Consider the following 277,730-nt stretch of genomic DNA (forward strand, 5'->3'; position numbering starts at 1 on the left):
TCTGCTCCTTTCATTGGCCCACTCCCAGTGCTGGTAGAAGCTGCTCTGCTCACTATTCCTGAGCCAGGGCAGTGATCTCCTGCTGGGAGGAAGTGAGGGTGAGATTGCTATGGCCTGCTTCCCCAGGCCCTCTGCTTGCTTTCATTCCCTACCCCCCCAGTTAGCTGATATCTGTGAGCATGTCTCTTCCCCTGTCCATGCACCTCAAGCCTGTGCTTATATCCGGATCCACCCTGCTCTAGCCCTGTCAAACCAGGAGCTGAATTAAAACCCAGGTGAGAATCCCAGCTGCCTTCTTCTGCCTGTCTTCTTTTGGCTCAGTTGCCCTTTACAAGTAGTGATTTGTCATTTTCCGTGTCCACAGCCTGGCCTAGTGCAGCTGTTAGCTTTGTACCCCAGCCTTTAAGGGTGTGGATGTTCGTTTTCCTGGAATAGATCCTTGCAATTTCCCGCCAAACAAGTTATCTGAAAGAAATGGCAGCAGCGTGGGCTGGAAATGCTGCTTATCCAACGCTCCCTTGTGATTGGTCGCTCGGGCCCTTTGGCGATGTCTGCACTGTGCACCAACTGCCTCTGGGGCCCGGCTGGGCCCTGGCACGGAGCAGCTCCTCAGGTGCAGAGGGCTGCTACCGTGCCGGATAGAAATACACCCCGCCTCTCCTTTCAGCATCTGCGGTGGGGATCGGAAGGGAATGAGGGGCTGAAGGAAAGGGGTATTTTAACCTCCTGCCACCCAAGTCCTCAGCTATCTTCTCAGCTGCAGTTTGAGGCCCCGTCTCGTGGAAAAGCCGCAGTGGGAGCTCTTCGCAGGGGTGGTGTAGCCGTGTCGGTCCTAGGACATTAGAGAGGCAAGGTCCTTGGGCTCGGGCCTCCCCGTGGGGCAGAGTCATTGATGAGGGGTGGTGAGAGGCCCGCAGTCCCCAGCACCCCCTGGGGGTCGGGATCCTGGCTGGCTGGATCCCTGGGGCTACGGGGGGTGGGCTGGGCTGAACCCTGTTTGGTTCCCAGCAGGGGGGCGGGGCCCAATCTCTGATCACTGGGGCAACCATGTCGTTGCCCCGCCCCCTGCCCTCTGCGCTCCGCCCCCTGGCCTGGCCTCAACTTGATCCCCACTCTAGAGCCCCGCCCCCAACCCCACTGCACGCACTGCGCATGCGCTCCCGCAGTCCCGGCGGGAACTTCGAGGACTGCGCGCCCGAGGCAGAGGCGCATGCGTGGGACTCCGTCTCCCGCCGTCCCTCGCGCTGTGGCTTGTCCCGGACTCCATTTCCCAGCAGCCCGCGCGCCCGGCGGACTTTTTTCCCCGGCGTGCCCCGCTCTTCCCCCTCTCCCGGGGCTGCGTGGGCCGGTGGCGGCTGGTCTGGGGCCTGCGGTCCGGTGCCGGGCTGCGCGGCGATGGCCTCCTGCGCCGAGATCCTACGCAGCGAGTTCCCCGAGCTGGACGGGGAGGTGTTCGCCTACGTGACGGGTGAGGGGGTGGGGCCGGGGCTCGGGGGCGCCCTGCCCGCTGCCTCGGCGGGTTCCCGCCTCTCCCCGGGGCTCTGAGGGGAGGCGGGCGCCGCTGCCCTCCGCTCCGCCGCCTGCGGTCCGGGCCTCGGCTGCTTCTCTGCCTGGGCCGGTCTGAGACACCGGGGGGTGCCGGGTGTCCTGCCCGGAAGCTGAGCCTCCGGAGCAGCCCCGCTCGGCGGGACCCGGGCGCTCCCCTGCCGCCTTGCTCCAGCTGCCCGCGCCGCGGAGAGTCAGTCCCCGGCTGGCCGCCCTGCTCGCCCGAAGGCTTCCTGCTCGTGGGGGAGGCTTCAGTCCCCGGCGCCCGAGGTGCGGGGTCTGATGATCTAGGCGCCGCTGCAGCCCCCAGCGGCGTAGCCTGAGCCTCTCCAATGTGAATGAAATTTCTCTCAAGGGCGTCTGATCCCGTGGTGGGGATCTGAGGCGCCTCATTCCTATGGGCTTTGATGTCAGTGAGGCGTCTAAAGGGCTTGAGGATCTGGGCCAGAGTGACTTACTCATAGTCACACAGGGTGTCTGTGGCAGAGCCTGGGATTGAACCCACAGCTCTCTTATTAGTGCCAGTCGAAGAAACCAAGAGTCCCAGCCCACTGCCTTAATCCCAGAATGATCCTTGGTGCTCAGTTAAAATGATGGGGAAGTGCTGAGCCCGTGACACTGGCTGTTATTTGGGTTGGGATTATTTGGGGCTTGTTGCTCAGGGGCTTGTCCCTTTCCTCTTGCAGGGGTCCTGCATAGTGGCAGTGCAGATTTTGAGTCTGTGGATGATCTCTTTGAAGCGGTGGGAGAGCTCTTGCAGGAAGTGTCCAGAGACTCCAAAGATGATGAGGACATCCGGGAAATCTGCCAGAGGATGTACAACACTCTCCACCTGTAAGTACCCTCCATCAAGTGACGTGGTGGGAGGCTCTTGGGCCTCAGTGCAAGGATCTGGAAACAGGTCTGGGGCCAAGGCAGTGGGTGAGAGATCAGGTGTGCTCTGGGTCTTGTGATGTGTTGGAGCCTGCATTTTACTTTGGAGCTGTGGTGGCAAGCGTCAGCATCTGGAATGTATGGCACGAGGATGTAAAACGGGGTGACAAAGAATAACTTAGAGCAGCATCTGAGACTCATTTGGGGAGGTGTGGCAGATGGGAATGTTGCAGAGAGGATGGTATCTTGGCAGCTTTACTCCTTGACTCTCCTGTATGTTACAGGGATGAGGAAAACTCACGGGGACGCAGGCAGGTGCTGCTGGATGCCCCAATTCAGCTTTCCAAGATCACAGACAACTATGGTGAGTAACAAATGTTTAGCAGCCCTTGCTCCTAGGACATCGACCTTCAGTGCTTGAGCTGGACGGTCTCCCAGCTGATCTGTTCCTTCCAACAGAAGCATCATTGTGGTGGGAAGTTTATAAACCCTGGAGTTTATGGATTGGAATGGGACTCCCTCCTTGGAATTTTGAGGAGCTCATCCTGTGTAGTGGTGGCCTTTGAGACAGTGAGATCTAATGGCAAGAACGGAACTAGGAATAAAGACTTAAATTCTAGTCTCAGCTCTGCCACTCGCTTGCCATGTGCTCTTGGGCAAGTCATTTCACCTTTCTCCATCTGTAAAATAGGTTATTAATTTTCCTGCCAGGGAGCTGGGTAGATTTGTATTAAGCACTGAGTTTGCTTTGGCAGAAGGTGCTGGAGAGAGAGAAGGGCTGAGTGTTACTGTGCCTTTCTTGTTGATTGCAGATTCTGGCTTGGACCTGTTGCCGAAGCTGTTGCTAAAGAGAGACCAGAACTCAGTAAGTAAGAAAGGGATCCATCCTGCTCATGCTGTTACCAGCCTGCCTGCTGCATTGCTCAAGATGCTGAGAGGGCTTTGCCTTCTTACATATACATCCACACAATAGGCTGGGGAGTGGGGCCTTCTCTCTCTTCTCTCTAGATGTTGAAATTGCTTTCTCTCTGTTCACACCTTCACTTTATGTGTGGGGCTGCTTGGTCTTGATCTGGTAAACAGAATTACCTAGGTAATTGTAGGCCTGTGAGCCTGACATAGATCCTGGACAAAATAGTGGAACAGATGATATGGTACTCAATTAATAAAGAATTAGAGGAGGGTGGTAATACCAATCAACATGGCTTTATGGGAAATAGATCCTGTCAGACTAACTTGATATCATTTTTTGATTAGATAACAAGTTTGGTTGATAAAGGTAATATCAGTGTTGACATAATATACCTAGACTTCTCCAAGGGGTATGACTTGGTACCGCATATTTTGATTTAAAAAACTAGAATAATATAAAAGTAACAGGGCATGGATTAAAAACTGGTTAACTGATAGGTCTCAGAATGTAACTGTAAATGGGGACTCTTTGAGCATGTGTGTTTTTAGTGAGGTCCCACAGGGATCAGGTCTAAGCTATGTAATATTTTTGTCAATGACCTGGAAGAAAAATAAAATTGTTAATGATAAAAATCTGTAAATGAGACAAAGATTGGGAGCGGGGAATAGTAAATAAGGAAGAGGACAGGTCACTGGTACGGAGTAATCTGGATCACTTGGTGTGCTGGGTGCAATTGTGTTTCAGTACAGCCAAATGTAAAGTTATATATTTAGGAACAAAGCGTATAGGCCATACTTACAGGATATGAGACTCTGCCTTGAGAAGAAGTGACTCGGGGTGGGCTGGGGGGGGCACTTGGGGGTCATGGTGGATAATCAGCTGAACATGAACTCCCAGTGTGATACTATGGGCAAAAGGCCTAATGTGATCCTTGGATGTACAAACAGAAGACTCTCAAGCAGGAAAGTGATATTACCTTTTTATTTGGCACTTATGCAACCAGTACTGGAATGCTGTGTCCATTTCTGATGTCCATTAATTCAGTAAGGATGTTGATAAATTGGAGAAGGCTCAGAGAAGAGCTGTGACCCTGAAATGCCCGTTGGTGCCATCCGCACCCTCTTAGTCAATCCTCGTGTCCCACCTAAGTAATTGACCCTTCCTCCTTGAAATTTCCACCCATCAGGATTTTCCCTCCTAACTAGGCTCTTCCCCTTTACCAGTCAATTGCTTCAGGCTCCTTATGGTCATTCTTGCTCTTTTCTGAATGTTCTTCCTTGTGTCCCAGATGGTGAATGCCAAGAAGCTGGAGAAGGCGGAAGCCAAACTGAAGGCCAAGCAGAACAAGAGGACAGAGCGGGATTCCCTGAACCCCACTGGCATACTGTGAGTGTGCACGTGGCTGATGGGCAGGCTCTGATCGCACTGATGAGTGTGGCTCTCTGGGGAGCCTGATGTGCTCCAGGGCTTTGCCACACTGAAGCTCTACTTTCTTTCATGCCTGGTCACAGGGTCCTGGAGGAGGCATCTGCTAGCCAGGCATCCAGCAAGAAGGAGACTCGCATGGAGTCATCGGGCAAGAACAAATCGTACGATGTGCGCATCGAGAACTTTGATGTGTCCTTCGGTGAGCGGTGAGTCCCTGTGGGGTGGGAAGGACCCGGGGGAGGCTGGGATAGGGGTGGGGTAGGAGAAGATTCATATGGTGGCTGCAGTTTGTGTGGGGAACCCTAGAATAGGGGAGGTGGTGGGATAGGATCGTGGGACAGCCTGGACTGGAATAGCAGGAAAGGTGCAACAGGTCAGGATTGATTGCCACTGTGTGGGAGCTTGTCCTCCCTCTGGCTTTGGGTAGCAGCTTTCATGAAGTTCCCAGCAGAACCCACCATCCAGTGGAAGCGCTGCTGCTGGGTGCTGCTGTGTCCTTGCAGGTGAACTGTCAGGCTGACCAGCTATCGGTCTGTTCTCTTGCCTTAGTGTCCTGCTAACAGGTGCAGACCTGAACCTGGCATTTGGCCGGCGCTACGGCTTGGTGGGCAGGAATGGGCTGGGCAAGACCACCCTGCTGAAGATGATGGCCAGCCGCAGCCTGCGCATCCCCTCACACATCAGCATCCTCCACGTGGAGCAGGAGGTGGCAGGGGATGAGACGCCAGCTCTGCAGAGCGTGTTAGAGTGCGACACCACCCGCGAGAGCCTGCTACAGGAGGAAAGGGAGCTGACAGCCAGGATCAACGCTGGCAAGTGAGACACTGCCGTGTAGACCATGCCTTGGGGTTACGGCCTTGCCTGAGCCTAGGCTTCCAGTCCCGCTCCTAGTGCCTGAGCCTCGTGTCCTGGAGAGACCAGTGCTTTCTCCTGCCATGTGCTAGCATTAAAATTGAGCTAGTGGCTTTGCCAGGGTTCTACTTTCCATTTTTCCTCCCTGGGGCTGGTCATGTTCAGATTAAAGCTCCAGTAGGAATGGAGTGCATACCCCAGGAGCTTGAGTTCTGCTTGCCTTCTCCCCCAGCCCACATGCACACAACCTGAGAGAGCCGATTTTTAAACCCTGACCTTACAAGAATTCCCTATGCTGCTCTTGTGTCTCCTACCAGGGGACAAGGTACAGAAGGTGACAGACTGTCGGAAATCTACGCCAAGCTGGAAGAGATAGAGGCAGACAAGGCGCCAGCCAGGTAAGACGAGCCCCCTTTCTGAGCCAGACATGGGGAGCTGCCCCTTGACTATCTGCAGCCAGCTTGGGGTATTAGGAGATGGGTATTTAGACTGGTGGACATGGACTCTTTGTCGGTGGAATGTCTCTACCTGGTCATGGAATCTAACAAATGAGCTGGAGGTTCTTGTGGCCACTGCTCCTGCCTCATTCTCTACAGCTGGGAGAGATTGGGACTGGAGCAGCTGGGAGCCCCCCAGAGGTTTTGGGGAAAGTCAGGCTTTCTTACCCTCTAATGACTAGACTAATGGTGCTCCACTTGGCCTCTGGGACCTCCCAGAAGGTGACCATCTGAGAGATGTTTCCATGTCTGTAGGTGATGGAAACTGAATGTTATGCTGGCCTTAGAGGCAGGGCTGGGCTTCTTTGGCTCTGGGCCAGTGGCCTGGAGTCAGTGTCTGATTTCAAACCCCAGAACGTCATGTCAAAACCATCCTGTGCCCTGTTGGGAAGCTGGGATTCCCGGCGTGGCTGCTATTGGGCGGGAGATGGGTTTCTGCTGGGTCCAAAATCTTGCAGCATCCTTTCGATACCGCAACAGTCTCCATTGGAGCACTTGTCTTGGATTCTGAGCCCTGTGCTGCAGGCAGTTACACATAGCTGTCGAGTGGATTTCAGAGGCCTGTCTCTCCTCTTCCCCACAGGGCATCTGTCATTCTTGCTGGGCTGGGCTTCAGTGCAAAGATGCAGCAACAGACAACCAAGTAAGTCTCCGTGCATCAAGGTGTCAGTGCTTGGGTAGATTCCTCCCTGCCCTAGGCCTGGAGGGGCCTGAGCTGCCCTACCCCAGTGCTTCTCTTGCCAGGCTAGAGGCATCAGATGGAATGCTGGGCACTGCCAGACACTCCGTGGGTCACTGGCGTCCCCCTTGCTGTTGCCATGGGGGTGGCCTGGAGTGGATGAAACAGCAGCTGATATGCTCTTTGGAAGGGCTTGGCTGTTTCCCTCCTGAATCAGGCTGCTACAGATGTGGCAGGGCAGAGAGCAACTCAGCAACATGTGATGCTGCTCTCAAGTTCAGCAGCAGGCATACCATGATGAATTTTTGCTGCCCCTTGTAACTTCTGAGTCAGGGCCTGCTGCATCTCGCCCCTGCTGCACTGACAAGCTCTCTCTGGGGTGACAGCAGAGTTTAAAGGGCACCTCCTTCCCCAGATGGTGATGAGCCCTGGCATCTCTGCTGTGTGGAGTCATGGGGTGAGAGAACAGGGTGACTCGTGGGGGAGGATTTCTTGTGGATGAGCTAAGTCAGGGTGGTTCTGTACTGAGCTCTGATGCCTCCTGTATGTGTGTTTTTTCTCTGCCCAGAGAGTTCTCCGGGGGCTGGAGAATGAGGTTGGCCTTAGCCAGGGCCCTTTTTGCCAGGTAGGTCTCAGCATGGTCCATATTTGATCTTATTCCACTCCATCTCTGTTAAAGTAGGGTAGACTCTGTGATGGCAGAGCCCAGGAGTTACCTTGGGGTTAGCTCACACTCACTCTGCCAGCAAGGGAGCAGGGCAGTATTGGCTGCGGGGGGAGCCCCCAGCCTCTCCAGGCAGGGTAACAAATAATTGAATTAAAACAATCTTACGGTAGATCTACTCATATTTAAACATATACCAGTATTAACTGTTCTCTCTCCCCTCCCCCTACACTCTCTCTCAGACCGGATCTTCTTCTGCTTGATGGTAAGCGAATGCCATGAATCCCTTCTCATCTCTGAGCTGTGGCCTTGTGGGATGGCTCTGAATGCCCTTGCTGGGAATGGGAGACCTGGTATGGCTTTTTGGCTGCATATCCTGAGTGAATGCGCAGCTGTTCACCTGGTGCTGCCAGGGCTGTGGAGCTGCATGTGGCGCAGTGAGACCCCTGTGTACTGGCTCACCAGAGGAGTCCAGACATCTAAGGAAGTCAAATAGCTTATCCTGTCCCCTCTTCCTCCTTGGCCATTGACCTTGGCTGGCCTGGATGTTGGCTTGTTCAAGGGCTCTGAAGGCGTTAGTATTTGTGTTTATTACCAAAGAAGACTTGAAACCTGCCAACCATTCAAGTTGGGAGCCACCAGATTTTCACCGTTTGTTGCATCCGCTTGTTGCATCTTGTCCGACTCTCATCCAGTGGATGTATGCAGTACCCAGTACATTGTCCCCATGATTCTCTGGGCACTACTGTGACGGTCCCCTTTCCAATGGTCCTAGTTCTGGAGCAAGTGGTAGCTTTGCATGTTCTTACCAGCTGGGTGTTTGCCATCCTTTGTGTGGGCTGAATCCACTGATCCCTGTCCCTTTTCTGTTCCCTTTCAGAGCCTACTAACATGTTGGATGTGAGGGCCATTCTGTGGCTGGAGAACTACCTGCAGGTAGGTGAGGTGGCAAAGGGTAGTCCGACCTGTGGAGGGCTGTTGTCTAAGATCACTCGTTCTTTGGTGATGCACCCTTGGAGTGGAGATTACTCCTTAATGGTTTGATAGGCAGTAGGCATGGGATATGGGCCCCTGTGACACAGGCCGGAGATCCCCATTGGCTGGATGAAGCTCCCCTGGGATCAATTAATACCTTGGCTCAGGCCTCCCCGCTACTATCTCCTCTAGACCTGGCAGTCAACCATCCTAGTGGTGTCCCACGACCGGAACTTCCTGAATGCTGTGGCCACTGACATCATCCACCTGCACTCGCAGCGTCTTGAACCGTACCGGGGCAACTTTGAGAACTTCATGAAGATCAAGGAGGAGCGGCTGAAGAACCAGCAGCGCGAGTATGAGGCCCAGCAGCAGTACCGGGAACATATACAGGTACAGAGATGATGACGTGGCATGGATGCGATCACATCCTGTGAGAAGAGCATTGCTGTACCATTCTGGGAGTCCCTCCAGCAGAAGGGCCAGTTTACAGAACTCATTCCCATGCAGCATGGCTCTGGCGGTTGCCAGTGGGGGGCAATGGAGGGGCTCATGTGGGCCTAACACTCTTACTCTGGGCTAATTGTAAGGGAGCATCTCTAGTCCTCCTTCATACTGACAGCCATAGACTGTTCTTGGGCTGTCCTCACCCTGGATCCTCCATGCCGCTCTGGCTTTAGAGTGGAATCTGGCCCACAGCTCAGGTCCCATTGTAGGAGGACAAGCTCTGAGGTGGGGGCCTTAGCAGCAGGCAGAGGTTAGTGGCTGGTACCACACTGGGCCAGGGGACTCTGATGATCTGTTCTCTCCTAGGTCTTCATTGATCGATTTCGCTATAATGCAAACCGGGCATCCCAAGTGCAGAGCAAACTCAAGCTGCTGGAGAAGCTGTGAGTGCTTGGTCCTGCCCCTCACTCGGGCCTGGGAGGAGGGGAAGCAGTGGCATGCAGTCGGACTGCACCACTGGCACAGCTGTGGGAGGGGCTGAGACCGTGCCATGCAGTTAAACCATGCCACTTGGCCAGGTGGTAGGGGACAGGGCTTCACACGCTTTAGGTGGTAAAGCACCTAATCCTATTTGAGTAAGTGGAAGGTGTTGAGGGCCTTTCCCAGTGGCTCCACATGAGCCTGAAACACAGTGGTGTTTCTCTAGGCTTACAGGGCTGGCTCTGGACCCGGGAATGGCCGATCTTTGGCTGACCAGACATAGGGCCTGCTCTTTTGGAGGAGGTCACCTGACCTACATGGTCAGTTCCCCAAGTGATCATCTCTTCTGCTTCCTGTCCTGTCTCTGAGGCCACCTGGGATGACTGTATGGAGCTGGATGGTTGTACAGTATACGGCTGGGCGTGTCACTGACATACTCCTAGCCCCCTGCCCTGGGGCAAAAGTTCCCCACTCTACCCCGGCCCAGGGAATTGCATGGCATGTGGGGAGGGGGTGCTGTCCTGCTACAGCAATATCCCAGCTCAGAGTGACAAGTTTCTCCTTCTCCTAGGCCGGAACTGAAACCTGTGGACAAAGAGTCTGAAGTGATTATGAAGTAAGTGACGACAGACCCCTTGGTGAGGAACTGGTAGCTCGGTTCCCTGTACTGGTGACTGGCAGCCTCAGACCACAGCTTCTTGCCTCCCAGGTCCTGTTACTGGGCATGTGCTCTGTAAAACAGCAAAGCACTATCAAGGCTGCAGAAGCTGGTGCCATTTCCCTCATAGAATCCTAGAATATCAGGGTTGGAAGGGACCTCAGGAGATCATCTAGTCCAACCCCCTGCTCAAAGCAGGACCAATCCCCAGCTAAATCATCCCAGCCAGGGCTTTGTCAAGCCTGACCTTAAAAACCTCTAAGGAAGGAGATTCTACCACCTCCCTAGGTAACACATCCCAGTGCTTCACCACCCTCCTAGTGAAATAGTGTTTCCTAATATCCAACCTAGACCTCCCCCACTACAACTTGAGACCATTACTCCTTGTTCTGTCATCTGGTGCCACTGAGAACAGTCTAGATCCATCCTCTTTGGAACCCCCTTTCAGGAAGTTGAAAGCAGCTATCAAATGCCCCCTCATTCTTCTCTTCCGCAGACTAAATAACCCCAGTTCCCTCAGCCTCTCCTCATAAGTCACGTGCTCCAGCCCCCTAATCATTTTTGTTGCCCTCCCCTGGACTCTTATCAACTTTTCCACATCCTTCTTGTAGTGTGGGGCCCAGAACTGGACACAGTACTCCAGATAAGGCCTCACCAATGCCGAATAGAGGGGAACGATCATGTCCCTCGATCGGCTGGCAATGCTCCTACTTATACAGCCCAAAATGCCATTGGCCTTCTTGGCAACAAGGGCACACTGTTGACTCATATCCAGCTTCTTGTCCACCGTAACCCCAGGTCCTTTTCTGCAGAACTGCTGCCTAGCCACTCGGTCTCTAGTCTGTAGCTGTGCATGGGATTCTTCTGTCCTAAGTACAGGACTCTGCACTTGTCCTTGTTGAACCTCATCAGATTTCTTTTGGCCCAGTCCTCCAATTTGTACAAGTCCCTCTGTATCTTATCCCTGAGCTGGCACCTCCCCTCTGCCTTCCCTGGTATCAGGCCCAATACACATAAATCCTACTGTTTTCTTGGTTTGCTTGCATCATTCTCATGGTGAGGGCACGGATCCAGGTCCGGGGAAGATGGGCTGGGTGGGCCAGATACAGTAGTAATGGATGCACATGGCAGGCAGGTGGGGTTCTGTGCTGAACTTCTTCCCTATCCCAGAAGGTGGAGGTTGGCAGGTGAAGCAGTATCCTTTCCTGCCCTCCCCCTGCCTCGTATGGTGTGTGGGTATTCCTCCTCTTCAGGTGTTGTGCTTCCCCTGGCTACCTCTCCCCTTGCCTGTTGTATTGACCGCGCTGGGCTTTCCTCTCCTCCCCCACCCCCTTACAGGTTCCCTGATGGCTTTGAGAAATTCTCTCCCCCAATCCTGCAGCTGGATGAAGTGGATTTCAGCTACAACCCAAGTCACTGCATCTTCCGTGGCCTCTCTGTCTCAGCTGACCTGGAGTCCCGGATCTGTGTGGTACGTATTGGGGACTCGGTCTTCTAGCTGGGATGGGGCCGCAAGAGGATGTTTCAGGAGAGACCTGGCAGGCCCTAGAAGTAGGATGTGGGCAGTTGGGGCAGATGTCGTACAAGGGGATCACGGCTGGATTGTGGCAAGTGAACCTTTGGTGGCCAGCTGGGCTGTGGAGCTCCTTGCATTGCTGGAGTATCTGCTGTCCTGTGGCTAGCCCCCTTTGTGTGAAGGAGGGCCCTGGACAGTGGTAATGGGGGATGGTCAATTATACCTTCCATCCCTAAAATCCAGTCTAATCTTGGGCGAGGAAAGGAATCCCCATGGGCACTGGGGCCCCATTGCTGTCTCTGTGGGACCTAGTCTCTCAACTATTGCTTCTTTGCCCAGGTCGGAGAGAATGGAGCTGGCAAGTCAACCATGTTAAAGATCCTGATGGGAGACCTGGCACCAGTTCGAGGGATTAGACACGCACACAGGTACAGCTTGTGTTGCTATTGTCTGGCTTTAGCACAGAGGAAGGGATTGGGGGGATCGTGGGGTAAGGGCCAAGAGGTCTCTGGACTTGCAGAGGGGATTGTGGGAAATGGCCCCCCATTTGCAGAGTGCTGGAGGGAACATGGTTTATCGGCCACTTCCCCAAAAGCACTATGGGTGGGTCCCCAGAATGGCTGCTCCTTCTGTCCTGGGGCCATCTCCAGGGCTTGGGGAACCTGCATTAACATGTTTCCCCAGTTACCAGTGGCTAAGACCTCTCTAAAATGTCATGGAGCAGCCAGATCCCCAACCCCTAGGGAAGGCAACCCCTGCCCCCACCACTACCACATGTGCACATGCCTTCCCTTCTTGCTGCCTCTGTCTTGCTCTTGGCAGCGAGTGGGTGAGGCCAGTGGGCCAGAGGAGCTCTGGGTAGTGCTGCCTATAATGGTCTCTCTTCTCTGGCTTGGCAGGAACCTGAAGATTGGCTACTTCAGTCAGCACCACGTGGACCAGCTGGACTTAAACATCAGTGCTGTAGAGTTATTGGCCAAGAGGTTCCCAGGTGAGCATCCCACTTCCATGGGCATTGACTCTGGGTGCTTGGGGGTGCCAAGTGAGTCCTGCATTTGATGTCTTGCCTCCTGGGGCAAGTAGAGCTGGCAACTGGCATGTGGCACCTTCTGCCAAGCAAGGAGCAGCATTGATGCATTCGGGAGGCTTCCCCTGGATGCAGATAGGAGCTCCTGTCTAGAGAACCAGCCACCTCTTGCAGTGCTCTGGGGCCATCCTCTTCCCTTGCCTAATATTTCCCCACCTCACGGGAGCTGCAGGCTCTCTGATACCTGGCTTGCAAAGTTCAGGTAGTGTCACAGTGTGAGTGCTGCAGGGATGTCCAACTCTGCAGACAGCCTGAAATGAGCCCTGGGAAGTGATTGTTGTCATTAGGTTTCAGAGTTACGCATCAGCATTGCAGACTATTTAGCTGCTGATCATTTTAGCAGCAAAAGCCTCAGTTGCTCTTCTCCCAGCTGCCAAAACTTCCAGCTTCTTCCTCTCTGATGTAGGATAATCCTTTTACCTTATATAAAAATATGCAACACTGAATTTAGGGCCATTGTCACTTGAATTTCATCTCAGCCAGTACCCTGGAGCCCCTGTCCTGATTGTGTCACTCAGGTTCATATTGAAGCCTCTGTGAATTTCCTCCATTCTGCTGCTGCATTTCCCTCCTCCTGCACTTGAGCACTGTAGATTCCGGGGGACTTGGTGCAGAACCTAGGTCCAGCTTGCTACTGAGGCCTTGTGTGACTCCTGGCTGACTGGAAGCTCTGAGTTAGTATCTTGGGGGCTAATGCGAACAGGCTCCGGCTGGGTTGTGACATTCTCCCTATGTGCTGTTTCAGGGAAGACAGAGGAGGAGTATCGTCACCAGCTCGGAAGCTACGGCGTCTCGGGGGAGCTGGCCGTCCGCCCTGTCGCCAGCCTGTCGGGAGGTCAGAAGAGCCGAGTGGCATTTGCGCAGATGACCATGCCCTGGTAACCCTCTCCCATATGTTGCTCCTGCTGCTTTTAGTGACACGGCTCTGTCCCTAGGTGTTTGTTTGGGGGAGGAAGCAGAGATGCAAAGAGTATTTTGCTGGTTCTGGCTGAGCAGGAGACCCAGTGCTTTCTAGGGAAGCATGGTCACCCTGAGGGAGCTATGCATGGACAGAGGCATGCAGCTTGCTCTTGTCATTACCTTTTTGGGCTCAGTCCACAGTCCTATTCTTGGGACACAGGGGTCCCTATAGCCCACACATGGGACTGGGCAGAGCAGAAACTTGGGGACCTGAGCCTTGACAAGAGACAGTGCTATGAAGAACCTCTCTATCACGTTTTGAGCGGAATGATCAATATGCTGGGCTCTCCTGTCCAATGTGAGTCCTTGCTCTCTAGCCCTGCTAACAGAGGGCCTGTTGTTCTTGACGGTAATGCCAGGCGGTGACTGCACTGCAGGGTCTGCATGGGCCTCTTCCAGTGGGATGCTGAGTTGCTGATTCTTTTCTCGTCTTCCAGTCCCAACTTCTATATCCTGGATGAGCCGACAAACCACCTGGACATGGAGACCATTGAGGCCCTGGCAAAAGCGCTGAATAAATTCCGGGTAAGGCTCTCCTGGGTCTGATGCTCCCTGCAGCCTCTTGTCTTGTGGTGCTGGAGCATCCCAGCCCGGTGGCAGCCACTAGAGTAGTTTAAAGTGGCCCCAAATTATCCTGGTCAATGGAGAACATGATGCATTTCCACCTTGACTCTGTGCTTCCTGTCCCTTGGCTTCTTTTAGACTTCCTTTGAAAAATATGGTTATTCTTCTTTTAGTGCCCAGGAAAGTGGCTGGCTCTTACCTGTCAGCCAAAGAGCAGCCCCTTCCCCCAGCTCTGTGAGGTATCTAGACCCACAGCATCCCCTCTTCTAGGTCAGGGTATCCCACCGCTCTGCCAGCTCACTTCACTTCAGCCTGGCCTCTAGCACATTTTACTGTTCCAGTCCTAGGCAAATATGCCACTTGTGCCATATTCTGTGGTGTCTTCATGGGGATGGGCCCATCACAATCTTTTGTTTCCAGTAATAGCTTGACAGGTTAACTCAAAATCTTCCTGCTTCAAAAGAGAAGCTACAGCTTGTTCAGGCAAAGCTGAGGGCAATGGCTGAGCCTTGCTGTGAGTTTGGGTGGCCAGTGGCAAACTCTAGCTGTAGGCCAAGGAGTGAAGTGAAAAGCCAGAGTCAAGCTCCTTCTCACTACACACACAATCCGTTCCCAGACTATGCATTTGCTCTCGAGCCTTGGCCCCAGATCTCCCAGGAGGAAAGGTGAGGGTCCCAGCCCATTCCCCATTTCCCCCCCTTGTCCCTCCTGCCTACTTGTACCATGGAAAGTAGGAGTTCCCAGTGGGCCCATTCTGCAATAAATGGAGTCCAGAGGTTCCAATATGCAGTGCAGCCTAGCTATTGGAATGATACAAAGTAGGAGGATATATCCAGTGGGGCCCACAGAGGTCACTCTTGGATCTGGAAACTAGTCAGTATTTTCATTTATGACTTGGATAATGGAGTGGAGGACATGCTTATAACATTTGCCAGTGACACCAAGCTAGGAGGGGTTGTGAGCACTCTAGAGGACAGGATTAGAATTCAAAATGACCTTGACAACTTGGAGAATTGAAATCAACAAGGCGAAATTTGATTTGAAATCAACAAGGTGAAGTTCAGTAAAGATAAATGCAAAATACTTCACTTGTTAAGAAAGAAAAAAATTAAAATTCACAACTGTAAAATGGGGAATAACTGGCTAAGCAGTCATACTGCTGACAAGGATCAGGGGGTTATTAATCACAAATTGAAAGTCAACAATGTGATGAAGTTAGGAGAATGCTATTAGCATTCTGGGCTGTATTAACAGGAGTGGCATATGTACGACACGGGAGGTAACTGTTCCACTTTACTCGGTGCTGGTGAGGCTTCAGCTGAAGTACCGTGTCCGGCTTCGGGCACCACTGTAGGAGAGAAATGGGCAAATTGGAGAGAGCGCAGAGGAGAGCGTCAAAACCCATAAAAGGTTTAGAAAATCTGACCTATGAGGAAAGGTTAAACTGGGCCTGTTTAGTCTAGGGAAAAGAAGGCTGTGGGGAACCGACCAGTCTTTAGGTAGGTTCAGGGCTGCTATAAAGAGGTTGGTAATCAGTTGTTCTCCGTGTCCACTGGCGGTCGGACAAGAAGCAGTGGGCTTAATCTGCAGCAAGGGAGATTTATGTTAGATAGTAAAAAATACTTTCTAACTCTAAGGGTAGTTAAACTCTGGAATGGGCTTTCCAGGGAGATTATGGAGGTTTTTGGGCAGGTTGGAAAACCCCTGTCAGGGGTGACCTCTGTTTACTTAGTCCTGTTTTAGTGCAGGGGTGGACTTGATGGCTTCTTGAGGTCCCTTGTAGCCTTACATTTGTATGATGCTGTTTTGCGTGGCCAGACCTGTGGTCTGCATCTCCATGAGCTGAGGGGCCAAGAGCTACACTCAGGCCACCTCTGTGGTCTAAGCAGTGGGGTCAGCAGACTTAACAAGACATGTTACCCTTCCTCATAGTATTCAAATAGCGATTTAGAACTGGACTGTTTGCCGTTGTACCTTATTTTCCCCTCTGGTGTAAAGCACTTTCTCTTTGTACCTCAATCTCAGGGTGGTGTGATCCTAGTGTCCCACGACGAGTGCTTCATTCGCCTGCTGTGCAAGGAGCTGTGGGTGTGTGAGAACGCTACCGTGACGCGCATCGAGGGTGGTTTCGATGAGTACAGGGACATCCTGCAGGAGCAGTTCCGGAAGGAGGGCTTTCTATAAAGGAGGCGGCCAAACTGTGTGTGAGCTGGCTGGAGTGGGGAAGTGCAGCGGCCTCAATCTCCATCTGAAAGGTGCCCAGCGGAGCAGCAGGGACACCACTTGCACCCCATGGACTGTCAGCTGTGCCATCTGCATTACCCTCCCCCCAGAACTGCAAAAGTGTTTGGGGTATAGGATGGGCCCTCTCTCCTGCCTCTGGAGCTACACCAGGCCTCTGCTGGGCAGGGGTGAATGGACAGTAAAGTGATGGGGGGAGGAGGAGTCTAAAGCTGCAGTGCGAGGGGAGGAGTGCAGAGTGGGTAGTTTCTGCTCTGAGCACATCCTCTCCTCTGCCCCCTGCCCAGTGCTGCCTAGCTCAGCCAGCCTCTGCGGTAGTGGAGGATTGGTGATCCGAGTGCGCAGGGAACACTGGGCTTGAGTGCTGCTACCTGTTGCACCTTGAGCTGCTTCTCTGCTCTGCTGAGAAGAGGGATAGAGTTTAGACCCCCCCCAATTTTAACTTAAACCATGTGAGGTGGTGGGAAAGGCCTCTCAACCCCTCTGCAGGGAGGAGCTGCTGCCTCCTGGCTTTTCAGTCATTTTTACCTGCCAAACACTAGTCAAACCCTCTTAGGAACATACTTCTTTCTTCCTGGCCTGACCCTATGCTACTCTCCCCGTCCTGCTAAGGAGTGGGGAAGCTTATGCTGCTGCTGAAAGGGCCCTGCTTCTTGCTAAGGTCCCTTGGAATCCTTGACAGGGTTTGCTTTTGTTTTCCCTAAGCTGCAGTCAGTAAGAGTCAAGGGCTTGTGCTGTTTGAATCACAGTGGCCCACTACTCTGCCAGACAGGGACAAAATCTTGCCTGCACACAAGCTTCTACCAACTTAACTGCTGCACAAACCCCTGCACCCTTCTCCCAGCTAAAGGCCTCTCCATCAGGACTAGGCTAGGTCCGTCCCAGCTGTCACTCTGTTTCATTTCTTTTTAAATGATCAAATACTGTACATTGCAAGGTAAGTTATTGAGCACTGAGTGAAACTCTCTGTTCCTCAGCCCAGAGGTTGCAGTGTAAATAAAAACAGAACCTAATGGCCTTGGGATTCTTATTTCGCTAGTGGATTCCACTTCCTGGTTTCCAGTCTGTTTCTTTACCGTCCTTTCTACTGATAGTGAATTTGGGCAAGAGGGGCTGGTTACACTTCCTGCACAATCTCTGCCTCCAGTCAGCAAATGTGCTATGAAAGGGGAGTTTGATTATTCAGTTCTTGCTAAAGCACTGAATGAGGGGGAGGAAAAGATCCAGCCCTCCCTCTGCTGAGCAAAGCACATAGTGCTAGGAGCCTCTGCAGAAGCATATCATGAGCAAAGAATTATTTGGCTACTACTATTAGAATGGTGGGCTGTTACAAACCGGCTCAGGAATGGGTGGTGGGGTGATGCTGAAGCTTCTGTGTGACTAGATGAACTAGTTGGGGAAAACTTTTTTTAAAGTTACCATCTGCGAGGAGTCTCATTGCTTGGCCTCTGCTCCCTAGCATGAGGCAGGCACAACTCACTCCGCAAGCTCTGAAAGCTTTTATGGCAATGGTAACCTTTCCCCCACCCCTCTGTGCTGGCAGTCATTATCACCCTTGGAACAGGACTGCTGCCCATGGAACCCTCCATCAGTTCCTCCTAGACCACAGTTAGCTAAGGAGCTGTGGCTCTTCTTCCAGAACATGCCAAAGCAGGGGTTGGGTATCCTTTGTCAGGTCCCTGCATTCCAATCGGGTCCAGGTTGCTCCTGAAATTGTTCTTGGCACACTTGCTTTGACATTCCAGTGTTTTTCTTATGGCAAGAATATGTGGCAGCTTCAAACTGTCCTTGCAGCAACATCAGTAGCAAATGTGTGGTCTACGTCTGCCAGGATGGTGGTCATACAGTGAAGCGATGTAGCCCTGGGGAAACCTATCAGGCTGACAAAAGGCCTGCTTGGACCACTAGGGCTGAGAAGCACAGTGTGCTGCCCCCACAAAGCCTGGTGCTCTGCTGAGTGTCAACAGCACTTGCAGCCTCAGTGCTGCAGAAGAGGCTAAGAAAGGAAGCAGCAGGAGGGAGGGGAGCCATTCTCTCCCCTACGGTCAAGGGGTTTTGATAGCAGCCTGACAGCTCCCACATGCCTTCTTCATGTGCTTGACACGGATGGGGATGGATCTAGTGCTAGTAAACATGCTATGAAGTCTTCAGTCTCAACTAGGACACATCTTGCCCTTCACAGGTGAGTGCAGACTCCTGTGCAGTTTGAGCTTTCTCTGCCTTAGTCCTCAAAATAAGGACTTCACTAGCAGTCCACACTTGTACCTGGCACCTTCTCCAGCAAGCAGTCACCCTGCTACTGGATTGCCTTAACAGCTCTAGCTGTTTATGTGGTTGGCCTTGGACTTACAGTCCTATGTGTTGCAGCTGTGCTTTCCCTTTTTCTTTAGGGACATCAGATCTGCTGGAGCGAGAACTCCTCATGGTTGGGATCTTTTTTATCCTAGAAGGGTGGGGGAATCACTTAATAGTCTCTTAATTTTAACATTTGTTTACTTTTTGCAGCTAGTTTTTAATTGCTTGATTAACAGTCTGGAATTTTTGTCTCCTGTGCTGTTGCAATGGTACATTTGCAGTGGCTGCCTTGGGCACCACCTTCCATGCTGTGGTGTGGTAAAGACAGGAGCCACCTGATTTTAAAAAAAAAATGAACTCCCTTAAAAACACCACCACAATGCTGCATCTAGCCCTGTGGTGGGCTCTATAACCATTGAATGACTCTACCCCCAGCCTTCTATACACTTATTCCTGCCACACATGGCCCACTTAAGTTCTGTCCTGTATGTGATCCCCTTGGTAAGATTGCAGCCCTGTTGAAAATACACCCTAGCTCTGCTTCTCTCAGCCTTTTCTGGGGGATTTTAGTGCTAGCCTGTTCCCTGTAGGTTAGAAAATGTGGGGGGCTAATTCCCCCAGCAGTTCCCCTTGGGACAGTGAGGGCGTTTTCTGCTAATTCCAGACTTTCTATTGTCTCTTAACAAGGATTTCAATCTGTCTCCCAGTAGGTATTTTGGGGGAAGGGTTGCAGGGCAACAGTCTAAAAGGCTTTCTGGGCCAAAGCTCTCAATTGCAAGGGTGAAGTCCCATCCTGTCATGGGGGAAGAGGGTCAGTACCAACCTTATCTCCCAGGCAAAGCCGGCCCTGCTGCTTGTCTCACTAGATCACTGGTATCAGGTGCCTTGTGTCTGCTCTGGGAGCTGGCAGCAGGGTAGGGAGGCCTAGGGTCTTCTATAGGTAGCCTCATTTTAGCCTCGGACGGCTGCCTTCACCTGGATAAGGACCCCAAACCTGTAGGAGTTGCCATATTACTCTGAAACATATCCCCTCGGATCCCTGGTCCCCGTGGCCTCTCCCTCCCGCTGCCGAGCCGGCGCTGGCTGCCTGGCGAATGACCCCAGCCTGGAGGGGGTTCCCGGGCTCGGTTCCCAGCGCAGGGGAGCTAGGAGCGACCGGGGCCGGACCCAGCAGCCCCTCCTCCGCCTTCCCTTGTGCGGCCGGCTGGCGGGAGCCCGAGCCGGGGGCCCGAGCCGGGGGCAGCAGGAACGGCCTGAGCTCCGTCCCGCAGCCCCCCGCGCTCTGGAGCCGGTTCCCCCGCCAGGCTCTCGGGAAGCGGCGAGCCCCGGTGCGGAGCTGCCCGGGGGCAGCGGGTGGAGGCCGCAAGGGGGCAGCGGCCGCCCCGCGCCGGGGGCGCTGCCCGCGGAGCCCCGGGCGCTGGGGAGGGCAACACGCGGCGGAGCCGGGAGGCCCCGCCCGGGCCGCTGGCGGCGGGGGAGGCCGCGGGGCTGCCGCTCAGCTGACGGGCGAGTCCAAGTGCCGAGGGGCCGGGGCGGCTCCCCGCCCTGTGCCGGCTCCAGGCCCCTCCTCCCCCTTCCCCGCCACCAGGTGGTTCCGCCCCCGCCCCCCGGAGCGCCGGGCGGGGCTCCAGCGTCGGAGAAGAGCGGCCGGGAAGGAGAGAGGAGCCGGCGGCGGCGGGGACAGAGAGGTGCCCGCGCCCCCGAAGACCCGCGCCCCGGAGCACGGCGGCCCGCGCCGGCCCCCGCCCGAGGCACACGCGCCCCGCCCCGCGGCTCCGGCGGGATGAGCGGCGGCGAGCTCGCAGGTGGGAGGCGGCCGGGCTCGGGGTCGCCCCCCCGCGCCGATCGCTCTCCCCCCGCCTCTCCCCCTGCAGGTGCCAGCCCCGGCTACCCCGGACCCGAGGAGGTGAGGCGGGCGGCGGGGAGGGAGCGCTGGGCGCCCGGGCTGTGGGGGCGGGGAAGGCTCGGGCTGCCGGGGAGGGGGCTCCATGTGCTGTCCGGGGGGCTCTGCCCCGTGGGGGGGAGGCAGGGGCCTGCTGGTGCCGGGGGCTCGGGGGGGGACCCTGTGTGCCAGGCTCTGGGGGGAGGAGCGGCGTGGCGTGGCGTGGCTGGCCGGGCGGGGGGGGGAGGCTGCGTGCCAAGCTCTGGAGTGGGGGGCAGGGTTCCGTGGGCCTGGCTGAGGCGCGGGCGATCTGGGCGGGGGGCTGCGTGCCACGCTCTGGAGACGGGAGCAGGACTCAGCCGTGTGCCGGGCTGGGGGGGCGCTGGGGGGGTGGGGGAGAACCTATGTGGGAGGATAGGGGTTGCGTGTCTGGCTGGGAGCTGTGAAGTGGGGGGCTGTGTGGGGGAGAAGGCGGAGGGGGGGGCTGTGTGCGGGGGGGGCTGGGGAGAAGGCGGAGGGGGGGGCTGTGTGCGGGGGGGGCTGGGGAGAAGGCGGAGGGGGGGGCTGTGTGCGGGGGGGCTGGGGAGAAGGCGGAGGGGGGGCTGTGTGCTGAGGGGGTGGGGGAGAAGGCGGAGGGGGGGGCTGTGTGCGGGGGGGGCTGGGGGAGAAGGCGGGGGGGGCTGTGTGGGAGAATAGGGGCTGCGTGTCTGGCGGGGGGCTCTTTGTGTGCGGGGCTAGGCTTTGGGGGGGAGGTGGGGGACCAGCGGGGCCAAGCCGGCCGGGGAGGGGGCTGGGGAGGGGGCGGAGTGCGCTGGTCCGGGTTTTGCGGGGGGGTTGCGTGCCGGGGGGCTCTGGGGAGAGCTGTGTTCCGGGGCGGGTGGAGGCTCTGGGGGGCTGTTCACTGGAGGGGCTGTGTGCCGGGGGTGTATCTGAGGGGTGGGCGGCTGTTTACCCGGGGGGGCTCTGAGGGGCTGTGTGCCTGGGAAGTGTGTGTGGGGAGGTGTTTTCCGGGGGGGTGTATCGGGGGGGCTGTTTACCGGAGGGGGGTGTATCCGGGGGGGGGCTGTGAACCCCAAAAGGCAGTGGGTGCCGCCACACGTTTTGGGGGGGGTGTTCCGGCGCCTGCCTGCCCCCGCCCCTACTCGGCTCCCTCCGGAGGATCCGCCGGGCCGCTCCTGCGGCGGGGAGTGACCCCGTGGGGGGCCGGCTCAGGGCAGGACCGGCAGCGCTGCGCGGGCGCCATCTTGGGCGGGATCAGATGTCGGGGGAGGGACCCCCCCGCCCTTGGACTCCTCGCTCCATCTCGGGCTCTGGGCCGAGGGCGGCTCGGGGGCTGCTCCTCATGAGAGCGCCGGGCTCGGGCTCGGGCTCAGCCTGTCTCCATCCTCCATAATGGGACTCCTCCGTTGGGGACCTCTGCCCTGGCCGGGCGGGCTCCCGGGTGGATCGGGCTTGGGTGCCGCAGCTAACAGGCTTTTCCACTGCCTGCCCCTTCCGCAGGAGGTGTCAGCTATGTGTGTGGGGGGCGGCGGGTGTAGGTCTGGGCACTGGGAGCATGTGGGGATAAGCTTTGGGCAGTGTGTGTGTGTGAGGGGGGAGGTCTGGGCACTGCGGGGTGGGAGGTCTGGGCATTGGGAGAAGAGTGTGTGGCTGAGGGTAGTCAGCTTTCTGTAGCCCTGGGCATGCTCTTTCCTTCAGGCCAGTAACTCTGACAGGAGTGAGGGTGGGACGCTCCTCCCACCCACCATAGGCAATAAAGGCTTTCCCCCCTGCTCCCCAGGAGGCAGGTGCCCTCCCTATGGCTGGAAGTGATTGTCCTTCTAGCCATTGGGGAAGAGGGGTGGTTGGGTGGAGACAGACCTCTGGGGGTGGGATGTGACCACACCCCAGAAATTCCAGGCTTCCCTCAGTGTTTATCCTGCACTTCCCCTTCTGCTGTTTGGGGTACAGCCCTTCAGAGTTGGGAGTGAGGGGCTGGAGAGTTGGCCTTTCTGGTAGTGCCAAGTGTTAGATGCTTGCAGACCAGCAGGGAGGGGGCCTCCAAGCTGCTGGTTTTGACTCGGCCTCAGCCATTTTTCAGTGGCCTTGGGTGGCTGGCATGGACTGCCTGGCTGAAGTAAATGGCAGCACTGTGCCCATATGGCCTATCCCCAGTCAGTCAGATAAGTGCCCCTGTGCTGGCTGGGATTGGCTGCAGTGCTTTCATTTCCCTTCCTCTTGAAGGAGGTGGGTGCAAGAGGCTGTTCTGTGTAGGACCCTGGAGTTCTGTAATAGGCAACTTGATTGTCCCGAGAGGAAACTCTTCCCAGGTGCCCCTGCCATTGTGGCACAGATGTTTTGATTCCACTCCATAGAGCTGTAGACTCCGGGATCAGGGCAGGATGTTTCCCTAGAGTCCAATGCTCAAGGCTTTGTCTGAACTCTCCTGTGTTAATTGTGTAGGGGCCTGTTATCCTTTCCATTGGATCTCAGAGCAGGATTTCCTTAGGCACTGAACATGGTCCCTACCACAAACACCACAGTCCTGTGACTGCAGATAAATGGAGCTCATTGCTGGGGGCTCTTCCACAACTTTGGGGGATTCACCCTGTTTAGAAACCTTGTAGAAACTCAATATTCAAATATTTTTGTATTCTAGTTCCTTTCTACACATTGTGTGCAGGTAGATTTGATGTAGTGGGGATGCCTGTATGGGTTATGGCTGCAGGTTCTGGGTGTATTTTTGACGGGGACTATCTAGGCACAATGAATGTATGGGTTGGTTTGGGAGAAAGGAGGGTCGCCTGGGTGGGCTGGGCACTGCAGGCTTCTGTGGTGGAGTTTGGACAGTCTGGGACTGTGCTGGTTGGTTGTGGGGAATGTTGCTCAGGCATTCCAGGGCTGTATGTGCTGGACGTGTAATGGAGTTGCTTGGTGGCTGGTGTTGCACACACAGTCCTTTCTGACTCCCACAATGGCACCTTGTAGCATAAGATTTGGTCATTGCCAGCTTGGCCTTTAACTACAGACAATGTTTGGTCACATTTTTTTCCAGCCATCAAGTCTGAGGCTGGAGGTAGAGACTCTAATCAATAAAATGTCATTCTTTGCAGCCGCCACAGAAAAGACAAAGAACCGTGGAGGACTTCAACCAGTTCTGCACCTTCGTGCTGGCCTATGCTGGCTACATCCCCTACCCCGAGGAGGTAAAACAGATTGGTGTGTGCGTTGTGTCATTGTTTAGTGTTGTGTGAAGGGGCCAATGTCCTGGGAGACAGACCTGGCACCTCTTCTTTCTTTCTTGGCATTGAGGTTTGGGGACTTCCTGTTATGTCATTTCTCCTGCTCATGTCTCCTTCTCTCCCCCAGTCACTCCAAGAACACCACATCTGTGGTGTGGTCTTGTGCAGATCCTATGTGCTTTTCTTTGTCCTTCTTGCAGAATGAACCCTGGACCCTTGGAGGCAGCATGAGTCCCCAGAACAGCACAGGCAGCACTCAGGACAGTGACAGCTGGGCCTCATCCCATTCCTCTGATTCCCAAGTCCTGCCAGATGAGGGGAGGATCAGGAATGCCAAGTACAAAGGGGGCAACCTGTTCCTGAACTGCCCTGACTTCCCCAGCAGTTTCTATGCAGCCCGACCCCAGCAAACCAAGAAAAAGAAACTGTCTGCAAAGAAGCTCATCTTGGATCAAGAGATGGAACAGAAGATGACACTGGCTGGCACGAAGAATTTAAGTGATGTTCAACCGCAAAGGAGAGAGTCGGCTGTATTAGAGGAGCAGGCGCCTTACGTAATGGCAAAATGTCTCGAGTCCTTGGTTGTCCCAGCTGGTGAGCTCCGACCCAAGTCCCTGCTGGAGGAGTTTATGAAGGAAGAAAAGGATTGGACACAAGGGGTTCAGGGGAGTGAGGTGCCAGTAGGAGGCTATTTTCGACCAAAGGAGCAGGAATCATGCCCTGAGGAGAGGAGGAGCTCCAGCTGTCAGAATACCTTGGATCACAGCAAAGAGGAGGAGGGTACAAGCAGTGTCCGCTCCCAGCTCAATTGTAAGCTTCCAAACTAGTTTGTATGAGGAGTGTGGAGGGGTCTGTAGGAAAATGGGGAAGATGTCCCTGGTCTGGATAGGTGGTTATGTCAATGCTTTGTTCTCACTGCAAAGCTGCATTGTGTTCCAATGCCCAGTACCTTGCTTTCTTCCAGGTGGAGGAACTGTAGGTTCACTGGCTTTGTGGGGAGCCCACAGCTACTGGAGTCCTAGCCTCACCCAATAAGAGGTGAAGTAGGGGAACTGCAAAGTACAGAATCTAGGTGTTGGGCCTCAGTTTGTCAGAGTCTTTATTTCCCCTGGTGCAAACTGTGCTGGAGCCAAAGTCCAGACTCATTCTTCAGCTTGGGAGACTCTCTCAAACTAAGCATCTGACTGGTTTGAATTGCTCTTTTCCCTTTTGCAGCTTCACCTGTAGAATTCATGGTGGCACCTCCCAACACCAAATCAGAAGGTGAGTGGGACCCCATTATGTGTGGTACTGGTAGCCTCTCTAGCACAGGGAGCTGGGAGTCTTGCTTTGCTGCTGGTTTTCTTTCTGAGATGGGGGGAGATTGAACCAAACAGAGGGGAATGCAGGCCAGTGTAGGACAGGCCTGGGTTTCCTTCAGAGCTGATCGCTAATCATCTGTGGGGGTCAGTGCTGATCCCTATAGGCCTTCATGCCCCTGGGACAATGTATATTGCCTTCCCCTGTATGCATAATCTTATGCTATAAACTGGATTTGTCTGGCATTTTCTGATGGAGGTCTGTCTCTTTCCTGCCCAGAGGATGATGCTTGGGACCTGATAACCTGCTTCTGCCTGAAGCCCTTTGCAGGGAGACCCATGATAGAGTGTAACGAATGCACCACCTGGATCCATCTCTCTTGTGCCAAGATTCGCAAATCCAATGTGCCTGAGGTCTTCATCTGCCAGAGATGCCGTGACGCCAAACAGGAGATCCGTCGCTCAAACCGAGCCAGGACAGTGCCCCGCAAACGCTTCTGTGACTGATTCTCTCCCCTAGAGACACGGTGATTGTGGGTGGGGGCCCTTTGTTCTAAGACTATAGCCCAAGTTGGCTAGACAATCGATACACAGTGACCATAGGAGGCCGGTGGCACTGGAAAGGGGGAGCATTTTTGCTGGGCATGCCCCCTGTACTTCCAACTCTAGGAAGCTGGCATGTTGAGACTCAATCTTTCTCTTGTGGGGGTCATGTAAACTATGCAGTTGAGACATCAGTTTTGCGAATGCAGTGGGGTCCAGCAAGAGAAGTGTGTCTCTGAATGGAATCCAGTGCAGTAGGTCAGCCAGAAACCTGCCTGTTGTCTCACAAACAGGGCTCAGTGCTTTTCCCCCAGGCACTCCAGGAGAGCCTACTCCAAGTAGTTTCCCTCTGGTATGGTGGCTGCTTAGACTTATCCCATCGGTGCCCAATTCCTTTCCTGACAACCTCTTAAGAGTGAGTTTAGTGCTGGTGAAAGTTGTCACCTGGCTAGCGCCCCCCTGACTAATGTCCTCTTTAATCTGGGCTGTATCTGCTTTGTTGAGTGCACAAGCTTCTCCCTCTACAAACCATGCTCTGGAGTGACACCCTCTCGGGGAGGAAAAGGAAGTTGTCCTCTGTGCTCTCATGGCCCCGCAATTCTAGTGAGGTGAACACCTGAGTTGAGCACCCCGCCTTCAAACTTGCTTCATGTGAGTAAGCAAAGAGGAGCCCCTTGATCTGAGTGCACTCACTACCTCCAGAGGTTTGGCAGAGAGGGGCAGTGTGCAGTTACTGTAAATATTAATGGAGTGACTGTAAATAATTTGTAACAGATGTTTAGAAAATTATAAAACAATTCTTGCTAAACTGTAAAATGGAATCCTCTGCTCCCAAACTTCCAGTTGCACTGTAGTCTCCTGTATGAGGGGATTTAAGGAGTTGTGGCAGGAGACCAAAACAGTTTTGGGGGGGAACCCTTGGAAACTCATGAGGGAGAGGGTGAGGCCACAGGCAGACCCTAAGCAAAAGCAGATCTCATCCTCTGGGAATGGCTCTCAAGACTTCCCCTGCTGTTCTGCACTGGGCTGTCTCCCAGGAAGCATCTTTGGTGAAGGTGTGGTGGATGATGTGAACAAAGTCCTGACAGAGCAGAAAGTGAAGCTTCTGTCTGAATTGTCCAGTCCCCTGAAGAATTCTCCTGTGTTAGCCATCTAGGCTCCTCAGTAAAGTTTGGGGAATGTTAGTGTCTCAGACAGATTAGGGGGTCTTTTGCCTTGAGCCTCATCCACTATGCAAATTGCTGCCTCTTAGATGGGATGTGCCTGCTATGAGCACACCTTTATGTTTCTAGACAGGATACTTGGTCTTCTGTCTCCCTTGCCTCAGGGAGGACATGGCTGAGCTGGCTGGTCTCTAGGGGCTCCACATGCACTAAGGTATTAGATTCCATCTTCTAATTCTCCTTGTATACCCCCCACCAAAGAACCAGACCCATGTGCCTTCTGCATTTCAAAGATGCTACTCCCCCTGTGCTGGAGGCACTTGATTTAGTCATATAAACTGCAGGTGTGCTGACTCCTGTGCTACATGTTGGTACTGAGCTGGGCCTCTGCTGCTTGGGGTGACTGAGGGGTGTGGGGAGATGAAAGGAACCTCTCTATTTTTCCAAACTTGTGTACTCAGCTGCCATGAGACATCTTCATCAGTCAGCAACGTCCTTCTCCTGTAGGGGGAAATCTAGGCCCCTGAAATGCTTTACACTTTTATAGTTTGTAGTAACTTTTATTGAAATTATGTAAAATACAAATTAAGAGTGTGGGTGGAATAATATGTATATAATAAAGTACTTTTGCCATAATCCTTGTGGCCTTATTGTTTCATGACCTTACCTGTAACTCCCCCTCAGGGGTAAGTTTCTGTGACTATTTCCTTTGGCTGTGCTGGGGGGTGGGAATAGCTGCTAGCCCTGTCATTTTTACTATGGAGTCATCTTTGACAATTTGGTGGATGCTGGGGAATTAAAAATCCAAAGCAGAGTACAAGCCTGCTGCTCTGGGGAAGTAGGTGGTGTTAACTCAGGGACATTGAGTGAACAGAAATGTAGAATGAGTAGGTAAGAGCACCAGGGCTCTCAGATGGGTCAGGCATGGACACAGTCTCCCCCTTGAAAAGGTGAGAATCAGATTTTAGTACCCTAGTATTAGACCATATGTGCTAGTCAGGTGCAGTGAGAGATTCTAGTTAGGACTGATGAAATCTTTCCTCATCTGTGATGCAATGCACTATTGATTACATAGTAGTAGTCTGACACCAATGGTGCTGTAGAAAAGAAAATTATGGAAATGGAGCATCTCCCTCACCTAAGGGAAAGTATCCCTTCAATTGTGGGAGACAGGCACAACCCCAGGCTACCACACTTCTGAGCATATCTGTGGAAGCAGCTCAAAACACCAACCCTCTCTGCAACTAGACACCCCACACATGCCTTATCCTGGCCTCTGTGGTTACTTAGAAATCAAGCTCTAGCCTCTTCTAAAAATCTCACCAAAAATACACCCTAAAATGAATGTTTTGTTTAGATTCCTTTTAGTTTCCAAAACAGGATCAATTTGAACAAAACAGTGATCTCATACACCAAGGCAAGTTATGTACATGACATGGTCTGCTACTAGAGAAATAAATTTGCATTAAAAAAAGTTGGGATCTCTCCTGGTTGTGGTGGTACTTGCATCACCCTTGAAAAGTTAACTGATGGTGTTTTCTTCTTGAGTTTGCAGGAAGAGTAGCTCTGAGATGTAAGCTCCTTCCCTCACATTCACATGGGGGCAGGACTGATGCTAAAACCGAACAATACTTAATATAAAATTAGCCTGTTAAACAATCAGCAATTAAGCTCACTCTGGGAAAGAAGGGGGGAGTGAATATAAGATGGCAGCATGGGAAAAAACAGCTTTGTGTGATGCTGCAGTGACAAGGCACAAGTTTAGTTACTCCCTAAAGCAGGGGTTCTCAAACTGGGAGTCAGGACCCCTTGGGGGGTCACAAGCTGTCAGCCTCCAACCCAACCCCCACTTTACCTACAGCATTTATAATGGTGTTAATACATAAAGTGTTTTTAATTTATTAAATGGGGAGGGGGTCATACTCAGAGACTTCCTATGTGAAAGGTCACAGAGAATCATACCTTACATTTTATCTTCAAGCCTGCCACTGACAGCAGCAAGGATTCCTTGGTGGACTAAAATTCAAGTTTAGTCCTGAACTTTTACTCCAGACCATTAAATGGAACCCAGCCCCCTCCAGAGTGAGTAACAACCCAACTTATTTCCCCAGAGATATGGTAATCTGAACTTGTCTGCACACACATGGAAGCATCAAATGCCAAAAGTATTTGTTCTGCAGTAGGACAGAACCATTAAATCACTGATTGTCTCTCAGTAGGAGACAAAGGCAGATACTATCCTGGCCCCCATGGACCTTACAATCTAAAGAAGAAGGAAGAGTCTAGGCTCAGCAGGCATGTTCTAGATCCCATAGTTCTGCTAGGGCAGAACCAGAGATAGTCCATTATTCCATCATGGCATCTGGTGGAGTCAGAAGTCCCTGGTGGGGTAGTGGCCAGATGTCCCCATTACTTTATTCTTCCTGAGCCCAGACTGAGTTGCTTCTCTTCTCCTCCAGGTGGGGAATCACAGCCTCCATGTAGAACTTCTCCAGCTTGGGCTCCGTTTTCTCCCAGAACCCTGCATCAAAATCCACTGAGGTGATGACTGTATCTTTGTTGGTGTGAACCACAAAGTCAGCCTTGTCAAAGCCTGTTGTTGCCAGCTGGCACTGCACCTGAGTGTAGTAGGGATGGTTTCTCTTCAAGGAGTAGGACTCATCATCCACTTCCAGGCAGAAGGCTTTGTCCTTACAGGCCTCTTTCACTGTCTTGTCTCTGTGCTTATAGGGACACTTGACCTCCAGCAGCTTCCCCGTATCTGCTTCTCTGACAATTCCATCTGGGCTGGCTGCGAGCCACTCCTTCCCTTGGTGAATGAAGAGGCCACACTCCTCCACCTTCACAGGCCTACCTGTCCTCTTGGACTGCAGCTCTTCATATGCCTGCACTGCCTTTTTCTCATGTTGGGTGCCCCAGGACATGGCTGGTGTCTGCACTTTGGAACCAGAGCTCACCACGGCCTTAAGGTAAGACTGGGGCACCTCTGAGCTCTTGCCATTGACAAACTTGCTGTTAGCAATCCTGGGTGCGACTGAGGCCGTGATGCGGTTTTCCTGCCACTCAAACCACTTGGGATTACCTCTCTGGCCCCGAGTTTCCCTCTCCACTTTCACCACATCTTCTGTTGTCAGCAGGGAGGGAAATTTGCTTTCTTTGCCCCGGCCAGTGGTATTGGCCCGAGAGCGACTGGATTGATTCCTTTCCAGGCAGGGGTCGACACCGGCAGGTGCTTTAGCTGTTGTGGAGCAGGGTTTCCTTCCACTAGTCACTGAGGGGTTCTTAGCTGTCACTCTGTAGCTTATCTTGGTGTCTCCTTGATCACTGCCATGTGCTGCAGTGGCCCTTGATTGGGAAGAGCTTTGCCCAGCTCTTCTGGCAGTGGTGCTGCTGGTTGGCTTGTCTGTCTGTGCCCTGCTGCTACCTGAACTCCCAGCAGCCTGAGCACTCTTCAGTCGGCTGGCTGTGGGTGTTGTCTTGGCCTGGGTGGAGGAGGCAGAGGAACGGGGTGCTGCTGGGGTGGCTTTGGGCACAGTTGCAGCCTGACGAGGTGAGGCTGTGCGGTCAGGGTTTTCCCTGGGTCTCCCCATTGTTCAGTGTCAGGGTCACGCTGTGTGGGCACAAGAGAAAGGTGAGTGTACATCCCTAGACCAGATTGTTTCCTGGCTCTGGCAGGAGCCTCTGTGCTTGAGTCTCCAGGAGGATTACACATCCCTTCTCTCCCCCTGTAGGCAGGACACCCTGCAGCCCTCTGCAAAAATGTGTCTATCTCCATATTAAGTTGTTATGACACCTCTGCCCCTATGCAAGCCCCTTTGCCAGGCTGTGGTGTCTGCCAGGCAAGCCAGGATGTAAGGAGCATGCAAGTGCATCAATGCCCTCTCTTTATCGCTCTTTAAGGCTGTGTGATGTCTGACCTCCTTGCAGCAAGCTGGTTCTTGGGGCCTGCAACTCTACAGTATGCATGGTTCTGGCCCAATGAAGCCAGCCCAGAACTGAACTGGAGCTTGAGCCAGAGAGGGTTCAGGGAAGGAGTAGGTATCAGCTAGAGCTGTCCCATGGGAGCTGGAGCTCTGATGGATTTGGGGGGACGTAATGCAACAGCTAAATGTGCAAGTTTAGGGAGATGTCTGAGTCATTGTGAATCCCATTGTTTTGTGAACACCTTTTGTTATTGAAAACTTCATATCACTACAGCTCATTAGAACACCCATTTTGTAGCACAGCCTTGACAGTTAGTGGACAAACTGAGAAGTTGAGAGTAATCAAGGAACATCAACACTCAATGAGGCTTTCCTACTGGAACAATGGATTTTCTACTGGTAGGGCCATTGACTGAATGGGCCTCTACACAATCTGAGGGGGCGGGGAGCTCAAATCTAGACCTCTTCCTATCTTGCAGCACTGTTTTATAATTGGTGCTTCTTTAAGCAAGGGAGGCCAGCCCTTTCCACTACCAGCAGCAACAGGAACAGACCAGAAGGCAGTGAAAAGTGCACAAGGACTCAGACCAAACCCAGGACTTGCAGACCAGCAGGAACTGCATTCATGCGCTTGTTGTCCACAGGTCTGTTACTCTTAACAAGTACAAGATTTTTGTAAGAACTCTTTAAAATCTCAAAGCCCAATAACATAGTAATATTTCCTTCAATTTTCAGACTTACCAACCTTCACCTTTAGGTGCAACGCTAACCACAGCAGTGGCAACCTGCGGGGCAAAGGCCTCCACAGAGATTCTCTGTCCAATCTGGAAGAAATACAAAAGAGAAACAGTAGGAATTAAGATCAAGAAAGTATATCTCCATGATGCAGAGGGACAAACTGAGGCAGAGAGTGAAGTGACTTGGCCAAGGCTGTTTGAGAGCAGGTGTCTGTGCCAGGAATGGAACTGATTTCTTGTTTCCTCGTCCAGAGGTACTTTTACCTGTCCAAGCTGCTTCTAACCACACTGTACTGATTATTAAACAAAGACACTTGAGAGTAAATTAGAGGCTCCTGGAGCAAAGACTCCCTCTATGCTGGCCTATGAAGGGTCATGCCCAGCTACAGTGCTGGGTAAAAAGACACAGAGGGGATTAGTGCTTCTCAGAGCCCCAAAGTAACAAACCAAGCCATAGCAAATACTCAATTGCTTCCTGGGAGAACCAGGTCTCTGCATCTGCCCCACTATGAAAGGCCTACTTACTACATCACTTCTCAGAAATCAAGCCTCTGAAATTATGGATGCCCTGGGATTTCACTTCCCTTTCTGGTAGTAAGAGTTAAGAGCCAACAGCAGAGTCCCCTTTAGCAAACATGCCTCTGTCTGCCTCTCCTCCATACAAGGGAACTTTCGATTTGGAAGGGTTGATAGTCAATTTCACTAGTTCTCAGGGAGTGGTGTTAGCATGAACTATTGACCTGGCAATAATGAACATTGTTATTAAAGAACTGAAAGGCTGTAACCACTATATTTACAATTAAAGTGTACCCGATCCCCCAAGTAACTCCAGCCATTCTCCTGTCCTCCACCCCCATGTAAGGACCTTTACTCTCATATCCTGCTTTTCTTTCCAGTTTAGTGGCTCAACTGGGGCTTTTGGATGCCAGTGTCAAATTTGCAAACAGGCCCATCTGTTTATTTCATGTTAATCTTTAGAATGGTGAAGTTTTCTTGGGATCACATGTGACACCCACTCTTTGCCACCCTAATATTAGCTTCTCCCTCCAGGTTTCTCACTGGTGCCAGCCTGTCTTCCCAACTGCAGTGCCAGGATTAGGACACAACAAAATGGTCAAATGCCAGTAACTCAAGTAGTCCCTTCTGCCAAGAAGTCCGGGCATATTTGTCAGAATGGCTTGACCTGCTCTAGTCTGCGTCCATGTGAGAGACGGTCAGGGGAAGGGGGTTTATTTATGCCTCCCTCTGCAGCTGCAAGTCACAAAGCATCCAAAAGTGAATTTTTCAGGATTACACGCCGCCACCCCCACCGCTTCTTCAAAACAAGCCTGTCTCCAGCATACCCCCCCCCAGCAGGGAACGGAGCCCGTCTCAACCCAGTCCCACGCAGGCAGCGGAGACAAGCGCCCACCCCGCACTGCGGGAAACCAAATCCACCCCCTGGGGGCGCGCTTCCCCCCCCCCCCGCCGCCAGCGACTGGCGCCAGCGTCCGTCCACACGGCTGAAAGGGACCCGCGGCGGAGTCACTCCCGCTCGCGCTCCGGCGCTGAAAAGAGCCGTGCAGACGGAGCCCGGAGCCCCGCGCCGTGTTCGGAGCCCAGGCTCGGGCCCGGACAGCCCCACGGCTCCGGGCCGCCCAGCGCTCAGACTCGCGGCCCCGGAGCCGTTCTGCGAGGCGGGCCGAAGCACACGCCAGGGAGCGCCCCGGGCCCGCGCACAGCGCCTCTGCCGCGGGGGCTTAGGGCGGCAGCTCGCCCAGGGTGCCGCAGCGCGGCCGGGCCAGGCCGGGCCGGGCCGGGCCCCCGCCCCCACCTGAGGCGAAAGCGGGCCGCTCGCACACGAAGCGACGGGCGGGCCGGACTAGCGCAGCTCCGGACGGCGCGCGCCCCTCAGCGCAGCTAACGACAGCCCCAGCCGCGCGCCCGCCGGCGAGGCTCTTCAAGTAGCCCCGCGGAGCCAATCAGCGACAGTCGCCGCCTCTGCTTTTCTTTCTTTAAAACACAAAAGAATGAGCGGGATGGCCCGACCAATCAGGGGCCTCCGCTCACTTTCTTAAAACGTCCTCGCAGGCCATTGGCTGCGAGGTAGAAGCGGGGGGCGGGGCAGGGTGGAAGCACAACTAAACAGCCCAGAGGAAAAGGGGACCATGGGTTTGCAGGAAAAAAGCCGGTAGCTTAACCGCCCGCGTCACGTGACCACTCCGCTCTCTCCCCCCTCCCCCAGGCCCCAGTCAGGGGCGCGCGACCCACCGCCTGGGAGCGCGAGAGGGTCGCGCTGTCAGTGTGCGTAGGGGGAGGGGTTAGGTCTAGGCAGCAGGGTAGGTGAGGGGGCACTGAGCGGGGCAGTGGGGTTACTGTTCAGTAGCGGGGTGAGCTCTCTTCCTCAAGCCACTAACTCAGCTGGGAGCGAGGTTTGGGGGGGTGGGATGCGCTGTCCAACCTTCCCCTATCCCCAATGGTTGGCTGCTTTCACCCTTTGCGTGAGTTTAGTGCTGGTGAAAGGTGTCAGGGAGGTTAGGCCCAGAGGCTATGGGCCTCTTTCAATATAGCAGCTACAGCCCAGATCAGAGGGCAAGCTTCTCCCTCTGCACACCATGCCCTGGAGTAACACCCTCTAAGGGGGTGGAAAGGAAGTTGTCCTCTCGGCTGTTATGGCCAATCAATATCAAATGTTGTGATTTGCCCTAGGACCTGAATTGAGCACTCCCTCCTGTAAACTCGGTTCACCTGGACTAAGCAAAGGGTAGCCCCTATCTGATCTGACAGCACTCACTAGCTCCAGAGGTGGTGAGCAGTGTGAAGCTACTGTAAATAATTTGTAAAAGACATTTAGAAAAGTATAAAACAGTTCTTGTTAAACCGTAAAATGGAGTCCTCTCTGCTCTGGAACTTCCAGCTGCACTGAAGTCTCTTGCACGGAGACCAAAACAGTTAGTTAGCAGGGGCAGTTCAGAAAATTCATGGGAGGGGGAAGAGGGAAAGTCCACAGGCAGCAGAGAATAAGTAAAACCACCCTGGGCAAAAGCAGATCAATCTCAACCCCTTGAAATGGCTCTCGGGTATTCCCCTTCTGCTGCTGGGCTGCCTGCCAGGAAGCATTCTTCATAAAAGTTTGGTGGATGACGGGAACCAAGTCCTGAGAGAGCAGGAAACAGGTGAGGCTTCTATTTCTGAACTGTCCTCTCCCCTGAATAATTCTCAGGTTTTGGCAATCTTGGCTCCTCAGTCAAATTTGGGGACTGTTAGTGCCTCATACAGACTGGGGGTCTTGTGCCTTGAACCTCATCTGCTATGCAAATTGCTGGCCCTTGAATGGGATATGCTGACTATGGAGTTTCTAGACAGGGTATTTGGTCTTCTGTCTTCCTCTCTCTTCTTCAGGGGGAGGTAGGATGATCAGATGTCCCGATTTTATAGGGACAGTCCTGATATTTGGGGCTTTTTCTTATATAGGCACCTATTACCCCCCACCCCCGTTTCTGATTTTTCACACTTGTTATCTGGTCACCCTAGGCGGAGGACACAACTGAGCTGGTTGGTCTCTTCGGAGCTCACATGCACTAAGAATCAGATCCCATTTTCTAATTCTTCTTTACTGTCCTCCTCCCCCACAGAACAAGACCCATGTACCTTTTGCACCTTCTGTGCTGCATTTCAAAGACTCCACTCCTCTTGTGTTGGAGGCCCTTGGTTTAGTCATATGATTGCAGGTGTACTGATGCTTGTGCATAGGGGATTTATGCTGATACTGAGTTGGACCTGTTTTTTGGGGTCATCAGGGACATGGAGGGGTAGGGGACATGGAAGGAACCTAAGATCACAATTCCACCCTTATTTTTCTAAAGGGGTTTTTTCATACTTGTGCATTTGGCTCCCATGTGACCACTTATTGGGGGGAAGGGCATATGGGCGATCTTCCCCTCACTCAGCAATCCCCCGCATTGGGAGGGTTCACTCCCTGTACCCGTCTCCTGCAGTGGGAAACCTAGGCCCATGAAATACTTTACACTTTTATAGTTTGTAGTCACGTTTTTATTGAAATTATGTAAAATAGCAAATTCTGGTCCTTGCCCTGTGGAGTGTGGCTGGAGTAATATGTATATAATATAGTACTTTTGCAATAATCGTTGTGGCCTTGTCTTGGTTTCATAGCCTCGCCTCTAATCCCACTTGGGGGTGAGTGTCCCTGAATCTCAACTTTGACTGAGAACGCAGTGGGTGGGAATGGTCCCTTGCCATGTCTTTTCTACCATGGCTCACAGTCTTCATTGGGAGTTTGGTGGATCCTGGGGAGTTAAAAATCCAAAGCATGGAAGAAAGAGTCTATCTACATGTGTTTGAAGAGTACAAGTCTCTTGCCCTGCGAAAGAAAGAGTCGTGGAAGTGCAAGGGTGTGTAAAAGTAGGCAGAATGAGGTGAAATTGAGCAAACAAACATAGGGTAAAGAGTAGGGAGAACACCAGGGCTCTGAACTAGATCAGGCTCAGATGCAGTCTCCCAGTGGAAAAGGTAGGAGACAGTAAGCTGGGGTACTAAAATCTCAGACTAGAATGTATCTGCTAGCCACAGGCTGAGAGAGAGACAGGACTGATGGCATTTTCCCCCCATCTGTGATGTAAGCAGCTGAAAACAGGTCTCATCTAGGGTCTTGGGAGTGAAATTACCACTATTTGAGATGTGCACAGCCCTATTGATTACAAGGGTGGTGGTGGTAGCCTTGTGCTGTGAGGAACTCTGGAAATGGGGGAATTCCAACACCCACTGAAAGCACCAGTTCAACCATGGGAGAAACTGGGAGGCAGGCACAACCCCATGGTACAAGGCCCATATGTTAATACAAGCAGCTCAAACTGGGTGTCCTGTTCTTGTGTGTGTGAGCAGACACTGACTCCTGGTAATGAGCCCCTCTGTTGCAGTGCCCTATCCAGACCCCCTGGCTTAATTATAGCTCCACAACTGGTTCCCTCTACAAATCACAAGAGAATCACCCAAAGTGAATATTTTATTTAGACACTTGTAGTTTCCAAAACAGGAGCAACTGAAATTAACCAAAGCAGTGATTTCAAAGACATAGGCTACTCTACATACTGCTGGGACACACATGGCAGAGTCAGCTATTGAAGAAATAAACTTTAATTTAAAAAAAAGTATCTGGGGAATCTCACGGTTGTGTAGTTAAACTTGGTTCAGATTTGAAAGGTTAATTGATGGATGCAGTGTTGTCTTCCTGCATCTGCAGACAGCCTGACATAGTAGCTCTGAGATGTAATCCCTTCCCCCAAATTCTCATGGGGTCCTATTGGGTTCAGGGGAAGCAGGTGGGCATAAGTCCACCCATGACTGAAGACCCCTCAGAGAAAACCTGGATTTGTGCTGGAAATGGCCCAACTTGATGATCACTTTAGATAAGCTATTACCAGCAGGACAGTGGGGTGGGAGGAGGTATTGTTTCATATTCTCTGTGTGTATATAAAGTCTGCTGCAGTTTCCACGATATGCATCCGATGAAGTGAGCTGTAGCTCACGAAAGCTCATGCTCAAATAAATTGGTTAGTCTCTAAAGGTGCCACAAGTACTCCTTTTCTTTTTGCGAATACAGACTAACACGGCTGTTACTCTGAAACCCCCTCAGAGAATGGAACAGAAATAGGCCCCACAGTCGCAGAGAACGCCCTCAGCCAACATCCTCTCCCTGGTGTTATAGATGCCCACTTTCGCCATCACTAGGAAGTTGACGAAGAGGTCCCATGACTTTGTGGGGCCACAGATTGGGTGTGTAGATGAGAAGGTGGGAGAAAACGCAAAAGTGGGTCCAAGAGGAGCCAGAAAAGAGGCCGCAACCTGGTGCACACAAGCCGGGGTCTCTCTCATGCCACAAAAGGGACAGGCAGCAGGGATGGGGTGAACCGCACCAGGTACACGCCTGTGCTCATGGTTCACATTCTCATGGGGTAATGGGTGGACTCCAAACCCTACTAACATGTTAGGGGGCTTATTCCTTCACCCACTTATTTCCCTGGTCCTTCTCGCATGAAAAGAGAGCAACAATACCCGAAGTCCAAAGGTGCAAACAATTCGATGTTTATTGGGGTGAACTTACAGCAAGCCATGATTCCAGTTTCCTTCCTTAGTGTCCCCCTTCCCAGCTCTGACACCACAGAGCCTTACACCTGTGTCTCTGGCTAAGGGCAGAAATGGGAACAAACATGATTCCAATTTCCCCACCCCCATTCCCTGTTCCTATTTCTGCCCTTAGCTAAACATGATTCCAATTTCCCCACTCCCATTCCCCCCCCACACCCCACTCACTTCCTGATTGAGTTCTGCTTAGCTATACCTTAACCAATCATTTTCCTAAAAGAAAAGGAGTACTTGTGGCACCTTAGAGACTATTGGTTAGTCTCTAAGGTGCCACAAGTACTCCTTTTCTTTTTGCGAATACAGACTAACACGGCTGTTACTCTGAAACCAATCATTTTCCTGAAATTTAACTAACCAATCCTAACATATTGTAACATGATTATGTAACCACTTATATCCCACCACCTTAATTAGTTTACACCCAGCAAAATTAATTATACAGCCGACAGAAACAATCACAGAACCAGACAGAGTTTATACAGACAAACAATAGCAAAAAGTGGGAACTATAATGACAAAACAATACAGAAGTGAGGATTTCACATCCCAGCTATTGATAAGCGAGTTCTTGCCAGATAGGATGCTATCAAACTAAGTTTCCTTTTACATTTTCTAGGCACTTCCCTTTCTCTGGAGGTGATAGGAATACAATCCTGTCCTGATAGTGCCTAACAGCCCAATAGCACCTTATTTCAATGTGACTAGTTTGGAATGTGAGGATGTGACCGTTCGCTTCCCAGCTTATGGCTGCCTCTGCTGCTTAGCCAAAGATCTTAGCCTAAGCACAGGGCCTCAGACTGTCACAGTAAGAGAAGGACCTTACACCGGCAGACAGTGATTTTGATTCTTTCTTTTATACCCCTAACTAGCCAAGTGATAAGAATACACCTGAATTCTTAGAGTATAGGCCTTTACAGACAGGCCTGAATATCTATATCCTAACATAACACTTTAAATGTAAGCAGTTAACTGCTGATCATTTTGACAGACTGTGGAAAAGAGGTTGTGAGGGAAGATGGCAAGAGAAGAAACAGCAGTCCATCTAAAGCAGAACACATTATTCCTTTGTCTGATGCTGAATTGACAATGCGGCCCATAATTACAAGTTCAGTTACCCCTTAAAGTCCATACCTTTTGTTTGATCTTTGGCAAACCTGCTATCGACAGCAGCAAGGATTCCTTGGTAGACTAAAATTCAAGTTTAGTCTTGAATTTACACCCCAGACCATTAAATGGAATCCAGCCCCCTCCCCAGACAACCTTGAACTATGCAGTTTTGTTGTAACCGTGTTGGTCCCAGGATATGAGAGAGAAGATGGGTGAGATTATCTCACCCATCTTCTTCTCTAAAACCTGAACTAGACCATTTCACAGACAGACCAACTTATTTCCCTAGAGATGGGATACTTTGCAGCAGCTGCCAGGCACTGGAATAAGAAGTTTAAAAGAGGGCAGCTGTTGAGAGAACAGTGAAGTTGTCTACACAGACAGGGAATCAGTTCAGTCCCAGAGCACTAAATGCCAAGGGCTGAGACAGAACCAGAAAATCATTCCCTGTGTCTCCACTCCTGTATGAGACAAAGAGAGATACAATCCTTGCCCCGTGGAGCTTACAATCTTAATAGGAAGGAAGAGTCCAGTCTCAAGCAATGTCTATATTACAGCCACTACAGCAGCACTGGAGAAGTGCTGCAGCTATACTGAAGATAGTTCCTACACTGAGCAGTAACTAGCTCATTAAAAGACCTAGCCATGTCTACACTGGAGGTTGGGTAGACCTATCTAAACCATTTAGGGAACAAATGTAGCTAGTTAGATCTAATTTTTAAATGTAGACCAGGACTCCGCAGGCATCATGTTCTAGATCCCATAGTTCTGCTGTGGCAGAACCAGAGAGAGTCCATTAAACTACTATCATGGCATCTGGTGAAGACAGAAGTCCCTGGTGGGGTAGTGGCCAGATGTCCCTATTACTTTATTCTTCCCTAGCCCAAACTGAATTGCTTCTCTTCTCCTCCAGGTGGGGAATCACAGCCTCCATGTAGAACTTCTCCAGCTTGGGCTCAGTTCTCTCCCAGAACACTGCATCAAAGTCCACTGAGGTGATGACTGTATCTTTGTTGGTGTGAACCACAAAATCAGCACTGTCAAAGCCTGTTGTTGCCAGCTGGCACTGCACCTGAGTGTAGTAGGGATGGTTTCTCTTCAAGGAGTAGGACTCACCATCCACTTCCAGGCAGAAGGCTTTGTCCTTACAGGCCTCTTTCACTGTCTTGTCTCTGTGCTTATAGGGACACTTGACCTCCAGCAGCCCCAGTAGCTTCCCTGTATCTGCTTCTCTGATAATTCCATCTGGGCTGGCTGCGAGCCACTCCTTCTCTTGGTGAATGAAGAGGCCACACTCCTCCACCTTCACGGGCCTACCTGTCCTCCTGGATTGGAGCTCCTCATATGCCTGCACTGCCTTTTTCTCATGTTGGGTGCCCCAGGACATGGCTGGTGTCTGCACTTTGGAACCAGAGCTCACCACGGCCTTAAGGTAAGACTGGGGCACCTCTGAGCTCTTGCCATTGACAAACTTGCTGTTAGCAATCCTGGGTGCGACTGAGGCCGTGATGCGGTTTTTCCGCCACTCATACCACTTGGGATTGTCCCTCTGGCCCCGGGTTTCCCTCTCCACTTTCACCACATCTTCTGTTGTCAGCAGGGAGGGAAATTTGCTTTCTTTGCCCCGGCCAGTGGTATTGGCCCGAGAGCGACTGGATTGATTCCTTTCCAGGCAGGGGTCGACACCGGCAGGTGCTTTAGCTGTTGTGGAGCAGGGTTTCCTTCCACTAGTCACTGAGGGGTTCTTAGCTGTCACTCTGTAGCTTATCTTGGTGTCTCCTTGATCACTGCCATGTGCTGCAGTGGCCCTTGATTGGGAAGAGCTTTGCCCAGCTCTTCTGGCAGTGGTGCTGCTGGTTGGCTTGTCTGTCTGTGCCCTGCTGCTACCTGAACTCCCAGCAGCCTGAGCACTCTTCAGTCGGCTGGCTGTGGGTGTTGTCTTGGCCTGGGTGGAGGAGGCAGAGGAACGGGGTGCTGCTGGGGTGGCTTTGGGCACAGTTGCAGCCTGACGAGGTGAGGCTGTGCGGTCAGGGTTTTCCCTGGGTCTCCCCATTGTTCAGTGTCAGGGGTCACGCTGTGTGGGCACAAGAGAAAGGTGAGTGTATATCTCTAGACTAGGTTGGTTTCCTGGCTCTGGCCGCTGTGCTTGAGGCTTCAGGAGGATTACGTCCCTTCTCTCCCCATGTAGGCAGGACTCCCTGCTGCCCTCTGCAAGAATTTGTCTGTATCTCCATATTAAGCTGTTATGACACCTTTGTCTCTGTTCTGTCCCTATGCAAATCCCTTCCCCAGGCTGTGGTATCTGCCGGGGAGCGGTCATGCAAATACATCAATGCCCCACCCATCCCTTTATTCCTCTTCTTTAAGGCTGTGTGATGTCTGGCCTCCCTGCAGCAAGCTGGTTCTTGGGGCCTGCAACTCCACAGTATGCATGGCTCTGACCCAATGAAGCCAGCCCAGAACTGAACTGGAGCTGACCCAGAGAGGGGTCAGAGAAGGGCTGGGTATCAAGCTAGGGCTGTCTCATGAGAGCTGGAGCTGTGATGAATGGGAGGGGATGTAATGTAATAATAGCTGGTGTGAAAGTTTAGGGCGATGTCCGAGTCATTATTAATTCCATTTTGCTTTGTTTGGTGAATGTAACTTTGACTACAGTTTAGAACAGGGGTGAGCAAACTATGGCCCGGGGGCCACATCTGGCCCTTCAGATGTTTTAATCTGACCCTCGAGCTCCGGCTAGGGAACGGGGTCTGGGGCTTGCCCCACTCCACATGTGCTGTGGCTCTGCACAGCTCCTGGAAGCAGAGGCATGTCCCCGCTCTGGCTCCTATGTGTAGATGTAGGCAGGGGGCTCCACACGTTGCCCCTGCCCCAACTCCCGCCCCCACAGCTCCCACTGGTGGGGAACTACTATCATGGCATCTGGTGAAGACAGAAGTCCCTGGTGGCCAGGAAGTGCGGCCAATGGGAGCTGCAGGGGCAGCACCTTTGGATGGGGCAGCATGCAGAGCTGCCTGGACGCGACTCTGTGTAGGAGCCAGAGGGGGGACGTGCCGCTTCTTCCGGAAGCTGCTTGAGGTAAGCACCACCCGGAGCCTGCAACCCTGACCCCCTCATGAGCCCCAACTCCCAGCCCTGATCCCCCTCCCACCCTCTGAACCCCTCAGTCCAACACAGAGCACCCTCCTGCACCCCCAACTCCTCAGCCCGAGCCCCACCCCAGAGCCTGCACCCCCAGCTGGAGCCTCCACCCTCCCCACACACTCCAACCCACTGTCCCAAACCGGAGCCCTCTCCTGCACCCTGAACTCTGGCCGGATCCCAGAGCCCGCACCCCCAGCTGGAGCCCTCACCCCCTCCTGCACCCCAACTCCCAATTTCGTGAGCATTCATGGCCCAGCATACAATTTCCACACCCAGATGTGGCCCTTGGGCCAAAAAGTTTGCCCACCCCTGGTTTAGAGCATCCATTTTGTAGCACAGCCTTGACATCTAGTGGACAGACTGTATCTGAAAAGCTGAGAGAGCAACTGAGGGCCATCAGCATTGACTGTTTTATATGGGGTGCTTCTCTAAGCAAGGGAGGCCATTCTATTGCCAGGCCTAAGGAATAAGACCCAACCCAGGAGTCACAGAGGTGGTAAGATCAGACAAATGGGTATTGTGTTCAGGAGTTTGATTTCCACACATCCGTAACTCTCTTGTGCTTTTAAAGAGTAAAGTATTTGTGCTTAAGAAATTCCTTTGCTAAGCCTGTTTTCATTGCTTTAGTGCCACATTGACCCTGAAGGGTTTAACTAGAAAACCAGAGCTCCCAGAGCCCATGAACTCTGGGGAAAATGTGACTAAACAACTGGAGGGACTGGGTGGGTTGTGCCACTGTTTTCAGGATTCAGAGTAACAGCCGTGTTAGTGCTGTAGCTCACGAAAGCTTATGCTCAAATAAATTGGTTAGTCTCTAAGGTGCCACAAGTACTCCTTTTCTGTTTTCAGGATGTTAAGAAAGGTCTCAGAAATGGGATCTGTACCTGGGAGTATGCCTGAAAGATCGAGAGCTGTCTCTATCCAAATCCAGGGGCTCAGAAACATGTGGGATTCAGTGGTTGAATCCAATCACAAGAGACTGGTGATCATCCAGAGAGTGGGTCTGGGCCAGATTCTAACAGCTGATTCTTTCCATCTTGAAAGTGCTGCCCAAAAACTAAAAAGAGAAACGCCACTGCTTGGTCCCACGCTCTAGATATTTGTAAAAACTCTTTAAAATCCCAATAGTAACATTTCCCTAAATTTTTAAACCAACCAATCTTTACCCGTAGCGTGTGCAACTCTAACACAGCAACAGAAGTGCTAACCTGCAGGGCCAAGGCCTCCACGGAGATTCACTGTCCAATCTGCAAGAAATGCAAAAGAGAAACAGCAGGAATTAGGGTCAAGTAAGCTCCTTTTACTAGTCCAAGCTGCCGCTGATCACATCTTTCAACCTGCTTAAAGGAAGTGCGCACTGGATTGTTCATTAAGTAAAGAAGCTCCAGAGAATATATTATTAGAGGCTCCTGGGGTAGAGACTCCCTCTCTGCTGGCCTATGAAGAAGGTTCATGCCTAGCTGCAGTGCTGTGTATATAGAGATAAAGGGGATTAGAGTGCTTCAGAGCCCCAAAGTAACAAACAGAGCCATGGAAAATGCCCAATCTCCTCCTGTGTGTTTACGCAACCTTGAAAGGCCCACTTGCTACACGATTCTTTTCGGAAATCAAAGCACTGAAATGATGAGTGCTCTGGGATTTCACTTCTCTTTTTGGCAGGAAAAGTTATTAAAAGCCAACAGCAGAATCCCATTCAGCAAACATGCCCCAGTTTGCCTCTCTTCAATTCTGGGGAACCTTAGATTTGGAAGGACTGATAGTCAATTTCACCAGTTCTGGGGCTGAGGGTTAGCTTAAGGGGTGGCATGAACACTCTTGACATGGTAATTATGAACTTTTAAAAGACTGTAATTAAAGAACTGAAAAATTGTAACCACTATTTTGACTTTTGACATGCCCCTGAGTAACCCTCCAGCCATTATCCTGTCCTCTGCCCCGATTTTAAAACCTTATATTCTGGCTCTCCAGTTTAGTGGCTTGGTTGGGCTTTGGGGCAGTGTCATTTTTCAAACAGGCCCAGCTGTTTATTTCATGATAATCTTCAGAATGGTGAAATTTTCTTGGGATCAAATGGTGACACCATGCTTTTTTATAGCTCTAAAACTGGCTTCCCCCTCCATGTTTCTCTCACTGGTCCCACCCTGTCTTTCCAGCTGCAGTGCCAGGATTATGACAAGACAAAATGTTCAGATTCCAGTGACTCAAATAGTCCCTTCTGCCAACAAGTCCGGGCATATCTGTCAGGATGACTTGAACTGCTCTAGTCTGCATCTATGTGTGTGACTGTCAGGGGAAGGTGGTTTATTTATTCCTCACTCTGCAGTTGTAATTCACAGAGCATCCAAATATGAATTTTTCATGATTACACTCTACCATCCCCACCCCCATAGGCTCTTCAAAACAAGCCTATTAGCTTAAAAGTGAAACTTGTTCCCTGGTTGAAATACAGCCCCCAAGCAGGCTTATTCCTAATGCAGTACATGTTATCTGAGCAAACCTCTGCCAACCATCTGTGGGTTTCTGTAAACCACCCTCTGCCCCTGAAGGATAGAGGGGTTGTAGTGATAAGTTAGATTTCATTTCTAGCACCGTCCCGGTCTGTGAATTATAATTCATAAAGTGCTAGAGCCAAGGAGGGGCCATGGACAGCTCAAGGGAGTGGAGCCTTTGGCCTGTGGGTCATCACTGATCTCAGACCCACAGGCATCTACAGCATACCCCCAGCATACCCCCCCCCGAGGGGATTCAGCCCCTACCCTACCCCGCGCCCCGGCAGGGAACCCAGCCCCTACGCCACCCCGCCCCCCAACATTCCCCCTGGTGGGAAACCCAGCCCCTACCCCGCCCCGCCCCCCCGGCAAGGAACCCAGCTCCTACGCCACCCCGCCACCCAACATTCCCCCTGGTGGGAAACCCAGCCCCTACCCCGCCCGCCCCCTGGCAAGGAACCCAGCCCCTACCCCGCCCCCCAACATTCCCCTGGTGGGAAACCCACCCCGCCCCCCAACATTCCCCCTGGCGGGAAACCCAGTCCCCACCCCACCCCGCCCCCCGGCAAGGAACCCAGCCCCTACCCAGCCCCGCCCCCCGGCAAAGAACCCAGCTCCTACGCCACCCCGCCCCCCAACATTCCCCCTGGTGGGAAACCCAGCCCCTACCTCGCCCGCCCCCCGGCAAGGAACCCAGCCCCTACCCCGCCCCCCAACATTCCCCTGGTGGGAAACCCACCCCGCCCCCCAACATTCCCCCCGGCAAGGAACCCAGCCCCTACCCCGCCCCCCAACATTCCCCTGGTGGGAAACCCACCCCGCCCCCCAACATTCCCCCTGGCGGGAAACCCAGTCCCCACCCCACCCCGCCCCCCGGCAAGGAACCCAGCCCCTACCCAGCCCCGCCCCCCGGCAAAGAACCCAGCTCCTACGCCACCCCGCCCCCCAACATTCCCCCTGGTGGGAAACCCAGCCCCTACCTCGCCCGCCCCCCGGCAAGGAACCCAGCCCCTACCCCGCCCCCCAACATTCCCCTGGTGGGAAACCCACCCCGCCCCCCAACATTCCCCCCGGCAAGGAACCCAGCCCCTACCCCGCCCGCCCCCCGGCAAGGAACCCAGCCCCTACCCCGCCCCCCAACATTCCCCCTGGCGGGAAACCCAGTCCCCACCCCACCCCGCCCCCCGGCAAGGAACCCAGTCCCTACCCCGCCCCCCAACATTCCCCCTGGCGGGAAACCCAGCCCCCGCCCGGCCAGGAAACCCGGAACGTAGCCCCCCGGGCCCGCACCGCCACACTTCCTCACCCAACACCCGGACGGCGTCGTCAATTTCTCTTGAGAACTTGTTTGCTCCGCCCCGGCTCCTTCCCCCGCTCCAAGGGCGGGTGATGGGAGGAGCTGGGGGAGGGGCGGGAAAGCCGCCGCCTTAGAGCTGGGAGTTCGGCGGGGGGGGCGTGGCGTGGCGACGGGGGGTGGGGAGAGGGAGGGGCCATGGCGTGGGGGGATTGGCAGAGGAAAGAGCTGTGGCCCGGGGAGGGAAGGGGGAGGGGCAGTTGGGAGAGGGAAGGGCTGTGGCAGGAGGATGGGGGGGCAGTTGGCAGTGGGAAGGGCTGTGGCACAAGGGGGGTGGGGGAGTTGGGAGAGGGAGGGGCCGTGAGACAGGGATGGAAGGGGTTGGGAGAAGGCGGGAGGGAGCATGTCACAGGGAAGGGGCAGTTGGGAGAGGGAAGGGCTGTGGCAGGAGGATGGGGGGGCAGTTGGCAGTGGGAAGGGCTGTGGCACAAGGGGGGTGGGGGAGTTGGGAGAGGGAGGGGCCGTGAGACAGGGATGGAAGGGGTTGGGAGAAGGCGGGAGGGAGCATGTCACAGGGAAGGGGCAGTTGGGAGAGGGAAGGGCTGTGGCAGGAGGATGGGGGGGGCAGTTGGCAGTGGGAAGGGCTGTGGCACAAGGGGGGTGGGGGAGTTGGGAGAGGGAGGGGCCGTGAGACAGGGATGGAAGGGGTTGGGAGAAGGCGGGAGGGAGCATGTCACAGGGAAGGGGCAGTTGGGAGAGGGAAGGGCTGTGGCAGGAGGATGGGGGGGCAGTTGGCAGTGGGAGGAGCTGTGGCACAAAAGGGGTGGGGGAGTTGGGAGAGGGAGGGGCCATGGCACAGGAACAGGGTGGGGGGTTGGGAGAAGGAGAGAGGGAGGAGCATGTCACAGGGAAGGGCAGTTGAGAAGACTGTGGCACAGGGGGGAACCCTGATGGCCCGGGGAGGGGCAGCTGGGAGAGGGAAGGGATCTGGTACCGCACGGGGATGGGAGGTGGGGGGATACCCAGGATATCAAGTCTGGGATGAAATCTCTCCAAAGCAGATGGGCCCCACATTGCATAAATATCCAGGGGGAGTAGAGTGATGGTGCTGAGACTGGAGCAAAGGGAGCTGGACAATGTGATAGGGGAGCTGATGGGGAGAGAGACTGGTGGAGTGGCAGGAGACAAATGCTTCACTTTTTTGAGGCCCAGCCCTGTGCTGCAGATCACTCACAGCACCATAAGGTCAGCAATTCCTGGTAATACAGTAGTGCTTGAAGGGAAGGGTGCTTGTGAAGAGGAGTTCCTTGTCTCTGCTGGAGCTCATCCCTACCTATGGTTAATGCTAAGTCATTACCAGCTGCAGTTGAACAGCAAGGGATGAAACAACAGCAACTTCATTTCTGAAGTTGAACAGCAAGGGATGAAACTGAAAACATTTACAGGGTGCTAGATCCTTTTTAATGGGCATAGCTGGATTTTCCCACTAGAGGGAGTCATTCATTCAAATATACAGAGAACAGCACAGCACTTGGCAAAATAGGCAGATATAAGGCCCTTTAAAGGCTAGCCCTGACATGTGTTTTACAGAGACCCGTGACTGGGCCATGTTGAATGTACAGCTGCAGCACAAAGAGGCTCATCTCTTAAATGAGCCTGCTGCTCGTAGTCACTGGCAAGCAGAAGGAAGAGTGAAATCCTGTCTGTTTGTGGAAGTCTTGCCACCAATGAGAAATCAGACTTGTCTCCTTGCTCACCAAAACTGAAAATGTTTATGCTTCAACTTTTTTGTGGACAAAGTGAATTTTATGAGTGTGAGGACCTTTTACCTGGGGGAAATTCTAGGAATATTCTTTGTTTCCTTGGGGGGTTGGGGGTTAGAGTGTGTCAAATTTTGTTGCATAAAACTAGGCTTGAAAAAGTGAAGTTTCACTCTGGATCAAATGTATTGACAATGTCACATTTGCATAGCTCTGCTCTCAAAGTCAACAGTAGAAAATCCATCATTTCAAAACATTCCAACCCCCCACTCCCCCTCCTTTTTTTTTTTTTTTGGAGGCTGTTTGTATCCCTGCAGGGGTGTTGTTAGAAAGTTGACCAGTAAGATGAAGGATGCTCTGTATCTCAGAGTAGGGCTAGGGAAAGCCTGTTTTATAGACACCAGCTGTTGCAGGATCACTTTGCTGTGCTCCACTCCTCTGGATTCCTGGCTACAGCAGCCATGTGAGCTCTGTGGAACACCTTATTCCTTTCAGGTAAGCTGCAGATTAACAGATCCTTGTCAATTGCACTTTCTGCTGGTTCATATCAAAAGGCAAAATAACAGTTGCCATGGGAGCATAGCAGCAGCTGTATGGGATGCTTCCTTGATTAAAAGTCTGTGGAGCAGAGGGATGTCCTGCCACCCTAGAGGGCATGTTCCTCTTCTGGCTGTTGAGCACATGCCACCTCCTTTATTCTGTCTTTAGCACAATTCAGATGGGAAAGTAAGGGGACATCCCACTTCAGCACAATCCAGATAGGAGAGGGGGAGGTGCAATAATTTAGCACAATGGAGAGTGGGAGGGAGGAGCCATCCCATTCCAACATGATCAGAAGGCTTATTACAACAATTTATAACCCATTAACCCCCTCTTTCTGTCCTATGACTGCAGAGGCATTAATGGGCCATTCTACCTTGGTCCCTTAGAATATGTGCTGTCTACTTGTGCTAAACAATCCACCTTGCATTTGCTGTGACTCCGGGAGTACTTTTCCCAAACCTGAAGAAGAGTTCTGTGTGGCTCGAAAGCTTGTCTCTCTCACCACCAGAAGTTGATCTGATAAAAGATATTACCTCACCCACCATGTGTCGCTATGATCCTGGGACCAACATGGCTACAACTAGACTGCATACAGAAATGGAGTGGCAGTTTCACAGTACCATGATCCAGATGGCGAGATATGATCATCCCCTGACTCTGTTCCTTGGGTCTCTCCTCATGTTCTCCTTCCTTCCGTTCCCTCTCTTCTCCTCCCAGCACCTTCATATCTCTTTCCTGCTGAATTTTCCCTCTCCTCCCATTGTTGTCTTGTCCCTCAGCCCTCTTTTCTGGTCTTTCCCCTCTTCTTTTTTGAGCCACCAGATAAACACACCTGTATGTTGAAATCAGAATCAGAGCCACTTTCATGGATAGATGCACCTTTTGGCCTAATACTGGATTTGGTTCTGCAAATTGTATCTCAGATGGCCTAATCTAACTGTTCAAGCATCTAGCACATTTTTTGGCAATATGTAAATAATTACACACACAAAACTACATTAAAAGAACATTATTAAGGTGGCAAAGTCAAGCACTTAAAAATTAGGAGGTGCCAGAATTAAAGTTGCCTGTGCAACCTTAATTCAGCCCTCTTGTGTGTATGCATTATGATAGTCTTTAATTACATGATCACATGCTGTTTTTTCCATAAGCAATCTTCCCCTCACTTCCTTATGCTGCTCCACTGGTTCTTAGTACCAGTCTCCTTGCCCAGCCAGTCCCAGTCTCTCCCTGACTTCTCATTTGATCTCAGTTTCTCTGCCACCTCCTGGCTCCCAGCCCCAGGTTCTTACCCAACCAGTGCTAGTCTTCCCTTCCCCAGCGAGACCCTGATTCTTTGACCAGTTTGGTCCAGTCTCTCCCATGGGTCCCAGCTTCAGTCTCCTTTACCAGCCAGTCCTTCTCCTCCTACCCTGAACTACCAGTTCCAGTTTCCCTATCTCCCACACCAGCTTCCAGTTCCTGTCTCACCCTCCCCAGGCTCCTTGCCCCAATCTACTCCCAACATCCACCTGCAGGTATGGCTCTTGTCGTCTCTGCGTTTGTCTCAGGCAGCTTCCTCTTCTATGCTGCCTGGGCAAGGAGGGGAGGCACTGAGAGCACAGAAGAGACAATCTTCCTGCTCTCAGTTCAGGTGCCCAAACCCGGCACAGTTCAGAGCCACCCAGAGCTGCAATTGCAGGGAAAATCCTGCTCAGCCCTAAGTTGGAGTATGCACAGTGTGGTTCAAGTCCCTGCTCCAAAACATGGGGGTGCTGTTGAAAGAAAAGGTTGCCAGCATTTTTTGATATGGGCAAACAATGTATTTTCTCCCAACCTCATTCTCAGAAACAGCTCAAGCATTTTGAGGCAGACACATGGCATGGAAAATTTCACCCTAAATGTTAAAGTTTGGCAAAATGATAACTATAAACAGGGTTTTATAATGGGAAGTGTCGGGCAACCTTAATAATAGGTAGTGCTACCAGCCCTGCCTAAAATAAATTATATACCACACATACCCAGACAGTGCTGTAGATACTGTTTGTCTATGCCCTCCAGGTGTGTTTGGTACACCTCTGCCTTTGCTGGGAGTCATTTGGTGGCATACTGCAATGTAGATACTTTAGAGTTAGCAAACATAACTATGAGTGTTAACTTGCTGCAATATATATATGCAAACAGTGCAGGAGATTGAATACTGCAGTATATACGTTATAGGAGGTGGTATGCTGCAGTACATACTCTATGGAGGGTAGCATACAGCAGTATTTCAGAGTAGCAGCCGTGTTAGTCTGTATTCGCAAAAAGAAAAGGAGGACTTGTGGCACCTTAGAGATTAACCAGTTTATTTGAGCATAAGCTTTCGAGAGCTACAGCTCACTTCATCGGATGCATTCAGTGGAAAATACAGTGGGGAGATTTATATACACACAGAACATGAAAAAATGGGTGTTATCATACATATTGTAAGGAGAGTGATCACTTAAGATGAGCTATTACCAGCAGGAGGGCGGGTTGGTGTGGGGGGAGAAAACCTTTTGTAATGATAATCAAGGTGGGCCATTGCCAGCATTTAACAGGAACATCTGAGGGGCAGTGGGAGGTGGTGGGGGAGGGGAAATAAACATGGGGAAATAGTTTTACTTTGTGTAATGACACATCCACTCCCAGTCTCTATTCAAGCCTAAGTTAATTGTATCCAGTTTGCAAATGAATTCCAATTCAGCAGTCTCTCCTTGGAGTCTGTTTTTGAAGTCTTTTTGTTGTAATATTGCGACCTTTAGGTCTGTAATCGAGTGACCAGAGAGATTGAAGTGTTCTCCAACTGGTTTATGAATGTTATAATTCTTGACATCTGATTTGTGTCCATTTATTCTTTTACATAGAGACTGTCCAGTTTGACCAATGTACATGGCAGAGGGGCATTGCTGGCACATGATGGCATATATCACATTGGTAGATGTGCAGGTGAACGAGCCTCTGATAGTGTGGCTGATATGATTAGGCCCTATGATGGTGTCCCCTGAATAGATATGTGGACACAGTTGGCAACGGGCTTTGTTGCAAGGATAAGTTCCTGGGTTAGTGGTTCTGTTGTGTGGTGTGTGGTTGCTGATGAGTATTTGCTTCAGGTTGGGGGGCTGTCTATAGGCAAGGACTGGCCTGTCTCCCAAGATTTGTGAGAGCGATGGGTCGTCCTTCAGGATAGGTTGTAGATCCTTGATGATGCGTTGGAGAGGTTTTAGTTGGGGGCTGAAGGTGATGGCTAGTGGCGTTCTGTTATTATCTTTGTTGGGCCTGTCCTGTAGTAGGTGACTTCTGGGTACTCTTCTGGCTCTGTCAGTTTGTTTCTTCACTTCAGCAGGTAGGCACTGTAGTTGTACAAATGCCTGATAGAGATCTTGTAGGTGTTTGTCTCTGTCTGAGGGGTTGGAGCAAATGCGGTTGTATTGTAGAGCTTGGCTGTAGACGATGGAACGTGTGGTATGGTCTGAGTGAAAGCTGGAGGCATGTAGGTAGGAATAGCGGTCAGTAGGTTTCCGGTATAGGGTGGTGTTTATGTGACCATACAGACTAACACGGCTGCTACTCTGAAACCTGTCATTATGCAAGGCACTGCATTTAGCCGTATGGAGTGGAAATCTATCAACTTCATGAAAAAACTCGTATAGATACAGACAGACATCATCTTCCTTTCCAAATGCAAACAGATGGACATCGTACCAAAAGGGCTGAAGGTAAAAAACCCATTACAATCTACATACCATACAGACTATGCTGACAGCTTGTGCCACACACTCTCAAAGAAACTGCGGAACCACCTGATCAACATCCTCTACAGCAAACAGGGAAAGATTAAGAATGAGCTCTCAAAACTGAATACTCTCACAAAAAACCAACCTTCCACACAAACTTCCTCGTGGCTGGACTTTACAAAAACTAGACAAGCCATTTACAACGCACACTTTGCTTCTCTACAAAAGAAAAAAGACACTAAACTATCTAAACTACTACATGCCATAAGAGGCCACAGCAATGGTTCCCTTAATCCACCCAGCAATATTGTCAATCTATCCAACTATACTCTTAGCCCAGCAGAAGAATCTGTCCTATCTCGGGGCCTCTCCTTCTGCCCCTCCCCCACACGAACATGATACAGTTCTGTGGTGACCTAGAATCCTATTTTCGATGGCTCCGACTCAAGGAATATTTCCAACACACCTCTGAACAACATACTAATCCACAGAGACCTTCCTATCAACGCTACAAAAAGAAGGATCCTAGGTGGACTCTTCCTGAAGGTCGAAACAACAGACTGGACTTCTACATAGAGTGCTTCTGCCGACGTGCACAGGCTGAAATTGTGGAAAAGCAGCATCACTTGCCCCATAACCTCAGCCGTGCAGAACACAATGCCATCCACAGCCTCAGAAACAACTCTGACATCATAATCAAAAAGGCTGACAAAGGAGATGCTGTTGTCATCATGAATAGGTCGGAATATGAACAAGAGGCTGCTAGGCAGCTCTCCAACACCACTTTCTACAAGCCATTACCCTCTGATCCCACTGCGGGTTACCAAAAGCAACTACAGCATTTGCTCAAGAAACTCCCTGAAAAAGCACAAGAACAAATCCGCACAGACACACCCCTGGAACCCCGACCTGGGGCATTCTATCTGCTACCCAAGATCCATAAACCTGGAAATCCTGGATGCCCCATCATCTAAGGCATTGGCACCCTGACAGCAGGATTGTCTGGCTATGTAGACTCCCTCCTCTGGCCCTACGCTACCAACACTCCCAACTGTCTTTGAGCCACCACTGACTTCCTGAGGAAACTACAATCCATCGGTGATCTTCCTGAAAACACCATCCTGGTCACTATGGATGTAGAAGCCCTCTACACCAACATTCCACACAAAGATGGGCTACAAGCTGTCAGGAACAGTATCCCCGATAATGTCTCGGCAAACCTGGTGGCTGAACTTTGTGACTTTGTCCTCACCCATAACTATTTCACATTTGGGGACAATGTATACCTTCAAATCAGCGGCACTGCTATGGGTACCCGCATGGCCCCACAGTATGCCAACATTTTTATGGCTGATTTAGAACAACACTTCCTCAGCTCTCGTCCCCTAATGCCCCTACTCTACTTGCACTATATTGATGACATCTTCATCATCTGGACCCATGGAAAAGAAGCTCTTGAGGAATTCCACCATGATTTCAACAATTTCCATCCCACCATCAATCTCAGCCTGGACCAGTCCACACAAGAGATCCACTTCCTGGACACTATGGTGCTAATAAGCGATGGTCACATAAACACCACCCTATACCGGAAATCTACTGACCGCTATTCCTACCTATATACTTCAGTATATGATGTGTAGAGAATTAGCACACAGGAGAGCAACTCATGCTGATGAATGCTAGATTGGTCACCAACAAAACCAGCACTATCTGTGATCTGGTTTTGGATGGGACACCAGACCTTGCACGCACCAGTAACATCTGTTTAAAATTATCTGTTGTCCCATTGTAGTTCCCCTAATTCCTCCAAAATACTCAGTACAAACTGAGAAGGTTCCCAGGAAAGGGTAAAAAGGAAAGAGAAGGCAGAATAGCAGTCTTGTTCCCCTCCAGCCTCAGATAGAGAAGATACCCCATCCTAGAAACCAAAAGTTTCACCTGCATCCATATGGTTTGGCAAGGCTAGGGACAAAAGGAACCTCCAGATCTACAGATCTCCAGATGAAGACTTCCTGGAGGAACTAATGGACCTGTTGCCTAGCACTGTGCCTGAATCACTCAGGTTCATCATTCTGGGTGACTGTATCCTACACCTAGACAACACCAAATACATCATAATATCTGAATTCCTCAGTTGCATGGAATCCATACAGTGTCTGGATCCAAACCTTCAGCTGGGCATGCACTAGATCTGATCTTCATCCTAATAGATATTATTGATGTCACAATCTTCACACTGTCCTGGTGAGACAGTTGCCTCACCTAAGCAAAGATCATAGTCTTCCCTTTATCGCAGTAGGGAAGTGAAAGAAAAACCCAGTTTACTTACGAAAAACTTTGGAATATGTTAAGTTTTCAGATCACCCTAGACCAACTAACTGCAAAGCAAAGGTGGTGATGATGAGCAAGTAAGATAGTATCACCTACTGATTACTGCGGTCAGCACTGTTGCCCCATCCTGCCCTCTGCCCTCAAGCTGACCAAGATCACCATGGTTCACCAACAAACTGCATCAGATGAAGAACATGGGCAAAAGATTAGAACACTTGTTACAGATCCATCCACTGACAGCACAAAGACTTCCTGCAGGGCCATGTCACTGCAGTAACAAGCAGAACCAGAATTTCAAAATCACTGATGGCAAAGTTGTTCCACAGAGTGAACTAGCTAATCAACTTGGACTGGATCAGTGAAACATCAGACACACATGCCTCAACTGCAAGGTCTTCTACTTTCCAGAAAAGATCAACAGTGAATACATGAGGCAGAATACCTGGTAGTGAACCAGATGGCAGTAACCACCCCACCCCTTTGACTGAGGTTTGTCCCATGACACACAATGAAGCACTGGAATCCCTTAGAAACATTCAACCTACCACCAACAAAACTGATCCCTGCACCTACTGGCTGGTGAAAGCCAGCAAAGAACAACTGTGTCTTAAAATAATCAATGCATTGTTTAGAGAGGCAAACATGGCAGTCTCTAAAAAATGCAAATGGTTAACACAGTCCTTAAAAAAAGACAGCACTCAGTGCAGATTCTCTCTCCAACTAGTGCCCCATCTTCAGCTGCTATTTCCTAGGCAAAATCATCAAGAAAATACTGACAAACGTGCACTAACATCATGTGACCTCTTAATATCCTGGATGCTTTGCAACTGGCCTCAGATAGGGCACAACACAAAGACAGTGCAAATTGTCTCAAACGTCAGCCTCCTCATTGCAGCGAATGTAGGCCATGTCTCAGTGTGGATGCTGCTCAATCTCTGCAGCTTTCAACATAGTTGAGCACAAGGTGCTGCTGACTCACCTACGTGACATAGAGTAAATGGTGCAGCGATGTAATACCTCCAATCTTTCTTCTCCAGCACGACCCAGAGAATGGTGATGGGCAATTGCTCCGTCTTGTGGAGCCCTCACATGCAGAGTCCCACAGGGATTCGTCCTGTCCCCATTCCTCTTCAATATCTACATTAGTCTACTTGAAGTATCAGAGGGGTAGCCGTGTTGGTCTGTATCCACAAAAACAACGAGGAGTCTGGTGGCACCTTGAAGACTACCAGCTTTATTTGGGCATAAGCTTTTGTGGGTAAAAAACCACTTCTTCATATGCATGGAATGAAAATTACAGATACAAGCATAAATATACTGGCACATGAAGAGAAGGGAGTTATCTTACACGTGGAGAACCAGTGATGACAAGGCCAATTCAGTCAGGGTGGATGTGGTCCACACCAAATATTTGATGAGGAGGTGTCAATATCAAGAGAGGGAAAATTGCTTTTGTAGTGAGGCAGCCACTCCCAGTCCCTATTCAAGCCCAAGTTAATGGTGTTAAGTTTGCCAATTAATTGTAGCTCTGCAGTTTCTCTTTGAAGTTTGTTTTTGAAATTTTTTTGTTGCAGGATGGCTACTTTTAAATCTGTTACTGGATGTCCGGGGAGATTTAAGTGTTCTCCTACTGGCTTTTGTATGTTGCCATTCCTAATGTCTGATTTGTGTCCATTTATTCTTTTACGTAGAGACTGTCTGGTTTGGCCAATGTACATGGCAGAGGGACATTGCTGGCACAGGATGGCATATATCACATTAGTAGATGTGCAGGTGAATGAGCAAGGGAAGTAGCAGCATATTGCAGTATATATGCTATAGGTCTAAGCATACATGTTCTATAGGAGTGAGGAAGAACCATACTGCAGAATATATAGGAGATCGTCAATGATCTAAAAACCCAGGAGATCTTCCAGGAGATCTCCAATGATCTAAAAATCAAACAAAAAGTGGAAACTAGGTCAAATTATAAAGGATGAATATAAACAAATAACACAAGCATGTAGGGACAAAATTAGAAAGGCCAAGGAACAAATGAGATCAAACTAGCTAGAGACATAAAGGGTAACAAGAAAACATTCTACAAATACATTAGAAGCAAGAGGAAGACAAAGGACAGGGTAGGCCCACTACTCAATGGGGGCGGAGGGGATAATAACAGAAAATGTGGAAATGGCAGCGTTGCTTAATGACAACCTTGTTTCGGTTTTCACCAAGAAGGTTGGTGGTGAGTGGACATCTAACATAGTGAATGTCAGTGAAAATGAGGTAGGATCAGAGGTTAAATAGGAAAAGAACAAGTTAAAAATTACTTAGACAAGTTAGATGTCTTCAACTCATCAGGACCTGATGAAATGCATCCTAGAATATTCTAGGAACTAACTGAGCCATTAGCAATTATCTTTGAAAAGTCATGGAAGACGGGAGAATTCCAGAAGACTGGGAAAGAGCAAATATAGTGCCTTCTTGTAGTGTGGGGCCCAAAACTGGACACAGTACTCCAGATGAGGCCTCACCAATGTCGAATAGAGGGGAACGATCACGTCCCTCTGCCTAACAGGCATTTGTCCTGACACCTCTGAGCTGGGCCTGCAGATAGGGTCAAAAGGATCATCAGGCTTGTCTCTGCTGTAATCTGCTTGTTGTGTGTGTAAATCTGTAGCTCCCTACTGCTTTTCTGCCTGTCCCTCAAGTACTCCTGGCAAGGTTCACCATCCCCCTGAGAAGCAAGATAGCACATGCAGAGCAGCTCCATCCCCTCCCAGTTGCTGCCAGACCAGTGCGTATGGCCCTTTAATTAGGCTGGGCTTGGAGCTGCTCAGCTCCCTTACCTCTGGCACTGAGGAGGAAGAGATGTAGTACAGTACTGAGGAAGCCAATGCCAGAGAGAGAGGGACTCTGCAGCAGTGAGAGGGGGGGAGAGAGAGAGAGACAGCAGGCTGAGGAGGAAACACATCATTTTCCTCTTGAGAGGAGAAAGAAGAGCCTGAGAGGCGGGAAAGAGCAGGCTTCTGGTGAGTGTCCCAGGCAGGACACCATCCAGAACGGGGCTGATTTAATTCCTCCTTCTTGTGTGTTTTTAATTCATCTGAAGCTGGGCGAGTTGGGACTGCAGACTCTGTCATCATCCTCCAGGTAAGTGCTTAACACTCAGTCCTGCCTGGCAACTTTGCAGGTCAGAAAATGGGAGGTTTGAACAAGGTCTGGTGTGGGGGGGATAGATATGAGACCTTTGCTTTCTCAGGCTCCCCGCCCCCCCTCCGCAACCCTTGGGGGTAAATTGTGGTCAGCGACTCCCTAAACGGAATGTGTGTGTGACTTCTGCTTGCTTATGTTTTTCATGGCTGTCTGGGAGACTCATTGCAGACTGGTAATAAATTTTCTAAATTAGCAAGAAAGCAAATGAACACAATGAAATAACCCTCCAGTCAAGGCCATAGCATCGCAGACTGACCTGCCCTTAAGTATTTGACAAGTGTAGTTTTAATTATTTATGATAATATGTCATAGTATATTAGCAAATGTTCCCAAGTCTATACTGTACAAGTCCCTGATATCTGAGGAGTGAGGAGCCTGCCCTTCCCCTCTCCCCACCTTCCCCAGCACTGCTTTGGCTCATCAGGTTTTGCTGAGAAGTGGGGAGAGTGTGCTTGGGTGTCTTTGTGGGGTTTTTTTGCTAAGAGTTACTGGGCTTGGGGATCAATGGCATGAGAATTAGCAGCTTTGATGGTACGCTGAAAAGAAAGTTCTCTCTGTTTCCTGGCATTTGATTATTGTTGTAAAGATCTGTATTTTATAAGTGGCTTCAGGGAAAGCAGAGATTCCCCTGGCCTATTATTAAGCCACCGCCCATGCAGAGATGGAGACTTTTAGCTTGTTTGAGATCAGTCTGAATGAAAAAGGTGCTCAAGTGAGTTTCTCCCCTAAGATTCAGTGACTTGGACATGAAGGGGCATCATGAGCCAAAGAGACTTGAGGCATTTTCTTGGTTTGTGTCTGACACTTTAACCTGACGCTTTTCCCTGGCCACCTGAGCAATGTGGTTGGGAACAGATGGGGGCCCCCAGCAGGAGGCTCCATTTTTTAATGTCCGATGTGTGTATTAACTTGTGGGTGGCTCTGTCTAAATGGACTCAGTGCTGCATTCCTTATTTCACCTCTTGTGACAATTTCCCTCTTTGCCAGTCGGAAAGCGGCAGCAAACACAAGTAGGTAAGCATTGGGGTGGGGTAGAGAGCATTGCCAGTCACCAGTGGGGACTGCTTCTTTGAAATCTGGTGACTGTTGTCTCAGTGCAGCCCATAAAGAGTCGGGATAATCCCTGCTTAGCCTAATGTCCTTATCACGGAGTCTCTAGGAAAATTCTCTTTCCCCCTGCTACCCCACTGTGCCTGACTCCTCCCCCTCGTTCAGCCGTCAGCAAGCTGAGCTAGAATGCCTATGCTCACTACTTGTGGGTGCCTTGTAAGTGTGGGCACATGGCAATTTTGTGTGTTCACCCACAGCTATCTGCACATTCACCCTTGTCCTTGTTTTTCCTCAAAGTGTTGTGTTGCACCTGTGAGGGTTGGTTTGACCCTGTCGTCAATGACCTTATGCTCAACCCTAGTGTGGTGATTTGGGGATTTCCTGGGCTATTGCCTGGTGGGAAGCAGGAGGGAGGACTGATTTCCAGCACTGCTAGGGAAGGCAAGTCCTCCTTTATTTTCAGGTAGGTCTGTGAGACCTACAGTGCAGAGTGTGTTAGATAGAGAGACAACTAGAGACAAAAAGACAAACGTGAGCACTTTGGTCCAAATCCTTAAAGGTATTTAGGTGCCTGTCTCCCAGTGATACCAATGGAAATTAGGCACCTAAATACCTTTGAGGATCTGGGCCGTTGTACAAACATCTGAACTTGGGCTGGGTGGAAACTGAGTTCATTAGGTACAAGAGGATCTATTGCGCCCATGCTAGACCTGGGGGGCCCCCCTATCGTGAACTGTGAAGGGAATTCACTCTCCACCTGCACCCCAATATTGGCACACATGCTCAGAACTGTAGGATCCCCTCTGGTGGGTCAGCATAGCTTTTAACCTTCTGGATCTCAAGTAAGAGACAACACCAATAAAAAGGAGACAGTAAACTAGTAGCAGAAAGTTGATAGGAGGGAACAATCTGGAGTTGTTTCTTCAGGCAAAGTTAATGGCGGTGGATGCGGTGCTGCTGGAGGTTCTGTCTTTTGGCTGAGGAGTAGAACCAAAGTCCTAACCACTTGTGTTCAATAAGGATCCCGAGGCTGGTTTTGCATGAGTTGGGGTTTGACTGGCTAACTTCCAGCATGGATAATTACATTCTGTCTCCCCAAATTGCTCCTGCAGAGGCAGTTGGACGCAACATTCTGTCCATGTCTTGCCCTAAACTACTCTGCATTGCCACTGGACACTGTTAAACTTTCCACCCCAGGATTGGGAGTGATATCACAGGTGAGTTTAGGAATTCCCATATATTCCATAGGTGCAGGAACTAGGGGTGCTGCCGCACCTCCATCTTCAAGTGGTTTCCATCACATACGGGGTTTACAGTTTGGTTCAGTGGCTGTCAGCACCCCCACTATACAAATTGTTCCAGCACCCCTGATGTATCCTACTTTTTTAAAAAAAAAAGTGTTAAGTTTGCAAAGTGAAGCATTCAAAGTCAGGCTGCCTGCACAACTTTAGCTCTGGTTCTTTGTGTGTGTGCCTTATGATAATCTGTAATTAGACATACAGTTTTTCTGCAGGGTCCCTGCCTCACACAGTGTGCTAGATGGCTGTTGCTCAGTGAACGAGGCAGCTGTTCAATATTTATTCTTATCCTCTTCATTCAGTTTATGGCCTCTGGGCCCATACACTGCTCATCCTCCAACTCCTACAATGAGTTAGGCAGTGGTCCTATGGACCTTGAATTAATTTGTTACATGCTACAAAACTTCAGCAGCGAATGAACTTTGGGTCCTCTGTACTCCTGCCTCATTCCATGTACAGCCTGGTCACTAAATGAGGCTAGGTCTGTGGGGAAGTAATAGTATGTGATCATGCAATTAAAGAGTATGGAAGAACTCCTCAGGTGATGTAAATTGGCATGCTGCCCTGATTTTCACCAGCTTAAGATCAACCCCTTTTGTGTGAAATTTCCTACTTTTTTACAAAGAACAAAACCTCTTTATTGTGTTCAGTGTTAGAAAGCTCTGTCCTGTATAATATGTGCAGTCAATGAGGTAGAAGCCCTGGCTTCATTCTACATGCACCATCACAGACAATATCCCCCCCCCTTCCCCACCATGGCCTTAAAATTGATTTCCTGCTTTACTTTCTTACACGTGCATGTGAAAGTCGACTGTAATGTTATGAGATCACCTTTTCAGTGGAAGTTTCCACTGGGTTTGCCTATGTACCTGTGTGTAGTGCAAATGAAGCATTGGCAGATTGTTACATATTAAAAAAAAACATTGCATATGCAAAATCATTATAGCTTGGGAAAATTAGACAGAAATATACATGCTGAATTTCAGCAGAACATGCAAAAGTTTGACAAAGTTACAAGCTTCTGAAAATGACCCTTCAGGCTCTAAGCACTTGAGCATCCTTAACTATTCCCATCACTCCAGCTAGAATACAGTCAGGCAAGTGCTTTGGGATTCATTATTTATTTTTTAAAAATACAGTAGGAATAAACTCTCAGGAATATTGTGAGTCTTAATGAATGTTTAAATGAAAGTTCTGAGATCCATGGATGAAAGAAGCTAGACTATCTTATACTTCATTATCATTGCCTGATCTCACAGATGCTCTGGGCTAAATTCAGATCTGGTTTAAGTAGATTTAACTCTGTTGTCTTCAGTGGATTTCCATCTCCTTACAGTAGGCCTGGATTTGGTCCTTCTCTCAATATCTACTACAGATGCTGTTGACCACTCACCTTCCCTGGCTGTTTACCAACACACAGCTTAGTCCCCTGGATTCTGAATCAGTTGATCCATAGCAGGGATGCTGGCTCTTTAAATTACGATTCTCTTTCCCGTGCCAGCTGAAACAGATATTAACAACAGCTCCCTTAGGTAGAAGTGACAAGCAGGAGTGGGGTAGGAGGCAGAAAGAGCTAGCAAGTTGTACTTCCGTCTGTGCCATTTGATAGGCAATCGAGAATAAGAGAAAGGGGCTGGCACCCTGCTCATGTGAGGGGACCTGACCTGTCTTGCAGGAGATGCTGTGGAGAGAGCAGCAAGAACCCACAGTCTTTGCCGTCACTGCCACAGACCATTTGCTTCCCAGTGGGGCAATAAGAGGGGGGGTGGGGACAGGGTGAGGACCTGTGGATCTGTTTTTATTCATTACCAACTGGTTCGCTGCAGCCTACATAAAACATGAGAGGACCAGATGGGACTTGTTTACTTTGGTAGAATAAATGTAAAGACTGTTGATAAAAAGCAGCCAGTACAGCCTCTCTGGTAAGTCCCTGGTAAACAGCTAAATGGAGCTCTGGCCAATCAGAGGCCTGGCAAATAGTGGGCTCACTGCTTGTGTGTTAAGCGCTCTGTCTTGGGAACAAGTGGAGTGGCTCTGAGGTGAAAATGTGTCTGAGCCCCCCTCAGGTACCTATGGTTTGCTTGGTGCCTTCTTTTCCCTTTGCTAATGCTCAAGGGGTCCTAGTGAGAGCATGATCAGAACAGATGTACATCAGCTTGGCTTCCCAATGCCAGCTGGCACTTTGAGCAGCGGGAGTGTCCCTCTGGCACTTCCCTGTTAGGATGACTGTGCTCTAGAACCCCACCAGAGCTCTAATGCTAACCTGGTGTGATCATCCTCAGAGCAATTTTAATGACACCTGGAATAGTGCCAGGACTCAAATTCCCAGCCCCTGAGCCCAGAAGGACCTGTACATCAGGGTAAAATCCGGGCTCTGTTCAAGTCAATGGGACTTTTGATATTGACTTGAACAGAGCCAGGATTTCACTCCAGGACTCTAGTGTTAGGAATCACACTCCCAGCTCCTAAATGCAGCAGGGTCCACACCCAGGGCTGGATTACTACCAAGATTCACACTCCCCAGCATCCTAGGATCTGTGCACTAATCTAAGTTGTCTGGTAATTACATTTTATGGGATGTGTAGGTGGATGGCATGGTAATGGCAATCTCATATAATCTATGTTTTCCTGGGTTGTACGTACTTTCTAAGGGTCACCTGTAAAGCTCCGGGACATCGTCCGCATCCTTTGTAGCCACTGCTCTCTTCACTGTGATTGACTTGATCACAACTCTGTCTCCTCAGACTTGTTTTGGGTTTATCACTCCTCCACTTCAGCGTCTCCATTTTCCAAGTGGTGTAAGGTGCTCTAAACAGATGCATCCTTGACCCATAAATTGTGGGTACATGGAATCTTAAATTACAGTCTGTCTCATAAACCTGCAATTCCTGAGATGAAGGCCACTGGAGTGAGATGAAACCAGATGCTTTGTTTCCATCTGGCCTTGCCCTTTTCTCTTAGCCTGTTGCACTCAGAGCAGCTAAATCTATAGCACACGCTAGTGATGCTGGGATGTCTCTATCCATTATGCTTCTGGGTGAATCAAGAGTGGGAGTTGAGGTGAGGTATGTAGCAAGCTGGATGGGCACAGACTAAATACTTGCATGTGTCTGGAGAAGAAGGACGCAAGGAATCTCTTTGCAGGGAAGATGCATTATGGCTTATCCGAATGTTTTATGGAATGTTGATTTGACCAGTTTGGGGATCCATTCACTTACAACTGCGAAGAAGCTCAGCTCTGGCTGAACACTGAGCCAGAATCCTTTTCTTATTCCAGGACTATGCAATCTCTTCCCATGAAGGGGTGAGGGATACTGGTGGAAGAGGGGCCAAACAGTCCCTTCACGTAAGCAGTGAGGCCTGTTGGTTCAGGCAGTCCCTCCATGTGAGTCTTGAGGCACGTTGTGGAAATAACATTACATTTCACATCTTGTTCAGGAAAATCCTTTGGCCAGAGCAATAATTTTGGAGAAGTCTCTCAGTCGATATGGGAAATTGGAAGTAGGAATGGGGTGGGAAAGTTTGATAGCCTCAGGGATGGGCTGGTGTCCTGACCTTTTGGTATCATTCATGGACTTTTCTCAGGGTAAGTGACCACAGGTGGAAGGTGGGCATAGCCTGGGAGCTGCTGTGGCCAGAAGTGGACTCTGCGTGATCTGCCTGAGGGCATTGTGGAGATCCCAGGTTTCCAAGGGATGCATCCTCCCACAATTCCTTCCCTGCTCTGTTGTCTCAGTTTTAGTGTTGTCCCTGTTGTTAATTATTAATCCCCCAACAAACAGAGACTCCAGTCTCTGTTTTGTCCTAGCTACTCTGTGTGTTTTTTCCCTTCACTTGTTTATCAATTACCCAGGTAACCTTTGTGGGTGGCTGACGGGGATGGGAACAGCAGATACTGCGTGTGCTCTGAGGCTGAAGTATGGTTTGGTGTCTCCTGATGTCCGGTCCCTAAAGACAGGAGAAGAGAGCATGGAGCATAGTCTGGGATTAATCTTCTTTTGCCTTCAGTGTCCGTATAGGCCCCCTCTGGAGATCTTAGCCGCTAGGACTGGTTTCATTGGAAAGTTTAGGCTGAGTGCTCAGCTGCTGCTGACATGGAAAAATAAACAGAGAGCAAGCGCATGGCTATTTGATCCCATTCATGCTTAGAATCAGTCCTTGTGTTGCTCTTTTCCTTCCAGTCAAAATCCATTCTGAAGGGCCGCAGAAACTGGGATTTTTCTCTTAATTTCAATTAAATACAGGGGCTGAGGAAGTCCTCACTTTGCTTAGTGTGTGGGCTCATTTAATTCTGCTGCTGTTGTGGCCAGTGAGCACTCCCTGAGTGGCTGCTCAGCCTGGCAGCATGATGCTACGTTCCTCAGATCCCTACCCAAGGATTGTTTTTTGAGAACCAACAGTATGCTCAGCCCTGTACAAAACATAAGACGGCCCAGTCTTGCAATAAAGTCTAGATACAGACAATGCAGAGTTCAGAGACCCACTCTAGTGAGTGCTGGTGTGAGCTTGAGGTGCTGGAGGAATCGTGCAATGCTCATTATTGGAAGGCTTGCCAGAAAAAATATTGTGAAGAGGGATTTGAAAGCAGAGAAGGAGGTGGTTCGGTGCATCAGCAGAGCGAGCTTCTTCCAAGTGTAAGAGCAAAATGGCATGGAGAAGACATGAAGGTGGGCATGGAGGAAGGATACAGAGAGGGAAATTAGGGTAGTGCCTTAGCAGGAGCAAAGGAGAGAGCAGGAGAAATGAAGGCAGAAACATGTACATGATCCTGGAGGTGAGGATGATGGATGAGAAGTATGTAATACAGCAGGCTAGGGGAAGTCAAGGAGGGGGCTCAGAGGTGGAGTGGAATGGTCAGAGAAGTGTGAGAGGAGAATTTGGTATTGCACTTTAAATAGATTGGAGGGGAGAAAGATGAGATTCAGGGAATCTCTAGAGGAAAAGATTGAATAGCTGAGGTGAGAGAGGACCAAGGCTCAGGTGAGAGTTTTAGATGAAGGTTGGGATGGAGATGAAAGGACAGTAGAGAATTTGCAGAGTACAAAGTAACAAGAACTGATTAGAACTGCGACGTGAGGGGAGAAGGGAGTTGAATGGTACCCCGGGGCTGTACACTTCAGTGATTGGGAAGATAGTGGAATTGTCAAGGGTGACAGAGAAAGGGGGCAGAGGAGAGAGTTTGAGAGGAAAGCTGAGAAGATCCAGGATAGCAAAGCATCATGGAAGCCCAAGAACCAGAGAGAGGGGGTGAGAAGGAATTGAGGAAGGAAGAATACTGTAAAGTCACCAGCTTCATTGGGCAATATTCTAATCTTGCAGTTGACTTATTCCAGACTTCTGAAGCTCTCCTGATAGTTAAAGACAGTATTCAGTCTGACCTCTCCTTGCCTCCAAACTTCAATGCTTGCTTGTGTTGTTTCACCTTCTCTTGATAGCTCCAGCTGGCAGGACCTGGTAGCTGTGCCTAGAGACCATGCCAGGATTGTATTCTCTAGCTACCTGGACAGCTCTCCCTCTGAAGAGCTCATGCGTAAAGGCCTGTGCCAACGGGTACTCCCTGGGAGTCACTGCTCACCTCACTTACATCAACTCAGAGGAGGATCCTGTAGAAGGTAAGATGCGTCTGTCTAGAGCTAAAGAATAAGTTGTACCTACTTAACTAGCAGATTGCTGGTATATAGGAGCAGATCTGACCTGTCTTGGTGTGGAGCAGTGCTGCACTCACCCTCCTCTACCTGTTCATCTTTAGTCTCTTGAACTCTTGCCTTTACTTAGTGAGCTAAAGGAGGAGACCCACTAGGACAATCCGTATACAGAACTAATATACGCAGAACCAAATCCAGCATGTTCCCAAAGGAGGCAGTGGAATACGCATGTTTGAACCAGGACATGAATGCTAGATTGGCAGAAGGATCCTTCCCAAACCTAGCACAGCCCATGAGTAAGGGCTTGTCTGCATTGGCACTTTTCAGCGTTGCAACTTTCTCGCTCAGGGGTGTGAAAAAACACCCCCCCCTCCGAGTGCTGCAGGTTTCAGCGCTGTAAAGTGCCAATGTAGACAGAGCCGCGCTCCCAATGCTGGTAGCTATTCCCCTCGTGGAGGTGGTTTTTCTAGAGCGCAGCTACACAAGCCGCAGCAGCACTTTAACATTGCCAGTGAAGATGTGCCCTAAGAAGAGGTGGAAGCACTGGGCTTTCCTTCTTCCTGACCATATCATAGGTGAATCTGGGCTGGTTTGTATCCAGGAGGCACTGATCCAGTCACCTTTCAACAAGGTGACAAATAGCCAGGCTGTTGTGCATTTAAATGGCTAGGCACCCTCTTATGCATTAAGTAGATACTAAAATGGATCTAGAGCAGTTTCCTAGTTTCCTTACTGCACCCTGAAGGTTAAAAATCCCTTGTTGGAGGACTGGTTAGCTCAGAGGGGACTGGAACTGGGATACAAAACCTTGCATCACTAGGTCAACTGCTCCATTCTGTCCACGTTGGGAGTAGTGACCAAAAGTCGTTTCCATGTGTTGGCTGTTCAGTGGTTTAGGAGGTGAAGTGAGTTAGTGAGTCTCGGTCCAATTTCCAGAGGGCAGATGTCCACATCACAAAAGCCACCATCAGATTTGACCCCCTTGTTGGGAGCTATGGACCGAATAAACAAACTGAGTCTGAACTCTTCTCTCCACAATAGAAGGGTTGCCTTCAGAGCAGAGATAAGACATGTTAGGGAGTGTGGAACATGGGAGAAGCTGATGTTGCAATTGCCGGTGCTGTAGCAGCGCTGTGGATAAATGGAGGTGGATGCTCTTCAGGACCTTTCACCAGCACTAAAGCAGAATATGTGGTGAAGAGCTAATACATCACGTAGTGCAGGCTGGGAATGTTGAGCCTAAGGTTGGAATCTGTTCTGAGTCAGGCTGGTTTCTGTCTGGTAGCTCTTGCGATCTCAGCCTCAGAATTCTTTCTCTGCTGCCCCCTAAAGGTGTGTTCATCTATCCCCTGGAGGAGTCTGAGGTGGTAGTGGGTTTTGAAGCTGTGACAGGAAGCAGAAGCATCACCTTCCAGATCCAGAATCAACACCGAGCAGAGGACTGCTGCATTAACTGCAGCCCCAGTTTGGGCCAGCCATTGCTCTGCGCCAACGGTAAGTATGCTGGGTGGTGTGACGTCACCTAGCCTAATTAGGACAAGGGTGTGGCTAAAATGATGTTGAAGCCAAGGGTTGCTCAAATAAAATAAGCATAGATGGAAACCAAGAGCTTCCTGAGGGCTGAGAAGTTCCCTGTAGCATAGGTGCTGACTTTTATTTTTCCAGGTGGGTGCTCTGCCCCACTCAAGGCCCCGCCCTCCCTCCACCTCTTCCTGCCCCCGACCTCAGAAATCTTGACTACTAGTGCCCCTCTGCCATGTACATTGGCCAAACCGGACAGTCTCTACGCAAAAGAATAAATGGACACAAATCTGACATCAGGAATCATAACATTCAAAAACTGGTAGGAGAACACTTCAACCTCTCTGGCCACTCAGTAAAAAACTTAAGGGTGGCAATTTTGCAACAGAAAAGCTTTAAAACAGACTCCAACGAGAAACTGCTGAGCTTGAATTAATATGCAGACTAGATACCATTAACTTGGGTTTGAATAGAGACTGGGAGTGGCTGGGTCATTACACATATTGAATCTACTTCCCCATGTTAAGTATCCTCACACCTTCTTGTCAACTGTCTAAATGGGCCATCTTGATTATCACTACAAAAGTTTTTTTCTCCTGCTGATGATAGCTCATCTTAATTAATTAGCCTCTTATAGTTTGTATGGCAACTTCCACCTTCTCTGTATACCTATCTATCTATATATATCTTCTTACTATATATTCCATTCTATATATTCGATGAAGTGGGCTGTAGCCCACGAAAGCTTATGCTCTAATAAATTTGTTGGTCTCTAAGGTGTCACAAGTACTCCTGTTCTTTTTGCGGATACAGACCAACATGGCTGCTACTCTGAAACTTGACTACTAAACCAACCCTGTCGCTGTTTTCAAGACAGGGTTTTTTTGAGGGCCTCTTTCCCCCTAGCATAATGACAGGTTTCAGAGTAACAGCCGTGTTAGTCTGTATTCGCAAAAAGAAAAGGAGTACTTGTGGCACCTTAGAGACTAACCAGTTTATTTGAGCATAAGCTTTCGTGAGCTACAGCTCACTTCATCGGATGCATACTGGAGATGCATACTGAGTTTTCCACAGTATGCATCCGATGAAGTGAGCTGTAGCTCACGAAAGCTTATGCTCAAATAAATTGGTTAGTCTCTAAGGTGCCACAAGTACTCCTTTTCTTTTTCCCACTTATCAGCTTTTCCTTACCCTTACCTATTCTGTTGTGCTCCCAGCACACTGTTCTATATGTACATGCAATGGTGGAAAGGAACAAATTTTCACACCCAGATCCAGTCTTTCAGCCCCACAAAGGGGAATTAGGAATGTAAAGGATCATTTCATTTTTAAAGGTGATCTGTAAAGGGGCAATAACTGAGACTGTGCCTTTGTTTGATTTTCTTCTGATGTGTAAAGAACGCATGAAGATTTGGGGGTCCTAGGTGTTTTTTGTTTTGTTAATGTGTTTGTTTGTTTTGTGGAGTGAAGATACATTTATGTTGCCACCTTTTATATTAAAAATGCAGGTCCTGTCTAGCCTGGGGGACTCATGCTTTGTCTTTGTCTAGACTAGAGTTGGTGGTCCTGTTATAATTTGAACTAATTGACTGTGAATGCTAATTGTGTTACTGGAGATGCATACTGAGTTTTCCACAGTATGCATCCGATGAAGTGAGCTGTAGCTCACGAAAGCTCATGCTCAAATAAATTGGTTAGTCTCTAAGGTGCCACAAGTACTCCTTTTCTTTTTGCGAATACAGACTAACACGGCTGTTCCTCTGAAACCTGTGTTAATAACTGAGGCTCTCCACAAATGTTTGTTCTGGAGCACAAAGTTTTGTGGTTTGCTCAGGCTGAGCCCCCATGTCCTGATACTCTGCAAATGTTTGCATCTAGATTAGCATTTACAGTCACTTAACAAGCAATTGGCAATCAATTACATCAGGAGAACAAATGCTAGTCCAGACAAAGCCTATGATAATAGGAGAACTAGTGAAATTATAACGTCACGAGAGTCAAGAGACAGAAAATGGAGCAATGGAGAGGGGAAGGGATTTTAAATCACACTTTGAAAAACTGTTTTGTCTGATTTTGTTAACACCTATTTAACTTCCATGCCAAATGAGTATTTTGGATAAAGGATGCATGGGTGCAAGAGAGGGATGAGAGAGACAAATTTGCCCCCAGATTTTTACTATCCTGGGGGGGCAGGACAGTCCCCCCCTTGCCCAATGGCACTCCTGTGGACAGATCCTTCCCCACCAGAGCAGAGCAGCTCAGCACTGGCAGAAATGTAGGAAGGCAGTGGCAGTGATTCTGCATGCCCCATCACCTCCAAATTGTGCCCATGGTGGCCTCCCCTCTCCTGCCACTGCAGTGGGCCCTACACACCCCCAGCCAGGCTCCCTCTGCCTGGACTCACCTAGTGCTGCCTGCATTTGGAGCTGGCTAGGAGCTGGAGCCTGCCCAGGAGATCTACATAGGAGGCGGGGCCACCCAACCCAGGTAAGCAGGATCTCAGGGCTGCTCATGAGGCTGGGCTTCTGCAGAGCAGAGGGAACCCTGTGCTCCCCCCATCCCCAACCCTGTCTGGAGCAGCTCCCTGAGGCTGCTGGAGGAGGGGTCCCACCCCACACCAAGGGCTGAAAAGTAGGACTGGGTCAGCCTCTGCTGCAGCCAGTCCAGAGGCTGCAGAACAGCTGATAGGCAGGGGGGGCTGCATTTGGGGAGCCTGCCAAACAGCTGATTAGTGCAGTAGCCTACCAGCTGATTGGTGTAGGCGGGGCTACTTAGGAACTGCTGATCCCTGGCTGGGGCTGCAGCACCACTGTTGCTGGTGTGTGCTAAGCACCCACTAATTTTTTTTCGTGTGTGCTCCAGGGCTGGAGCATCCATGGAGTCGGCGTCTATGTCATGTAGCTTTCAAGGCTGTCTTTGTGCTTCTGGGTGTTAGCTGGGGTGGGGGATTCCAACCTCCCCTGAAAAGCAATGCTTTCGTTGATGCACAGTGTGGTTGCAATATTGGTAGATATCCCAGTGTGCAACTTGCTGCCATCCAGCTCATTGTCCTTTGGGAAATGTTAGCAATGCATGATGGGACAGAAAGGAGCGGCACAGGGGTCACCGGGACTAAGGGGTCAACTACCCAGTGTGCAGCTGTCTTCATCCCATAATGTCATCTGTATCCCATATTTTTTGCACCTTTTTAAAAAATCCCATGAACCCTTCTCACAGTCTGCCATCTCTGACATAAGCATGAAACCTGCATAGCTCTGCACTATTGTCATGAGTGTTGCAAACACAGGATGCATGGCCTTCCGGTATTTGCAGAGCCATAAGAAGAATGGAATCTGTGGGGAATGTGATGATTTCTTGGAGGACAAAGATTGCTGTGGGACATAATGAGAACCAATTAAAGCTTGTAGGTGGTATTCACGGAGCAGTTGCAGATGATGGAGAGCCACTTTTGGGCATGAGGAATGAGCACTGACAGGTGGGAACACATCGTAATGCAGGTTGGGATGAGGATCAGTGGCTGCAGAATTTTCGGATGCACAAGGCCACATTCCTGGATCTGTGTGCCAACCTCGCCCCAGCCCTTTGCGCAGGGATGCCAAAATGAGAGCTTCACTGAGAGTGGAGAGGCAAATGATAATTGCACTCTGGAGACTTACAACTCCAGATTGCTACCGGTCAGTGGGAAATCATTTTGGAATTGGGAAATGCACTGTGGGGGCTGTTGTCAGGCAAGTATGCAGGGCCATTAATTGTTTCCTGCTACACAGGACTGTGACTCTTGGCAGTTTGTAGGATACAGTGGATGGATTTGGAGAAATGGGGTTCCCAAACTGGCGTGGAGCGATAGACGGCATGCATCTCCCTATTTAGGCACCAGAGCACCTTGCCCCAGAGTACATCAACACAAATGGCTACTTGTCTATGATTATACAAGCATTGATGGATCACCAGGGATGCTTCACTGACATCAGTGTTGGCTTGTTAGGGAAGGTGCATGATGCTGGCATCTTTAAGAACAGGACTGTTCAGAAAGCTACTAGCAGGTACTTTCTTTCCCGACCAGCGTATTGCCAATAGTGATCCTGGGGGATCCACCTACCAGTTGTCCTCTGGCTTATGAAGCCATACCCCAGGCATCTCAACAGCACCAAGGAAAGATTTAATTACTGGCTCAGCACATGCAGAATGACAGTTGAATGTGTTCTTGGTAGATTGAAGGGATGCTGGTGCTGTTTACTCACAAGATGAGATCTCAGTGACAAAAATCCCAATGATTATAGCTGCCTGCTGTGTCCTGCATAATATCTGTGAAGCAAAGGGGGAAAAGTTGCAGCTGGGGTGGAGTCTGTCTGAGTTTTAACAGCCACATTCACAGGCTATTAGAAGAGCTCAGTTCAGAGCTATACAGTTCATAGAGGCTTTGAAGGAGCACTTTAACAGTGGGATCACAGTAATGCATTGTGGTGTATTGTGCTGTACCTCACCCTGCTATTTGTGGGCCTGTTAGAAATGGTGTGGTGCTTGGTGTACATCTATGACTATAACACTGTCAATGCACCTAATAATTTTGCAGTGCTTGGTGTACATTTATGGTTATTACACTGTGTGTGTATGATCCTACGAGTTATTTCACACTCGGGGGTGAAAGTGAGCCGGTACGGGCCGATATGGCATACCGGTAAGAACCCGCACCAGACCATACCCAGCCCACATTAAAGCGCTGCTGACCCTGCCCCTTTTGCCTTTTGCAGGGGTTTAATGTTGGTGCGCCCCCCACCCCCCCTCATGTTGGCAGCCCTGGGCTGCCAACGGGGTAGGTGGGGGGGGCGCAGCAACGTTAAATCGCTACCACAGCAAAGGACGCTGCAGCGCTTTAATGTCCCTGCCCCTTTTGCCCCCCCCCGGACGCTGATGGGTTCGGGGGGGGCAAAAGGAGCAGCTGCCCTGTGGCCAGCGATTTAAAAGGGCCCGGGGCTCCGGACGCCGCTGCTGCTACTGCAGCAGCAGCGGCAGGAGCCCCGGGCCCTTTAAATCAACACAGGAGCCCTGGGTGGCGCGGGCCAGGCGGCCTAGAAGGGCTGGCTGGGGTATGCTGACCCCCCAGCCCTGCCGTTTCTGCCAGAGGCCTCGCCCCTTCTGGGGGCCAGAGCTGCCCCAGCACTGTACTGGTAAGTGTCCTGACTCACTTTCACCCCTAGTCACACTGTAAAGTAGTTAGTAAGTAGGTGCTTTCAGAACAGCTAGGCACTCTGCAGCATATGTTGGAAGCTAATAAAGATGAACTATTTTCCAAATAATATAATTTTATTCAGTAGCAAAACCAGTACAAAGAAAAATCTGTGCAATTTAAAAGCAAATACATTAACAACTTAATAAATTAATGGAACATAACTTAGCAAGGGAAAGACCATTCGTGTCCTACCTACGCACATTTACCTACTCATACAGCAACTGTGGCTTTCACAGGTCAGTGTATGTGAAGCAGTGGTTGTCCTTTATGTCCCCTGGGGTGGACTGGTGAGGTAGAGATGTGCCCCCTGATGCCAGGTGGAAAGTTAGGGGTGTGTGTAGAGAGGTGTAATGGAGTTCTCCAGGGATGGCAAAGGGAGGTATGCCTGTGATTGTTGACCCTGTAGGTCCACAAGAGTCTGCAGCATCTGTATTTGCTGCCAGAGAAGCCTTATTATAGCTTGATGCATCTCTCTCTCTCCTTTCCCTGCTGGGACTCCTGGGCCTTTCTCCTGTCTTCCCTTTCCTTCTTCAGGCTGTCTGCAATGTTCACCCTCCAGGCCCTTTGCTCACAGTCTGATGCACCACTGGCTTGGAGGATCTCATTGAACATGTCATCCCGAGTAATTTTCTTTCTCCTCCGCATCTGGCTCAGCCATTCCAAAGGTGTAGCGGGAGAACCTGCAGGTAAAACACACGAAGGTACCATTGTCACTATAGTCACAAAAGAAAGTGAAAGTTAAGATTCATAGCTCCCTTCTCTTTCTCCAATAAAGTTTTAAACAAGGCATACTTATTGACAATTCTGCTTTGGAGAGCTTGTGCATGGCGCCACTCACAGTACCAGCCATGGTGAGTATGGCTCGCCAGGGGCGAGGAAAAGGAGGAGGAATTGCTCAGTTGCATGAAACTATGAGTATAGGCCAGTGGTTTTCAACCTTTTTCATTTGCAAATCCATAAAAAATTTCAAACAGAGGTGAACCCCTTTGGAAATCTTAGACAAGTTGAAAACCACTGTTCTATAGTAACAACAACCTTTCATGTACCCTTACACGTAGACCACAGGTTGAAAACCACTGGTATAGGCCAATGGCACTGAATACTGGCACCATTTTCCATAGATGGTGGTGGTTTAACTGATATCTTGTTACTGAGGGTAACAAAGGCAGAGAGAGCACAGCTGCTGCTAGTGTCCTGAAACTGCCCAAGACTGTATGCTGCTAGCCTGTATACTGCAATGGTGCCTGCTGAAATTAACGCTGACTGGTGTGGGAAAGGGTCCTTCCATGGAGGAAGACATAAGGCTGCTATCCCTAGAAACCTTCAAGAGAGGATTGCAGAGTACCTCCATGAAAGTTTTATCAAGCTCTCTCAGGAGGATTCAAGGGACATCCCTGTGTACATACCCCCACTGTCCACATGCTGATGGACAGTCTTGCCTAACTCGCTTTTCATGACACAAGCCTGTGGCTTGGGCTCCACGGAGGTATCCATGGTGGTGTGCAGGACAGTGTTGGGATCTCTGCTAAGTATGATATGCAGCTCTTTGTAAAAGTGGCCCGTCTGTGGCTCGGCACCGGATCAACTGTTGGCCTCCCTGGCCTTTGATATGCCTGCCGCAATTTCTTTGCTTTCACACGACACTGCTGCTGCATCCCCCTTCTGCATCCCCCAGGCAATCTGCTTATAGATATCCATGTTTCTATGGCTGGTCCAGAGCGTCTTTTCCCCACAGGCCCAGGAGATCCAGTACCTCCTTTCTGTTCTAAGCTGGAGTGCATCTGGAGCATGTAGCCAGCATGATCAGCTGGGGAGTTGCACACAACAAAAGAGAGCTGCTAGGTGTGCTTGCCAAGCTGGACAATCAGGGAAAGACATTTCAAAAATTCATGGAGCTTTAAAGGGGAGGGAGGCCTTCCAGTCTCCGTGATCCCTGGGCAGTGGAATTCACAATTGTGACCAGAACTCTCAGTGTCGGGCATTGTGGGACAGCTGCTGGAGGACTGTTAGGGTCAACATAAGTAATGCAGTGTCTACACTCACACTGAATTGACATCAGTACATCGACCATGGCTCAATGCTGCTCAGGGAGGAGGTGTTACTGCATCACTGTAACGGGGCATTTACATTGGTGGGAGACAAGCTCAAGTCTAGACACATACACAAATAGGTCAACGCATGGTGGCTTACATCAGCTTCACTTTATAGTGAGACCAGACCTTAGACTAAATTTCTAGGGGCAAGGACTGTGTCTTTTTATATGTTTGTACATTGCTAAGCACACTGATAATACTTAAAAAGAAAAGGAGTACTTGTGGCACCTTAGAGACTAACCAATTTATTTGAGCATGAGCTCACGAAAGCTCATGCTCAAATAAATTGGTTAGTCTCTAAGGTGCCACAAGTACTCCTTTTCTTTTTGCGAATACAGACTAACACGGCTGTTCCTCTGAAACCTGATAATACTTAATGTATAATGAATAATAATCCCCCTGGCCTCACTGTTTCAGTTTGGGACTGTCCATGGCTGAGGGCCTAATCCCCTGTCCTGGTGCTGGTCTGTAACTGCAAATACCAGCTTGATGCTCTAAATGCCTGTTCTGTGGAAACTGCCTGCTGACTGTTCCTTTCCTGCCCAGGTCACCTAATCCTTGATGAAGATTTAGAGCGTTCTACCTTCATTCTCAGCACGGGCCCCATTAGGCCCTCAGAAATCCTGACTGTAGTCTTCACCAGCAGCCAGGAGCTGTCGACCCTGACAGACGGTGCGCTCCACATTGCGTTCCCCTCCATCCTCACACCCCTCGTGGTGGCTGTCCCGGAAAATGCGAGTGAGCCGGGAGGCTTGTGTGACGACAGGTTGGCCCTATGGTGATTTTCATGGCTTTCTCGGAGTCTGTGCCATAGTGGGGGCTGAGGGGGTTATGGAAGGGGAGGGAAAGCAGAGGGCTATAAGGAGGGGATAAGGAGCATTGGATGGTTCTGTGGTCACCTCATTCCTGAGGAGATTCCCAGAATGCACCTTAACTTCACCAAACCTGAACACAGAGTCTCACGCTAGAGGGTTTGCCCAGGTCTTCCCAGTTGTGGATTCCCACATTCTTCTGTTGCTTGCTCACAGGGGGGCAGACCAGGAATTACCTGACAGGTAAATGCGGGAGGATGTTGGGGTTTAGGAAGGCGCTTCATTTTCCCTCCCTGATGAACTGTGGATCTCCACTGGCCTGAGGTGGCAGTAAAGTCCCCATGGCCTGCCTGAGATACCCAGTTGTGCACTGAAGTCTGGTGCACATCCCAGGCTATCATCAGAGGAACGTGTTAATCTCCCAGCTTCTGGAATGCCCAGGAGTGCATGGCAAGAGCTCTCTGCGCTGATAGGGAGAGAGGCTGCTGTGGATACAGGGTCTCTGCAGGCTGCTCAGCACTGCAGAGGCTAACGTTCCCCAGCAGGCCAAGCCCACCCCTAGCGGGTGCTTTGCAGTCAGCTCATGACTGACTTGTCTTTTGTTTCAGTCCCACTAGCTGCTTTGGAGCTACTGGCCTGCGAAGTGAACAGTCATTCATTGTGCCTCCCGAGAGCACAGACATCTTCAGGGGCCAGGCCTACAATCCTTTCCCCTATGAATTCTCCTTTGAGCTGCTGGTCAAGGGGCCCTGCTTGCTGGCAGGTATGAGGGAAATGTTTCTCTGTCGGCTTATTTTTCTCTCTGTTTTGGTGCGTCATCAATGCTCATGGAAGTGAAGTGTCAATAGAGCTGGACAGAGTGTGGGCAACAGCTGGCCAAGCCTCCCCCTGACAGCCCATCTAGTGTCCCTCAATCCCCACCCACAGTCCCCCCCCTGCTATTCCAGCCCTGGGATAACAGACACACACAGCTCATTTCATGTCCCTCTATCCTGACCCACCACAGCCTGCTATTCCAGCCCTCAGCTCCTTAGATCTATCGCTTACTGATCCTACCCGTCACCTACCAAGGCTCAAACGGGGTTGCAGAGTGTGACAAAGGCCCAAAATTAAGAGCACCAAAAAATTACTATTCCATTGCGGTTATGGGATTCATTCCCTTAGTGTAAATGGCTCTCTCTGTTAACTCAGATTCATGAGTCTGTTTTTGATGGAAAGTTTCCAACAATAAAAGCTGGGGGGGGACATGTAGGTAACTCTGGGACTAAAATGAGAGATGTCCCATGAAACAAAGGCTATCTGATGATGCACCTCATTCCTGAAGACATTTCCTTTTGGTATTTAAGGGAAAAGCTACTTTCTGTCCCTCCGTCCAATCCCTTCTCCAGACCTGCTCCTTCTGCCTCCCTCCATCATTGAGCCTCATTTTGCTCCAGCTGCTGAACAATAAAACAAAAGGGTTGGGGAGCTGAACTCACATGATGTGATCCCACCATAGCCAAGGAACCTCCTGACCTTCTCTCATGTTAACCTGGTCCGTCCAACCCGCCCCAACGTCCTTGTCTGATTTTATCTCTCCCTGGGACATGCCATCTCTGATTAAGCTTCTCAAGGCAGAGAGTAGATTATGACTATAAATGCCAAGCTGTGAACCAGTGGCATTCTCGCCGTGCTCCAATACACTCAACACAAACTTGAGAGAGGGAAAACCCATCCCAAGCTGCCTCCCCAGGGCACTCACTTAAGACAAAAGCACCCATAGATACCTCTGGCCAAAGGGCTACTGCCACTTCCATTATATCCAGCAGGAATCAATTAACATGTCCTATGGTGTCCCGGTACCTTATAACCAGGAGGGTCAGCTGAAGAACCCAACCACCCTGTTAAATAAGTACACCATTAATAATAGAATGAGAGCTCTTGGGTGAGTCAGGGAATGCAGGAAGGATCAAAGGGTATCTGAGGCAGGCCAATAGATGAGCCAGTCCACTTACTCCTGCCCCCAAATGCCATTGCACATCATGGATTTATGGGATAGCTGGCTGAGACCAGTCAACTCACTTCACCTGGGGTGGAGTCTTAGCTGCTACCACTTAGACCCAGCAGTAAAAGCCTAGCTCTTTATTGCTTAGCCAATATCCTCCTCCACTCAGAGAAATGAAAGTGAGGAATGGCTGTGGGGAGAAGGGATGTGATGGGGATGAATTGCACAGAGACTGGAGTGTGTGCCTGAGAGGTTAGGGGAATTGATCCCATTAGTGTTGGCTCAAGGCCCATCTGTCTCTGAGGTGCTGCACTCCGGCCTCACTGTGCATCGATCTGGAGAAAATGTCTGTTGGTGCTGAGTGGTTTATAGGCCCCTCTCTGGTAGGAGGGGGAGGTATGCCAGAAAGAGAAATGTCAAGGGGTCCCAGCTGCACTGTGAGCATCCCCACCATCCTTTTTAGACCTTGAAGAGGCTCTTCTCTGCCTCCCCTGAACTACTGCCTCTGGGGGTGGGGATGTTGGCACTGAGCACTGGTGCGAATATTACACTGGGTGGTAACTAGCCAGTGGCAGTTTCAGTGGAGGCCATGCTCTGGTGAGTGTCTGTGTGTGGGGTGGCATAAGGGTGAGCAGGAAGGGATGCTCAGGGAAGAATGAGAGCTCTTAAAGTCTATGAGTCTATGTGTGACAGTGAAAGGAGGCTGATGGGAAGTCCTGAGGGGGAAGGATAATTTTGCCCCTCTGCCAAGCAATACCAGATTTTCAGGGCCTTGCCAAGTGGGATGGACAGAGGGCTCTCAGCAGATAGCCTGTGGCTTTCTTCTATACTGTCCCTTATGCGCAGAGCCCCTTTTCTTCCGCTTCCACCCTCTCCTCCTTCAGTCTCTCCTCAAAACTCGCTTCCTCCTTCTGCGAGGCCTCCAAACCTTAACCTTCCCTCTTAGCAAATGTGTTTAACCCCGTGCCCCTGTGTGAGTGTAAGTGCTTGTGCTCATGGCTGTGTGTGTGTGAGCGTGTGTGTTTGCATGCACTTGTGTAAGCATACATGTGTGTGTGTGCACATCTGTGTGCATGCATGAATGCTTGTCTCTGTGTGTGAGCACATGTGCATGCATGGCTCTATGTGTGCGTTGCACCTGTGTTTGAATGTGCCTGTGTGTGTGTATGTGTTGGTATAAATACTCCTGTGTATGGAAGCATGGGTGTGTGCACATTTGTGTGTGAGTACTTGCATATGAATGAAGTTCTGGAACAGTCTTCCATGGGGAGCAGTGGAGGCAACAAACCTAACTGGTTTCAAGACTGAGCTTGATGGGTTTATGGAGGGGATTGCCTACCATGGCATATGGCCCATCCGCGACTGCTAGTAGCAAATACTCCCTCTGGCCGGAGATGGACCCTAAATGGGAGGGCTCTGAGTTACTACAGAGAATTCTTTCCCAGGTGTCTGGCTGGTGGATCTTGCCCACATGCTCAAGTTCAAACTGATTGGCAGATTTGTGGCTGCAAAGGAATTTTCCCCCAGGTCAGATTGGCAGAGACCTTGGGTTTTTTTTTTGCCTTCCTTTGTAGTGTAGGGCACGGGTCACTTGCTGATTTGAACTAGAGTAAATGGTGGATTCTCTGTAACTTGAAGTCTTTAAATCATGATTTGAGACTTCAGTAATTCAGCCAGAGGTTATGGGTCTAGTATAGACAGGGGCGTGCACAAGAGGGGGCAAGCAGGGGCACATGTGCCCCGAATAATCAGCAGGGGCACAGAACTACTCTAGGGTTAAGGTGGGGAGAGCCAGCTCCTCGAGGAGAGAGCCAGCTTCTCCAGTTCCAGGGACATTGGGGGCAGGGAGAGATAGAACGTGCCCCTCCAAAAGTGGTCAAATTTTTATTCCTGAGCATACCTCTGAGTACAGGATTGGGTGGGTGAGGTTCTGTGGCCAGCAATGTGCAGGAGGTCAGACTAGGTGATCACAATGGTCCCTTTTGGTCTTAAAGTCTATGAGTCTATGTGTGACAGTGAAAGGAGGCTGATGGGAAGTCCTGAGGGGGAAGGATAATTTTGCCCCTCTGCCAAGCAATACCAGATTTTCAGGGCCTTGCATAATGATGTTAGCCAAACATAACATTTCTGCAGAGAAGGACCTAGGGGTGACAGTGGACGAGAAGCTGGATATGAGTCAACAGTGTGCCCTTGTTGCCAAGAAGGCCAATGGCATTTTGGGGCGTATAAGAAGGGGCATTGCCAGCAGATCAAGGGACGTGATCCTCCCCCTCTATTCGACACTGGTGAGGCCTCATCTGGAGTACTGTGTCCAGTTTTGGGCCCCACACTACAAGAAGGATGTGGAGAAATTGGAGAGAGTCCAGCGAAGGGCAACAAAAATGATTAGGGGTCTGGAACACATGACTTATGAGGAGAGGCTGAGAGAACTGGGATTGTTTAGTCTATGGAAGAGAAGAATGAGGGAGGATTTGATAGCTGCTTTTAACTACCTGAAAGGTGGATACAAAGAGGATGGATCTAGACTATTCTCAGTGATAGCAGATGACAGGACAAGGAGTAATGGTCTCAAGTTGCAGTGGGGGAGATTTAGGTTGGATATTAGGAAAAACTTTTTCACTAGGAGGGTGGTGAAACACTGGAATGCGTTACCTAGGGAGGTGGTGGAATCCCCTTCCTTAGAAGTTTTTAAGGTCAGGCTTGACAAAGCCCTGGCTGGGATGATTTAGTTGGGATTGGTCCTGCTCTGGGCAGGGGGTTGGACTAGATGGCCTCCAGAGGTCCCTTCCAACTCTGTTATTCTATGATAACCCCCAAGTATGAATGTGCCTGAGTGTGTGTGTATGTGTTGGAGGCTAGTAAATGAGAAAATTCTGTCCATTTCAGTTTGACAGACCCTTCCTCCCTCTCATGGTATGGATCTGTTTTATTTTAGCAGAGCTGGTAGCGTGGCATGGAGTTAAGGTTGCATAAACTTTCCATTATAAGACCCTGTTTTCAGTTGCTTATAACTTTGCCAGACTTTAAGTATTTGGGCTGAAATTTTCCATACCAGATGTCTGCCTCAGCCTGAGTTGTTTTGAAACATTTCTGCTGAAATGGTTTGCCTGTTTCCAAGAGTGAGATTAGGGGAAAATACATTGTCCAGACCAAAAATGCAGCCTTAATTTGGCCTCTTTTGCATATGCATTGTGGTACAGTCTTTAATCACATGATCACATACTACAGCTTCATTCACTGCCACAGAATGGACAGTGCTTTGGGAATGAATCAGGGTTGGCTGTAGTCTGTCGGACCCCTGCCTCGTTTGTTGCAGAAGTAGGAAGTTGAGTAGTGGATGAGGCAGGGGACTGCAGGACGAGAAAGGATGGTCTCATGGTTAAGGCAACTGAATGTCTCCCTGGAGAACTGGATTCTATCCCTGCGTCTGCCCCTGAGTTCCTAGGTGATTCTGGGAAAGTCACTTAAACCAAAATGTTCATGGTTGGCCACTAAATGTGTGTTGCTCCTTTTCTGGATGCCCAGCGTGAGACATCTATGGCCAGATGTGTAGAGTGCTCAGAATGGCAGCTGTAGACTGTTGGAGCTGTGCTGTGCTTTGAACATATAAAGTCCTGGTACTCTGGAAAATCAGGCCACAGGTGTCTCACATTGGGCCCCCCAAAGTAGTGGACACTTGACAATTTTAGCCTTAATTGTTCTGTGCCTCAATTCCCCATCTGTAGAAAGAGCATGATAATAGCACCTATTCCCACAGGTGTGTTGTGAAGATAAATTCAAGAAAGATTGTGCAGCCCTCAGATACAAAGGTGAGAGCATCATAAAAACTCTCAGGAGAGAATGAGCAGTTTTGAATTCAGGGCAGGGTTTGAATGGTATGGAGTAAATAAGGTCTGGGGCAAATCACTGAATGGTGGGATAAAAAATATTGAATAATTTCTCATTTACTCAATGAGGCAGAGGTCCTGTGGAAAAAATCATATGTGATCATGCAATTAAAGATTGTATCATAATGCATGTGCACAAGGGGGCTGAATTCAGATTGCAAAGGCAACCTGAGTTCTGACACTTCCTAACTTTTCAGTGCTTGACTTCGCAACCTTAGTGTTCTTTTAGCATAGATTTTGGATGTAATTATTATCTATTTGCAGTTACTCCAGATATCTCTGTAAGTCTTCTGCGGAGGAGGAACAGCAGGGTCTAGGGGAGAGAAAGAATTGGCATAACAGGCCACAAGTATTCAAAAAAATAAAAAAGGCACCCAGCTGATGCAACAGGGACTTAGATTATGTTTGCCCTGCAAAAAAAAAAATCTGCAGCAACAATTCTCAGCTGCGGTCTGCAGACTCAGGCTCACTGCTATGGTGCTAAAAACAGCAGTGTAGACGTTCCCACTGGGCTGGAGCTTGGTCTCCGAAACCTAGCAAGGGGGATGGGTCTTAGAGCCTGAGCTCCAGCCCAAGTGGCAACATCTATGCTATGCTGCTATTTTTAGCACCGTAGCTCAAGCCCGAGTCTGTATACCCAGGTGCTGAGACTTGCCATCACAGGGTTGACATACCCTAAGTGCCTTGGGATGATGTCTGGATATAAAAGCCACAATGATGATCCAGAGCTGAGACTAGATGATTTAGGCCCAGATTTTTAAAGGTATTTAGGCGTTTCTGTGCATCAGTGTTGCGACATCTACCTGATATAGGTGCCTAAATCCCATCAACAGTCAATGTGATTTTGTCTCCTAAATGCCTTTTGAAAATGAAATTTAGGCTCCTAAATTGGTTAGGTGTTACAACACTGAGTGCAGCAATGCCTGAGTACCTTTAAAAACAGCAAATCATGGGCCTTACCCCTATCTCCCTAAGCCCCTTAGTAACTGTAACTTCTGCTTCTTATTCTTCCTCTGCCCTGCAGGCTTGGAGAGCCCATCACATGCCCTACGGGCTGATGCAAATCCCTATGCCAACTCTGCCTCCACCATTTGTGTTACCTTGGCAGAGGGTCACCAATGTGACAGGAGTTTGGAGATTATCTTGTACCCCTGTGGTAAGAGGAACAAGTGAACCAACATTACACTGGGAGCATGTTTTTAACTTGGAGTCCACAGTTAGGGTAAAGGAAGCACTGCAGGGAAAATTCAGGAGGCACTGACTCTGGGAGCTCAAGGCCTCTCCTAGCAGGAGCGCTAGCTGTGGGAAGCTCCTGGTTACTACAGTTCAAGACTCTTCCAGCTGGTGGTGCTGTGGAGAAGGGAGCAGGCATGCTAAGCATGGGGAAGCTCTCCATTGTTTAATTCTCTGCCTCTCCTAGCCGGGGGTGCTGCCAGTGGAGTAAACCCCAATTCTCTTACATGGAGTCATATTTAGTATTTCAGAGGCTTTTTCCATTCACCAGTCCTAGAAGATTGTGTCAGGGGCCCATTCTGTTCTGCAGCCCACTTCAAAAGGGAGAGGGCCCAGCTCCCCTCCCAGCACCTCACTTCCCAATTGCTGGGTCCTCATGACTCTAAGTTCTGAGGAGCACCAGGAAGTGTCCCAGGGCCATAGGATGGGAGCTACTGACTTCTCTGATGTTTGTCCTTTTGCCCAGAGCCCCATTGCCCTCACCTGGTCATTGAGGAAGGTGCCATGACTTACCAGGAGTATGAGGCACACATCAGGAGTCGTCGGGATTACGTGCGAATCGCCAAGAAGGACAGTGATCGGGAGAGACAGGTGACCAGCCTTGGAGGGTCTTCAGCAGGGTGGTCCTGGAGGGGGAGGTGTCCCAGCCAGTTAGAGGACTGGGATGGGAGAAGGTCTGGGAGAAGTCTGAGACTCGGAGGAAACAGCTGTCCTGGGCGAGGATGTGTGAGGCTCAAGGGGAAGTGCCTGTGGAAGGGGGATGTGAGGCTTGAGGATCCCACCCCACTCCCATCTCTCTCTCGTGCTCACAGGTGGCCTTCGTTCAGAAGCGATTCCACAAAGACATCTTCCACAACCCGGTCCTGATGCTGAACTTCTGCCCTGAGGTGGGCAGTGTGCCTACTGACCTCCAGACGGTCACCCGGGAAATCCTCTTCCTCATCGACCAGAGCGGCAGCATGAGTGGCCCCAACATCATCAGGATCAAGGTCAGGGGGAAAAGGGCCCAGCTTGGGGACAGGCGGCATAAGATGCACCTAGGGGAAGAAAGCCAGGAACAAGCAGTGGCCAGGATGGCTCCAAGTCCTCAGGGTGAATCACTGATGTGTCTCAAATCTTCCCATTAGGGGTGAGGTGAGAGGGAGGAAACATTAGGTCGCCCTGAGCCCTCAAGATTCCTTTCCTCCTTCTCAGTGGGGCCTGATGGCACAGAGACTGTGTTAATCCCCTTGGTTGATCAGCTACTTAACAGGCAGGCTGGCTACCTCTGTTCCCTGTGCTGCTGCATTTGAGGTCAACTGAGGGACTTGCTAACAATCCCTGGATTTGAATGTTGTGGGGAGGGGCCAGGTCATGCCATTTGCTTTGGAGGAGACAGACTGCAATTTGCTTTCTCACTGAGTCCACCAGAGCCTGAGTCTGCTGACCATCTGGGCAGGGTGTAAGTCCCATCTCTCTTCTCATGCTTTTGCTTGGGGTTGCGGGGAGGGACATGATATCCTGGAGGGGCAAGACTCCTTAGTTACTTCTGAAAATACTTTGGCCAATGCGGAGAGACTTTAGAGATTAGAATGGAAGGAAGACAGACAGACATCACAGACTGATCTGTATTAGAAACAGAGAGGGGAGGAGGTAGCTGAACAATGTGCAGGGTCAGTCCATGCTGCAGGGAAAAGACAAAGCAGATTGAGGCTGTTAATAAGAAGGGCTTTTAAAGAAACGGTTGGGGGAAGGGAAGGATAGAGACATTAGAAAATGAGGAGGGGATGACATCAGTGCTGACTCAGATGTTTGAGGTTCTGAGCTGCTCAAAAAAAATTGTCTTAAATTAATAAAGCAAAGAGGTTTGGGACACGCAGGCCAAATCCATCTCCCTCCTCTGAGAGCCCCTGGGCCATGGAACCAATATGACTTTGTACAGTATGAACAGGTTTAGGGGCAGAGGACCTGCAGTAGGTGAGTGAAGTCCTCTGCACAGCAGAGGGGTGGGGAGGGAGATGTGGATGAGCTGGAGGTGGGACCAGTGGATCTGCCACTGTGTGGATCCTCTCATCTCCTTCCTCCTGTGGGGGTGAGGCTGTGTGAATGCCCTGCATAGGCTACTGCAGCAACTGAGCTGAAAGGTCTTTGCAGAATGGCTCCCCAGCTTCTCTGCAGCCGAAGGAAATACTCCTTCACACTTTCCCTACACATCTCCACAGCCCAGCTGTTCAGGCTGGATTTGCTGCATAGGGAATAGTGAAGACCTATTGATAAAACCAGGTGAGGGAATACTTGGAAAATGTGACCATATAAAGATTAGCTAGTCTGGATGGCCCAGACCCCAGGGCATTAGGGGAATAAACTGACAAATCCATTTGATTGCTGAACTGTTTCTATAAAGTCTTGGAGAACTGGAAAGATATGAGAGGACTGGAGAAAAATAAATGTGGTACCAGTCGTTAAAAACTGACAGAGAATGATCCTGACAATTACTGTCCTGTATGTCCCTTCTAGAATAATGGGATGGATACTCTGAGAATGCTGTTTATAGAGTAAGAGGACCATGAGCAATAAGGGGCTGTACAGAATAAATCACGTCAAGCAAATTTGATTGCTCTTTCTAACAGAACAGTAGAATCAGTGAATGAAAGGAACATGGCAGTTTTTACTGAGAGAGACTTTAGGAAAGAAAACATTTGATTGTGCCCCATGAAATGGTGCTTGAAACATTCATTCTGATTGGCTTGGATAGGCGCACTGGTACCTGGGTTGAAAACTGAGAGACTGGCAAATGGCAATGGGTAGAGCTGTGAGGAGGTTTCTAGTGGGGACTGTAGGGATTGTTGCCAGGACCTGTCTGAGTTAACTTGTTAATAGTGTTACTTGTAGGCAGTGGTGTTTGTAGCTTTGTCGGTCCCAGGATATTTGAGAGACAAGGTGGGTGAGGTAATATCTTTTATCTAATTTCTGTTGGTGAGAGAGAGACGCTTTTGAGCTTACACACAGCTCTCACCAACAGAAGTGGGTCCAATAAAAGATATTACCTCCCCCACCTTGTCTCTCTAATAGTGGTACTTAGCATTTGCATAGCGTTTCACGTATTTAAGGTACAGTGTAAACATGAGCTAATTAATCCTCTTCATCGTTTTTATGTAATGATCTGAAAGCATGTTAAGGAAGTTCACAGGTGAGACTAACTGAAGAGGTGATACAAGCACCAGTGAGGGCAGGAAGACGATACAAAGAAACCTAAAGAGATTAGAAAAATGGGCTGTAAATACACTGAGATTCGTCATGGGAAAACACAGCTATCCCATCCGGGGAGAGGGGCTGAAACAGGAACAGGATGTGATCGCCTTGTCCGGGACATCCTGGACTCCTTGGCCTGTATCGAACGTGTGTGTAAATATATAGGGGCAGATCAGCTCCATCAGTCCATAGCTCCACAGTAATTCAATGGCTGAAGTAGCCTGTGAAGAAGCAGGGCACTTAAGCAGCTGAAGATATGCCCTGTAGGCTTTAACCAGAAATACACCCACATCCTAGGATCATTGTCATTGCCTGACCCTCTGATCCCAGCACCCCCCCCACAGCCTTCCAGTGGCTCCCCTTCTCCACTGCATCAAATCCAAGCTTCTTGTCCTCCCTTTCAAGGCCCTTCACACCTCAGCTTCTTGCTGCTGCTCCCCCTTGTCACATTGCCTCCGGCCTCCTTCCCCCCAGTGAGTCCAGCCTCAGCCACACATCTGTGTGCTTCTTCCCCAACCCAACACCTCCTTCCACACTGGCCCTTGTGCATGGAGCATCCTTATTCAACTGACCCAGAAAGGCAAGGGGGGCATCTGAGACTGAGGAGGAGGGAAGTGACTTGGCTCAGTTACCCAGTGAGTGGCAGTACCAGGAAGTGACTCCGCAGAGAGGTGCTCCAGCCTTGTGCCACAGAGGGAGGGGTCCCAGAGGCCATGTTTGTTGAGAGATGTCAGAAATCGAATGGACCCACAGAGGCAATGCAGGAGTCTTCTCTCTAGCCCATGCACCAAGGCTTTGTCCAGTCCAGTTATGAACGTTCCCAGCAGTGGGGCTCTCAGCCCTTCCCCTGGAAGATGGTTCTGCAGCCTGGTGGATCTCCTTGGTAAGGAGAGGTGCATTTTCATGGACAGGGTGTGTCCCGCTTACAGCTGATCAGCCTCACTCTCCGCTCTCCCCATCATCACTGGCCTCACCTGCCATATGTGTTATATTTTGTTTCTTCCCAGGAGGCCTTGTTGGTGGCAGTGAAGAGCCTCCCTTCTGGCACCTTGCTGAACATTGCTGGATTTGGCTCCCACATCAAACCCCTCTTCCCAGCAAGCAAGCCCTGCAGCAATGTGAGTGTGGTGCATGTGAGGATTCCTGTCTCTCATAACCCAGATGCCATCACAACCTGGCTCAAGGGTCCCAGGCACCAGTCTCCCTCACTCATCCCAGTCTGAAGCCTTCACCACACTTCCCCACCTCATGTTGGCCCCCCATGACCAACCCCTCCAATAGTCAACGCCCCCTGATCCACGTCCCTGACTCTTCATGGGCCATGGCTGCTTGGTGCACTCTCATCATGAGCTTCTTTAACACCTAAGTCAGGGGTTGGCAACCTTTCAGAAGTGGTGTGCTGAGTCTTCATTTATTCACTCTAATTTAAGGTTTTGCGTGCCAGTAATATATTTTACTGTTTTTAGAAGGTCTCTTTCGATAAGTCTATAATATATAACTAAACGATTGTTGCATGTAAAGTAAATAAGGTTTTTAAAATGTTTAAGAAGTTTCATTTAAAATTTAAATTAAAATGCAGACCCCCCCCGGGACCGGTGGCCAGGACCCAGGCAATGTGAGTGCCACTGAAAATCAGTTCTCGTGCCGTCTTTGGCACATGTGCCATAGGTTGCCTACCCCTGACTTAAGTCTTTTTCTCTGGCTCCTGTGATTGAAAGTTAGCTGCTCCCATGGTGTGAGCGGCGCTTGCCAGCAGATCGGCGCTCGGTATCAGACTCCTTGCTTCAACATGACCATAGTGTGGTGGGATTATAGACAGGAGGGGAGAAGAGTGAGAATTTGGAGGTGATTCTGTGGGCTTCGGGTGCCCCTGTAATCCACACTGTTTGTGTCAGCAGGAGAACCTCAGACTGGCCTGTGAGTACATACAGAAGCTCCAGGCCGATATGCGTGGGACCAACCTTCTGGCTGCTCTGACCTGGATCCTGGGGCAGCCTCTTCACCGTGGTTACCCGCGCCAGCTCTTCATCTTCACAGATGCCAGTGTCAGCAATGCAGGCAAGATCATTGAGCTGATTCGGAGGCAGGCCAGCACCGTCAGGTATGGAGTGTGTGTGTGTTTGTGTATGGTTGTGAGGGGAGGGAAACAAACCCAGGGGAGGGACAGGACAAGAATCTTTCTGCTGTGGGAAGGATGGCTGAGGGGATGGGGAACTAGCCTGCAGCCCCTGGTGCCAGAGGGGATGAGCAGAGGGCCCTGCATTGGTACTGTTATACCCAGGGCTTAAATTCTCTTAGGGTATTTCCCTGAGCCCCTCCCAATCTTCCCCCCACCCTCGGGGCTCCCTATGAAACCTCCCAGGGCTCTGTGCTTCAGCTGTGGGGCAAGGGGGGCTCAGGGCTGAAGCCCCGCAGGGTGCTCCATGGCTTGGCGCTTCAGTCCCATGGGTTTGAAAATATTTACCGGAGCTCTGCTCTGGACAGCTCCAGCTGAATTTAAGCCCTGGTCAGAGCCGTCCCTAGTGTATGGCGAATCGGGGTGGCCACCCTGGGGCCCGCTCTTTGGGGGACCTGTGGCAGCCGGCCCGAACCGCTGTACCCTAGGGATGGCTCTGTGTGCGTGTTGTGCGGGGGGGCAGTAGGCCGGCCCAGGGTGGGTGGGGTTAGGGTGCAGGGGCCAGGCTGGCCTGCGGGGATAGTGGGAGGCCTGGTGACGGCAGTGGGGGTCAGGCTTGCACTCACGGGTGAGAAGCGGCAGGAGCAACCCCAGCCCGCCCCACTGGCTCCCAGCGTCACTTGGGGGAGGGGGCGGAAGGCGGAAAGAGGCAGGGCAGGGGCGGGAAGAGGCGGGGCAGGGTTTGGGGAAAGGGGTGGAGTGGGGGCAGGGCCTGGGGCAGAAAGGAGGGGGTTGTTGCTGACCCCGCACCTCCCTAGGGACGGCCTTGGCCCTGGTTATACCAAAGTTCACTCCTGAGAGAATAACTCCCACCCCCCCACCACACACACACACACACTCACTCACTCACTCAGATAGAGCGCTCCAAACTCAGAATTCCCATTTCACAGGAAATTTTGACATTCTGAAATTTGTTTTTGTTCTCATGAATTTCTCACGAAACAGAATTTCGGAAAAACTTTTGGACCTGGAAAATGTTTGTTCCAGAATTTCAAATTTTTGTTTGGGGATTTTGAAATGTTACCTTGATTTTTAATTGTAATCTTCATGTCGTTTTTATTATTTGTACATTACTTCAAATGTCAGCCTGTCAGACTGTTTAATGAAAACACAAACAGGAGACTCAGATCTAGAAAACAAGATGCGATGTTTCAATCTGTACTAAGTAGCAGCTGCCCTCTAATGATTTTAAAAATAAAATAAAATAATAAAATATTGTAACTATATTGTATTATGTCATAGTATGGCAGGTCTATAGCAGAGGTGCATATTATGCCTTATTGCTATGGGCATGTCACGAAGTGTTATAAAGAATAATACAAATATACAAATGAAATTTTTTTTAAAAAAGCCCCAAAATTTCAAAATGAAAATTCAAAATGTTCTTTGTTTTGAGTTTTTGTTTCAAATTGACATGGTTCTACAAAGGTATTACCTCACCTGCCTTATCCTCTCATCCCGGGGCCAGTACTACAAACACCGTATGTCTAATTGTTTTGATTTTGACAACAATGTCATTTTGCATCAAAAACTTTTCAATGGAACATTTCCGACCAGCTCTAACCTCAAACTCCAGGAGAGAGGTCTCTGAGCATTCTATGCCAAAGACCCCAGTGCAGACCTAGTCCTAGAAAACCTACAAATATCCCAGCCCAAGTAGGGTGGCTCGGTGCCTCCTCCTTTCAGGCTAGAGCCATCCCCATCTAGGCCAGGTGGGTCTCAGAGTAGGCCTCAAGGTTGCTTTTAAGCAGTTCTGCTTATTCCTGCAGGTGTTTCAGCTTTGGCCTGGGCTCTGGAGCCTGCCGGAGGCTCCTGAGAGGCCTGGCCAAAGTGAGCAAAGGTCGGGCTGAGTTTCTGAGCCCTGAGGAGAGACTGCAGCCAAAGGTAAGCGTCCTCCCTCTGCACCAATATTTTGGACTCAGTTGTGGGGGTGAAAGCACTGAGGTCTCTATTAACCAAGGATGCCTAAAGCTCACCCACCATACCTAATGGGCATAGAACGACACTGGTTTCAGCTGCCCTCTTTCTGTTACAGAGGGGTGGCCTACATAGAGCACCCACAGGTGCAGCCTGCAGGGCCCAGCCTGCAGACAGACCAGGGGACTTGGCATGTCACACAGCTTGTGGCATGTGGCTCATGGCAGGGACCAGGGGTCTCCAACACAGAGCGCACCACTTTGATCTAGGCAGCATGGCTACACTGTACACCTGCTGGGAATGCCCATCTACATGGCTCTGGCTGCGATGGGTTCCGTTGTGCTGGGCACTGCTCAGACACATAGTGACGTGCCATGGCCAGTGGCTAAGACGCTAGGTTAATAAACTGCAAACACACTGAGAGATGGTCCCTGCCCCAAACAGCTTACAACCTGAACAGACAAAGGAAGTGGTGGTATAGGCTCCTAGCTTCCATTGAAATCAAGGCTCCGAGGATTTGAGGATCTGGGCCTGGGTGACTTGCCCAAGATCATGCAGAATGAGTGGCAGAGCCAAAAATTAAACCCAGCTCTCCCGAGTCCCACCTGTGTCTTAACCACATGGCCATCCTTCCACCATTCCCCCACCCTTTGTCACTCAGTCCCTAGGGGTGAAGGGCCTCGTGTCTGCTCTTGGGGCCCCAGTACCTAGGCTGGTGCTCAGAATGGTAACCCTGGGCTCTGGAGTGAGCTGCATCCATCTCCCGTCGGTGGGAGGGAACTCAGTGCAATGGGAGCTCTGAGAGAGTAAATGTAGAGGGAGAAGAATTAAGGTCCTCCCCACCCTGAATGACTTTGAAAGATATTTTAGTGCCAAGAACAGGCTTTGCTCACTCCCCTAGGATCCATTGAGCCAGCCCTCTGCCAGTGTTCAGCAAGGCATTGGCCACAAGCATTTAACAGCGCCCCTGTAGCCCCAGATCTACCCTCATCCCCTACTCCAGCTTGGTTCCTGCTATCAGTGTTTCTGTGCCATCTTGTGACCCAGAGCCACTTGCAGTGTCTGGGAGGCCCAGTCTGTGCTCTGAGCTCTGGGTGGCTCAGCGTTCAGTGTCTGTCATCTGCTTCTCGGGACCAACAACTGGTTGGTAATTCAAAGGGCTGGAGCCCCCTGGAGTGCGTATGGCAGTGGAACATATAGGTGGGGAGGCTGTGAGCCTCTGAGGGCTGATGGGTCTGGTTTCTGCCCCCTCTTCAGCTGATAAAGTCTCTGAAGAAGGCAATTGAGCCCGCCGTGAGTGACATCACCATAGATTGGTATGTGCCTGACACCATGGAGGCTTTGCTGTCACCCAATGAAATTGCAGCCTTGTACCCAGGAGACCGGCTCATCAGCTATTGCACCCTCTACAACATCGCCAGCTTCCGGGACAAGAAGACAGTAAGAACCCTCTGTGTAGCGGGGGTGAGGGTTTTCCACTGGGCCGTGCTCACCAGTGGGGATTGGACAGTAGCTGCAAAGCATCAGGCGCTGTGGTGAGGAAGGTTGCTGCTGGAGCCCCGGATGGCTGGGCCCTGTGGCAAGGAAACTCACATGCTGGTGTATTTCTTCCCTGCCCGTGATCTGATGCCAACAGGAGAGCCTCTTTCTGTGGCTGTGACAACTACCTTGTCCTCTTGTTTTGCCAGGGTAGAGAACGGGTGTGCAGAAGCCTTTCGCGGGGCTCTGTGGGGTCAGCCTTCCAGTCCCAGGATGAGGCATTTAGCCCGGACGTGGCTCACCCATATGCAGCTGGCGAGAGCCAGGACATCAGTCAAGCCCTGCAGGAGATTTCCCGTGAGATTTCCGTGGAGTTTTCTGCTGGGGCCGTCGAGGAGTCTGAGAAGAGTGAGTGGAGCAGTGAGTGACAACTTAGTGTGGGAGTGGGGCTGGCTGTGCCTGGGGAGCTTGGCCATGAGATGGACGTTCATTCACAGAGGAGCTGCAGAGGCAGAATACTGACCCCTTACCCATTTGGTCACTTACTGCCTGCTCTCGCTGTGTTGGTGCTGTGTACGTAGCCCTCCAGACTTTGCAACACCCACCCCTCTTGTTTGGAGAGAGCTGGCCAAAAGATGAGTCCCTGCCAGGCAGGGTCAGAGGGCTATAAAGGCGGGGTCTGGGGTGAGGGGGAGCGTCTCTTTCTCCAGTAGAATAGGGTTGCTGCTTGTGTCTCTCCTTGGCAGGTGTGGATCCTGTTTCTGACATCTGGAAGAGGATTTACCAGGCCTCCTACATCCAGGAGCAGTATGTGCTCACTCACTGCTCCATCAGCACAGACCGGAGCCAGGGCCTGCTGTCCCATGGCTCCACCAGCAGCGAGTCCACTGGCTCCAGGGACATAGCACCTGAGAGTGGCTCGCTGGCCTGCACCTTTGAAGCCAACTCTCAGCAGGGACAGAAGAGCGTTTCTCTGTGCGACTCCTCCACCAAATCTGCTCCACTCCCGCAGGCCGGGCTGACTGCTGGCACCAAGGTGAGGTGTGGCCGAGCCCCTGGCTGGCCACAGCTGGGATTGCCGTGAGTAGAGAAGGCTGGGTTGTCCATCTCCTCTTGCCTCATGTACCTGCCCCTGCTGGTGAGTGCTGGGGGGGGGGGCGGTTCCCTCCTGCCCCCCAAGCCAGTCCGCCCCCCGACCTGGGGGCTGCATAGGACCTGTCAGGGTTCTCTCCCCACTCTGAACTCTAGGGTACAGATGTGGGGACCCGCATGAAAGACCCCCTAAGCTTATTTTTACCAGCTTAGGTTAAAAACTTCCCCAAGGCACAAATCCTTCCTTGTCCTTGGATGGGTACTGCTGCCACCACCAAGTGAGTTAAACAAAGATTCAGGAAAAGGACCACTTGGAGTTCCTGTTTCCCTAAAATATCCCCCCCAAGCCCTTCACCCCCTTTCCTGAGAATAATCTACCAATCAGATAGATAAACAAGGTGAGCACAGACCAGACTCTTGGGTCCTAAAAACCAATCAGGTTCTTAACAACAGAATTTTATTATAAATACAAAATAAAAGAAGCACCTCTGTAAAATCAGGATGGAAGGTAATTTTACAGGGTAATCAGATTCATAACATAGAGGATTCCCCTCTAGGCAAAACTTTAAAGTTACAGAAAACAGGGATAAACCTCCCTCTTAGCACAGGGAAAATTATCACAAGCTGAAACAAAAGATACTCTAATGCATTTCCTTACTATTACTTACTATTTCTGTAAATTTAGATGTGTCATTCAGTAGGAGCTAGATTACTTGCTTGGTCTCTCTCTTTGTCTCCCAAGAGAACACACACAAAGAGCCAAAGCAAAACCCTTCCCTACCACAGATTTGAAAGTGTCTTCTCCCCTTATTGGTCCTTTTGGTCAGGTGCCAACCAGGTTATCTGAGCTTCTTAACCCTTTACAGGTAAAGGAGGGATTGTATGCTACCCTTAGCTGTATGTTTATGACAAGGCCGCAGAATAGCTAGGGACGGCCCTGGAGCTATGTCTGTTATCTGCCCCCTGGGTTCTTGCAGTTCTAGGCCCTGACATCTGGAGAAAGGACATCTGATGGGCACAATTACCCAGTCACATGGAATTTAAAATGTAATTAATTAATTAAAAACCCCAATACAATTAAAATCACTTAAAATTAGTCTTAATTTAACATGAAACAAACAAAATTAAAATAAAGTGGGCTAATCTCAAACCATCTATTTAATCTCATTATCAAATTAAGGAATACCAAATACACCACCAGTTTCTCATCAGCTTGATCTAATCATTGAGGAAGCTAGTAGTCTTTGTTTAGCTTTTAGCCCCAGAATTACAGCTCATTATCTATCTCCCTGCCAGTTGACATGCTTCTTTAAATTCCTGTTAAGGGCAGATATAGGGAGGGTCAATTCACTCCCTTGTTGAAGTTAGTGTTTAGACTGCAGCTCTGGTACCAATTAAGGTCACTCATCTGCTAGGTAATGATCCATCTTTCCTCCCCCAACTTCCCCTCCTCAATTTAGGGTTACATAAAATGTTCCAGTCCCGGATACCACGGCTGGTTACATTTGACAGTCAAATGAAAAATGTAAGTGAAGATAATGTGATTTCTCAAGATTTAGGCACACAGGCCCCTAGCCCTCTGCCATCACGTTAGCTGTCTGCCGTTCCCAGAGTTATCATCCTAGCTTTTCCTGGGATGCCCTGAGTAATAGCTGGGACTGGAGACTTCACTACTTGGACTACCTTCTCCTGGAATCAACCTAGGCCTCGAAACCTATACTCACAAGGTACTTCTGTGGCAGTCTCTAGGCAGAGGAATGATAGCAAATTACGGTCCAACAATTAATTTAAAGAAGGTCATGCAACTGGGGCCACTAACTCCATGTCCCCAGACTCCTGATAGCTCCTTCCTGGAGCTTCCCCAAGTGAATCTCTCCTGTCGTCAACACAAATGGCTCCCTTCCGAAATCGACTGTCTCCTGCCAGCTGTGGGACGTAGCAGTGAATGTTGATGGGTGTCACTGCCTCAGTTTGGCTGATGGCTGCTGACCTCTGTGTCACGTTCCATGCTTTACTATGGCAGGCACCATCTCAAGATGATACTTCTTGAGAGCTGGGTCTATCCAGAGCAGTGCAAAAGTTCCCTGTTATCTCATACGGGGCTCTAGGGCTGGTCTTGCAAAACATTATCTTAAATACACAAGCCATGGGAAAGCCTACATGTGCATCACCCATAGTTTATAATTCGTTGCCTTTAACTGTCACCACTGTCAACCTCTCAATCCAAGCCTGAGCTCTGGCTTTCAGAGTCTAAGCAGATCCCCAGATGTCCTGCTTCGTCAAATTAAATTCATCTAGACAATTTCTTCTGTGAAACATACAACTACATCCTCACACCTTCCATGACATACTGGCTCATTCATGATTAAAGATAACTAATAAAAATAAACAAACCATTAGGGTCAAATTTAAGGCATCCCTTTTGTTTCATGTGTTGAATGTGTGTGTTGTACTTTGGTTTATTTTGGAGAAAGGGTCAAAATGCTGGGCTACAGTCTCCAGCATCTTAAAGTGGACTTGACGCAATTTTTCGTTGAATCCATGGGATGATGACCTCTTCCTGATAACAGGCAAGATAGCAACGTCTTCTCCTTGAGACAGACTCTTGGTGACTCTCCGTGATTGCTTTTCTGAGATGAAACAAGAAATATGTACATGACAGTTTTAAATTACAACATTATTAAAATCTATTTTAATTTGAGGAGGTGACTCTGAAAGCAACCAAATGTACTGGCCCTTACAATATTGATCTGCCAGTTACACTAGGGACTTGTCCACTAAATCCTCTAGATCATTCAGAAAGCAGAATAGGAAAGAAAATATAATCCATCTTTCAGAACCATCCCCCCTACAGCCCAGCCAACGTGAATATTAAACACTGCCTCCAGCTTGCAAAAACGCTCCCTGCTAATTGCACAGGGGTAGTTCCGCTTTGCTGACCAAGCAGAGTTTCGCAACAGTCCTTGGCTGTCACTTCTGTTTTTTCCCAAAAACTTTGTTTCTGCTTTTCTGGCTGCCAGCTCTCTGGAGCAAAGACAGAACTTTACAACCCCAAGATTTTAAAGGGAATCAACATCTCAATCCATACAACAGATTTAATATTTCTAAAAGGGCCCATCCGGGGAAGCCCCAGTGTGAGGACTACAGGAGGCAGGTCATATGGATCACCACTAGGTGGCTTATTATCATGTTCTCTGTGTATATAAATCTCCCCACTGTATTTTCCACGGAATGCATCCAATGAAGTGAGCTGTAGCTCACGAAAGCTTATGCTCAAATAAATTTGTTCGTCTCTAAGGTGCCACAAGTCCTCCTTTTCTTTTTGCGGATACAGACTAACACGGCTGCTACTCTGAAACCTGAGTTATCTCTGGCTTCTGTCCCAGGCTCCTACAGTTTTGGGCTCTGACATCTGGGAGAAAAGTGTCTGGTTTTCAGAGTTTTATATTATTTAGTAACTAAACTAACAAAAAAAAAAGCCTCACTGGAAATATACTCGTGGTTTAATGTTACCCAAATCACCCTACAATAAAAGGGGTTAGTATCAAATAGTCAAATTAATCTCATCAGATTAATATCAAATAAACCAACAATTCCTCATCAGCTTTATCTAATAATTTGGGAATGCAGCAATCTTTGCTTAGCTACCACACCCAAAATAACAGGGAATGATCAGTCTTTCTCATTGATAGATGTATTTATGTTCTAGTCAAATGGCTGATAGAGAGAGGAGCAGATCACAGCCAGGTTGAAATGAATATTCGGACTGCAGCTCTAAAACTAGTTAAGGGCACCTGCCCTGAAAATCTTGTGTTACAATTGTGGGTTGAGGCTCAGTTGCACACAGGGTCTAGCTCCAACCTGGACACTGCTGTGACACCACTGTTGCCAGCAGCCAGAGCACGTCCAGGGAATCCGAGGGAGGGAGGTACCACTTCAGCCTATGCCAGCTACTGGGCTGCCTCAAAGCCCTCTCTGAGCTCCATTGGTTTGTCTGGGACTGCAACTGCCCCAGTCTTGGGGGCAGCTTGCCCACCAGCCAGCACTCCACCTATCAGGCCTTGAGTCCGTGCAGAGATAGGTGGGCTCAGCGCTAGGCTTGTGTACAGAGATGAGCCAGCTGATCCCCTGCAGTGACCCCAGGGGGACTCATCTGCAAGCCTGCCCAAAGCAGAGCCCCAGCTCCCCAGACTGACCCCTGAATCTCTCCCGCTCAGGCATGCGTGGTGCTGAGCTCCGAGGAGCTGGCGCGGCGGAAGAAGGCGCTGGCACGAACTGCCTTATCTGGACGCAGCTTTTCGTCCCCGCATGGTGAGCTGGATGCCCATCGGCTGCAGAGAGCCCTGGAGAAGGTGTCCCAGAAGCGGAACCAGTCCCTGGAAGGGAAGCTGGATGAGATTGGGCCAGAGCTGCAGCGGCTGCGAAGGAGCCTGGCAGATTCCAGTGAGTGTTGTTACAGCAGAAGGGAGGCGCTGGGGGCCGGAGCCCGAATTAGCTCAGGTCTCCGGACAGCCCCCTCAGGAAGGTGCAGGGGACTCAGGGCAGTCCCGTCCCCAGGGCGGAGCAAGGGACTGCTGTATAGAAGCCATGGGGGGCTGTCTCCCACTCTGCCCCCTGACCTCACTCTTGCTGTCTCCTAGGTAACTTGCTCTCGCCATCCCATCTGGACTGGGACATGCTGGTGGAGCCCCCGTATCTTTTCAGCGCGTCGCCAGCGGCTGAGCGTGGTGAGTGTGAGGGGGGTGCCTGTCTGCCCCTGCGATGCCAGGTGGTGATCCATGCACTCAGTGCTGGGAAGCCCATCTCCTGGGAAGTGACAGTCACCCTGGAGCCTCTGCTCCAAGCCAGGGACGTCAAGGGCAAGGAGGAGCTGGCACAACAGTCGTGTAAGGCCTGGGACAAACTGCTGCACCATCTGACTGCCAGCTCTGTCATCCGGGACCACGAGAATGTGGCACAGAGGGAAGCTGAGCTGGAGCACAGTGAGTATGCACTTACCTGCGTGCCCCACCATGTCCCGTCGGCTCTCCCCCTCCCCTCCCAGCCTCACCCTGTGACTCTCTCTCAGGTTTCTCCCGGAGGTTCCGCCTCAAGGCCATGCAGTCTAGCAAGGCTTGCAACACGCCCTCCATCTACACCTGCCTGGTGCCTGTGGACTCCTCCACCCAGGAGGCCCTGCCCAGGGCCCTTGAGGTTCGCAATGCAGGTACGGCTCCCAGGAGGCATTGCTACACTGAGCTCCCTCCCAGTCCCCCAGCTCACCTCTAGGGACCCATGGGACTCTGTATGCATATGTGGATCTGCATGTGTCTGGGTCTAGCTGGCTCCATCCATGGGCCTGTACATGTAGCGGGGTCTGTATTTGTCTCCCTGTTGGGACATGCTCATGCATACACCTGTGTGGTCAGGTGTGTCTGGGGTCCAGGCTCAGAGATGTTTCAGGAGGGCAGCTGGCTATGACGAGGACAGAGATAGATTAGACTCCAAAGAACTGCCCAGAGAGTGGGAAAGCCGAGTGTGAGAGGAAGCATTAAAGGAACTGAGGCCCAGACCCTCAGAAGTATTGAGGAGCCTAAGTCCCATTGAGATCAATGGGAGTTAGGCACTTTATGCCTTAGAGGATGTGGGCTTGAGGTTCTTGGGCTCAAAGCAGCAGTGGCCGGGGGGGCTTGGGGACCCTCTGCAGGCTCTGAGCCTGGCTCTGTGGTGCAGCTGACAGCTGATGGTGGCTGTGATTCCTTCCAAGGGGGCCCTTCCAGCCATCGCCGAGGGTCCCAGGCTGGGAGCCGGCGCCAGGGCAATTACTCAGTGGGCCTGGGACGATGGCGTGACTCAGAGGAGCTGGATGATGCTGTCATCTCTGCAGGTACCAGCCCAGCCCTGCATTGCTAACCTGCCCCGGCACGCTGTCCCATGCCCATGAAACCCCAACACAGCCTCCCTAGAACCAGCCCTCTCGGGGAGGAACTGCAGCAAACCACTGAGACTTGCGCAGGCTCTTAGGGCAATGGCAGGCTTGCTGACATTGCACAGCCCCCGAAGGGTTACGTCAGAGGGCTGTCAGCTCAAGGGGCCACTGATCTCAGCCACCCAGGATGGGAAATTAGGAGAGTTTGAGTAGCCTGGATCAAAGCATCAGGGGTTCTCTGGGCCATACTCAGCACCTTGAATTGGGAGCCAGGGAAGCTTACAGGGCCCTGGGGTGAGGTGCTCCCTGGAAGCCCACAGCTGGCACTCCCAAGTGCAACCCTGTGCAGGTCCTGGGATCCTGGGGGTGGGTGCAGCCTCTGCATCAAATGGAGATGGCGACAGAGGACAGCACCACAGGCCACTGCTCTTGCAATGGGGACCAAACTGGAGCCCTAGAGCCCATGGAAGTTGTGGCTCCATGTCCTCAGCCGGCTGCAGCTGGGAGTTGGAGGGTCCCAGCACCCAGCGTAGGCTCTGAATTCTTGATTCCGTTCCAGAGCAAGACGAGACACCCGCATCTCCTGTCAGCATCTCCTCTGCTGCCGGTGCCTGGGAAAAGCAAAGCTGCCCCGATGGTAAGTCCCACACACAGCCCAGAGCTGGAGGCGGGGGAATCGGAGAGAGTAGGCTCTTTGAGGATTAGACATTGCGCAGCTCAGCCCTATAGGAAACCCTGAGAGAGAGATGGGGCCAACTGTCCTCCCAACGCAGCTCCTGGACAGATGCCTGCCTGTGGCTGCTGCCAAGCCCCCGGGAAGTGGCAGGAAGCCTGGAGCTTTAGCGTGAATCATCTCACAGCCCATTTGGATGTGTAATGCACGGCGGGCTCAGGTACCCGTCAGCTTTACTGTCCACCTCTCAATCCCATGTTGGGGTGCGATGTCTCATGAGGGGGCTGAGCCCCCTCCCCTAACCTGTGTGGTTACATTATCGGACAGCCTGCTGCCCACGTCTGTGCTCCTGGGACTGGCCAGAATGGGCTGCTCTCCAACATCGCTGCTCCAGCCACCGCAGAGATGCTGGCTCTCTTGTGGAAATAAAGGGTCTGATGAAAGGGTGGCTCCCATTTCCAGGAACGTAGGAGACCCTGTGTGGGAGCCGTAACCTCCCCACGCTCCTGACCTGTCTGCAGTACCCTGCGGGAGTGCTGGGTTTGGGAAGGCAGCCCCTGCTGGGGTCGTAAACTTCCCATCCTGTACCATATTGCACTTGGCAGAGGCTGGAGTAATGTTCAGGTGGGGCACAGTCTGGGGAGAGGACCTGCTGAGGCCTCGTGGATGGGGACCCTCCACCTGCCCTGTTACCTCCTAGCGTGGCTGAGCCCTTCCCCCACAGGTAGGGGTGCTTTGGGGGCCTCTGTGGAGCTGTGCTGTGGCAGCAGGCAATTGTGGTGGGGATAGAGAAAGCAGGGGAGCCCAGCCCTATGGAGTGACCTTCCCTCCCCATGCCAGGTCCTGTGGCCAGTCCCTCTGCCACCTCTGTGGGATCCCAGAAATCCATGGAGAACTTTGCTGGCTCCAGGTAGGCCTTCTAGACTGACTCTCTGGGGTTGGGGGGGCCTGGCTGGGGGCACCTTCCATGCAGAGGGGACTTTGCATTCAACAGGAAAGGCCCTAGCCTGTCAGGGGGACACCCCACCGCTTCTTCACTGAGGGGACCTCCCGCAAAACCTCCAGTGCTTGAGCCCTGACCCTGCAGCACAGCTGGGGTTAATCTCTCCCCATGCTGCTGCCAGCCCACCCTGCACTGCAGCGTGCATTGGCCTGGGGCCCAGCAGCCTCCTGGAGAGTGGCCAGCGTCCCCCTGCAGCTTGGTCACCTTCTTCGGCAGGAAGGAGCTGGAGAGGAATCTCTCTTGGCCACGGCTGCTGTGTCACGGAGGGGAGTTGGGGTGTGTTCATTCAGTGCTGGAGGCCCACAGCCCTCCCAATGGACCGCCTCTCTCCTGCGATGACCACCACTCTCCCAACGCTGGCAGGATCCAGGCCATGCTGCTCACTGGTCTCTTCTCCTGGCAGGTTCAGTCTCAGCAGGATCAGGGGGCACGGCCTAGTACTGCGGCCACAGTGCCTGACCCCAGAAAGTGAGCTCTCCAAGGACAGTGCCATCCATGACTACCTCCCACTGGTAAGGACCCTGCACCGTCATCCCACCCTGCTGAGCCCAGCTACTCTCCTGGGGTACTCCACTCCCAGCCCAGCAGTGCCAGGGATGGATCCCACCCCAGGACCTGCAATCAAACCTGGGTCTCCTACATGATGGAGCAGACTTGTAATGACAAGGCCAGGATCCGCCCCAACCTCACGGGAACCAGGGCTCCTGTAGAGCTGCCCCCACCACTGCATGGTATTGCCAGAGGTTAGGCTCCAAAGCGCAGAGTCAATACTGTGTGTGCGCCCCACGACAGGCCTCAGCACTGTACAGGGGAAACTACTGCTGCCCCAGCCTTCCCTACCTGCTCCACCCCAGCTCAGACCCCGTGTGATGGGGACAGATCTATGTTAGCCATTACCACTCGCAAACGAGAACTCAGAGCATTGTCAGTTCTCTGAAAACATCTGCTCAGTGTGCAGCGGCAGTCCAAAAAGCGAACAATGGTAGGAACCATTAGGCAAAGGATAGATAATAAAACTGAAAATATTACAATGCCACTATATAAATCCATGGTACGCCCATACCTCAAATCCTGCCTGCAGCTCTGGGCGCCCCATCTCAGCAAAGTGATATTAGCATTGGAAAAGGTACAGAGAAGGGCAACAAAAATTACTAAGGGTTTGGAACAGCTTCCATATGAGGAGAGATTAAAAAGAGTGGGACTTCTCAGCTTGGAAAAGAGAGGCCTAAAAGGGGACATGATTGAGGTCTATAAAATCATGTCTAGTGTGGAGACAGTGAATAATGAAGTGTTATTTACTTCTTCACATAACACAAGAACCCAGGGACACCCAATGAAATTAACAGGCAGCAGGTTTAAAACGACGAAAAGGAAGTATTTCTTCCCACAACACAGTCAGGTCAGCCTGTGGAACTTGTTGCCAGGGGATGTTGTGAAGGCCAAAACTATAATGCCTGCTAAACCCAGGGTTGAGTTCAATCCTTGAGGGGGCCATTTAGGGATCTGGGGCAAAAATTGGGGATTGGTCCTGCTTTGAGCAGGGGGTTGGACCAGATGACCTCCTGAGGTCCCTTCCAATCCTGGTATTCTATGAAATAATGGGGTTCAAAAGGGAATTGGATAAGTTCACTGAGGATGGGTCCATCAATGGCCATTAGCCAGGATTGGCAGGGATGCAACCCCCTGCTCTCGGTGTCCCTAGCCTCTGTTTGCCTGAAGCTGGGAGTGAACAACTCAATGATGGCCTGTTCTGTTCATTCCCTCTGAAGCACCTGTCACAGGACTCTGGGCTAGATGGACTGTTGGCCTGACCCAGCCTGGCCCTTCTTATGTTTGTACATAACGAGCCCAGGCCCCAGCGCTGGGCTTCCCCACCCCTACTGTGCAGTGCCAGCATCAGCAAAAGGGCTGCCTGGTGCACAAGCTCTGCCTCTCAGAGACAGCCCTGCTGCAGCCAGGGCCTCACCTGGCCAGGAGGCCCCCCATGGCCTCTGGAGTGAGTGCAGGACCCCTCCCCCACACCCTAGGCTCTACGCAGTGGGAGTGACAGACGCTGGCCCTGTGCAGTGAATGTGAGATGCTCCCCCCCCCGCCCTCTCCTCCCCACCAGGTGCGGCTGCAGCAGGCCCTGGGCACCTTCCAGCTAACAGAAAGCTTCTCCGAAGTGGTGCAGATCCCACTGGACCGTCTGCGCCGTGCCTCGCCCTATGCCTCGCACCATGCCAGCCTCAGCCCTGGCTCCTGCACCGCCCCCTGGGCACTCATTGCCAAGGGCAGCCCTGATGGCGGCCCAAAGCAAGTGGCGAGCCAGCCCTCTCCAGAGGGCGTGGAGCCTGCCAGAGGCAGCCAGGAGGGGGCACCAGAACCAGGCTTGCCCCATTCACACAGCACCTGCTCTGAGGTCCTAAGCACTGCCATCTGGCCGCAGGCAGACAGTGGGCGCGGCTCCGAGACCGACGCCTGCGACCACTCGCCCGCCACCTCCGAAGCCGTCAGCCTGCAGGAGGTGGGGCTCGAGGCCGAGGAGGGGGACCTGGAGAGTGCCAGCTGGGCCACGGCTGTGGCACTGGCCTGGCTCGAGCACCGCTGCGCCGGCTTATTTGTGGAATGGGAGCTGCTGGCCGCCAAGGCAGACGCCTGGCTCCGGGCGCAGCAGCTGCCGGAGGGAGTGGATGTGGGCTCTCTGAAAGGGGCGGCGCACCACCTCTTCCTGCTGCTGCGCCACTGGGACGAGAACATCAGGCTGAACATGCTATGTTACAACCCCAGCAACGTGTGAGGGGCCGGGCCGTGGCACCAATAAAGAGGTTTGGTTCAGACCTGCTGTGTCCACAGCTCCTTCCCCTCCTGCACTGCCACCGGGGGGCGCTTCCCTCTGAGATGGGCGGGCCTCACCCGCTCCGGCAGCCAGCTCCTTCCCACCATCAGTCCCGCTCCTGAGCCCAGGCGCCCGTCACTCGGCCTCCGGCTGGGGGCCTGGGGTAGCCCAACAAGCAGCAGAAGGGGTTGGAAGCAAGTTAGGGGCAGGCAGTGTTGGGTGAAGAGGAGGCATATGAAACCCCCCCTCGCTCTGCTCACATAGGCCCAGGGCCCTCGTACGCTGCACTGAGCCTCACTGCACCCCCAGTGGGTGGGGCAGTCCCATTACCCCCATTCTGAAGGTGAGGAAACAAACAGAGGAGGTGAAAGGCTCTTTTGCTCTGTAAAAGCAACTCAAGGGTGCTAGGGGACCAGGTTCCAGAATGATTCCGTGGTGTAGGGTCAGTGGGACTGAGCCCTGTTTGAACCATGGCCTGAGCAGGGCTGGAGCACCGGGTGGGGAGTGATGCTTATCCCCACGTGTGGTCCCATCTCCTCTAAGACTGACCGAGTTTTAAGCACCTCGAAGGCCAGCCACATTGTTCCCTGAAACGGGTGTCTTTGCAGGTACCCCTCAGGGACTTGCCCCTGGGAGCACATAGAAGCCAAGAGTCCTACCTCCCAGAGCTGCCCTCTGCCACCCAGCCCCCTGCTTTACCCATACTCCCACCCAGGGCTGAGAATGGAACCCAGGAGTCCTGGATCCCAAGCCACTGCTCTAGCCATTATACCCCACTCCCCCCAAACAGCAGGGCAGCTGCTCCGTCCTGTGAAATGGTGCCTCTGCCCCAACAGCAGCAGGGGCCAGACTGATCACTGCAGGCCAGGGCCAGACTGCAGGCCGGGGTCAGGAGAGCCCACGGGACATTGCCACGTTTATTGAGGAAATCCCACGTAAGAGGTGTCCCCGGGGGGGGCCTGCTCCACTCAGCCACCGGGTAGGACAGGCAGTGCCACCAGCTGAGCGGCACCTGCAGAACAGCCTGGAAATTCAGCAGCCAGGGCTACCAGCCCAGGGCATCGTCCCGCCCAGGCAGAATATCCAGTTCCAGCTCCCAGGGGGAGGGGCTGCAGGTCCCATCATCCAGCTGCCCAGGGTCTCACTGTGTCTTTTTCAGGGAGGGGGTCGTTTTCTGTGGCTCCAGGGGGGCAGTGGTGCCGTACCAGAGCTGCAGCAGGATCATCCCGTGACACACGTGCAGGAAAGCTGAGCTGCAAAGTGTGGAGGGGTACGTGTTCCAGGAGAGCTCGATGAGGCCCAGGATTAGCACCCTGCAATGGGAGAGAACTGGGTCAGCGCTGGGGAGTCAGGTCCCTCCCCCACAGGAGGGAGAACAGCCTTCAGCTCCTCACCCTGCTATCCCAGCCCTGGGGGGCTCCCCGTCACGCAGATCGGCCAATACCCCTCACTCCCAACCCACAGCCCCCCCGCTATCCCAGCCCTGGGCTCCCCGTCACACAGATCGGCCAATACCCCTCACTCCTGACCCACAGCGCCCAGTTATCCCAGCCCTGGGCTCCCCCTGTCATACAGATCTGCTGCTACCCCTCACTATCCCAGCCCTGGGCTCCCCGTCACACAGATCTGCTGATATCCCTCACTCCCAACCCACAGCCCCCCGCAACCCCAGCTCTGGGCTCCCCCTGTCACAAAGATTGGCCAATACCCCTCACTCCCAACCCGCAGCCCCCACTATCCCAGCCCTGGGCTCCCCATCACACAGATCGGCCAATACCCCTCACTCCCGACCCACAGCCCCCACTATCCCAGCCCTGGGCTCCCCCTGTCATACGGATCTGCCGCTACCCCTCACTCCTGACCCACAGCCCCCTGCTATCCCAGCCCTGGGCTCCCCATCACACAGATCTGCCGATACTCCTCACTCCTGACCCACAGCCCCTGCGATCCTGGCCCTGGCCCTTTCCTCAGCAGAGATGACGAATCAAGCAGAGTTGCGATGTGGATAATTACCTGGGAGGAACCCACACAGCCCCTCATTTGCTCAAGTTTATGGCACCACTGAAGGCCAGGGCCTGCCCTGTGCAGTACCAGCAGCGGGAGGGATTCCCAGGAGCTGGGGACAGCACACTGAGGCACAAAGGTAGGTCCCCTCCCCTCCCAGGCACGTACCTCAGCAGGTGGCTGAGCTTCCCGGCAGGGGTGCACCACAGCAGGTAGGGCAGGGTGTGGAAATACCACACGTAGAACTGATAGTGCAGGGACCGGCTGCAGCAAATGCCGATGAAGTTGGAGGTGAAGAGAACGAAGACGACCTGTGCGCTGCCGTTAAGGAGGAACGGAGCTGCTGGCTCCAGGGCTACTGTCTTCCCATCCCAACCTCCCAGCCCAGGGTGGGGCTCCCAGCATGTGACAGAATCCCAGAGCCACAAGGCTGCACAGGGAGTGGCTGCTTCCCCCCTCCTAACCCAGTGTGGGGGAAGCTCCCAAACAGCCACGCCGCTCCGGGCTGTGGGACTGGGAGGCCCCAGGACGCCTGGGTCTCCCCAGCGCCGCATGGCTGGGAGCCTGGAGATGCTTGCACCGAGGCCTCCTCAAGCCCATGGCCTTCAAGCACTCCCTGGCCGGCCAGGGCTGCCCTGCCCTAGCCTCCATCGCAGCTCCAGTGTAAGGATATGGTTGGCTGTCAGGGGCTGGGGCGGACTCTTCCTCTCTGCTGGATCCTTCAGCAGTGACAAGAGACTCCCCTCAGACCTGCAGGGGAGAAGGACGAGCACAGGACCCTTCAAGCCCAATCCCGGCAGAGAGGCTGCAGACCCCCCGGGCCATGAACTGGCCCCTCCGAGACTATACAGCCAGCAATGGCTTCATAGAGCCGGGGGCCCAGGTCTGAATAGGGGAGGCCCCAAAAATGGACTAAAGTTCTCCCTTCCCCCGCTTCCCCCCAAACTCCATAGCCCCAGTGCAATGGAAGCTATTTAACGCTATGCTCCCGGTAGCCCGGCCAGGCAGGGATCTGTGGGGGTGGGCTGCCTCAGCCTCCTCTCCAAACCACCTGGCAGTGTAGGGGCTGCAGGGAAACCTCAGGGATCATCTGCTCTGTACCCAGCGCCCCGTTCCATGCTGGGGTCTCACCTGTGCCACCGATGCAGTGCAAAGAGTCCCAGGGCACCCAGGTGGGCTGCGAGAAGTGCCAGGTGGAAGGCCCGATGCTGGAAAACCTCCTCTGGCAGGAACCGCCAGTTCACCGTCCACTTGAAAAGGAACTGGCGGCCCAGGTCGAAAGAGCGGGTCACGTACCCAACAGGGTTCTCCAGCAGGAAGGGCAGCCCCAGGACCACCTGCAAGTGAGATCCCCGAACCATGAGAGCAGCTCCCCAGCCAGGACTGTCCCAGGTACCTCGCCAGACACCCCTAAGTGCTGGGGGTCGGGACTGATGGGCATCAGCAGAGCTGAATGGGGAAAGCCCAGGGCTGGGATAGCAAGGGTCTGTGGGTCGGGGTTGAGGGGCATTGGCAGAGGTGTGGGGGGAGCAGGGACATTGGCAGAGCTGCAGGAAGAAGCACACACTGTGTTCTCCTGCTTGCTGCTCCGGTCATGTCCTGTGTGAATTTGGGCCCCCAGGCTCCTTCCCTCTTGCCTGGGGGAATACTGAACAGCTGGGGATACTAAGTGTGAGTTTGTGAGGGGGCTCTGGGTGGGGATGGTCTTTGCCCCAGACTCCCTCTCTACCCACCCATCCACTGTCCTGATTTGCCCCGTGCCCCATGCGTCTCTGGGTGCTGGGCCTCTTGGGATCAGCCTGGCAGAGTCAGGTGCATCCATGCAGGAGGCATCAGAGACCCACAGACCGGGCTGGCCACGCAGCTCGCCCCAGCTATGCAGGGCCCCAGCGTTCGCCTGGGCTGGGCCAGGCCCACGGGGTGGGTTACCTGCAGCAGCGCGCAGATGGAGAGCTTGGGGATGGTGCCCAGGGGGCCGAAGCGCCAGAGAAGCAGGAAGAGGAGCCCTGGAGCGAAGAGCAGGACGTTCATCTTCACCGACACGGCCAGGCTGAGGGGAGAGAGAGAGTCACTGTGGCTCACCAGGGCCCTGCCTGCGGGGTGCCACCCCTCCCTGGCCCTGACCCTGCGCAGAACGGCCCCGATCCTGACTGCAGGCCCCTCCCCACGCAGGTTCCACAGCCCTAGCGGACCCTGTTCCAGCGCTGTAATGGTGCTGAGGCTGGTGGGGGAGGGCCCTGGATGAAATGACAAGACAGTCGGTGAGAGGAGACCGGCAGCTGCCCATCCTGAGGGAAGTGGAGCCAGGGGAACGAACTGTCCCTGTCAGAGGATGCGGGCTGAGGGGTTAGATGCGGCGTCCCCGGAAACGCAGGCCGAGCGGCTCAGTTGGGTGCTGTCAGGGGCATGGGGATCCGGCCAACCGCAGCTCGACTGGCTCAGACAGGTGCTGTCGGGGGCATGTGGGGTTGTGTCCGATTCCGCCCTCGCCCATGGCTTATGCATCTGGGCTGTTTCCAAATCCTGCTGCTTCTCCATGCTCAGCATCTCCAAAATCCGTTCTTTCCTCTCCATCCCCACAGCCAAATGTCCTGAATGGGCCATTGCTGCCTCCTCCTCTCTGGCCTCCCAAATGCCCCCCCCACCCTCCCTCCAGCCTGCACAAAGTCCTGCCCCGAGAGGCCTTGTCCTGGCCCAGGGGTTTGATCAGGTCACTCCCAGTAGGGGATCCCTCCACTGGCTCCTCCTCCAACATCACAGCCACCCAAGCTCTGCTCCTGCTCCTCCCTCATCTGCTTGGCGTTGCCCCTCCCCATCCCCTCTGCTCTGCTAAGGCTCCCAATGCTAATTCCTGTGCACAGCGACTTGAGGGACCCTGCCCTACCCGTGTCTCAGTCCCCCTGAGGGCACATCCACGCTGCCACCTGACTTGGGCCAGACATGGGTATCGAGCTGCAGGGTAGATGGACGCTTAGAGCCCAACCTCTGTCATGCTGCTGGAGTCAATCCTGCTGATCTGAGCAGAAGTCACCTGGGCTCGTTCCCCTTCCCAGAGCTCTATCCGTGACCGAGAGCTCCTGGGAGCAGCGACCACCCCTAGCGTGGACTCGCTGCGCTCCTCAGCCCCAGAGGCCTTGTGTTCTGGAGCAGGGAGGGGTCAGTCCTGACCCAGAACAACCCAAGAGAATCCGACACTCCCCAGCCAAAGGAAGGGGTCCAGAGGCTCAGGCCTTGTGGTTTAGGGGGGACGCACCTGAAGAAGCAGCAGCCCCAGGACCAGCGCTCTTCCAGGAAGAGGTTGACTGCGAGGAAGAGGATGGCCATGGCGACGGGGTCGTTAAAGAGTCGCAGGATGTAGATGGAGTGGATGCGGTAGGAGGCGCAGCACATGAAGAAGAAAACATAGGGGGGGACCTACGAGCAGAGACAGGGGCTGCCATCACTGCAGTCCCAGGCCCCCGATACTCGTCAGTCCTGAGCCACCACCCCCGGTATCCCAGCACTGCCAATGCCCCTCAGTCCCAACCCACAGCCCCCTGCTATTCCAGTCCTAGGATCCCCCACATCTCTGCCAGTGCCCCTCAGTCCCAGCCTGCAACCCCTGTTATCCCAGCCCTGGGCTCCCCCATCTCTGCCAATGCCCCTCAGGCCCGACACACAGCCCCCTGCTATTCCAGCCCTGGGCTCCCCACCCACAGCTCTGCCAATGCCCCTCACTCCCGACCCGCAGCCCCGCACAGGGCGGATGTGCTCGGAAGCTGGAGTTGTGATTACTCCCGTGAGCCCCAGGGGGCTTTGGCCCTGGCCGGGTGGCTACAAGTAGCTTCTCACCTTTCTGGTCCGGCTGTAGATGCGGAAGACAAGCAGCAGCGTCACGAGATAGAGCGCGGCGAAGAGATACTGCGCCAGACGGATGTTGGTGCCGCGGCTGGTGATGTAGTAGAGACCCAGGAAGATGTAAACAAACCCGGCGGGGTAACTACAGAGAGAGATGGGAGTGAGGGGCCGGGGCAGTCTGGGCCACTGCAGGAGGGAAGGGGACCTGGCCAATGGACAGCCCCCTCCCAAAAGAGACAGGCCCTATCCACCTCTTAGACACACACTTCCCTTCCTTAGCCAGCAGGAAGCCCCGGCCCCCAGGATTCGTCTCCCAAATCCCCAGCTCCCTCCCAGCCCTTCCTGTACTCACACCAGGGGCCCGGTATCTCCCTTCAGCTGGGTGTAATCGAAGGTCCCGTTAACGACTCCCTCCACCTCATCCATGTAGGCTTTCCAGTCGATCTCTGTGTCTGTGGGGAGAGCACGCAGCTCACACTCAGCAGCGTCTCCACACAGACAGCTGCTAGGAGGGGGCTAAGAAAACATGGTCATTCCCCAACCCTACAGGTGGGAGATGGGCACCAAGCCAGGTCCTTGCCCCATGGGACTTCCCAACTCGGTAACACCAGAGGAGCAGCCAGGCACAGAGCTGGAGACCGGCACTACGGGGTAAAGTAAGGAGAGATCACACAGGGAGGGCCAGGCGGGGAGCTGGGCAGGGGGCTGTTCCAGTGAATTAACTGTGAAGGGGCAAATGGGAGGAGACAAAGCTGAGAAAGAAGGGGGGGAGCGAGTGAGAGGAGCTGGGGGGCGGGGCGGGACACGGAGGGTCAGAAGCTTGAATTTGAAGTAACAGTGAAAAACTAGCCCACAGCAGCCTCGCGGTTCCCCCACCCCAGCTCTGCCAATGCCCCTCAGTCCTGACCCGCAGTCCCTGTTATCCCAGCCCTGGGCTCCCCACACCCAGCTCTGCCAATGCCCCTCACTCCCAACCCACAGCCCCCTGCTATCCCAGCCTTGGACTCCCCACACCCAGCTCTGCCAATGCCCCTTACTCCCGACCCGCAGCCCCCTGCTAGCCCAGCCCTGGGCTCCCCAAACCCAGCTCTGCCGGAGCCCCTCACTCCCAACCCACAGCCCCCTGCTAGCCCAGCCCTGGCCTCCCCACACCAAAATCTGCCGGAGCCCCTCACTCCCAACCCGCAGCGCCCTGCTAGCCCAGCCCTGGCCTCCCCACACCAAAATCTGCCGGAGCCCCTCACTCCCAACCCGCAGCGCCCTGCTAGCCCAGCCCTGGACTCCCCACACCCAGCTCTGCCAGAGCCCCTCACTCCCAACCCGCAGCCCCCTGCTAGCCCAGCCCTGGGCTCCCCACACCCAGTTCTGCCAATGCCCCTCACTCCCAACCCACAGCCCCCTGCTAGCCCAGCCCTGGCCTCCCCACACCCAAATCTGCCGGAGCCCCTCACTCCCAACCCGCAGCCCCCTGTTAGCCCAGCCCTGGCCTCCCCACACCCAGTTCTGCCAATGCCCCTCACTCCCAACCCGCAGCCCCCTGCTAGCCCAGCCCTGGACTCCCCACACCCAGCTCTGCCAATGCCCCTCACTCCCAACCCGCAGCCCCCTGCTAGCCCAGCCCTGGACTCCCCACACCCAGCTCTGCCAGAGCCCCTCACTCCCAACCCACAGCCCCCTGCTAGCCCAGCCCTGGCCTCCCCACACCAAAATCTGCCGGAGCCCCTCACTCCCAACCCGCAGCCCCCTGTTAGCCCAGCCCTGGCCTCCCCACACCCAGTTCTGCCAATGCCCCTCACTCCCAACCCGCAGCCCCCTGCTAGCCCAGCCCTGGACTCCCCACACCCAGCTCTGCCAACGCCCCTCACTCCCAACCCGCAGCCCCCTGTTAGCCCAGCCCTGGGCTCCCCACACCCAGTTCTGCCAATGCCCCTCACTCCCAACCCACAGCCCCCTGCTAGCCCAGCCCTGGCCTCCCCACACCCAAATCTGCCGGAGCCCCTCACTCCCAACCCGCAGCCCCCTGTTAGCCCAGCCCTGGCCTCCCCACACCCAGTTCTGCCAATGCCCCTCACTCCCAACCCGCAGCCCCCTGCTAGCCCAGCCCTGGACTCCCCACACCCAGCTCTGCCAACGCCCCTCACTCCCAACCCGCAGCCCCCTGTTAGCCCAGCCCTGGTCCTGGGTCCCAGGTTCGGGGCCTGTCCCGGGCCGGCCCAGCCCGCCTCGCCGCCCCGTAGGAAATGCGCCAGGCCACTCACATGCCACCCTGCGAATGACCCAGTGCGTAACCCCCACCTCCGCCAGGCAGAGCCAGGCGGCCACCAGCCCCGTGTACTGGGGCGCCAGGAGCACCCGGTGCTTCTCCTGCCAGGCTCGCCGCAGGCTCTGGCGCAGCGAGCCCGGCCCCGCCGCCCCTTTCCGCCGCAGCCCCGAGCCGGGAGCGGGAGCCATCGCCCGCACTGCGCGGGCCAGGCGGCCGACTCCTGGCCCCGGTGTCACCGGCTAAGGGCTCCCCCACTTCGGGAGGAAACACGCAGCCCTCCCAGGGCGGCCGGTCTCCCAGGCCCGAGGAAAACGGGGGACGGGATCTGCCTGCCGGGCTGCGATGGGGCCATGTCAGGAGCTTGCCCTGGACCCAGCCACGTGTTGCCTGGGGCTGGCCGGAGAGAGGCAAAGCTGGCGGGGCGGGGGACACAGAGATCGGGGGACTCCGGGCTGTGGGAGGGCAGCGTGGCCTGCTGGTGAGAGCGCTGGGGCTGGCTCAGCTGTTTGCCACGTCTTTAAATGTCCCGACCAAGCAAGGCTTCCTAAGTCCCCAGTGGCTGGTGTTGGGAACACAGGAATCATCTTCCCTTACAGCCCTGGTTGGCAGGGTGTGGGGAAGCAGCTGACGCACCTCCGCCCAGAGGCGGCTGCATTTCACTGCTGTGTGTGTGTGTGTGTGTGTGTGTGTGTGGGGGGGGGGGGTCGCTGGATCAACAAGTGTCCTGCCCCACCCCTGCCCCCGAGGGGCTGCATTCTGGGCTACAGTCCTGGTACCTGTGGGCCTAAACGTACCATGATTAAGCGGTGCCCCTGACCCCGGCGTCCAGGGGGTGGGCTATGTCGTGCATGGGGGTGACAGAAGGGCCGGGGGATGGTAACACAGGGGTGAGGACGCAGGGCGTGGTGGGGGCAGCACGGAGTGGTGGGGGTCCCCAGGAGGAAGGGGGTCCCCAGGAGGCAACATCCCCTCCTCTTTCCGTCCCCTGGGAGCTGGCCACAGGGTCCCCTCCCACGGGCTCGGCCTGCCGGCGGGGACGGATGGGAGGGTTGGTTTCCGGACGGAGAGTTTTCAGCGTTGCACCAAACCCGGCCCGGAAGTGCCACGTTTTTTGTGGGGATACACGTGGGAGGCGGCAGGTTCGGTTTCAGCGACCAGCTGCAGATCGGCCACGCCCCCTGATCGATGGCCCCGCCCTCAGATAGCAGCCGCCGCCGCCGCGCCCCTGGCTCCGGGAGCCTGGATCTTCCCTGGCTGCCGGACTCTAACCTCCGGTACCGGGACCGGCGCTTCTGGGATTCGCGGTACCGCCAGGCGGGGGCTACTGCGGCTGAGTGGTTTGGGGGCTTATCCTGCTTCCGCCAGCAGCTGGAGGCGGAGCTGCGCCCGGGGGACCGGATCCTGGTGCTGGGTGAGTGAAACCCCCCCGGGGCTACCCCTCAGCCTCATCGGGGCTTACACCTCCCTCCCGCGGACCGGCGCCTGGGGCTGGGTTAGGGGCACCCCGGCCTCTGTCCCCGTTTTCCTCTGCGGGGCTGGATCTTGGGGGTGGGTTTGTGTTGGGGGTCCCCGTGCGGGATGACACGTATTTCCACTGCCCGGCACTAAGATACCTTTCCCCCCCACACACCCCCCCCCCGCGCTTTCGGTTTATTGTAGGTCCTCCATAAACAAAACACTGATGGTGCCTTTCTTCTCTGCGAAGGGTGCCCCCCGGAGTTGCGGTAACTTCAGGGCTTGCGCCCTGAGAGAGCTGCAGCCTCCCGGGAGCCTGGGGGGACTGGTCTGCCCTAGGAGACGCTCCCTCAGTGGGGGACCTGGGACTAGCTCCGTAAGGCGGATGGGACTGAGCCATGTCCCTGGATAGTGCTGCACCCCTTGGACTGTGCAGGGCCCAGTGACTCGGAGATGTGGATAACACATGGCTCGGACATGCCTGTGCCATGAGACTGAAGCATGTTTTAACCATGCTGGGCTCTGGCCTGTCCCGGGGCCCCCTGGCTGAGGAGCTGGACTGGTGTAGTTGGGGCAGACGCAGTGCGGCCAGAAGAGGACAGTGGTGACATGCGAGCCGGTGTGATCCTGCACCTGATGCCGAGTGACAGGGCTGGGATGGAGCCGGTTGCGGTTGTGACCCCTCTACACTGAGGTAGTGCCTAGAGGCCCCAGCCCCAGTGAGCTCAGCCACGTGAAGTTAGACCTATCTTCCTGGGAAGTAGCCTTGAGAACCTGGTACTGGCATAGCCTCTCTACCTGAGCCTGCTGGCAGTTAGGAAGGAAAGCTCTGAGACCCCTGACCTGCCTCCTCTCACGTCCAGGATTGTTATCTCTGGAGCCTAATGACGCATCAAGTGTTAATGTTGTTAACTGTTTCATTGCTGATCATTGTAGTAGAGAAATCCAGTGGTGCTGGGATTGTGGGGGGAGCCTGAGCAGAGAATCGTCCCTTTATCCCACGCACATCTCCGCCCTGGGCTGGGCACTTCCAGGTGCGGAAGGGGAAGGTACTGGCGAGTGAGCAGCTGCTGGTGTTAGCAATGGGAGGCAGTTGCACACCTGGCCTGGGGGAACAAGATCAATGGCTGGTTTCATCTGGATTACGTCCCAGCGGCTGTGGGGAAGGCCTGGGCTGTGTCAGGTGACCTCGGCCTGGGCTGTGTGAGAAGGTCTCTTTGAATCGGTGGTCCTTGAATGTGGCCTTTCTGGGGCTGAGTGCTGCAGGACAGACAGGGGAGAACATGGATCTGTCTTTCCCTCTGTCTGGGGGAGTAACTGGCTGCTTCTGAGGGGGGTTGTAGTGAACTTGGTGAGGAGGCATAGTGGGGTCTGCACTCTCCTGGAGAGGAGAGTGCCCCCTACTGACTCAAATGTGCCTCCCAGTCTGGTTAGCTGCTGACAGCTGACCACACTGCAACCTGTTGGAAATTTCCCTGGGTCATAACCATAGGGGGTAGCCTAAATTCCTCCTTACCTGTAAGGGGTTAAGAAGCTCAAGTAACCTGGTTGGCACCTGACCAAAGGAACCAATGGGGACAAAAGATACTTTCAAATCTGGTGGGGGGGGGGGGAAGAGGTTTTGTTTTGGGGTCTTTATTTTCTGTGGGCGTTTGCTCTTGGGACTAAGAAGGACCCGACGCCAATCCATGTTCTCCAAATCTTCCTGAGCAAGTCTCTCATATTTCAAATTTGTAAGTAACAGTCGGGGGTGGCGTATTAGTTTACCTTTGTTTTCTCAACCTGTGAATTTTCCCTTTGCTAGAGGGAGGTTTATCCCTGTTTTGTTGTAACTTTGAAACTAAGGCTAGAGGGGTTTCAGAGTAGCAGCCGTGTTAGTCTGTATCTGCAAAATTATAATCCACCTTGATTATCTCTACAAAAAGTGTTTTTTCTCTCCTGCTGGTAATAGCTCACCTTACCTGATCACTCTCATTTCAGTGTGTATGGTAACACCCATTGTTTCATGTTCCCTGTGTATATATAAAATCTCGCCCCGTATTTTCCACTGAATGCATCCGATGAAGTGAGCTGTAGTTCTCAAAAGCTTATGCTCAAATAAATTTTAGACTCTAAGGTGCCACAAGTACTCCTCTTCTTTTTAAGGCTAGAGGGGGTTCCTCTGTGCTCTTTGTATTTTCTGCTACTCTGTAAGGTTAACTACCAGCCTAAGTTTGCGGAGATCATTCTTTTACCGTTTTCTCTTTAAATAAAATCGTTCTTTTTAAGAACCTGACTGATTTTTCCATTGTTCCAAGACCCAGGGTTTTGGGTCTTGGATCATTTTGTAACCAATTGGTTAGGATATTATTCTCAAGCCTCCCCAGGAAAGGGGGTGAATAGGCTTGGGGGAGTATTTTGGGGGAATAGGACTCCAAGTGGTCCTTTTCCTGAATCTTTGTTTAACTCACTTGGTGGTGGCAGCAGTACCCATCCAAGGACAAGGAAGGATTTGTGCCTTGGGGAAGTTTTTAACCTAAGCTGGTAAAAATAAGCTTAGGGGGCCTTTCATGCGGTTCCCCACATCTGTACCCCAGAGTTCAGAGTGGGGAAGGAACCCTGACACCCTGGTAAGTTTATTAAGGTTTTACAATGACTCAGTTTCCACACAAGCATTCCTTTATTAGTCCAAAGGCCACTTGGTATTGGTTACATCCAAAATATCAACATAATCAGATTCTACCACCAGTAACATAAGAACAGCCGTACTGAGTCAGACCAAAGGTCCATCTAGCCCAGTGTTCTGTCTTCCGACAGTGGTCAATGCCAGGTGCCACAGAGGGAATGAACAGAGCACGTGATCATCAAGTGATCCGTCCCCTGTTGCCCATTCCCAGCTTTTGGCAAACAGAGGCTAAGGACACCATTCCTGCCTGATGGCCACTGATGGACCTATCCTCCATGAACTTATCTAGTTATTTTTTGAGCCCTGTTATAGTCTTGGCCTTCACAACATCCTCTGGCAAAGAGTTCCACAGGTTGACTGTGCATTGTGTGGAAAAATACTTCCTTTTGTTTTAAACCCGCTGCCTATTAATTTTGTTGGGTGACCCCTAGTTCTTGTGTTAGGAGAAGGAGTAAATAATACTTCCTTATTTACTTTCTCCACACCAGTCATGCTTTTATAGACCTCTATCATATCCCCTTAGTTGTCTCTTTTCCAAGCTGAAAAGTCCCAGTCTTATTAATCTCTCCTCTTACGGCAGCCGTTCCATACCCTTAATAATTTTTGTTGCCGTTTTCTGAACTTGTTCCAGTATCTTTTTTGAGATGCGGCGACCACATCTGCCCACAGTATTCAAGATGTGGGTGTACCATGGATTTATATAGGGGCAATACGATGTTTTCTGTCTTATCTATCCCTTTCTTAATGATTCCCAACATTCTGTTCGCTTTTTTGACTGCCGCTGCACACTGAGGGGATGTTTTCAGAGAACTATCCACAATGACTCCAAGATCTCTCTTGAGTGGTAACAGCTACTTTAGACCCCATCATTTTATAGGTATAGTTGGGATTGTTTTCCAATGTGCATTACTTTGCATTTATCAACACTGAATTTCATCTGCCATTTTGTTGCCCAGTCACCCAGTTTTGAGAGATCCTTTTGTAGCTCTTCACAGTCTGCCTGGGACTTAACAATCTTGAGTAGTTTTGTGTCATCTGCAAATTTTGCTACCTCACTGTTTACCCTTTTTCGAGATCATTTATGAATATGTTGAATAGGACTGGGCCCAGTACAGACCCCTGAGGGACACCACTATTTACCTCTCTCCATTCTGAAAACTGACCATTTATTCCTACCCTTTGTTTCCTATCTTTTACCCCGTTACCAATCCATGAGAGGACCTTCCCTCTTATCCCATGACAGCTTACTTTGCTTAAGAGGCTTTGGTGAGGGACCTTGACAAAGACTTTCTGAAAATCTAAGTACACTATATCCACTGAATCCCCCTAGTCCACATGCTTGTTGACCCCCTCAGAGAATTCTAGTAGATTGTTGATGCATGCTTTCCATTTACAAAAACCATGTTTACTCTTCCCAACAAATTATGTTTATCCATGTGTCTGACAATTTTGTTCTTTACTATAGTTTCAACGAGTTTGCCTGATGCTGAAGTCAGGCTTACTGGCCTGTAATTGCCGGGATAACCTCTGGAGTCCTTTTTAAAAATTGGTGTCACATTAGCTATCCTCCAGTCATTTGGTACAGAAGCTGATTTAAATGATAGGTTGCAGACTACAGTTAGTAGTTCTGCAATTTCACATTTGAGTTTCTTCAGAACTCTTGAGTGAATCCCATCTGGTCCTGCTGACTTATTACTGTTTAGTTTATCAATTTGTTCCAAAACCTCCTCCAATGACACCTCAATCTGGGATAGTTCCTCAGATTTGTCACCTAAAAAGGATGGCTGAGGTTTGGGAATCTCCCTCACTTTCTCAGCTGTGAAGTCCGATGCAAAGAATTAATTTGGTTTCTCCGCAATGGCCTTATTGTCCTTGAGTGCTCCTTTAGCATCTCGATCGTCCAGTGGCCCCACTGGTTATTTAGCAGGCTTCCTGCTTCTGATGTACTTAAAACATTTTTTGCTATTACTTTTTGAGTCTTTGGCTAGCTGTTCTTCAAATTCTTTTTTGGTCTTCCTAATTATATTTTTTACACTTCATTTGCCAGAGTTCATGCTCCTTTCTATTTTCCTCACTAGGATTTAACTTCCACTTTTTTAAAGGAAGCCTTTTTGCCTCTCACTGCGTCTTTTACTTTGTTTAGCCACACTGGCACTTCTTTGGTTCTCTTAGTGTGTTTTTTTTAATTTGGGGTGTACATTTAAGTTGAGCCTCTATTATGGTGCCTTTAAAATGTTCCCATGCAGCTTGCAGGGATTTCACTTTTGGCGCTGTACCTTTTTAATTTGTGTTTCACTAACCTCCTCAGTTTTGTGTAGTTCCCCTTTCTGAAAATAAATGCTACAGTGTTGGGCTGCTGTGGTGGTTTTCCCCACGACAGGGATGCTAAATCTAATTATATTATTGTCACTATTACCAAGGGGTCCAGCTATATTCACCTCTTGCTCCACTTAGAACTAAATCAAGAATTGTCTCTCGTGGGTTCCGGGACTAGCTGCTCCTAGAAGCCGTCATTTAAGGTGTCAAACTTCACCTCTGCATCCCGTCCTGAGGTGACATGTACCCAGTCAATATGGGGATAGTTAAATCCCCCATTATTATTGTGTTTTGTTTTAATAGCCTCTCTGATCTCCCTGAGCATTTCACAGTCACTATCATCATCCTGGTCGGGTGGTCTGTAGTATATCCCTACTGCTATATTCTTATTAGAGCTTGGAATTACTATCCATAGAGATTCTATGGTACAATTTAGTTCATTTAAGATTTTTTAATTCATTTGATTCTATGCTTTCTTTCATGTGTAGTGCCACTCCCCCACCAGCACGACCTGTTCTGTCCTTCCGATATATTTTGAACCCTGGTATTACTGGGTCCCATTGATTATCCTCATTCCACCAAGTCTCTGTGAGGCCTATTATATCAATATCCTCATTTAATACGAGGCACTCTACTCGCCCATCTTACTATTTAGACTTCTAGCACTGATATATAAGCACTTTATAAACTTGTCACTTTTTAGCTGTCTGCCATTACATGATGTAAATGAATGGGTCTCTCTTTTTTTTTTCATTTGACTCTGTCATCAGATCCTCCCTACATTTTATCATCCATCCATCCTCTCCTCATTACTCGGACATGGGGAGGATCTATTAATGGAGATTCTCTAAAGGATGTCTCTGTCCAAATCACGTGTTCCTCTGCACATGTTGGCTTTCCCCCAGCCCTTAGTTTAAAAACTGCTCAAGACCTTTTTAATGTTACGTGCAAGCAATTTGGTTCCATTTTGGTTTAGGTGGAGCCCATCCTTCCTGTATAGGCTCCCCCTTTCCCCAAAGTTTCCCCAGTTCCTAATAAATGTAAACCCCTCCTCCGTACACCATCATCTCATCCACGCATTGAGACCCTGCAGTTCTGCCTGTCTAACTGGCCCTGTGCGTGGAAGCATTTCGGATAATGCTACTGTGGAGGTCCTGGACTTCAATCTCTTACCTAGCAGCTTAAATTTGGCCTCCGGGATCTCTCTCCTATCCCTCCCTATGTCACTGGTACCTACATGTACCACGACCACCGGCTCCTCCCCAGCACTACACATAAGTCATCTAGATGTTTCGAGAGATCCACAACCTTTGCACCAGGCAGGCAAGTCACCATGCAGTTCTCATGGTCATTACAAACCCAGCTATCTATGTTTCTAATGATCAAACCACCCATTACTAATACCTGTCTCTTCCTAATAGCTGGAGTTCCCTCCCCCGGAGAGGTATCCTCAGTGCAAGAGGATACCACATCATCATCTGGAAGGAGGGTCCCAACTATGGCATCGTTTCCCTCTGCTCCATTGGGTGTTCTCCTTCCCTGAGGCTTTCATCTTCCTCAACATCACAGAGGCTCTCAGACCAGGGGTGGGACCGTTCTACTGTGTCCCAGAAAGTCTCATCTATGTACCTCTCTGTCTCCCTTAGCTCCTCCAGCTCAGCCACCCTGGTCTCCAAAGGCTGTACACAGTCTCTGAGGGCCAGGAGCTCCTTGCACTGAATGCATACATATACCACCTGTCCAAAGGGCAGGTAATCATACATGCTGCATTGGGTGCAATAAACTGGGTAGACCCTACTCTGTTGCTGGACTTCTGCCTGCATTCTCTTTTTTACTCCTGCAGCTCGTTCCTTTGTTTTGTTTTTATGGGGGAGGGGGGTGTTTTTTGGCTTAAGTTTAAGGAATATTAGTGTATGTAGCCCCCACACCCCCTCTAAACTACCTCAGAACATTCCCCTGTTAGCTGCTCCTGTTCAAAAAGCCTTGTTAAGAAGCTCTCAGCCTTGCCTAGCAGGCTGCTAGGCTCAGCATCCAACAGTCACACATGGTCCGCAAACAGACCACATGGTATATTTCAGTCCAGCAGCAGCATATCACCATGCACACTCTCACTGATCACTGTAGAGAGTATCCCCCAAATACTCCAGCCAGGTCAGGCCCAGGAGCTGTCTTCCCTCAGAGGGGCCAGGGAAAGCTCTGAGCACTCAAAAAGCTTGCTAACAAGCAAGCAATGTCTCTGCTGGTGGTTGGACCTTAGCTAAAGTCAGTGGAAGCAGTTTAGGGCTGCACTCTGCTCGTCAAGGTTTTTCCCCGTCTCTCACTTTGCCATATTTTGTCCCTGACTACTGCACTAAGTGTTTCTAACCAATTATTCACTGCACCTGGTGCCCATTTAACCATGTTTTCTTTAGTCCTGTTGCTTAGCCCAAACCTTAAATCGGGGAATGCTGCTATTCCAAAGGGTCACTACGTGTTTAACACAAACAGTCCTCCTTTCTCATGATTTCTTTTTTTGGTCACGTGCTTTGGGCCAGTCACTCATGCTAAGATCCAAACTCAATTTAAAACCGTAGCTCACCTACGGCTAATGTGGCCTATATTCCTACATGTCCTGAGATGGTGTTAGGTGTGGGTGTGTTCTAACTGTTCTCTTTTCTCCCCTCCCCCCCCTTCCATCCTTGGGTATTCCACAGCCCCTGCTCTATCTGGCTAGTCATTCACTGCTCTCTTAATAAGCCTGGCCTATGCTACAGGAAATGCCCTTTGCTGACAGTGGGTGTCAGTAACACTTGCAGGTGGAAAAGGAGTACTTGTGGCACCTTAGAGACTAACCAATTTATTTGAGCATGAGCTTTCGTGAGCTACAGCTCACTTCATTGGATGCATTCAGTGGAAATGCACTGCATGCATCCGATAAAGTGAGCTGTAGCTCATGGAAGCTTATGCTCAAATAAATTGGTTAGTCTCTAAGGTGCCACAAGTACTCCTTTTCTTTTTTCAGATACAGACTAACACGGCTGCTACTCTGAAACATGCAGGTGGGTGGGCACAGAGCATGATGTGGCTGCAAGTGTAGCCAAGGACATGCCATGCCCAGCTCTGGTTCAGCCACATCCCTTGCTGATGTTCATTGTCGGTGCCAGGCAGGTCTTGAGCCAGGCCACTGGCCCAGCAGGGCGAGTGAGTGGTTTGGGGCTTGTGCGGATCCTCGTTCCAAGGAGGAAGCTGTTTGTGGAGCAAAGGGGCTGTAAGATGCCAGCTTGGCTTGTGTAGCTTATCCCTCTAAGGTGACGTCCATATGTGCCAGCCCACCCCTTATTCCCCTGTCCTCCCAAGATTCTATGGGGGAAGCAGGCCTCTGGCCTACAGCCTGAGCGCCCCATTCCATAGATCAGAGCTGCAGCCTGTGTGTGTTTACACCATATCCGTCTGTGAAGCCATCAAGGGCCCCCTTATTCCAGGGCAGCCTTGGCAGCAGGGGGTGCATTGGAGACCCCTGAATTTCTGCTGCAGAGGTAACCTCTAGAAAACAAGTACCTGCCAATTCCTCCCGAGCGCCACCAGGGGGCAGCATGGCCCTTTCGAGTGAGGCTGAGGATGCTGGACTCTGGCCCCGATGTGCGCGAGTGCAGAGCCCGGGGTGAGGGAGGCCCTGGGCCGTTGGGGCTGCCTCTGTGAGCTGGCTTAGGGCTGGTCTCCTTTGCGTCTCCTTGCTCTCTGGCCCCTCTTCCCTGCCTCCCCTCAAGCATCTCTGGGGAAAGCCTGCTGCTCTTTCCCAGCATGCTTTGCTAATGAGACTCTTGCACTCCTGTCTGTTGCACCCGAGAGCCGTGGGGATGCTCGGGAGTTTCTGCCCGAGAGCCCCAGCCGGGTCCCGGTGGGTGCTGTACCCAGCAGGGCTTCGCGCTCACCCCTCTGCTGTCCTCTGAGGCCTCACTTTAGCAGAAGAGCTCACGCTGCCCTCCTCCGCCTGCAGTGAGCCCAGGGCCCATGGGGAGAGCTGAGGCGGAGAGGAAATGGGCGAGAACCCAGGAGTCCTGAACCCCCACCCCCAGTAGTCCCCAGCCTACGGCACGCGGAGGCTACCATGGGGCAGCCTTTGGAAGGGGAACGTCCGTGGGAGGGAGTTCACTGCCCCTGTGGCCCCCGGGTATTGTCACTGGGCTAGAGCTGTGGCACCTGTGCCTGGCAGCGAGGATCTGGGGGCTCACTTCGCCCAAGCCAAGCTGGGATTGCTCTGCGAGGGCTGGGCTCCACCTGGGCTGTGTGGTGGGAGCTGTGTCCTGCTGCTGGCTAGGTCTGAGGTTACTCCAGGCGGGGCTGGGACTGAGCAGCGCTTCTCCCTTGTGGGCTCTGTGCTCAAGGGAGGAATGGGGGTTTTGCAGAGGCCCTGAATCCCTGCATCAGGGATGGGTCTCCCCGCCCCAGCCTATGATCACTTACCCAGGGCTGGTCCCCAGTCTGTCCTGTGTCCCCTCTCCCCAAATGTGCTCAGGATCTGCTGCCGTTCCCACCATCTTCCTCTTCCCCCTCCGGGAGAGGTGTCCAGCAGCAGGGGGCTCAGACCTCCTGCAGGGTCTCTCCTCAGGCCATAGGAAATGTTGGCTCCCTGTTAATCCCACTTCAATCATCCTCCCCTTTCTCTGCAGTGACAGGACGAAGGGCAGGGCCTGGCGCTCCCTTGGGGGCTCCTCCCTGCACTTCCTAGAGCCCTGGCATTTGGAGCAGACCAGAGGAAGTCCCTAGAGACAGCCATTGGTCTGGCTTTATATGTGGCCGTCCCTCCCCCGCCGCTCTAGTGGGATGGACCAGGCAAAGCGTCAGAAGCCTCCCCACCTTCCTGGGTGGTCAGAGTGGAAGATGGGACTGAGGGCTTGCGACACATCAGGGACTCTGCACCGGTTCTCCCCCCCGCCCCCGCTCCCCGGAAATGATACTGACATCCTTTGTGAAGGGCTTGGAGCTCTACCGGTGACAAGGGCAATGGAAGATCAAAGTGCTGGTAAGGGTGAGCTTTAGATTCCCGTCCAGAGGCTTCTGTGCAGTAACAATCAAGGCATTTTCTGGTGTTGACTGAGGAACCGTCTCACCTCCAAGCGGGAAGAATTCCTCCTGTGGCCCCTCAGAGTACGTCTACATGGCAGCGTGAAACCAGGGTTTGAACTCAGACTCAAGCCTAACCCTCCCCTTCCATTTACATGCAAATTGCACCAATCCAGGGCTTGGATCCAGCATCCCAGGACCCCATGGGGTGGAGGGTTTGTGCCTGAGTCAAACTGGGGCCTAGGGTTCAAGCCCTATTGCTTTACAGTGTAAATACAGCTGCACTGGACTCCTGCTCTGGGGGTCTGCCAAAAAAATACCACGGGCTGGCCTTCTGTGTCCTCTGGAGATTCAGGTTTGGACAGTAAAGTTTTCCTGCTCTGCATCACGAACAAAGGGCTGTGGGGAGTGTGTTCTGCGAGGGTGCTGGGAAGTCTCAGTTGTGGGTGGTTGGACTCAGGCCTGCAAAATGCAGGGTAGATGCTGGAGCCCCAGGTTCAATTGTTCCTGGTCTTACAAACGTGTTTAGATGCTCAAGCCCAGGGTCTGCTAGGTCGAGTTCTGCTAACCCTGGGCTTGCACTGCAGTATAGACAGACCCAAAAAGGCTTCAAATGAGAGTACAGTCCTTGCTCGCAACAATACGCTGCGAACCGTGGGCTTGGGACCTGAGAACAGCCATGGAGGAGCCGGCTGGCATGCGCTGTCTGCGTATCGTGGAGTTGCACATCAGTTTATGCTACACGTCCCTCACCTTGGCCGGTGAATTTGCTGACAATCCGTGTGTGCCGACTGCATTGAGGGAGGGTATCCAGAGCTGTTGCCGGTGCCCTTTATTCTGAGCAATAAAATCTTTGAAGATCCATCTATGCTGCAATGAAACAGCCATGCCCAGCCTGTGCCAGCTGACTTGAGCTCACAGGGTTATAAAATTGCAGTGTAGACCGGGATCCTCGCAGGGTCCCAGAGGCTGGGCTACAGCCCAAGCCCCAGTGTCTACACTGCAGTTTTATAGCCCCAGCCCGAGTCAGCTGACACGGGCCGGCTGCAGCTGTTTTATTGCAGTGTAGACAGATCCAGAGGGAACTAGCCTGGCCCGTATCTCACATCTAGACTGAACGCTATGTTTCAGGGGAAGCTACGAAAGCGCCGTTGGCCTTTGGAGATCTGAGAGGCAAGAATGCCCCATCCCTAAAGGGAGGAGAACGTTGGTGACCTGCACTTCCTACGGCGAGGATGCGCCATCAGGACATCCGTTTCTCTGTGCTGGCTCGGGCAGAGCCATGGCATCAGCACAGCGCCGGAAGCGCTCTGTGGTGGCGGGAGCCAGTTTCCAGCAGCCCTTGGCTTTGGCTGGGGGTTGGTAGAGCTGCAGCTGCTTCTTCCAATTAAAGGGGCCTCTTCATTCATGAGTTTCCGAGTGCTGGCAGCCCTTAAGTTGGAACGTGAAGTCTGGCTGTTCCACAGTGTGGCGGGGGGGGGGGGGGGGGGGCAGATGGGTGAGAGCCCTCGGCGGCATGGGCTGCGACTACTTCCAAATGGAAAAGGCAGCACCTAGGTATCCGGGACTGGCTCAAACATGGTGCCGTGGCTGCTGTCCCCATAGCATGGAGGAGCCAGTGCATTGGTTCGCTGTATGTTTTGTTAGCATCTTCGGAGGTAGCGTAGTAACCGGGCCACACACTTGTGTATTTACGCTGCTGTCACCCCTGTGAGGCCGGGCAGGGCTTTTATCCCCTCATTGCAGTCTGGGAATTGAGGCACAAAGACTGAGACTTGGCCAAGGGCCCATGAGATGTCTGGAACAGCAGGGTCTAGAACCCAGGTCTCCCAGGTTCCGGGCTGGCACTCTGACCACTGAGCTAGCCTCCCTCATCCCCCACAAGCTGCAGGTGGCTAAATGGAGGAAAAGTGGAACCGAAGATCGGTGTTGCTGTTAATGCAGGATGGTTGGACACTTAAGACATGACCCAGCAGTGGGGGTGACCTGCTGCCAGACTAGCTGAGCAGCAAACCACAGAGCACCGTGGCCCAGGTGCTGGGGATGCCCAGCAAGGGGGGTCTTTGCTGCTTGGCTGGGCAGTGCAGGAGGTGAGACCTGAGTGGGGGCAGCCGTTGCAGGCTTGTGACTCAGATGTCTGGCGCACGACTGAACCTGATGCTGGAAACAGCTGACTCCTGCTGTGAACGTCGAACTCTCCCATGACTGCCGTGGGCCGGGTGGAGGAGGGACGACTGATGCCCCGCACCTGGTGGCACGCAGGCAGGGCGCCTCTACGCTTGGGCCAGCTGTTGAGATGGGCACAAGGGCTCTGATCAGAACACGTCTCCACCAGCAAGGCCCCTCACAGACAATAGGCGAGGGCTCTGGAGGGATTTGCTGGCTGATAACTGATCTGGGTGGAAACCTTGGCTTGACCCAGTTAACAACGAAGAGCTGTTCCCCCGCGAGGATGCCGGGCCAAAGGGCTGAGAAGCCAGGGGGTCTTCACCAACGCAACGTCTGCCAATCCAGAGTACAAAGACCAGAGCCTGGAGGAGGAGGCTGGAGCACCCAGTTGTGTGGCAGAGGGGCCGACCTGCATGGCATGACAATGCACAGGGCGGGATGGTTGAATTCTAGGTTCTGCTTTTAAAGCCCAGTCCTGGCATCTGGGCATGAATTGCCAACGCGTTCTTATTTTTCTGACCCCAGTGCCTCAGAGCCCTGGTCATGCACCAAGACTCTGTGGCGCTAGGAGCTGTACAAACGATGGTCCCTGCCCCAAAGAGCTTCCAATCTAAGTATAAGACAAGAAATGACAGATGGACATGGACAGATGGGAGCACAAGGAAACACTGAGACACACTTAGCTGCTGTCTATCACAATGTTAGCAGCAGCCTGGCTTTGGTCGGCACTTCCTAGTGGTAAGTGCTAACATTAGCTAAGTTGGGGGGCGTAGCCAATGAGGAATGTGGGGGGGATTCTCCATCACTTGAAGCCTTCGCCCCAAGACCGGGTGTCTCTGTCTAGAAGAGATGAGTGGGTGGGCTGGGTGCAGGGACTGCTGGGTGTACTCTACGGCCAGTCTCTCTGCAGGAGGTGATTGCCTTCTGGCCTCACTGTCAGAGTGCAGGGGAGCACAGCCTTGCCTAGGGGGGGAACCTGGTCATTTTGGCCAATCCGTGCCTCTGGAGAATCAATGCACTATTCACCTGTGGAACTCCTTGCCAGGGAATGTTGTGAAGACCAACAGTAGAACTAGGTTAAAAAAACCTAGATAAGTTCATGGAGGATAGGGCCACGAATGACTACAAGCCAAGGTTCAGGGGCACCCCCCAATGCTCGGGGCATCCCATAACCTCTGACTGCCAGGAGGGGAAGACATGGATCCCTCCATAATTGCCCTGTTCTGTACAGTCCCCTGCAGCTCTGATACTGGCCATGGACGGAGATAGGAAGCAGGGCAAGATGGACCATGGTCTGACCCAGTGTGGCAACTCCTGTTCTTATAAACCCGCTCCCCGTGAGTTACGTGGCGCATGGTTTTGTCTTGGTTTGTAAAGCCTTTGGGCGTGATTGCGGGGTGGGGGTGGACAATGCCCACCACATCCTGCTTCTCTAGCCTGATCCCTTTGCTGTCTTGAGCACAGTGCTTCTCCTGTGAATTAACCAGATCCCCCAGCAGGCCACGGGGAAGTCCTGTCTGTCCAGGGGATTTAACCGGGAGGAGAGGAGTCAAAGCTGCATTTAATTCCACCTGGTGCTTTATCCATCTCTGATCTGGCTGCTGCTGCAGCTTTTAACCTGGTGCCTCCTTAATCTGGAGTTTTCCCCGAGTTTCCGAGCAGGTTCAGATTAACAGGGTCTAATCGCCTGATCCCCTAACAGGATCAATCTATACGATCTGTGATTAATAGCAGTCAAATCCCCCTGAGGCTGAGGGCTGCTCAGGAAAGGTAGGAGGGGAGCCCTGAGGTGTGGGGTGCAGGCTGGAGCCAAGCCTGATGGTAGGGCTGAGTGTGCTAGGCCAGGCCCCATCTGGAGCAGGGAAGGGAGTGTCTCACCCAGTCTGGAGCAGGCAGAGAGCCTTGGGGAGGGGAGTTCTGCATTGGGGAGACCCCCAGGGATACACCTTCCATGGCCTAGCTGCAACCCCTGCATGAGGCTTGGCTTGGGAGCTTCCCCAGCCCCTGGTCTGAGGGCACTTGGCCAAGGCTTGGCTGTCCCAGATACCTTTGCTGCAGGGCAGTGCCAGGCTCCCCCCTGCCTTGGTCTCCCATGTACCCCTGTGGGGCTGGTCGGGGAGCTCCCTTGAGCGTGGACAGCCCGTTCCCTTCCCTGCTCTGCCTCACATGCACTAGAGAGTCGCAGATGCTCCTTCCACCCCCCACTCTCTCCAAATCGGTTAAAGCCTGCCAGATGGTGCCAGGCTGCAGTAATCTGCCCACTGGCCAGTGGCCCTCTGCATCCCAGCTACATCCCTACCTGGTGGGTCAGCTCCCCATGCAGCTCAGGGGGCAGGAATGGGGAGCCTGGGAGGGGTGTAAGGACCCACAGACTGGCTGCACCCAGCACTGTGACTCGGCTGTCAGAGAAACCAAGTAAAGACCTTGGCTGCTGGGGGGGGTGCCCTATCTCTGCAGCCCCACCTGGCATTGGGGGGAGCTGCCCGGTGTCTGCACCCCAGCCTGGCATGGCGGGGGGGGGGTGGCTGCATCGCTGCGGGGGATGCACTGTCTCTGCACCCCAGCCTGGCATTGGGTAATGCTGTGCATCTGAGGGATCTGCCGATCTCTGCACCCCTGCCTGGCATGGGGGGTGGGGGTCTATGTTGCTGGGGGAGCTGCCCGGTGTCTGCATCCCAGCCTGGTATTGGGAGGGGGCAGTACTGTGCTGTGGGGGGAGTTGCCCTTCATGCCCATGCCCCTGCCCCACCTCCCTGGGAGTAGTACACTCTCTGAACCTGTGCTGCTGTCGGAAACCCAGGGCATGGCAGGGACAGCCGAGTCCCTTCCATGTCACCAGAGGATCCAGTTCTGATGTTTGTGCTGCCCTGAGTGCGCTGCCCCAGACCACTCTGACATGGGCTGGCCCCGGTAAATCCCAGACTGGAGTCTCTCACGTGCCGGACCCAGAGTGGGGCAGGGCAGAATCTTGCTCCCTCTTCCCTGGTGCTGGGTTCCTGGCCAAACCCCTCTAGTCCGTGGTCAGGGCCGGATTAACCTTTTGTGGGCCCCCCCATTTTTGTGGGAGGCAATGGAGCATGGCCAAGGGAGGTCAGTCCCAGAAGGAGGGGCCAGCCAGAGGCAATGGGACATGGCATGGCAGGGGTGGCCCTGCTCCACCCAATGCGAGGGCACTATTTACAAACCGGCAGTTGCGAGATGCACAGTGGCCTGCCCAGCCCTGTGCTGCCATCATGCCCCTTCCCCTTGGGGGCAGGCCCACGTCACACCGCACAGCCCCCCCACCCAACACCCCTCAACTCCCTATGGCCAGAGCCCCCCCCAGACCCACCCACAAATGCACAGCGCCCTGCACAACACCACCCCTGCCCAGAGGCCCCCGATCACAACCCCACCACAACTGGCCTGCACCCCCCACTCCCTAGAGCCCAAACACACACATATCCTCCCTGCCCCTTCCCAGCCCAGCACTTCCCGCTACTCCCCACAGACCCACTCCTGCAAGCCCTGCCTCCTGGCTGCACTCACCAGCCTTGCTGGGAGGCGACTGTGTCTGCCGGGTTGAGTTGGCAGCGTAGCCAGGGCTGGGAGTCGCTCTGTCCCCTTGTCCCCTTGGGAGTGGCGCAATCAGGCAGGCCAGGACCTACCCCGGCTGGGCCCCTCCAGGCAAGTGTGTCTTGAGGGACCCCAGCCAAGCCCCTCAAGCTCTTTTCCCCCCACACCTGGCCGAGACTAGCAAGGCTTCTGCACCAGTCCCAGGTGGCTCAGCTCTGGGGAGACAGGTGGGGCCCCACAGGTGGTGGGAAACAGAGACTGCCTGGAGCCAGAGGCGCACTGGGTTCTGGCCAGGGGGCAGAGATGAGCCCTCAGCCAGCCGGCGGGCAGGCCGAGGGGAGCAAGTGGTTGGCGGGGGAGGCCGGCGGGGTCTTGGGGTGCAGTGCAAGTGGAGCAGGCCGGGGCCCCTTCTGAGCATGGGCCTGGCTCCATGGAGCCACTGGAGCCATTGTAAACCTGTCACTGTCCATGGTGAACCGAGTTCAGCAGGGCTGGAATCTGTGTCCCCAGTTGCCCTGTAGGATGGAGCAGAGTCTTGGGTCCTTCTGGCTGCTCTGCCTGGGCACGTCTGCCCGCCCATGACATTAAAATGGAATTTGCAAACTGCTCATTATGTGGAGCTTTGTCTCTAAGTTAATTTGACCCTGCTGCACCCCACCGCTCCCCCTCCCAGAACTGACTGCTCTTGGAATCGCAAAGCAGAACTGGAGGAGACCAGGCCTTTTTGGTGAGCCCCACAAAAATTGAGGTTACTACTTTTGATATCCAGCTTCCCCAGTCAGGTTGGAAGCAGGTTGTTGAGTGTTTGGGCCCAGACCCCGGGCTGGGGCCCCGTCAGTCTGAGTGCTCTGTCTCTTCCGCACTGTGGGGAGAGGAGGCTGGTCCAGAGCTTGCTGCAGAGAGGGCTTTGTGTGCCGGCTGCAGTGAAGGGAAATCGCTGGGGTTTGCTGGATTAGCTGTGATGACAGACAGGCCAGTCTCCTTCATGCTCCCCAGCTTACTGGGGGGGGGGGGGCAGGGAATGTGTGTTATCATCTCACCAATCTGGGGGTTGGGGAGCCGCTGGGAGGGGGCAGTGGGAAAGTCTCAACCTCCCATCCCCCACTGGACTTGATACTGTGTGTGACCAAGGCTTGAGCTCCTAGGTCAGTACCCCAGCAAATGGCAGCCCCTTTGCCTCCGGATCTGCCCCAGCATCCACAGACAGTGGAAAAGTGCATTAGCTGGATCTTGCTGCTAAAATGACTGGCACTGAAACGGTTAACACTGACATTTGAATAGTCTTCTGTAGGTTCCAGACTTAACAGCCTACTGAGCTGGCTGGGGCAGCTGGCTCCTTCTCCCCAGCTGCAAAACACTCACGGCTCTGCTGGGCGTCACGGAGCCGCCCCTGTAGTTCATGGACCCATCTGCCTCGGCTGGCTCTCACCTGGCCATCCTCGTTTTTCCAGGCTGTGGAAACAGCGCCCTGAGCTCCGACCTGTTCCAGCTCGGCTACACGGATGTCACCAGCGTTGACTACTCTCTGGTGTGCATCGCGGGCATGCAAGCCCGCTACGCCCAGTTGCAGGGCCTGCAGTGGGTGGTGATGGATGCTCGGGACTTGGCCTTCGCAGACGGCACCTTCGACGTGGTTCTGGAGAAGGGCACGCTGGATTCCATGATGGTGGCGGAGATGGACCCCTGGAATGTGTCACCCGAGACCACGGCGCTGCTGGACCAGGTGCTAAAGGAGGTGAGTGGGCAGGACTCAAAGGTCATTAGTGGCTCTGATCCCCTTGTGACAGTCGGTGCAGGGTGGGACCAGACTTGGTCCCAGCCAGGATGTAGACTCGTATCCGCCAGGCATAGTGGACATGCCATGTGGATGTGTGATGGAGCTGGGACTGAGCATCCCTGCCACCCCCAGGAGAACAGCCCCAGCTGCCTGACTGCTCCAAAGCCAGGGGTAGAGTCGGCCTGGCCCATCCCTGGGCCCCTGTCCAGGTGGGAGCCAGGCAGCACTGGGGTTAGGTCTTGGCTCTGATCTATGGGTCTGAGGGGAGCTGCCTCTCCCCCAAAGGGGGTGCTAGTTACTCCTCCCCACCCACGCTCTCCATACGGAGCTCTTCCCCACCAGCATCTCCGCCAGCTACCGGGGCACATCCCAGCCATTCACCCCCTCCTGGAAACTGCTGAGCAGTGAGACACTGGAGTGAATGCAGTGTCCTTGGTTTGGTCCAGAGACCTCTGGCCACTGATGGTCTTGCTCTGCCCTGGGGCTGTATCCTGAGGTTGTGGAGGGGAGATGCTCTTGTGTTCCTTGCCTGGTCGTTCAGAGCTGGCTGATTTTGTCAGGGCAGGGATGTTAGTCCACAAGACTGCTGGATGGGCATCTCTGCTCTGAAGACAACATCAGGAAGGCAAAAGTGGGTCGGTGGGGGGGAACTGTGGGTCAAGATTGAGAGGCTTCAGCAGAGCTGGGAGCCCAGGGCAGGGATGGCAGAGGGGGCTGCAGATTGGCACAGAGGGGCACTGGCAGAGCTGGGGAGGGGGGAGCCCAGGGCTGGGACGGCAGAGGGGGCTGCAGATTAGGACCGGGGCTGGGACTGGCTCCTTGGAAAGAGTTAAGGCTGCCTACTCTTTCAGGACTGCTAAGGGTGTGAAATTCCTCTTCCCTGTTCCTCCCCAGTACAATGACTCATCAGGGTTGCCATGGTGAAGAGGCTGCAGAGCCTGTTGCCTGCAAATAGTTTCAGTGGCTCATCCTTTGATGTTGTGTTCGGGCCAGTGCTGCCTGGGAAGCTGGCAGTGGCCATGGGAGCAGCAGGTCCCTGCCTCTGTTGGTGCAGGTGATGAGTGCTTGGCTTCACTCTGCCCTGTCGGGGCAGCAAGAGCCAGAGGGCAGCTCCGGTTGTGTCAGGGGAACTGCCTGCTAGGAAGATGGAGCTGGCTGTGGAATCTCCTCCCAGGGAAGGTCTGGCATAGGGGGCATCACACTGGGGCTCCGGAGACCTGGATTCTGTTCCCACCTCTGCCCTGCTGTCGGACCCTGGGCAAATCACTTCCCCTCCCACCCGTTGTCCAGTGAGGCTGTAAGTTCTCTGGCTCAGGAACGGTCTCTCGCTGTCTGTGCAGCGCCCAGCAGCGCGGGTGCCTGCTCTCAGTTGGGACGTCTGCACGTCTCACCGATCCACGGGGCTAGCGTGCCTCTGACCTTTCTGGGAGGGTAGCCCGTGTAGCGATAGGCCCTCGGCCAGCACTTCTTATGAAAGTCAGCCCCACGGCCTCGCTACCCAAATACTGGCGCTCTGGCTAAATCACCCCGGTGTCTCATTGTGCAGCAAGACGTTTCCCCTTTGGCAGCCATGCAATGCTCAGATGTTTTGCAGAGAGACAGAATGGCTTTTTCACAACACGCCAAAATCTGGAATACAACATGTCATAAGATCCTGAGGTTAGGACGGAAAAGACATGCATGTAAACTTTACCATGCTGCAGCGTCACCTGTCTCTGTAGCCCAAAGCATCCAGCATCTCATCTTTCCCTCACTGGTAGCCAGTTCTTATACCCGCTCTGAACACCTCCATCTTCCGTTTCCAGTTACGTCAGGCCGGTTCCGCATGTCCTGCTTCCCCTAGCTGCCAGTCCTTAGAAGTTCCTGTCTGGTCCTTGGCCTTCTATTGACTCTCCCAGGCAATTCCATTCGTGCCTTGACCGTCTCTGATCGTTCATTGGAACCAACAACCCAGCCATGCCGCTTGCCTACCACGATTAACTCTTTCAGCCCTACCAGGTCTCCATAGGGGGTGAGTGGGTAAAGCGAGGCCCCTAGTGTAGACCAAGTGTACGCTGGCAGGAGTTTTTCTGCCTGTGTGTGTACGTACATTCTACTACTTTCCTGAATGACATTAGCTAATTCTTCTATCGACATGGCTGCATCTTCACTGGGGTTGGGTTGGCATGGCTACGGCGGTCAGGGCTGTGGCTTTTTCACTCCCCTGACCAACATGACTAGGCCATGCTTAAAGCTTTAAGTGTAGACCAAGTCTTAGTCTTCCATTTTTTTTCTTAAACCATTTCCCACATGCTGTTGTAATGTAGACGATTCAGTGAAGGGCTGGGAGCCCCAGTGTTCCCCAACAGGGGCGTGGATCCAGCCAGGGAAGGGTTGGGACCTTTGATGGAGACCTCTGGAACCAGACTGGCTAAAATGCTTGGAAGGCCTCTCCCTTGCCCTGGGTCTGGGCGTGGGACTGAGTGGGGTTCCTCCTGTTTTGACTGTGCCACATTGCTCTTGGGGGGGGTGATCACGACCCTCTAGGCTGAGGGGACAGCAAGAGGGTTTGGGCCCTGAGCATCCCTGCCCCAGGCAGGCTCACTGGGTTTTTTCTCCTGGTGCCTCCCGAGTCAAGTGAACCTGGGCACTAGGCACAGAAACGGGAAGTATTAGAAACCAGAGCCCATCCCATCCCCCCTTTGATTCCTGCACTTCGATCTTGTTAGCTGGGGACCCCCTTGCAGAGGGAGATCTGCCTGGCTTGTTCTCCCGGTTGCCCGTGGAAACCCTTGTCAGTATTGACTGGGCCGTGGCGTTACTATGGGGACGGGTGATGCCTCCAGCCCTCTATTAATTGGCACGATGGGGTGATGTGGCTGCAACAGCAGGAACCTGATTCAACTCACCAGGGCAGGGCACTGGGGATCGCTGGCCCAGGCAGTGCTGCCCACTGGGATGGGAAGTCCCTTCCCCTCCTATCTTGCACCCGCTGTCCTCCTCTGCTTGGCCTTTTGCTTTCACTGGTTTCTCTCTCTCTCTCTAACCTCAACTGGGTTCCTCCTGAGCCAGTATCTCCCCACCCCTGCCCGTTCTGCACCGAGTCTAGGCCTGCTCGGTGAGGCTACCTCCGTAGCCTCCTTGAGGAACTTGCTCAAGGCCCTGGGCTCCCCTGGGTGGCTCGCCCTGGGCCAGAGGGGTTGGGAAAGATCCTGGCCTTCTGCTAAGCTTGAAACAGCCCCATGCTCTCCCCCGTATAATCACTGCCTGGCTGTGGCTAACCACGCAGTGCGTGACATGGGGGGAGGCCTTCCCCTGCCCCCGCTGACTCCCATGTGCCTCAGCCACAAATAGACAAAGAATCAATCACCCCTTTGAGCCCTGTGAGCTTCCTTCCACTGCCCCCAGCCCCCTTGCTGCTCTAGACCTGGGATCCCTAGGTGAACATAGCTCTGCCAACGCCCCTGGATCCTGACCCCCGGATCCTGACTCCCGAAGGCTGGGGATAAGGACAAAGATCCTGCGTGTTTGCCCATGGTCCTGTCCACTGAGAGCTTGGCTGTGACCCAGCTGCCCTCTGTGGCTCAGAGCATAGGGCCCTGCAGCTGTGGGTGCTAGTTCTCTTCCCTGCCCAGATGCTGCTGTTTTGGTGCTGGGCTGTAAAGCGGCTGGTACGAGCAGCTCTGAGGCTCCCTGGTGGCTGCCCTCTCCCACCAGTGTCAGCTCAGCAGGGCTGGAGTGTGTGGGGTAGGAGAGATGGGGGTGGGGGTTTAGTTCTGTGGAGAGCAGCGGGAGAAAAGGGAAGTGTGCCAAGAACTGGGGGGCCTAGGTGTGAGCTCTATGAGGGGGCGGTTCCTGTCCTTCAGGAGGAGGGCAGCTAAGGGGGTTGAAGAGATGGGGTGACCCCTGTCTCCCCATGGAGCTCTATGAGCATGATGCTCCCTGCCCCACCTGGCCTAGAGGCAGCAACAGTCACCCGCATGCTGGCTAGGTGCAGGGTGGGTGGAGAGAAGACCTAGGGCATCCCTGTTGCTCAGCAAAGGGGTTTTCCAGGGACACCATGTGGCCCCCTCGCCTGCTCCAAGCCAGTTCTGTGATTGTGACAAGAGGATCCTGCAAACTCTGCCCACCCCACTGGGAATCATGGGAAGTGTGTGTGGGCAGGCAGTTGCCAGGAGCAGCGGTCTCACCTAGTCCCTCTCCCCAGGGCAGGCTCTCTTGCTCCAGTCCAGTCTGGTCTGATTATCTCAAACCAGGGGGCTTCCTGTCCAGCTGGATGCTTTAGCTTCTCCTTTGGCGCCGAATAACCTCTTGCCCTCTGTTGTTTACCCTTCACTTGCCTGCAGACTCTTTCCCCACCAGCCCTGGGCCACTTGCCGTGGGGCTGGGGCTGGGCCTGCCCCCTGGTGCTAGGGGCAATGGGAGTCACGCGGGTGATGGGTCTCTGCCAGCTGAGCTGTGCTCTGATCTGTGCCCATCTCTGCTCCCACTCTTACCGCGGCTGGCGGCAATGCTGGCTTCCCAGAGAGGCCTGGGTGGAGGTTGGGGCTGGTGGTGCTGCCTGCAGCTGTCAGTCGATCAAGTTAAGCTCTTGTAACCTTCACTCCGACCTCAGTCCCTGCAGCCTCTCTGGCTTAGAACTGGGTGAAGCAACGTTCAAGGTGGGGTGGCTGGAGACGGGGGCTTTGTGTGCCCTGCTCTGGGACAGGACATCTCTGGGGTGGGGGGCAGAGCTGGGCTTAGCAGCACTGGGGGCTTCTCCCTGCAGCTGTGTAGGGAGAGCCAGACCCCTCTCTGCTCCTGCATGGGAGGCCTGGACATGCTCTGCCCCCAATCCCATTGGCCCTTTTACAGCCATGTCCCATTGCAAACTCCTCCCCAGTTTATGCCCCCTCCCCCAGCCTCTCTTGCCCTAGGGAAAGGGCTTAGGGCTGGAGGGCAGCAGGCAGATCTGGCCTGGCACTGTCATTACATGTTTGCTTTCCTCCTCCTCCCCCCCTGTTATGAGAGGAAGAGCCAAATCCCTCTGCTCCTCTCCCCGGCCTGTTGGATTTGTGGACACTGAAGTACTGGCCAGGGGGCTCTGCCCTCCCTCTAGGCAGACCCCATGCGGTTGGGCCGGCTGGTGCTGCTCTGCCTGGACTGATGACCTGGAAACCCGTATTATGCCAACCTCCACTTGTGTCTGAGCAGCATCTCTCTCATGACTGTCCAACTGGCAGCTCCAATCCTCTTAGGGAGCAGCGCTGGGCTCTCGCTGTAACGAGATTACGGGCGGCCGCCCCAGCCCTTCCCAGCGACCATGGGGGGTGTGTGCATGTGCACATCCAAACGGCACCCTGGTGCTGCGTGAACACGCATGGCCACAGCTGCAGGGGGGGCCCCCAGACCTGCACGGGTGTGACTTGGAAGGCTGTGTATGAAACACAGCAGAGCACGCACACGTGAACATGTACAGACCCCGGTGCTCACCAGTGCATGTGGAGTTTCATGCCTCCCCTGCTTGTGCACAGGGGCTCTTGTGCCCTTCACCCCATACACCTTTCCATGGCAGTGCCACCTGGCTAATGGCAGATCTGTGGACCCTGGGTCCTGCATTCGGATCCCTGGGGCACCAGCTCCCTGCTGGGGGGGGGGGGGGAAATGGGAGGAGGGGACAGACATCAAACGAGAGAGAAGAATTGGAGAGCTGGGTGTGTGGGGAGCCCAGGGCTGGAGTAGCTGGGGGGCTGTGGGTAGAGATTAAGGGCACTGGGACCCAGGGCTGGAAGAGGCGGGAGGGCACTCTGGATTGGGATTGGGGGGGCAGAGGCGGTGCTGGGGGAGGACAGCTCATGTAGCTGGAGTGCCCAGCGGCCCCTGTGAGTTGTGCTAGGGAGTGATCAGATCCTGCTGTGCTAGTAGGGGATGGCGAGAGAGCCGGGGGGCCACTTGGAAGCAGATGCTTCTTCCCGTGCCCATCTCCCCAGAGCCCCTCCGCAGCAGCTACTGGTGGATAAAGTTCTGGGAAGCTGTCTCTTAGCAACAGCCATTAGTCCTCTCTTAACTGGAGATTTTACAGCAGGAGATGGATCCCACCTCGTGTGTGATGGGCTCAGACCCTTCCTTCCCCAACCAGCCTGCTCTCAGCAGGGACCCCCCACCCCTCCCTCCTGCCCCCCAGGCAGCTCTGGGTACTGAGGAGACCGCCTTAGCAGCCTGAGCGGGGAAGATTTTGGCCTGGCGCTGGGAGCCCACGATAATGAATTTTTCACCAGATCGAAGCTCTGTCAATGTTCATGGTGCTGCTGGATTTTAACAGGGAAAGCGCAGAGGCCCAGGTCCCCAAAGGTATTTAGGCACCAAACTCCCACAGATTTCAGTGCAAGTTCGGTGCCTAAATGCATTGGGGGATCTGGGCCAGATGTTTCATGCCCCTCTTGGAGGCAGAACAACAGACTGGCCAGGCCCCTGGGCTGATCGAGTCTGGCGGTTGCAGTGTAAAGTGCTGGACGCTGACCCGCTGTGGGACTCAGAGGCGCGGGAAGGGCCTTCTGAAGAGAGGAGGGCCTACTGGTGAGTGTGTGTTGCGTCCCTTTCTGCCTGCTCCACAGAGGAGCTGAGTCTGTTACAGCCCCAGCGAGGGAGCTTTGGCTCATGCTGCAGCAGCTCATGCTCTCCGGTCCAGAGGCCCCTGGTTCAAGCCTGGGCAAGTGGTCCAGGCTGGCGGGTGTCACTCTAACAGCAGCCTAGGAGATGGAGAGGTGGGGTTTTTAGTCTTGAATCCATGGTAGCTCCCACTGCAGCCCTGAGTGGTTCCTCTGGTGTCATGAGCCAGGCTGCAGTTTTGCCTCTAAGATCCTCTCGCCTTTCCTTGGTCGTCACTGCTCTGTCAGCGGTGCCTGGTCCCCCGCTGGGAGCCCCCAGTGCTCTGTTGCCCTGCCCCATGCTGAGTGCTTGGCTGTCCCAGCAGCGGGCTGACATCCCTCCAGCCCTTGGCGGATGTGGGTGTTCTGCAAATTTCCTCTTCCTTTGCTCTTCTCCTCTCCAGCTGCTTCCCCCCCCAGTTCATCCCAGCACTCGCCCAGTTGTACCCCATTTCCCCACTGTAGATTCCCAGCTGTGACATCCTTTCACCCACTCCCCTATCCCAGCCCAGCCCCTCTGATCATGCAGGTCCGTGTGCTCGGCCTTGTGCTGATTTCCTCTGCGAAGGTCCAGGCGGGCCTCCTCCCTGCTTGGCACTTCACCAGCCTGGGCAGGGGGCTGCTTTTCCCACCCTTTGGAGGTGCTGCTTCCCTTTGCGCTGTGGCTGGCGACTGGCTTAGTGGAGACCCCGACTCTCTGCACTGAGCCCTGGTGGCTGTAAACCCTCCGGGCCAACTTACCACCTCCTGCGATTGAGTGACTGGCAGGGGTGCTGGCCCCAGCCGGCTGTGCGGGGGGAGCTGCTAAGGACAGGCTACTGCCTTGGGGTGGGGGGCTAGTGCATCCTCAGTGTGTTTCAGGCTAATTCCCCCTGGGTTGGGGGGCTGGCCCATGGCAGCGATATGGGGTGAGAGTCCTGACCCAGGTGGGGGCTGTTCTCCTGCAGGTCTGCTCCTGTCCTTGCTCCTGCTTCCTGTCTCCTCTGCTAAGCTCTGTAATGTACCTTGCAGTGCCCCGCATACCCCTGTCAGCTGGGAGCAGTCCCTTTGACACTGATTCTTCCTTCTCGGGGCTGCTAACCCCCTGGCATTGCCACAGAGCAGGAAATGGGGGGTGGAGGTGGAACCAGACTGGTGGCAGTGACCAGCAGCACCCAGACCTGCCTCAGAAACTCTGCCCCCTGCAGATTGGGGCTTTCACAGCTCCATTTCCACCCTCCGCTGAGCAGAATTAGGTGGGGCATGTCTGGGAGCAGGGGTCCCAGGTGTGGTTTAAGGGGCAGATTCTCCTAGCCCTAGAGCTGAGTCTGAGCTGGGTCTGGGGGCATGGTCACACTGGCTCTCAGGCAGTCCAGTGGCTGCTGGCCGAGCGTGACTGTGTGCTGGCTGGGTGAAGTTAGAAGCGGCTGGCTCCTGGCACTCCAGCCGTTCTGCAAAACAGGAACCCTTGGGACCGGCAGGCCCAGCTCCCCCGGGCGGTGAAATGGAGGCACAAAGGGCTGTGATTAGTTCTTCCGGTGTCTGGTTATTCTCCCCAGCTCTGTGCATTCAGGCCCAGGTGGCTCCTGAGCCGTGTCCTGGTTTTGCCCCAGTTGGGCCCCTCATCCTGGCCACATTCTGGATGGCGAACGCCTTGCTAGGGCAGGCTTCCTGCTCAGGGCTCCCAGTGCCTGGAGTAGGGACATTCCCTGTGGAGGGACGTGGTCTATGCAGCCACCCCAGGCTCCTGCGGAACGAGAATCCTGATTCCAGCTCTCTTGGAGGAGGCAGTGAAGGCTACTTGGGGTCCTGCTGAGTCCCTGGAGCTGCCCCATGCGGCACTGAGTGTGAGTCAAAGGGCAGAGCCTTCTGGTCTCCAGGGCAGAGAATTGAGCTCAGGCCCCTGAACCTTCTCCAGCATAGTTCTGAGCACATGTAGCTGTCCTAAAGGGCCTGACTTCAATGCATGCACCACCCCTTGCCTCCTGTTACCACAGCTGGAATCTTCCCAGGGTGGGGCAGGGGCTTTCTGCCCCCCATCTAAGGGGGATTGGTGTGGAGGGGGTGGGAGTTCATCGCTGCGGCTCACGTATATGTGGTCTTCCAGAGCCCTAACTATGTGCACGGACTCCTTTCCCCCACCGAGTGCCCCAGACCCTGCCCCTTGGGGTGGGCGTTCATGCCTTTCTGCTTCTGGGGCCAATCTAGGGCAGGTAATTTAAATATCCTATTGCCCCTCCCCCTCCCCAGCTGCTGGAAGGAGGGGCAGGGGGGAGGGCTCTTGCCTGATCACTCTGGGCGTGTGATCTGCTGCCTTATATGTGTGGGGCAGGCCTCCAGCATCAGCTCCTCGCTGTCCAACTGTCTGCACTGGGGCTTTTCCTGGCCCATCCCACCCAGGGAAGGAGGAACAGGCTACTGGGTGCAGGCCGGCCAGGGGAGAAGTGTCTCCCTGTAGTATCCTGTCTGTGTCCTGGGGTTGGTTTATGGACTCTCTCTCCTCTGAGAGATGATCAGGGCTCTCGCCACTTGCCCTCGTTCTGAGGCTGCTAGCCCCAGAGAGGGGCCTCCCATTCATAGAGAGAACCTCCTTCAGGAGTGAGGGGCTGGGTCCCTGCTGGGTCTGGGTCTCTGGACATCAGCCAGGAGCAGCTGCTTACACTGAAGGGGAGGATGCAGAAATAACCTCCCTGCAAAACCTCCCTCTGCCCCATGTGGATAGCAAAGAGCGGGGCTTGCATGCCCCATCAACCCCAAGTCATGCAGCCTGGCCTCCTCTCTCACGCAGCGGAGGGGACCCTCGGGGAGGGGGGGGTGATGTCTGTTTAAGCCTTTGAGGTTCAGAGCACTGGCCAAGTGTAGAGCTGGGGGCTCCAGGCTTTCCTGGGGGCAGGTGCCTGGGCCAGAGTGCTAGGGAAGGCCACTGTGGCTGAGCGAGCGGGACCAGAGTGTTCACTTGTGTTGCTGGAGCCAATGACTGTGCTGGCCAGGAGCACCTGTCATGGGTTTCAGGGTAACTGCACCAGTATTCCCCTCTGCCCCCACCCTCCTTGGTCTTCTCCAGGAATTCCCAGCCACGTCTCAGGTCTCCAGTCGTCAGCTGTCTCTGGACCTTTGTTTCCTGACAGTGACAGGCAGGGACCTGTGTTCCACTCCCTTTGGGGGGGAGGGGGGCAGGGGTTTAAGGCTGCACAGCTCTGTGCTGTACACTGTCCCCAGCAAGCTGCTCTGCCTAAAGGCCAATCCCTGGGTGTCACGGAGTGTGGGGGAGTCCGGGGCCTGCACCCCTCTTCCTGGGATTCACTGTGACTCTCAGCCAGCCAGTAAAACAAAGGTTTATTGGACAATAGGAAGTCTAAAACAGAGCTTGTGGGTACAACAAGGACCCCTCAGTCAAGTCCTTCTGCGGGAGCGGGGAGCTTAGACCCCAGCCCTGGGGTTGCCTGCGTTCCACCACCCAGCATCGAACTGAAACTAACCCCCCCGCCCTCCAGCAGGCTCTCTCCTGCAGCCTCTGTCCACATTCCTGGGCAGAGGTGTTACCTACCCCTCCCCCTCCTGGCTCAGGTGACAGGCTCTCAGGTCTCCCATCCCCAGTGAAACTCCCCTGCCACATTTCCAGGTCAACACTCCCCCCTCCCTGCTGCATCACACTGGGCTTGCTTCCTCTCCCAGGGCTATGAGCAGCGTACTGCCAGCAGTTACAAGTTACCCCGAGCTCTTATGAGCAAGCACCTTTATTCTTACAGTAAAAGCAGTACAGAGAAAACCTCCTAAAAACAATGAAAGTGCTTTGCCATGGGCTGACGCTTGAGTGAGGTCACCCCTCAGTCTTATGGAGCCCTGGTAAGTCAAAATCTCCCCAACCCTTCCACAGAGGTTGGGGCTCCCTAAGGACAGACGGTCCCTGTCCGTTTGCTGAATCAAAACGAAGCCCCTGAGTCAGTTTAAATGCAGCCTATTTATCTTCTAAGCTCTTTCCTTGTCCGTTGCTCTGTGGAGACCCAGTTTGAACCAGGACATGTCAGCCTCCATCCGGGGGAGGGGGAGGGTGGGGAACGGACCTCGCTGCAGGTGTTTATAACCTGAGTGATTCACCTTAATCATCCCCATCTGCTTTTCGTTCCTGGAGGAGCTGTGGGAACCCTGCCCCTGGAGTTGCATACAGTTCCTGGCCCACAGTGGCACATCAGCTTAATATCGCATGGTCCCCAAAGCTATTGTCTGTGGTTGCACAATCTGTGTCAGCACCAACCTGGGAAGCCCAGGGCTGGCCCTTCTCCTGCCCTACGATGCTGTGGCCGTCCTGGATGGGCCCTGGTTAGCTCTATCTCCCAAGGCCCAACTTCGGCCTCCTCCCTCTCTGATCAGAGGATGCCCAGCGGCTACATTTTCAGGACTAATAGCCCCTGCGTTGCCAGTGGCACCAGCTGTGGATTTCTCTCTGCATCAAACGATGGACAAATGGATGGTGTCCGTGGGAAATACCGGCCCGTGTATTGCTGGAGGATTAAAGGAGAATCTTTTACCCTGCCACAGAGATCAGTCCTGCGTGGGTGGTCCCTCCCCTGCCCGCCTGCTGCAGAGCCCCCTCCCCACCGCCAGCATTCGGCCAGGACTGCAGCAGCAGCTCCCTGGCGCTGTAGCCCTTTGGCTAAGGGTGAGTCATGAGAGATGAAGGGCGGTCGGTCCCCACCTGTCAGGGACCCAGGCAGCCGAGTGCGGGGGAGTTCCTGGCTCTGCGCCGTGCCCTCCCCATCAGGCTGCGCTGGGAGTAGCTGTGCAGGGAGGCCGCCAACGCTGGCTGCTCATACCAAGCAGCGCCGTTAGCATGCTGAGCACGCCGGCGCTGGCCGTAAATGCCTTTGACATTGGATAAAGCCAAGCAAGAAAATTGATGTTCTTTTCCATCCTATTAGCAGGAGCTTAGTTCCACTGAGGAGAAAATGATGATTAAAAGGGTCAAGTCGTCTCTGCTTCAAACACCCCGTACCTTGGACACTGTGTTTTCGAGCGCAGCTCAGGGATGTTCTGGCGTGGCAAGCACAGTGGGGGGCTGGGATGGGGGAGCTCTGCACAAACAACCACTTGGGTGGGGAGCATGGATCCTGGAGCTGTTACCTTGTGGGGGGAGGGGTGGCACCGTGAGGTCTTGCCACCTGTGGGGGTGGGGTAGCTTTACCCTCGTCTGTGCTGGGCATGCACAAGAGTCCGGAGAAAAGACAAAGGAAAACCGCTCCGCTCCCCCGCCCTCTCGTAGCAGTTGCACCTGGGGACCCTAGTGGGCTTTCTCGTCTGGGGGCTCTGGGAGCTGCAGCCCCAGGCCTGGCCAATGCTCCTGCTGCAGCCTTTGTGCTGTTGGGTAAAATTGTCATCCCTGCAGTGAGCCTTCCCCGTGTGAGCAGGGTGGGGGTCGGACCCCTGGAGGGGTGCAGAGCAGGTGGAGGAGGCCAAGCATGGTCTCTTGGCAACAGGAGGAGCCAGGGCTGTTGGCGACAAATGCCAGCTCCAGCAGCAGGGAGTAGGCAGCGGAAGAGGGCCAAGGACTGCGCAGGCTGGAATCTGCTAGATCCCGTAACATCCCTTCCCCTCCTTTCAGTGGGGGCCGGCCGCTGCTTCACCCTTTCCTGCCCAGCTGCACTGTGCTGCCGGAGGGGTGGAGAAAATTCTTTCCAAACCCCTGTGGAGAGCAGCAGATGCCCTGAAACTGGGGATCAGCTGCGCCCTCCCTGCATAGCCTGAGATCTCTAGCAAGATGGGAGGTGACCCGTTTTCTGCACACTCCTGGAGCAGCCGACAGTTTGGAGGGATGCCCTGGCAGGGATAGGGGGGGAGTGTTCCCTGGATTTGGAGAGGTTCGTGCCCAGGAGGGGAGCCTGGCACAGTGCAGGGGGGTCCTTGACCCTGTCCGCTTTAACCTTTTCCTCACAGGTCAGCAGAGTCTTGCGGCCGGGAGGCCGTTTCATCTCCATCACCTTTGCCCAGCCGCACTTCCGCAAGCGCCACTATGCCCAGCCCGCCTACGGCTGGTCCCTGCGCCACTCCACCTACGGCACTGACTTCCACTACTTCCTCTACGTCATGTGCAAGGGCCAGGAGCTGTCCCCTGCCGACCTGGCGCTGGGGCGGAGACTCCACGAGCCGCCCGGCCCCGCCTGCCCGCCCAGCTTCCTCCAGGCCTCAGACAGCGAGGATTATCTCAGTGCTATTGAGCTGTGAGTGGGAAGGGCCTGCCACAGTTGTAGCAGCAAGGAGTTCTCCAGCCAACTTGGGGGCCTAAACCAACCAGCGCCAGCTGCAGCTGCCAGTGCCAGATTCATGGGGCTGGGTGACAGCGGACTCCTCTAATCCAGTGCCTTGCCTATGGCTGGAGCCCAGCCCATCCTTCCAGCCACCTGGGTGCTGTGAGACCAAAGGGAATGTTGGTTTGCAGCCAGCTCAATAAAGTTGGTTTCTCTATAGTCGCCCAGACCAGCTCCTCATCCTGGTGCTGTCGATCTCAAGGCTTTAGAACATGGCTATGTTCCCAAAGGCCCCCTTGTCCCAGGACCCCAGACTCCCCCACCCCTGAAGGTCTGGCCTGTGTAGACTACAGTTCCCAGCAGCCACTGGGGTCAGGCTGCCCTGGGGGGCTGTTGTGTCTACAACTCTGCTCCCCCCACCCCTCCGTAGCAGGGTGGCGGCAGCCTGTTCCTCCAGCAGCAGCCGTGGGGGTGACACAGAGAGCGACCCACATCTGGCTGCAGAGCATAGTGGGAGAGGGGTGGCATGGGGGCTGGGGAAGCTTGCTGCAGCCCTGCCAGTCCATTGCAGTGTGCACGCTCCGTGGGGCTGGATGTGAGCAACGCCCAAAACCTGCTGCAGTTCTGCAGGGAGCCAGGGGCAGGCCAGGCGGAACCGGGGAAGAGCTGGCAAAGGGCACTTGTGTGGGGAGGCTCAGGTTGACTCAGCTCCTGGACAAGCGCGGTGCTTTGGCTCTCTTCCCCCCCCCCCACCCCCAGGTCGCTGGTCTTTGTGGCTGGTAATGAAGCTGCCAGAGAATCCCTGAATCATATTAATTCCCTCCATCCATCTTTGGGGGAGATGCAGGGAGAGGAGCCGGCCTCGCACGCTCTCAAGTAGATTTCGCAGCAGTGCAGAGGCAAAGGGAGGGATTTTAGCATTCGCCACAAGCAAATCGCTCTAATCCAGCTTCTGTCCTTGCATGATTAGGAAGCATTATGCCAGCGAGAAAGGGACAGGATTCCCAGGTCCCTGCTCAGTCAGCCGTGCCCTGGGGAGCTCTCACCCACAGCGTGACCCCGGCTGGGTCCTCCCCTGCTCAAAGGCTCCTTGTGCAGCTCCCCGGGCAAAGGAACCTGTGGCCTTGCTAGGATTGGGGGAGGAGAGGGCTATCCCTTAAGTTGTTGAATTTTAATGTTTTATGTGTTATTTTACTACGCATGTGGCCAGAAATAGTGGGGGAGGGGGAGAGGCTACACAATCAGGGACAGATGGGACATGACAACCAACTGCCTCAGTGTCACGCACTGGTCGCTGGAGTGAAGCTGGCTCCTGGGCTGGAAGAAGCCAGGCCGCAGAGGTCAGCACGAGCTCAGGCCCTGGGATTCAGGACTCAAGAGTTGCTTGGTCCAGCTGGCTGCCTCTTTGGGGGAGGGGTGAATTCTGCCCAGTGTTGCTTCAGTTCTGCCCTGTGTCCCAGCATGGCGAACCCACCTTGTTCCCTGGCATAACTGCTTGCTCCACGGCTGGACGGGAATTCACCCTTCTTGTCTGGTCAGCCTGGGCCTTGCAGTGCTTTGCATGGGCCCCTGTCTCCTGGGTTGGGAAGAAGATTCCACTTCCACCATGTCAGTTGCTGGCTTCCTCATCTCTTCCCAAGGCTGCCTCTGCCCTGAGGCTGGTGTGGTTCTTTCCCACTGCTGCAGTCGTACAGGTGCGGTGCCTAGCATGCCCTGGGGCTGCAGGAGTCGGAGCAGGTCGCGGTGACATGGTGGTAAAAAACCTCAGCATTTGGTTTGCAGTAGGACTCCCCTGTTGGGGCCTGCACCTCCCACACGACAGCATCCCAAGCATGGCTGGGTTGGCAAGGCTAAGAACCACTCCTATCCTCCTGTGCGTATTCCCTGGCCCCCACATTGCCCCTTCGCCCGCAGAACATCATTCAGTGTCGTTGTGTGGCACATACAGCCATTCCAGTTGCCAGGGTAGTTCAGACCTTAAGTGCATCTCCCCCTTCTGCATTGATGGGAACCTTCCCACAAACAACACCCTGATATTAAAGTGGATCTGACCCCCGCCTTTGGTCAGTCCCAGGTTCTCCCCAGGGAGCCCTCATGCCACCCTATCCTGCTGTGGTGTTGACTTTTTTCACCCTTTCGGCTGGTGGAGGCCTACTGATTAGTCCCGCTGCCTTTGGGCTGTATCTGTGAAGCCGACTCATTTGCCACATATATGTGGGAGCTTGTAAATGTCAGCACTCTCCTTGTTAGTCATCTGGCCGGCTCCCTCGTGCGTGCACACCTTTTCAGCTCCTCGGAGATGCTGCAGCCGTTGAGTTGGAGCCGCGGCACTGGATTGGCTACTAGAGCCTCTCCACCCACACGTGTCTGAGAAAAACTATTATGTTTCCCAGTGTTTATATTAGCTCTGCATAAAATTTGTGTGCATGAAATCTTTAATGTTGCTCCTGACCTAGATTTATCTGTGTGGATAGAACGGGTGGAAAATTCACTTCACTTTTCAGCTGTCACTTTGGGAGCAGTTGAAGTTAATTGGGTTGGTTCTTTCCCATGTGGTCTGCAAGGCTTGTGTAGAATCCATACGGAATGGGCAGGGTCACCGTGAAAGCCATGAGAGGTTGGGGGGGAACTGTTTTTCCTGAAGTCCACCAATTCGCTCTTGAAAGTTTACCAGGGCGATTTGGGGGATCTCAGTGCAGTTCCAAGTGAAGAGCTGGCTCTATCGAAGACTCCATGAGTCTAATTTATAGCATCATCGGTGGTATCGTTAACAAATCCAAGGGCTCAATGCGGCTGGCTAGATCACTCAGAAGAGTATGAGTAATCTCAGGGTCATGGGTTTGTGCCTCATGTTGGATGCAACCCTTTATCGTTACAGGGGTAACGCTGACATTCTCTGGCCTGTGTTATGCAGAAGGTCAGACTTAATTTACTGGACCTTTCCAGCTTTAGACTCTATGAGCCCTACCGAGCCAACTCCCCTCTAGCATAGGGAGCTCCGGGTCCAAGCACTGTCGTGAGGCAATTGGGGTAAGTTTGCACTGATGCAGACTCTGTTGTTGTTTGTATTTTGGTACCATCTGTGGAGCATGATCAGGGCTTGGGGTCCCTTTGTGCTTGGTGCTGTGTGTACATGATGATGGGAGTCCCTGCCCCAAGGAGCTATTGTGTGGGCAAATCCAGAGTGTGTCTAAGGTGATCAAAGTGGGATTATGTCCCAGCAAAAAGTGCATTTAAAAAGCAAAAAGAGCGTTCAACAAAGCAATTCAAGAGGTTTTAACTGATCGGAGAGAATGGGTCCCTCTTTCCATTCCCAGGGGAACGAAAGCAGAGGAGGAGCTGGCATCAAACCTCTTTGGGCTCAAACATCCCTGTTCTTGCCACCACCTGGGCCTCCCGCTGTCTGGTTTGGATGCCTCTGATTTGTGTTCTAGCTCTTTGGGAGTGCTCTGTGGGTGGGAAGGAACTAGAGTAAGACTGCATGTGTCAGGAGAGAGCATCACCTGCAGAGAACGCGCCAGAATAACTGAACTTGTGAAATCGCAAATGGCTCCCGGTCCCCCAAAAGCGCGGACTCCTGCTGGCTGGGGCGCCTGCCTCTCTCCAGCTCGCCTGTCCACTAGAGAACGTCTCTGCAGCTGGGAACGTGACGGGAGCCGGCAGCAGCTGAGCTGGGGTGCCTGGCTGTGCAAATGCAGAAGCCTGTTCTAGCTGCTTCCTTCAGGGCTGGGCAGGGCCCAGGGACGGCTTTGCTCTTTGGCAGCTGGCACTTGTGTCACCAGAGGCTGATAGCCCCACAAGGAGGCAAACATACAGGGAGTCAGAACCACCGTCGCTCGCTGCCCTGGGGCACAGAAAGCCCTGTGAGGGGCGAGTCCTCGGAGAGCTGGGCATTGGCTGTGGTGATGGGTGGGGTGAGATGGGCCAGCTGTTGGGTGGGAGAGCAGGGGCACTCGAAGGCCAGGCCATGGCCACTATGGCAGGAACCAATGAGGGGCACAGTCGGGTTAACTGGTTACAAATTGCACCCATCAGTTGGAGCCCAAGCAACGGCCTTGATGCCATCACAGCTGGGTTTCCGCAGCCAGTAGGCTGCCTCACTGTGCTCTCTGAGGGTGCTCTGAGCAGCTAGCCCGTGGGGCCCCAGAAACACCCTCTGCTCCAAAGACAAGGGGTAGGTTTGTTCTAGAGCCCCTCCCCTTGCCACCTAGGATGATGGGATTCCTTACGCAAAACCCATAACCCCTCTGTCTAGGCCTACAGTAGCCATTTGGGGTCACCGAGCCCTTCCTGGGACTGTCACTTGTGGCTTCCTCTGGCTTATGCCACCTGTGAGATGCTCCTTCCCTGTGGGTCATTGTATCCCTGGCCAGAATCACGATCTCAGCATCTAGAGAGACACAACACTTCAAGCTGGCTGTCCTAATTCTTCCATCTCCCTGCCTGGGAGTGACTGAAGAGGGCTGAAAGCTCACCAGCTGCCTTTAGATTAAGCCAGGCTTTCAGCCAATGGAATTTATATTTTTTTAAATAATTATTTGGCATCTCATAAGTGACAAGCCCCAGAGGGCCAACTCCTTAGCAGGTGTAAATCAGCATTACTCCATTGAGGTCAGCAGCCCAATGCTGATTTACAGCAGCTGAGGCCCTGACGCACAGAATTCAGTGGCACAGGTTGGACCGGGCCGGACTCTTTCGTTGCTGACAGGGTCCCAGTGCAGATGCCTGCTAGTTACCCAGTGTGACTCCATCAAATTTCATTCTGCCGGTGGCCCATGAACTGATCTGCCACCAGCCTGCTGGGAAACTGGACCTCTTTGCTCGGGGACTGGCCAGAGGTAGGAAAATGGATAAGCTCTGATGCGAGTGAAGAGGTTGGGTAGTGTGGGGTGGATCGGAGGGGAAAAGCGAACCGCTCAAGACCCTGGTGTGTTAGTGAGAATTGGGATAGGCTGGGGCTAGATTCCTGTGTCACCTAGAACATCCAGAGGCCTGCACCGCTCCCCTACCCAAACTCCCTCCCAGAGTGTTAGGCAGGTTCTCCAGCAGCAACTGGCTGCAACGCTGGCAGCTAGAAAGCTGCGGGATCTGGGTCGCTCACTGGCACCCTGAGCCGCTGAGGCCCTCCCCATTAGCACAGGGGGTACCCAGCACCGCTTGGCTTCAAGCCCATCCATCTCTGAAGCCATTATAAAGAGAACGTTGGTGGGAGGTATGCCCTGGCACCTGGCAGTTTCAAATCTCTTGATGTGATGCTGGCCCCAGCATCCTGCATGTGAGGGCAGGTGACTGTTCACTGTTGCCTTTCGGTAGCTCAGCAAGCCTTGGGATGTGGGGGTCCAGGGGGAGTGATACCAGCACCACTAACTGGCCATTGAGCAATACTACCCAGGGCAGGTGATGGCACCCTGGGCTGGAAGTAAAGGGGAGACAGTTTCTGGCCTCACAGGGGGACATACTTGGTTCTTGCCAGGATATGCTCTGCATAGGGACAGGTCTAGCTAGATAAGCAGCCCTGCAATGTGGTAAAACAGGGATCTGCACAGTACCAGCATCTTCCTGTCCAGTTAAATCTCTGGGCACAGTAACTTTTTCCCCAGTGTACCTTTTGGAGGCTGGCCTTTTAAATTTAGCAGCGACATTCAACTGCAGCCCTAAAGTAGCCATCTCGCACCTGGTAGCTGCTGGCAGCCTCTCTGGGCGGTGAGGCCCTGTTGTTTCCTCCTCCTTAATACTGAGGAGAAGGCAGGTTTCTCCAGACATTTTACTCCTGGGGGCAGGGGCAGCAGGTATGTATAATTTTTGGTGGTGCCCAGAATGGGTCCAAGTCCTGCCCCCCGTCCAACACCTGCCTAACACTCTGGGAGGGAGTTTGGGTAGGGGAGCGGTGCAGGCACTGGGCAGGAGTTTGGGTTCAGGAGGGGGTTTGGGGTGCAGGCTCTGGGAGGGAGTTTGTATGTGGGGTGTGTGCTCTGGGCTGGGACAGGGGGTTGGGGTGTAGGAGTGGGTATGGGGGGCGGGCTCTGGGAGGGAGTTTGTGTGCGGGCTCTGGGCTGGGGCAGGGGGTTGGGATGTGGGAGAGGGTGAGGGGTGCAATGCTTACCTTGGGTGGCTCCCAAAAGCAACCTGCACACCCCTCTAGCAACGGCTCCTAGGCTGGGGGGCCAGAGGATCTCTGTGCGCCACTGGCCGCAGGCACCTCCCCCGCAGCTCCCATTGGCTGCAGTTCCCAGCCAATGGGAGCTGTGGAGTCAGTGCTCAGGGCGGGTGCAGTGCATGGTGACTCCCCCCCCACACCCAAGGCCATAGGGCTGTTCCAGCCGCTTCCAGGAGTGGCATGGAGCGAGGCTGGGCAGGAAGCCGCCTTAGCCCTGCTGCACTGCTGATGGTGGTGACTGGGGCCCGCTGAGCCCTTTTAAATTGCGTGGGGGTGGCAGGTGGGGCTGGGAGATGCTCTGGGGCAGGCATGTGGGGGCGGCAGTCAGGGCCGGGGGAGAGACCCAGCCCTAAACATTGGTGGAGCCGGGCCCCCGGGCCCTGAATATTCCTGGAGCATGGGCACCACGGGCCCATATAACTCACTGCCCTTGCCTGGGGGAGAGAGTCTTGTGTGTGCAGAGTGGGACCCACAGGCTCTGGGAAGCATCAGAGGGGTAGCCGTGTTAGTCTGGATCTGTAAAAGCAGCAAAGAGTCCTGTGGCACCTTATAGACTAACAGACATAGTGGAGCATGAGCTTTTGTGGGTGAATACCCACTTTGGGGGAGGACTGGGTTTACAGGTGGCCTGATCAGACATACCCATTCCCACAGTAAATTAACCCTGCGCTTGATCACTTCCAGGAGCCAGACTGTGTGCTGGAGCTTGCAGCCAGCAAGGAGTCACTAACCATTGCTCTAAAGTGGGCATGAACCGTGCTTTAAGCCCCTCCAGCTAAAAAGTCACTGTGGGGACAGAGAATGGGCAGGAAAGGGGACTGTCGGTAAAGGCTGAAGGCTGGGGCAGGATGGGCTTTGGAAGAGGCTGGGGGAGTGGGCCTCCTCCCCTTGCCTTTGTGGGGGGAGGATGGGCAGAGGGGAGGCTGCTCTCAGGAAGGCAGGTTAGCGTCCCCTTTAGTGCAGTCAGCTCCCATCTCAGTGCTGTGCCGCCTCTGGAGGGGAATCTCTTCATCCTGCTAGCCCAGCGTTTGAGCCGACCCAGGCCTCACACCGTCAGCTCTGTGGAAACCCTGGCAGGATAGTCCATGGAAACTGCTGGCGGTCTGCACCGAGTCAATAGCATTAATCAACACCCCTCTGGGCTATGGCAGCCCTTGACGGATCAGCCTCAGCAGCTCCCGGGGCTGCCTGGTGAGGCTCTGGCCTTTTCTCACCGGTGCTGCTCTGTGAGGCTGGCCCTGGGCTGTGCTTCGTTTACACTGGCATAGGTTGGGTGACCTCTACCAGAGAGACCCCGTACTGCTGCCTTCCCTCCCTTTTACCCTCTTGTGGCTGGGCTTTGCTGCTTTGCCAGACCAGCTGGGCTGAATCAGAAATGCCTTGGAACCTCCTGGCCTGACCCTGGGTGGCAGGGGCAGATCTATTCCCTTGTCCCACAGGCTCAGATTTGGAAACGGCCACAACCCAGGGCTATGAGAAGCAGCAACTCTTTGTGATTATACTGCGGGGTGTGTGTGTGTTTGTACTGGGGGGAACCTGAGCCGTCTGCTTCCTGGTCACGACCTTCCCATACTCCCACTGCTGGGGAATGGCTCCCTCCACCCCTCCGAACTGTAGTTAGCATAACAAGCCTTCCTTCCTTTCAGCTGTGAGCCCTTTGCTGGAGGGGCTGTGTCTCCCTGTGTGGCTGGACAGGACCCAACACATTGTGAGCCTGAGGCGTTTACACCCAGGTAATTCTGTGGATGGCAGTGGAGTTTCTCCAGATCTACACCCGTGACAGTGCGAGGAGCACCCAGTGCTCTCTCTGGGTGCTCACAACACCCCATTAATGCTGGTCACTCAGCCTGCAGCTTCCAGCCTGGGGAGGCCTCTCCCCTCTAGGGACCTCACAAGCCTGTCTCTGGATAAAGGGCTCCAGCTCCGATCCTGGGCTCCATATGAGGAATTGAAGGGGCTTTCCCCCCACACACAGGGTCAGTGGGAGACCAAGGGGCCGGTGCTGCAGAGAGAGTCCATTGCAAGTGTTAGGCTGCTGGAGAAAGTCCCCTGGTGCAGGCAGGGACTTTGCCCTGGGCTGTGGTCTTCACTAGAGGTGGTCTCCTTGTGCAAACAGCCCATTAGTTTGGGAGGATGCAATCGAATGGGACCCCTGCCCACCCATGTGGATCCAACTTCACAATAGGGGCCTTACATGGGCTCCTTGGGGCCGGGGTTGTGTCCGCTTTTTGTGGATGGTGTGAATACTTCAGTAGCGGTCACAGCGGGGAAGGCCTGTCTTGGTACCCCCTGCTCTGTGTTACTGTGACACCCTGAAGGCAGGTGCCAGATGGGAGTCCCAGGGAGAGGCTGGCATCTGCCAATCTGATTCAATAGGGAGATCTAGAAGGGGATCAGGATGTTAAAAAATATGAATGTAAAATGTGCACCTGAGAGACTCTAGCTGGTGCTGAGAATCCAGAGGTTCGGGGGCAGCTTCATGTCTCCTGCAGCTCAGGGGGCACAGACAGGAGTGTTCAGAGAGCTTGGGACATGGATCAGCAAGGGCGAGATCTGTAGATACCCATGTTCCACCATTGGCCCCATACCCACAGGCTTCTCTTTCCAGCAGAAGGAGACAGGAGCTGGCCCAGCTGTAGAGACACTTAACTGCAGCGGGCTCAGACCCCGAGGTACCCCCCTCCCCCAGATACTGAGCATTTTGGGGATGGGCATTTATTCATGTCAGCGTTAAGCCATGTAAATACAGCTTGGGCAGACATAGGGTGTGTGTGTGTGTGTGTGTGTCTTGGTGTGGGTGTACTGATGGTGTTTGTGGAGTTCCTGTATGCATGTGGCTTAAAGTCATACACACAGATTCCCATACAGAATGTGGGTCTCTGAGTACATATGTTGAGCGTGTATGTAGGCATCTGGGAGCGTGTGCACTTTGCATGTGCGTATATGAGTCTGTCGGCCAGCCTATGTGACTGGCTGTGCATCTGTGGTGCTCTGTGTGTGGGTTGAGTGTATATGGGTGTGTCTGTGGTTCAGTGTGTTTGTAGCATGGCTCACTACCTGTAGTTGTGGTGTCTGAATTTGACTCTTTACATAAGAGCGGCCACACTGGGTCAGACCAAAGGTCCATCTAGCCCAGTGTCCTGTCTTCCAACGGTGACCAATGCCAGCTGCCCCAGAGAGAATGAACAGAACAGGTAATCATCAAGTGACCCATCTCCCATTCCCAACTTCTGGCACATAGAGGCTAGGGACATCATCCCTGCCCATCCTGGCTAATAGCCATTGATGGACCTAGCCTCCATCCTTCCCTTACTCAGAAAAAGCAAGGTTTCAACCAATGCAAAAGCTAGTTTAATAAATGTAAAAGAACAGAGAAGGAAGGATTGGCCCCAATGTGTATGTGTGTTAGAGTGGCCCAGAAAGGTAAATAAGCACCCCTTCCTCCTCCAAAATAGCCCTTGAATTGCCAAGTGCATTTCCCAGTGGTTTAAAGGAAATTCCCAAGGCCTGTGGGAGGCTCCAGCCTCTCCTCTCCAGGGGCTTTTGATGGTCTGTAGGGCTCAGGAAAGGGTGGAGAGCTTTGCCCCTTCTGTATTTCCCAGGTCAGATTGGCAGACACCCTGGGGGGCTGTCGCCTTCTGCTGCAGTGTGGGGCATGGGTCACTTGCAGGTTTGAACTAGAGTCAGTGGTGGATTCTCTGTAACTTGACATATTTCAATCAAGATTTGTGGGTGTCAGTAACTGAGTCAGAGGTTATGGGGCTATTCCAGGCTTGGTGGGCGGGGTTCTGTGGGCTGCAGTGTGCGGAAGGTCAGACTAGATGATCATGGTGGGCCCTTCTGGCCTTAAAGTCTGTGAGCCTATCTGGGGCTTCTTATCAGCCTGTGCCTAAGGCAGCAACAGAGAGAGCACCGGATGGCCTGGCCATTGACCCCCTTGCTGCCCTGGGGCACCCCTTCCTCCTCAGCTCCACTGGATTCTACGGCCAATGAGCCCTTGTGATGTGCCTGCCTGACTGTTGAATTGAGATGGAAAGCAACGCTGGCTCCACTTTGGTCCAGGTGCCTCTGGGACCAGCCTCCTCCTCCAGCTCCCTGCTGCAGAGTTCCTTCCACCCAGCCGCCGCAGGATGAGGGCAGCTCCTCTGAGAGGCCCCAGTAAAATATTTAACAGCCACAAGCCGCTCAGCAGCCTGGTTTCTATTTCTGTCTTAAGCAAAAACTAGGTCACCTGCTGCCCTCCCTCCCTCCCAGCGAACCTGCAGGGACTTGGAATGTGACCCTCCGGGACGCAGCACCAGGCCTGAGCTAGGGGTTCTCACCCTATCTCCTGAACCCCAAGCAACGCAGAGAGCCAACCCACAGAGAGAGGTGGCAACTGCAGCAAAAATACCTGTGACCCAGTGCGGTTCTCCGGGGGTTGTGATTGCCTGGAGAACATGGTAGAAGTCCTTGAATAATCTCTCAACTATTCCCTCAACAGTCCACATCCAAAGCCCATTGACTGTACTGGGAGGTTTTCCATTCACTTCACTGAGGTTTGGCTCAAGCCCAGTGACAAAGATCTTGCTAGGGAAGACACGCAGGGCTGGCTGCCTCCATTTGGTACAGGTATGTATTTATTCATTGATTTTTGTTCACCAATACAGTGAAAAATGGCATTGAAATGTACAATGGGTCATTCTTAGAATGGCATGACCTTTTCTTTTTTTTTCTTTTTTTGCTTTGTTGTCCTCATAAAATGACATAGTATATTATTGAAAAGATGATCGTTTCTCATGCACATCAGACCAGAATAAGCTTTTTAAAAAATTAAATCAAATTAAAGTACAAAATTAAAAACACCCACTCGGAACATCCCCCAAGAAAGAGGAGTCAAATAACCAGCGAGTTATCCAAGCACATTCGTAGCCAGTGCAATCAGATCTTCTAAAGTCATTATGTTTCTGCATGGTCCGTCAATAAAGCCATTAATCACAGTATAAGATTCTTAGATACATTTGTTTACTGGTGTTTTGAGGTGTGCAAAACCCTAACCACAGCCCAGAAGTCCTGTCCAATACTGATATATAGAATTACGAGAACCAACCATTTAAATTCCATTCTTTACACTTATTTTCCTTTCCTATGGGAAAAATATGAACAATCTTTGATGCAGTATTTCAACCTTAGACACTAGCAGATCATTTTTAACAAAGATTCGGATATAAAAATACAAATATGAGGAGTTCTGTTAAAAAGAAGCGTGCCAGAGTGGGATGACCAGTGGCACCAAGATGTGGCACCAGGACCAGGAAGCTCATGCAAAAAAGATGGAGCAAAAATGTCTCTCGACAGCAAAACGATCACTGTCTTTTATATTATAGTCCATCCGGGTCGGAACCTCTGCCTTCCATTCAGCACTGCTGGCTTTGGATTTGCGACCGATCTGCTGGTATTTTGCAAACTGGACAGGGATGAGGTGTGGGGCTGGATGGATGAGTTAGAGAATGGGTGTGGGTCTGAAATACAGCAGGGGGGTGACTGCACGCACAATGAGCCTGCTACAGCTAGAGAGGTGTGTGTCTGTGCAGGGGCGAGATACACAGCCACTCGGAGAGAGACAGAGAAAGGTGTAAAGAGCATGGCTACAGGAGCCCTCTTCGAGATGAGACCGCTGGGCGATCCCAAGGGCTCCGCGCTCTCAGGGGAACAGCACCTCGGCATCATGGCATGGGGAAAGTGGGGGGGGGCTTAGTGGGGCTGGGAAGAAGGGCATGGGAGAGGAGTGGGGGCTGGAATGGACAGCTCCCTGGAAGTGCCGCTGGAATGGACAGCTCCTCAGGAGGGTGCTGGACTGGACAGCTCCCCGGGAGGGCGCTGGAATGGACAGCTCCCGGGGAGGGCGCTGGAATGGACAGCTCCCCGGGAGGGCGCTGGAAGTGGCGCTGGAATGGACAGCTCCCGGGGAGGGCGCTGGAAGTGGCGCTGGAATGGACAGCTCCTCAGGAGGGCGCTGGAATGGACAGCTCCCCGGGAGGGCGCTGGAATGGACAGCTCCCGGGGAGGGCGCTGGAAGTGGCGCTGGAATGGACAGCTCCTCAGGAGGGCGCTGGAATGGACAGCTCCCCGGGAGGGCGCTGGAAGTGGCGCTGGAATGGACAGCTCCCGGGGAGGGCGCTGGAAGTGGCGCTGGAATGGACAGCTCCCCGGGAGGGCGCTGGAATGGACAGCTCCCCGGGAGGGCGCTGGAAGTGGCGCTGGAATGGACAGCTCCCCGGGAGGGCGCTGGAAGTGGCGCTGGAAGTGGCGCTGGAATGGACAGCTCCGCGGGAGGGCGCTGGAAGTGGCGCTGGAATGGACAGCTCCGCGGGAGGGCGCTGGAAGTGGCGCTGGAATGGACAGCTCCGCGGGAGGGCGCTGGAATGGACAGCTCCGCGGGAGGGCGCTGGAAGTGGCGCTGGAATGGACAGCTCCGCGGGAGGGCGCTGGAAGTGGCGCTGGAATGGACAGCTCCGCGGGAGGGCGCTGGAAGTGGCGCTGGAATGGACAGCTCCGCGGGAGGGCGCTGGAAGTGGCGCTGGCCCTGGACAGCGCCTCAGTAGCCGGCTCCTCCATTCTGCAGGGAGGGGGGTTGCGAGGGCAGGACGTGGTGCTGAAAAAGATGGCATCTCCGGGGTGGGCACGGCGCCCTGAAAATCTGGACAGGGATGGACGGCCAGCTCCCTTTGTCCCATCGCTCTCGGCTGGATGCTGAGGAGGGTGAGATGGCCCCATCCGTTACCGCCTCGGGCTGGGGTCTGGGTTGGGGGTGGAAGGTGTCGCCAGCAGCCTCATCTCCTTCCTTTGCTTTCCTCGTTGACCACAGTCCAACAAACATGCACGGCCAAAAGTGCTTAAAATCAGTGAACAGAGTCTGCAGCTCAGTGCAGGCGCCTCCTCTGCCGGCTTATACCCCAGAAGGCGACTTGTCTGTCATCCCCTTCAGCACCTCGTCTATTCTATCATCTTCGATCACCACTGCAGGGGGGACAAGCAGACAGTCAGGATCCAGGAGCAGGAGCCCCTAAGCAAGGCTGGCTGGGCTGGCGGAGATGGTCTCTTGTGGGGCTTAGGCTCGCAGTATTTGCCTCTCCCTATACACCTCCCCCCCCCCCCCCCCCAGCCAACATCGGCTGGAGAAATCTGCCCCAGGAAAATGGCTCCCGGAGCGAGCCCCTTGCCTGTCCGGCTTGCTGCGGGGGCGCAGAGCGAGCTAAGGTGGTTCAGAAAGACCGCAGCCAGCGGCAGGAGCGGGCACAGAATGCGGCTGGGGGAGCGGGGTGGGGGTGGGGGACGCCCCCGCAGGGACACTGGGAGGGTGGCGCGGACAATGGAGAGCCCTGGGCTTTGGCAGGAGCTGCTCTCTGGCATGTGCGATGACAGAGCCCGGCCCGATCCCTCCAGGGGAACGCGGGTGGTGGTGGTGGGGTTCTCCGTTCCCTTTCCCCGAGCCTGGGGAGACCCTTCCCCACTGCGGATCCGGACGGAGGGGCGGGGGGGGGTCCAGAGCCACTCCTGCCACCGGGGAAGGCAGGGGGCGCTTACCTCTCTTGGCCCTGCCGATCTGCCCCAGCTTGGGGGGCCGCTTGGCCTGGTTGCCCCCGAAGAAGGAGTTGGTGTCCTGGAGCCGGCAGCTGAAGGAGATCTCGCTGACTTCGGAGTCGGTGCCGAAGCGGGCCACCTTCTCCTCGCTGTAGGGGAGGATCTCAGACATGCTGGCGGCGGCCGGGGTCCTGCGGGGCGGCCGGAGAGCGCGATCCGGCAGCGGAGCCGGGCGGGCGGGCTGGCGAGGGAGTGCGGAGCGCTGCAGCCTGCCGAGGTGTCTGTGCGCTGGGGCTGGGGCAGCCCTACATCATAAAGGAAACCCAGGCGGAAGAATGAAGTCATGCATCCGGGGCTGGTGCGCTGAGGCCCCTGCTCTGGAAGGTCCTCCCCCTGGCCCCCCCGGCCCTCCCCCAGCTCCCCCCCCCCGTCCCAGGCCCCCCCCCCGCCCCCGGCTGCGCGGGGGGAAGGGAGGAGGGTGACATCAAGAGGCAAGAGCGGAATGACAATGAGATTGCAGCAAAAGCGGAGGGGAGGCATCCGGGGTCCCTGCCTCTCCCCCCCGCCCGGCGCTCCCGGGGCAGCGCTCTCTGTGCGCCCCCCCCCCCCGGGCAACTACACACACTCCCCAGGGCCGGGGTGGGGGAGGCTGCTTCAGCCAGACACCTGAGGGCTCCCTGCCTGTCCCCCCTCTGTATCTTCCCCCCCCGTGCCTCTCCCGGCCTGTTCCTCCCCCTCTGTGTCTTTCCCTGCCCTTCCCCCCCGTAAACCCCCTGTTCCTCCCCCTCTGTGTCTTCCCTCCACCCCGTGCCTCCGTTGGCCCTTTTCTGCCCCTCTGTGTCTTTCCCTGCCCGTCCTCCCCCTGTATCCCACCCCGTTCCTCCCCCTCTGTGTCTCCCCCCCGCCAGTCTCTCCCCTCGGCTCTTTCTTCCCTCTCTGTATCTTCCCTGCCTCCCCCGGCGCTTTCCTTCCCTCTCTGTGTTCCCCCCCGCGTGCCTCCCCTGGCTCTTTCCTGCCCCCTCTGTGTCTTCCCCACCCCCCTTGCCTCCCCTGGCCCTTTCCTCCCCCCTCTGGATCTCCCCCCCCCGTGCCTCCCCCTGCCCTTTCCTGCCCCCTCTGTGTCTCCCCAACCCCACATGCCTCCCCTCGGCCCTTTCCTCCCCCCTCTGTGCCTCCCCCAGCGGTTTCCTGCCCCTCTGTGTCTCTCCCACTCCCTCTTGTCTCCCCCGGCCCTTTCCTCCCCTCTTTGTGTGTCTCCCCCCGGCCCTGCCCCCAGTTTTTGTCTCTCTCCTCCCCCTCCCCCATTGTCGATCTTTCTCTCCTGACAACAAAGCCTGTATTTTTAAAAAATGCCCCCTCTTATTCCTTTTCCATACCAACTTCCCGGCCCCAGCCCCCACCCCCATGTCCTAGGCACAGGTCCTCCACCAGCCTTCACCTTCCCCAGGAGCCTGTTAGTAACATCTTCAAAAGCAACCCCCACCCATCCTCCTCATCCTCCTAAGTGGCTCCTGGTGCTGCTTAAAGTTGCAAATTAGCTTCCCTTACAAGCCCTGCTCTCAGATTGAGGGGTGGGGTGAAACACCTGCTTCTGGCCTGAAAGTCTCCCTGCCTGGTCTCTGCTGCAAGGTGAGGTTGTGTGTGTGTGTGTCTCCCTCTCTCTGTGTGTTAATATTGGTGGTGACTGCTTCACCCAGACAGCATTAGCATCAGTTTAGCTAGTGCCAAGGATGTGAATGGTGATTAACCAATTGTGGCAGTGATGCAAAGGCCCACATGCTGCTCTTTAACGCACGCATGCTTCCAGATCATGGAAGTGGCATGCTGTGTCTACAGTTGTTTTGCAGCTCCTCAGAGCTTCAAGCCCTGAAGGCTAAGGCCTTGCCTATACTGGGGCTTTTGGTTCTGGTGTAGATTGTACTGTACCAGTGGAGTATGGAGCATGGACTGGTGCAGCTTATCCTGTGAGTGTGAGTCACCTCCCGAAGAGCCATGCACAGAAAGGACCCTCTGCACTAGGTACCATGCAGAGAGAGAAAGGGCTAGTTCTCTGTAATACTATCTCCCTTCTCCATCTCCTAGGGTCAATACTGAGGAGGTGGGATAGAGATTGGATGGGCTAGGGAAGCAGTCCCCAGACATGTTCTCAGCATGACCCCATTTTTCTCACCTGTATGGCTTCCCACGCCCCCAGATGGCATGGAGGATGCCGCTTAAAAATGGCAGCCTCCCTGCAGCATGACCTCACACGCACTGTACGTGCAAGGTCATGTTGCACGGAGGAGGCCATTTTGCTTTAGAAAATGGCCTCCTCCTTCTCCTCACAGTGTGAAGTCACACGCATACAGTGAGTATGAGGTCACGCTGCACGGAGGGCACCATTTTGTTGAGCAAAATACCACTCTCCATCTGGCATGACCTCACACAAATGGGGTGGGGGATGTGAGGTCACACTGTGTGGAGGAGGCCATTTTGTAAAATGGCCTCCTCCACAACCCCACCTGCTGATGGAGTGAGCCCACTTGGGGTTGTGACCGTTTGGGAACCACTAGATTATGGGAAGGAGTGGGCAGGCCGGGGGAGGGGGAGATACACCCCCTCTCCCCTACTCTTTGAGAAACCAACTGTAGGCTAGTGCAACAAGAAATAGCTGCTCAGAAACGTGTCTGTTCTGAGGACGAGACAACTAGCCTGTTGAACATGCCGCTTACAGGGGCACTGAGGGAATGATGGCATGCCTTCAAGAGAAGGGAATCTATCCGCGGCAGAAGCCAGGGGCTCTCGGTTACACCAATAGCAGTCAGGAGTCGCTCCCTTGAACCCCAGTACAAAACCAATGCAAGTGAGGAGAGAACCACGTCCCGGGTAGGCTGGACCTTTACAGTGATGAAATGAGGGTCATCCAGACCCTACAGGCATGGGTTACAAAACCCTATGTATAAGAGCATGGAAAACCAGGCTGAGATATGTACACATTTGTAGTTCTGGGAGTACAGAGCGAGCCTAGGCTATTGAGATGATTGAGCTATAAAATATGGGATGGAGTCCATCACGGGAGAGCTTTCCTCCAAGGTGAAATGCACCCCCCCGGCAGAATGCCAAGGGTCGGTGCATCAGTTATGTCCCTGTGTAAACCTTTAACATGAGGTTTAAGTGGCTTCTAAGGCCCTGGCCTAAGGTTGAATTTCACCCTTCGGGAACTCTGATACAGGCAGGTCAGGCCTGGGGATGGGGGCTGCAGGCAGGAGGGTGGGGGTGTGGGAGAGCGCTAGGAATGGGGTATCAGACAAGAGAAGGGAAGAGAGCAGCAAATAATTCACCGATCCAGAATCGATCACTTGGGCTGTGTGATCGGAAAGCCTCACATCCATGGTGTTTCTGCTTCCTGTCTGGATGGATGAAACTGTCGTAAGCAGGAGATTTCACAGTGGAGGCAGAAGTGTTTCCTGTGCAAAGAGAGTCACATAGAGTTTAAGGGCAGAAGGAGGCCACCAGAGCATCAAGTATGACCACAGGCCACGAGACCACAGGCACCCCTACACCCAGCCGAGCAATCAGAATTAGACCAAAGTGTTACTGCCTGCAGAAGAGTAAACTGTGTGTGCCATGGGCATCTAATGTTTGATTCCAAGGGAAGAACCACTACTGGCAGGATTCGCCCCAAATCTTTCTATTTCTAGGGCACCTCTCACCATAGCACACAGCCCATCTGCCACAGGTCAGCATCAAGGCAGGCCCTTGTCTCTGCAAACTCCTCCTGCCTTTGGCATTAACTGTGGGTTTCATATGCAAGACGGTCCTTTGTCCATATGTCCGTGCTGGGGTTTCTCCTGGACTGTGGAGCATACACAGAGCTTTCTCTTTCTCAGGGGCTCACAATTCTTCTTTGCCATGCAAAAGGCAATAGGGCCTGTCCACGCAGCATAACTGCAGACAGTTTAGAGGTAAAGCAGCAGAACTATAGAAAACCAAGGGTGAAGCTGATCCGCATTCAGGAACCCTGCACAAGGGCCTCTGAGATACTTAGGACCATGTGAACTGAGTGTACAGGACCGGGCCTTCGCCCTAAAGGCATGATTTAATGAGAGTTACGCTTCTGGATCTGAGGGTAGAACTGAGACCTAAGTTTATTTCATCCACCTTTGTATAGCAGGGAAAATGCATATAGGGCAGGCCAACATATATAGTCAGATCAACTGGTGAGGGGGCATGGAATACAAGGTTAAAATGGCCTCAAGGGGGTTGGCTGTTGCTCCAGAGCGCTTCACACATCTTGGTCTCCCATCACTGGCTCTAGGTCCTATGCTGATTGGAAGGTTTTCCAGTTTCTTTCCATAGCTTCCCAAAGGCCCAGCTAAACAAACAGTACGGGCCTGTCAGATGTGATGCCAGCATGCTGACTCGGAGGCAAAACGATGCCTCCACTGATAAAGAAAGGTGTCAAGAGGATGGCATAAGCAAGAGGCGTGTCCTTTACCAGTCCAGAGCACTCTTCGGGCCTCTTTTCACCCCCACACAGGTGTCTAAGCCAGTCACCATTGGCACGACGCTTCTATTACGGCTTTTCAGAGTCAAAGTGCTGTGAAAGTGCGACAGCTTGTGTGTGTGATGCTGTGTGTGTGTCTGTTTTTGCATGTGCAGGGTTGATATCTACGGCGCCAGCCTTTGGAAAGTGCTTTGGGATCTTTGGGTGATAAGTGCTTTCGCAGAAGGGATCGTTGTGAATTATCATTGTACTGGGAATCATGATTTCGTTTGTCTGTGTGTGTTTATATTACAGTTGTCCCCAGAGACTGTGGTCAGGATTGGGGCCCTATTGGGTGTGGCACAAACCCAGGGGAAGATATGTCCCTGCCAGAAAGAATTAACAATCAAATGGAGGATCAGTCACATCAAGTAAATGTGACAAACAACGGGATGGAGGCCAAGGGCACCAGTGATAAGATCCCGTGGGCCCAGATTATTGTTACAGCTGCTCTGAACTGGCTGATCCAACCTCATGTGAGCATTTATAATGCTGCAGGAGCACCTGAAAAAGTAGGCAGCAGCCCATGGCCCATGCTGAGATGTGTCCTGCTTTCCAAGCCCACAAGGGCTAATGCAGTAGCGAACGTACGCACGTGCAGGGACATGGCGGCACATGCAGCCCCCTGCAGACACCGGCATGGGCACACACACATCCCCGTAGGCACACTAATTCATACACACAAGTGGGGAGGAGTGTGGGGCGGGAGCGGTGGACGGGAGTGGGGATAGTTTGTGGGGATGAGGGGAGAGGGCTGGGGGGAGAAAGGGAAAGTTATAGAACTAAGGGCCGTCCGGTTGGCTAATGAGGAATCCCATCCGTATAGAAAGAGACTAGATCAGACCAATGGTTCATCTAGTTCAATATCTGGTCGCTGACAGTGCCCAACCCCAGATGCTTCAGAGGAAGGTCTGAGAAACTCCTAGAGATCAGTTATGCTCTAGCCTGCTCACAGGGGAAGTTTCTTCCTATCCCCCATCACTTAGTGGTTGGTTTATGTCCCCACGCAGGAGGGTTGATATCCCTTCTTTAAGAATATCCTATCAACGTTCTCATTATCGATAAAAAAGTCTGATCCATTTTTGACTTCTGTGGTAAGATGAGGCCCTGAAACATAAACCCTTATATCAGAGGCCTGGTACGAGGCCTAAGGCCTAAAGCAAAGTTAAGCTGGGAGCCAGAGGCAGGCCCTGCTCACAAAAGTTGGCAAGCAGAAGGCTGCTAATTGGATGTATACACATATCTAAAGGGGATCAAGTACTAATAGGATAAACATATGCTAGGATGGTACCAGAACACTCCAATACTTGCACATTCCCCACCGATAACAAGGAACAGGCTGACCCATCCTAAAGACAGGGGCAAAGGGGCAGTATGATGGATAGAGTTGTTTTGTTAAAACCAACATGTACAAGGGGAGAGGTGGCACCTTGCTACGTAGAGGGGTTGCACCTCAATACGTCAGGAGTGATGTGTAACTTGTTTGTACCTGTGTATAAGAATGCATCCCTGGGGCAGTGTCTCTGTCCAGCCTAGGGGGCAGTGGAGTGTCCCGCCCCTGACTGAGCTGTGTCCATTGCCAGGGGGCACATATTCGTAGTATGCCCGGTAGAGTCTATAGGAAACTATTACTGTGCTTCGTTTGACAATAAACCTGGCTGGGTGCCTTCGTACCTTATCAGAGTCTGTGGTCATTGGGGGTTCTCTCGGGGTCTGCTGTGTCAGCGATCTGCGCAGAGCTGGGGCAGCACACAGAGGGAGCATACGCACGCAGCCGACTGTTATCAACATTGGACAGAGCAGAGCACCACACCGGTGACGTCTGACAACAACTTCTACTAAGCTCTTGGCTTCAATGATATCCAGTGGCAGTGCGTTCCACAGGTTAATGTGTAATGAAATATTTCCTTTAGTCAGCTTTCAGCTGGTTACCTTTCAGCTTCACTGACCATCCTCTTGCCCTTATATTAGCAGATGAGGTGAGCAGGAGTGCTTGACTTACCTTCCCTCTCCCGTCTCTCTGTCACGTCCTCTCTTATCCATCCCCTCTCGAAATGAAACAGTTCCAATTTTTTCAATCTCTCCTCTTATGGAAGTTTTTCCAGGCCTCTGATCATTCCTGTTTCCTGTCTCTGGACCCCATCTGTATGACCAGAACAGTAATTCAGAGGAGGATGACAACAGGACCAGAATATTTTCCATACTACTTGCTATCCCATCCCCTATGCACCCTAGCACTGTGCTTGCTTTTTCTGACTGCCCCTGAGGCTATTAAAAGGTCAGACTCTGTTATCTGGGGTCTCCTCTCTTTATAGGAAGACACCTGTGGGTGGGGAATTTCTACCATGTTTTCTCCCACATCTTCATTCCCCTCTCCCATTTTATTCATAATTTAAATAATTAAAACCGATGCTTTAAAAGCTTTTTTGCAGTTGCATCTGGGCCCTGCTTTGTGAGATGGCTGCCTGGGAATAAAATGAACAGCAGAAAGACTTGGGACAAGGGCTGTTTTTTTTTTCTCATAAATGGATAATAACAGGTTGTCTTTGGGAAATCTTTTGTGCTATGTCAACTGCTGGAACCACAACTGCTGCAAGCCAGGGAATGCGGCAGCGCGCATCGGGCGGGGGCTTTCTGATGATGTCAAGAAACCTCTTGAATTCAGCTTCCATGGTTATCATGACATCAGAACCTGCCAGGTGTGTAGCCTTATATGGCAGCTCTGAGCTCAGTATGAATCTGTGTGCGTGTGCGTGCAGATGCGTGTATCAGTGTAGATACAGACTCAGCCAGACACGTCACTTTCACAACACCTTCTTTCACCAAAGTACATTACTTCTGATACATACCAATGCTTTACAAGTCAAAAACCTGGCAAAATTTTCCACTCTATTCCAATTCTGAACTGATCCAGGTGATCACCGCTACTGATTGGCGTGGACTATTGAGGGCCTATGGGCTGTGTTACACAGGAAGTCAGACTAGATGATCACAGTGGTCCCTAATGGTTTTATAATCTGAGTCTAGGGATTGTGCACAGCCTCCTAGAGCTGTTACCTGTCTTCCTTCTAACTCGGCTGGCATTTGGGTCTTATTCATCTGGCACAACGTGTCTTTTCTTAGATCGTAAGCTCTCTGGGGAAGAGACCAGCCTTATGTTCTGTTTATACAGCACCTAGCACAACAAGGTCCTAGTCTGTGACAGGGGCTCCTAGGTGTCACAATCATACAAATAATAATAACAATAAATATAATTAACGTACAGCGTTTGTACAGCCCCAAGAACAATAAGGCCCAACCTGGCTCTGACCTTTAGGTGCTACCTAGTACTTGCTATGGAAGATCCTCTCCCTACCATGCTGGGTCCACAAGCCATCTACAACGGGGTATTTCCCTGTGACAAACACGTTCATCAAGACAAAATCCAGTCTGGGTCAATCCAAGAACCAAAAGCTGCAGAAACCATCGCCAGCTCCTGAGGTCTCGGGGATTCTTTATTACAGCTGGTGGATTGGCTGCCCCCACCCAGAAATGTGCTCTGTGAACAGACTGAAAGCTGGATGGAATTCTGGGAATAAAAATCTTCTTTGTCAAAAACAGTGATCAGCTATCAAAGGGGGCTGGTGAGAAGACTCAGACAGGGGGCTGCAAGTTATCAGCTGAACAGTATATGTGTGAGGAAGAGAGAGAGAGAGGTGAGGGAGGGAAATATGGAAATATCTGGTACTTTTGGGCTAAAGACGATGGATCTGTAGACCATGGATTACCCAGAGGACAGTAAGGAAGTGGTTGGTCTCAGAGCAGTGAACAGACAGCGAGGGAAAGGAAATGGGATTTCCTGTGCTGTCAAGTTGACTTTCCATGCGGCATTGGCAGGCAAAGTGCATTCCCTGAAGCAAGTGGCAGATGCAGGGTGCAGGCCAGGCTCGTGGCAGGGGATGCTGAGCTCTGTTGACAGTGAGAATGCAGACACTTAGGAACAGCACCTCAAGGGCTCAGCACCTCCCATTGCGCCACTGATGGCTGGAGTCTCCAAAGAGCTCGGCACCCAACTTGCTGAGCCCTCTGAAAATCTGGCCTGTGGAACAGCAGCAGAAACGAAGTCAGGTATTTGCCCCAATGGTTTTACAGCTCCACTTAAATAGGGAGCTTGGAGGGCATGGAGGAGAGTTCACATGGAGGTCCAAGAAGCAGGAGAGCTGTAACCCAGAGAGGGCTGTGAGGCTACATTCTTTCATTGTGCTGCAGTCTTTGTTACAACATGAGCTTTAGAGTGTCACCAACTCCCATGATTTTGTTGTGAATTTTGCATTGTCTGAAAGCCCCAGATCCAGGAGTCATGGGAACCTCAGCTTTTGTTACAAAAATGTGTATGTCTCTAATCCTTCTGGTTGCAGAGAAAAGCTGGAAGACATGATCCTGAAAGGCTCAACTGGCTAGGAAATGTAAAGACCACACATTCATTATTACTTTTAAATCTCATGATTTATAAGCCAATCGCATGACGCTGGGGCCCTGAATCCTGATTTTCAAATGCTTGGGGTTGACCATGCTGGTTCTGGTGCAAAAGCTTCCACTACAGCTGACTTGAGCTCCTGGAGATTCAGAGAAGCTGCAGTTGGGGAGGGGAGGGGAGAAGGAAGTTGGCACTTTGCCAGGAGAGGTAGCTGACTCTCCTGCCTTCCTCCCCGTGTGACCCAGCATGTGTCACTCCAATTGTGATGTCGTGCCCCATAATAGTCTTCCTCTATAAACACAGCCAACTTGTTAAAGTGTTTGTCCAACCCAAAGCTGGGTAAAAGGGCAGCGCTTGGTACTGCTACACCTGTCTCTTTAAATCTGGGCCTTGGGGCCAAGGTCAGCCCAGCTCTGGAGATCAGGAAGTGCTTGGAGTCTCTGACACACTGCGCTGCTGGGGATATGCCAGTACAATAGTGTTTTGCTGTTACCGTCTCATTGTGGTGTGTTAGCTGATGCATCAGTCAGAGGCAAGTGACGAAGCGGGCCTGTGTGGAGCGCTGACTGTTTGTTTGTTCCTCTCGGCCGAACGCTGCAGCCCACGCTTGCAAAGTACAGCTCCCGTTTGCAAAGAAGAACTGTTGTGCGTGAGCCCAGCGCCCTGAAAAGGGATCATTGCCCACAGAAAATCCGAAAGCCTTGGAAAGAATTTGTATGCTGCTTAGGACTGAACTTGTAGTAGACTGAGCTTAACCCTTTAGGGAGTGTCTTGTGATCATTAAACCCGGATTATAGGCTCTGCGGCTGGTATAAACAGTATCGCTCTGGATAATGCAGTTGGGATTCAGGTGTTATTAGGGACATGATATTTGCCCTGCTAACTTTTTTTTGTGTGGCAACAGTTCCAGAATGGGTTTGCTGGGGCAAAGGAGAGCTTTGCTGGAAGGATCTGAGGAACCTGTATCCTTTCCAGAGCCTGCTGGGCTGGCTTTGAATTTGCAGATGGGCTGATGAATCATTCCTGCTCTGGGACTGGAATGGTCCTACAGCCCCAAATGGATCCCTCTGCTTCCCAGTGGGAGGAAGCTCATGCTGTGCTCTGCTACAGTGAGGAGAACAGGGGGGTCCTGGGTCTTCAGCCGCCTGGCCCTCCCCATATTGCTCACTGGGAGGAGGTTTCAGCTAGATCCCCTGGTAGAGGGGTCCTGGTATCGCAAAGGTTGAGAATCGCTGAGGTTTAAGCAGCTACGCAGGGGGCACTCAGGGCTTTTGGGCCTGCGTTCAAGCAGGCTCAGCTGATGGGACAGCCTCTTCTGCCCTCACTCCCAGCCCCACATGCAGGCTGTTGCTTAGAACCTTCTATATGGCCTGTGACTGGTATGTATCATACTGGATCTTACTAAGAGAAGTGATTTTTAACCAGAGCAGCAGAACACATCCCTCTATCCTTGGTCAAGGTTATTTTTGTGAACAGAGAGATGTTGATCTCCCCTTGTCCAATCCACCTTGTGTAGTGCAGGGTCCTGTCCCCAGGAGTGGTGTATGAAACATGCTGAGATACCACCTCATTGGGATCCTGGGTGCAAGAAAGGAAGAGGGTTCTAAGGACAATTCCCTTTCCACCTCCATATGGCCCTGGGCTCCAGCTCTGAGTTTGTGTAGGGTGCGAGTCTGAGCGAATAGCTGTGTGATAGGCTAGAAAGCCAGCCTCACAGCTGTGATTTTTGTTTAACAAAACTTTCAAGTTAGTGGTGAGACTTAGTCTTACACATCACAAGGCCAGTTATTAAAAGAGGAAAGATGGTACAGTGGTTAGGGCATTAGCCTGGGCTGTAGGAGACCTGGGTTCAATTCCTTGCCCTGTTACAGGCTTCTTGTGTGACCTTGGGCAAGTCATTTAGTCTCTGGGTGTCTTAGTTCCCTAGCTGGAAAATGGCACTTCCCTGCCCTAAATGGGTGTTGTGATTTGTCCCTAGGGAGGTGCTAGCCTCATGCAGGATGGGGCAGAAGGAGACTGGGATTCTCTCTGGGCCTCTGGATCACCATTCATTTGTATCATGATCTTGTTGCTTTGGCAGCTTCCCAGCCTCTCCAGTTGTTCTTACCTGCCCAATGACCCACCCTTCATGCTGACTGGGTATGTGGCTGGGAAGGAATCTGTAGCGTCATACATTTAATTTCACACAATGGCTATGGTTGCCTTTAAAAGGTCATTTGTACCATGGGGGGTTCAGCAACCAGTGGAATATTGTATGTGTTTCAGTAGGGGCAGGTTCTGTCCCCCGCTCTGGTTCCTGTACACAGCTCCAGTGACACACAGGAACATTAATGTGCTGCCGCTGACCAGGGAAGAATTCCCCCAGCAAAGGCATGTGGCCTCCCACTGCTCCCCTGGCAAGCTTTGGCACAGAGGGCATACCGAGGAAGGGGCTGGCATGGAGGATCAGGGCAGGAGGGGGCAGGCTCATAGCATATGGCACTGCAGGGATTCTGGGCCAGGCTGCAGCCCATGAACAATGCAGGACAGGCTGCCATAAGTCAGAGCATCCAAGAGCTGCTCTAACTTACAACAGGGCCTATTTCGCTCCTGCAGCAGCCCAGAATCTGTGGCCTCAATCCACCTTCACCTTGGCTCCCTTTGGTCTGTGTGTTCTGCACCTCCTGGGGGTGTGGCCCAGGATTGGACCTGGTGGCTTGGCTCATCAGAATGGAACAGGCTGACGGATCTCCGCTGGGACTGTATATCACAATGGAGAATGGTTCCATTGGTCACCTTGTCACCCTAGAATTGTTGGTTTTTTTAACATCTAACCTTGTCACCAGCATGTCCCTGCTCTTTGTAAGAGCCTCAGAAATTAGTTGGGGATTGGTCCTGATTTAGTTGGGGATTGGTCCTGCTTTGAGCAGGGGGTTGGACTAGATGACCTCCTGAGGTCCCTTCCAACCCTGATATTCTATGATTCTATTAAAAGCCAGAGTGGTCAGCGCAGTGGCCCATCTAGCTCAATATTCTGTCTCTGATAGGGGCCCCTCTCGAGGGTCACTACTCGATGCTTTTGAGAAGGGCATAAGAGACCCCACAAAGGACAAGTGTTGAATGTCCCAACCCAGAAGGGAAGTTTCTTCCTAACTTTAGAATGTGGGTTATGCCCTGAAGCAGAAGGTTTATAAAAAACAAACCTTCTCCTTAATATGACAGTGGATGTACTCTTTGTCTGTATGAATAGTTTGGCTAAGAGATGACAGCTTATGAATATGTCAGACAGGTGTAAACACCAGAAAGGGACAGGAATTGTTTGGGTGGTACAAGAGGATGGAATGAGATGTAATTAGACATAACGAGGAAAGTGAACAGCTGGTTTAATCTCAGGCCAAGCTTCCTGCCAGCAAGATCGATCCAGCCAGGAAGGGGTAGAGACCCCATCACTCAAGCCATTTTTAATACATTTTTCTCCTGAGATAACCATAACCAGACATTGACTGATGCTGAATATCCCAGAGTTCCAGTGACTCAGGAGACACACACCATCCAGGACACAGATAGATAAATATGTAACAAGGTGAAACAGACAAACCTAGTAAACGGTATAATATTAATAATGACTGACAAAATCAAAAGACAAAGTGACTGGCAAGGGACCTAAGCTCCTAGCATCCTAATGATCTATCATGTTGGCCTTCCCAGGAAAAGTTGTCAGATGCTGGATAGACAATTGTCAGGAAACTGATTTGTCCTAAGAGTACCCTCAGGTCGTGGAATGGAAGAGGCCATCCAGAGAGAGACATTGGAGAACTGGGATAAACCAATGGTGGAAAATAAATAATACAGTGATGGTTCATTTCCTGGTGGATCATTTCTCAGGCAAGAGAGGCATCGAGGCTGGTGGGAAGATGACACCACTGTAAGAACTAGCTGACGCCATTTCATCATCCACAATAAGGGGATCTGCTGCGCGGCTCCACCATTAAAGTGGGCTCCCCCCTGATACCGGGCACCCCACAGCAACAGTGTCTCTCCATGCTTTCTTCTGTGTACACACCCTTGCTGGAGCAATGAAGACTCACCATGAAAATACAGGTGTTTGTCTGCTCCAAGCTCACCAATTGCAATGCAGGCCTGGATACAGCCCCAGTTGACACTGCCTGCAACAGCCCACCTACTACATTTCACAGGCTGGTGTGAACATATCACCCTGATGTTAGGGGCACTGGGGTTCAGTTAAAGGTCCTGGTTTTTGTGTTCGAAGCCCACAATGGGCAGGCACCAGGCTATGCAGAATCCACCTCTCCCTCCATCAGCACAATAGCTGCACTCCACCTGGCCAATGGGACGGCCTCTGAGCAGAGGGACAGTTCCAGGACAGCTTTTCCAGCAACTGACTCATGGCAGGATGCCCTCTCAGGGTTGACCACAGACCTTCCCCCTTTCAGGGTGCAGTGGAACACCCATTTCTCTGCCTTGGCTTTCCCACAGTAGCAACAAGGTACAAACTGGTATCAACAATAGTATTAAAACCAGACAGCGCCACCGTATGTTCCTGGAAAGGGGAAAGAAAAGCCCAGAGACAGGCTAGGGTCCGGCTACCTGTCATATTGACATAATCTTGTTAGGTGCCCAGATACCATGGTGACGGGCTTGGTAGAAGAAGCCAGATCTTCTGGAATCGACAGATGCCTTGGTGGCCAAACAGACAGATCCAATGGATTTCTGGGGGATGCGATGAATAAAGAGAAGGCTCTCAAGCTGAATCTACTAGTTAAACATGCCTTCCCAGGCTGGTCCCCGTCCATCTCGCAGAGATGTCGGGAGGCTGAGTTGGTTAATGTTTGGGAGTCCAGATGCCGCGGTGATGAGGCCATTGGGGCCTAGATTCAAATCCCTTCGCAAGATCCCACCATGCAGCACAGAGCCCTCTCAAAGAAGCCCTGATTCCAGCAGCGTGACTCCTGCCCCCTCGTGAAGGTGACTCCGACCCCTTCACCGGTCCCCCCGGAAGAGGGCCAGAGGACGGGGTGGAACTTGCAGACCCAGGCCCAGCCGCTCCTTACTCAGCCACCTTTTGTCTCGGTTCTGCTCCAGTGCCGCAGCGGGAGAGTCGCCCCGTTTCGTCACGGCGACTTGAATGTCACTCGCCGTCCCAAGAGGGGAAGGTCCCAGCACAGGCCCGGCAAGGAGGACCCCTTGCCATTCACCAGGGCTAATTCCCGCCCCCCCCCCCCCCCAGCCGCTGGGAGGCGCGGGAGCGTGGGGAGGGCCCGGCAAACAAAGGATAGTTTTGCCTCCAGCCCAGTCCCGGGCAAACGCCTCTTTCATTCATCTTTTCCTGCGCCGGCCACCTCTGGGGCACTACGGGAAGGATGCTGAACATCCCGAGTGAGCGGGGTGTCAGGGCGCTCAGGGATCCTGCTGGGGGCTGTCCCCCAAGCCAGCCGGGACGGCGGTGAACTAGGGGCTACTAGGAAGGTTCCCTTGGTTGGGGGGAGGGGGAAGGGGTCTTGTTATGGCGAGTGCCTGGGGCAATTGACGGGCCCAGGGAGGCAGCTGCCCCCGGAGGGGGAGGGGGCGAGGCTAAAGCGTTTTCTCAATGATCGGTGGAGAGGCTCCTCCCCTCCCCTCCCCTCCCCCCAGCGCCCCGCGGGGCGGCTGCAGCTTTGCGGAGAAGCCACCTTTGGCGCAAACGGGCCGCATTAATATTCAGCACCACGGGCAGCTCCGCACCGCGCCGCCGCCCCGGCTGCAGGGCGAGAGCCCGCCGCGGCTCCGGAAGGCAAAGCACCTGCAGCCGGGCTGGGAGAGGGGCTGGCGGGGGGCGGGGGGCGGGATTGCACCGCCAAGCCTCAGGGTCAGGAGCGCCCGGGGGAACCCGAGCCGTGCCAGAGGGAAATGGGGCTGAGCTTGTGTGCACAGACAACTGCCATCGTGTGTGTGTGTTTGTACACACCAGAGATAGAGAGAGACACTGTCTGATCCCCTGTGTGGGTTTACACATGAGAAATAGAGACACTGTCTGATCCCCTGTGTGGGTTTACACATGAGAAATAGAGACACTGTCTGATCCCCTGTGTGGGTGTGGGTTTACACATGTGAAATAGAGACACTGTCTGATCCCATGTGTGGGTCCCTGTGTGTGTGTACACACCAGAGATAGAGAGAGACACTGTCTGATCCCCTGTGTGGGTGTGGGTTTACACATGAGAAATAGAGACACTGTCTGATCCCCTGTGTGGGTGTGGGTTTACACATGTGAAATAGAGACACTGTCTGATCCCATGTGTGGGTCCCTGTGCGTGTGTACACATCAGAGATAGAGAGAGACACTGTCTGATCCCCTGTGTGGGTGTGGGTTTACACATGTGAAATAGAGACACTGTCTGATCCCCTGTGTGGGTCCTTGTGTGTGTGTACACACCAGAGAGAGACACTGTCTGATCCCGTGTGTGGGTCCCTGTGTGTGTGTGTACACATGAGAGAGAGAGAGAGTCACTCTCTGTCTGATCCCCTGTGTGTACGTGTGTGTATACATCACAGAAAGACCATCAGGGACACTATCTGATCCCCCGTGTGTGGGTCCCCGTGTGTGTGTGTGTATGTGTGTGCATGCACCAGAGATAGAGACACTCTCTGTCTGATCCCCTGTGTCTGGGACCCTATCTGTGCCCGAGTGCCTGTATCTGCTGGTATGTGACTCCCCGAGTGTGTGCCTGCCTCTGGCTGAGTCCATGTGAATATAAAATAAAAGGCAGACACATAGCCTAGTTTTATTCCTAAAATCTGTTGAGCTGGCAGCTGCTGCTGGGGCAGGAGGATGGCAAGCTGGAAGGGGGAGCGGATACAGGGATCAGACGCTCCTGAAGGGATTCCATTTCCTGTGCAACACTTTGCTCCCACGCAGATCAGTGCAGCCCAGGAGACGCTGAGATTCCCATCTGCAGCCCAAACCGCAGGCCTTTCATTCATGCTGGTGCATCCATAAATTGGCACAGAGATCCTGAATGAGGGGGGATTTGATAGCTGCTTTCAGCTACCTGAAGGGGGGTTCCAAAGAGGATGGATCTAGACTGTTCTCAGTGGTAGCAGATGACAGCACAAGGAGTAATGGTCTCAAGTTGCAGTGGGGGAGGTCTAGGTTGGATATTAGGAAACACTATTTCACCAGGAGGGTGGTGAAGCACTGGGATGGGTTACCTAGGGAGGTGGTGGAACCTCCTTCCTTTGAGGTTTTTAAGGTCAGGCTTGACAAAGCCCTGGCTGGGATGATTTAGATGGGGATTGGTCCTGCTTTGAGCAGGGGGTTGGACTAGATGACCTCCTGAGGTCCCTTCCAACCCTGATATTCTATGATTCTATGATCAGCTCTGTACCTGGGACATTCCCCTGCCCCAGTATGGACAGGAAATAGGGGAGAGATGCCAGACAGATCTGTCCCCTCCTCCCCCTCTCCCCAAACACCAGGCTGATACTCTAATGGCTAAAGAGCACGCTGTTTGCAATACATTATACATAGCCCCCCAATATTGCCCTGGACTGAGTGCATCCCAGTAAGCCCCTAGAATGAGCCCAATAGGTCCCTAGAGTTCACCCATTGGTATTTTGAAGCACCCAGGATAACTATTAAATCTTATTATTATTTGTATTACAGTACAGGCCTCAGCTGAGATCAGCCCCTTATAAACGCATAGGGAGAGAGGGTCCCTTCCCCAAAGAGCTCTCACCCAGTTTAGTGTCTTAGCTACAAGAAAAGCATTTTGAAAGCTCGGGATTGGTGGCTGAACTGTGCCGATCTCTAAGAAGATCCCAGTTTCCACAGCCACCAGCCAGCCTCCCGGGAAATGCCTCCTCAGGGCATCCCAGCACGGACAGACCGAAGTGTGACTCACAGCTGCTGCCTCGGCTGGTGGGCCCTGGCAAAGAAGTGTCACTGCTTTGTAGAGATGTTACTGCTGTCTTAATCTTCCTGCGAGACCTGGGGGAGTGCAGCGGCCCCAGCAGCCACACGCCCATTCCGCAGTGTGTACCATCGGCAGCGGCATGGAGAAGCAGCACTGGCCACCTCTCTGCCCCACTGTGCCCACTCTGGTTTGGCCCCACAGGTCCTCCATCATGATGGAGGAGCTGTGGGGTCAGAATTGAGGGAGTGGGGTTGTGACTCTGTGTACAGGGAGTGTGGGGGGAGGGTGCAGCTCTGCTCAGGTTTGGCCCCGCAACCATAGAATCCTAGAATATCAGGGTTGGAAGGGACCTCAGGAGATCATCTAGTCCAACCCCCTGCTCAAAGCAGGACCAATCCCCAGATCCCTAAATGGCCCCCTCAAGGATTTTTGCCCCAGATCCCTAAATGGCCCCCTCAAGGATTGAACTCACAACCCTGGGTTTAGCAGGCCAATGCTCAAACCACTGAGCTATCCCTCCCCCCACTGAGAACCCTCCATCATAGGGCCAAATCTGAATGGGCAGTGGGCCAGCTAGTGCTGCTCCTTGCTGCTGCCATGGGGCTGGCTCCTGTGCCAGGAATTCCCCTTGGAAGGCTGCCTGGACTCACTCCACTTCCAGCCGCCCGTGTCCCCGCTTAGGGATGGGGCATGATGCTGCACCTGGACTGGCTGAGCTGGAAGGCAAGGGCTGAGCATGGCGTTGGTAAGGAACTGGGGCCAGTGGCTTCAGCAGGGATGGCTCCACAGGGATGGACAACATGGGAAACATGGCTCCACAGGGATGGACGACATGGCATCCCTGAAGGCCCCAATTCTGTGGACTCTTGTGTGTGCACCGGTGAAAATTTAGCATCATTCCTCACAGCAGGATGTCAGCCAGAACCCATTTCCCTACAGCAGCCTTGCCTGGGCAACCTTTCCGGCTGAGGGCTTTATCCTGCTGCCCATCACCATAGCATCTGATAAAATCAATAACAAGAGCAAAGTCTTTAGGGGACTTTCTGGAAGCTCTGTGTCTTTTCCCTTCTTGGGATAAAACTCTGCTTGGATGAGAGGTTGTGGTTGTTTGTGGGGGTATTTTTGGAGGCTGGGGGCACTCTGTGGAAGAGGGTGTTGTGGTGATTGCCATTCTTGCTAGGGCAGAAAGGCTTTTTCAAAGAGGAAGGTTTTGCAATGTTTCCTAAAGATGGTCAGAATCTGGGTTCACCTGCCCTGCTCTGAAAGATTGTTCCATAGCCGGATCCCCGTGACAGAGTACGTTGGCCCCAGCGCTCATGCACTTTGTCCTGAGCTTTGTGACCTGCACTATCCCAGAAGAGCCCAGCTGCCTCAGCAGTTCACAGATCGAAATTCAAGTTTTTGGTGTAGCTGGGGCTTGATCCGCTAATTGCCTTGATGACTAGGATCAAGGCCTTAAACTGCCCTCTGAAACTGACTGACAGCCAATCGAGGGCTGATTTAACAAGGTAACATGAGCATCCATCTCCTCCCCTTACTCCCAAGAGATAAATAGCTCTGATTTCACACTGATATTAAGGTCACCCAGGTCCCCAGCACCTGACCTCCTCTAGTCCCCCTTCTAGTCTGGCTTGGAAAAGTCTAATGGTGATCCCACCCCCCACGCTCCTATGTTGACGAATGGCATTTTTCATTATACTTTGTTCTTTCCAGTTCACGATCCTTCAGTTCTTCACCCCTTGATGCATCCTCGCACTGCTGAGGACTCTCCCCTCTTCCTAACATTAGGGTAGATATGATGACTGGAACTCTCCCCTCCTGCTCCGGCACAAATTCAGTCCGCTTAACCTCTCCTGTGGGTCCTGTCCCACACACATTTGGTCATGTGGACCAGGCATGGCCAGAGCATGACCACATGAGACCCATGAAGTGGCAATAGGTAGGGTTTGGACAGACGCAGCTTTACTATATGAGTGTGGCCCATCAGGACCACCTATCCCAGAATTCAGTGCTCCTCCGTAGTCTCTCCAGACCACACCCCCAGTGTTAAAAGAGGAGGGCAATTACCACTTCCTCCATTTGGCCAAATCACAGGCAGCCCTCAGCCTCCTAGCAGGCTACCAATGTAGCCCCCTCATCTGGGCCTCCCCTGATGTGGGCCATAAACTTAAGCCAAGGGAAATAGCTCTCCTAAGACATTCCCTTCCTGGGTGGCTCTGAAGAGGCACAAGATGCAGCTGAGAATTTCCAACTGCTCCCCATGGTCTTGCCTATTAAAACTCTCTGGTGAGAAGGACGGAAGCATCTCAGGAGAGAAGCAGCTCTGCCTATTAAATGCCATCCTCCAAGCCTGGGCTCTCCACCTTCTCTCCAATCCCACCTGAAAAGAGTCTGCCAATGCTCTTGACCTCTCCATTTCCCTCTCCTTGGCTGATTATTGTCAAGCTCTGTAAAGTGCCCGGGGTTAGAGTTTGTGGCAGAGACATTGCATGGAATGGCCAGCCAGGTCCTGAGCTCCCTTGGGGTCAAATCCAAGAGTCACCTCTGCAGCTTCCTTCCCTTCTGTTCTGAGGGGGAGGTCTTCCCCTTCCCGGTGCCTGAGTAGCCTGGGATGGTGCAGGGGTCTCACAGGGGCTGGCAGGGAGGCAGAGTCCTCCCCTCCAAGCCACAGAGTGGAAGTGGAGTTGTGGCAAGACAACTTTTGGAGCATCTGGATTCCTGTGACTTCCCTTGTGTCATGGGCGTACAGGGGGTCTGTTGCCTTGGCCTTTATACAGTCTCCTGAGAGTACCCCTATTTCCTGCCAATCCCTAAGCTTAGCCCTTTCAAAGGCAAGCTCCGCAGCTCCCCGACTGTGAGATGGGGCCTCTGGCCTCCAGCACCCTCTGTGTGTTACTCTGTGTGCTCTCAGTGGTGAGTTCAGATCCTTGTTGGAGACTTCTACCCCTTCAGGGAGCAAGCAACCAGTGAGTGTTTTCAGTGACGCAGGGCAACCTTTTCAAAACAAGGCAGCATTTCATAGTCTCCTGGGATCCACCTGGGACAGACCTCAGGGGAGCATGGAATAGCCAAGCTTAAGACAGTGCCTATAGAAGCAGAAGTAACTGCCCCATCACTCCATGCCTTCCTGGACTCCATCTTGTCTCTGTCGCTCTGTGTTTCTCCTGCTCAAGTCTTTTCCACTCTGCTTCCCTGCAGACAATTGGAGGATGCTCTTGGCTGCCTGAAGAGTTAATGGTCCAGTCCTTGGGTCTTCCATTCATACGTGTTGATTCTGTTCAGATGTTGACGGTGCAATAAAATCCAACCCTGCCAGATCTAATGCCTGCAGGACAGTCAGTTATCCCCACTCCCCCTTGTTCCTAAAGTAGGAATCAACCCCTTCACACTCAGTGGATAAACTGGGTCACAGATATTGTTCATAGAAATAATACAGAAATGTCACACATTCTCCACATCTTGTCTGACCTGGGTCCAGCGCAAAGCCAGGTGGCTGATCTGGCAGTGGATGACAATCAGGGGTCCATGCTAATATTACTAACTCTATTGGCTGCCTTTAATATCATGACTCAGGAGGTGGTCCTGATACTTTTGTGGTCCCTGGTGGGAGAGGACAGGACTGCCCAGAGGTGGTTTCATCCCTGGATCTCTGAGAGATCTCTGCGGGTAGTGCTGGACAATTGCTCTTCTACCCCAAGAGCTCTCTCATGTGGGTACCACAAGGTTCTCCGCAGTCACCTGTTTATTCAATGGGCAAGGGCAGCCATTCAGGGCTGAGCACTATCAGGATGCCAGACACAGCTTTGTTGCTCTCTTTCCCAGCCTGGTGTGTGGGAGAAACTGGGGCATGAATCAGAGTGAGCCGGTAGTGACTTAACGCAGATATGAACACAGAGGGTTAGAGGAGGCACCTGGGCAATTTGGCTAAGATGATGTCAGCCACTTGGACGGCAGGCTTTGTCCAAAGCTTGCATCTTGGGGTTCTGGCTGGGTTCTAGATGATCAAATAGCAGAAGTGATAGAGATGCTGTTTTCCCATTCGTGTCTGCCTGGGGGAGTTGGTTTCAGAGGGGTAGCCGTGTTAGTCTGTGTCAGCAAAAACAACAAGGAGTCCTTGTGGCACCTTAGAGACTAACACATTTATTTGTGCATAAGCTTTCGTTGGTTATAACCCACTTCATCAGATGCATGGAGTGGAAAATACAGTAAACAGGAATAAATATACAGCACATGAAAAGATGGGAGTTGCCTTAGCAAGTGGGGGGGGGGGTCAGTGCTAACGAGGCCAATTCAATTAGGGTGGATGTGGCCCATTCTCAACCGTTGACAAGGAGGGGTGAATATCAACAGAGGGAAAATTATTTTTTGTAGTGACCCAGCCACTCCCAGTCTTTATTCAGGCCTAATTTGATGGTGTCAAGTTTGCAAATTAATTCCAGTTCTGCAGTTTCTTGTTGAAGTCTGTTTTTGAAGTTTTTTTGTTGAAGAATGGCCACTTTTAAGTCTGTAATTGTGTGTCCAGGGAGATTGACGTGCTCTCCTCCTGGTTTTCGAATGTTACAATTATTGATGTCTGATTTGTGTCCATTTATTCTTTTGCATAGAGACTGTCTGGTTTAGCCAATGTACATGGCAGAGGGGCATTGCTGGAACATGATGGCATATATCACATTGGTAGATGTGCAGGTGAATTAGCCCCTGATGGTGTGGCTGATGTAGTTGGGTCCTATGATGGTATGATGGTGTCCCTTGAACAGATATGTGGACAGAGTTGGCAATGGGGTTTGTTGCAGGGGTTGGTTCCTGGGTTAGTGGTTCTGTTGTGTGGTGAGTAGTTGCTGGTGAGTATTTCCTTCAGGTTGGGGGGCTGCCTGTAAGCGAGGACTGGTCTGTCTCCCAAGGTCTGTGAGAGTGATGGTTCGTCCTTCAGGATAGGTTGTGGATCCTTGATGATGTACTGGAGAGGTTTTAGTTGGGGGCTATAGGTGATGGGCAGTGGCGTTCTGTTACTTTCTTTGTTGGGCCTGTCTTGTAGTAGGTGACTTCTGCGTACCCTTCTGGCTCTGTCAATCTGTTTCCTCACTTCCCCAGGTAAGTATTGTAGTTTTAAGAATGCCTGATAGAGATTCTGTAGGTGTTTGTCTCTGTCGGAGGGATTGGGGCAAATGCGGTTGTATCTGAGGGCTTGGCTGTAGACAATGGATCATGTGAAGTGGTCTGGATGAAAGCTGGAAGCATGTAGGTAAGTATAGCAGTCAGTAGGGTGGTGTTTATGTGACCATCATTTATTTGTACTGTAGTGTCAAGGAAGTGGATCTCTTGTGTGGATTGGTCCAGGCTGAGGTTGATGGTGGGTTGGAAATTGTTGAAATCCAGGTGGAATTCTTCAAGGGCCTCCTTCCCGTAGGTCCAGATGATGAAGATGTCATCAATGTAGCACAAGTAGAGTAGGGACATTAGGGGATGAGAGCTGAGGAAGCGTTATTCTAAGTTAGCCATAAAAATGTTGGCATACTGTGGGGCCATGTGGGTACCCATAGCAGTGCTGCTGACTTGAAGGTATAGCTCAGTGGTTTGAGCAGTGGCCTGCTAAACCCAGGGTTGTGAGTTCAATCCTTGAGGGGGCCATTTAGGGACCTGGGGCAAAAATTGGGGATTGGTCCTGCTTTGAGCAGGGGGTTTGACTAGATGACCTCCTGAGGTCTCTTCCAGCCTTGATATTCTATGACTTGTATAAATTGTCCCCAAATCTGAAACAGTTGTGGGTGAGGACAAAGTCACAAAGTTGAGCCACCAGGTTTGCTGTGACATTATCGGGGATACTGTTCCTGAAGGCTTGTAGTCCATCTTTGTGTGGAATGTTGGTGTAGAGGGCTTCTACATCCAGAGTGGCTAGGATGGTGTTTTCTGTAAGATCACCGATAGATTGTAGTTTCCTCAGGAAGTCAGTGGTGTCTCGAAGATAGCTGGGAGTGCTGGTAGCGTAGGGCCTGAGGAGAGAGTCCAAATAGCCAAACAATCCTGCTGTCAGGGTGCCAATGCCTGAGATGATGGGGCATCCAGGATTCCCAGGTTTATGGATCTTGGGTAGCAGATAGAATTCCCCTGGTCGGGGCTCTAGGGGTGTGTCTGTGTAGATTTGTTCCTGTGCTTTTTCAGGGAGTTTCTTGAGCAGATGGTGCAGTTTATTTTGGTACCCCTCAGTGGGATCAGAGGGTAATGGCCTGTAGAATGTGGTGTCAGAGAGTTGCCTAGCAGCCTCTTGTTCATACTCCGACTTATTCATGATGACTACAGCACCTCCTTTGTCAGCCTTTTTGATTATAATGTCAGAGTTGTTTCTGAGGCTGTGGATGGCGTTGTGTTCTGCATGGCTGAGGTTATTGGGCAAATGATGCTGCTGTTCCACAGTTTCAGCTCATGCACGTTGGCGGAAGCACTCAATGTAGAAGTCCAGTCTGTTGTTTCAACCGTCAGGAGGAGTTATGACCTTTTCCTCAGATGTGCACCTTGAGGCATGATTCTTGCCTGTCTTCTCTAGCCTGGACCACTGTAATGCTCTTGTTCTATGGGCCGTGGCTGCACCTTAAATCCTTTCAGATGCTGAACTTAGCAGACAGGGCAGTGGCTGGTTAAATGGAGTATCCCACTGTGAGTATATGACATCTGTGCTCTGGACTTTGCACTTGGCTACTTATTGCCTTTGGAGTTTAAGGTGCTGGGTCTTACCTACAAAGCCCTAAGTGGCCTGGGGAGATGCCCTCTCTGTGCTAAAGCTGTAATCAGCTGGACTTCACTTGGCATGAACAAGAGAGGCTGCTGGCAAAGTGCTCTCAAGAGGGGTGTTAAACGTTGGCATTCACTCCTCTTGGCCTGAAATAGTTGGACACTCTTGCCCTTCTGGACTCACTGCAGAGCCCTGTCTATTGGAGCAGGCATTTGTGATTCTTGTGGGAGCCTGAGCCTTAGGTGGATTTGTTCTGGGATAAGTTCTTGCCAATTAGGGGTGATCTGGTGTGGGCATGGGATTCACTGCTGGCTTGTGTTGAGTTTATTGGGTAAGGGTTGCATTTGTAATTGGCAGCCAAAGCCCCAGAGGCTGGGACTGGCATTTGTAATGTTTCTCTAAATCCAAACAAACAGGGGCCCAAGCAGTGATGGTATCTGACCCACAAGGAACTGGACTCAAAACCCACCAGCTCTGTCACTTGGCAGTCATCTAACAGCTATCAGATGGGAACACTAATCAATCATTGCTCACCTGTGCTGCACTATAGACCAAAGTCTGTTGGGCCTTCCAGGCCCCTGTAATTGGTCCTATTCGGAAGGTGTTTGGATCTTGTCACGCACCCTTTCTGGCTACACCTGCAGTGATACAGAATCATAGAAACATAGGCTGGAAGGGACCGTGAGAAGCCATCCAGTCCAACCCCCTGTGCTGAGGCACGACCAAGAGAACCAAGACCATCCTTGACGGGTGTTTCTTCAGCCTGTTCTTAAAAACCTCCAGTGATGGATTCTCTGTAACTTAAAGTCTTTAAATCATGATCTGAGGATTTCAGTTACTCAGCCAGAGGTCAGGGGTCTATAAGAGGAGTGGGTGGGTGAGCGTCTGTGGCTGGCAATGTGCAGGAGGTCAGATTAGATGATCCTAATGGTCCCTTCTGGCCTTAAAGTCTATGTGTCTATGGGGATACCACAACCTCCCTTGGAAGCCTATTCCAGAGCATAACTACTTGTAGAGTTAGAAAGTTTTTCCTATTATCTAACCTAAATCTCCCTTGCTGCAGACTAAGCCCATTGCTTTTTGTCCGACCACCAGTGGACACAGAGCACAATTGATCACAGTCCTCTTTATAGCAGCCCTGAACAGATTTGAAGATTGCTATCAGGTTCCCTGCTCCGCCTTGTTTTCTCTAGACTAAACAGGCCCTGTTTTTTAACTTTCCCTCACAGGTCAGATTGTCTAAACCTTTCCTATCATTTTTATTGGTCTCCTCTGGACTCTCTCCAATTTGCCCACATCTTTCCAAATGTGTGGTGCCCAGACCTGGACACAGTGCTCCAGCTGAGGTCACATCAGTGCGAAGTAGAGCGGGACAATTAACTCCTGGGTCTTACGTACGACACTCCTATTAATAAACCCCAGATGATATTAACCTTTTGCACAACTGCATCACACTGTTGACTCATGCTCCATTTGTGATACACTATAACTTCCCGATCCTCTACAGCAGGACTGCTGCCTTGCCCGTCACTCTCCATTTTGTAGTTGTTGTATTGATGACTCCAGTTACCTTTGTCCCTAGGAGCACCGAGGCCTTTTCCAAAACTCAAACCAGAAATCCCAGCCGTCATTCATGCGTTTCAGCTCCCTGCTCCCATAGGGGTCAGAACTAATCCTGCATCGTTCATTAACGGTGCAGACGTTTTGCCCTTGTAATTCTGGCCCATGGGCACTTCTTGCTCAAGGGGTTAGGAGGTTCCTGGGGCTGGGGATGGGAAGGGAGTTGAATGGCTGGAAAGTGAATGAAGAAAGGTGAGCAAAGGGCTGATGTTTAAAGGGAGCATGGAAGGTTGCTAAACTGTTTGGAGTGTTGCTTGTAACCTGTAGGAAGGATTCTACAGGCCCCACACTGAACCAGGGTATGAAGTAGAGAAATACAGGACTAGTGAGGCCTCCCCTCAACAGGTACAGGGCATATTCCCAGTAGAGGAACAATTTAAAAGGCCTCTGGGATCCCAGGAGAAAGGGGGGGGATGAGTTGCATGTGGCACCAGGCAGGAAAGCTCATGCTGAGAGCTCTGCAAGGAGGGGCAACTGCTTGGTGATAGCTGCTCTCGGGACTTGGATTCCGTCCTCCATTTTCTTTGGGAGTTGAAAGCCTTAAGAGAGAGTGACTGGTTGAACAGCACACTAAGAGGCTGAGGAGAGTCTGCCAAGCCAGCGACCATGCCCCAAACTGAGGAGCTCCAGATTGCTAGAAGGAAGTGACCTGGGTCCCCCACCTTGCCCCCCCTCCCCTGTCCTTTGTAGTGACCAAGTTCTGGGGGAGTAATTGGAGCAAGAGTGAGTCATTGAGGCTGCAGTCAGGGGCCTCTGGGACGACTAGACCAGGAGAAACCGTAAGGCCATGAGCTGACCACTGGGCAAGCTGGTCATCAGACCTTCCTGCTACAATCAGAAAGCAGCTAGGGCTGGGGGACACTGGTGTCATGAGTTGTCTGATTTTCTGTGGGGGTGTAGGGGGGAGACTTAACTTTTTTTTTCCTCCCTTGGTTCAGATATAAAAATGGTGTAACCCCCCCCGCCCCACCGTGCCCCCTCCCTCCAGCCCTGAGTGTTAGGGAAAAGTGAGTGTGCGACCTCTGGTGCCACTGCTCTGCGCCTCCCGTGCTCTTGGTGACACACACATGCTGAGACGTCCATCTGCAGTGCTCTAAGCAAACTCTGCTGGCAGCAGCCAGCTCTGCCTTCCACAGCTGGCCTGCTGGGTCCTACTCCTGGTAGCGATGAGGAGGGGGCACGGGCCTTTGTCACTCCAGCAACAGGCAGAGACAAGGAGAGGAGAAGCTGGAGTGAGGGGGATATGCTTAAGCTAGGTCAGGGTTGGGATTTGGTGGGGGAATGGGACCGGGAGTCCCAGGACTGACTGGCTTTCCTCCCTGCAGAAAGTGGCACTATTAGGGCAGGGCGAGGGCCCACTGGTGGAATCATGTGGGGGAACCTAAATGGCCTCTCCCTGCCTGGAGCCTGAGCGGCCTCTCACCTGCCGGGACGCTGAGACGTGTCTCTGGATAAGGACACGTCTTATGGACTGAAACCCCCGGTCATCCTAGCATGGGGGTGGAGGGACGGCTGAGCTCTCTGGACATGTGCTGATTGTTCCCCCGCAGCCCAGCCCCTTCTCTCCCTGGGGGTAGTTCACACCTGCTGTATAACATGCCTCGCCCCCGGCTCCATGGAAGGGAGACGCCAGGATCCCTTGTGCCTGGGAACTGTGGGAGCCAAGCCGAGCCCAGGTTCCCTCTTTACCGTTCATTCCCAGATGGACTCTCCTGGGCTTTAAATCCATCCTCAGGGGCATAAACCTCCCTTTCGACACTGGATCTGTCCTTCGCCAGGCGATGATGCCCTCTAATAAATCACCTCCACATCCCCTCTTCTTCCGGGCGAATGAGTACAGCCTCCTGAACTTTAATTGCCATCACTGACATGAGCTTGGCCCATATCAGCTCGTGCTCTGCTGTCTCAGACTCTGACACAGGTGGCCAGGGGCTAGAACCGGTCTGTGATGGGGTTTAACCTTCCCCCCACCCACTTGCGCACTTAAGGGGGTTAAGAGCAGCTGGAGAGCTCAACAAGTGCGTCCAATTACACCTGGAGGAGGAGCCAGGACCAATTTGAGACAAGGCCCAGTTGGAGGGGACTAGGTGGCTACTGTAAGGGTAGGGCTTCAGGCTATAGATGGGGGGAGGCCTGTGTGGAAAATAGGTCTTGGTGGGATCTCCTGAGAGGAAGCTATGGGAAAGAGTCAGGGAAAGTGGGCTACAGGGGAAAGGAACGTCCCTGGACAAAGGGTCCTGAGGAAAGGACAGGACTGGATGAGGGCTTTGAAAAGGGAAATAAAGCCTGAAAGAGGGGCAAGGCTGGGCAAGTGGGGCTTTGGGGGAAGGCCCAGGCTAAAGGGGAAAGGAGCGATAGAGGGGCCTGCAGGAAGGAGGTTATATCCTGAGACTGTCCCTGAGGGGGGAAGGAGATTCCTAAAACAGGCCTAGAAGAGAAGAGGCTTGAGGAAAGAAGCCGTGAGAGTCCATGGCTTGGGAGGACCCTGCCCCCCAGGAAGGCAGAGCTGTGGGACAGAATGAGGAGGAACTCTGAGGGGGAGGAAGAGTTTGTGGAGAACTGACGCTGGCAAGGATAAAAGAGCTTTTGTTCCTTTGAGTTTGGACATTATTACGCCAGAAGGGGTGGACTTAAATCATGAGCTGGCTGCAGGGCTGAGTCAGGGGAAGCGGCACACCACCAGCGGACCAGAACAACCATTGGCAGGGGGTGCCGGATGGGGAGAGAACCACTCCACCACGCCCAGTCCCGGAGAGGCGCTCCAGCGGTGAGTCCACCCTTTCACAATGCCCAGGAGCTGATATAAACAATGACCAAAGCAGCATGTAGGTATCTTGGTTTCCCTCAAGGAAAACTTGGTCTCCAAAGGCCCACTTTGGGAGCTGGGGAGTGTATGAACCAGAGAACATGGAGACAATCTCCCTTCGCCCAGAACAGGGGCTTGCTAACTTTGCCTAGCTGAGGGCCTGCTTGGCAATCCACCAGAAGCCCAAGGGCCACAGGCGCTTTACTAGAGTAGATCATAGCTGTGCTCCTCGTTAATGTGGAGGTGAAGCCGGTGGGGACCACGTGGCCCAACTTGCAGGAGTGCTGGCCGCTCAGACTGAGATGGAGCATTGCACGGTGGCAGGACCAGGCTGAAATGCAGGTGGGTTAGGTGAATTCTGGAGCTTTGGTCATGTTCTGGGGAGGGCTTGTCTTATCCGGCCACTCCCTGCCTGGTGAGGCAGCTCCAGCGAGAGGGCTGCTCAGGCCTAATATATAAGCACAAATGGGACCCAAGCCCAAGAGGGTCAAGTTGTTTTCTGACTTTGACCCTGCCCTCTCCCTGGGAACCCGAGTCAGTACTGCCACCAGTCCCTGCGTGGAGGCGGCTGTGCGTGCCGGTGGCTGCCAGCTCCTGGGCCCTGCTGCGTTGTGTGAGTGCTGTGGAGTGACGGGTGCTGTGACTGCTTGGCACTCTTATGCTGTAGCCAAGGCGGGGCACGCAGCTCTGGCTGCACTGCCCCCCTGGGCAGGCGAAGGTCAGCAGGGGCGACCTGGCCCCAGCCTGAGAAGATCGGGGTTGTTTTCTGACCTGAACCTGACGCGTGTCCTCGGGTCCTGTCGGGTTTGGGTCGGGTTCCAGGGCAGAGCAGAATGGGGAGCAAGGGGAGAAAGCCAAGGGGAGAGAGATGGGTTAGTGGGGGATGTTTGGAGCCTGGGGTTCTTTGGGGGAATCCCTCAGTTCTGTTTCTTGGCTGAGTCCTTTATTCAGCATCTCCAACTAATTGCGGAATGGCTGGATCTGCCAGGGCCTCCCCTTGTCTCTAACTGGTTTGTAAGCTCTGTGCACCAGGGACTGTCTCTTCCTCCTGTGTGCACGGCACTTGGCACCTCAGGGTACCCGATCCTATAGGGCTGGCACCACAGGGGCCCTGATCCTCACTGGAGTCTCTGGATGGCCACTGTCACTGAATGCCTCCGATGAAGTGAGCTGTAGCTCACGAAAGCTTATGCTCAAATAAATTTGTTGGTCTCTAAGGTGCCACAAGTTCTCCTTTTCTTTTTGTCATACAGCTAGTAACTACCGCTACAGCCTCCTGCCTGCTGGTTGCTTTACCTCTTTAAGCTCTGAACATTGCCTCTAGGAGAGGTAACCAGCCCAAGTGGCCCCTTGGGGCTCCCTGGGGGCTGGTGAGGAGAGTAAAGAAGACCTAGTGTGTCAAAGCATCCCTCCCTGGGGCCCCAGCTGGTCCTCCCCATCCCTGTGGCTGTGGAGGTGACCTTCGGGGTCCAGGCAGAGCAGCCCTTGCAGGCCCCTGATCCCATGGGATGATTTCTGAGCAAAGATTCTCACCTGCTCCCGCTTGTTCATCTGAATAGGCTGCAGTCTTCTGTCTGTCGCCATAACTATCATTGCCATAGTAACAGACGGCAATGTTAGCGAGAGGGGGAGTTGCCAGACTGAAGACGGTCTGTGCGGGGGCCGGGGGTCTGTCAGTCAGAGCATGGGGGGATGGGATGGAGCTGTCACAACATGGAGGGTGGATGGGGTGTGTGTGTGCGGTTTTCAGATAAGTACCTTCCTGTGTGCACACAGGTGTCCTCCCCAATTCCTGAGCCACCGTGGCCCCAGAATATTTAAGCCAGGAGGACACCCCACCCCTCTGCCGGGCCCCTGAGGGCTGACAAGCCCCAGGGTCAGTGTAACGGTCCCCTGTCGAGTAGAGAGTGCGTATCTTCCTGGATGGGAAGAAAGAAGGCTGGGAACAGCCCTCAGCAAATGCAGCCTCCCCGCAAGCGAGCAGAAGCTCCATCCCAGCCAATCCCTGGGCCACGTGAGGTGGTGAGATGACCCTCTGGCCCTGCCTGGGAAGCTTGCTCCTCCCAGCTGGGCACATCCCCAAGATGTGTCCAGAGGGACAGGGCCCTCTGGTACACATGGGGACAGCCACAGAGATGTCCGCATGTTGCCCAGCATTGCAAAGAGGCTGTTCAGCAGCAAAAGGTTGTCACGTTGCATGGCCAACAGCCAACCTCTGCAACCTCTTCTGGGAGCAGTCCTCTGAGTTCACCCTCACACAGTGCCCAACAGAGGGGAGACAGAGAGGAACCGCAAATAGTTCATTCTTTCCTTTATTCAACTGGGGCCTTTGATCTGGTCCACATGTTACAGGTGATCGGCAGACAAAGGGCCTTTCCTCAGGACTGGGGTTTTGCCTAACTAGAGGAAGATACATTTGCATTCTCCTCCCCTTAGAGATTCCTACGCCTGCCCCTTCTGCAGCGTGAGGGAGACCCTGGCGAACATATACCTGGAGTGCACCAGGTTTCAGCCCCTATTCTGGCTCCTTTTGAACATCATGTTACATTTTTGGTTGCACTTTTCCCCTCACCTTCTTATCTACCCACTCCCTATCCATGGCCCCACGAAGTCACGGGACCTCCTTGTCAACCTCCTCCTAGCTCTGGCCAAAATGGCCATCTACAAAACCAGGGAGAGGAGATTGGCCGACGGGGTCTCCTGTGACTGTGGGGCCTATTTCCGCTCCTCCGTCCGCTCATGCATCTGGGCAGAGTTCCTCTGGGTGGCGTCCGCTGGCTCCCTTGACACCTTCGAGGAGCAGTGGGCGCTGTCCGGGGTTCTCTGCTCGGTGTCCCCATCAAGTTCCCTTTGTTTAGCCCTATGACCTCACTCCTGTCCCTGTTTTATCTTTAGTTATCCCCTTACTCACTTGGAATCCCGGACCTGTGGATACTCCCCTTAGGCTGGGGGGAGGTCCTTTATAGAGGGCAGGCTTCCACCCACCCACTTCCTGGATCTCAATAGGATCACTCTCCTGTAACCATCTGGCCTGACCCTGTCACAGTATAGTTATGTTACATGCAGGTACATATCTGAGAGTCTATTTATAGAGGGAGATACATTTGCATTCTTCTCCCCTTAGAGATTCCTACTTATCTTTATCTGTACCTTTGAAACTCAGAACACTTCCCAAGGTTTACCTTGGCCCTGGCTTCCCCTACCCCCCCAAGTTACACACAATCCAACGACACACAAACGTTGGATTTTTTATACAATGGACTCCAAAGACACTTCAGCATCATTCAGTCGGGGTTTTCAAATATATTGCAGGAACCATCACAGGGCCTTGTGCCCCATTTTGCAGCTTTCTGCTGGAGAGAGGGTATTTAGGGCCTCCCTTGAAAGAGTGGGGAGGGTAGTTTTGCTGATCTCTGATCTTGGCAACAGCAGGACTGTGGCGTCTCCCCATCCCTGCTTGCGTCGGGAGGTCCTGCTGAACCTTCAAGCAAATGGAGCATTCTGGACTAGTTGTTGGGCCTCATAGTTAAATCGACATCAGCAAAAAGCAAAGTGTTTCAAAGCCCTTTGAATTCCAGGCCCTCCCCATCTCCTTTCTGCAGGCATCTCTGCCTTGGTAGCTGCAATGTCCCAGTGCAGGGAATCATTTGGGAAGCTCCAGGGCTTTCTGGGAAAACAGGGTAGGCAATACTGGACTTTCTAATGCACCAAACAAAGGGGCAAGACCCCCTTACAGACAAGCAGCTCTGCTTTCGGGCCTCGCAAAGAAGCCAAAAAGGGCCCCCTTTTCCCTTCCTTTGTAAGGCTTTTTGTGTCACAGGGCCCTTCTTGGTGGGTGTGGACAAGCACGCCTGGCTGGGTGTATTCGGGGGTGAGCGAGCAGGCCTGCATCTACAGCTGTGTGTGTGGAGCAGGGGGATGCCTGCCTCAGGCCAGGTGTTTGTGTCCTCCCAAGTCCATGGGACAAGACACAAGAGGAGGCAACTGGGGCAGAGTGCCAAGGGGTGAGAGTGATGGATTCCCTGAGATGGGAGAGCGCTGGTGAGGTAGGGGCGGGACTGTCATCTGTCAGTCACATCCATGGAGATCTGTTTGCTGAGCCTGCTCCTCCAGCAGCGGCTGCTGGGGCAGTGAATTCCTGCTCCCTCCTGGGAGCAGTGGCACAAGGTGACCCCGTGGGATGCTGCCCTTGGCTTGCCTCCCCCTTGGGCACAGCGGCTTCCTTGGCTTGTCATTCCTTTTAGATGCTACTTCCTACTCTTTCGCCCAGGGATCAGCCCCAGGAGGTTGCAGCCTGTCCGGGAGAAGGCAGCCCCAAGCCCAGCCGTGAATGGGCTGAGAGCGCAGGCAGAGGGACCAGCAGCTGGAGTTGGGACTGACCTCTATGCTGGATGATGCCCTGGACTGAATCCCCCACCCCCATCATGCCCTAGGCTCCCCACAGGCCATGCTCAGTGAGTTCACAGTACAGAACCTCCTGGGTGCTGAGAGCTGCCCTGAGATGCCTCCAGCAACTCTGAGCAGTCTCCTGCCCAGGTGCTGCCATAGTCGCTGCATGCACAGCCCCACCGCCAACCAGGTGCTTCCACCTCCTGCTAAGGGAAGTGGCCATTGCAGGAAATCAGAAGGCAGGAAATCAGAAGGCACCAGCCAGTGCTTTGATCTGAGAGGTGGGAGGTGCGCTCCTGAACTGGAAGGACCAATGGTAGAGGATAGACTAGACCTCCTAATGGGTCTTCTCCAGCCCTAGCTCCTACAAACAGTCTGATCCAGTCTCTGCTAGGAAGTGAGCTGCCCGGTTCCATGGACCAGCAATCTGATGAGGCGACCAGAGCAGACGGTGTAGAGGGAGCTGGTGCTGGAGGCCATGTGTCCTTTGGGAGGGATCCTGGAGTGCACTCAAGGGGAATTCACTGCCCATCCCCTCCCCATCTGCCCAGGTAACTGAACTCTGGCACTGAGAGGACACAAACAAGGTGGGCTGCCACAGGGGATCTCCTGCCTCCCGCCCTCACTTGCTCACACCAAATGTTCTCTGCACACTGGGAGCCGTGTTCCTGGCAACCAACTCTTCCCCCATCTGGTGTTTGTCTCCTTCGTGAAATACCTCACGCTGGGAGGCTAATGCTGAGGAGAAATTTAACTCCCAAGGAACTGGGTCTCCTCTCCTCCCCACTCCACAGCGCCCCAGTTATAAAACTGGAGGATAGAAAGGACCCGGCTGGGGTCTGTCCTGTACACACCGTTGGGACTAGAAGGTGCCCTATGGTGAAGTGATAGCTCATGGCTTAGCCTTGTGTAGCATCATGGTTCCAGGGGCAAGGGCCCTTTTCACCCTCTGCTACCTCTGAAGCTCAGTCACTGACTGAACTCAACTGGCCCGTCTGGCTTTCTGGAGAATTTGCCTCTCAGGGCACTCGTCCCATGTTCTCAGCTGCATAAACAATGTTTCATACCCCCTGAAGTCAGAGCCACCACCTTGATGGTGGTGGGCCTTGTAGCAACTGGCCTGAAAGGGAGTGAGGTCATCCTGGCAGGGGCAACCATGATGGAGTGAGGTTGAGATGGCTTCTTGGTCACTGATGCTGCCCGGGTGCAGCCAGTAACAGCGCAAACCTTCCAGTATAGAGGCCTTCACCCTGCAAAGGCATGGGCAGGGCTGATTCTATTCTGTTCTATACAAGTTCTTATGCCGTGCTCATCACCATAGCATCTGTACCTTCTGGTCATGCACTGAGCGACATGACCAACATCAGTTGCATGTTTGTTCCCCCATCCTCTCCCCAGGAAGAGAAGTTAGGGCAGCAGCTGTTATATCTCACACCCTCTCCCCTTCCCTTATAGGCTTGTTAGAGAAGGCAGGTCAAAGAAATGCACCATGCACTTAGAGATGCTGACTCTTGTGATGGTGCCTAGTTCCTGGAGAGGTGTTCATTCCAGTCTTGGGGCAGTGCTGGGGAGGCCTTTGCCTTGGGGCTAGGCAGGACTGATAGGGGTGGAGGGGCCATGCTGGAGAGGGTTTCCCTCTGCAAAGGGCTGGTGGGGAAGACCTGCTGACTGGGGAGGGGGAGGTTCTTTTGATCTTGCTGAACATTTATGTTGCAGTTCACGTGGCTACATGCAATTACCCATAGGTCTCTGCAGTGAGAGGAGAGAATGAAAGTAACTGTGATTTACTAATGGTCTGTCCAAGAAGCTGGATCTATCCAGGGAACCCTACAGACTCAGATAGGTTCCACATGAGTCCTTGGGCTATTTTCAGGAGTCAGTTGTAACAGCTTTCCACAAATGATTTACAGCATTCTAAAGGGAGGCCTACCAGCCCCCCTGCCTTAAAATTATCAGGCCTGAAAAAATGACCAGATTGGCCAAAACAAAAAACCCCACAAACCTATGAGACTTTAAATCAATAAGCAACGTTGGGCTCTTTCATTATACATATAAAATGACGGAGGCGAAATTAGCTGTTACCACTCAAGAAAGCAATCTTGGGGTCATTGTGGATAGTTCTCTGAAAACATCCACTCAATGTGCAGTGGCAGTCAAAAAAGCGAACAGAATGCTGGGAATAATTAAGAAGGGGATAGAAAATAGGAGAGAAAATATCATATTGCCTCTATATAAATCCATGGTACGCCCACATCTTGAATACTGCGTGCAGATGTGGGCGCCCCATCTCAAAAGAGATATATTGGAATTGGAAAAGATTCAGAAAAGGGCAACAAAAATTATTAGGGGTATGGAATGGCTGCCATATGAGGAGAGATTAATAAGACTGGGACTTTTCATCTTGGAAAAGGGATGACTAAAGGGAGACATGATTGTGGTCTATAAAATCATGACTGGTATAGAGAAAGTAGATAAGGAAGTCTTGTTTACTACTTCTCATAACACAAGAATTAGGTGTCACCAAATGAAATTAATAGGCAGCAGGTTTTAAACAGAAGTATTTCTTCACAGAATGCATAGTCAACCTGTGGAACTCCTTGCCAGAGGATGTTGTGAAGGCCAGTACCACAACTGGGTTCAAAAAAGAACTAATTCAGAAGAAAAAGAAGAAAATTCATGGAGGATAGGTCCACCATTGGCTATTAGCCAGGATGGGCAGGGATGGTGTCCCTAGCCTCTTTGCCAGAAGCTCGGAATTGGCGACAGGGGATGGATCACTTGATTACCTGTTCTGTTCATTCCCTCTGGGGCACCTGGCATTGGCCACTGTTGGAAGACAGGATACTGGTCTAGATGGACCTTTGGTCTGACCCAGTAGGGCCATTCTTGTGTTCATTGCCTTCCCAGTCCCAGTGGCATCATGTTTTCAAGTTTGTTTGTTTTGTCTGCACCCGGGGGGCCGAGCAACTTAAAAGCTGAGATTCTCCCATGCTCATGTGACTCTGGGAGCTGGGGCTTTAAGGAACAAATCACCAATTGTGAGAGTGGGCAACACCATAAAGCTGTTGCCTTTCAGGAACCAGCCCCAGGAGCAGCCACATCCATCTCAGGGCCAACACCAGGCTATGGCTCCGTAACGGCACCTTGGCGCCTCGTCATGTGCTCTGCAGCTGGGTGCTTTGGCTGGGCCTGCTGTCATTGAGCTCAGGGCCATGGCTGGCCCATCTCCCTCCCTCTCAGGTGTCTCCATGTTATGAAAATAAACGACGAACTCCAGAGATGCCAAACACGCTGGGATGGGTTTCCAAGGCAACCGGAGTGTGTGAGCAGGAACAGCGGTGGAGAAGGATGATGTGGGGTTGCCATAGTGACAGGAAGAGCCAGCTTGGCTTTTCCAAACCTTGCTCCAGTTCTTTCACCTCCTTTGGTGGCGGCAGGGCTGGGCCCCGCTGCTGGCCCACGTGGCTTTTGTCCCATCGCTGCTCGCCAGCAGCAGGGGGAGTTAGCTGCGCAGGGAGTTTGGGGTAAGCGGCCAGCAGGCTGGCCATGCTCAATGGCAGAGGGGTCATGCCCCCCCAGTCAGGACAGGGGAGGGAGCTGCCACTTCCCTGCCTGCCTCAGCAATGAGACACGCCCTCCCCCCCATGTGCCCACTACCACAGAGAAACCACCCCATCTCTCCTTTGCTATAGCAACTCTCAGCAGGCAGGGCCTTAGGCTGGGGGATCATTGGGGTTCCCCTGCTCTAGGGGCCCACAACAGGACGGGACCCGGCTGCTCACAACAGTCGAGTGGCCGGCGCCTTTAGAGAGGGGCTCGCGGCCAGAGCCCTGCTCTAGGTGAACAGTTCTTGCTCTGCGTGGCTCGCCCTACGCTCGGGGGGGCCCCATCCTCAGATTCCCTGTCTTTTTTTTTTCCTCCTCTGCCTCTGCAGTGGCTGAAGACCATGTCCCTACGAATCCAACTCTAGGCCCACTGCACCGCGCCTCCCGCCATCCCTCTGCAAACGCTGTCCCCGCACACCCCCTGCTGGAGGCAGCCAGGGGTGCTTCGGCAATCAAGACTGCCACGAGCGCATTGCAGTGCCAAAGCGCAGAGCAAAAACCTTCGTTCATTCCTGCAGGCCCTCAGCACGATCCCACGCACGGGGCGGGAGAAGGCATGGAAGTGTCCAGGCTGGGTTTAGCAGCTGAGATCTATGTTCGCGGCACCAGCCGCTACCCATCACTGAGTCCCAGCACACGCCAGCGTTTGGGCCAGGTCCATTTTCCAATCGCTCCTCCACCGACAGGACAGGGTGGGAGTCCACTCTATGCCAGCCCCCTACCCCCACACGGAGCCTGGAACGTGGGGTTTGTGGCCGCGGGAGCCACCCTCTCCCTCTGTACTGCTCCAGGAAGGCAGCTACATTCCAGCCTCAGGTGCCCAGAGGATGTTTGCAGTTGCAGGTGGGGTGGGGTTTTGAGACTCACCGCTGGGAGGTGACTGAGTAGGCGGCTAGTAACAAGCAGGGCCCAGCAGCATTGTCACAGACCCTGGCCTCTTGCATGTGACTCATCCCTCCACCTGCGCAGCCACAGAGTGGGGAGCCCTTGGGACCCCCCAGCCCCTGGAGGACAGATAACCCAGGGGAAGGGGAGCTTATGTAGAGGGAGGGGGCCCAAGGAAATAATCACTATGCAAAGGGGGAGGTTGGGGAAGGAGTGCGATGGAACAGCAACAAGCTTCCCCAGCAGCACCATCCCCAGTGACTACCTGCTCTCTGCTAAGGGCAAGTCGACACCAGTAATCCCAGGCTCTGACTTGTGTTTTAGCCCAACACCCCTCTTCTCCCTCCCCCGCTCAAAAAAACCAACCCTGACTCAGGGTTGGTGGGGCTTTGAGTCCAGGCATTTACACAGCTGGGCAGCAGGGGGGGTTAGAGCCCAGGGCCCTGGTTGAATTTGGGCTGGAATCTGCCTGCTTTGCAGTGAGAATGAAGGCAAAAGTACTCGTATTGATGTCCTCCAGTGCCTTCCAACAAACACCCCCTAAGGGCAGCCAAGGTCTCCTGCTGTTGGCTGGAACGGAGTCCTGGAGCAGCTCAACACAAAGACCCGTGGCTCTGCCCCCAGACACACACAGGTGAGTGCAGAAACCCTGAGGCCACAGTACCATGGGGAAGGGCTTTGGGGTGGGGATGCTCACAGCTGGGCTAGGCTAACCCAGGCACTAAGCACTCAGGGTAACTGTGCAGTAAAGACATGCCCTAAGTTTCCACACCTTTGAGAGGAGCTGTTTTCCCAGCATGCCTTTCTGAGATTGGCCCTTTAAATATGGGCCAGCCAAACTACTGCACTCCTAAAGTAGCCATTTTGTAACAGACTGCATCTCCCTCCCTCCCGGTAAGTACTTATGAGGATCTTCCCTCCCACTGGGGTTTCATCTGCATTCCTATGTTGCCTGGGGCTGTTGAATTGTTTTGTACTTGTGGGGCTGGAGCTTGAAAACCAGCTAGTAAGTGGGGCAGGGTGAGTACAATGATCTGTAATGAGTCACTCACTTCCTGAGAGAGCAACCCTGTGAAAGTCCTGCTCTGTGGTAGAGCATTTCTCCCCTTGGGCCTGTCTAGGTGATCCATGCAGCAGCTACGTCCCCCCCGGACCCCTCTTCAAAGTTAGCCCATTCTTTTACTAATGTGTGGCTTAAAGAAAGACACAAACCCAGTCTCTGATCCTTCTCTTTATAAATAATGACCAACACTGATTCAGTGAGTCGTGTGTCCCGTCCCGTCCCCCCCCCTTGCAGCTATGGCATGTCCTGGGAGCTGGGCAGGAAGGCAGCACTCCAGCCAGGTAGGCCAGGGCTTGCAGGAGCTCTGCAGATTTCAGGCAGACTTCCACCAGCACTTTAATGGGGGCGGCCAACATAACCCACCCCAATCCTTGGGTAGGCCTCCACGGTGGCTCCTTTCGTCCTCCAGCTTAAGCAAGGAAGCAGAGGGCTGTCCTCCTCCTGCGATCAGGAGCCACGGCTGCTGCAACCCACCCTCCCACGCTTTGGCACTGCCTCAAACTCCCACATGTGGGCGTAAAGGGGGTGCAAGAGTTGGACGGAGAGGAGGGCACAGGGCCCTGGCTGCTGGCCTTCACTCACAGGGGAAGCCTCTGTAGTTCAATACCCTCATGTAGGAGACCATGAGGGAAAGACCCACATCCCCCCCCCCCCCCCACGCACACCAGAGACTGCTGCTGCCTGTGTAACATGCTGCATGGGCCTACCCAGAGGAAATCGGACCAACCCTGACTGTTCAGTTGTGCAATGCATGTTGCCCCCTCAGCTGGATCCTCTCTGCCCTCAAACCCACAGCCCCAAACTACCTTGAGCCTCCTGTCTCTCCCGCCCAGTCTCTGCTGGCCTCTCCCCAGCGCGGTAGCTGGACAGCAGTGACAAAGACGTGCTAGAAAAATAAACTCTAGTGTAAAACATGGCCCTTTCGCAGGAGCAAAACCGCTGTGTTCCAACTGCATCCCAGGCCGCTGATGGAGCATTGCACCACAGGCCTGCTGGGCTCCAGTCGGCCTCTTCCTGGGGTCAGCACTGAGAAGGCCGGGCCCAGGGCAGGACTCTGAGGAAATCAGCAAGAGCACAAACGCCTCTCCAACTCAGCCATGCAGCTCCACGCAACAGGGTCCCCCTTCAAACTCCCACATGGCTGGGGCAGGGGTGGCTCTACTTCTCCTCCCCCTCACTGACACACACCTCTTGGCATATCAGCTCAATAGCTGCCCTGTGCCCATCAGACTCTCCTAGCAGGGCTGGGAACAGACACGCTATGAGGCTTGGGTGAGCGGGGGGGAAACTCAGCAAGAGCTTCGTGCTCAGTGATGCTAATTCAGGCCACATGCTCCAATCACTGAAGAGAGGGATCATGAGCACACCCCCAAACCCAGCTTAGGAGGCGAAGCTTGCAGAACCCTCCCCCCCCCCCCCAAACCCTATGGTTGTGAGCTCACATCCCAAGTCACCACACACTTGTGGCCTGCCCCCCAAGCTGCTGGGGTTTTACGGGCACAGTGGTGTTGCCTAGTGTCAGGAACTCCACTGCTCTTGCCCTGGTACCGTTTGAAGTCCCTTCTCCCTCTCAGGCCTGATAGAGGGGCACTACCCTGTCTATGGGGCTCCTGCAGATGGGGCAGGTGTGGCTAGGCAGGGCTTTGTAGCAGCGGAAGCAGCAACAGACATGGCCGCAGCATAGCAGGACGCACTCGCGGGGCCGTGTCAGGCAGATGATACATGTGTCCTCCGACGCACCCTCCCCAGACTCAGACACCGTGTCCCCGTTGCCCCACAGGGCCTCAAACTGCCGCCGCTGCTCCTCCTGCTCCTGCTTGTGCCGGCGCTGCTGATAGGCCCGGCAGAGGGCGTACAGGATCACCGCCATGCCTGTCAAGCCGCACAGCACTGCTGCCCCCTTCCAGAAGCTGCTCACTGACTCCATCTCTGCCAGCAGCGTCTGCCAGTCCCCCAGGTGCAGGAAGTAGTCGGACCCATCAGATGGGGGCTGCAGGTGGAGGGTCCCATCTGGGTGCAGGGCCAGCTCCCCGATGCCAGTCAGGCTTGCCCCCACTTGCAGCATCTCCTCTGTCTCCAGGAGGCCCTTGGGCTTCTCCCCGCTCAGGTAATGACTGATCAGGTCTTTGAAGCCGTGGGTTGGGTGCTGGAAGTGCTCATACACAGTCTCCAGGGGCAGCCGGGCAGCCCGTAAGGGGCTCTCTACGCTCACCTGCGTCACTGCCTCAGCACTGGGGGATGCCAGGGCAAAGGGCACTGTGTACACCTGCTCCGAAACCACCCGCTCACTTTCATTCCTGCAACCAATCAAGAGCACAACAGCTGAGCCAGTGACACTCCAACGGCCCTAGATCCCTGTCTGCCCTCACCCCACAGGCTAACCTTGCTCTCCTACCTTACCCCACTAGTGAGTGGCCCTGGGGCACAGTCCGTGGGCCTCTGATGTAGCTGAGTCCCCAGCCCAAGTAGAATGAATCCAAACCAACCCAGGCCTGCAGAGGACACTGTCTCCACTGCAAGAAGGGAACCTCCCATAGGGCAGCTCTGCCAGGCACCGCAGATCTGCTGGCCCCCTGTGCTCCCCCACACTGCCTGCAGCTGGTGCCCCTCTCTTCCCAACTGTTAGCCCATCCCTCTCTCCTGGGTCTGCCACAATGACCACTCACCAACTCCGGGCCAGGCTGTTCCAGATCAGTCGATGCTCCTTCAGAACTAGTTTCTGGATCACTCCCTGCAGCTTCTCATGATGCTGGCTGGACAGAGCTGCTTTTGCTGGAAGGACAAGCCCTGTGGAAAAGAGATGGATAATGTGGTGGAGGTGTGATCCCTGCGAGGCTCACGCTGGTTCATGGAGCATCTCCAGCTCCCAGAGCTGTCGAAAATTCCCATGGGGTCCCTGGTGCTATAATCCAGCACAGCCCTGTAGGAGACTAGGTTTGACTAGTGGGTTGGGAGAGCTATAGCTGCTTAACTAGGAGTCCCCCTCCCCCTCCAAAAATTCAGCTGATTCAGCAAGGGGCGGGTCTCCTCTCTGGGGCCCAAGTAGGACATCCCAGGAGGGGTTTCTGAATGGCCACCCACATGTTGCTCTGCAGACGGGCCTTATCAGTGACTGTAATTCCCCAGTTACTAGAATGGGGATTCCAAACCCACCAGGAGACGGCATGCTGCTGCTGTGAAAGTTGCTGAGAGATGGGCCCCGGTGCACCAAGCTGGATAAACGTGCAGGGATCTTACCTTCTAAGGCAACATAATGCAGGCACTGGCCACTGGTGGCAGATAGCAGGTCAGGCAGACCATCATCTACCTGAAGCTTCGGGGCGTCCTGCAGAAGGAGAAACCAGACATGAGTGAGCCTTGGCCACTTTCAATCTCAGTGAGCTGCTACTCAGCTCCTGTTGGGGGGAAACACCCACTCTGCCCATGCCTGGTTGTGCCCCACCTCCAGAGACCAGGGGGTACCTCCCTCGTCCCTGGAATGTCTTTGGCCCCCAGGCTTTGCACTGGGACATCGGTTCACTTGAACCACGTTACTCTGCAGGCTGTGGAAAAGTGGCACTAGAGCAGGCCCTGGGGACAAGAGGATTAAGGCATGTTGCAGGGGAAAAGGGCCCCTTCCTGGAGTCTCATCTTTCTGCGAAGCTGACTGCCACCATCCAATTCTAGCGCTTGTGTGGCTCTGCTACATTTAGCCACTGGCCGCGTCTCTGCCCGTACGATTCACGCAGGAGTGGGCACATCAGACCCACCCTGTGCAGCGGGCCCTGTGCCAGGCATAGCTGGTGAAGCATAGGGTGGCACAGACTCCTTTCCCAGATGTGCAGGTGGGGAGTGAGGAATCCTGCCAGCAGAACTGCAGAGGGGTCTAGACTGAGAGGTCGGGGCAGACGTGACCTGCCAAATCCCACCATACGGTCTGTCCATCCTTCTCTTTTAACAGGGAGACCCGGCCCACGGGGACTGTCACACCCAGCAGCCGCATGCACTTTGGAGACTACGGGTCCCAGCGCGCAGTGGCCAGCCAGGCCAGCTCAACTCAAAACCAAGTTCTAGAAAGATACAAGTGCGCCAGGCCAGGCCAAGGCCCCCGAGGGGTGCAGGAGACGGCGACGCAGCGCACCTGGCCGGATTCCTGGCACGGGGGTGCAAACAGGGCGGCCAGAGCCGGGGCTGCGCTGGACGGTGACCCCGGGGGCGGCGCGCTGCAGGCTGGGATCTGTGGGCCCCGTGGCTGAGCCCTGCGGGGCGGGCAGCAGGGTCCCCCCCCCTTGCCCTGTCCGGGCACCTGGACAGCTGCTAAAGTGGGCAGCGATTGGGGGGCGCGCCGGGGAGCCCCAGGTACCTGGATCCGAGCCAGCGCTTTGGCCTTCTTCCGGTGCAGGTAATAGAAGAGGCCGGAGACGGCCAGGCTGGAGGCCAGGCAGAGCAGCTCCCCGGAGGTGACGGGCAGGGCGTCCATGGTGCCGGGCAGGGGCGCCGCGACTGCAAGGAGAGCACGGGGGGGGGGCTGCCCGTTAGCCCGGGACGGGGGGCCCGGCTCCCACGTGGGGCTGGGCCCGGCGGGCGGGGGCGGACCGGGGCCCCTTGCTGGGAGACTCACCCGGGCCTGGGAGGAACCGCCCCGCTCCCGACGCCCAGGAGGGCTCCAAGGGCCAAGAGTCCAGGAGCGGCCGGGGAGCCACAGCCCCGCCGCGCTTCCCCCTGGGAGATGGAGTCCGGCCGCGCTCGGCTCCTGGGGGCCGCCGCGGCGCCGAGAGCCCGTGGAACTACAGTTCCCAGCGTGCACCGCGCCGCACCCCAGGGGTGCTCGGAACTACGACTCCCGTCGAGCCTTGCGCCGGGCAGACCTCAAAGGGGCGTTGGGGGAGGGGGGAAGAAACGTCAGGCCGAGGGCGTGCGGCGCCGCTCCAGGGACTACGACTCCCATGAGGCACTGCGGCGAAAGCGCTGGCTAGGGCCCTATAGCATCGGATGGGGAGGCGCACGTGGGGCTGCTGCAGCCTCGTTCTCAATGCAGCGGCATGGGCGGGGCAGGGGGCGGGGGAGGTTCAGAGGTGGCCGCTTGTCACCGCCAAAGAACCGGCGTGTGTTTCAGAGGAGCAGCCCTGTTCGTCTGTATCCGCAAAACGAAAAGGAGGACTTCTGGCGCCTTAGAGACGAACCCATTTATTTGAGCATGAGCTTTCGTGAGCCACAGCTCACTTCATCGGATGTATACCGCGGAAACTGCAGCAGACTTTATATACACACAGAGAGTATGAAACAATACCTCCTCCCACCCCACTCTCCTGCTGGTAATAGCTTATCCAAACGGACCACTCTCCTTACAATGTGTGTGATCATCGAGGTGGGCCATTTCCAGCATAAATTCAAGTTTAACCAGAACGTCTTGGGGGGGGGGTAGGAAAAAACAAGGGGAAATAGTCTACCTTGCATAATGACTTAGCCACTCCCAGTCTCTATTTAAGCCTAAATTAATAGTATCCAATTTGCAAATGAATTCCAATTCTGCAGTTTCTCGCTGGAGTCTGGATTTGAAGTTTTTTTGTTGTAAGATAGCAACCTTCATGTCTGTGATTGCGTGACCAGAGAGATTGAAGTGTTCTCCGACTGGTTTATGAATGTTATAATTCTTGACATCTGATTTGTGTCCATTTACTCTTTTACGTAGAGACTGTCCCATTTGACCAATGTACATGGCAGAGGGGCATTGCTGGCACATATCACATTGGTGGATGTGCAGGTGAACGAGCCTCTGATAGTGTGGCTGATGTGATTAGGCCCTGTGATGGTGTCCCCTGAATAGATATGTGGGCACAGTTGGCAACGGGCTTTGTTGCAAGGATAGGTTCCTGGGCTAGTGGTTCTGTTGTGTGGTATGTGGTTGTTGGTGAGTATTTGCTTCAGGTTGGGAGGCTGTCTGTAGGCAAGGACTGGGCTGTCTCCCAAGATTTGTGAGAGTGTTGGGTCATCCTTCAGGATAGGTTGTAGATCCTTAATAATGCGTTGGAGGGGTTTTAGTTGGGGGCTGAAGGTGACGGCTAGTGGCGTTCTGTTATTTTCTTTGTTAGGCCTGTCCTATAGTAGGTGACTTCTGGGAACTCCTATCCCTAGGGCGACCAGATGTCCCGTTTGCATAGGGACAGCCCCGATTTTGGGGTCTCTTTCTTATGTAGGCTCCTATTACCCCCCCGCATCCCCCCCGTCCCGATTTTTCACATTTGCTGTCTGGTCACCCTAAGTGTCCCTGACATCCAGACTTCCCCCCTGCTGCACGCTGATCTCCCCTTGCACTCACGCTGGTGTGCTATTGTAGGGTTGCTCTGAGCGCCCCAGACTGGTTTGGTGGGGTCAGTGTGCTGAGAAGTACTGGTGTTGCGATTGTATGAGTGTTCTCGCAGGGCGTGCTTGGAGCTGTGCAGTGTATACAGGCTGGCGACTGTTGGGTTGTACCTGCCTGCCCGTGGTGGTGTGTTGTGGTAGGGTTGCTCAGGAAACCTGGGCATACTGGCTTGTCAGAAGGGCAGCTCACGTGCACTGGTCTCGAGCGGCTTATGCAGACAACGGGATGGTTTTATTCCAATGCCCGCTAGAGAACCGGTTCAATGCGGAAGGAGCGGGAGGTCTGAGAGGAGGAATGCCACTTATTAGAGTAGTGCCTGGCTGGCATCGAATGCCAATGCAGTCAGGGCTCTTGCTGAGTGGGCCCCGAGCATACCTTCTATCATTGTTATATTGTGCTAGCACCAAAAGGTGCCTGTATCCAGGTCTCAATGCTGCATGAACACACAGCCAAAGCATTTACAGTTTAACATGAGCAACATGGGAAGGGGGAGAGAGACGGTCAGAGATCCTGTATTTAAACAGACATAGCTGCATTAGCTCGAAATAGGTACATTTTGGTTCCTAATTACACAAATTAGGCCAGTGTTTTCAGAAGTGGCCCCTGTGTTTGGGTGCCCAGCCTCACGCACCCGAGGCCCAGATTCCACAATGGAGTCAGTGGGAACGTGGATGCTCACCATCTTTGAAATTCAGGCCCAGGGGATGTCACGCTGCAGCATAGCTCGGCCAAGTTGTTCAAAAATCAAGAATCAGGCTCCCCAAATCATGAGATTTTAATAAACAAATAAATGGGGGGAGGTTTTGGTTTTAGCCTTTTGGGGTCACATTTTCCAGCTTTTCTCCGCAACCAGGAAGGGCTAGAAATTATTTTTGAAATTCAAATTGAGATCCCAACATAATCCCATGACTCCAGGGGCTGGGGCTTTAAGGAAATCACCAAATGTTGCAAATTTTGTAAAATTGCAAGAGATGGGAACTCGGCTTGGCAGCCAAAATCAGCCACCACTTCTGAAAATGTTGCTCTAAATATTGTTTTCCCAGCTGCTCAGCACTGGCTGATTTCTTGTCCATGTCCTGGTGGAACAAGGACATGTCTGTCTCTTCCCCCTAGCAGCTGGGCTGATATTTCTCTTAGGAACAGCACATTGTAAAGATCAGAGATGAAGGTGTCTCTTGAAAGGGGGCTGGGGCAGGCTCTAGGCCTCAATAGGCAGCGTATCACACCTTCGTGTGAAAGTGTGTCTGATCTTGGCCAAAAGGCCAAGGAGAAACTGAGCTGGTGGCCGACGTGGCAAATCTGGGGATTTTATGTGAAGGAACCAAGCTGCTCTCTGGAGACTGGCATTTCTCAGTAGGCTTTGGTGTGGGTGAAACCTGCCCATGACCCCCTGCTCTTGAGCAAGTGACCCCTGGCTGGGAGCAGCAGGGGAGTAACAGAAGCACAGGGCTTGTCTCCCCTGCAGAGTGAACTCAGGCTCTTCCTGAGGGGTTGCCCCAAGCTTGCTCCTGTCCACACGCACAACCCTCTCATCTGAGCATAGGAGTGCTATGCACCCGGGCTAGCTGGCCTATTCTGGGTATTGGCTGAAGCCCAGCTTGGGTGCAGGCTAACCCGCTGGAGTGCTGATAGTCCTCCAGTGCCTTCCCACAGTTCTGCTGGTCTGCCCAGAACAGACAAGTTCTCCCCCAATTCCCTGGGAAGGAATCACAGGGGGGCTCAGCTCACTGCCGGGCTTAGCGCCATGGGATGTGCTCCCAGCAGTCCTAGCGACACACAGAGGAGTGCAGCAGTACCGGTAGCTTGGGTAGGGCTTTGCAGTGGGGAAGCTCACACTTGAATCGGCTAGTCCAGGTGTGTATGCCCAGGTGCCAATCAGTCGAGTTAACCGCAGCAAATACCCACAGAATGGAGAGATGGGCTGGGGTGGAGGAGAGAAAAGCAATCTGGTCACCAGTTAATCCCACCCGCACACTCCTGGCCTAGGCAGAACTGTGGTGTGTGTTCCGAGGAGACGCAGTGAGATTGTTCCTATACAAGTGGCACCTGGGGAGAGGAAGGTCGGGGTTGGATTGCAGGTCGGGGTTGGATTGCAGGTCTGGGTGTGTTCATACCCAAAGAAGCCGGCATATGGGGAGGCCTCTGCCCCTCCCTTCTGCAGGAAGCCCGCCCTCAGCACTTCTGAGCCTGTCAGGGAGCTGGGGAGGCAGTGAGCAGGAGGAGAGGATGAAAGCCAGAGGCTGGGATGGAGTTTTCAGAGCTTTCCTTTCATTTCCTTCTAGCGTCGGAGAAATTCACCGGCCACTCACTAGCTCGTTCTACGTGTAAAAATAACCTCTCTGACCCGCACCCCCAAGCCAGGTCTCTCGGGTTCCAGGGGTTGCAATGCAATGGACCCACGTGAAACCGCTTCGCCTGGGGCATTGCTCCGGAGCACGTGTTTTGTGGAGGTTTGGCAGCTGGGCCAGGGGATTCAGAGCCGGTGGAGAGGTTGCTCCCACAGTGGCTGTGCAGCCTGCCCAACTCCAGCGGGTGATGCCACAGTTTCAGCCTTCCTTCCAGCAGACCTCCAAGGCGTGCAACGGGACGGGGAAGGGGCTTCTATTTGCTGCAGCTCCTGGGATCCTATTTCATCCCCCAGTTTCCTCAGGGCCTTAATCCTGCAGCCCTTACTCTGTGGGATGGCCTGGGTGGGGCACGGAGCCCTTTACGAGAGGTCAGGGCTCCAGTCTGTCCTGGCTCAGTAGTGCCAGAGATGTTACCATCCAGCAGCCCCGTGTGAAATGAGTAGAGGGTCCAGTTACAGTGGATAAGGGACCATGTTACAGTGGACAGTAATTGGCTCCCTTGTTGGCCAGTGAGTGAGTGGACAGTGGAGACCGCTCTCCCCTTGGGGGGGGCAGTCCCTGCGGGGCAGTGGGAGCTGCATTGGCAGTGTGAGGCCTATCCTGCTGCTGCCCAAGCGGGACCTGCTTTGTAGATACACGCTGCTTTGGTCTTCGGGATTGTTGCTCTGGCCCTTTGCACCCCTGCTAAATGCCCTTGAAAATTTTACATAAAACAGCATGAAATGGAACCCAACTCTCGGTGGCTGTTGTGGGAGACTTGCTGGTTTGGGGGATGCGTGTCCCTATGCTACCATGTGCTCAGGTGCATGCGGGCTCTGTGCTGGGGATGGTGCGGGCCCTGCGGTGCAGGGGGTGCCTGGCCCTTATCTGTGCTTGTGCTTTTGGGAGAACTGACTCTATCAACAGAGGCTGAGGGCCTCCCATTGCTTTATTATGGGTCAGGGGAGGGGTACAGGTCTGCTAGGGAAATGGGGCCCATCTCCCTAGCAAATCAGCGTGACTCCAACTGGGGTAAGTGCCACCTCATCTCCCTTAGGGAGCAGCTTCCCCTCGTGGGAGATAGGAAATGCTCTGTCACTCCAAGATTCAGCCCTTCCTATGTCACTCCCCTAGTTAGACATAAGTGGGTGAACATAAGAAGCTGGGGGGCTGATGGTGCCCCATTCTGGGGCGGGGTTAGGGTTGGTTGAATGACCTCACTTGTACATTTGCAGACTTGCTCATTTCTTTTTTTTTATTTTATGTACGTGTAACCTAATTTCCAGGCTGTTCAAGATTGGTGTTTTTGGAGAACATTCACGAAAGTCACTGCTAGATTTTTCCAGTCTTAATTCCAGTTTAACAAAGCCCACCCCCCAGCCTGGTCCCCTGGGAATTTCCTTAGGTTTTTTAAAATGTAAGAAGTGTTCCGTGTCAGGATTTCCCAAGCACCGCACACGCTGTGCTCCCCAGACTCTGCCCCACCGCCAGTCTGTGTGTTCCCACTCCCCACAGAATCCACCCCTTCCCCTTGAGTCGTACCCTGCCTGTGGGCTTATCCCCATCTACCCTGGGACTTTGCGGAGTTAAGGACAGAGCCCAGTGTGAAAGTGGAAACTGCTTTTAATCGTTAAATAAATCCATCAAGAACCACCCAAAGCTAGTCCAAGGCACCAGTCCCCACCATGACCAACCTATTAAAGCAAATGGGGAGTTTCTAAGCCAAGCTGGTTTTGGATTACAATGAGCCTAAGAAGGTTAAGAAAATGCCCCAGAAGCGAGAGCAGCTCACAGTCCGAAGCTCCCAGCTTTCAGACGCCTTGTCTGATCCCCCTCAAACAATCCAGAAAAAGCCTGCCCTGGCACACAGTTGGGTTAGTGGGAGGGAAGCTGGCAGGGGATCAGAGTTGGTTTAGAACAGGCGGCTTGTTTCAGGGCAAATCCCGGGGAAGATCCTGTAGTCAGAAGGGATCCTCCCGGGGTTAACTGCTGCTGTTCCATTTGGTTTAAAAAGATAAATGTCTGTGGATGTTCTCCACCCTGCCAGCCTGGCACGAGAGGGTGCTGGGCTGCTGCCCTTCAGACCTGGATTATGCCTCACCTCCCCATGCCCAGAGTGGCGGTAGGGGAGCTGCACTCCTGCCCTTTGTGCCCTGGAGGGGTCTCCTCTCCCTGCATCCCAGACTGGCAACAGGGGCACCGTGTTGCTGTGGGTGCTGTCCTTCCTACCCTGGCTATGCCCATCCCTGGTATGACACCAGGCTGCGGAGGCTCTCTGCCCCATCCCACCCAGTGTTCCCATAACTGGCCTTGTCTACTCTGGCCTTTTTCTTCAGAGCCTGCCCCCTTCCTTGCTGCAGCGCCCGTGCTGCCCCCTGGTGCAGGTCGACTGCTGGGAGCACGGGCACTGCCATTCTAACCGTCGGGGGCATCTCAACCTGCCCTAGCTGCGTCCGATCGCGCGGCGGTTACACGGTGCCAGCACTCCCGTTGGAGGAGCTGCACCCAGACTAGACCCACAGGGCGGGGCTGTAAGGAAAAGGCTGGCGTTGCCCAAAGTGAGCCATTGAAGGCTCTCTCCACCCATGCCCTGCTTGGGTGGGCAGGTCCCGATGACCCTGCGCTGGGGAGCCGGGGGAGGTGGGGCTGGCGGACTGGCTGGAGTGGGGCTCAAGCAGGAGACCCTGGGCTGACACTCCTGGCAATGTGCAGTGGGGGCTGGTGCTGATAGTGGGGATGGGGTCAATGGCGCAGGGGTGGAGTATGACCAAGGCAGGTGGGCTGGGTTCCAGGCACCACCCAGCAGGTGGTGCAGGACGCTGCGGCTCCTACACTCCCTCCTGGAGCCCTGTCCGAGATGGGAGGAGCCTGCAGCCTGCACAGGACAAGCCAGAGCTGAGAAGCTGAGGCCACTGACTATTCCCGGAGATGTCCCCCACGTGTCCCCATCCAAGAGGCTTGGGGGGGGGGGGCATGGCTCTGGGACTCTACCTGGGTGCTCCTGCCTGCCTATGTCCTGGGGAAGTTGCTTGGTTGTGTATGTACAGAGTCTCTGTCCCCCTCCCTGGCTACACGCCTTCTTGCCCTGCCAGCCCCTCTCTACCACACCTCACAGTGCTTGCCGGGGTTCATGGGCGAGCCCACCGGGCACTTAAAGTGCTCAGCAAAATCCCTGGAGTTGCTGAGGGTGCCGATGACCCGGAACTTGTCTGGACTGTGTGGATCGGTGACCAGCCCCTCGTGTGAGCTCTCCGGAGTGCGCACGGAGCACCACACCTGTGCGAGGGACACAACAAGGACCAGGATTAGGGAGGCACGGACCTGGCCTTAGCCTCAGCCCAACGCCTAGCCAGACAACTGCTGAGCAGCACCCTCTTCTCAACTAGTTTCCTGCCTTGGGCACCCTGGGCCAAGGCTGCCCTGCACTGGGACAGGGAGTGTACTTCCCAATGCAGCAGCAGCCCCAAGACTGCCCCGTTGGGGAGGTGGTGAATGGAGCTAGGGGAAGATGGAGTGCTAGCTGGGAGGGGGCCTGACCCTTGGTATAGCTATGGAGGGCTAGGATAGCTCCTCCGTGAGGCCAGATGGGACTCATTTGGTTCTCTTCTCTTGGGTCTCAATACTGTAGACTCAGGCCTTTAAAAACCATGGCCCATTGTTCCCAAAATGGAACAGCAGGGAGCTGTAGGTTAGCACTGAGGGGCACTGGCAGAGGTGTCTGGGGGGAGTCCACAACTGGAATAGCAGGGGACTGCAGGTCAACAGCAGTGAGGGACATCAGCAGAGCTATGTGTGGGGAAGCCCAGGACTGGAGTAGCAGGGGGGCTGCAGGTTGAGATTGAGGGGCATCTGTGCCATCCCAGAGTCGTACCTGTGCAAATCCTACAAAGAAGAGCTGGTTGTTGGTGAGCCCCACAGCAGGCAGGTGCTTCTCCTCTCCATTCTTCTGCAGCCAGGCTTTGTAGGCCTGGAGGGAACCAAGAAGGCATGCTGTGAAACAGCAGCAAACAGAGTGATGCTCCCCTCAGAATCGGGGGGCAGTGGGAATTGAACCTTGGCCTTAGGACCTGCTGTCCATCACCCGCATATGGGGCGGGCTCGCTGGGTTACTCACATTGTATGCTGTCTTCAGGCCCCCGTTGTCTGCAATGTTCTCGCCCAGGGTCTGCTTGCCGTTGACATGCTCTCCGTTCACCATGTACTTGCTGTACTGTTCCATCATGCACTCAGTCCGGTTCTTAAAGGCCTCCAGGGAGGAGTTCTGCCACCAGGGACGCAGATTCCCCTCCTTGTCGTATTCGCGACCTGGAAGACAACCCGGTGCATGATAAATGGCCGGAGGAGGCGCTACCGGCAGTGACAGTTCTATCACCTGCACCTGTCTCTGGAGCCTTCTCAAGCGGCCCGCTAGAGAACTGAGCCACGACCCCCAGCACAGTCTCAGTTCCATCCCGAGTGGCCCCCAGCATGACGGATGTTGCAAGCAGCCCAAAGGGTAAGGTAAGTTACAAGGGTCCATGTGATGGCTTGACATGGGATCTTAAGCCTGCTGCCCATGACTGGGGGCATCTGGCAGGGGAGGGGCTGCTGAAATGGAGAGGGACGTGAAAAGGGAAAAATCTGAGGCACAGGCCAGTCAAGCTCAGGATGGGGATGGAGCACCTGCTCTATGGGCTTCAGGATTCCTCCCTACCCATGGTGCCTCTGTGAATGAGCAACAGGGAAAGGACAAGATCATCTCCCAGGATCTTCTGCGGCCAGGATGGTGGCTGTGCAGCCTTGGAGACTGACGGCTTCATCTTTCCAGCAGGAGCTGCCTGGGCAGCAGCTGTATGAGTTTTCTTCGACCTGCCGGGACCCCTCTAGAAGAGGAGATCACACTTCATGGCCTGCTCGGTCCTCGGCTTCTTCAGTTGCTAACAATGGGGTCAGTTGGCGCTGGTTGTGCTGGTGGTTTTTCTGTCTGCCAGGAACTGGCCAGGATCCCAGCTCGCTTCACCTCAGCCACCAAAGAGTCCCGGATGACTTGCTCTTTCCCTGCCACCCAGGGCTAGCTATGAACCAGCAGCCTAGAGGTGAAAGTCTCCATGCTCATTCTCAATGCTCTGAGCCCGCAGGCCCTTATCCTGATGGTGGCATTCTCTGTACCCCTGTAACTATGGGATCTCAACCCACTTCTCAACCAGACCCCCAGGGAGTGAGTCTTGGCATGGAGGCTCCAATCACCCCAAAGCTGCCTTTTGCGTTCCACCATTGGCCATGGCCTAGCAACACTACACAGCATGCAGAGAGAGGATGTAAACAAAACAAACACGTGTCCAGCTGGAAAAGGGGAAGATCTCCAACAGCCACAAGGAGCAGTGTGGAGTGGGGGGATTAGGAATTGCCAGCCACAAGCCATGGCTCAAGATGCAGAGACATGAGTCCTCACCAAGCAGATGGAGCAGAAGCGAAAGCTGCACAGAGAAGCCTGGGGAGATGCCTGCAGGTGTCACCTGGGGAGACAGGAGGACAAACAAAATGGGGAGGAGAGCCAGCCAAAGAGAAAGGACATCTTGAGGGCTGTAAAGAAGCTAATGTGGGCAAGGAGTGTTGGCCATGAGGAAGAAGATGATGTGGGGAAGCACAGGATGGAATGGATGGCAAGGCCACTGGTAGCCCAGAGGAGAGCAATGTTGGAAACCTTTGCAGGACGTGTACAGGACAGAGGCGCTGGGCAGCTCCATGATGCAAAGGACAGGATGAGGCTGCAATGAAGAGGAGCTGGGAGCACTGTGCCGGGGGGGGCGGGATAGCGTCACCTCTCTATCCAATATAAGGATTGTTTGGTTAAGGTGTCCCTGTACGAAGTGTCCTTTCCAATAGTGGCCCACGTGCATTCTTGGAATGGCAGGGTGTGCGCAAGAGACCGGGGAGCTGAGAGGGGAGCCTGACAGGCCAGCTGGGTCCTACCTTGGTCATCGAACGCGTGTGTGAGCTCGTGCCCCATCACTACTCCGATGCCGCCAAAGTTGAGGGCCCTGGATGAAGCCAAGAAGAAACCCTAGTTTATTGTCTAAGCTCTTCACATGGCCCGTATCCCGGTGGTATTGGAGCCTCCCTCATTGCTGCTCATGCAGCAAAGTGAGACAGCCCCATGCTGCGTTCCCAGTGCTCCCTAGTGCCCTTTTGAGGAGCAGTGAATGCAGAGTGCCGGGAGCCTGGGTGCCCAATGGAGGTGAGACTCCACTGACCGAAGCACATGCCCAGCTAGGAAACCCGCTCAGGATGGCTGCCCGTAACAATGCGCTGCACTAGCAGGCCAGGCTTGGAGTAGATCCTTACCTAGAGTCACTTAGTGTCAGTACTGGGCGAAGCATAAACTCTGCCTAGCCAAGGGCTACGGTGCCAGCTTGCTGGGAGCCCAAGGTTGGCACCCAATGGGCATAAAACGGATCTACTCTGCCTTCAGCTGCCCTAGTTAACACTGAAGGCTGGCCCGGGGGGAAGGCTGCCAGTCCTAGCAATGGACCTGGCCCTGCGGATAGAGCAGTGCAGCCTGTGGAACACCATGGGTCAACCATTGGCCACCCCTGCTGGGATGGTGACACCTGCCCGGCCTCTTCCACAGCACTGGAGCAAAGGCTGCCCCCTTCTGACTTCCCCGGGGAAAGGACTGATGCAGGTCCTGCCCTCTCGTGAGGGTGAGAAGGGCAGTGAGCAGGCAGAGTGGGGCCAGTGTCTTACGCGGGGCCCACTGTCTTCCTGTGACTGCTCGCCCCACCCCGAGCCCACAGCCGCCATGGGCAAGGCTGCTTCCTAAGGGACCGAGGGAATAGCTGAGGGCATTAGCGAGTGCCCACCCCACTGGGATCCCAGGGCAGGAAGCTCCTCTCTGATCAGGGGCGGGTTTGGGAAGGCAGGGATTGTGAAATCTTCCATTAGCGCTTGGATAGCAGCAGCTCAGACCCAGCGTCTCTGCCTTGGAAGCTCCACTCCTTGCTCCTGGGACCAGGTGCTGCCCCTGTGTGAGAGAGGGGCTTGCCCAGATCTGAGTACACCCAGGAACCTACAGCTGCCAGTGGGCCTCATTTCCTTCCCCAGCCGCTTCCTGCCACCCACACAGGCATGACCCGGCGAGAGCCCAGAGCGCCAGACGCACTTGGGGTGGTTGCGGGCATAGAAAGGAGCCTGGAGGATCCCAGCTGGGAAGACGATCCCGTTCTTGGTGGGAAGGTAATAGGCGTTGACGGTCTGCGGGGTCATGCTCCACCTAGGGAGGGTCAGACATGTTAGGCAGCATCTCCCCCTGCACCTGGCACCCTGCTAGCAAAGGACCAGGACAGGCCCCAGCAGGAGGAGCAGCCAGCCACACAGGGGGAAGCTCCTCTCCGCATGCAGTGTTAAGGGCCCCAGAGCCAGCCTCATCATGACCCTTTTGGTCTGGCCAGAAACACCCGGCTCAAGTGCTGGGGGCTGGTTGAGCCTTGCACCATTGTAGCAGTCTCTCAGCTGTCTGGGAGCTGAGGTCTGTCCCAGGGACTGGGGCTGGGGGGAATGAGTCAAAGGCTGGCCAGGAACACAGCAGGACATCGGCCCCCTTCTCTGGGGTCGTGGCTGATCTTTTTCTATTTCAGAGGGGGCAGGCGGCTGCTGGTGTGTCTCTGATACAGTCAGAGCCAGGCGGGCCCTGGCGTGTGACTGTGTTGTGGGGCATGGACAAGTGCGCGTGTGCTTGTGAAAGGATGCACGGCTGCGTCTGTGCCAAGAGTGGGGTTGCCTGCGGGAGAGTCTTCCAATGGGCCAAATGCTTCTCAAGTCCCCACCTTGGATGGAAGGAGCAAGTTGCAGCTGCCTTCTTCACTTTCCGGAAGGTGCAGTCTGTGGAGACTACATCTCCCAGCATGCAGTGTAGCCAGCCAATAGGTTCCAGGTAGAGCATTGCATGCTGGGACTGGTAGTGTCCAGAGGCTGCAGCTCCACCCTGGAAGTGAGGGTGGCAGCAGAATGGGGCAGGATCTCCCTTTACCCTCTCTAGCAGGAGACTGACAGCACCAGCCATGCCCCAAAATTAGCCCCTGGGCCTCCCGGTCATGTCCTGCCTTGACCCTCCACCCTGCTTCCTGCCGCCATGAGTGGGAAGGTGCCCAGGCTGCAGCAGCTCCTTACTGGTCCCGGTTGGGGGGTTTCCGCAGCTGGTCGGCCATGACCTTGGCAGAGAAATTGTAGAAGTTCAGCATGTTCTGGAAAAAGGAGTCTTCAGAGACTTCATACTGAGAAAAAAGAAAAGGAGGACTTGCATGTCCACTGAATGCATCCGATGAAGTGAGCTGTAGCTCACGAAAGCTTATGCTCAAATAAATTTGTTAGTCTCTAAGGTGCCACGAGTCCTCCTTTTCTTTTTGCGGATACAGACTAACACGGCTGCTACTCTGAAACCTGTCATACTGAGAAAGAAACACGAGGGGTGAGATGGGCTAGGGCTGCACCCCTCCACCCTGCAGGCTGGGTACATGATGGGTGGGGGTCTGAGATGGGCTAGGACACACCCTGCCAACCCCACACGCAGTGAAGGGTTGAGATGGGGTAGATAGATCACTTTAGGCACTCAGTTACTATAGCAATGAGGGCCTGGATCCCATCCCCACTGCACAGCCCCACCAGTGAGCCCAGATACCCTGGGTGGGACAATCAGGATGGGCGCCAGGCAAAATCTCACCTCAATCGGACCCTTGGTTCACTGGATTCCTGCCATGTGCCTGGCACAAGCAGCTGGGAGCCACTTGCTCCCCACTGGCCTTGCAATTCCAGGGCCACTCTTGGCCCAGGTCCCTATGCTCCAGGGCCACCTACCCCATCATAGACGTCGTCCAGCTCCTTGTTGTCGAGGATGAAGTCCGGGAAGCCGATCATGTCATAAATGGCATCTGCCTGTGGAGACGGGGCGAGGCCAGTGGCTGAGATCATAGCGGGGAGAGACCTGGGAGCTCCCCGTGTATAGCCCTGGCTCCTCCAGAGGAAGTATGCGCGGGTCACACAGGAGCAAGTGCTGCTACTCCAGGGAGCACAGGGCTGGGGTTCCCTGCCAGGGAGCCAGTGGGACTACGTGGCTGGGATTTCCCCGCTACCAGGATGCCCGTGTCCTAGAGACCGGGGATGTTCCTGCCTCGTGTCTCATGCGGGGGGAATGCAGTAGCAGTAGTTGCAGGGGGCATTGCCTGGGGAGGGACTATTTGGAGTCAGCTCTGACATCGTCTCCCCTCTAACTCAGGGCAGGAGTTGGGCTGGCTCCCCTCCCGCTGGGGTCTGGGAGGCCAGCGGAACGGCGGTCACCTTCTCCTTAGCGGCCTGTCTCGTCGTCTTGTCCATCCAGTCAAGCTGCTCCAGGGATTCCTCAAAGGCCGCCCGGATCTCGCTGATCATCTCCTCTGCCTATGGGGAAGTGGGAGAGTCAGTTCCTCCCCCACGGCCAGCCTGCACCCCCCGTCCCCTGGAGACTGTCACGCAGCACTAGACCTGCCTCCTAGCCCTACTCCCTCTGTGGGGATTGCCCTGCTCCTGCAGTGGGTGAGAACAGCAGGGCGTGTGCAGCCAGATTGAACTCCCCTCGCCTGGGTGACTGGTAGGGCAGGGAATTCCCTTCTTTCTGTTCTGCGTACCCCTGCCCTTTGCTGCACAGAGGCACCTTGAGCTGGGGAGCTCACCACTGGCAAATTGAAGGGCTGCAAAGGAATTGGGGAGGGGTAGGAAATAGGGGAAGATAAGACAAAGAGGGATCTGCAGAGGAATCGGAGGGTGGGCTGCAAGAGAACTGGTGTACAGAAGTTTCAGGGGGCGGTGGGGGGATCAGGGTGAGAGTGGGATAAGGGGCTTCAGGAGCGCTGGCGTGAGGGAGGCCAGAGGGCTCAGAGCAGGGCAGGGCAACTCACAATTTCCTTGCTGTCTCTGTCGAAGGTGGCTTTCACAAACAAGGAGCCCAGGGCGAAGCCCAGCGTGTCATCGGTGTTGGAGATGCAGGTTTGCCAGCGAGGGGTGCAGGACTCCAGAGAAAGAGTGAGACACAGGGTGAGACCTGAGGAGGGTTGGCGCCACGTCCCTGAGTCCTTGCTGTCTGTGGGGCAGGGGCCTGGACCGAGCTCACGCCCTGACACAGGAGGACACAATTTCTGGCCTCCCAAGGCCCCAAGCACTGCGGCAGAGGGAGAGGACTCCCTCCTCTCTGCTCTGTATGGCCTCCCCGTCATGTCGTCGAGGGACCCCTGGAGCTCAGGTATGTCCCTTCGCCTTGTCTCCTTCCAAGGCAGACGGGCCTTCATCTGGATTGGGAACCCCTCCTGATATCTGCCTGCCCCCTCTCAGGGTCTGCCAGGCCATCCTGGGGTGTTGGGGACACATATTCAGGGGCTGAGCTTCTCCCCCCCCCCAAGGATCCCCTAAGCTGAGGCCTGTCTGCATCTCTAGGGGATGCCGGTTGCATTGCCTCATGCTGCCCCGAGTTCCACCCCTCCTGCTGTGCTGCACTTCCCTCCCCGGCTGCAGAACCCCCACGCGCTTCGCTAACCCTGCCGTCACCCCCCGGCTGTCCCAGCTCAGCCCCATCACCCAGCATCCCCTGCTCGCAGCTCTCTGACTCCGACCCAGGGCTGGAGGCTGAGTGGTGCACAGGCATCTTCCCCTTAGCAGCCTCGCCACTCACATCGGTGCCTCATTACCCCATGCCCCAGACAGGCCAGGCCGTGGCTGCCTGGCTGAGGATCCCCTGGGGTCTCCCAGGGGCATATAAGGTGTCAACACCCACAGGGCACAGGGTTCCCCCATGTGCATAGAGAAAGGGGCCTCCGGGCTGATGCCCGTGGCCTGGTCCCATGTGCCCCATGCAGCAGCCCCTCACCTTCTTGGTGCCATAGAGGGTCTCCAGCAGCTTCTCCTGGGCCGTCTCGAATCGCTGGTCCAGGCTTGAGGCAGTTTTCTGAACCAGGTTCCAGATCATGTAATTGTTCAAAATGCTGCAAACGACAGAGCCACATTGACTCCCCAAGACCCCAACCCTGCCCCTGATGGGCACCACCCTGAGACATCCCCACCTACTCACCCCCCCCATGGGCATGGCCCTGAGACACATCCCCATGCCCCAACAGGCACTGCCCTGAACAGATACTCCCTGATCCTCAATGGACATGGCCCCTGCTTCCCAATGGGTGCTGCAAGGAGAACCCTGATGTCACTTCGCTGGTGTCCGCCAGCCCCTCCCTCCAGCCGGGGCTCTTACCTTCTCTCCGTGCTGTTGATGAGCTCGGAGACCTGCTGCAGGTACTCACGGCCGTACACCACCACGGGCTCCGCCTCACTCAGTTCCAGCGGGGTCAGGGCATAGGCCATGTAATCCAGCCAGTCGATGGCGGGGGCCAGAGCCTGCCGAGACATGGGGCTGTGAGGGGGAGCACTGCTCCCCCCTGGCTCTGAGGGTGGGTCCCCACCTCCGGGTACCTGGGGCTCCAGGTAGGGCCACCTCCCTGCGAGGGAACCCCATCACACAAGGCAGCCAGGGCCGGTGGGTGGGTTTCACTGGGGCAGAAGGAGGATGCATGTCCCTGGAGAAACACTTCAGGTCCCTCAGGTTCACTCCAGCCCCCCATCATTTAGACTGGCTGCCTGAATCTCTGCCTCACTCCCAGCCCCCTGATCCTCTCCCATCCCTGCCCTGCCCCTCCACCTCACTCTGATCCCTGGCTCCTGCCTCAGCCTCCTAAGAGACCTCCCTTCCCACTAGACAGGATTGCATCTCTCCCTGTTGCTATGGTGACTGGTTGCTTGGTGACCATTGCTTGATGACGAAGGCTGGATTTTCTGTATTGCCAGGAACTTAAACCCTGGGGTGAGGGTCCTGGCATCCCCTTCCCCAGCACAACAGAATTCAGGACTGAGATAGCAGGGGGCTGCGGGTTGGGATTGAGGGGCATTCACGGAGCTGTGTGTGTGGAGCCCAGCGGTGGGACAGCAGGGCACTGCGGATCGGGCCTGGGTGTGTGGGGACCCCAGAGCTGGGATAGCAGGGTGCCATCAATACTGAGGGACAGCCGCAGAGCTGGGTGTGGGGAGTTCAGAGCTGGGATAGCAGGGCAAGGTGCAGTGGGACTGAGGGGCAGTGAGAGAGCGGGGATCAGGGACCCCAGTGGGGTAGCAGGGCATGGTGCAGCAGGACTGAGGGGCAGTGACAGAGCTGGGGGGAACCCAGAGATGGGTAACAGGGCATGGTGCAACGGGACTAAGGGGCAGTGACAGAGCGGGGGTTGGGGACCCCAGTGGGGTAACAGGACACGGTGCAGCAGGACTGAGGGGCAGTGACAGAGCTGGGGGGAACCCAGAGATGGGTAACAGGGCATGGTACAGCGGGGCTGAGGGGCAGTGGCAGAGCGGGAGGGAGATCCCAGTGGGGTAACAGACCATGGTGCAACGGGACTAAGGGGCAGTGACAGAGTGGGGTTGGGGACCCCAGTGGGGTAACAGGGCACAGTGCAGCAGGACTGAGGGGCAGTGACAGAGCTGGAGGGAGATCCCAGTGGGGTAACAGAGCACGGTGCAAAGGGACTAAGGGGCAGTGACAGAGCGGCGGTTGGGGACCCCAGTGGGGTAACAGGGCATAGTGCAGTGGGACTGAGGGGGGATCTCACCCAGAAGCTGCTCGTTCTGTCTGACTTTGGGGATGCTGATGCCCCCTTGACCCGCTGGCCCTGGGGAGTGAGCGATGGCTGGGAGGGGGCCCCCATGTTTCTGCATATGGTAGGGTGACCAGACAGCAAACATGGAAAAACCAGGATGGGGGTGGGGGGTCTTAGGAGTCCATATAAGAAAAATACCCACAAATCAGGACTGTCCCTATAAAATTGGGACACCTGGTCACCCTGGGATATGGGTCTGACTGTGCTGAGCCTGCGGGATGGTGGAGGCAGCTCAGCAGTGGCTCCCGGCTGCTTGGGATGCTGCTCAGCCAGGCCTCCAGCATTAATGACACTCCACCTCGCTGGAATCCTAATGAAATCCGGGTGTGGGGATGGGCAACACAGAGGCCTGGAGTGTGTGGGAAAAGCAGCCAGGGGCTCCCAGGGGAAGCAGAAGGGGCACAGAAAGGGGCTACCATGGTGCGGCTGTCCTCTCCCCATGTACTCTGGGCTGGGCCCTCACGCTCTGCCCAGGCAGCTCCGAAATGTAACGAAGGACTCAGACCAATTGAATTCGTCTCTCAGTTTTCATTCTGAATTTTTCTCCCAGCTGCTCCAGGCCACGGTGGGACCCGCCCAGCAAATGGGAGCCTCCCACTACTGATCCCCAACGCCTGCCAGTGGACAGAGCCCAGCCGCTGCTCGGAGCAGCACCAGGCTGATTCCTCCCCCAGCTCTTCACCCACCTCCAGCAGCACCATGCTAGTCTTCTCCCCGAGCAGCACCAGGCTGGCCCCCTTCCCCAGGACCCACCTGCAGCTCTGCGATGCTCATCTTGTGATAGATTTTCTCATCATCCCGCCTCTCATCCTGGGGGACAGTGATATTGGCCAGCAGGGTCTCGAACTCTAGCACCTGCTCCATCTGCTCCTGGGTGGAGACTGTCTCCCCACCCAGCAGCATCCCCAGCTCCACCATATAGTCCAGGTAAGCAGCCAGCACCTGTCACTCAAGCAAGAGGCAGCGGGGTTAGTCACGTAGGCAGGGACAACCCCACACAATCAGTCATGGGCCGTCGGGGAGTTCAGCTCCCTCAGATCCTGTGCTCTTAAGTTCCCAAACCTCCCCCCAAAATGTCCTGCCAGGTCCCAGCACAGGCTCCAATCCAGGGTCCTAGCACTCGGGGGTCCCTTTCCTTTGGCCCCTTGTGATTTGGGGTGGGGCACGTACTACCCACTGGGCTGGATCTGCGTCAGGAGCACAGGAAGGTGTGGGTCCTACCCAGGGTGTTGGGGTGGGAATGCGCATTTCAGAGAGCAAAGGCCTCTTGGGTCATCTCCAAGATGGGGCACACATTGGGGAGGGTTCCGAAAAGAGCCACGAGACTGATTAGAAGATGAGAAAACCTGCCTGATAGTGAGAGACTCGAGGAGCTCCATCCTATTTACCTTAACAAAGAGAAGGCTAAGGGTGACGTGATCAGGCTGAAAGTACCTAGATGAGGACTAAATATTTCATAGAATCATAGAATATCAGGGTTGGAAGGGACCTCAGGAGGTCATCTAGTCCTACCCCCTGCTCAAAGCAGGACCAATCCCCAAAATTTGGTGATGGGCTCGTCAGGCTGGCAGAGACAGGCCAGTGGCTGGGAGCTGAAGCTAGACCAATGCAGACCGGAAGTCAGGCGTGAATTTGGGCCTGCTCATGAGGCCGGCTCTGTGGAAGGGCTGCTGTGTATGGGCTGCCCCCACCCAGCCCCCTACCTTCTCATTGGCTGTCTTGTTCAGGTAGTAATCCCGGGAGGGGAGGAAAAGGCCTGACTGATCCACCTGGAGACGGAGAACAAATGAGCCTGGACTGCATACCCACAGCCACCACTCTGTAGCACAAAGCCCCCTGCCCTGCCTCCACATCCAGTCATGGCTATTCCCGGGAACCAGTGGGGGTGGAGGACCTGTGGCAACCCCAGCCCTCGGCAGTAGACCAGGGCCATCAAATCTGACCTGTGGGGAATCCTCAAGTGGCGTTCACATCCCCAGCAGCGAGAGGCTGAGGCGCCTTCCTGGGGCCCTCGGGCGTTGGCACCGTTTTATGCCCAGGTATGTGATGTGGCCCCAAAACAGTTACCGTCTGCACTGAACCCCTCCCAGTGTGTCCCCAGGCTGGAGGGGGCAGGCAGAGGGCTGGGTGTCTGAACTGGGCCACTTAAGGCCAGAGTCAGAAATGCCCAGCCATGATAGCCCTGTGCGCCCTCTGGCCCCCTGTGCTCCCTCTGTCCTTGGCTAGGTTTCTTTATGGGCCCTTCTCCCCGCTGCCTGGCTGGCTCCTCCAGCCCCGGATGTTTCTGAGCTAGGGGCAATGGGAGGGGTTTGCTCTGGGTCCGTTGCACCTGGGAGCTCGGTGTGAGGTTCTGGCACCGCGCCCCCTCCCCAGCTCTCACAGGGGCATGGTCGCAGGGCTACCTGAATGACGTTGCTGTTGGAACTCTTGGAGTCGGCGCCCACATAGACCGTGAAAAAGGGGGCGGCCCGGTAGGTCCCCGACACCATCTTCAGAACCTCTATGAAGTTGCTCTGGTTCCAGGGCCCAGTGATATTCCACCCGCCAATCTGCAGGAAACAGGAATGCAGGGATTTGGGCTTGTGCCTCTCTGGGTCGCCAAATTCCTCTGGCTTTAAACTTCCACCTTCACACCCAGCACAAGAGACCCTCTATACCCTGCCTGTGCTCCATGCACTATACCCCAGCACTAGGGGGTGCTGCTGGTGTTCTCCCATGTGTCCCCAGCCCAGCACTAGGGGGTGCTGCTGGGGGTGCTTCCTTCCAAGCTCTGCCTGTGCCCCATGCACACCAGCCATTACTGTGCTTGGGGGAGCTGCCCCTGTACACCCTGCCTGTGCTCCCAGCCCAGCAGTAGGGGGCACTGTGCTACCCACTACGCCTGGCCTGTGCGCCATGCGCACTGCCCCTGCCTAGCAGAAGGGGGTGCTGTGCTTTGACTGTGAAGCTGCAGTGTGACTCCAGGCACAGAAGCGCCCCCTTCGGAGAGGGGTGATTCTCACATCACTTACACGATGGGAAATATAACAAATGGGGTGAGGGGGAGGCAGGAATCACAGCCCTAGAAATAGGGCTCAGCCCGTCCAGTGCAAACTCCCACCCCTACTAGTGGGCCTCAACCCTGCCTGGAGGGACCCCTGCCAGGGAAGAGAGCAGCTCGGCGCATGGCTCCTCTGCTGGTGCTCTTCAGTTGTAACAGGAACGTGAACGCTCCGTGTATGGCAGACTGGGCTGAGACCCGGCACTTCGTCTCACCTGGGCCCCTGAGCCATGCCCACGTGGGAATGGCATTCGGCCAGGCAAAGGTTCCCAGGGCTCAGCCCTTCTCCAGGATGGTCTCCCAATGGAGAGACTTTTCACCTGCAGAGAGACGAGTGCGCTGAGCAGCCTCCCTCCCTGAGCTGGGCTCCTGCCCAGACCTCATGGTGGTCTGGTTCCCCCCCCCCGGCACCCACCTTCTCAATCAGGTCCATCAGTGGCTGGGAGCCCAGCTCCCTGATTTTCTGCTCCTTCAGACAGGACAGGTAGTAGCGCTGGGTCTTCCTTTCTGCCTCGCTGCTGGAGTTGAAGGTGGCGTTCTCTGAGGAGTGGATAACCAGAGGGACTCCATCACTTCCTCCCTTACAGGAGGGCTCTGGCACATGGAGGGACCTTGGAGACTGGCCCTGGTCTCCTGGAACTTCGTGCCTGTGACCACGACCTGTGACCATGCCTTAGGCCTGGGTCCCATCTCACCCTCCTGCTATATCTGGAGCTCCCTGTATCACCATGTAGTCTCATGTGGGTTAGGTTCCCGCAGATTATACAGCATGATCCCCACCAGTGATGGCACCAGGGAACTGTCCCGTGCAGCTGCCCAAGGGTCTGCCTGGGTGCATCTGGTGTGCCCCGGCCAGTGCCGGTACGGGACAGACTGCCGACTGGTGTGCCATTGGTTGCCCCTAGCCAGTGCTGATGTGGGACTGACTGCCGGCCAGTGTGCCCTCACTGAGGCAGAGAGAGCGTGGAAGCTGATGCAGGATATAGATCTCAGTCTGCCCTGTACTGTTTCCAAGAAGCTGTAACCTAGCAATATATGCCAGCAGCTGAATGCCCACATAGGTTATCGCCCCATCCCTGTCACCAGCACCAGCTGGGCTGGGCCCACTGGCCAAATGGAGCCAATCCAGGAGACTCATCAGCCTCTGGGCTGAAGGGCCTGTCTGGCCATGTCTGGAATGTCTCCTACCCGCACCCAGCGTGTGTGTGGGGGAGGGGGAGCCCCTGCAATCCCTGACCGTATGGGCATTCTCCCCTTCCAGGGCAGGCCCTGGGAAGCTGATCCCTGATGACCCAGGGTCTCTCCTTGGCCCAGCCTGGGCTGCATTTTGTCCATACAGCCCACCAGGGCCCTCCTGCAGTGCCGCCCTCCCCGGTTCTCTGTGGCTGTGCGCAAGGGGGCACCCCAGCACAGGGCTACACCCACCTAAGAGGTGTTTCATGATGGCCTGGTTCTGGTCCCAGATGCTGTTGAAAGTGCTCCACTTGGAGCGCCCATCGGGCAACGGGTTCCGCTTTATCCACCCCCCGCAGGAGTACTGGTAGAAGTCCTCGCAGGGATTAGTCTCCCGGTCCAGGGCCTCCAAGATCTTACTGGCCACTGTGATGCAGGCTTCTGTTAGGCACGTGCTGTGCGAAGGGTCTGTGGGGGAGAGACACAGTCATTAGGTCCCAGGGCCAACAAGTGGGGAAACAGAGGCACAGAGCGGCAGGGCCTTGCAGCAAGTTGGTGGTAGAGCTAGGAACAGAGCCCAGGAGCCCTGCCTCCCAACCCTGCAATTGACCATTCCTGTGTCGGTGCCTGGATGCCCGTGAGAGGGGGCAATGGGAGTATGATTGCCAACGCAGGGGCGCGGGAGGTGGCCCCCACGGTCCTCAGGAGAGGGGAGACCGAGTCCTGCAGCAGCACCCTTCTTCAGCTGCACGGTGAGGCCCTGGGCTGGGGCCACGTGGTCCCTTAGAATATTTACTCTTTACTTCCTGCCGGACAGTCCCAGGAGAATCTTGTCTCCGTATGTCCCCCACTCTCTGGTAGCAACTGCTGTTCCCCAGGGTAATTCCAGCCCAGGGGAGCCTCCCCACACAGCAACTCCCTGGGACAGGCCCAGGATCTTTCCTCTAGTGAATAGCCCCAGCCGTTTCAGCGTCTGCCTGATGAGCAGCGGGAGCTGCAGGGAGATGGGCTGGGGGGGCTGCAGCGAAGGTGTGTGGGCCCCACCCCCTCCTACCTTTGCTGTACTGGACGCCCAGAGCAATCATAGAGCCCAGCAGCAGCAGAGCCGTGATGAGGCAGATGGCACAGAGAGCCAGCTCCAGCTGGGTCCGTGAACCTGGGCGGCTCAGCAAGGGGGGGACCCCTTTCCTGAACCCCACCTGGGAGGGAAAGAGAGAGGGAGTGTGTGTGTGGGGGGGAAGGGAACAGAAGGGGAGAGTGTATTAAGGGGCATCTGATGGATTAAACCCAAACACATAATCAGAAATAGCCACAAATAAGCCTTGCACGCGGACCCTGAGGCCCTCCCCTTGGCAGTGCCACTCCACCCTTCCCTCATGGTAGCCCTGCTTAGACCCACCCCGCCATGGCAGTGCCACCCTGCTTCTCCTGGGCGGCCCTACTGCCTGTGGGAGTGGCCCCTCCCCAGCACTGAGCGTCAGGGTACAGCAATTCTGCTGGGAGCAGGACCCATCCAGCGCTGCAAACAGATCCTGCCCGTGGCTGGACTTGGATGGCACCTGCTGGAGGGTGGGAGGGAAGAGCAGGGGTCAGGCATTGTCCGAGCTCCCCTACCTGCCTACAATCCATATGATCTGGCTGGGAGAGGAAGAACCAGTGGGAAAAACTGGATCTGCCCCCCTGGAGATCCCACAAGGACTGCCCACCCTTACAGCTACGTTCCTGGGAGCCAGGGCCTGGCACCGGGACCCATTCATGTGGAAAGAGAAGCCTTGGCTCCCAAAGGGCTTGCGGGGAGGTTAATCACCTCTAAAAACTGCCACCCAGGTCCATACAAGTCGATGTGATAGGCAGTCGCGTCCCAGGAGAGACAGGGGGGCTGTGGGGGAGGACTAAGGGGCAGAGGCAGAGCTGTGTGTGGGGAGCCCAGGACTGGAACAGTGTGGGGAAGAGAGGATGCAGAGCAGGACCGAGAGGCATTGGCAGAGCCACGGGCATGTGGCCTTTGGGAAAAGGAGGCAAAATCAGCTTTAGTTCCCATGGGAAACAGCCCCTTTTCTTCCTCTTTCCCTCTCCAGTTCCTGCTGGTGGTATCAGACGCTCGGTAACTAGCCTGGGCAATCAAATTATTTTGCCCCAGAGATTCCGGAGACAGCTTTTATTAATAGCTCTGCTGCTGAACAGGAGCTGGTGGGGCTCCCATGGGAATCCAGAAAGCCCCAGAAGCCGAGCCGTGTCCTCCCTCGCAGTGCACGGGCCCTGGCCACTAAGAAGCCGCGCCCTGTCCTGGTCTAAAAGAGGCCCCACATTGGCGCACGTTCCAGGAGCATGATCCTACCTCCACGCTATCAGGAGAGGCGCTTCCATCCCCAGCTGCATCCACCCCCTCGTCATCCTGGAAAGTAGCTCGTTTGTAATCAGACATCTGCAGAGAGAAAAAACAGGCTAGGAATGACATCGCAGAGGGCTGTGCCAAGATCCGCAGGGGACGCTGGTCCCAGCTGACCCAGAGCCAGGATCCTGCAGGGGGGCACGGGGCCCAGCTGACCCAGAGCCAGGATCCTGCAGGGGGCGCTGGGCCCAGTGACACCAAGGCAGAGCTGAGGGGCCACGGAGCTGTCTACAGCAGGACAATTTCGTCTCCCTCAGGTTGGAGCGCTCCATTTCTGTGGCCTCTCCTGGCTGGTGCACCACAGTGGGACTTGCCTACCTTCCCTTTACATAAAACCCTGATCCTGCACTCTGAGAATCAGGGAGCCTGAATCATCTCCTGGGGCACCAAGGGGCTCCTTGCAGACAGGGTGCAGGTCCTGGTGATGCCAACCAAGAGTGGCCAAATGCATTTCCCTCTGCCTGCAACTTTAGAGGGTCACGCTCCTTCCCTGCCTGGCCCCTGAGCGACTCAAATGCAGGACCAGGTGGCGCTGCCAGGCTTGTGCTGTGGAGAAGAGGAAGCTCTTGCCCCCACCGGGCACCAGCAGTTGCCCCTGAGCAACGTACGTCCGTTTGCCCTCTGTGGGTTGCCATGGCTGCTTCTGCAGAAGCCGCTCTGACATCAGCATTCCTGACAGGTGTCAGATTGCCTCATGGAGACAGTCCTCGGTTCCCAGGCAACCTGCAGCTTCATTTCCTAGCAATGCCACTGCCTCCTCCCTCTGCACGGCTGCCATGCAGATGTGGTCAGTCCAAGAAACATCTGGAACGGGCTGCCTTGGCAGGCTGGCGCCAGCAGCCTGGATGGAGCTCAGGAGGGGAATTCACTTCAATTGTAGCAGTCATATCTGCCCAGCCCAATGGGCTTCCACTGACCTCAGAGAGACCTTCTCTTGGGTGAGAGGAGCCTCCCCCAGTCCAGCTCCTTCCCCCTTCCCATCCAGCCCAGCACCCTCACATCCAGCTGCCTCCACCCGCCCTGCTCCCTCCCCCTCTTCAACGTAGCCTTCCCGTTACTCTCGGTGCCCCATAACCCAGACATCAGTCTCGATCCTGAGCTTTCCTCTCTGGTGGGGCAAGGAGCATACCCAGGGCAGCTCCCCCTAACGCCAGGCTGAAGTGGTGGGAGATGAGGGATAGCCAAGGAAGGCAGCACCGTGCCCCCTAAAGCCAAGCGAGGGTAGTGGGAGATGGGGCACGGCCAAAACATGGAGGGCAGTAGCCCTGCAGCCCCTAAAGCAGTGGTTTTCAAACTTTTTGTATGGGTGACCCCTTTCACACCGCAAGCCTCTGAGCATGACCCTCCCTTAAAATTAAAAAGGGGGGGTAATTTAATTTAATGGGGACTCAGGGCTGTCAGCCCCACAGAGCTGACAGCTTGTGACCCCCATGTAACCAACTTGTGACCCCCTGGGGGGTCAGAACCCCCAATTTGAGAACCCCTGCCCTAAAGCTACTCTGTGCTGCAGAGAGATGGGGACCAGGTTACTAAAGATGGTAGTAGGAAGCAAGGCTTGTGTCTGGACTGGGATACAAGGCTGTGATGACAGCAGTGTTAGCTAACCTGTTCTAGTGTAGACAGGACACCTTGCCTTCCAGGTGTCCCTGCCCCTTGAGTTGCCTAGCATGCTTGCAAAGGCTGGTGTGGACACTCGCCACACTTTTGTTCCAGGCTACAAACGTTCAGTCTTTACACTAGGTTGCTTCCTCAAGGAAGGTAGCCTGTCCTTTCAATCACCCTGGCCTTGTCTACACGAGACTTTCAATGGTGTTAGGGTTTGTCTACACTGCAGGGGGCTATAGTGCCATCGCTACGGTGCAGCCTTAGCTATGCCAGCATAACCCCATAGTGTAGATGCATCCTACAGCGGCAGAAGGGGTTTTCCATCACTGCCCAAACACCACTTCCCCAAGCAATGGTAGCTAGGTCGAGCTAGCCACGTCTACACTGGGGCAGAGGGCGGCAAGCTGTGACGAAGTGGGCCTGTTCTTAATGTTTCCTCCGAATATTGTGGGGGTGCCTCAGTTTCCCCTATGCAGTTCTTAAGTATCTAGGTGGTGGGGTAAGGGTGTATGATCATTGCAGAGCCCTAGAGGGCAGGTGTGTGCAGGGGTCTGGACACAGAGAATGGCCGACACCCTGTTTCCTGGCAACTGATGGCCTGGGCCCTTCCCCCCCTGCAAGGTGAGAGCTGAAGGGTTGGAGAACAAAGGAATCAGGTGACCACCTGGTCCAGGAAAGGAACAAAGCCCAGAGGAGGAGGGGCGGGAGGGAGTTTCAGTTTGGGGCTGGCTGGGACATGGAGTGAAGTGCAGACGTGGTTGTCTGGCTCACTGCCCCCCAAAATGGACCCAGCTGAGGGGTCCCGTTCTCTGCACCTGCAAGCTCTGTTTTAGACCATGTTCCTGTCATCTAATAAACCTTCTGTGTTACTGGCTGGCTGAGAGTCACGTCTGACTGCGAAGTTGGGGTGCAGGACCCTCTGGCTTCCCCAGGAGCTCCGCCTGAGCGGACTCGCTGTGGGAAGCGCACGGAGGGGCAGAGGATGCTGAATGCTCCGAGGTCAGACCCAGGAAGGTGGAAGTTGTGTGAGCTGCGTGTCCTGAAGACAGGCTGCTCACAGAAAGGCGACTGCCCCAGAGTCCTGACTGGCTTCATGGGGAGCAGTTCCAGAGCATCGCCCAGGGACTCCGTGACAACTGGTGGCAGCGGTGGGATGTACTGTACCCCGTGGACGGCGCTTCCTGCAGTAAGTGACTGGGGAGCAGTAACACGCAGGGGGATTGACGAGGACCAGACGTGCTGAAGGCTCAGAGAGGAGCGGTTTCGGGGGGCGGTTAACCCCTGGGAGTGTGTGACCAGCGAGAAGGACTGTGCAGTAATGGGGTCCCCCTGGGGACTGCAGTGAGCAGTCTCAGGGGCGGAGGAGCCTGCAGCTTGGCCCGGGGAGAGAGAAGGACTTTTGCAGTAACAGGGTTCCCCTGGGGATTGCAGCGAGCAGTCCAAGGGGCGGAGGAGTCTGCAGCTCGACCCTGGCAAAGAGGTGGTGACCTTGAGAAGGGCTGGCACACTAGGGGTTCTCCCTGGAAATCGTGGGGAGCTGAGAACACACGGGCCTGTGAGTCCACAACAACTTGGGAAGAGCGGAGTGACGGCCTGTCACTGTCTCCTTAAGAAGGACATTGTAACCCTGTGCAGAAAGAGAGGGTTGACTTTGGAAAGTTCACCAAAGCAGAGTTAATCGTGCAGCTGGAGGAGGATGACCGCTCTAAGGAACAGATTCCTGACCCCAACTGGGGCTATAGCAGGATCTGGGAGCAGCTGGAGTGGGAGCCAGGCATCCCCAAGACTCCTGTCCCTGACCAGACGAGGGTCTTCACGATCGGGTTCCCCATCGGGGGATCGAGAGGGACGGGATTGGAGCTGAGTCCGAGAGAGCAAGAGGACCGTGGGAGACAGCGAGAGCCCGAGAAAGAGCTGCAGAAGCAGCAGCAGCATGAACTGGCGGTGGGGGAGCGGAGAGGCCTAGGGGACCTCCCCGGGGTGAGTGGGGATAGACCTCGGGGGGCCAGTTCCGCAGGGAACCTCGAGACTAAATTGCTGCCCCTAGTTAAGGAGGGGGGGTGTGTGGATGCCCACCTCACTGCCTTTGAGCAGGCTGGCGATTTGAACCAGGGGGACCCTGCGGAAAAGCCCCGGTGTCTAGCTCCCTTGCTGGGTCCCAAGGCCACAGACTCCATCAGCCAGATGGGTGGGGAGGTGGACACGCTCCCACTCCTGACCTATATGTCTGTGTGGAGTTTCCTGGGGCCAGGCCCCTCGGACCCCCAGTGGGAGCGGAAGGGGATGGTGAATGGGGAGACATTCCTGGGGTGGCGAGATCCTGGGACAGAGAGAACTGGTGTCAGGCCCCGGGTGGTGCAGCCTCAGATGCTGAGGGGCTGTGTGAGCTGGGTGAGGGTCCCAGGGACGAAGCCCCTCGCCCTGCCTATGGCCCAGATCCCCGTGCAGACCCAGGAGGGGTGGGGCTGGCTGGTCGTTGGGGTGCTCCAGGACACCAGCTGCGAGACCCTGTTGTGGGGTGACTGTGTCTCTTTGGGACAGGATCCAGGCCCTGTTCCTGTAACTGCCAAGGGTTTGAATTTGAATCCAGGGAACCAATCGGCAGAGAGGGAATGGTCAGTGAAAATGCAGATGACCTGGCTGGCAGCAGGGAGGAGCCGCTAGGCTCAGGCTACCTGCCTGCCTGTAACCAGACCCCTGGGGCTGGGTGGGACAGAGAGATGCTCCCTGCCCCCTTGCACACCAGACTGGGGACTCTCGCTGGCTCTGATGCATTGAGGAAAGCAGTGGCCTGCCCCCACTGGGACAGCAAGGGCAGCGCTGAGCACAGTGGGAGCTGAGACCCCAGCTGAGTGGGGGGAGACACAGGCAGGGCAGGGGATCTGTGGGGAGTGGCAAGGTGCTTGGTAAGGAAAGTTTGGATGAGCCTAGGCAGCCTTGTGAGCTGATGGCTGTGTCTAGTCAGCAGGGTGGGAAGGCGAGGAGAGTGGAAGATGAGTGTCCCTGGACCTTACCTGTTAGCTGGGTGGAGAATTGGGACAGTGAAGGAAATGGGTCTCTGTCTGTCAGGGGTATTGACTTGCCTATGGAGGGAGCTACCCTGATCTCCAAGCAGTTGTCTGTGACCAGCCTTGTGTGCTGGGACAAGGGGAAAGAGATCCCAACCTGTGTGTCTGGTAAAGGAGGAAGTGTGTCCGGCTCTTCTTGGTCTGTGGAGCAGACAGAAGGGGCCTTTCAGCCTGTGATGGTTGAGGGTCGTGCAGTTGTCTCAGAGCTGGTTCTGGATTCAGCTAAAGTCCAGGAAGGGAATGGTCCTAAGTTTCTGTCTGCTCGGGAGAATGGCCCTGTAACTAGGTCGCATCCAGTTAGGGTCTATGTAAAATCCCAGAGACCAGACAATTCTGGTGCTTGTATTTTGCCTGTTGCTAGGGTGTTGTTGGAAAGGGTGGAGCAACTCTGTCTAATCAGGGTGAGATCCTAGCCAGGGCACAAGGAGAGCATGAAGGTGTGTGATTGTGTTACCTACTGAGGGTGTGGAAACCTGTAGCAAGGAGGAAAAGATTCCTGAACTTGTGTGTGGCAAAGGGAAGGAGAAGGCTTCTAACCTTTTATCTAGGAAGTCTGTAAGTTTGCCTGAAAGGGGATTGTGTAGGAATCCGCCTGATGGGCCAGAGGTGATTCTGGATGTAAGGGAGACCCAGAAAGAGTCTGTAGTTGCTCAGGAAAGTGTTCCCCTAGAGCAAGCCCTAGGTAAAGAGGGTAAGAGCAGAATTTCTGGGAGGGGTGAATTGTTGCATAGAAAAGCCCTTGGGAAAGGAATCCTCATGGAGTCTTTGCAAGCAGTTTACTGCAACTGAAGGGTGTGAAAGTGATTTAATCAAGAAAGTTTCAGTTCCTAACAGCCAGAAATTTTCTGTTGTGAATGGATCCACTGACTTTGCTGTTGAAAGATCCAGTGTGGAGAGCTTTGAGAAGGTCTCAGATGGAGTGAAAGCTGTTAAGAAAGGTATACCGTCCTATAACCAAGTGGCTGTGTTTGGCCAGCTTGTTGGGGAGACAAGGTTGTGGAGAAAGGGATGTCTCCATGCTAGTTCTGTAAGTGAACAGTATGTGGCCCAGGTCAAGATGGGGGCCCTTAACCAAGAGAGCCCGAATTGCAGCCCTCCAGACTGGAGCTCTGGGAGAAAACCCAATCCCAGTTTGACCCCCTGGGTTTTTGGGGTGGCCAAAGGGCATGGGCTGCAGAAACCTTCCCACATGCAGCCTGCTAGTGCTATCGACCACCCCCGACCTAAGGGAGGGCGTGAAACTGGAAGGGCCTGGTGTAACTCCTACCAAGGAATGGGAGAGATGCTGGGGCATCCATGGGAACATTGGTGGCTTCGAACTTCCCCAGGTCACCGGGTAAAGTGACCCCGCTCAGTTCAATCTCGAAGGGGGGAGAGATGTGACGAAGTGGGCCTGTTCTTAATGTTTCCTCCGAATATTGTGGGGGTGCCTCAGTTTCCCCTATGCAGTTCTTAAGTATCTAGGTGGTGGGGTAAGGGTGTATGATCATTGCAGAGCCCTAGAGGGCAGGTGTGTGCAGGGGTCTGGACACAGAGAATGGCCGACACCCTGTTTCCTGGCAACTGATGGCCTGGGCCCTTCCCCCCCTGCAAGGTGAGAGCTGAAGGGTTGGAGAACAAAGGAATCAGGTGACCACCTGGCCCAGGAAAGGAACAAAGCCCAGAGGAGGAGGGGCGGGAGGGAGTTTCAGTTTGGGGCTGGCTGGGACATGGAGTGAAGTGCAGACGTGGTTGTCTGGCTCACTGCCCCCCAAAATGGACCCAGCTGAGGGGTCCCGTTCTCTGCACCTGCAAGCTCTGTTTTAGACCATGTTCCTGTCATCTAATAAACCTTCTGTGTTACTGGCTGGCTGAGAGTCACGTCTGACTGCGAAGTTGGGGTGCAGGACCCTCTGGCTTCCCCAGGAGCCCCGCCTGAGCGGACTCGCTGTGGGAAGCGCACGGAGGGGCAGAGGATGCTGAATGCTCCGAGGTCAGACCCAGGAAGGTGGAAGTTGTGTGAGCTGCGTGTCCTGAAGACAGGCTGCTCACAGAAAGGCGACTGCCCCAGAGTCCTGACTGGCTTCATGGGGAGCAGTTCCAGAGCATCGCCCAGGGACTCCGTGACACAAGCCAAATTCCAAGCGTAGATCAGGCCTTAGTCAGAAAGTGCTAAAGCAGCTTTGAGCCTAGTCTAGACAAGGCCTCAATCATGGTTAGCTGGACATTTCATTGGGACTTCTTTGGCATTGCCCATGCTAGACGGCCTCGTAGATGAGGGGGAAACCTGCAGGTTTGAGCAGCTGGGGATTTGCCCCTTGGGGAGGGGGTTTAGGATTGTGTGATAAGCACACAAGATGGCTGATTTTGCTAATTGACCAACAGTGAAATAGTTAATGACAGTTACGTTAAAATTGCCATTAGGTTTCAGGGTTAATGTCGTTGAGCTGAATGGGGATAGTTCACCTCTCTCAGCTCCTGTTTGAGGCTGTCTGTAGACTCGGGCCAACACTGCCATGTCGCTTATACTTGGCTCCCATTTTCAAGGTTTCCTTCCCAGCGGCGAGGGTGAGAAGGAGTTTTGGAAAAATCAAAGGTAAGACCGGGGAGCCCAGTTTCACAGTGAGGGGTGGCTCGGGCAGTGGCCAGAGCATAAGCGCCAAGGCCTGGGTCAAAAAGACTCAAGAGGCAGCACACTCCGCTAGCCACCGAGTGCTGGGGTTTGCACAAAAGAAGCTGCCAGCTCAGGAAACGGGCACGAGTCTGTTCAGAAAAAACATTTGGCAGAAACTCCCTGGTTGGGGAAGGATTCCTGGGAGCCGCTGGCATCTGTGAAAATGTCTCAGCATCCTGCTGGCAGCCTCGTCTGAGCCAGGGATTCCCCCCACCCACCGCTCCAGCTCAGGGAGGCCCTGCGCCTGGGAAAGCACAGCTCCCTACGATGGAGACCTGCCCCACTCTCCCAAACAGAAAACCCCAACAACCTGCCCAGCAAGAGGACGGGCAGCTCCGCTGTGCCTATAACACTGCTCCATCAACCTCCTGCCCACAACGTGGTGCGACTGGCTCTGGTAGCCACCTGGCCCCACACACCCCATCACAGGCATTGTCCTTTCCAAGGCTCTCTCCTGATGCAGTGAGACCCTCCAGGGGTGCGCTGTCATGGCAATACAGACTCCAGGAACCCGCCCAGCCTCCAGTTGCATTGCCCTTGGCCCTGGCATCCCCTACACTGGCCCCCAGGGACATCTCCCATGCCTCTAGAGACCCACGCAATGTCGGAGGAGAGGAGGGAGGTCATGCCATGAGTAGAGGCGCCCGTTCTGGGCTACAGGTGACCATGCTGCAGCTGGGTCTCTGGCGCTCAGAGTCCAAGAGAGGTTCCCTGGTAAGTGGCCTTTGAAGCATGAAACACCAACCCCCTCCCTGTATCCACCCAGGTCACTGGGCCTGATTGTGAACTGCCCCCCGTGGGACTGGGTGCTAAGATGTGCCACAGTCCCAGGTCCTGGGACTTCTGATATCGCTGAGCATCACCACGGAGAAGCTTGAGCCCTCAGCAGTGATGAGCAAGTGACGGTCCCAAAGACCAGAGCACGGCAGGATGAGACCAGGACAGCAGGCAAGGCAGAGCCCCAGGCTACTCAGGGAGTGGGGCTGGGCTGGGTCACCAGACCAGGGTGAGTGGGGTGGGGCCAAGCTGCAGGATTCAGGCATTTGGAGAGGGGGCAGCAGAGCCAAGCTGCAGGACCCCAGTTCCTCGGGCGAGTGGGTGGGGCTCAGCCACAGGCCTGTAGGGTGGCTGAGCTGCAGGCTCAAGGCTCTCAAGGTGTCGGGCGGGGCCGAGCCACAGGATCTAGGCACCCAGGCAGCAGGGCAGGGCCAAGCGGCGCTGGAGGCCCTAGGTTCTCTGCCAACCCCACAGCACCCTGAAAAGGGGTTGGCCAGCCCCTGACCTAACCTCCTGTTAGGGGATGGGGGTGGCCCTGACCTCTGTGGTCATGAGGTGCCCTTTCCCCCCTAGTGCCCCCAGCCATTGGAGGTCACCTCCAGGGTTTTACTCTAAATCCCTCATTGAACAGGAGAAATGAACTCCAGCCTCCTCCCTAGAGCCATGGGTGGGCTGAATTCCTTCTCTAGAGAGCCCACCTTGTGCAGGGACTCCGGGGGGGGGCTGCAGAGTGGGGCCCAGACCATTCAATGGCTCCCATTCATCCTCTCCAGCCCCATGGGCTCAGTCTCTGGGAAGGGTTATACCCCCCAATGGATTAACCCCCTACCATGGTACCAAGGCCAGCCCAGCACCAGCCTCCCTCCCAGAGCTTCAGGGACGCCTGGCACCCCTGCACACAGCACCCAGCGTTCCCCAGGCCCCCGGCACTGCCTCCCCCCCGTGCTCTGGGGCGGAGGAGCAAATGACAGCGAGTTTTAAGGGTCCCTCTGGAGCCCCTCAGCTGCCATAGTCTTGCCTGGCCTGGGGGTCGCCTGGATGTGGAGGGAGCCAGGGGCTTGGCCTGAGCATGGCTCTGGGGTCGCCCTGCCGCTGGCCGCCCAGCCCCGCCTTGCTCCAGCCCCAGGCTCCCCGCGGGCTGCAGCCCCCGGCGGAGCCCCCTAGCCCGGCTACTCACGTTGTTGCTGAGATCCTGGAGAGCTACGTTCATCCTGGACATCATGGGGCTCCCGGCACTGCCGCCGCCGCCTAGCTCCGCTCCCAGCCTGGGGCGAGCGGGGCTGCAGCCGCCGCGCCGGCCGCGGGGCTGGCCATGGTGCTCGGGGGCTCGGGCCCGGCGGGAGCTGCGCGGCTCACGGCAGCTCCCGGAGCCGCTGCAGGCGCAAGGGCGCAGCGGAGGCCCCGGCTGCGGGGGCCGGCGGGGCGAGGGGCAGGCGCCTCCCCGCGCTCCGAGCTGGGACCGTCACTGGGGCGAAAGAGCGGGTGTGTCCATCAGGGCGGGCGGCCGGCATCGGCTGGTGCCGGGGGCTGCGGCGGCAGGACGCCCGGGGGCCCCGGAGCCCGATGGCGAAGGTCAGCGGGGATGGAGGCGCCGCCGGCTCCGCGGGACTCACAAACAGCCCGGCCGCGGGCACAGCGCGCAGGGGCGCGGCCGCGCTGCGCGACACTGGCACACGCGGGCACCGTGACTCAGGCGCGCACAGACACAAGGCGCACAGCCCGCAATCTGACACCCCCCCCGCAATCTGACACACACCCAGCCCGCAATCTGACACACACCCCGCAATCTGACACACACACACACACACACCGCAATCTGACACACACCCCGCAATCTCACACACACACACACACCCCGCAATCTCACCCCCCCCGCAATCTGACACACACACAGCCCGCAATCTGACACACACCCCGCAATCTGACACACACACACACACACACACACCGCAATCTGACACACACCCCGCAATCTCTCACACATACACACACCCCGCAATCTCACCCCCCCCGCAATCTGACACACACACAGCCCGCAATCTGACACACCCCCCGCAATCTGACACACACCCAGCCCGCAATCTGACACACACCCCGCAATCTGACACACACACACACACACACACACACCCCGCAATCTGACACACACCCCGCAATCTCACACACACACACACACCCCGCAATCTGACACACCCCCCGCAATCTGACACACACACACACAGCCCGCAATCTGACACACACCCCGCAATCTGACACACACACACACACACACCCCGCAATCTGACACACACCCCGCAATCTCACACACACACACACACCCCGCAATCTCACCCCCCCCGCAATCTGACACACACACAGCCCGCAATCTGACACACACACACACACACACACCCCGCAATCTCACCCCCCCCGCAATCTGACACACACACACCCCGCAATCTGACACACACCCCGCAATCTGACACACACACACACACACACACACCGCAATCTGACACACACACACCCCGCAATCTCACACACACACACCCCACAATCTGACACACACACACACACACACACCACAATCTGACACACACACACCCCGCAATCTCACACACACACACACACACCGCAATCTGACACACACACACACACACACACACCGCAATCTGACACACACACACACACCCCCCACAATCTGACACACACACACACCGCAATCTGACACACACACACCCCGCAATCTGACACACACCCCGCAATCTGACACACACACACACCCACACCGCAATCTGACACACACACACCCCGCAATCTCACACACACACACCCCACAATCTGACACACACACACACACCGCAATCTGACACACACACACACACCGCAATCTCACACACACACACCCTGCAATCTGACACACACACACACACACACACCCCCGCAATCTGACACACACACCCCGCAATCTCACACACACACACACACACCGCAATCTGACACACACACACACACACCGCAATCTGACACACACACACACAAACACCCACACCCCGCAATCTGACACACACACACACACCGCAATCTCACACACACACACACACACACCCCGCAATCTGACACACACACACATACCCCGCAATCTCACACAGACACACACACACACACACCGCAATCTGACACACACCCTGCAATCTGACACACACACACAGACACACACACCCTGCAATCTGACACACACACACACACACCCCGCGATCTGACACACACACAGACACACACACACCGCAATCTGACACACACACACACACACCGCAATCTGACACCCCCCCACCAATCTCTCTCACACCCTGCAATCTGACACACACACACACACACACACACACCACAATTTGACACCCCCAGCAATCTCTCTCACACCCCGCAATCTGACACACACACCCCAGCAATCTCTCACACCCCGCAATCTGACACACACACACACACCCCGCAATTTGACACCCCCCCAGCAATCTCTCTCACACCCCGCAATCTGACACACACATACACTCTCACACACACACAGAGCAATCTCTCACACACACCACAGTCTGTCACACACACCCCGCGATTTGACACACACACACACACACACACACACCCCACAATCTGTCACACACACCCCACAATTTGACACACACACAGAGTCATACGCAATCATACGCATACACCCCCCCGCAATCTGGCACACACACAGAGTCACACACAGTTACACACATAGAGACTGCAATCTGACACACACACACCCCGCAATCTGACACACACCCCGCAATCTGACACACACACACACACACACACACCGCAATCTGACACACACACACCCCGCAATCTCACACACACACACCCCACAATCTGACACACACACACACACACACACCACAATCTGACACACACACACCCCGCAATCTCACACACACACACACACACCGCAATCTGACACACACACACACACACACACACCGCAATCTGACACACACACACACACCCCCCACAATCTGACACACACACACACCGCAATCTGACACACACACACCCCGCAATCTGACACACACCCCGCAATCTGACACACACACACACCCACACCGCAATCTGACACACACACACCCCGCAATCTCACACACACACACCCCACAATCTGACACACACACACACACCGCAATCTGACACACACACACACACCGCAATCTCACACACACACACCCTGCAATCTGACACACACACACACACACACACCCCCGCAATCTGACACACACACCCCGCAATCTCACACACACACACACACACCGCAATCTGACACACACACACACACACCGCAATCTGACACACACACACACAAACACCCACACCCCGCAATCTGACACACACACACACACCGCAATCTCACACACACACACACACACACCCCGCAATCTGACACACACACACATACCCCGCAATCTCACACAGACACACACACACACACACCGCAATCTGACACACACCCTGCAATCTGACACACACACACAGACACACACACCCTGCAATCTGACACACACACACACACACCCCGCGATCTGACACACACACAGACACACACACACCGCAATCTGACACACACACACACACACCGCAATCTGACACCCCCCCACCAATCTCTCTCACACCCTGCAATCTGACACACACACACACACACACACACACCACAATTTGACACCCCCAGCAATCTCTCTCACACCCCGCAATCTGACACACACACCCCAGCAATCTCTCACACCCCGCAATCTGACACACACACACACACCCCGCAATTTGACACCCCCCCAGCAATCTCTCTCACACCCCGCAATCTGACACACACATACACTCTCACACACACACAGAGCAATCTCTCACACACACCACAGTCTGTCACACACACCCCGCGATTTGACACACACACACACACACACACACACCCCACAATCTGTCACACACACCCCACAATTTGACACACACACAGAGTCATACGCAATCATACGCATACACCCCCCCGCAATCTGGCACACACACAGAGTCACACACAGTTACACACATAGAGACTGCAATCTGTCACACACACAGAGTCACACACACAGACACACACACAATCACACACACATGGCACACAGACCGTAATCTGGCACACACACACAGTCACATGCACACACACAGTGACACACACACAATATCACACAGACATACAATCACACAGACTGCAATCTGTCACACACACACCCCACAATCTGACACACACACACACCCTGCAATTTGACACACACCCACACCCTGCAATCTCACACACACAGACACCACAATTTGACACACACCGCAATTTGACACACACAAACACCCCGCAATCTGTCTCACACACCACAATCTGTCATACACACACCCCGTAATTTGTCACATACACACACCACAATCTCTCTCACACACACACTGCAATTTGTCACACACACATACTACAATCTGTCACCCACACAGAGTCACACGCAATCACACACATACACTCCCCACAATCTGTCACACACACAGTCTGTCACACACACAGAGTCACACACAGTTACACACACACAGACTGCAATCTGTCACACACACGGAGTCACAAACAGAGACACACACACAATCACACACACATGGCACACAGACCGCAATCTGTCACACACACAGAGAGAATGCCAGACACACAATTACACAGACACATGGGCACACAGACTGCAATCTGTCACACAGAGTCACAGAGTCACACACACATAGAATGCCAGACACACAGGCACACTGATTGCAATCTATCACACACAGTCACTTGCACATAGAGAATGCCAGACACACAATCATACAGAGAATCGCACTGACACACAGTCATCACATACACACATACAGAATCACACAGACCAGTTTCTCTCTCTCTTACACACACACACAGAATAGCACAATCACACTCATGTTACATGGGCACACCGACTGCAATCTGTCACAAAGTCTCACACACACACAGAGTCACACACACACGCAGAATATCAAACACACAGACACCTGGGCACACTGACCGAAATCTGCCACGCACAGTCAAACACAGAATATCAGACATACAATTACACAGAGAATTGCACAGACACATAATCACTACACAATCACATATGCACACACAGAATCACACAGACCAGTCTCACACACGCAATTGCACAATCACACACACAAAGTTGCACAGACACACAACTGCACACACAGATTTGCACAGTCTCACAAACACAGAGAATTGCACCACGATACACAATAACACACACACAGAGAATCACACACAATCACACGAATAGCACAGACCCAGAATCGCACAGACCCACCCACCCACAAACACGGAATCATACTGACACAGTCTCACAGACATACAACCGCATGCACAAGCCCAGACACTCGGTTCAATCCCATGCTAGCATATTGGGGTGAGAAGTGGCAGTGTTGCAGGGACAGGGCTCTGCCAGGCACAGGAGCAACCTGCCCGGGCCAGGGCTTCTACAACATGTGTGGAGTTTGTTCCCCTCTACCTCTGTCATCTGCCTCAGCGGAGCCCGGGCAGGTCACTCTGTAGCCTGAGCTGTCTCTCTCTTGCTCCCAGGGCCAGGCATGGGGTGGGGGGAGGAGGGCTGTTGCCAATGCTGATCCTTTGAGGGGATCTCTCCCCCTCCCCCTTCTCCTCCTTTGCAGGGTGAATAAAAAGTCATTTAAAAATCAGATTTAAATTTAAATCCAGTTATTTCATTTAAATACATTTTTCTATTTAAAAATAAACCATGGTCAAATTAAATATGAAATTCTGACATCAATTAAAGCATACATATAGTATAATCTATTAAAGTCATTTAAATAAAATAAATACTATCCAAGCTGACAGGTTTCAGAGTAACAGCCGTGTTAGTCTGTATTCGCAAAAAGAAAAGGAGTACTTGTAATAAATTGGTTAGTCTCTAAGGGTATGTCTACACTACGAAATTAGGTCGAATTTATAGAAGTCGTTTTTTTAGAAATCGGTTTTATATATTCGAGTGTGTGTGTCCCCACAGAAAATGCTCTAAGTGCATTAAGTGCATTAACTCGGCGGAGCGCTTCCACAGTACCGAGGCAAGCGTCGACTTCCGGAGCGTTGCACTGTGGGTAGCTATCCCACAGTTCCCGCAGTCTCCGCTGCCCATTGGAATTCTGGGTTGAGATCCCAATGCCTGATGGGGCTAAAACATTGTCGCGGGTGGTTCTGGGTACATATCGTCAGCCCCCCGTTCCCTCCCTCCCCCCGTGAAAGCAAGGGCAGACAATCATTTCGCGCCTTTTTTCCTGAGTTACCTGTGCAGACGCCATACCATGGCAAGCATGGAGCCCGCTCAGGTAACCGTCACCCTATGTCTCCTGGGTGCTGGCAGACGCGGTACGGCATTGCTACACAGCAGCAGCAACCCATTGCCTTGTGGCAGCAGACGGTACAGTACGACTGGTAGCCGTCATCGTCATGTCTGAGGTGCTCCTGGTCGCCTCTGTGAGGTCGATCAGGAGCGCCTGGGCAGACATGGGCACAGGGACTAAATTTGGAGTGACTTGACCAGGTCATTCTCTTTAGTCCTGCAGTCAGTCCTATTGAACCGTCTTATGGTGAGCGGGCAGGCGATACGGACTGCTAGCAGTCGTACTGTACCATCTTCTGCCGAGCAGCCATGAGATGTGGATGGCATGCAGTCCTTCTGCACCGTCTGCTGCCAGCCAAAGATGTAAAAGATAGATGGAGTGGATCAAAACAAGAAATAGACCAGATTTGTTTTGTACTCATTTGCTTCCCCCCCTCCCCTGTCTAGGGGACTCATTCTTCTAGATCACACTGCAGTCACTCACAGAGAAGGTGCAGCGAGGTAAATCTAGCCATGTATCAATCAGAGGCCAGGCTAACCTCCTTGTTCCAATAACAACGATAACTTAGGTGCACCATTTCTTATTGGAACCCTCCGTGCAGTCCTGCCTGAAATACTCCTTGATGTACAGGCACCCCCTTTGTTGATTTTAGCTCCCTGAAGCCAACCCTGTAAGCCGTGTCGTCAGTCGCCCCTCCCTCCGTCAGAGCAACGGCAGACAATCGTTCCGCGCCTTTTTTCTGTGCGGACGCCATACCAAGGCAAGCATGGAGGCCGCTCAGCTCACTTTGGCAATTAGGAGCACATTAACCACCACACGCATTATCCAGCAGTATATGCAGCACCAGAACATGGCAACGCGATACCGGGCGAGGAGGCGACGTCAGCGCGGTCCCGTGAGTGATCAGGACATGGACACAGATTTCTCTGAAAGCATGGGCCCTGACAATGCATGCATCATGGTGCTAATGGGGCAGGTTCATGCTGTGGAACGCCGATTCTGGGCTCGGGAAACAAGCACAGACTGGTGGGACCGCATAGTGTTGCAGGTCTGGGACGATTCCCAGTGGCTACGAAACTTTCGCATGCGTAAGGGCACTTTCATGGAACTTTGTGACTTGCTTTCCCCTGCCCTGAAGCGCATGAATACCAAGATGAGAGCAGCCCTCACAGTTGAGAAGCGAGTGGCGATAGCCCTGTGGAAGCTTGCAACGCCAGACAGCTACCGGTCAGTTGGGAATCAATTTGGAGTGGGCAAATCTACTGTGGGGGCTGCTGTGATGCAAGTAGCCCACGCAATCAAAGATCTGCTGATATCAAGGGTAGTGACCCTGGGAAATGTGCAGGTCATAGTGGATGGCTTTGCTGCAATGGGATTCCCTAACTGTGGTGGGGCTATAGATGGAACCCATATCCCTATCTTGGCACCGGAGCACCAAGTCGCCGAGTACATAAACCGCAAGGGGTACTTTTCAATAGTGCTGCAAGCTCTGGTGGATCACAAGGGACGTTTCACCAACATCAACGTGGGATGGCCGGGAAAGGTGCATGATGCTCGCATCTTCAGGAACTCTGGTTTGTTTCAAAAGCTGCAGGAAGGAACTTTATTCCCAGACCAGAAAATAACTGTTGGGGATGTTGAAATGCCTATATGTATCCTTGGGGACCCAGCCTACCCCTTAATGCCATGGCTCATGAAGCCGTACACAGGCAGCCTGGACAGTAGTCAGGAGCTGTTCAACTACAGGCTGAGCAAGTGCAGAATGGTGGTAGAATGTGCATTTGGACGTTTAAAGGCGCGCTGGCGCAGTTTACTGACTCGCTTAGACCTCAGCTAAACCAATATTCCCACTGTTATTACTGCTTGCTGTGTGCTCCACAATATCTGTGAGAGTAAGGGGGAGACGTTTATGGCGGGGTGGGAGGTTGAGGCAAATCGCCTAGCTGCTGGTTACGCGCAGCCAGACACCAGGGCTGTTAGAAGAGCACAGGAGGGCGCAGTACGCATCAGAGAAGCTTTGAAAACCAGTTTCATGACTGGCCAGGCTACGGTGTGAAAGTTCTGTTTGTTTCTCCTTGATGAAACCCCCCGCCCCTTGGTTCACTCTACTTCCCTGTAAGCTAACCACCCTCCCCTCCTCCCTTTAATCATTGCTTGCAGAGGCAATAAAGTCATTTCTGCTTCACAGTCATGCATTCGTTATTCATTCATCACACAAATAGGGGGATGACTACCAAGGTATCCCAGGAGGGGTGGTGGAGGAGGGAAGGAAAATGCCACACAGCACTTTAAGCACAGCACTTTAAAAGTTTACAACTTTAAAATTTATTGAATGACAGCCTTCTTTTTTTTGGGCAATCCTCTGTGGTGGAGTGGCTGGTTGGCCGGAGGCCCCCCCACCGCGTTCTTGGGCATCTGGGTGTGGAGACTATGGAACTTGGGGAGGAGGGCGGTTGGTTACAGACGGGCAGCAGTGGCAGTCTGTGCTCCAGCTGCCTTTGCTGCAGCTCAACCATACGCTGGAGCATACTGGTTTGGTCCTGCAGCAGCCTCAGCATTGAATCCTGCCTCCTCTCATCACGCTGCCGCCACATTAGAGCTTCAGCCCTGTCTTCAGCCCGCCACTTACTCTCTTCAGCCCGCCACTTACTCTCTTCAGCCCTCCACCTCTCCTCCCGGTCATTTTGTGCTTTCCTGCACTCTGACATTATTTGCCTCCACGCATTCGTCTGTGCTCTGTCAGTGTGGGAGGACAGCATGAGCTCGGAGAACATTTCATCGCGAGTGCGTTTTTTTTTCTTTCTAAGCTTCACTAGCCTCTGGGAAGGAGAAGATCCTGTGATCATTGAAACACATGCAGCTGGTGGAGAAAAAAAAAGGGACAGCGGTATTTAAAAAGACACATTTTATAAAACAGTGGCTACACTCTTTCAGGGTAAACCTTGCTGTTAACATTACATACATAGCACATGTGCTTTCGTTACAAGGTCACATTTTGCCTCCTCCCACCGCGTGACTACCCCCTCAACCTTCTCCCCTCCCTGTGGCTAACAGCGGGGAACATTTCTGTTTAGCCACAGGCAAACAGCCCAGCAGGAATGGGCTCCTCTGAGTGTCCCCTGAAGAAAAGCACTCTATTTCAACCAGGTGACCATGAATTATATCTCACTCTCCTGAGGATAACACAGAGAGATAAAGAACGGATTTTGGTTGACTGCCAGCAAACATACACTGCAATGCTTTGTTCTACAGTGATTCCCGAGTACGTGTTACTGGCCTGGAGTGGTAAAGTGTCCTACCATGAAGGACGAAATAAGGCTGCCCTCCCCAGAAACCTTTTGCAAAGGCTTTAGGACTACATCTAGGAGAACCGCAAATGCCAGGGCAAAGTAATCCTTTCACATGCTTGCTTTTAAACCATGTATAGCATTTTAAAAGGTACACTCACCAGAGGTCCCTTCTCCGCCTGCTGGGTCCAGGAGGCAGCCTTGGGTGGGTTCGGGGCGTACTGGCTCCAGGTCTAGGGTGAGAAACAGTTCCTGGCTGTCGGGAAAACCGGTTTCTCCACTTGCTTGCTGTGAGCTATCTACAACCTCCTCCTCATCATCATCTTCTTCGTCCCCAAAACCTACTTCCGTATTGCCTCCATCTCCATTGAAGAAGTCAAACAACACGGCTGGGGTAGTGGTGGCTGAACCCCCTAAAATGGCATGCAGCTCATCATAGAAGCGGCATGTTTGGGGCTCTGACCCAGAGCGGCTGTTCGCCTCTCTGGTTTTCTGGTAGGCTTGCCTCAGCTCCTTCAGTTTCACGCGGCACTGCTTCGGGTCCCTGTTATGGCCTCTGTCCTTCATGCCCTGGGAGATTTTCAGAAAGGTTTTGGCATTTTGAAAACTGGAACGGAGTTCTGATAGCACGGATTCCTCTCCCCAAACAGCGATCAGATCCCGTACCTCCCGTTCGGTCCATGCTGGAGCTCTTTTGCGATTCTGGGACTCCATCATGGTCACCTGTGCTGATGAGCTCTGCATGGTCACCTGCAGCTTGCCACGCTGGCCAAACAGGAAATGAGATTCAAAAGTTCGCGGTTCTTTTCCTGTCTACCTGGCCAGTGCATCTGAGTTGAGAGCGCTGTCCAGAGCGGTCAGAATGGAGCACTCTGGGATAGCTCCCGGAGGCCAATACCATCGAATTGTGTCCACAGTACCCCAAATTCGAGCCGGCAACGTCGATTTAAGCGCTAATCCACTTGTCAGGGGTGGAGTAAGGAAATCGATTTTAAGAGCCCTTTAAGTCGAAATAAAGGGCTTCATTGTGTGGACGGGTGCAGGTTTAAATCGATTTAACACTGCTAAATTCGACCTAAAGTCCTAGTGTAGACCAGGGCTAAGGTGCTACAAGTACTCCTTTTCTTTTTACTATCCAAGCTGTACATGGCTGCTGAAGTTTCAAAGAAAGTCAAGCCACTGAACTGGTAGAAGTCACTGACTACCTGGAACCAGAGTTTGTTGAAGCGCTAACCCAGCTTTGGAAAGGGTTAGCCACTTTTGCAAGTGCAGAGTGCAAAGTAGCCACTTTTGCAAGTGCAGAGAAAATATCTTCTGCATTTCAGGTGATTTAATGAGCTCGGGATATCTAGTTCATTCAACGTTAAGAAACCGATTGGGAGTTGAAAAAGCAGGAAAGCTTGTTTCCCTTTTCCACTCTATGAATAAAAGTTAAGTGTGAGAGAATGAGATCTACTAGTTCTAAAATCTTGAAGGACACAGGGATCAGAAACTATCCGTTCAGTCCATTAACTACAGTTAATAATAAATTGGTTAGTTTTAAGTGCAAAACACATTTTGATATGAAAAAAATGTATACAGAACATTTGAGGTCGTTTTGTTCAGCTAATCACAAAAGAAATGTAAAGCACTGTTTTCCTGCACTGACTTACAATTTCCGTCTACAAATCAGAAGTAAACAGTTAGTTATCAGCTAATAAATAAGAAATATGTCAGTCCCTATTTTCTAACAATAGAAACTGTAAATATTAAGAATCTAAAGAAATGTATGTTAAGCGTTACCACTGTTTAAATAAATGTATTTAGATATAGTGTATCATCATGCTTAGCACCAGATTTAGTGTAAAAGGCTACATTTAGTTGAGGGTCAACATATTTTAATGGTTACCAACCACAAGAATCAATCTTTCTTTAGGAAACTAACTAAACAGTACAAATGCAAAACAAGATTAAAACTGATTATTTAAATCACAGTTTCCTGTTTGCTGATTTAAAACATAATTAAAATTGGTGATTTAAATTGCTTTCAGTTAAATCACTCCACTCTGCCCCCTTGTATTTGGGACACAAGTGTGCAGGGGCTTCTGGCTCAGGGCAGGTCTCTGGCCTGATCTCCACTTCAAAGTTTGGTCAATATAAGTTGCCTTGCATCAACCTACTTGTGCATGTGTCTACACGTAAATTAATGTACGTGCTCTATTATGTTGACATAGTAACACCACCTCCCTGACCGGTGTTGAGCCATGGTCGATGTACTGAGGTCAATGCAGCATGAGTGCAGACACTGCGTTACTTATATCAACTCTAACAGTCCTCCAGCAGATGTCCCACAATGCCACACAGATTGCTCTGGTCACAATTGTGAACTCCACTGCCTACAGGTCACGGAGACTGAAAGACCCACCCTCACTTTAAAACCTCACCCATTTTTGAAATGCCTTTTCCTGATTGTCCAGCTTGGCAAGCACCTAGCAGCTCTCCATTGTTGTGTGCAACTTCCCAGCCGGCCATGCCAGCTACACATTCCAGATGCGCTCCGGCTTGGAGTAGACAGGAGTTATTGGATCTGGGCCAGTGGAGAGATGAGATGAGATGCAAGCCCAGCTATGAACCCGTGGTAGGAATGTGGACACCTCTGAGCAGATTGGACAGGGGATGCAGGAGAAAGGGTATGACAGGGACCAGCAGCAGCGCTGCATGAAAGCTTAGGAACAGCAGAAGGCATATCAGAAAGCCAGGGAGGCCGACGATCGATGCAGTGCCGAGCTGCTGACCTGCTGCTTTTACCAGAGCTGGACGTCATACTTGGCGGAGACCCCACCGCTGTCCCACACACCACCGTGAATACCTGCGAGGAGCCCAATTCATAGGCCCCTGACATGAACCGCGAGGATGAGGAGAAAGAGAAGGAGGATAGGGGACCTGGTCCAGTTATGCCACAAGCCAGGACCTGTTTGAGACTCCACCACAGTCCAGCCAGGTCCAGCAGCTGAGCATGGGTGATCCACATGCAGGGGAAGGAACCTCAGGTAAGTGGATGCAGAGCTCTTTGTTTATGTACCTGCAGATGTCCCTTGAATCCTCCTGAGAGATCTCGATAACACTTACATGCAGGTACTCTGCAATCCTCTCCTGAAGGTTTCTAGGGATGGCCTTGATTTCTTCCTCCGGGGCAGGACACTTTCCTACACGAGTCGGCGATAACTTTGGCAGGTACCATTGCAGTCCACAGGCTAGCAGCAGATGGGCCTGGGCAGCTTCAGGATACCAGCAGCAGCTGTGCTCTCTGTGCCTGTTACCCTCAGGAGTGAGATGTGAACTAGCAGCCTCTGGGAAATGGTGCCGGTGTTCAGTACCATCATTGCCCTATACTCATAGTTTCATTCAACTGAGCAATTCCCCCTTCATTTCCCTCGCGCCTGGTGTCACGGAGTCCCTGGGCGATGCTCTGGAACTGCTCCCCATGAAGTCAGTCAGGACTCTGGGGTAGTCGCCTTTCTGTGAGCAGCCTGTCTTCAGGACACACAGCTCACCCGGCTTCCACCTTCCTGGGTCTGACCTCGGAGCATTCAGCATCCTCTGCCTCTCCGTGTGCTTCCCCCAGCGAGTCCGCTCAGGCGGGGCTCCTGGGGAAGCCAGAGGGTCCTGCACCCCAACTTCGCAGTCAGACGTGACTCTCAGCCAGCCAGTAAAACAGAAGGTTTATTAGACGACAGGAACATGGTCTAAAACAGAGCTTGCAGGTGCAGAGAACGGGACCCCTCAGCTGGGTCCATTTTGCGGGGCAGTGAGCCAGACAACCACGTCTGCACTTCACTCCATGTCCCAGCCAGCCCCAAACTGAAACTCCCCTCCAGCCCCTCCTCCTCTGGGCTTTGTTCCTTTCCCGGGCCAGGTGGTCACCTGATTCCTTTGTTCTCCAACCCTTTAGCTCTCACCTTGCAGGGGGGAAGGGCCCAGGCCATCAGTTGCCAGGAAACAGGGTGTCGGCCATTCTCTGTGTCCAGACCCCTGCACACACCTGCCCTCTAGGGCTCTGCAATGATCATACATGCTTACCCCACCCCCTAGATACTTAAGAACTGCCTAGGGGAAACTGAGGCACCCCCACACTATTCAGAGGAAACATTAAGAACAGTCCCACTTCGTCACACCTGGCGGACTAGACTCACCATGGCTGGTGCTGTGAGTGTGCCCGTGCACAAGTTCTCCAAAGCAGAAGTGTCGACAAGCATGTCTTGTGGTAAACTTTAGGGGAGCAAGGGAAGGGAGTTCTGAACCTGAACTTTCACTTTCCATCATGACTATATGGACGATGGTACCTCTGTGTGTTTTATCTGCAGCTGCTGCCACTGCAGCCTTGAGGGGTTTCCCCTCCGCACCCACTGAATACCTGAGCCAGGTACAGAGGAGGAAGAAGAGACCTCAGGATGACATGTTCAGTGAGATCCTACAAGCCAGGGCTGCATCGGCCCATGAGCACAGGGCCTGGAGGGGGAATATTGCAAACTGAATGAAAAAGAACAGAGCACACAGGAGAAAGGTCCAAGAAAAGGAGAGGGAGATGCACTGGGACATAATGGGGCTTCTCTGGCAGCGTACACAGATGCTGCAGACTCTTGGGGACCTACGGGTTCCACCATCACAGGCTTGTCTCCCTTTGCAGTCCATGGAGAACTCCATTATAGCACCTCCCTACCCCATCCCAACATTCCACATGGCATCAGTGGGCCCGCATCCCTACCCCCTACCGCTCCACACGGGGCGGGGGGGACAACCCCAGCCCCCCCAACATTGACCTTGGAGAGGCACGGGTAATGTATGTGTCGGTGAAAGGGGGAAAGGGTCTCTCCCCTTCTGAAGCCATGCTCCAGAAAGTTATTCATTTTTATTGTATTTGCCTTTAAATTGCACCACAGTTCCTGAAGCGCTTTTGTTGCTTAATAAGCCCTCCATTGTTCGGAAAATCATTCATCTGTATTAGTTCCCGACATATGGTGCAGAATGCCTAGTGACAGTGAAAGCACCCACTTACTTGCTCTTGTACAGTGTGGCACAACCCATAGGATCGGTGGCAAACGCAGTGTAATAATCACAATGTACAGCAGTGGTTCTCAACCGGGGTTACATGTATCCCTGGAGTTACGCAAGGGTCTTCCAGGGGGTACATCAACTCATCTACAGATTTGACTAGTTTTACAACAGGCTCCATAAAAAGCACCAGCGAAGTCAGAACAAATGAAAATTTCCTACAAACAATGACTTGTTTATACTGCTCTATATACTCTACACTGAAATGGAAGTACAATATTTATATTCCAGTTGATTTATTTTACACTTATATGGTAAAAATGAGAAAGTCAGCAGTTTTTCAGCAGTAGCGTGCTGTGACACTTGTATTTTTATGTGTGATTTGGTAAGCAAGTAGTTTTTAAGTGAGGTGAAACTTGGGGTACACAAGATAAATCATCCTCCTGAAAGGGGTACAGTCATCTGGAAAGGTTGAGAGCCGCTGATGTACAGCACATATCACAAAATGAACAGGTGTGTTGTCAGTGTTATGCTCACAGATGGGCACCAGGCCCCACACAATTCCCAACAAGCCCCCAAACTCCCGGGCCACCACAATACATGACTGTGGCTAACTATTAAAGTGCTCTTTCAAAGCTTCCCTGAGCTGTATTGCTCCAAGTAGCTCTTCTAATAGCATGTGATTGGGTGTTCGCCCCACATGTGCCCTGAAAGGGTTAATGCAGACTGAGAAGGGGGCTAATTAACTGAATTGGCCAGAGTGGAGAGGAATCAGGCAGCTAAGCAATCACCTGACTGAGAGAGGAAGGCCAGTTGAGGAGGAACCAGCTGGGTTGGGCCTATTAAGGCAGGAAACTGGCAGCAGAAAGGGGGCTGCAGGGAGGCAGTCTGCAGTCACTCCCTGGGAGAAGGGAGGTGTGTTTGGGCTGGCAACCCCAGAGGGGGGCGCTCAGGGAAAGGCAGTAGGGTCTAGAAGGCAACAGATCATGACTGCTGGCCAGAGGGTCCCTGAGTTGGCCCCAGAACAGAGGATGGGCCCAGGTGCCTCTGCCAGCCACTGAGGGAGTGGCACCACAAGGAAGACTACCCAGGGCTGTTGAAAGAAGGCTTTGGTACCCTGGAAAAGGGAAACGTGTAGAGTGACCTGACCTGAGGGCTGAGACACAAAGAGGCAGCAGCAGCTCATGGAGTGAGAAAGGTGTTGCAGACCCAGAGAGGGCTGGAGAGAGTGTGCAATTGTGGGAAGGGTTGCAAGCTATTCCTCAGAATGACCAGCAGAAGGCGCCATCCTAGCGGTGAGAGGAGCAGCCCGTCATATAGCCCTTGTGTCTGGCTGGTCAAACTCAGCAGACAGCCATTCCACCTCCACCCCGGTGGCAACTCTTCCCCCCCTTTGCTTCACAGATATTATGCAGGACACAGCAGGCAGTTATAACCATTGAGCTGTTTTTTTCACTGAGATCCAATCTTCTGAGTAAACAGCGCCAGCATCTCTTCAATCTACCAAAAGCACATTGTTCTGCACCTGCTGAGCCAGTACCTGAATATTTCCTTGGTGCTGCCAGGGTGTCTGGTGTATGGCTTAATGAGCCAGAGGACCAGCGGTAGGCTGGGTCCCCCAGAATCACTACTGACATTTCAGCATTGCCAATGGTAATCTGCTGGTCAGGAAAGAAAGTCCCTGCTTGTAGTGTTCTGAACAGTTCTAAGTTCTTAAAGATGCCAGCATCATTCCCCTTCCCTGAGCAGCCAACACTGATGTTGGAGAAGCATCCCCAGAGATCCACCAACTCTTATGCAACCACAGAAAAGTAGTCCTTTCTGTTGATGGACTCTGTGGCAAGGTGCTTTGGTGCCCAAATCGGGATATTGCGCTGTCTATTCCTTCACCGCAGTCTGGAAACTCCATTGCTGCAAATCCTTCCATTACATCCTGCACATCGCCGAGAGTCACGGTCCTGCGTAGCAGAAGACGATTAATGGCCCTGCACGCTTGCATGACAGTGGGTCCCATTGTGCATTTTCCAACTCCAAAGTGATTTCCCACTGACCGGTAGCAATCCGGCCTTGCAGGTCTCCACAGTCAGTGTGATCACCACTTGTTACTACACTGTCAGTGCAGCTCTCGTTCTGGTGTCCCCGCACTGAAGCGATCTCTGTACGCAGTCCCAGGAAAGTGTCCTTGTGCAGCCCGTGACTCCTTTGTTGGTGCTGGTCTGAGATCCTGAGCCCTTCCGGGGCACGCACAGAGACACACAGGCTACTTCCAGGCAACTTCCCCCAATGCACACGTGTGCACACAGCCTTCCTCAGCAACATGTACACATGCTTCCAGGCGCACTGTCCCCACAAACACACACGCTCACAATTCAATGCTGTACCGCGGGCGGTCCCCAGGATGGGGTTACCTCCCTGGGATAGAGCTCACTGTGTGTCAGGGGCTCTCTGCAAGGGGGGAGGGTCCCACCGCCAAATGTCTCCACTGCAATGAAACAGCCCTGCAGCGCTAGCCCTGCGGGCCCGAGCCAGCTGGCATGGGCCAGCCATGGGTTTTTAATTGCAGCCTAGACCTGCCCTGAGAGTTTCCAGTTGTCTGGGGAAATCTGTCTCATGTGATGGGAATAGAGGTGACCTTACGTTTGATCTCTCCTCTGTCACAGGGGCTGCATACACTGTGCTCCTCGACACACTCACTTGCCCTGGTGCACTCATTGCCCCACACTCACCCCCCACCCCATTCTCACTCACAGGCACACTGACATCCTAACACGTCCTCAGGCACCCTCCCCCCTCCCAGTCACAACACAATACACACACACACACACATTCGTACAGCCTAAGGGCTGGGAGAGGCCCGGTCCGTGTCCATTAGGACCAACGTGGAACAGGGAGCCAGCTGCCGTGCACTGAGAGGCTGGTGGGACCTGCCTCCTTAGGCTCTGCTTTAGGGCCAGACATGTTCTGGATGCTGGTGTCTGAACTGAAAAGTTGCTCATACCTCCTGGGGGCTACAAACGCCGGCTGGATTTTCTCGCGCAGGGACAGCATGAGCGTGCGTGTGTGAGCAGTGAGGATGCATGTGCAAGAGTGAGTGTGCAAATGCATGAGTGTACATGTGAAAACAGCGAGTGTAGCCGTGTAAGTACACACATGTCAGGGGTGTGAGTCAGTATTTGCTAGGAGTGTAAATGCACAGGGAAGGGCTGCAGTTCAAGAGCCCCCCTGCAGCGCCCTCTTGAAAAAACTCCGGGGATGTTGATGTGGGAGGAGGCTGTGTGTGCTTGCGGAAAAGCGTGTGCAAAGCCAAGGAGCCAGTGGGACAGTGCGTGGATGGCAAGTGATGGTGAGCGTGTTAAAGGCGCATATGCATGTGCAGGAGTGTGTATCTGTAAGATGAGGCCATGTAACAGTGTGTAAAAGTGATTGTGAGGCCTTGGGCATTACCGAGCAGGGAGTCCAAGGCTGTTGCAAAATGAGTGCAAGTGTTAGGGGATCACCCTTTGCACTGAGCAGCAGGGATTCCCCTTGGGAGCCTGCTCCCTGACTCCTGAGAGCAGCACCGGGTGCAAATGTGCTGGGTGTGGGTAGAGAATGGTGGTATCTGAGGCAACCTGGGTGTTTGCTAGCAGAATCTTCCCTTTGCTGATGAGGGACTTAGCACCATGCACCACCATCCCTTTTGGATCTCACTGCTGCTACGGGGTGGGAATTGCTTGGCAGCCGTGTAGAAACATCTCATTCCCTGTGCACCCCATCCTGCTCGGCACTTCTTACCTTGCACGGTTACACCCGGCAGCTATGCTGGGCTGCATCATATCCTCCATGTGTGTGGAAGAGAGAGTGTGTGTATGGCAGGAGGGCGGTTGTTCACAAGCAAGGAGTATGAGCATGCAAAGGGAAGGCGTGACTGGGAGTGTGCATGGCGTGAGTAACAATGCAAGGGAGAATATGAACGGACGTGTCTGAGGAGCGTGTGTGTACAGCTGTAAGGGGGATGAGAAGGTCTGAGTATGGGGACATGTATAAAGACCAGGTGCTAGGCTCTCCACTGACTCGCTCCTTGCGCAGTGATTTATACTACTCAATGGCCATGAAGTGTCACCATTCTGAGTTAGGAGCATTTTGCACCCATCTTGCGCTGACGTAACCGACTGCACCAGCTGCAAGGCAATAGAGAGCTGGCCCCAAGTGAATGCATGTAAGAGAGGGTGATTGTGCACATGCAAACTGAGTGTACACATGTCAGGAATGAGCGTGCCTGTACGTGGGCAAAGAGTAAATGTGAGCGTACCCATGGAAGAGTGAGCGTGCAGACCAGTGTGAGGTGCGGGGAATGGCTGGGAGTGGCCATGGAAGAGTGGCTGCGTGTAGGGAGTGTGCATGGGCATACAAGGAGTTAGTGTAACTGTGCACGTGTCCACACACGGGGCCAGCGTGCCTCTGCTATGGAGGTGTCTCTGAACATCTCTTTTGATGTAGGTAGGGACAGAGACAGGGAGATGGCTGCACTGGGACCTCTTGGCTAGGAAGTTAGATGGGCGCCACCTGGTGGAGCTGCAGGGAATGGAAAGCTAGTATTAGGGTGCCGTGTGCATCGGGGTAGGGTGCAGCTTTTCGGGAGACCCTCGTGACTGGGCCACAAAAAGGGGGTTAGTTCTCTTGGTTACATTAGTTACTAGACGTGTAGATTTATATAACGAGCCTCTCTGGGAGGTGAACAAGCCCCGTTAGCAGTTACCCAGCACCCCACTATCTAAGTAACTGCAGCCAGCAAAAAGCCCTACCCCGTATGACTCACCCCTTCAGGGAAAGGCTGAGCAAAGAAATGGGCCAGTGGGGTGCCCCAAAGAAGGTCACCAAGGTCAGCCTGTGGGGTACCCTGGCAATGAGGATTCACCCACAAACACACTAAGGACTATCCCACAAGCTTCTCGAAGGGATCTGCTGCCCATTGCAGCCCCATAAAGAGCAGGGTTCGCTGCCTCCTCCCACACCACACTCTGAAGTCTCTTTGTGTCCTGATGCCCCCTCCTCCCTGCCATGGGCTGTGTGTCGCCCCCATGCAGATTTGATGGAGATTCAGATTCAGGTTAGGGTTAAGTGAGTCTTTCACGTGGCCTTTGGTGACAGGCCTGGGAAAGGCACCTGGGGTCACCCTGTCCCACCCAATGCTGCTGCATAAATCACATTGGCAGGATGGGGGTGGGGGACTAAGCTAATTTATAGGAGTGCTGACTGTTTCCAAGGCAGATTGCTCCATTTCTTTAGTCACTGCCAGACAGGTGGATGGACAGACAGGGGGATGGATGGAGCTACTGTAGTGTATTGTACAGGATGATGGATGGATGGAGAGATGATGGTTGGACAGTTGGATGGGTGCAGCTATTGCAGTTTGCTGGACTGGAGATGGATGGACAGATGGGTGGATGGTTGGATGGCTGGAGCTGGTGGAGCTGTTGCAGTGCGTTGGGCAGGAGAGTGGATGGACGGTTGGACAGACGGTCGGGCACAGCTGGTGCAGCGGGTTGGGGAGGAGGGTGGACGGACGGTTGGACAGACGGACGGGCGCAGCTGGTGCAGCGGGTTGGGGAGGAGGGTGGACGGACGGTTGGACAGACGGACGGGCGCAGCTGGTGCAGCGGGTTGGGGAGGAGGGTGGACGGACGGTTGGACAGACGGACGGGCGCAGCTGGTGCAGCGGGTTGGGGAGGAGGATGGACGGACGGTTGGACAGACGGACGGGCGCAGCTGGTGCAGCGGGTTGGGGAGGAGGGTGGACGGACGGTTGGACAGACGGACGGGCGCAGCTGGTGCAGCGGGTTGGGGAGGAGGGTGGACGGACGGTTGGACAGACGGACGGGCGCAGCTGGTGCTGCGGGTTGGGGAGGAGGGTGGATGGACGTTTGGACAGACGGACGGGCGCAGCTGGTGCTGCGGGTTGGGGAGGAGGGTGGACGGACGGTTGGACAGACGGACGGGCGCAGCTGGTGCTGCGGGTTGGGGAGGAGGGTGGACGGACGGTTGGACAGACGGACGGGCGCAGCTGGTGCTGCGGGTTGGGGAGGAGGGTGGACGGACGGTTGGACAGACGGACGGGCGCAGGGGGTTGGGGGCTCGTGCCCCAGGACTCTTGGTACTTTCCCAACAATTCCCAGGTGGCCCAAGGGGGTAAAAGCCCCAGGGGAGGACAACGTCCAGCAGGCCCCCCACAGCTCCCGTCAGCCAAGGGGAAGGCAGGGCTGGACCCCCAGCCTGTGCCCGCAGCATGGCCAGGCAGGAGGACTCGCTGCCTGCGGCCGGGCCCGCCCATGCTCCACCGCGAGCCAGGAGCCCGCCGCCGGGCAGGGCCCCACGTGCCGCCACAGCCACGTGCCGCGAGCCCGGGCCCCCCTCTAACTCCGCCTTCCCAACGGGCCCCGCCCCTCGAATATGGCCCCGCCCACCGCCGCTATCCCCGCCCCTCGGCAGGACGCGGTCACGCGGTGTGGAGTGTCTCCCCGCGATTGGTTCCTTTCGGCCCCGCCCCGCGAGCCACCCGGCGCCGGCGCAGTTCGGGGCGCGGCGTCGCGATGGAGGACGGCGGCGGGGGCCAGAGCCGGCAGCAGTCGGGGACCTCGGCGGGGGGCGGCGACGAGAAGCCGGGGGGGCCCTGGACCAAGGACCGGAAGGACCCGGCAGCGCCGGCCGACAAGGAGGAGGAGCTGGTGAGAGCGGGACGCGGCTCCGCCCGGGCTCGGGCTCGGAGCTGAGTCACGCCGGGCCCGGCCCCGGCCCGCCGGTCCCCCCCGGCGATACCCCGGCCCGCCGGTCCGCCGGTCCCCCCCGGCGATACCCCTCCCCGTCCCCGGCCCGCCGGTCCGCCGGTCCCCCCCGGCGATACCCCGTCCCCGTCCCCGGCCCGCCGGTCCCCGTCCCCGGCCCGCCGGTCCCCCCCGGCGATACCCCGTCCCCGTCCCCGGCCCGCCGGTCCCCGTCCCCGGCCCGCCGGTCCCCCCCGGCGATACCCCCTCCGTCCCCGGCCCGCCGGTCCCCCCCGGCGATACCCCTCCCCGTCCCCGGCCCGCCGGTCCCCCCCGGCGATACCCCTCCCCGTCCCCGGCCCGCCGGTCCGCCGGTCCCCCCCGGCGATACCCCGTCCCCGTCCCCGGCCCGCCGGTCCCCGTCCCCGGCCCGCCGGTCCCCCCCGGCGATACCCCCTCCGTCCCCGGCCCGCCGGTCCCCCCCGGCGATACCCCTCCCCGTCCCCGGCCCGCCGGTCCCCGTCCCCGGCCCGCCGGTCCCCGTCCCCGGCCCGCCGGTCCCCGTCCCCGGCCCGCCGGTCCCCGTCCCCGGCCCGCCGGTCCCCGTCCCCGGCCCGCCGGTCCCCGTCCCCGGCCCGCCGGTCCCCGTCCCCGGCCCGCCGGTCCCCGTCCCCGGCCCGCCGGTCCCCGTCCCCGGCCCGCCGGTCCCCCCCGGCGATACCCCTCCCCGTCCCCGGCCCGCCGGTCCCCCCCGGCGATACCCCCTCCGGCCCCGTCCCCGGCCCGCCGGTCCCCCCCGGCGATACCCCTCCCCGTCCCCGGCCCGCCGGTCCCCGTCCCCGGCCCGCCGGTCCCCCCCGGCGATACCCCGTCCCCGTCCCCGGCCCGCCGGTCCCCGTCCCCGGCCCGCCGGTCCCCCCCGGCGATACCCCCTCCGTCCCCGGCCCGCCGGTCCCCCCCGGCGATACCCCTCCCCGTCCCCGGCCCGCCGGTCCCCCCCGGCGATACCCCTCCCCGTCCCCGGCCCGCCGGTCCGCCGGTCCCCCCCGGCGATACCCCGTCCCCGTCCCCGGCCCGCCGGTCCCCGTCCCCGGCCCGCCGGTCCCCCCCGGCGATACCCCCTCCGTCCCCGGCCCGCCGGTCCCCCCCGGCGATACCCCTCCCCGTCCCCGGCCCGCCGGTCCCCGTCCCCGGCCCGCCGGTCCCCGTCCCCGGCCCGCCGGTCCCCGTCCCCGGCCCGCCGGTCCCCGTCCCCGGCCCGCCGGTCCCCGTCCCCGGCCCGCCGGTCCCCGTCCCCGGCCCGCCGGTCCCCGTCCCCGGCCCGCCGGTCCCCGTCCCCGGCCCGCCGGTCCCCGTCCCCGGCCCGCCGGTCCCCCCCCGGCGATACCCCTCCCCGTCCCCGGCCCGCCGGTCCCCCCCGGCGATACCCCCTCCGGCCCCGTCCCCGGCCCGCCGGTCCCCCCCGGCGATACCCCTCCCCGTCCCCGGCCCGCCGGTCCCCGTCCCCGGCCCGCCGGTCCCCGTCCCCGGCCCGCCGGTCCCCCCCGGCGATACCCCTCCCCGTCCCCGGCCCGCCGGTCCCCCCCGGCGATACCCCTCCCCGTCCCCGGCCCGCCGGTCCCCGGTCCGCCGGTCCCCCCCCGGCGATACCCCCCCCCGTCCCCGGCCCGCCGGTCCCCGTCCCCGGCCCGCCGGTCCCCCCCGGCGATACCCCTCCCCGTCCCCGGCCCGCCGGTCCCCCCCGGCGATACCCCCTCCGGCCCCGTCCCCGGCCCGCCGGTCCCCCCCGGCGATACCCCTCCCCGTCCCCGGCCCGCCGGTCCCCGTCCCCGGCCCGCCGGTCCCCCCCGGCGATACCCCTCCCCGTCCCCGGCCCGCCGGTCCCCCCCGGCGATACCCCTCCCCGTCCCCGGCCCGCCGGTCCCCGGTCCGCCGGTCCCCCCCCGGCGATACCCCCCCCCGTCCCCGGCCCGCCGGTCCCCGTCCCCGGCCCGCCGGTCCCCCCCGGCGCTACCCCCCCCCGTCCCCGGCCCGCCGGTCCCCCCCGGCGATACCCCCTCCCCGTCCCCGGCCCGCCGGTCCCCCCCGGCGATACCCCCCCCCGTCCCCGGCCCGCCGGTCCCCCCCGGCGATACCCCCTCCCCGTCCCCGGCCCGCCGGTCCCCCCCGGCGATACCCCCTCCCCGTCCCCGGCCCGCCGGTCCCCCCCGGCGATACCCCTCCCCGTCCCCGGCCCGCCGGTCCCCCCCGGCGATACCCCTCCCCGTCCCCGGCCCGCCGGTCCCCGGTCCGCCGGTCCCCCCCCGGCGATACCCCCCCCCCGTCCCCGGCCCGCCGGTCCCCGTCCCCGGTCCGCCGGTCCCCCCTGGCGATACCCCCCCCCGTCCCCGGCCCGCCGGTCCCCCCCGGCGATACCCCCTCCCCGTCCCCGGCCCGCCGGTCCCCCCCGGCGATACCCCCTCCGGCCCCGTCCCCGGCCCGCCGGTCCCCCCCGGCGATCCCCGTCCCCGGCCCGCCGGTCCCCGTCCCCGGCCCGCCGGTCCCCCCCGGCGATACCCCTCCCCGTCCCCGGCCCGCCGGTCCCCGGCCCGCCGGTCCCCCCCCGGCGATACCCCCCCCCGTCCCCGGCCCGCCGGTCCCCGTCCCCGGCCCGCCGGTCCCCGTCCCCGGCCCGCCGGTCCCCCCCGGCGATACCCCCTCCCCGTCCCCGGCCCGCCGGTCCCCCCCGGCGATACCCCCTCCCCGTCCCCGGCCCGCCGGTCCCCCCCGGCGATACCCCCCCCCGTCCCCGGCCCGCCGGTCCCCCCCGGCGATACCCCCTCCCCGTCCCCGGCCCGCCGGTCCCCCCCGGCGATACCCCCTCCCCGTCCCCGGCCCGCCGGTCCCCCCCGGCGATACCCCCTCCCCGTCCCCGGCCCGCCGGTCCCCCCCGGCGATACCCCTCCCCGTCCCCGGCCCGCCGGTCCCCCCCGGCGATACCCCTCCCCGTCCCCGGCCCGCCGGTCCCCCCCGGCGATACCCCTCCCCGTCCCCGGCCCGCCGGTCCCCGGTCCGCCGGTCCCCCCCCCGGCGATACCCCCCCCCGTCCCCGGCCCGCCGGTCCCCCCCGGCGATACCCCCTCCCCGTCCCCGGCCCGCCGGTCCCCCCCGGCGATACCCCTCCCCGTCCCCGGCCCGCCGGTCCCCCCCGGCGATACCCCTCCCCGTCCCCAGCCCGCCGGTCCCCGTCCCCGGTCCGCCGGTCCCCCCCGGCGATACCCCCCCCCGGCCCCGGCCCGCCGGTCCCCCCCGGCGATACCCCCCCCCCGTCCCCGGCCCGCCGGTCCCCCCCGGCGATACCCCTCCCCGTCCCCGGCCCGCCGGTCCCCCTCGGCGATACCCCTCCCCGTCCCCGGCCCGCCGGTCCCCCTCGGCGATACCCCTCCCCGTCCCCGGCCCGCCGGTCCCCCCCGGCGATACCCCTCCCCGGCCCGCCGGTCCCCGTCCCCGGTCCGCCGGTCCCCCCCGGCGATACCCCTCCCCGTCCCCGGCCCGCCGGTCCCCCTCGGCGATACCCCTCCCCGTCCCCGGCCCGCCGGTCCCCCTCGGCGATACCCCTCCCCGTCCCCGGCCCGCCGGTCCCCCTCGGCGATACCCCTCCCCGTCCCCGGCCCGCCGGTCCCCCCCGGCGATACCCCCCTCCGGCCCCGTCCCCGGCCCGCCGGTCCCCCCCGGCGATACCCCCCTCCGGCCCCGTCCCCGGCCCGCCGGTCCCCCCCGGCGATACCCCCCTCCGGCCCCGTCCCCGGCCCGCCGGTCCCCCCCGGCGATACCCCCCTCCGGCCCCGTCCCCGGCCCCCCCCGGCGATACCCCCTCCGGCCCCGTCCCCGGCCCCCCCCGGCGATACCCCCTCCGGCCCCGTCCCCGGCCCCCCCCGGCGATACCCCCTCCGGCCCCCTCCCCGGCCCGCCGGTCCCCCTCCCCGGCCCCGGCCCGCCGGTCCCCCTCCCCGGCCCCGGCCCGCCGGTCCCCCTCCCCTCCCCGGCCCCGGCCCGCCGGTCCCCCTCCCCGGCCCCGGCCCGCCGGTCCCCCTCCCCGGCCCCGGCCCGCCGGTCCCCCTCCCCGGCCCCGGCCCGCCGGTCCCCCTCCCCGACCCCGGCCCGCCGGTCTCCCCCCTGCTACCGCCCTCCTCCCCGCGCAACACCCCTCCCTGGCCCGCCGGCGATACCCCCTCCGGCCCCGGCCCCAGCCCGCCGGTCCCCCCCGGCGATACCCCCTCCGGCCCCGGCGATACCCCGGCCCCGGCCCGCCGGTCCCCCCCCTGCTACCGCCCTCCTCCCCGCGCAACACCCCCCGCCGTCCCCGGGTCGCTGATGCCTCCCTGCCACCTCCCCAGGCCGCCGATACCTCCCCTTGTCCCCGGCCTGCTGATACCCCTCTGGCGATACCTCCTCCGGCACCACCCACCGATATCTTACACTGTCCCCAGCCCACCGCTACCCCCGCTCTAAAGGCACAGACCCCCCCGCCATACCCATCTGTGGGTAGGGAGCAAGAGGGCTCTAGGCGCAGAGCTGGCTATTTATAACTAGGGCCCTACCAAATTCATGGTCCATTTTGGTCAATTTCAGCCATAGGATTTTAAAAATAGTTGTCAAGGTTCCTTCCCCCCTCTGAACTCTTGGGTACAGATGTGGGGACCTGCATGAAAGACCCCCTAAGCTTATTCTTACCAGCTTAGGTTAAAAACTTCCTCAAGGTACCAACTTTGCCTTGTCCTTGAACGGTATGCTGCCACCACTAAGCGTGTTAAAACAAAAAACAGGGGAAGAGCCCACTTGGAGACGTCTTCCCCCAAAATATGCCCCCAAGCCCTACACCCCCTTTCCTTGGGAAGGCTTGATAAAAATCCTCACTAATTTGTACAGGTGAACACAGACCCAAACCCTTGGATCTTAAGAATAATGAAAAGTCAATCAGGTTCTTAAAAGAAGAATTTTAATTAAAGAAAAGGTAAAAGAATCACCTTTGTAAAATCAGGATGGTAAATACCTTACAGGGTAATCAGATTCAAAACATAGAGAATCCCTCTGGGCAAAACCTAAAGTTACAAAAAGACATACAAACAGGAATATACATTCCATCCAGCACAGTTTATTTTACCAGCCATTAAACAAAGGGAAATCTAACTCATTTCTAGCTAGATTACTTACTAACTAACAGGAGTTCTGAGACTGCCTTCCTGACCTGTTCCTGGCAAAAGCATCATCCAGACAGACAGACTCTTTGTCCCCCCCCCCGCCCCTCCCCCCCATTTGAAAGTATCTTGTCTCCTCATTGGTCATTTTGGTCAGGTGCCAGCGAGGTTCTCTTAGCTTCTTAACCCTTTACAGGTGAAAGGGTTTTGCCTCTGACCAGGAGGGATTTTATAGCACTGTGTACAGAAAGGTGGTTACCCTTCCCTTTATTTTTATGACAATAGTAAATTTTGTGATTTCAGGGATTTAAATCTGAAATTTCTTGGTGTTGTAATTGTAGGGGTCCTGACCCAAAAAGGAGTGGGGGGGGGGGGCATGTCGCAAGGTTATTGTAGGGGGCTGTTTACAGTACTACTGCCCTTACTTCTGCATGACTCCTGGCAGTGGTGCTGCCTTCAGAGCTGGGCAGCTGGAGAGCAGCGGCTGCTGGCCGGGAGCCCAGCTCTGAAGGCAGAGTCGCGGCCAGCAGCAGCGCAGAAGAAAGGGTGGCCTGGTATGGTATTGCCACCCTTTCTTCTGATCTGCTGCCTGCAGAGCTGGGCCCTCAGTCAGCAGCCGCCGCTCTCCGGCCACCTGGCTCTGAAGGCAGCAATGCAGAAGTAATGGTGGCATTGTATGGTATTGCCACCCTTACTTCTGTGCTGCTGCTGGTGCGGGGGGTGCCTTCAGGGCTTGGTGCCTGGCCAACGGCCGCTGCTCTCTGACCACCCAGCTCTGAAGGCAGTGCAGAAGTAAGGGTGGCGGCAATGCCACGGCCCCCATAAAATAACCCTGTGACTGACCCCCCGCAACTCCCTTTTGGGTCAGGACCCCTCATTTGAGAAATGCTGGTCTCTCTCATGAAATCTGAATAGTATAGGGTAAAAGCACATAAAAGACCAGATTTCACTGTCTGTGACGTGTTTTTCATGGCCATGAATTTGGTAGGGCCCTATTTATAAGGTTCCTTGGAGGCCACTAGGTGCTGCACTGAACTGGTAAAAGCCGTGGTCCCTGCCCACAAGGAGCACAGAGGAAGAGGAGGGCTAAGGAAGGATGAGAGCTGCAGAGCCAGGCTCCCTTTGTGCACAGCTGAGCAGTTGCACTGGTTGTAATGGGCTGAATAATAGTTAGAAGGGGCAGGAACTCTCCAAGCCTGTGGCCGGGAGCAGAGTGTTGGCTCCTGTTGTGCTGTGATGGCTGGGGCTGCCTGCGAGCCAGGCGTCTTGCTGCAGTCAGAAGCACAAAGTGGGGTTGCAAATGAGGTAAAGGCGTGTGCTCCTACAGTCATTGGTTCTGCCAGCTGAGGAGCCTCTTGGACGCACAGCGTGTAACCTGAAGCTCGTGTGTTGGTCCCTCCCCCGTGCCTCCCCTGGCTGCTGGTATTTTGTGGGGCTGTGGGAAGCTTTCCTCTAGGGCTGATGCCCATTTCTCTGCTCCTTTGTTGCAGTCTGAGGAAGACAAACAACTGCAGGATGAATTGGAGATGCTTGTGGAGCGCTTGGGGGTAAGTTCCCTTCCCCCCTGTGGGCCTGTACCTTTCTCCCCTCAAGTCGCGTCTCTGTGTTAGGCAGCACCCCCAGCCTTTGGGTCCATTCTGGAGGGGCAGTATCAGGATCCCCTCAATATTGGAGCTCCCCTGTTTGAATGGGGGAAGTGGGTGCTGGATGTGAAGCTGTCTGTAAGAGTACAGTCTCCCCTTCCCACCCTCTGATGGCCTGGAAGCAGTGTAAGCCAGTGGCTGGTCTCTGGGTTTTGTGCCTTGGGTTTGGAGATGACAAACCCCATGCTTCACAGGTTGCTGCTTACCTAAGAGATTTTTCTCCCCTGCGTACAACATTCACTCAGTAGTGACTTCACTTCCAATGCAATTGCTGGCCTGTTACAGTCCCTGACCCTCCCAGGAGAAGCACGTTTAGTGCAAGACAACTGCATCTTCTATTAAATGTCTCCTTTCTAGTCCTTACTTTAGGGACCCAGGCTTTCCCTTCGTACCATTACAGCAATTGAGTTTGGCTAAAGTGCCCCTGCTGGGGGGAGAAGGGGCTTCGCTATCAAACCCCTGACTGTAGAAGTAGTTCTTTCCATGAGCCTGACAGAGCCATAGTTTGCCAGCCTCAGATGTATGGGCAAAGCTCACGTACTTCCCCGGATATTTGTGTGAGATTAGACGGTGCAGAGACTTTCAGGCTGCTCTGTGGAGCTGGTCTTTGTTGCAGTTTATTGCAGTGTTTGATGCGTTGTTCGAGCCCAGTATGTGGCCAGTCTGTCCACCAAGCATGTGGCCAAGGAGCCCCCCAGTGATTCACGTTTGGCTGAGTTCCACAGCACGGTGCCAAAGCTGGTAGAAGCCGGAGTCCTGTGCATTTCCACATGAGCTGGCTGGCTGGGCAGGTGTTTGACTGCTGAGCCTGGCTGCCTGTGCTTAGAAGGAACAGGCAGCTGCCACTTCCTGACAGTTTATCCTTGCAGGAGAAGGACACGTCGCTGTATCGCCCCGCCCTGGAGGAGTTGCGTAGGCAGATCCGTTCTTCCACAACCTCCATGACCTCTGTTCCGAAGCCCCTAAAGTTCTTACGGCCTCACTATGGCAAGCTGAAGGAGATCTATGAGAACATGGCTCCTGGAGAGAACAAGGTGGGTGGTTTGCAGCTGCTCGGTGTGGGGCTGGAATCACAGGGCAGGCGGGGATGGCAGTGCAGCAGTCTGGTTGTGTAGCATACAAGTTGACTCTTGCTATCTGTGTGCAAACGGAGGAAAGATTTTGAGATAGCATCAGACTACACAGCACCTGCCACTGAAACGAGCACCGGACAGTAACAAGGTGATCAGGGGCTTGAGCTCTGCCCATGCTGGGGGGATCGAACCCTGCACATGCTGAGTGCATTGCTAAGTGTAACTCTTTGCAGTGATTTGGCAGCACGTGTACAGCTTGTCATGCCGCTAACGTGTTTTGAATCAAACTGCATGCTGGGTGTTGGCCATGTCCACGTGCTGCAGTGTCCACGTGCCACTCTTCCACACTGAGGGTGCAGGAAGGGGCGTGGTGCTACTTCGCGCTCTGTGCTGTAGGTGCAGCACCTGTGGGCCCTCGGGAGACTCTGTGACTGGCATGTGGGTGACTGTCTCAGAACTTTCTCCCACAGCGTTTTGCAGCTGACATAATTTCCGTTCTGGCGATGACCATGAGTGGGGAGCGAGAGTGTCTGAAATACCGGCTAGTGGGGTCCCAGGAGGAGCTGGCATCATGGGGACATGAATATGTCAGGTGAGAAATGGGGCCAGGAATAGGATTCCTAGAAGTCATGTGGAAAAAACTCTACTTGGCTCCATAGTCCACCCCCGGATCGATCCCTACTGTATATGTAATGCGTGATCCAGTCCTGATTAAATGTCCCCTATGATGGGGCTCGTCCCCCATTTCCCTTGGGAAACTGTTCCTCAGGCTGTTTGGTCTGAGTCCAGGGTGATGAGCAAGGTGGGTAGATTTCTCTGACAAGAAGACCTTGATAGTCGGCGGTGCCCATTCTTATCTCGTTCCTTCTAGCTCCAGCCATGTGAATAATATCCCTCCTTTCTGCTTACACCCAGGTACGCCCATGCTGGGATCATTGCTTTCCCAGTTGCCTTGCCAAGCTAGGTAGACTCATCACTTTTAATGATACACCTCTACCCCGATATAACGCGGTCCTCAGGAGACAAAAACTCTCACTGCATTATAGGTGAGACCGCGTTATATTGAACTTGCTTTGCCCCCCCGTTCCTTGTTCCCTGACCGCCCCCTCCACAGACCCTCATCCCTAATCACCCCCAGGACCCCACCCCCTACCCAGATCCCCTGTACCCTGACTGCTCTGACCCCATCCTCACACCCTGCCCCCTGACAGGCACTCATCGGCAGTGGCGGGAAGTGGAGCAACGCAGCCCCAGCCAGCTACAGTCCACCTTCTCCCAGCCACGGCGCTCCGCTTCCCGCCGCCGGTGAGTGCGGGGAGGTTGGAGAAAGGACGCCCCCGTATTCACCTGCGGTGGGAAGCGGAGCGCCGTGGCTGGGAGCTGGCGGAATAGAGCGGGCTGGGCTGCTCTGCTTCCCACCGCCAGTGAGTGCGGGGGGGATCCCTTCCCCCAAACCCCCTCCCCTGAGTGACACGGCTGGGGTGAGGGAAGTGGAGCGAGCTGCTCCCGGCCCCCTGCTAATCCCCCGGGTCACTCTGGGACTGCGGGGCTCCCAAAAGTGCCCTGTCCCACAGCTCCTGCCTCCCAGACCTGGTGCGGGGGGGAGCTCCTGACCTCCCCCAAGACCCTCTGCCCCTTATCCAACTCCTCAGTCCCAGCCTGGCACCCTTAACACGCCACTCAGAGCAGCGTGTCGGAGCTTTACCGCGTTGTATGCGAACCCGCGTTATATCAGGCTAGAGGTGTACCACACAACCTCCAGCCCCTGGACTGTTTCTGTGGCTTTTCTCTGAACTCCCGCCAACCTGTCAGTATCAGTGTGGTAGTCTGAGGCACAATGCCCCAGACAGTCTCCCCCGCGGCTGTGTAGAATGGGGCTGCCCCCTTCCTGCTCCAGGACTTGAGTCTTCTGGGATGGAGGGGTCCAGAGCTGAGTGCAAGTTCCCAGTGAAGTCTTCTTGCAGCTGTAGAAAGAGGGCCTATGCCCTTCTGGCCAATGCATAAGCATCTCAAAATCATTTTTTTTTTTTTTTAAAGATGAACTTCTTCTTTGTCCATGTCTCCAGTCTCTCTTGGTCTGTTTGTATCGTTTCTCTGTTCTCACTGGTGTTTGCCGCTCCTTTTGATTGAGTATTTGTTTACAAATTTAATGAACTTTTTACTCCCTTCTCTTTCATAAAGAAGGCTGGACCTAACACTGGCCCTGTGTCCCCCTCCCCATACACATTCCCCCTGCACAATATCTGTACTTCACAAAATATTGCATCTGAAGAAGTGGGTTTTTTACTCACGAAAGCTTATGCCCAAATAAATCTGTTAGTCTTTAAGGTGCCACTGGACTCCTTGTTGTTTTTCACAAAATATTAGCATATCATCCTTTCAGCCAGTTTTTAAGAAGGTCTGGTTCTGCAGATCAGATTCCCCAAACCATGGGCAGAGTGAAATTGACCTGATTCTTGTCAGTTTGGTGACTGGGGATGGAGGCAGCTGTGAAATAAAGCTTGTAAATTTCACTCTTTTCCTTGTAAAGGGCTGAGCAGCTGCTGAGACCCTAAAGCTGTCCGTCAGCAGGCTCAGGTAGACGGCATTGCATTGGCTCACGTTTAGAAAGTTATTTCCAACCACTAAGATTGGCCACTTTTTTTTTTGACCTAAAGCCTGTCAGGCCAGCTCCCTCCCTGAACAAGTTGAGTGCTTCTTTTGAGCTCTGCCTTAGGATGTTTATGATGTGCACTGGCTGGTGTGTACTGAAGTTCCCCAAGTCTACTGAAAATCTCTGGACTAGGCTGGGGGCTAACGCCCAAGCATTAGTGTGTGGAACCTGTGCTTCCTCACATCCCAGAGACGGTGGAAAATCTGCCCATTTGGATGCCTGCCCCAAAGAGCGTCTGTTTTCACTGGTGTTAACAAAGTCAGTGGGACTGCGTGGGTGCTGCCCCCGGAGGCTGAGGGCTGGATGTTCAGACATGGATGTTTGTGAGAGAGGGCTGCTGGACTGCAATGACATGTCTGATCTGATCTGATTGGGAATCATCTCCTCGAAGGACTGTGAACTATCCAGCAACAGGCGTAACTCAGCCATGATCCCCCCCCTTCCCAGGATTTAGCCCCTTGTGGGCTGTTGCCCTGTTCAGACGAGGGCACGCAGCTTCTGTTGGGCACTGCAGGGATCGCAGCCCTGTAGGAGAAGTGGTGCTGTAGCCGTCTTGCCCTCAGCCCCAGGTTGTTGCTTTGTGTTATGATGGTCTCTTTCCCTTTGCCCCCACAGACACCTGGCGGGCGAGGTTGCTAAGGAATGGCAGGAGGTTGATGAGGCTGACAAGGCCCAGAGGGAAATGCTGCTGACCCTGGTGAAGGAGATTGTGCCCTACAACATGGCCCACAATGCAGAGCATGAAGCCTGTGACCTGCTGATGGAGATTGAGCAGATGGACATGCTAGAGAAATATATTGATGACAACGCCTACTCCAAAGTCTGCCTCTACCTGACCAGGTGAGGGAGTTGGGCTGCTCTGTGATGGGGATTGGCCCTTTGCAGTTTGAGCTCTGCCTGTCCTATTGAAAGCTGAAAACGACCCTTATGTGGTGCAGGAGTCCCTGAGTAGATGGGAGCGTGCCATGATTGCTGGAATGCTTCCCGTCCAGGTGACTGGGAGAGTTTGATACAGCTATGCTATGAGAGTGAGCTGCTGGCTGGAGCATGCAGGGCTCTGTACACTGGCCCAGATCTAGCCCAAGGCTGAGCAGTAAGACCTGTCTGTTGCTGGTCTCAGTAGCAGCTGGACTTACCTTCTCCTGTGTCTCCTTCCCGAAGCTGTGTGAGCTACGTCCCTGAACCCGAGAACTCAGCCCTCCTCCGCTGTGCCCTGGGAATCTTCCGCAAGTTTAGCCGCTACCCGGAAGCCCTGCGCCTGGCCCTCATGCTGAACGACATGGAGCTGGTGGAGGACATCTTCACCTCCTGCAAAGACGTGTAGGTGGAGATTGGCTTTTCAGAGCTGGGGTCCTGCTCGGGGTGGGAGTTGCGGTAGACCAGCCTTTGCCTTGTCATGGGGTACAAATCCTACCGCCTCCAGGTCCCCTCTCCTAGGCCAGGCCACTGGGTGATAGCGCCGCCTGAGGGGACTGGAGTGCTGTGGATGAGTCTGGGGTCTCGGCTCACCTTGTAGCATGAGAGGTGGCTTCATCATTAAAACAACCATCACAACTGGCACTAACTGGTCCCTTGCTGGCAGCGTCAGCAGAGAGACCAAGGACCAAATGGGCCAGGGTTACTGGCTCCCCTGCAGCTTGCCCAAGAAGGCCCCTCTGTTGGCAGTCCTGTGGTGGGCAGGCTTGCCCGCCTGCTGCCCAGGCTTTACTTGTTCAGGGCATTGACCTCTAAGGCTGCTGATCTGATGGACCCCCCTTGTCCTGCCCCTGTGGGCGTTGGACGGCAACTTGAGCCTTCTCCCTGACCGCTGAGGATGGGGCAAGAAATGAGCTTGATTAGCGTCACCTACACTAGAAGAGTGAGACTCCTCATCCCCCTCTAGTCGTATGATAAGAATCTACTACAGCTGCTGACAAAGGGAGTTTACTCTTGTAGCTCAAGCAGCAGAGACGTAAGCTTTTAGTCTTGACGTTCCCATGCTCCAGCTCTGTTGACAGGCCTGGTGGGTTGGCTGTACCATGGTTCCAGGTACGGAGAGTGGATGGCGGGACGCCCCCGCCGTGGTGCCGTCCTCCTTCTGGTACTCTGCCCTGGCCCTGTTTGCTGCCTCCGCTGGGCCGATTCTGAAGGGCTAAGCTTCAGCAGCTTTGCTGGGAGGGGGCACAGCAGCTGCTTTCTTGGCTGGTCCCTGCGTGCCCCTGGAATGGGAACCTCCTCCCAGGCCGGCGTGGCAGCCACGGCTCTGCCACGCAGGCGAGTGGGCAGGAAGCAGACAGGAGTTCCTGATGTAGGCGCCGTCTCTGGGCCTGACACAAAGCTGACTGGGAAGTCCCCTTTGACCTCTAGAGCAAGGTCCTACCACATTGCAGGGTCACAGCTTGGCCCAGCCCCTGATGCCATCACATCTCCCTCTGGCTTGTGATCTAGGAGCTGCTCTTGGGAATTTGGGAGGATGGGAGAGCCATGGGCAGCCTGACCGGCTAGGTTTCCTCAGGTGGGGTCGGGTCTGTTTGAGGGGAGAAAGGAGCTGTACTGAGAGTACTCCAGCAGGTCTGTGCCAAGGGGAGGGGAGCTCAGGTCCTCACTGCCCGGCATTGACTCTCTCTCTTCCCCCCTCGCCGGCACAGGGTCATCCAGAAGCAGATGGCCTTCATGCTGGGTCGCCACGGCGTCTTCCTGGAGCTAAATGAGGACGTGGAGGAGTACGAGGACCTCACCGAGATCATGTCCAACGTCCAGCTCAACAGCAACTTCCTGGCCTTGGCCAGAGAGGTGAGGTGCCCGGCCTTCCAGCAAGCTGGGGCGGGGTGAGGAGAAGGCTCAGGGCTGTACCAAGGTCCCCAACCGCTGGGAGCTGGCACAGAGGCCAGGCTGCCCTCAAACTGGGGCTCTTCGGGGGAGCAGATTCATCCAGGTCTGACTCGTATGGGGGGTGTTTGTGCGTCTGGTCTCCCCCCACTCCCAATCCGTGCTTGGTCACCTCAGGAAGAGCCCCGGTGTACTGACCCTGTGCACGGCAAGGAGCAGGCTGCAGAGGGCTTGGGCTGTTGCTGCCATTCACAATGTCCCTTCAGAGGGGCTGTGAGCATGGCTGGTTTGGCTGGGGAGGTGACTTCCTCCTCTCTCCCCCTCTTTGCAGCTGGACATAATGGAGCCCAAAGTGCCAGATGACATTTACAAAACACACCTGGAAAATAACCGTAAGCGAAAGCTGCATCTCCTCCTTCATTTCCTCCTGCTTGGGGCTGGGGTGCTGCTGAGCGCAGCCTTAGCCAAGTTGGCCGCCTTGTCCTAGAGCAGGGGCAGGCAAACTACTGCCCACAGGCCACATCCGGCCCGTGGGACCGTCCTGCCCAGCCCCTGAGCTCCTGATCTGGGAGGCTGTCACCGTTCCCCCGCAGCCATGCCACCACGTGGCGCAATGCTCTGGGCGGCGGGGCTGCAGAGCCCGGCCTGACCCGGTGCTCTGTGTGGCGCGGCTGCCTCTCCTCATGCAGCTGTGCTGCCAGCCACCGGTGCTTCAGGCAGCGCAGTAAGGGGGTGGGGGGGGGAGTTTGGATAGAGGGCAGGGGAGTTCGGGGGGTGGTCGGGGTGTGGATAAGGGTCGGGACGGTCAGAGGGCGGGGAACGGGGCTTGAACGGGGCAGGCCCTACGTGTGAGGGCAGTCAGGAAGGAGAGGAGGGGTTGGATGGGGTGGCGGGTGGTCAGGGGACAGGGAGCAGGGGGTGTGGATGGGGCAGGGGTCCTGGTGGGGGCAGTCAGGAGGGGGGGGTTGAATGGGGTGGAGGGGGGCAGTTAGGGGCAAGGGGTCCGGGGGTGGTCAAGGAGAAGGGGTGGGTGGATGGGGCAGGGGTCCGGGGAGGGGGCAGTCGGGAGGCGAGAAGCTGGGGGGTCAGATAGGGGGTAGGGGCCGGGCCATGCATGGTTGTTTGGGGAGGCACAGTCTCCCCTAACCGGCCCTCTATACAATTTCAGAAACCCGATGCGGCCCTCAGGCCAAAAAGTTTACCCGCCCCTGTCCTAGAGCATGCGGGCATCTGGCCTTTCGTGTGTCAGGACAGGCCCATCTACAGTTGCAGCCCCGGGGGTGCACTGTCTATGCAGCACCCCGCTGTGTTGCGCTGAATTGGCTCGGACTCCTTGGCCATTCCCGGAGGCTTAGCAGGGTGGGGAGGGTAAAGGATTCTCCAGGATCAGGCGCTCAGATGTTCAGGGCCCTACTGAGGAGGGCCGGGCATGGGGAGATGCTCCCGAGCTCTGTGGGCCTGGCGAAGCCGCGTTGTGATGCTCTGCCCAGCCCACTCCGTGGTTTCTGCTTCCTCAGGGTTTGGCGGCAGCGGCTCCCAGGTGGACTCTGCGCGGATGAACCTGGCCTCGTCCTTCGTGAACGGTTTTGTGAATGCAGCTTTCGGGCAGGACAAGCTGCTGACGGATGACGGCAATAAGTGGCTGTACAAAAACAAGGATCACGGTGAGCCGGGCAGGACAGGGCGGTTGGACTCTCGCTGCCGCTGGGACTGGGCCCTGCAGAAGGTTTTCCAAATGGCAGCTTGTGTCTGGCAGTGTCCGGCAGCTTTTCCAAGGGATGCTCCTTATGTTCCCTGAGCCCCATGCCTGGAACTCCTTCTCTGCCCCTATGTCCTCCCTTCTGTGGGTTAAATCACCAATCCTGCTGGCTCGTGCCTGCAACTCCCAGGGCCCCCTGATCCTAATGGGGAGAGCGCCCTGCAGGGGTCACACCAGCTGTCAGCCACGTGTGTACTTGAATGTAGAATGGTGGAGTTGGGGAGTGCGCTGTAACTTATGGGGACTACATATCCCCCCGCATGCAGCATTCCAGTTGGCCCTGATTTGCCAGGCTGCACTGCACGCTGGGGCCTGGAGTCTTCGCAGGCCACCTCTCTGGTTATAGATGAAGGCAGCTTGTTTTGCAGGCCAGCACGCCTGCCTGTTTCCCCCATACATCTCTTCCCAGGCCCTGTCTGGAGGTCTCAAACGCCGCCTTCACATGGAGTCAAGGCCAAACTGCTCCAGCAGCGTGTGATGGAGGAATTGGCCCTTATGGAGTATCCAGACTGACTGTCTGGGAGAATGGAGCTGCCACTGAACGTGCTGCAGAGCTCTGTGCCCCTCTGTCCCCGGGGCTGCTCTCTGATTGGGCCCCCAAAGGCAGCAGAGGGAAACCAAGGCTGCAGAAAGAACTGAATGCCCCAGTGGAAGTGCCCAGCATGTTAGGAATAGGGGGTGGGCAAGGGAAAGGAGCCACAGGGGAACCCCAGCTCCCGTCTCGGGGCGTGGGCCCAGGTCGTGATTCCAAGTCTGACGTGGGGGCTTCTCCTTGTGCTGCAGGTATGCTGAGCGCTGCAGCCTCGCTGGGGATGATCCTGCTGTGGGACGTGGATGGGGGGCTGACGCAGATTGACAAGTACCTGTACTCCTCTGAGGACTACATTAAGGTGGGTGGTGCTGCTCGGGACCCGGGCTAAGGTGCAGCCCCACTGGCCATGGAGCCATGGCTCACATGCTAGCACGCCTGGTGGCGTAGCTGCATGGGCCAGACCTGCCAGGGACAAAAGTACCAACCTCAGTCTGCCCAGCTGAGTGCTTCACCCCATCTGAGAACTGCCACATTGTTCTCCTCCTCTCTGGGTCCTGACTGGTGATCGGCGCCACAGTGCTCCCTGGCTGAAGCTTGGCTCATTGAGATTCACTACGGGGCCCCCTTGGGCCTAGATTCACTAGGGGGCCCTTGATGCCCCCCGTTAATGCAGAGGCATGACCTTTGGAGACTACAAGTCCCAGCAGGCAATGCACCTGAGCTGGTCCTGATGGAGCATTGCATGATGGGGCTTGTAGTTCCCCCAGGCTGCACCTCTGTGTGAGTTATGACCAAGGCAACCTGCCTGCTTTCGTGTGATTTGGGTGTAGCCCTGTGGGTAGACCTTGGGCACCCCTTGTTGCGTGTGGTGCAATAACTGCATGTGCCAGCTGTCCCCAAGGCAGCCCCATGATGGTCTGGCTGATGGTGCCTTTATCCTGCAGTCGGGAGCCCTGCTCGCTTGTGGCATTGTGAACTCGGGGGTGAGGAACGAGTGCGACCCTGCCCTCGCGCTGCTGTCTGACTACGTCCTCCACAACAGCAACACCATGAGGATCGGCGCCATCTTTGGGTAAGGGCCTGCCCAGCCCCCACTCCCTCTGCTGGGCGGCTCCTGTGACTAATGCTCCTTTGGGGTTCTGTTGCAGACTGGGGCTGGCCTACGCTGGGTCCAACCGGGAAGACGTTTTGACTCTGCTGCTCCCCGTGATGGGAGACTCCAAGTCCAGCATGGAGGTGAGGGCTCCGGCCGGGCCAGCGCGCTGATCTCGGCGTGGGAGAGGGTCAATGGCATCATGGGCGGAGGCGGGAGTATGGACACTGGCTCCAACCCGAGCTCTGGCCCCGCCTCTCAGCAGCTCTCCAGCATGGGTGGAGGGTAGCGGTGATAAAGGGCAGGTGGGGGCCATGGGTCCCTGAGCTGCAGCTCCTTGGGATACCCTGCGAAATGGGACCTGACAGCGTCTCCCCCCCAGTCTGTGGGAGTGCATGGTCTGCGGAGACCTCTGGGTCTCAACGCGAGTCCTCAGACCCTCCGCTGCCCAAGCAACTGCTCAGCTCCAGTTGCTTCTGGCTGTTCCTGCCCCCGTTCCTCTCCCCTTCCCCAGCCCAGAGGCTGCTCCCAGTGTGAGCCTCTCTGAGCTGTCCGCGAAAGGCTCTGGGGTGCAGGCAGGGGTTACTTGCTGAGCTCAGCTCTCCCTCCTTCCCGCCCCAGGTGGCCGGCGTGACGGCCCTGGCCTGCGGCATGATAGCTGTGGGCTCGTGCAACGGGGACGTCACCTCCACCATCCTCCAGACCATCATGGAGAAATCGGAGACTGAGCTGAAGGACACCTACGCCAGGTGGCTGCCACTCGGCCTGGGCCTTAACCACCTGGGTAAGGAAGGGCTCAGGGCTCAGCAGATGTGCGCATGGTGGCAGGGGTGGAGCGGGCTTTTGTGGAGCCAGGGATGACCTAGGGGCTGTGGCAAGGTGGGCGTGGCCTTTCCCACCTCACCAGGTGTCACGGAGTGCCCCGGGCGATACTCTGGAACTGCTCCCCATGAAGCCAGTCAGGACTCTGGGGAAGTCTCCTCTCTGTGAGCAGCCTGTCTGCAGGGCAAGAAGCTCACACGGTTTCCACCTTCCTGGGTCTGACCTCAGAGCATTTAGCATCCTCTGCCCCTCCGTGCGCTTCCCACAGTGAGTCCGCCCAGGCGGGGTCCTGGGGAAGCCAGAGGGTCCTGCCCCCCAATTCCGCAGTCAGACGTGACTCTCAGCCAGCCAGTAAAACAGAAGGTTTATTAGACGACAGGAACATGGTCTAACACAGAGCTTGTAGGTGCAGAGAACAGGACCCCTCAGCTGGGTCCATTTTGAGGAGCAGTGAGCCGGACAACCACGTCTGCACTTCACTCCACATACCCAACCAGCCCAAACTGACTTATCCTCCACCCCCTCCTCCTCTGAGCTTTGTCCCTTTCCCGGGCCAGGAGGTTACCAGATTCCTTTGTTCTCCAACCCTTCAGCTCTCACCTTGCAGGGGGAAGGGCCCAGGCCATCCGTTGCCAGGAGACAGAGTGTCGGCCATTTATGTAACCTGGCCCTTTGCTCTGCAACAGTTACACCCCTTTAGCCCACCACCTAGAGACTTAAGAAATGCATAGGGGAAACTGAGGCACCCCTACAGTATTCAGAAGAAACCTTAAGAACAGTGCCACGTCGTCACACCAGGGCACTGTCACTGTCTGAGCCTGTTCTTGGGGCTCAGAGTGCTGGGCAGGGGCTCCTGGCTGACCTGAGGGGGTAGCGCTATAGATAAGGGACTCCACCTTTTGCCCACAGGGTGGTTCATGAAAACTTTGCTCTGTGGCCCATTGTGTCCCATAATCCTTTGCAGCTGCCAAGGACTGGCATTGGGTTCTGAGAGGCAGCAGTGGGAGGTGCTATGGGCGCTGGGGCTGGTGTACCAGTTAGAGATGGGTGCTGGAGGGAGGTGGGGGGTGGAAGTCCCATTTGTTGCAGGATCTGGAATGTTCTGAGCAGGTCCAGCCATGCCCCATGTGCGCACTGCACCCCCTGGTGGAGAAACACCGGTGCTGCTCAGGACCCTGCTGGCTAGGGATGCTCATTGAGGAGCTTGGGACTTGCTGGTTTGAGCCTGGTGTGTGTCAGCAGGGGACCCGGGGCTGTGCCGTTTTAACGGGCTGCCCTGTGCTCTCTCGGCAGGGAAGGGGGAGGCCATCGAGGCTATCCTGGCAGCGCTGGAGGTGGTGTCGGAGCCCTTCCGCAGCTTTGCCAACACGTTGGTCGATATCTGCGCCTATGCGGGTGAGTCTCTGGCCAGCTTGGCTGGGGGGTGGGCTGGGCCAGTGCTCAGAGTCACCATAGTCCCTCCGTCCCTCAGGCTCGGGGAACGTGTTGAAGGTGCAGCAGCTGCTCCACATCTGCAGTGAGCACTTTGACACCAAGGAGAAGGAGGAGGACAAGGAGAAGAAGGACAAGAAGGAAAAGGACAAGAAGGAGAGCTCGGCTGACATGGGCGCCCACCAGGTGGGACGGACAGGAGGGAGCCCAGCGGGGGCGGGCCTGGGCAGACGAGCCCCATTGCTCGGACCCTTTCCTGGAGGGGAGACCCCAGGCTCCACTGGGGATCTCTCTTGGCCCTACTGGATTTGTGGGAGGGGGACAGGCCTGCAGCAGAACTGCCCACTGTCTGAACCTGCCAGTGCTGGCGGTTGCCAAAGGCAGCTCCCTGGACTGGAGATGAGAGCTTTCCAGAGGGGTTGAGTGGGCTGGGCAGGGTGGGGTCGCGGTAGCATGGATGCCTGCTCCCCAAAGGGAGCTGTACTAGAAGGGCCCAACGTGGAGCCATTCATACTGGGAGGTTGATTCGGGAGAGAACCATCTTCCTGGGGGAAGGGGGACCAAACCCTGCTCTGGTTTGGTCCCATGTGGCCTGGGGAGCCTGTGGCAGGGGGGTTACGGAGCGCCCCGGCCAGTTCTCCGTCTCCTCTCCTGCAGGGCGTAGCAGTGCTGGGGATCGCGCTCATCGCCATGGGGGAGGAGATCGGCGCTGAGATGGCTCTGCGCACGTTCGGCCACCTGGTGAGTGATGCTGCGGGGCGGAGGCCTCTGCCTTGGGGGCTGCGGGGCACGGCGCCCCATGGCAGGGTGAGGGAGGTGCCCGGAGCTGAGCCGGATGCTAGTGAAGGGCTCGGTGCGATGGAGCTCGATCCGGGCTGTGAGGGGGACACGCAGACGGGAGCAGGCACAGGAGTGTGTGGGGAGCGCCAAGCTGGGGCGCTGCCCTCCAACCAACTGCTTAACCCTCTGCCCCACTCCCGGCAGGCTGGGGCCGTGTCCGCTCAGGGGGAGGCCATTGCTTCTCTGGTCCCCTGGATCCGGTCTGGAAGCTGCAGCACCAGAGGGCCCCAATGGGCTTTTCCTTTGCTGCAGCCCTGGGGCAGTTCCAGAAACGGTTAGTGGCTGTAAGTCCCTGACTCGTGAGTGGATTCAGGGACGGGGAGAATAGCCTGGGCCAGGCGGCGTGGGAGTGACTGGCACTGGGTATAGTCCGTTGCCCTGGCGGCTAATAATGTCTCCCTCCTCCTCTTTGTGCAGCTGAGGTATGGGGAGCCCACCCTGCGACGAGCCGTGCCCCTCGCCCTGGCGCTCATCTCCGTCTCCAACCCGCGCCTCAACATCCTCGACACCCTCAGCAAGTTCTCCCACGATGCTGACCCCGAGGTCTCCTACAACTCCATCTTTGCCATGGGCATGGTGGGCAGCGGTAAGGGCTGCGTGGGCCCGGGGGCGTCGAGTGGGAGGTGGGCCGGTGATGGAGTTTGCTTCTTGGGACACCCCCCCATCGTCCAGGCTGCCTTCAAGGGCTTCCTTGTCTGAGCACAGCAGCTGGCGTCTCGGCTCGTGGTGCCAGCGGGACGGGGAAGGGGCTGAATAGCTTCGGTGCCTCTTCCAACGGCTGCATGAAATTGGCTGCCCTCGCCTGGCCACCTGTTCCTGGCTGGCAAGAGCCTTACTGTCAACTAGGTCGCTGGTCAGATACTGCCAGCCTCTGCTGGGTGAGGTTGGGAAGGGCCCAGGGGAGCTGGGCCTGCTGGAAGCAGCAGGGCAGGATCTCTGGGGGTTGGGGGGTGGCTAATGGGCGCATGTGCCCTGAAGCTGTCAAATGCAGCGTGTGGGTTCTGCCAGCTGGGGGGCTGCATGTGGCCCAGCACCCTGGGAGAGACTCTGTCCTGCACTGGCTGGAAGGGAAGTTGGATGCTTGTTCCCAGCCTAGGATTTGTGCCTGTTGCCAGGGCTTCCCGCTCACCCCGTTTCTCCTGTTTGCAGGCACCAACAATGCCCGGCTGGCCGCCATGCTGAGGCAGCTGGCCCAGTACCATGCCAAAGACCCAAACAACCTCTTCATGGTGCGGCTGGCCCAGGTGACTACCGGAGCGGCTGGCCCTGGTTCTCTGGGGTGGGTGGGGGTTCTGGTGCTCTGAGCGCTTCCCAGCTGCGTCCTGCCCCAGGGGTCAGCTGGACTGATCAGCCGCTGCGGGATAGCGCTTGCTCAGTGAGAGGTGTGCCTGGGGCATCGCTGCCAGGTCTCATGCCATCCTCTGCTCTTGAGCCCCCTCCGCTCACGTGCTCTTTGCTTGCTGTGCAGGGTCTGACCCACCTTGGGAAGGGGACGCTCACCCTGTGTCCCTACCACAGCGACCGGCAGCTGATGAGCCAGGTGGCTGTCGCGGGGCTGCTGACCGTCCTAGTGTCCTTCCTGGATGTGCGCAACAGTGAGTACCTGTGTGTCTGATCCTCCTGGAGAGGAGGGAGACGGCAGCCGGCCCCTCAGGCAGGCTCCTGGGACCAAAGGGAGGTTATTCCAGGGTGCGGGTGGGGCAGATGGCTGCTCCCAGCCCCAGGGAATCCCCTGCTGTGTTGGCTGCTGGCAGGCTCTCCTAACAGGCAGGCTGACTTGCCTTTCGCTCATGGAGGTGGATGGGCAGGGCCATGCCTGCGATCTTGGTACTGAGGCTGCTGAGGCCTGTCGGGCTGCCTTGCCATGGCAGGTGGCAGCAGCCAGGCGACCAAGAGCTCACTTTGGACTGAGCCTTGGGGCCCTAACGTGCCTTCTCTCTCCCCCTAGTCATCCTGGGCAAATCCCACTACGTTCTGTACGGGCTGGTGGCTGCCATGCAGCCGCGCATGCTGGTGACTTTTGACGAGGAGCTGCGGCCTCTGCCGGTGTCGGTCAGGGTGGGACAGGTAAGGAGGCAGGGTCCCTCAGAAATATGGCTGGGGAGGGGTCCCTTCATCAGTGCGGGATCTGGCTAGAGGGTGACGTGGCAGGTGAGCTTATTGAGCAGATTGAGTGGGGCCGTTCTGAGGTCCCTGGGCTGGATGGGGACGTGGGTCTGTTTCCTCCCAGGAGCTGCTGGGTCAGTGCAGAGGCCTTGATGGCTCATGCCAGTGATGAAGCCTCGCCAGCGCCTGTCCTGGCTTCTGGGCCCCGGACTTCGGCGGGTGATACGTGGTATCCGGGCTGCCTCTGTGCCCTCAGCTCTAACCTCTCGCCTCCTGTCCAGGCTGTAGACGTGGTGGGCCAGGCGGGCAAACCGAAGACAATCACTGGCTTCCAGACGCACACAACGCCGGTGCTGCTGGCGCACGGCGAGCGGGCAGAGCTGGCCACAGAGGAACATCTGCCAGTCACCCCCATCCTTGAGGGTTTCGTCATCCTGCGCAAAAACCCCAGCTATGATGTCTGAGCTGACATGGGGCGGGATCGGGGGGAGACAGCACTGGGCAGTGCCTGGAGGGGGCAGGCGCTGGGCATCACACTCGGGGAGAGGGGCCCAACTCCCCACTTAGTGGTTTTGTTACTGAAATTGCTGATTTAAAAAATAAACTTGAGAGAGAGATTGGTGCTGCTCATTGTTTCCTCTGGAAGCAGCATGTGCGGGTGGGGGCCTGGTCCCCTCTGTCCTGGACTACAGACAGGTGGCTGAGTAATGGCTGGTGCCTTGCCAGGGGGCTGTAGTATCTATCTCTAGCTATGCTCCGTGTAAGGGGCAGTGAGCAGTGGATGTGATGGCTCAAGGCCCAGTGGTTCTCCCCCTTTCCCAGCTAGACAAACTCAAAGGGGGTTGGGAGGGGGATTAACCACTGGACCAGCTCACTGAGGGGTGGGTGGATTCTCCATTGCCTGGAGTCTTTGCAGGGCAACCTGGTACCTTTCTGCCTTGCTTCGGTGCAGGGGTGTCAGACTTGGACGGAGGAGAGTGCCAGGGCCCCTTGTTAATTCTAAGCCATGATGTGCACTCAGGACTCTGAACTCCCCCGGTGCACACAGACCGACACCCCAGTTGCTTTGAGCTGCGATGGGTTGGGTAGGTGAGAGCAGGGTGCTGACACTGGGTGGAGGGGGAGAGGTTTCCTCATTTATCCCCTTTCTGGACCTCTAAGATATGTATGTCCCAGGCACTGCTTGTCGCGGGGCCAGGAATGGCGAGGGGCAGTGGGTGCCCTTGGCCCCATGGAGCTGGTGCTGCCTGACAGTGCTGGGTGGAGGCTGCACAGGGCCAGTTTGCGCTTTTCCCTCCACCTTCCCTTTGGAGCACACAGCGGGGCTGCGCTCTTGGCTGATCCCAGCCCAAGGCACCCCGAAGAGCATCTCAATCTAAAGATGGCCTGAGATGAATGAAGGTGGGGTTCAGGGTGGCAGAAATGGGGGCTTGTCTGCCACTGGTGAGAGCCCCGGGGCAGAGGGAGGTGCAATAGGGGTGCCTGCTTTGGGGGGTCTGGGAAATACTTTTCCCTGGCTGGGCTCACAATGCTTCCCCACGCAGGAACAGTGAGAGGAGATGCAGGGGCTCCCTGGTCAGCTTCCCTCGAGGCTTTCTTCAAACTGCCTCCACTAGCCCATTTCCCTCCTCCTGCCAATCGTCCCCTTCCGAAAACGGGAGGGAAAGGTGCTCGGCTCCTTTGATAAATGCAAAGTAGTGCACACTGGGAACCATATCCCAACTATATACAGATAAAGTAATGGGGTCTAAAGTAGCTGTTACCACTCAAGAGAGATCTTGGGGTCATTGTGGTTAGTTCTCTGAAAACATCCACTCAATGTGCAGCGGCCGTCAAAAAGGTGAACAGAATGTTGGGAATCATTACGAAAAGGATAGATAATAAGACAGAAAATATCATATTGCCTCTGTATAAATCCATGGTCCGCCCACATCTTGAATACTGCGTGCAGATGTGGTCGCCCCATCTCCAAAAAGATATATTGGAATTGGAAAAGGTTCAGGAAAGGGCAACAAAAATTATCAGGGGTATGGAACGGCTGCTGTATGAGGAGAGATTAATAAGACTGGGACTTTTCAGCTTGGAAAAGAGATGACTAAGGGGAGATATGATAGAGGTCTATAAAATCATGACTGGTGTAGAGAAAGTAGATAAGGAAGTGTTGTTTACTACTTCTCAGAACACAAGAACTAGGGGTCACCCAATGAAATTAACAGGCAGCAGGTTTAAAACAAACGGAAGTATTTTTTCACACAGCGCAGTCAGTCTGTGGAACTCTTTGACAGAGGATGTTGTGAAGGCCAAGACTATAAGAGGGTTCAAAAAAGAACTAGATAAATTTATGGAGGATAGGTCCATCAATGGTGTCCCTAGCCTCTGTTTGCCAGAAGCTGGGAATCAGTGACAGGGCCTGGATCACCTGATGATTACCTGTCTGTTATTCCCTCTGGGGCACCTGGCATACTGTTGGAAGACAGGATCCTGGGCTGGATGGACCTTTGGTCTGACCCAGTATGGCCCTTCTGATGTTACGTTCTCGGGGAAGCAGCCAAAGCCCCTGAGCTCAGACCCCACTCACCTTGTGTCCTTGCTGCCCCTTCCGGCCTGGGACACAGCTTCCCCCCCAGTCCTGTTACCTGGGCTGGCAGCGGTATCACTCCTACTCAGTCATGGTGGGGTAGCCAATGGAGGCCCTGTCCCATGCCCTAGCATGTGGTCCAGTCTTTGCTGGGCGCAGTCCTGGCTCTGCCGTGCAGCTGCTGTGGCCTTGGCTCAGTTGTCCACTATCCCCAGCTGTTACAGCAGAAGAATGCCCCTTATTTTCACAGGGAGCCTGGGCGAGGGTGAAGCTCAGCAGGGATTGGCAGGGCCTTAGCTGCCCCTTGCCTGGGCGGTGTGAGAGTTAAGCCAAAGGCTGTTCTCTTGCTGGCATGTGCCACGCCCAGGGAGTTCACCTGGCATGGTTCTGTGCCAGGGCTCTGTGGCGGGGTGAAGTGCAAACTACGTGCAGCCCTTGGGCTCCCAGCAACTTGCCACTGTGACTTGGGCTGAGCCGACGACCGGGCATCTCAGACGGATCGTGTCTCCCTAGCGTGGTACCAGCCTTGGAGCAGGGCACTGCAGGGTGAGCCAGGCCAGATCAACTCGACCCACCCTGAGCTCTGGCTGCGTTTCCCTCTTACCGGTGCCAGTTCTGCTCAAGAGCAGCGTGGTCCTAAGGTTACTCCTGAACCCTTGCCTGCCCTCCCATCCACATCAGACACCCCTGCCTTTGGGCCACTAAGTCTGGTAGCCTACCTCTGGCATTCCCTAGTTGGAATCACTATAGTCCTGTTCCCTACTTCCTTCCTCTGCAGGACTCCCCTCTCGTCCCAGGCCCAGCTGCCTTGCTAATGGGCTGATCCTTGTAAAGC

At 54.6% G+C, this 277,730-nt stretch overlaps 11 protein-coding genes across 26 annotated transcripts; 5 read left to right on the forward strand and 6 right to left on the reverse strand.

Annotated features, from left to right (window-relative positions):
• Positions 1-1,301: 1,301 nt before the first annotated feature.
• ABCF3 (ATP binding cassette subfamily F member 3) lies at positions 1,302-17,396 on the forward strand. Of its 2 annotated transcripts, none has more exons than XM_048864352.2 (21): positions 1,302-1,468; positions 2,232-2,379; positions 2,703-2,782; positions 3,231-3,283; positions 4,620-4,717; positions 4,843-4,965; positions 5,309-5,575; positions 5,929-6,009; positions 6,692-6,751; positions 7,356-7,412; positions 7,694-7,716; positions 8,332-8,387; positions 8,619-8,819; positions 9,240-9,316; positions 9,925-9,969; positions 11,350-11,482; positions 11,867-11,955; positions 12,427-12,518; positions 13,360-13,492; positions 14,012-14,099; positions 16,164-17,396. In XM_048864352.2, exons 1-21 carry the CDS (start codon positions 1,396-1,398, stop codon positions 16,320-16,322), a joined length of 2,136 nt encoding a protein of 711 aa, XP_048720309.1. In that variant the 5' UTR covers positions 1,302-1,395; the 3' UTR covers positions 16,323-17,396. The 2 variants fall into 2 exon arrangements, with proteins under 2 accessions (XP_048720309.1, XP_048720310.1); XM_048864353.2 differs by lacking the exon at positions 1,302-1,468 and adding an exon at positions 1,605-1,815.
• Positions 17,397-20,140: 2,744 nt separating this feature from the next.
• Positions 20,141-27,417, forward strand: LOC125642107 (PHD finger protein 13). 2 transcript variants are annotated; one of them, XM_048862866.2, is made up of 5 exons: positions 20,141-20,580; positions 23,649-23,741; positions 23,978-24,587; positions 24,993-25,040; positions 25,356-27,417. In XM_048862866.2, the coding sequence occupies exons 1-5, from the start codon at positions 20,458-20,460 to the stop codon at positions 25,580-25,582; spliced, it is 1,101 nt and encodes a 366-aa protein (XP_048718823.1). In that variant the 5' UTR covers positions 20,141-20,457; the 3' UTR covers positions 25,583-27,417. The 2 variants fall into 2 exon arrangements, with proteins under 2 accessions (XP_048718823.1, XP_074988184.1); XM_075132083.1 differs by lacking the exon at positions 20,141-20,580 and adding an exon at positions 21,691-22,059.
• Positions 27,418-28,128: 711 nt separating this feature from the next.
• On the reverse strand, positions 28,129-33,404 carry LOC142068306 (uncharacterized). Of its 2 annotated transcripts, none has more exons than XM_048862865.2 (3): positions 33,255-33,404; positions 31,450-31,528; positions 28,129-30,391 (listed from the first exon to the last, which is right to left on the reverse strand). In XM_048862865.2, the coding sequence occupies exon 3, from the start codon at positions 30,369-30,371 to the stop codon at positions 29,196-29,198; it is 1,176 nt and encodes a 391-aa protein (XP_048718822.2). In that variant the 5' UTR covers positions 30,372-30,391; positions 31,450-31,528; positions 33,255-33,404; the 3' UTR covers positions 28,129-29,195. The 2 variants fall into 2 exon arrangements, with proteins under 2 accessions (XP_048718822.2, XP_048718821.2); XM_048862864.2 differs by having other exon boundaries at positions 31,446-31,528.
• Positions 33,405-33,575: 171 nt separating this feature from the next.
• VWA5B2 (von Willebrand factor A domain containing 5B2) lies at positions 33,576-102,239 on the forward strand. 9 transcript variants are annotated; one of them, XM_048862853.2, is made up of 22 exons: positions 33,576-34,596; positions 64,972-65,148; positions 66,514-66,675; positions 74,572-74,803; positions 75,446-75,600; positions 81,733-81,864; positions 82,408-82,532; positions 82,754-82,930; positions 86,180-86,290; positions 87,071-87,273; positions 89,118-89,232; positions 90,523-90,705; positions 90,954-91,164; positions 91,491-91,780; positions 96,054-96,279; positions 96,477-96,818; positions 96,905-97,042; positions 97,583-97,702; positions 98,304-98,381; positions 99,258-99,327; positions 99,824-99,932; positions 101,531-102,239. In XM_048862853.2, the coding sequence occupies exons 2-22, from the start codon at positions 65,010-65,012 to the stop codon at positions 102,197-102,199; spliced, it is 3,987 nt and encodes a 1,328-aa protein (XP_048718810.2). In that variant the 5' UTR covers positions 33,576-34,596; positions 64,972-65,009; the 3' UTR covers positions 102,200-102,239. The 9 variants fall into 9 exon arrangements, with proteins under 9 accessions (XP_048718810.2, XP_074988176.1, XP_074988180.1 ...); XM_075132075.1 differs by lacking the exon at positions 33,576-34,596 and adding an exon at positions 40,015-40,121; XM_075132079.1 differs by lacking the exon at positions 33,576-34,596 and adding an exon at positions 40,015-40,121 and having other exon boundaries at positions 101,849-102,239.
• On the reverse strand, positions 37,499-45,754 carry LOC125642105 (uncharacterized). Of its 5 annotated transcripts, none has more exons than XM_048862860.2 (4): positions 45,629-45,754; positions 43,042-43,080; positions 42,718-42,890; positions 37,499-40,763 (listed from the first exon to the last, which is right to left on the reverse strand). In XM_048862860.2, the coding sequence occupies exon 4, from the start codon at positions 40,740-40,742 to the stop codon at positions 39,558-39,560; it is 1,185 nt and encodes a 394-aa protein (XP_048718817.2). In that variant the 5' UTR covers positions 40,743-40,763; positions 42,718-42,890; positions 43,042-43,080; positions 45,629-45,754; the 3' UTR covers positions 37,499-39,557. The 5 variants fall into 5 exon arrangements, with proteins under 5 accessions (XP_048718817.2, XP_048718819.2, XP_074988183.1 ...); XM_048862862.2 differs by having other exon boundaries at positions 43,000-43,080; XM_075132082.1 differs by lacking the exon at positions 42,718-42,890.
• An 875-nt stretch (positions 102,240-103,114) lies between the features above and the next one.
• ALG3 (ALG3 alpha-1,3- mannosyltransferase) lies at positions 103,115-110,584 on the reverse strand. The gene is made up of 9 exons (XM_048862858.2): positions 110,338-110,584; positions 108,432-108,531; positions 108,074-108,221; positions 107,496-107,656; positions 106,172-106,292; positions 105,374-105,579; positions 104,915-104,992; positions 104,411-104,554; positions 103,115-103,551 (listed from the first exon to the last, which is right to left on the reverse strand). Exons 1-9 carry the CDS (start codon positions 110,528-110,530, stop codon positions 103,380-103,382), a joined length of 1,323 nt encoding a protein of 440 aa, XP_048718815.1. The 5' UTR covers positions 110,531-110,584; the 3' UTR covers positions 103,115-103,379.
• Positions 110,585-111,439: 855 nt separating this feature from the next.
• On the forward strand, positions 111,440-142,370 carry EEF1AKMT4 (EEF1A lysine methyltransferase 4). Its single transcript, XM_048864208.2, has 3 exons — positions 111,440-111,753; positions 128,997-129,280; positions 141,838-142,370. Exons 1-3 carry the CDS (start codon positions 111,528-111,530, stop codon positions 142,123-142,125), a joined length of 798 nt encoding a protein of 265 aa, XP_048720165.2. The 5' UTR covers positions 111,440-111,527; the 3' UTR covers positions 142,126-142,370.
• Positions 142,371-152,906: 10,536 nt separating this feature from the next.
• Positions 152,907-156,230, reverse strand: CAMK2N2 (calcium/calmodulin dependent protein kinase II inhibitor 2). Its single transcript, XM_048864209.2, has 2 exons — positions 155,872-156,230; positions 152,907-155,304 (listed from the first exon to the last, which is right to left on the reverse strand). Exons 1-2 carry the CDS (start codon positions 156,038-156,040, stop codon positions 155,234-155,236), a joined length of 240 nt encoding a protein of 79 aa, XP_048720166.1. The 5' UTR covers positions 156,041-156,230; the 3' UTR covers positions 152,907-155,233.
• A 37,761-nt stretch (positions 156,231-193,991) lies between these two features.
• On the reverse strand, positions 193,992-198,503 carry LOC125642798 (mitochondrial ubiquitin ligase activator of nfkb 1-A). The gene is made up of 5 exons (XM_075132084.1): positions 198,437-198,503; positions 198,179-198,318; positions 197,074-197,161; positions 196,503-196,623; positions 193,992-196,133 (listed from the first exon to the last, which is right to left on the reverse strand). Exons 2-5 carry the CDS (start codon positions 198,293-198,295, stop codon positions 195,407-195,409), a joined length of 1,053 nt encoding a protein of 350 aa, XP_074988185.1. The 5' UTR covers positions 198,296-198,318; positions 198,437-198,503; the 3' UTR covers positions 193,992-195,406.
• A 5,608-nt stretch (positions 198,504-204,111) lies between these two features.
• Positions 204,112-231,252, reverse strand: ECE2 (endothelin converting enzyme 2). The gene is made up of 19 exons (XM_048864393.2): positions 231,090-231,252; positions 221,756-221,842; positions 220,472-220,616; positions 219,670-219,885; positions 218,660-218,784; positions 217,607-217,753; positions 216,908-216,973; positions 215,958-216,146; positions 213,755-213,897; positions 213,377-213,491; positions 212,415-212,525; positions 211,819-211,917; positions 211,339-211,416; positions 210,655-210,758; positions 209,648-209,758; positions 208,459-208,526; positions 206,621-206,811; positions 206,378-206,473; positions 204,112-205,782 (listed from the first exon to the last, which is right to left on the reverse strand). The coding sequence occupies exons 1-19, from the start codon at positions 231,132-231,134 to the stop codon at positions 205,606-205,608; spliced, it is 2,313 nt and encodes a 770-aa protein (XP_048720350.1). The 5' UTR covers positions 231,135-231,252; the 3' UTR covers positions 204,112-205,605.
• Positions 231,253-252,195: 20,943 nt separating this feature from the next.
• Positions 252,196-274,934, forward strand: PSMD2 (proteasome 26S subunit ubiquitin receptor, non-ATPase 2). Its single transcript, XM_048864172.2, has 21 exons — positions 252,196-252,344; positions 259,048-259,104; positions 260,070-260,234; positions 260,744-260,865; positions 263,542-263,766; positions 264,088-264,246; positions 265,554-265,698; positions 266,066-266,126; positions 267,252-267,398; positions 268,277-268,383; positions 268,970-269,097; positions 269,174-269,261; positions 269,740-269,902; positions 271,234-271,335; positions 271,412-271,557; positions 272,029-272,112; positions 272,629-272,797; positions 273,361-273,455; positions 273,680-273,806; positions 274,160-274,278; positions 274,599-274,934. Exons 1-21 carry the CDS (start codon positions 252,210-252,212, stop codon positions 274,779-274,781), a joined length of 2,727 nt encoding a protein of 908 aa, XP_048720129.2. The 5' UTR covers positions 252,196-252,209; the 3' UTR covers positions 274,782-274,934.
• Positions 274,935-277,730: the final 2,796 nt, after the last annotated feature.

Source organism: Caretta caretta, chromosome 9 (genome assembly GCF_965140235.1).
Source record: "Caretta caretta isolate rCarCar2 chromosome 9, rCarCar1.hap1, whole genome shotgun sequence".
Lineage (NCBI taxonomy): Eukaryota > Metazoa > Chordata > Testudines > Cheloniidae > Caretta > Caretta caretta.

Excerpts from the sequence above, each read along its gene's own strand:
- ALG3 (XM_048862858.2), bottom strand. The coding sequence starts at position 110,530 with ATGGCTCCCGCTCCCGGCTCGGGGCTGCGGCGGAAAGGGGCGGCGGGG. Across the intron at positions 107,657-108,073 it reads TCTACAGCCGGACCAGAAAG|GTCCCCCCCTATGTTTTCTT; the intron begins GTGAGAAGCTAC and ends CTCTGCTCGTAG. Across the intron at positions 103,552-104,410 it reads AAGCTCAGCCACCTGCTGAG|GGTGCTAATCCTGGGCCTCA; the intron begins GTACGTGCCTGG and ends CTCCCATTGCAG.
- CAMK2N2 (XM_048864209.2), bottom strand. The coding sequence starts at position 156,040 with ATGTCTGAGATCCTCCCCTACAGCGAGGAGAAGGTGGCCCGCTTCGGC. Across the intron at positions 155,305-155,871 it reads GATCGGCAGGGCCAAGAGAG|TGGTGATCGAAGATGATAGA; the intron begins GTAAGCGCCCCC and ends TCCCCCCTGCAG.
- LOC142068306 (XM_048862865.2), bottom strand. The coding sequence starts at position 30,371 with ATGGGGAGACCCAGGGAAAACCCTGACCGCACAGCCTCACCTCGTCAG.
- LOC125642798 (XM_075132084.1), bottom strand. The coding sequence starts at position 198,295 with ATGGACGCCCTGCCCGTCACCTCCGGGGAGCTGCTCTGCCTGGCCTCC. Across the intron at positions 197,162-198,178 it reads AAGCGCTGGCTCGGATCCAG|GACGCCCCGAAGCTTCAGGT; the intron begins GTACCTGGGGCT and ends CTCCTTCTGCAG. Across the intron at positions 196,134-196,502 it reads AACAGCCTGGCCCGGAGTTG|GAATGAAAGTGAGCGGGTGG; the intron begins GTGAGTGGTCAT and ends GATTGGTTGCAG.
- ABCF3 (XM_048864352.2), top strand. The coding sequence starts at position 1,396 with ATGGCCTCCTGCGCCGAGATCCTACGCAGCGAGTTCCCCGAGCTGGAC. Across the intron at positions 1,469-2,231 it reads GGTGTTCGCCTACGTGACGG|GGGTCCTGCATAGTGGCAGT; the intron begins GTGAGGGGGTGG and ends TTCCTCTTGCAG. Across the intron at positions 8,388-8,618 it reads GGCTGGAGAACTACCTGCAG|ACCTGGCAGTCAACCATCCT; the intron begins GTAGGTGAGGTG and ends TATCTCCTCTAG.
- PSMD2 (XM_048864172.2), top strand. The coding sequence starts at position 252,210 with ATGGAGGACGGCGGCGGGGGCCAGAGCCGGCAGCAGTCGGGGACCTCG. Across the intron at positions 268,384-268,969 it reads CCTCTGAGGACTACATTAAG|TCGGGAGCCCTGCTCGCTTG; the intron begins GTGGGTGGTGCT and ends TTTATCCTGCAG. Across the intron at positions 272,113-272,628 it reads TGCGCACGTTCGGCCACCTG|CTGAGGTATGGGGAGCCCAC; the intron begins GTGAGTGATGCT and ends CTCTTTGTGCAG.
- ECE2 (XM_048864393.2), bottom strand. The coding sequence starts at position 231,134 with ATGATGTCCAGGATGAACGTAGCTCTCCAGGATCTCAGCAACAAC. Across the intron at positions 212,526-213,376 it reads CCCTCTATGGCACCAAGAAG|TCCTGCACCCCTCGCTGGCA; the intron begins GTGAGGGGCTGC and ends CTTTCTCTGGAG. Across the intron at positions 211,417-211,818 it reads GACAGGCCGCTAAGGAGAAG|GCAGATGCCATTTATGACAT; the intron begins GTGACCGCCGTT and ends CCGTCTCCACAG.
- LOC125642107 (XM_048862866.2), top strand. The coding sequence starts at position 20,458 with ATGAGCGGCGGCGAGCTCGCAGGTGGGAGGCGGCCGGGCTCGGGGTCG. Across the intron at positions 23,742-23,977 it reads ACATCCCCTACCCCGAGGAG|AATGAACCCTGGACCCTTGG; the intron begins GTAAAACAGATT and ends TCCTTCTTGCAG. Across the intron at positions 24,588-24,992 it reads TGTCCGCTCCCAGCTCAATT|CTTCACCTGTAGAATTCATG; the intron begins GTAAGCTTCCAA and ends TCCCTTTTGCAG.
- LOC125642105 (XM_075132082.1), bottom strand. The coding sequence starts at position 40,742 with ATGGGGAGACCCAGGGAAAACCCTGACCGCACAGCCTCACCTCGTCAG.
- VWA5B2 (XM_048862853.2), top strand. The coding sequence starts at position 65,010 with ATGCCAGGATTGTATTCTCTAGCTACCTGGACAGCTCTCCCTCTGAAG. Across the intron at positions 82,931-86,179 it reads CCAACATCATCAGGATCAAG|GAGGCCTTGTTGGTGGCAGT; the intron begins GTCAGGGGGAAA and ends GTTTCTTCCCAG. Across the intron at positions 99,328-99,823 it reads GAGAACTTTGCTGGCTCCAG|GTTCAGTCTCAGCAGGATCA; the intron begins GTAGGCCTTCTA and ends TTCTCCTGGCAG.
- EEF1AKMT4 (XM_048864208.2), top strand. The coding sequence starts at position 111,528 with ATGGCCCCGCCCTCAGATAGCAGCCGCCGCCGCCGCGCCCCTGGCTCC. Across the intron at positions 111,754-128,996 it reads GGACCGGATCCTGGTGCTGG|GCTGTGGAAACAGCGCCCTG; the intron begins GTGAGTGAAACC and ends TCGTTTTTCCAG. Across the intron at positions 129,281-141,837 it reads TGGACCAGGTGCTAAAGGAG|GTCAGCAGAGTCTTGCGGCC; the intron begins GTGAGTGGGCAG and ends TTTTCCTCACAG.